This window comes from Oryctolagus cuniculus, chromosome 1 (assembly GCF_964237555.1).
Source record: "Oryctolagus cuniculus chromosome 1, mOryCun1.1, whole genome shotgun sequence".
Classification (NCBI taxonomy): domain Eukaryota; kingdom Metazoa; phylum Chordata; class Mammalia; order Lagomorpha; family Leporidae; genus Oryctolagus; species Oryctolagus cuniculus.
The window spans coordinates 231,992,388-232,259,785 of NC_091432.1; the positions used below are offsets into that span (position 1 = coordinate 231,992,388).

At 61.3% G+C, this 267,398-nt stretch overlaps 13 protein-coding genes, 1 long non-coding RNA gene and 1 other non-coding gene across 57 annotated transcripts; 10 read left to right on the forward strand and 5 right to left on the reverse strand.

Annotated features, from left to right (window-relative positions):
- The first annotated feature begins 4,585 nt into the window (after positions 1-4,585).
- On the forward strand, positions 4,586-11,642 carry LOC127488586 (uncharacterized). 3 transcript variants are annotated; one of them, XR_007916336.2, is made up of 4 exons: positions 4,613-4,800; positions 6,116-6,431; positions 9,217-9,323; positions 11,316-11,642. It is a non-coding gene; the product is annotated as an uncharacterized lncRNA (long non-coding RNA). The 3 variants fall into 3 exon arrangements; XR_007916335.2 differs by lacking the exon at positions 11,316-11,642 and having other exon boundaries at positions 4,586-4,800; positions 6,116-6,416; positions 9,217-9,548; XR_007916334.2 differs by lacking the exon at positions 11,316-11,642 and having other exon boundaries at positions 4,601-4,800; positions 9,217-9,548.
- A 902-nt stretch (positions 11,643-12,544) lies between these two features.
- Positions 12,545-39,038, forward strand: TBC1D13 (TBC1 domain family member 13). Of its 13 annotated transcripts, none has more exons than XM_008252761.3 (13): positions 12,545-12,703; positions 14,652-14,725; positions 18,268-18,308; positions 18,846-18,907; positions 19,015-19,114; positions 19,941-20,023; positions 23,471-23,630; positions 28,498-28,548; positions 28,642-28,708; positions 29,119-29,282; positions 31,655-31,815; positions 31,941-31,998; positions 32,591-34,888. In XM_008252761.3, the coding sequence occupies exons 1-13, from the start codon at positions 12,570-12,572 to the stop codon at positions 33,185-33,187; spliced, it is 1,752 nt and encodes a 583-aa protein (XP_008250983.3). In that variant the 5' UTR covers positions 12,545-12,569; the 3' UTR covers positions 33,188-34,888. The 13 variants fall into 13 exon arrangements, with proteins under 13 accessions (XP_008250983.3, XP_069913804.1, XP_051694486.2 ...); XM_070057703.1 differs by having other exon boundaries at positions 32,620-34,888; XM_051838526.2 differs by lacking the exon at positions 32,591-34,888 and adding an exon at positions 38,525-39,038 and having other exon boundaries at positions 28,498-28,708.
- Positions 39,039-39,413: 375 nt separating this feature from the next.
- ENDOG (endonuclease G) lies at positions 39,414-41,566 on the forward strand. Its single transcript, XM_008252767.4, has 3 exons — positions 39,414-40,124; positions 40,334-40,443; positions 41,228-41,566. Exons 1-3 carry the CDS (start codon positions 39,618-39,620, stop codon positions 41,508-41,510), a joined length of 900 nt encoding a protein of 299 aa, XP_008250989.3. The 5' UTR covers positions 39,414-39,617; the 3' UTR covers positions 41,511-41,566.
- Positions 41,039-45,877, reverse strand: SPOUT1 (SPOUT domain containing methyltransferase 1). Its single transcript, XM_002723894.5, has 12 exons — positions 45,775-45,877; positions 45,152-45,194; positions 44,840-44,962; positions 44,441-44,600; positions 44,014-44,103; positions 43,879-43,928; positions 43,635-43,765; positions 42,860-42,932; positions 42,668-42,766; positions 42,222-42,324; positions 41,990-42,137; positions 41,039-41,706 (listed from the first exon to the last, which is right to left on the reverse strand). The coding sequence occupies exons 1-12, from the start codon at positions 45,808-45,810 to the stop codon at positions 41,638-41,640; spliced, it is 1,125 nt and encodes a 374-aa protein (XP_002723940.1). The 5' UTR covers positions 45,811-45,877; the 3' UTR covers positions 41,039-41,637.
- Positions 45,878-48,394: 2,517 nt separating this feature from the next.
- Positions 48,395-76,827, reverse strand: KYAT1 (kynurenine aminotransferase 1). Of its 12 annotated transcripts, none has more exons than XM_070057754.1 (15): positions 75,928-75,969; positions 61,004-61,135; positions 60,370-60,526; positions 57,893-57,951; positions 52,234-52,381; positions 51,000-51,149; positions 50,845-50,931; positions 50,571-50,699; positions 50,182-50,302; positions 49,970-50,046; positions 49,802-49,891; positions 49,521-49,707; positions 49,358-49,437; positions 48,854-48,940; positions 48,395-48,773 (listed from the first exon to the last, which is right to left on the reverse strand). In XM_070057754.1, the coding sequence occupies exons 3-15, from the start codon at positions 60,463-60,465 to the stop codon at positions 48,708-48,710; spliced, it is 1,377 nt and encodes a 458-aa protein (XP_069913855.1). In that variant the 5' UTR covers positions 60,466-60,526; positions 61,004-61,135; positions 75,928-75,969; the 3' UTR covers positions 48,395-48,707. The 12 variants fall into 12 exon arrangements, with proteins under 12 accessions (XP_069913855.1, XP_069913867.1, XP_069913847.1 ...); XM_070057766.1 differs by lacking the exon at positions 60,370-60,526 and adding an exon at positions 58,109-58,266 and having other exon boundaries at positions 75,928-75,963; XM_070057746.1 differs by lacking the exon at positions 60,370-60,526 and having other exon boundaries at positions 75,928-76,056.
- On the forward strand, positions 76,148-103,908 carry LRRC8A (leucine rich repeat containing 8 VRAC subunit A). The gene is made up of 4 exons (XM_051838510.2): positions 76,148-76,280; positions 78,601-78,707; positions 96,097-98,261; positions 102,220-103,908. Exons 3-4 carry the CDS (start codon positions 96,105-96,107, stop codon positions 102,493-102,495), a joined length of 2,433 nt encoding a protein of 810 aa, XP_051694470.1. The 5' UTR covers positions 76,148-76,280; positions 78,601-78,707; positions 96,097-96,104; the 3' UTR covers positions 102,496-103,908.
- A 1,770-nt stretch (positions 103,909-105,678) lies between these two features.
- Positions 105,679-119,402, forward strand: PHYHD1 (phytanoyl-CoA dioxygenase domain containing 1). Of its 3 annotated transcripts, XM_051838531.2 has the most exons (14): positions 105,897-106,037; positions 106,301-106,368; positions 106,731-106,818; positions 107,943-107,989; positions 108,248-108,406; positions 113,846-113,921; positions 114,048-114,095; positions 115,990-116,045; positions 116,135-116,197; positions 117,024-117,045; positions 117,907-118,035; positions 118,124-118,228; positions 118,778-118,904; positions 119,012-119,402. In XM_051838531.2, exons 2-14 carry the CDS (start codon positions 106,336-106,338, stop codon positions 119,055-119,057), a joined length of 999 nt encoding a protein of 332 aa, XP_051694491.1. In that variant the 5' UTR covers positions 105,897-106,037; positions 106,301-106,335; the 3' UTR covers positions 119,058-119,402. The 3 variants fall into 3 exon arrangements, with proteins under 3 accessions (XP_051694492.1, XP_051694491.1, XP_051694490.2); XM_051838532.2 differs by lacking the exons at positions 106,731-106,818; positions 107,943-107,989 and having other exon boundaries at positions 105,679-106,037; XM_051838530.2 differs by lacking the exons at positions 105,897-106,037; positions 106,301-106,368; positions 106,731-106,818; positions 107,943-107,989; positions 108,248-108,406 and adding an exon at positions 109,523-109,938.
- A 2,389-nt stretch (positions 119,403-121,791) lies between these two features.
- Positions 121,792-123,853, reverse strand: DOLK (dolichol kinase). Its single transcript, XM_002723876.5, has one exon. It carries the CDS (start codon positions 123,547-123,549, stop codon positions 121,933-121,935), a length of 1,617 nt encoding a protein of 538 aa, XP_002723922.2. The 5' UTR covers positions 123,550-123,853; the 3' UTR covers positions 121,792-121,932.
- Positions 123,832-176,387, forward strand: NUP188 (nucleoporin 188). Of its 4 annotated transcripts, none has more exons than XM_051838506.2 (44): positions 123,832-123,963; positions 131,103-131,157; positions 133,342-133,415; positions 136,363-136,447; positions 136,927-137,007; positions 140,338-140,382; positions 141,517-141,609; positions 141,741-141,860; positions 148,433-148,644; positions 150,064-150,178; positions 151,129-151,329; positions 152,137-152,226; positions 152,500-152,565; positions 153,760-153,879; positions 154,648-154,774; positions 157,425-157,577; positions 157,752-157,878; positions 158,165-158,252; positions 158,344-158,420; positions 159,071-159,185; positions 161,036-161,156; positions 161,274-161,340; positions 161,898-162,026; positions 162,339-162,478; positions 163,752-163,858; positions 164,805-165,011; positions 165,089-165,258; positions 165,601-165,670; positions 166,053-166,120; positions 166,550-166,745; positions 170,100-170,177; positions 170,786-170,871; positions 171,100-171,245; positions 171,517-171,698; positions 172,340-172,543; positions 172,675-172,767; positions 173,492-173,650; positions 173,894-174,031; positions 174,711-174,785; positions 174,878-175,111; positions 175,199-175,330; positions 175,476-175,549; positions 175,643-175,772; positions 175,886-176,387. In XM_051838506.2, the coding sequence occupies exons 1-44, from the start codon at positions 123,932-123,934 to the stop codon at positions 176,060-176,062; spliced, it is 5,259 nt and encodes a 1,752-aa protein (XP_051694466.2). In that variant the 5' UTR covers positions 123,832-123,931; the 3' UTR covers positions 176,063-176,387. The 4 variants fall into 4 exon arrangements, with proteins under 4 accessions (XP_051694466.2, XP_051694468.2, XP_069913743.1 ...); XM_051838508.2 differs by having other exon boundaries at positions 172,343-172,543; XM_070057637.1 differs by lacking the exon at positions 123,832-123,963 and adding an exon at positions 129,484-129,518 and having other exon boundaries at positions 172,343-172,543.
- LOC127488587 (U6 spliceosomal RNA) lies at positions 129,115-129,220 on the forward strand. Its single transcript, XR_007916337.2, has one exon. It is a non-coding gene; the product is annotated as a U6 spliceosomal RNA (small nuclear RNA).
- A 582-nt stretch (positions 176,388-176,969) lies between the features above and the next one.
- SH3GLB2 (SH3 domain containing GRB2 like, endophilin B2) lies at positions 176,970-190,986 on the reverse strand. 6 transcript variants are annotated; one of them, XM_070057779.1, is made up of 13 exons: positions 190,795-190,986; positions 187,989-188,130; positions 187,630-187,758; positions 181,833-181,966; positions 181,648-181,740; positions 180,127-180,189; positions 179,376-179,522; positions 179,046-179,069; positions 178,735-178,824; positions 178,419-178,519; positions 178,197-178,211; positions 177,832-178,072; positions 176,970-177,674 (listed from the first exon to the last, which is right to left on the reverse strand). In XM_070057779.1, exons 1-13 carry the CDS (start codon positions 190,855-190,857, stop codon positions 177,567-177,569), a joined length of 1,350 nt encoding a protein of 449 aa, XP_069913880.1. In that variant the 5' UTR covers positions 190,858-190,986; the 3' UTR covers positions 176,970-177,566. The 6 variants fall into 6 exon arrangements, with proteins under 6 accessions (XP_069913880.1, XP_069913885.1, XP_069913886.1 ...); XM_070057784.1 differs by lacking the exon at positions 178,197-178,211 and having other exon boundaries at positions 190,795-190,985; XM_070057785.1 differs by lacking the exon at positions 179,376-179,522 and having other exon boundaries at positions 190,795-190,984.
- Positions 190,987-194,218: 3,232 nt separating this feature from the next.
- On the forward strand, positions 194,219-215,091 carry MIGA2 (mitoguardin 2). Its single transcript, XM_051838511.2, has 16 exons — positions 194,219-194,341; positions 196,172-196,413; positions 196,989-197,199; positions 198,689-198,801; positions 199,420-199,531; positions 199,714-199,850; positions 205,660-205,777; positions 206,335-206,435; positions 206,785-206,900; positions 208,124-208,196; positions 208,271-208,357; positions 211,067-211,165; positions 211,303-211,437; positions 211,825-211,878; positions 212,385-212,501; positions 212,689-215,091. The coding sequence occupies exons 2-16, from the start codon at positions 196,318-196,320 to the stop codon at positions 212,890-212,892; spliced, it is 1,773 nt and encodes a 590-aa protein (XP_051694471.2). The 5' UTR covers positions 194,219-194,341; positions 196,172-196,317; the 3' UTR covers positions 212,893-215,091.
- Positions 215,092-217,099: 2,008 nt separating this feature from the next.
- On the forward strand, positions 217,100-226,896 carry DOLPP1 (dolichyldiphosphatase 1). 4 transcript variants are annotated; one of them, XM_051838535.2, is made up of 8 exons: positions 217,100-217,240; positions 221,252-221,352; positions 221,539-221,623; positions 221,702-221,801; positions 221,936-222,034; positions 222,416-222,544; positions 222,911-223,000; positions 224,105-226,896. In XM_051838535.2, the coding sequence occupies exons 1-8, from the start codon at positions 217,165-217,167 to the stop codon at positions 224,139-224,141; spliced, it is 717 nt and encodes a 238-aa protein (XP_051694495.1). In that variant the 5' UTR covers positions 217,100-217,164; the 3' UTR covers positions 224,142-226,896. The 4 variants fall into 4 exon arrangements, with proteins under 4 accessions (XP_051694495.1, XP_051694497.1, XP_051694496.1 ...); XM_051838534.2 differs by lacking the exon at positions 217,100-217,240 and adding an exon at positions 217,495-219,043; XM_051838537.2 differs by lacking the exon at positions 222,416-222,544.
- Positions 226,541-237,461, reverse strand: CRAT (carnitine O-acetyltransferase). 4 transcript variants are annotated; one of them, XM_070057860.1, is made up of 15 exons: positions 237,177-237,461; positions 236,076-236,206; positions 234,924-235,187; positions 232,540-232,658; positions 231,679-231,732; positions 231,221-231,386; positions 230,816-230,990; positions 230,185-230,363; positions 229,569-229,669; positions 229,077-229,196; positions 228,790-228,912; positions 228,560-228,695; positions 228,317-228,379; positions 227,707-227,844; positions 226,541-227,263 (listed from the first exon to the last, which is right to left on the reverse strand). In XM_070057860.1, exons 3-15 carry the CDS (start codon positions 235,149-235,151, stop codon positions 227,048-227,050), a joined length of 1,818 nt encoding a protein of 605 aa, XP_069913961.1. In that variant the 5' UTR covers positions 235,152-235,187; positions 236,076-236,206; positions 237,177-237,461; the 3' UTR covers positions 226,541-227,047. The 4 variants fall into 4 exon arrangements, with proteins under 4 accessions (XP_069913961.1, XP_051694473.1, XP_051694474.1 ...); XM_051838513.2 differs by having other exon boundaries at positions 236,142-236,209; positions 237,177-237,315; XM_051838514.2 differs by having other exon boundaries at positions 236,142-236,242; positions 237,177-237,315.
- A 141-nt stretch (positions 237,462-237,602) lies between these two features.
- PTPA (protein phosphatase 2 phosphatase activator) lies at positions 237,603-266,712 on the forward strand. 2 transcript variants are annotated; one of them, XM_070071405.1, is made up of 11 exons: positions 237,603-237,739; positions 238,206-238,357; positions 246,849-246,946; positions 249,034-249,120; positions 252,392-252,517; positions 253,784-253,901; positions 256,367-256,466; positions 257,223-257,347; positions 258,301-258,401; positions 262,706-262,813; positions 265,509-266,712. In XM_070071405.1, the coding sequence occupies exons 2-11, from the start codon at positions 238,327-238,329 to the stop codon at positions 265,584-265,586; spliced, it is 972 nt and encodes a 323-aa protein (XP_069927506.1). In that variant the 5' UTR covers positions 237,603-237,739; positions 238,206-238,326; the 3' UTR covers positions 265,587-266,712.
- Positions 266,713-267,398: the final 686 nt, after the last annotated feature.

Below are 267,398 nucleotides of genomic sequence, written 5' to 3' on the forward strand. Positions count from 1 at the left end.
TGGGGTCAGGAAGTGGCCCAGGTATAGAACCCAGGTACTCTGATGTCGGGCGCAGGTTTCTTTCTTTTTTTTTGAATTTTTTAGAAATTTATTTATTTGATAGAGTTAGACAGTGAGAGTGAGAGACAGAAAGGTCTTCCTTCCATTGGTTCACTCCCCAAATGACTGCTACAGCCAGCACTGTGCCGATCCGAAGCCAGGAGCCAGGCACCTCCCCAGTCTCCCATGTGAGTGCAGGGGCCCAAGCACTTGGGCCATCCTCCACTACCCTCCTGGACCACAGCAGACTGCTGGACTGGAAGAGGAGCAACTGGGACTAGAACACGGCACCCATATGGGACCGGCACCACAGGCGGAGGATTAACCAAGTGAGCCACAGAGCCGGCCCCTCCTTCTTTTTTCTTTTTAAAGATCAATTTTTTTTTCAAAAGGCGGAGTTACAGTGAGAGAGGGAGAGAGAGAGAGAGGTCTTCCATCTGCTGGTTCATTCCCTGGGTGGCTGCAACAGCTGGAGCTGCGCCGACAGAAAGCCAGGAGCCAGGAGCTTCTTCTGGGTCCCCAACACAAGTGCAGAGGCCCAAGGACTTGGGCGATCTTCTACTGCTTTCCCAGGCCACAGCAGAGAGCTGGATCAGAAGTGGAGCAGCTGGGACTAGAGCCAGCGCCCATATGGGATGCCAGCACTGCAGGCGGCAGCCCCTGGGGCGCAGGTTTCTAGCTGCTAGACCAGATGCCTGCCCTGGGTGCTGCACTTTTATGTGACTGGCAGTGCAGTAGGTTTGTTGACAGCAACGTTACCACTGACATGTGAGTGATGTGTTGCCCAATGACATTGGGATGGCTATGATGTCACTAGGCCATAGGCATCTTCAGATTAATTTTGACCTTAAGGAACCACCATTGCACATGTGATCTACTGCTGGTCAGAGCATTGTTACGTGGTGCAGGACTGTGTAAATAGGATCGTATTATACAGATACTTATGCGACATGATTTTGTCAGATAATAGAGTTCTCCTTGATTTTTTTTTTTTTTTGACAGGCAGAGTGGACAGTGAGAGAGACAGAGAAAGGTCTTCCTTTTGCCGTTGGTTCACCCTCCAATGGCCGCCACGGCCAGCGCACCGCGCTGATCCGATGGCAGGAGCCAGGTGCTTCTCCTGGTCTCCCATGGGGTGCAGGGCCCAAGGACTTGGGCCATCCTCCACTGCACTCCCTGGCCACAGCAGAGAGCTGGCCTGGAAGAGAGGCAACCGGGACAGAATCCGGCGCCCCGACCGGGACTAGAACCCGGTGTGCCGGCGCCGCAAGGCGGAGGATTAGCCTAGTAAGCCGCGGCGCCGGCCTCTCCTTGATTATTTTAAAAGGTTGCATAGTTTTCCAAAAATTGCAGTTTTCTTATTAGTTGAATTTGGTTGCCCAAAAACCAATGTCTTTACTGTTATAACATAATAAGCCACCCCTTGTAACATCGGCATCCCGTATCTAAATACTGCTTTGAGTCCCAGCTGCTCCCCTTCTGATCCAGCTCCCTGCTAATGCACCTGTGAAAGCAGCAGAAGATGGCCCAAGTGCTTGATCCCTGTCACCCATGTAGGAGACCCAGACGAAGTTCCTGTATCCTGGCTTTAGCCTGGCCAGCCCCAGGGAGTGAACCAGGGGACGGAAGACCGATCTCTCTCTCGCACTGTGACTTTCAAAAAAAAAAAAAATCTTGGCGGTGCGGGCGGGGAGGGGACATGTAGGACACAGTAAACACAAACAGCTAGTAGAAAATGAGTAGAAAGGGGGGCTCAGTCATGAGAATAGTGAGTGACAGGTGTTGTGATGCAGCGGGTTAAGTTGCCCCTTAGAATGACTGTTTCACACATCAGAGTGTTGATTTCAGTCCCGCCTGCTCTGCTTCTGATCCAACTCCCTGCTAATGCGCTTGGGAGGCAGCAGATGATGGTCCCCGCCGCCCATGTGGGAGACTCGGAGTTCCTGGCTCTTGGCTGCGGCCTGGCACAGCCGGGCCCTTGCAGCCATCTGGAGAGTGCTCCAGCAGGTGGAAGGTCTCTCTGTCTCTCCCTCTTTCTGTAACGCTGCCTTTCAAATAAACAAATACATCTTTTAAAAAAATTAAGACCTAAATAAATGGAAAGATACCTCATGTCCATGGGTTGGAAGACTTAATGTTGCTATGGTGACAATAGAATCCAAACCAATCTAGATTCAATGCAATGGCCACCCAAATCCCAACCACCAGTTTTTACAAAAATAGAAACATTCATTCTAGTATTTATCTGGCATCTATGGGACCCTGAACAGTGAAAGCAAACTTGAAAAAGAAAAAGTTGGAGGTGCTGGCACTGTGGCGTAGCAGGTAAAGCTGCCACCTGCAGTGTTGGCATCCCATATAGGCACTGGTTCGAGTCCCGGCTGCTCCCCTTCCAATCCAGCTCTCTGCTATGGTCTGGGAAAGCAGTAGAAGATGGCCCAAGCCCTTGGGTCCCTGAATCTGCATGGGAGACCCAGAAGAAGCTCCTGGCTTCAGATCGGCACAGCTCCAGCCATTGTGGCCATCTGTGGAGTGAACCAGTGGATGGAAGACCTCTCTCTCTCTCTCTCTCTGTCTAACTCTGACTTTCAAGTAAATAAATAAATCAATCTTAAAAAAAAAAAAAAAAAAAAAAAAGAGGCCGGCACCGTGGCTCACTAGGCTGATCCTCCACCTTGTGGTGCCGGCACACCAGGTTCTAGTCCCGGTCGGGGCGCCGGATTCTGTCCTGGTTGCCCCTCTTCCAGGCCAGCTCTCTGCTGTGGCCAGGGAGTGCAGTGGAGGATGGCCCAGGTGCTTGGGCCCTGCACCCCATGGGAGACCAGGAGAAGTACCTGGCTCCTGCCATCGGATCAGCGCGGCGCGCCGGCCGCGGCAGCATTGGAGGGTGAACCAACGGCAAAGGAAGACCTTTCTCTCTGTCTCTCTCTCTCTCACTGTCCACTCTGCCTGTCAAAAAAAAAAAAAAAAGAGAGAGAGAGAGAGAGAGAGCTCATCTGCATATCAAAACCATGAGCCGCCAGCTTTCCTTCCCAGGACGAATGAGGAGGAGTGACGCTACTGAGGATTGACGACGGCGTAGAGAGACTGGAACAGGAGTGTACGTTGCACGGAGTGTGAAACGTTGCAGCTGCTATGGAAAACAGGATAGCCCTTCCTCAAAAAGCTAAACGTGGAACGACCATGTGACTCAGCAACGCCTCTGCCGGGCGGTGAAAGCCGGCCCAGACGTTTGTATGCTGATGTTTGCTGCAGTGCTGTTCACAAATTTCTAGAAGGTAGAACAACTTTGGAGCTGGATAAGCAAAATGGAACACATTCATATCGTGGCATTTTCTTCATTCATACAAAAGGACCAAGTTGGTTTCCATGTTACAACGGGGTGGACCTTGAAGACTAACCCAGTGACAGAAGCAGATGTGAAAGACCAGACATGGGGCAGCTGGGATATGTACAGTCATAGAAAAAGAAAGTGGATTAGACACTACCTGGGTTGTGGGGATGGAGAATCATGGGATGGGAGTTATTGCTGAGTGTGTGGCTTCTATCTGGGGTAATGAAAAGCTTTGTAAACAGTCGTAAAGGTTGCAAGTGGAATTGTGAATACAGGGGCCGGTGCTGTGGCGTAGCAGGTAAAGCCGCCGCCTGCAGTGTCGGATCCCATATGGGCGCTGGTTTGAGTCCTGGATGCTCCACTTCCAGCCCAGCTCTCTGCTATGGCCTGGGAAAGCAGTAGAAGATGGCCCAAGTCGTTGGGCCCCTGCACCTGCATGGGAGACCCAGAAGAAGCTCCTGGCTCCTGGCTTTGGATCAGCACAGCTTCAGCTGTTGCAGCCAATTAGGGGAGTGAACCAGCGGGTGGAAGACCTCTTTCTCTGTGCCTTTCCTTTTCTCTCTGTGTAACTTGGACTTTCAAACAAATAAATAAATCTTAAAATAAAAAATTGTGAATACAATTAATGGTGCTGAGTTGTACATCCAGAAATTGGTAACAAGGGAAAATTTTAAAAAATATATTTATTTGAAAAACAAAGTTATAGACAGAGGGAGGGACAGAGAAATCTTCCATCCACTTGTTCACTCCTCAAATGGGCACAATGGCCAGGGCTGGGCCAGGTCAAAGCCAGGAGCCTGGAACTCCATCTGGGTCTCCTAGGTGGGTGCAGGGGCCCAAACACTTGGGCCATTTTTCCCTGCTTTCCCAGGTGCATTATCAGGGAGCTGGGTAGGAAGTGGAGCAGCCGGGACTTGAACCAGCACTCATATGGGACGCTGGCACGGCAGGCAGCAGCTTAACCTGCTGTATCACATAAATATACATACTTATATTTATCACAATTTAAAAGAATTAATAATGTAATATACCCAAGCCACTGAATCACACATTTAAATTGGTGAATTTTATGGTACATGAATTTCTCTCCCTAAAGCTGTTTACATATAAACATCAAAGCATGGAAAAAGACATGCCATATGTTCAATCATCAAGTTTTTGCTTGCTCTGAGAAAATGGAGTTGGGCCCTTTAAATATTCCTCCTGTGTGGAAGGGTTTTCCTTCCTGCTTCTGGCTGCTTGCTAGGCGGCCTTCTCCACCCACAGGGCTACTCCGGCACGAGGCTTCTCCGGCTCGGGGCTTCTCCGGCGGCTTGGGGCTTCTCCGGCACAGGGCTTCTCCGGCACCTGCCTCCTGCTGCGTTGCCAGCTGCCAAAGGCTTCTCCCAACACCTGCCCCAGGCTGTAATTTTAGCGGGGAGCCTCTGGTGAGACACCTCCGTGGAAACAGCTTTCCCAAGCCCCTTGGGCTGGATTCGCAGTGGTTCTGTGAGTTGGCACCGTGGCTGATTTCCAGGGTGCCACAGCCCCGTCCTGTCCATCAGGGTCTGGCCCTCAGCCCTGGGGGAGTCCCCACCCTACAGTAGGGGCTGCTCCTAGTTGTCTGCTATTCCTATACTGTTCAATGTTCTCTCTATTTCTGACTAGCAACTTCTTCTAATTCCAATCATTTGGGATTGTTAATAAATCTTTCTATTAAACTTTCGTTGTACAGATTACTATGTGGTTTCTTTTAATTGGTTCTGGACTGAAGCATCATGCTAGCAATAGGTAAGAGAAAGCAGGACCGGGACTGGCATTGGTCTTAGTGGGTAAGAGACCTGTGTCCCAGATCACAGCACCTGGGTTCGAGTCTCGGCTACACTCCAGAGTCCAGCATTCCTGCCAACGTGGACCCTGAGAGGCAGCAGATGATGGGCCAAGTAGCTGAGTCTCTGCCATCCCTGGGGGAGCCCTGGATTCAGTTCCTGGCTCCCCGCTTTGGCTGTTGCGGGCATCTGGGGCGTGAACGTTTGGGGCAGATGGGAGCTGTGTGTCTATTTCTCTGCCTCAAGAAAGGGAGGGAGGGAGGGAGGAAGAAAGGAGGGAGGGAGGGAGGGACGGAGGGAGGCAGAGAGAGGGACTGGTGTTGTGGTGCATACAGTGGGTAAAACCGCTGCCTATGATGCCAGCATCCCATATGGGCACAAGTTTGAGTCCCGGCTGCTCCACTTCCGATCCAGCTCCCTGCTAACGCACCTAGGAAAGCAGGGAAGGATGGCCCAAGTGCTTGTGCCCCTGCGTCCACGTGGGAGGCCTGAAAGAAGCTCCTGGCTCCTGGCTTCAGCCTGGCCCAGCCCTGGCCATTGCAGCCACGTGGGAAGTGAACCAGGGGATGGAAGACCTTTCCCTCTGTCTCTCCCTATCTCTGTCTGTAGCTCTGCCTCTCAAATAAATAAATGAAAATGAAAATAAAATTCTTCAAAAACAAAACAAAACAAAACAAAACCATGAAGTAGAATGGTAGACCAGGGGCTGAGGGAGAGGGAATGGGGGGGTGAATGCTCGTTGGTACAGAGTTCTAGTTTTCTAAGATGAAAAGCATTCTGGAGGAGGAGGGTGGTGATGGTTGTACAACATTATGAAAGAACTCATTGCCACAATGGGGGCCGGCACCGTGGCACAGTAGGTTAATCCTCCGCCTGCAGTGCCTGCATCCCATATGGGTACTGGTTCTAGTCCTGGTTGCTTGTGTCTTTCCAGAGAATGCGGGACCACCCATTTGGGTACCAGCCAGAAACATCAAACCTGCAACTGACAGCCAACCAGAACCAGCTGAACCAGACTGAGAGTCCGCCTTGTTAGCAGACGCACCTGCCCTATCATCCTGCCCTGAGGAACTGCCCACAGCGACGTTTGCTGCTGCTGTATACTCCACCAGCTCCGGTCAGCCACTGGAACGGCCCACAGCCTGCGTGCGGTCACGCCAGTCCTGATTACCACTGTTCCTCATTCCTACCCCCATCTGAGCAAGCACTCCTGTGGTCTCCTGTTTTGAGCGCTGGTTAGTCAACGACGGGTAAGATCCCCTGGGGGACAACTAAGGCACAGCCACATCCAGAGACCACATGGACACGCGGCCAACAATGGTATGGCCAAGAATCATGCCTCCTGTTGTTCAAAAATAAATGAGAAGGGGAAATGTGGTAGAATGAGAAGGCCATGCCAAGATGGCCGCTGGCAAGCAAGCATCAATTACTCAGGAATGGCTTCGGAACCCTCCTGGCAAAGGAGCCTGCCTGGCAACAGACAGTGATTGGTTAGGGCATAGACTGCCCCTTGACCGGATTGGCTGCCTCGGCTATTTAAGCTGCTGCACCAACTGAAATAAACGAGTCTGCAGGCTGCTTGCCTCAGGCCTGCTTTCACCCGACTCCCGGGGTCTGTGTGGTGACTCCGCGCCTCTTGCCCCCACCACGCTCCTCCTCTCAGAACTCCTCCTCTCAGTCCTGGCTGCTCCTCTTCCAATCCAGCTCTCTGCTGTGGCCTAGGAAAGCAGTGGAAGATGGTCCAAGTCCTTCATGGGAGACCAGAAAGAGGCACCTGGCTCCTGGCTTTACATCAGTGCAGCTCTGGCCGTTGCAGCCATCTGGGGAGTGAACCAGTGGATGGAAGACCTCTCTCTCTGTCTCTCCCTCTCACTGTCTGCAATTCTACCTCTCAAATGAATAAATAAAATCTTAAAAAAAAGAACTTATTGCCACTGAACTGTAAAAATGGCAAGAAAATAAAACAGATAGACATTGCTCATGAAGATAGATGCAAAAATTCTTATTTATTTTTATTTAAAAATTTTGTTTTATGTTTAAGGCAGAGAGAGAGAGAGAGAGAGAGAGAGTCAGAGAGATCTTCCATCCACAGGTTCACTCCCCAAATGGCCACAACTGCCAAGGCTGGGCCAGGCTGAAGCCAGGAGCCAGGAGCTTCTTCCAGTTCTCCCACGTGGATGGCAGGATCTCAAGCACTTGGGCTGTCGTCCGCCACATCCCAGTCACATTAGCGGGAAGCTGGATCAGAGGCCGAGTGGCCAGCGCTGGAGCTGGCTCACTGATGCCGGATGCAAGAGCCCCAAGCTGAGGCTCAGCCCGCGCACGGCAATGACAGCCTCCTTATAACTTAAAGTTCGAGTCCTTTGACCAACATCTCCCCGTCTCCCCACCGTTGCAGATGCAAAACTTTTAACAAAATTTCAAACCAAACAAAATTTTAACAGAAGAAATAGAATTACTCATAGGGGCTGGTGTAGTGGTCCAGCGAGTTAAGTAGCCATAATCCCAATATGAGCGCTGGTTCAAGTCCTAGCTGCTCTGCTCCGATCTGGATCCCTGCTAATAGGTCTGAGAAAGCAGCCAAAGAGACTGCTGGCCATTGCCTTTGCAGCCATCTGGGGAGTGAACCAGTGGGTGGAAGATCTCCGTCTTTCTTTCCCTCTCTGCAACTCTGCCTTTCAAATAGATAAAGGTTTTAAAAGTTAACACCAAAAAACCATAGCCATAGAATTTATGGCTATGTGTTGTAGAATTCCCAGGAATCCAGGGACAGGCATTTGGCATAGGGATTGAGACGCCACTTGGGACACCCACATCGCACATCCGAGTGCTGGTCAAGTCCCAGCTCCTCTGCTCCCCATCCAGCTTCTCGCTGGTGCCCCCGGTGCCCTGTTGGGAATGAGCAATCAGAAAGCTCCCACTGGTTTTATCACATGGTCCAGCAACTCCACCTCCAGGCACGTGACCCAACGCAGTGAGAACAGGGTCCTGAGGAGACTCGCACACCCGCGTTGGAAGTGACTCAGGTGTCCGACAGACGAATGCAGAAACAAAGTGTGCTGTGAACACCGGCCGGGGTTGTCAGAATCACAGGAGCCAGAGAGCAGGAGGGTTCCCAGGCACTGGGGTGGGTGTGTGTGTGTGTGTGTGTGGATGGGGAGTGGGATGGCTGTTTAAGGTACATAGGTTTGCAAGACAGAAAAGTTCTGGGCATAGTTGCATGGCCACGTGAACATACACAACTCTACTGAGCTGTACACTTAAACCAAATATGTGAAAATGGCAAATTCTGTTTTGCAAAATTTACTTCAATTAGAAGTAAGAGAGATGGGGCCAGAGCTGTGGCATAGTCGGTAAAGCTGCTGCCTGCGACGCTGACGTCTCATATTAGTGCCGGTTCGGGTGCTGGTTCAACCACTTCCCAGTGCAGCTCCCTGCTAATGTGCCTGGGAGAGCAGCGGAAGATGACCCAAGTGCTTGGGCCCCTGCACCCATGCGGGAGACCCGGATGAAGCTCCTGGTTCCAGGGGTCAGCCCTGGTCATTGTGGCCATTTGGGGAGTGAACCGACAGATGGAAGGTCGCTCTCTCTTCATCTCTCCATCTCTGTAACTCTTTCAAATACCAAAAACAAACAAACAGAGAGAAAATAACAAAAAAAAGAGGAGGAAATGAAGAGGAAAAATGAAAGTGGGAGATGGGCTGGTGTTGTTGGGATGCAGCAGGTTTAGTGCCCTTGGGACCCTTGCAGTGCTGGTTGGAGTCCCAGCTACTTTTACTAAACATTCCACTAAACAACATGTTACATACATAACTGACAGGCTGGTGTTTAAAAAAAGATTTATTTATTTATGTGAAAGGCAGAGTTACAGAAAGGGGTTGGGGTGGGGGGAGATCATCCATCACTAACTCATTCTCCATGGCTGCAATGGCCAGAGCTGGGCCAAGCCCAGGCCAGAAGCCAGGAGCTTCCTCTGGGTCTTCCATGGCGGTGCAGGGCCCCAAGCTCTTGGATCATCTTCTTCTCCTTTTCCAGGTGCATTAACAGGGAGCTGGATCAGAAGTGGAGCAGCTGAGTCTTGAACCTGTGTGGGGAAATCAGTTACACGAAGCAATTCAAAGATGGTGCAGAGAGGAAGTAAGGTGGGCGGAAACCAAAGTTGTTTACCACCAAAGCTAACTGGCTACGAACACCAGGAGAAGTGGCAATAACTGATAGCAAGTGTACAGACGTGGCCAGTCCTGTGAAAATCGCCCAGTAACATGGCCCTTCCAGTGATTGGTTGGTCTTTATGCCCCGCCCCAATGACTCTGCAGTTTTGTGCTTTATAAGGCTCTGTTTCGCGCGAAATAAAGGAGTTCTTGCTAGACTTGGCTCCTCGCTGCATCTGACTGTCTCCGGGATCGGGAGGCTGGGGCACGGCGAGCGGCGCGCTTACCTTTCCTCGGACCCAGTCCATCCTTGTGCGGGTGGACTCAGACCCTGCAGCCTGCACCTATATAGGACACCACATCACAGGCGGAGGTTTAACCTGCTATGCCGCAGCACCAGCTCCAATAAATAAATCTTTTTTTTTTTTTTTGACAGGCAGAGTGGACAGTGAGAGAGAGAGAGAAAGGTCTTCCTTTGCAGTCGGTTCACCCTCCAATGGCCGCCGCAGCTGGCGCACCGCGCTGATCCGATGGCAGGAGCCAGGTGCTTCTCCTGGTCTCCCATGGGGTGCAGGGCCCAAGCACTTGGGCCATCCTCCACTGCACTCCCGGGCCACAGCAGAGAGCTGGCCTGGAAGAGGGGCAACCAGGACAGAATCTGGCGCCCCGGCCGGGACTAGAACCCGGTGTGCCGGCGCCGCAAGGCGGAGGATTAGCCTAGTGAGCCGTGGCGCCGGCTATAAATAAATCTTAAAAAATTTAATTCCTTGGGGCTGGCGTTGGGGCAGAGGGAGCTAAGCTACCACCTGCAATGCTGGGATCCCACATGAGTGGTGGCTCCACTTCCTATCCAGCTCCCTGCTATTGCCCCTGGGAGGGCAGCAGACGAGGACTCAGGTGCGTGGGTCCCTGCCACCCATGGGCCCCGGATGGAACCCAGGCTCCTTGCTTTATTCTTGCCCAGCTCAAGATGTGGCTATTCGGGGAGTGGATCAGCAGATGGAAGACCTTTTTATGTCTCTCCCTCTCTGTTGCTCTGCCTTTCAAACCTTTTTTTTTTTTTTTTTAAGATTTTATTGATTTATTTGAAAATCAGAGTTAGGGACGTCTTCCATCTGCTGGTTCACTCCTCAAATGGCCACAACAGACAGAGCGGTGCCAGGCTGGAGCCAGGAGCCTCTTCCTGGTCTCCCATATGGGTGCAGGGGCTCAAGTACTTGGGCCATCCTCCACTGCTTTCCCATATGCATTAGCAGAGAGCTGGATCAGAAGTGGAGCAGGCAGGATACAAACTGGTGCCCATTTGAGATGCCTACAATGAAGGTGGCAGCTTAAACTGCTGTTCCACAGCACCGGCCTCTGCCAATCTTTTTATTTATTTGAAAGGCAGTTACAGAGAAAGGGAGAGGGGAGAAGGGAGAGGGGAGAGGGGAGAGGGGAGAGGGGAGAGGGGAGAGGGGAGAGGGGAGAGGGGAGAGGGGAGAGGGGAGAGGGGAGAGGGGAGAGGGGAGAGGGGAGAGAGAGATCTTCCATACACTGGTTTGCTTCCCAAATGGCTGCAACAGCCAGGGCTCAGCCAGGGGAAAGCCAGGAGCCACGGACTCAGTCTGGGTCTCCCCTGTGGTGTGGCGGCAGGGCCAGGGTCCCGGGCTATCATCTGGTGCCGTCCCAGGTGCAGTAGCAGGAAGCTGGATTGGAAGCAGGGCGGCTGGGATTTGAACTGGCGCTCCAACATGGGGCGCTGGCATGGCGAACAGCAGCCTACCCAGCTGTGCCACATCCCGGGGCCACCACCTGCCACAGTTTCACTGTGCCGTGGGCCAACACTGCTGATTGATTTTTAAATGTTCCACTTCTGTCAGAGGTAGAGAACAGCGCTGGCCTCTGTTTATTCAGATAATTGATACATGCAGCACAAATGCATGATTAGTCACCGAGTTGTGAACAAAACCAGGAAGCTCGCAAACATTTTTTGAATTTCAGGAGTGCTGGTGCTGTGACAAATTAGGTAAAGCTGCCGCCTGCAGTGCCAGCATCCCATATGGGCACCAGTTCTAGTCCCGGCTGCTCCTCTTCCAATCCAGCTCTCTGCTACGGCCTGGAAAAGCAGTGGAGGATGGCCCAAGTGCTTGGGCCCCTGCACCTGCGTGGGAGACCTGGAAGAAGCTCCTGGCTCCTGGCTTCGGATTGGCACAGCTTGGGCTGTTTCGGCCAATTGGAGAGTGAACCAGCGGATGGAAGACCTCTCTCCCTCTGCTTCTGCCTCTCTGTAGCTCTATCAAATAAATAAATATTTTAAAAAATAAAAAACCTAGCACTTGGTTTGTTTAAAAAAATATTCTGTAAGATGTTGGTGGAGACAACAGCTCTAACATACCTAAAACAATGCAATGGGGGCTGGCGCTGTGGCATAAAGCCACCGCCTGCAGTGCCGGCATCCCATATGGGCGCTGGTTCGAGTCCCAGCTGCTCCTCTTCCGACCCAGCTCTCTGCTGTGGCCTGGGAGAGCAGTAGAAGATGGCCCAAGTCCTTGGGCCCCTGCACCCACGTGGGAGACCCAGAAGCTCCTGGCTCCTGGCTTCAGATCAGCTCAGCTCAGGCCGCTGCAGCCAACTGGGGAGTGAACCAGCAGATGGAAGATCTCTCTCTCTCTCTCTGCCTCTCTGTAACTCTGCCATCAAAAAAAATAGGGACCATTATGCACACACCACCCGCACACGCGTGTACAGGCACTGGGTGGCCACCGTCTTTCCTAGGCAAGGATTTCCGAAATCTTGGCTTGCCTGGCCTTTTCTATTCATTCCCATTCCTTCTACCGTCTTGAGTCTCGGTAGCGGTACGTAAGTTCCACGCTGGTGCATGAAATTCAAACACTAAGGCAACACTGCCTCTCAGCCTGTCCCTCCAGCCAGTCCTCGCGGACTCAGCAGAGAACAAGACAGCCAGGGGCCCCACAGCTCTGAGGAGACAGAAGCAATCCCGCCAGTCAGTGACAGCCAGGGTCCGTGAGGAAGAAGTCAGGGCGACAGGAACACCGCGTACGCGGACGGCGAAGCCTGAGCAAGCGCAAGCCACGGCCCACGGCCACACAGCCGGCGCGGTCACGTGCCGCGCGCGGGGGGCGGGGCGGGGCCCCGGCCTCGGTGCCTGGGACTGGGCGCCCGGGGGAGGCGGGGCCACGGAGGGCCGCACGTGATCCGGCGGGGCGGGGCCGGGCCGAGAGCGGCGGAACGCGCATGCTCGCGGGCACGTTTCCGGCCGGAGGGTTTTGCCGAGCGCCCCGCGTCCCTTGGGGGGCCGCGGTGGCGGTGGAGACAGTGGCTGGGGGGGCTCCGGAAGTCAACGCCATGTCGAGCCTGCACCGGAGCCGGTAAGGGGCCCCGGGGGCCGACCCGCCAGGCCGCCGTCGGCCGGGCCGCCCCCTTCTGCGCCTCAGAGCCGGGGCGCGGCGGGCGGCGGGGTGTCCACTCCGCGCCCTCGGCGGAGCCCGGCCGCTCTCCTTCGCTCTCCCTGGGCCTGGGGGCGGCGTCCGGTGCCCCGTGCCGGCCTCGTCGTCCCGCGCCCCGTTCTGCCCACTTCCCCGGCCCTGGGGAACCTGACCGCGGGCGGCCCCTCCCCCGAGGCGGGAGCTGCAGGCTGGGCTCCCCTCTAGGACTCGGTTTTTAAACGTCCCGTCCTTGCCAGCGGGGGCCCGGAGGTCCCGCAGCGGGGAGGGCTGCGTGCGGGTTGCGGGTCGGGTTACTCCTGGTTCCCGGGGCTCGCCGAGCTCAGGTGGTGGCGGTGCTGGGGGCTGGGCCTGGCCAGCACAGAGCCCAGAAAATGCCAGCTCACTGTGTAGTGGGATGTGCCTAAGCCTGGGGGGTTCGTGTGACGCCCTCTGGACGAGAATATCTTCGGGTTTCTTCACTGACGTTCTGATCTTCCGAGCACAGAGGAAGAGTGACCTCGGTTGTTTTAATGATTTATTTTATTTTATTAGCATTAGAGAGAGAGGGAGAGGGAAGTCTTCCATCCACTGGTTCACTCCCTAAAAGGCAGGGCTGGGCCGGAGCCAGGAGCTTCCTCCAGGTCTCCTACACAGGTGCAGGGCCCAAGGACCTGGGCCATCTTCCACTGCTCTCCCAGGCCACAGCAGAGAGCTGGATCGGAAGTGGGGCAGCTGGGACTTGAACCAGCACTCTTACGGGATGTCGGCACTGCAGGCGGCGGCTTTACTTTACCCGCTAAGCCACAGCGCCAATTCTAATCTATGGTTTTCTAGTTCCCCAAAGTTGGTGCGGACCTTGACTGGGTCTTGCTATTTTTTAAAAAGATTTATTTATTTACTTGAGAGGTGGAGTCACAGAGAGAAGGAGAGGCAGAGAATCTTCCACCCGCTGGGTCACTCCCCAGATGGCCACAACGGCTGGAGCTGGGCCAATCCAAAGGCAGGAGCCAGGAGATTCTTCCGGGTCTCCCACACAGGTGCAGGGACCCAAGCACTTGGGCCATCCTCCGGTACTTTCCCAGGCCATAGCAGAGAGCAGGATGGGAAGTGGAGCAGCTGGGACTCGAACCAGCGCTCTTACGGGATGCCGGCACTGCAGGCGGTGGCTTTACCCGCTACGCCACAGCACCAGCCTTGAGCTTTGCCATTCTAAGAAATTATTCCTAGTTGAGAGGCAGAATGATGGGGGAGGAGAGGTTATCCATTTACTGGTTCCCTTTCCAGGTGCCCACAGTGGCCGAGGCTGGGCCGGGCCAAAGCCGGTGCCAGGAGCTCCATCAGGACCCCACCTGCGATGGCAGGAACTCAGTGCTTGAGCCGTCATGTCTGCCGGCCAGGCGCATTAGCAGGAAGTGGGTCCCGAGCAGTGCTGTGTGGGATGTAGGCATCTGTTTTTGTTTTTAGTTTTTTTAATTATTTATTTGCAAGAGTTACAGGAAGAGGGAGAGACAGAGAGGTCTTCCATCTGCGCGTTCATTCTCCAAATGGCCATAATGGCTGGAGCTGGGTCGATCCAAAGCCAGGAGCCTGGAGCTTCTTCCTGGGCTCCCATGTGGGTGCAGGTGTCCCAGCACATGGGCCATCCACTGCTGCTTTCTCAGGGGCATTAGCAGGGAGCTGGCTGGGAAGTGGAGCAGCCGGGACTTGAACCGGTGCCCATGTGGGATGCAGGCATCCTGAGTGGCAGTTTAAGGGGCTGTGCCACAGCGCCTGCCCCAAGCTTTGGCTCTTGTGTGTCCTGAGGGAGCGGAGGGGACAGGTTGGGGTGGGCGGAGCCAGCGAGCTGGGGGCTCCCTGGGGTGGTGCTCCATCTGCCCTCTCTCCCCTCTAGGATCGCAGAATTCCAGGACGTGCTGAAGGAGCCCTCGATCGCGCTGGAAAAGCTGCGCGAACTCAGTTTCAGTGGTGAGGGCCTCTCTGCACTGGGGTTCCCGGGGGGGGCCTCTCTGCACTGGGGTTCCCGGGGGGCCTCTCTGCACTGGGGTTCCCGGGGGCCTCTCTGCACTGGGGTTCCCGGAGGGGGCCTCTCTGCACTGGGGTTCCCGGGGGGCCTCTCTGCACTGGGGTTCCCGGGGGCCTCTCTGCACTGGGGTTCCCGGGTGGGGGCCTCTCTGCACTGGGGTCCCCGGGGGCCTCTCTGCACTGGGGTTCCCGGGTGGGGGCCTCTCTGCACTGGGGTTCCCGGGTGGGGGCCTCTCTGCACTGGGGTTCCCCGGGGGGCCTCTCTGCACTGGGGTTCCCGGGTGGGGGCCTCTCTGCACTGGGGTTCCCGGGTGGGGGCCTCTCTGCACTGGGGTTCCCGGGGGGGGGCCTCTCTGCACTGGGGTTCCCGGGGGGGGGCCTCTCTGCACTGGGGTTCCCGGGGGGCCTCTCTGCACTGGGGTTCCCGGGGGGGGGCCTCTCTGCACTGGGGTTCCCGGGGGGGGGCCTCTATGCACTGGGGTTCCTGGGGGCCTCTCTGCACTGGGGTTCCCGGGTGGGGGCCTCTCTGCACTGGGGTTCCCGGGGGGGGGGGCCTCTCTGCACTGGGGTTCCCGGGGGGCCTCTCTGCACTGGGGTTCCTGGGTGGGGGCCTCTCTGCACTGGGGTTCCCGGGTGGGGGCCTCTCTGCACTGGGGTTCCCGGGTGGGGGCCTCTCTGCACTGGGGTTCCCGGGTGGGGGCCTCTCTGCACTGGGGTTCCCGGGGGGGGCCTCTCTGCACTGGGGTTCCCGGGTGGGGGCCTCTCTGCACTGGGGTTCCCGGGGGGGGCCTCTCTGCACTGGGGTTCCCGGGGGGCCTCTCTGCACTGGGGTCCCCGGGGGCCTCTCTGCACTGGGGTTCCCGGGTGGGGGCCTCTCTGCACTGGGGTTCCCGGGTGGGGGCAGGGTGCCTGAGGCCCCCTGGCCGGTTTCGGGGCCGCCCTGCCTCTGAGCCCTTGTCCGGCTCCCGGGAACCGAGCAGTGACTGGGCGCCAGGGTCTCCGGGAGCTGTGGGCTGGGAGGCGCCTGTTCCTGATGGTGACTGATGGGACTGGGGGGGCTGGGCGGGGCCGTGCGAGCCGGGCTGGGACTTCCTGCTTCCTCGGCGGCTCGCTCCGTGGCGGAGTCTGCCCTGCTGCCGGCCGGCTCTTGCTTCTCTTCCGCCGAGACCACAGTGAACTTTGGTTAATGGTGAAATTCCAGCCTTGAGGCGCTGACCGAAGGAGCGGAAAGCTGACCTTGCCCTCCCGGGGTGGGGGTGAATCTTGCCGCGAGCCTGTGCAGATCCCCGCAGGTCTCCCGTAGCGCCTTGTCCCCGCCCCGCCCCGCCGGTGGTCTCCACCTCCCGTGTGGGGACAGCCGTCGGGAGAAGTTGTCTGTGCTCAGGGTGCTGCTCAGGCCTTTGAGGGCAGGTGGCGTGTGCCAGGGGTTCAGGACCTGCGTTCAGGTCTCCGGTTCTTTCCTAACAGATACGAGGGGTTTCAGAAAGTTCATGGAAAATACAGATTACGAAAAAAACAATTTCGCCATTTTTTTTTCTTGCATCAAAATAAACTTAACCAGCGTGGGCTTGGGTGCAGTGGCTAAGGTGCTGTGTCCCGTGTGGAGTGCCTGGGTGTAAGTCCGGGTCCGGTTCCCCTTCTGTGGTGACGTGCGTTCTGGGAGGCGGCGGGGCTGACTCAGCGCACTGGATCCCTGCCACCACGTGGAGTCCTGGATCGCACTCCAGGCTCCCGGCGTCAGCCTGGCCCAGCCCCAGCCGTTGCAGACGCTGGGGAGTGAACCAGCGGGTGAGATAGCTGTCTCTCTCACTGTGTGTCATCTGTTTTTTTTTTTCCCTTGTATTTCTTTCAAATAAATAGAAATACATTTAACGAAATGGAAAACTTATCCTTTAATTCCATTCATGAGCTTTTTGAAGCTCCCTTATACGTTTCCTGTCTGTAGGTGAAGACGTGGGGCACTCGCCCCTGCTCCCTGGGCTACAGTGAGCCCCAAGCAGACACTTGTCTCTGAAGCGTGCAGCACTTAGCATCCACAGCTTAGTGGTTTTTTTTTTTCCCCACAGGCAGAGTGGACAGTGAGAGAGAGAGACAGAGAGAAAGGTCTTCCTTTGCTGTTGGTTCACCCTCCAATGGCTGCCGCGGCCGGTGCGCTGCGGCCGGCGCACCGCGCTGATCCGATGGCAGGAGCCAGGAGCCAGGTGCTTTTCCTGGTCTCCCATGGGGTGCAGGGCCCAAGTACTTGGGCCATCCTCCACTACACTCCCTGGCCACGGCAGAGAGCTGGCCTGGAAGAGGGGCAACTGGGACAGAATCCGGCGCCCCAACCGGGACTAGAACCCGGGGTGCCAGTGCCGCAAGGTAGAGGATTAGCCTATTGAGCCACGGCGCCGGCCCACATCTTAGTTTTTAAAGTGTTTTTATTTGAGAGAGAGACAAATAACTCCCATTCACTGATTCCACCCTCTAAACGGCCAGGGCTAGGCCAGGTCGAAGCCAGGAACTGGGAACCCGTTCAGGTGACTCACGTGGGTAATTGGGCCCACTTTTGTTTGTTTGATTTACTTGAAAGAGTTACAGAGAGGCAGAGGCCGAGAGAGAGGGGTCTTCCATCCTCTGGCCCACTCCCCAGTTGCAATGGCCTGAGCTGTGCCGATCTGAAGCCAGGAGTTTCCTCTGAGTCTCCCACACGGGTGCAGGGGCCCAAGGACTTGGCCATCTTCTACTGCTTTCCCAGGCCATAACAAAGAGCCGAATAGGAAGTGGAGCAGCCGGCACCCATATGGGATGCCGGTACTGCAGGCAGTGGCTTTACTTGCCACACCACAGCCCAGCCCCAGGGCCCACTTCTTGAGTCTTTACATTTGCCGGAAGCTGGAAATTGGAGCAGTGCCAGGACTCGACCCTGGGCACTCCCACCAGCAACTTTTTTTTTTTTAAGTTATACAAGTTTCATACATTTCATATATGAGATTTGGGGACACAGTGACACTTCCCCCCACCTTCCCTCCATCCCACTCAGCATCTTAACCGCTAGACCAAACAGCTGCCCCCGAAGCTCAGCTTGCGTTCCACAGGTCCTGTGCAACACCTGCTGTGTGCGTGCCTGGGGATCACAGGGGCGGCTCCTGTGTTGCTGGGGCTGTCCCGGTGCCACGCCACTTAGGTTGGGTGCTGTGCGGGCAGGGGCCTGGCTGACTGCAAGGGCTTGTGGGTGGTCGAGGCCCTCTGAGGAGGAGGTCCCCAGGATGGGAAGCTGCTGTCCTCGGACGAACAGTCCACAGCTCTGGGCTGTGGGCTGCAGCCGGAGCCTGGTCGGAAATCACACAGAACTAGCGTCTAGTCTGGTAGTCTTTCTGTCAGAAACTGATTCTTGAGGAAATACGCGCTGCCCATGCTGCTCTCTGCGGACTGGCCCCGAGGTGGAGGGCTGGGGGTTCTGGGCCTCTGGCCTGGGGCGTGACCTTTGCCTGCTGTGTCCACAGGCATCCCCTGCGAGGGCGGACTGCGGTGCCTGTGCTGGAAGGTGGGTGTGCCTGCGGGGGCTTCCGGCTTCCGCTCTGCGCCCGGGCCCAGAGTCCCTGCATGGGCTGCCCCCCTCGCCCCCAGCCCCTTCTCTTGTGCGCCTGCCCTTGCTGTGTGAGGAAGCTTCCTGGGAAGTTTGGGTTTTCTGTCTGGGTGTGCCCTCCGGGGTCCCCTGGGAATGGGACCCTCTCTCATGCCAGTGAAGATCTCTGCTTCCTGGGGCATACGGGGTGTGTGTCGGGACGGAAGCGAGGCTGCACTTTGCCCGGGGCTGTTGGCTAAGGTGGTGGCAGCGCCATGTCCTGGTTTCTAGCCCCCTTGAGCGCCAGATTTTATCGTTGCTTGGGAGTGTGAGGAGGAGCAGAGGCCAGGCCGGCGTGGGCTGAAGGAGGGGGGCCCGGTGGGAGGAGAGGGAGGCTGCCCCACCCGGGCCTGTGCTAGGGTTTGCACGGAGTTCTCTGAGGCCTCTCGGTGCCTGCCTGCGGTGCGGGGTGGGGGCGAGGGCGTCACCGAGCTGTGTTCCCCTTCGTCTGTGCAGATCCTCTTGAACTACCTACCCCTGGAGAGAGCCTCATGGACTTCCATCCTGGCCAGGCAGAGGTACGCGCCCCGGCAGAGCAGTGACGGGGTCCTTCCTGCCGGACGGAGGCGCTGGCGCTGCTCCTCGGGTCTGCGGGCGTCATCCCGTCTCCTCTTCTCTCCTGCAGGGAGCTGTATTCTCAGTTCCTGAGGGAAATGATTATCCAGCCTGGCATTGCCAAGGCCAACATGGGTGTGTCCAGGGAGGATGTGACCTTTGAGGACCATGTGAGTCGGAGTCGGTAGCTGGGACTGGGAATACAGAATGGGGTTGGGCTTTGGGGCAGGCACAGTTGTCCCCCTGTCCCTCTCCCTGCGCCCTGAGCTGGAGGCTGGGTGCAGCTTGGTGTCGGTCCCCTCCGGCCCTGCCTGTCTCTGTTGGGCTGCTCAACCGCTGACGATGCTCGCCTCTTCCCAAGCCCAGCAGTGGCAGAGACGGTGGCCAGCCTCCAGGGAGGGGACCCGGGCGGCCCTGCACTGTGCACTTCAAGGCCTTAGTCTCAGTGCTCAGCCCCCTCCCCGGAAGGTGCCAGGTTGTGCAGCTGGAGAAGTCCGAGCTGGCAGGCGTGAGGCCGCGCCGCCTTTCTGTGGTCTGCAGGAAGCCCCGCTCTGGCCTCAGCCCTGAGTTCCTTCCTGTGCGTTGTGGTGCAGGGGTGCAGGGGTGCAGACGGGCTTCAGGCCCGTCCTCCAGGGGAGGAGGGGTGAATGCAGCAGGAGCAGACCTGGTGATAGAACATTTGTTAGTCCCTTCCATCGACAGCACGTGGTGTGCACCTGTTAGATGCTAGTTCCTAGAGCCACGCAGCAGACAGCACAGTCCCTGTCCAGCAGGATGTGGTCGGAGCACGCCACAGAGCATGGCTGCTGGCTGAGGGGTGCGCGTGACCCGGAGGCCAGGGAGGGCCCGTGCTGTCTCCTCCGAGTGCTCGCGGGCTGTCTTGACCACAGCTGGCCCTGTGGGGGGACTGCTGCTGTGAGGCCGCTGCTCCGGCCTCAGCTGGAATCTGCCGGGGCCAGCTGGGCCGTGGACAGAGAGTTGCTTTTCTCCATGCAGCCGCTCAACCCCAGCCCGGACAGCCGGTGGAACACGTACTTCAAGGACAACGAGGTGCTGCTGCAGATCGACAAAGATGTCCGGTGAGCAGCCCCGGGGCTGTGGCGGGGCTGGGGCTGTGGCGGGGCCGGGGCTGGGGCTGGGGCTGGGCCGGGGCCGGGGCCGGGGCCGGGGCTGGGGCTGGGGCTGGGGCAGGGCCGGGGCTGGGGCTGGGGCCGGGGCCGGGGCTGGGGCCGGGGCTGGGGCTGGGGCTGGGGCAGGGCCGGGGCCGGGGCCGGGGCCGGGGCCGGGGCTGGGGCTGGGGCAGGGCCGGGGCTGGGGCCAGGGCCGGGGCTGGGGTGGGGCTGGGGCTGGGGCTGGGGCTGGGGCTCGGGCTCCAAGGGGTTTCTGCTCCCGCCTCGTCCATTCCTTCCCCAGCCCAGGCTCCCAAGGTGGTGTTTGAGTTGCTGGAGTGGGTTGTCCTGCAGGGCCTGTCCAGGGCCTGCGGGAATGGGGCTGGAGAGGAAAGTGAGCGTGTGGGGTCTGTGCCTGCATGTGCACGGCTCTCCTGAGCCCGCCCAGGCATGTCTGGCTTCCCCGATCACCTGTCCAGAAGTCTGGAGTCCCTGCAGTAGGCCAGGCTCAGGCCGAAGGTGAGGCCGAGCACTGAACGGACAGACTGGCCCCCTCCTAAGGAGCTTGGAGCCTGGAGGGGAGGATGGCAAGGCCGGCATTGATTCAGCCGAGTGGGTCTCACAGACCCGCTGCCCAGCACTCGTGTAAAAGCCGTGAAGTACCAGCTCAGGGTGCTTCAGGGGTTAGGGAAGGTGCCGCGGAAGCAGCGTTTGTGCCGAGACGTTAGGGGCGGAGACAGGGAAAGGCCCCGTGGGCAGGGAGCTGCTGGTGGCAAGGCTCCAGCCCATGGAGCTTGGCACCTTGGAGAAGCAATGCCAAAGCCAGTGTAGGAGGCGGGGCAGACCTTGGACTTGACCTCCACTGCATGGGGCAGTGATAGGGTCCCATGTGTATTTTTTTAAACATCGTTGAGAGCTGCAATGTGTTTTGTCATTCGCTAAAGAAATGTGGCAATGCTGGCTCCGCCCTGTGGGGTGGTGAGTTCGGCCGTGTGCGGGATCTCTCGTAAGGCCGGGCAAGGAGCTAGAAGGGAGGCCCACAGCCCCGGAGTGGCGAGGGCATGGGTCCTGGGGCACACGTGTGGTGAGCAGCTAAAGTGCCACGTGGGATGCCTGCTTCCTAGGTGGGAGCACCTGGTTTGAGTCTTGGCTCCTTCACTTCTTTCTTCTTTTTTTTTTTTTTTGTTAAATAAAACCTTGTTTATTTTCATCTAATTGAATGGCAGTGTGATGTGAGAAAGACAGACAGACAGACAGACTTCCCATCCACTGGTTCCTTCCCAAATGCCTGCAACACCCAGGGCTCGGCCAGACCAAGGCCAGGAGTCTAAAACCCATGCAGGTCTCCACGTGGGTGGGCCGGGCCCGTGAGCCATCGTCTGCTGTCTCGCAGGATGCATTCGCAGGGAGCTGGATGCAAGGCAAAGCTCTGACGGGGGGTGCAGGCGTCCACAGCGCCTACCCCTCGGCTGCTCCACTTCCGTCACAGCTCCCTGCCAGTGTGCACGCTGAGAGGCAGTGGGTGATGGCCCAAGTATTCGGGCCCCTGTTGGAGTTCCAGCTCCTGGCTTTAGCCTGGCCCAAACGCCTGGCTCTTGCGAGTGTCTCGGGAGGAAATCAGTGAATGTCTTTCTCTGAATATCTCTGCCTTTCAAACAAAATGAAAACAGAAGTAACAACAAAGCAGCTTGGGTTCTGCTGTAGCCTGTTGAGTTGGTTTCAGTTCCACCTTAATCGGTCATTTGCTGTGACCTTGGGCAGGTGACTCAGGACTGAGCCTGTTTGGCCTGTACAGTAGGGGTCGGAGGGGTCAGACCAGGGGCGTGGTGCAGGGCCTGGGTCTGCACAGGTGAACAGGATGTTGTGCCGATTCTGACGCAGCATGGAGGCCTTAGAGCCCCCAGATCCTCAAGGATGGGCTCTGGGAGCTCACCCTGTTCCTTTGCATCCGGCCTCTGCGTCCTCCCAACACGCCGGCCTCCTCACACAGGACAGCGTTTCCAAGGGCAGCTCTGGGTGCCTGGGTCAGGTGCCCCTCATTCAGCAGCTTCTCAGGGGTGCTGAGGGCCCGTGTGCGGAGGGATAGGAGTAAGTCGCCCACAGTTCCTGTTTCCAGTCGGGAAGACGCATAGGAGACGGGAACAAACACATCAGACAAATGCGGCCGGTGCTCTGAGCTCTGGGGGAGCTAGAAGCTCCAGGGAAGAGGCGGAGCTGGCGGGAGAACCCTGCGGCTGAGTGACCTCGCCCTCCCCTGGGCGCTGCTGCTCTGCCCAGCCCATCATCGGGGGTTCCCACCTCCCTTCGCAGGTGGGTGTGGGTGCAGCCTCTACCTGTGAGGTGTCCTAAGGCCGTGTTAAGAACCACATCTTGGGGCCAGCATTATGGCATAGCAGTCTGCAGTGCCAGCATCCCATATGGGTACTGGTTCAAGTCCCGGCTGCTCCACTTCTGAGCCCGCTCCCTGCTAATGGCCTGGGAAAGCAGTGGAAGACGGCTCGAGTGTTTGGGCCCCTGCTACTCACACGGGGGACCTGGAAGAAGCTCCTGGCTCCTCCTGGCTGTTAGCGTGGTCCAGCCCTGACTGTTGTGACTGTCTGGGGAGTGAACCAACAGATGGAAGATATCTCTCTGCTTCTCCTTCTCTCTCAAATCAATAAATAAATCTTAAGTCAATAGATAAACAAGAACCAGTCTTGCCTGGTTCTAGGGAGGGACTGGGGAGATGAGCCATGTCTTGGCCTGGTGTGCGTCACACTGTGAGCTGCGTACAAGTGTGGAATACATGCGTGTTCTGCAATGCGTGTGTTTCAAAAACTCTAGAGACTGTGGTCTTATTTTCTCCTCGCTCGGTCTTGGACGTCTCCCCGTGTCTGCTGTGTGAGGTTCCGTCGCACAGCGCTTACCTACTTAACCAAAGCGTGCTCACCTGTTGTTAACTCTCTGGCGCCTGTGAAGTATGTATTTTTAACGTGGGAAGATGTTTGTGGTTTAAGGGAGGAGTTGGATAATAAAGACACTTAAAAACTGTGTGTGTCTGTGTGTCTGCGTGTCTGCAAGTATGTGTGAAATCTGGGTGAGCACACGAGCACACACGCGTGACTGGCTTTCTGTGAGCACGTTATTGGAGAAAGAGATTGCATCGCTGGTTCACCTGCAGACGCCTGCCGCAGCCAGGACAGTGGAGACTGAAGCCAGGAACTCAGGCCAGGTCTCCCAGTTGTGTGGTCGGCACCCAGCTGCTGGAGCTTCCGCCTGCTGCTGCCCAGGCACCCGGATACAGCCAGGTGTCAAGTTTTGTGATATAAAACAAGCAAGAACTTGCTCTGAGGGATGCTGGGATCTCCTGGCACCAGGGCGCCGCTGGCACAGCCAAAACCCCTCTGAATAACGGGATTCTCTGTGTTCCCCCGACAGGAGGCTGTACCCGGACATCTCCTTCTTCCAGAGGGCCACCGAGTACCCGTGCCTCCTCATCCTGGACCCCCAGAATGAGTTTGAGACCCTTCGTAAGCGTGTGGAGCAGACAACACTAAAGTCCCAGACAGTGGCGCGGAACCGGAGCGGCGTCACAAACGTGAGTGCTAGTGTGCACACAGTCCCCTCCTCCCCAATGTGCACACAGTCCCCTCCCCTCAGTGTGCACACAGTCCCCTCCTCCCAGTGTGCACACAGTCCCCTCCTCCAGTGTGCACACAGTCCCCTCCTCCCCAATGTGCACACAGTCCCCTCCTCCAGTGTGCACACCGTCCCCTCCCCCCAGTGTGTACAGTCCCCTCCCCCTCAGTGTGCACACAGTCCCCTCCCCCCAAGTGTGCACACAGTCCTCTCCTCCCCAATGTGCACACAGTCCCCTCCTCCCAGTGTGCACACAGTCCCCTCCCCCTCAATGTACACACAGTCCCCTCCCCCCAGTGTGCAAACAGTCCCCTCCCCCCACAGTGTACACACAGCCCCCCAAGTGTGCACACAGTCCCCTCCCCCTCAATGTGCACATAGTCCCGTCCCCCCAGTGTGCACACAGTCCCCTCCTCCCCAATGTGCACACAGTCCCCTCCTCCCCAATGTGCACACAGTCCCCTCCCCCTCAATGTACACACAGTCCCCTCCCCCCACAGTGTACACACAGCCCCCCCAAGTGTGCACACAGTCCCCTCCCCCCAGTGTGTACACAGTCCCCTCCCCTCAGTGTGCACACAGTTCCCTCCCCCCCAATGTGCACACATTCCCCTCCCCTCAGTGTGCACAGTCCCCTCCCCCCAGTGTGTACACAGTCCCCTCCCCCCAGTGTACACAGTCTCCTCCCCCCACTGTGCACACAGTCCTCTCCCCTCAGTGTGCACACAGTCCCCTACCCCCAGTGTGCACAGTCTCCCCCCCACAGTGTGCACACAGTCCCCTCCCCCCAATGTGCACACAGTCTCCTCCCCCCAGTGTACACACAGCCCCCCCAAGTGTGCACGCAGTCCCCTCCCGCCCAGTGTGCACACAGTCCCCTCCCCCCAAGTGTGCACACAGTCCCCTCCCCCCAGTGTGCGCACAGTCCCCTCCCCCCACTGTGCACAGTCCTCTCCCCTCAGTGTGCACACAGTCCCCTACCCCCAATGTGCACACAGTCTCCTCCCCCCAGTGTACACACAGCCCCCCCAAGTGTGCACGCAGTCCCCTCCCGCCCAGTGTGCACACAGTCCCCTCCCCCCAAGTGTGCACACAGTCCCCTCCCCCCAGTGTGCGCACAGTCCCCTCCCCCCACTGTGCACAGTCCTCTCCCCTCAGTGTGCACACAGTCCCCTACCCCCAGTGTGCACAGTCTCCTCCCCCCAGTGTACACACAGCCCCCCCAAGTGTGCACATAGTCCCCTCCCGCCCAGTGTGCACCCAGTCCCCTCCCCTCAGTGTGCGCAGTCCCCTCCACCCACAGTGTACACACAGCCCCCCCAAGTGTGCACGCAGTCCCCTCCCGCCCAGTGTGCACACAGTCCCCTCCCCCCAAGTGTGCACACAGTCCCCTCCCCCCAGTGTGCGCACAGTCCCCTCCCCCCACTGTGCACAGTCCTCTCCCCTCAGTGTGCACACAGTCCCCTACCCCCAGTGTGCACAGTCTCCTCCCCCCAGTGTACACACAGCCCCCCCAAGTGTGCACATAGTCCCCTCCCGCCCAGTGTGCACCCAGTCCCCTCCCCTCAGTGTGCGCAGTCCCCTCCACCCACAGTGTACACACAGCCCCCCCAAGTGTGCACACAGTCCCCCCCAGTGTGCACACGTCCCCTCCCCCACAGTGTGCACACAGTCCCCCCCCCAGTGTTCCCACAGTACCCTTCCCCCAGTATGCACACAGTCCCCCCCAGTGTGCGCACCGTCCCCTCCCCCCTCCCCCCTCCCCCCGCCCGTCTTTCCCTTCCTGCTGTGACGGTTACACACAGTGACTCGCCGCTCTCTGTCTCTGCCTGGAAGTCAGGCCTCTCAGGCTTACTGCGCTGCGAGTCCCCTCGTGGGGGTAGATGCCTGTGGGAGAGCTGGGGTGGGTGTGTGGCGTGGACTAACTCATCCCTTGGGTGCCTGCATCCAGATTGGAGGGTCTGAGTTCGAGTTCTGGTTCTTTTGCCTCTGACCCAGCATCCTGCTGGTGCATCCTGGGAGGCAGCTCAGGTTTGGGCCTCTGCCACCCACATGGGGACCCACATAGAGTTCTGGGCTCCTGGCTATGGCCTGGCCCAGGCCTGGCTGTTGCAGGCATTTGGGGAATGAAACAGCAGATGGAAGATTTCTCTCTCTGTCTCTCTGTCGCTTTGCTTGCCTTACAGTTAGATAAGTTTACGAAAGAAAAGAGTCATGACAGGCATGCATGTGTCAGGAGGTGTGACGTGAGGGAGAGCGAGCGGGAGGCCCTCCCGAGGAAGTGGCCCTCGCTGAGCTCACGGGATGGGGAGACGCATTGCGGGGAGAGCGTGTGTGTTCAGGAGTGGGGACCCAGTGCGGACAGAGGCAGGGAGGAGGGGGAGAAGGTGCCCAAGGGTGCAGAGGCCGTGCGGGGCAGGGATGTGAGGTTGCTCTGTAGTGGAGAGGCCACCCTGGAAGCAGCTGCGGTCTCCATGCAAACGTGGGGGCCGCTGGGGCTGGAGGGGAGAGGGTCGGTCAGACTTGGGAGGTCGAGTTGACTTGTGATGCCTCAGTCACGTTGGTGGTCGAAGCCGGGTCTTCTAGCAGGTTCCTGTAACCTGGGGAAGCTGCTTGTAGCAAACAGGTGTATTCCCTTAGTCTCTGTGTACGTCTTGTATTCCCTTAGTCTCTGTGTACGTCTTGTATTCCCTTAGTCTCTGTGTACGTCTCCTGCTGGGGCCACTGCGGCTGTGGTTTATTCCCTAAAACCTCACTGTCCTGCCTCAGTGGGGGAGCCCCCACGTCCTCTGCAAGACATAGTCGGTGCTGCAGAATCTTCCCCGAGAGCCGACGGGGATCAGGGCTCAGAGGGGCGGCCAGGCAGGTGCAGCCGACCCAGCGTCCACGGTCCTACGCAGGGTCGTGTGTCCAGCAGAACTGCGGGGCAGTGCATGTGTCTTGGCTTAGCAGCCCTGTGGTTTGCTGTATGGGCAGCCCTCTTGGCTGCAGACGAGACTGGCTCCTGTCATTCCCTGTAGTGACTGGGGGCTGAAGGCTGAGCGCTTACCCATCTTAACTTTGAGACCTGGGCCTGGAGGCAGAGAACCTACCAGAAACTTCATCCCCGCACCTCTGCACCTGTGCTTGGGCAGCCCAGCGTGTGTCGCTGGCAGGTGGTAGCAGGCTCAGGTTCCGTTGTTCCCGCCCCGCCTGGCTGTTCTGTTGCCAGGAGAGTGGAAGGAGGTCGTGGCTGTGCGGATGCTTGGATAGCTGGGAAGCACTGGACAAGCTCAAGAGGTGGTCGGTCCCGGAGGCCTGTGCTCTGGGCAGGAGACGGCTGGCTTAGGCTCATGTCCCAGGGATGCCACTTAATGAGGGACCGTTTTGGGCCTCAGTGTCCGTGTGTGGAGAGCATGGGAGACGGTTAGAGGTTGCTCGTTGGCTTCGGTGGAGGGCCGCTTGCACAGCACTGCCTGGCGCAGGGAGAGCTGTCAGCGGAGTTCCTGAGCGGTGTGTCTGTGTGCACACGTCAGTGGTGCAGGGCAAGACGGAGGTCAGCGCCCCCAGCCCCTGTGCTCCGAGGATGGCTGCATCCTCACCTTTGCCCGGGTCCTGTCGTGCAGCCGAGCCCACCTCTGGAGCTCCGGACTGGGTGTAGGGCACTGGCCTTGGCACCCAGCTCCCGAGGGAGCCTGACGCACAGCCTGTGTTGGGGACCGTGCCGTCCTGCACGCGTCCTTTGCAGGGGTTGTCCCCCCTGGTTCTAGAATTCCCAGCACTCTGAGCAGGTGAGTGCAGTGCGCCTGTGGACACTGCCCATCGCCTGTCACGCTGCCTTCACGCGGTCATTCTGTGTGTAGAGCCTGTGGCATCACTCCAGTTGAATCAGCTGAGCAGCCTTCAGGTGGGTCAGGAAGCCTTATTTTCTTCCAGAGTAGGAGCTGCCCCGATTTTTCCCTGATTCGTTAATTATTTCCATTTTATTTAAATGGCAGAGACAGAGAAAGAGATCTGTCACCCGTTGCTTCACTCCCCAAATGACTGGCAGCCGGGGCAGGGCCAGGGCGTAGGCAGGAGCCTGAAGCGCCAGGCAGGTCCCCACGTGGTGGCAGGGACTCAGTACTGGAGCCGTCACTGCCGCCTCCCAGGGCTGCAGCAGCAGGAAGCTGGGCGGGAGCAGAGCTGGGACTTGAACTCAGAACTCCAGTGGAGGCTGTCGGGACTTTTTCTTTCTTTTCTTTTCTCTTCTTCTTCTTCTTCTTTTTTTTTTTTTTTTTTTCTTAAGATTTATTTATTTGGGAGGCTAAGCAATAGGGAAAGAAAATCTCCCATCTACTGGGTTGCTTCTTAAATGATTGTAACAGCCAGGACTGGGCCAGGCCGAAGCCAGGAGCCAGGAATTCTGTCCAGGTCTGTGGCGTGGGTGGCAGGGGCCCAAGCACCTGGGCCATCCTCCACTGCTTTTCCAGGCACATTAGCAGGAAGCAGAGTAGCTGTGATAGGGGATGCTGGCGTCCCGGGTAACCCTGTGGGTAGTCTTAACCGGCGTCTGACCTGCTAGACCACTGCCCACTGCCCACTGAGTTTGTGAGGACATGACCCATCAGAAATCGAGGAGCATCTGTGTCTTCTAGAAAGTTCTTCCACACTACCTCCACCTCAGAGGTCTCTGCTGTCTGGTGTTTATCTCTGTACGTTCAATTTTGGTAGAGTGCCCTGTGTTTCGGATTTTCGAGCCTGTTTCCTCTCGGTGGGGCCCATATTTCCTGTGAGCTGGAGGTGGAGCCCAGTGGCAGCCCCCGTGGCATCATGCTGTCCTCCCTGCCCCCCCCCCCCCCCCCCAGATGAGCTCCCCACACAAGAACTCGACATCGTCGTCACTGAATGAGTACGAGGTGCTGCCCAATGGCTGCGAGGCGCACTGGGAGGTGGTGGAGCGGATCCTGTTCATCTATGCCAAGCTCAACCCTGGCATTGCCTACGTGCAGGGCATGAATGAGATCGTGGGGCCCCTCTACTATACCTTTGCCACTGACCCCAACAGCGAGTGGAAAGGTAAGAGGGCCCTCGGCTGCCCGCATCTCTCATGGGGTTTCCTACACGTGGACCGAGACTCGCCGGGCTGGCCCCGGCTAGCCAGCTTCCTCTCCTGGGGGCCCCACGCTCCCTCTGTGTCAGCTCTGGGACCAGAAGGGTCCACCTGACCACCTAGGGCGCTGGCTGCTTCGTGATTTCTTGACATGGAAGCATGACCTTGGGTGGAGAGGAGCGGATGTGTGGTGTGGAATTGGCATCCAGGCAGCAAGGGGACAGTGATGGAGATGTGAGAAGATGGTGGCGAGGACGGAGGAGGGCTGAGCCTGGCCTTGCAGCTGGCGACTTGGCGGGGCTTGGAGGTCGGAGGGTCCATCGGCGGGGGGTGGGGCTTGAGCTGCGTCCGTCTGCCTGGCCCTATCATCTCCCAGAGCACGCCGAGGCAGACACCTTTTTCTGCTTCACCAACCTCATGGCCGAAATCCGGGACAACTTCATCAAGAGCCTGGATGACTCTCAGTGTGGCATCACCTACAAGATGGAAAAGGTGTATTCCACTTTGAAGGATAAGGACATGGAACTCTACCTGAAGCTGGTGAGGACCCCGACCCCCGGGCAGGAGGCCCCCGAAGGCCTGGCCCCATGACACCTGGCTTGAGACGGGTTGAAAGTGGCGACTGCTGCACTGTGGGGACGCTGTGCCGTGTGCCAGGGAGGCTGGCCCACGTGCCGAGGCAGGCCTAGAGAGCCGGGCAGCTGATGGGAGGCAGCGGGAGCGTGAGAGCAGTGCCCGCGTTGTGCCAGGCACAGTGTGGGGCACTTAGCACCCCTGAAGGGAGTTAAACCTTCCATTTTTAAGAATTAAGGGGCAAATTAAAAAAAAAAAAAAAGACGTGAGGGAGGGGCAGGCCTCGCGGGGCAGTGGGCTGAGCGCCGCTTGGGATGCCCACATTCCTGATGGCGTCTGCTCGTCTCCACTCGGTCCACTGCTGCTTTCATCCTGGGGCAGCAGATGTTGGCTCCAGGGCTTGGGCCCCTGTCACCCACGTGTGAGACCCAGATGGCGTTCTGGGCTCCTGGCTTCAGCCTGGCGCAGGCCTGGCTGTTGCACACAACTGGGGAGTGAGCCAGTGGATGGGAAGTATTGCTGTCCCTTTCTCTGTTGCTCTCTGCTTTTCAAGTAGATGAAAAAGTGAGTAACTTAAAAAGAAAACTAATTTTGAAGATGATCGTAGCACCATTCCGCATTTATTTCAGAGAACCGCCTGTGAACAGGCGCGTGAGCAGGCAGTTGGCACCGTGGTTACCATGCCGCTTGGGGCGCCCATGCCGCATATTGCAGTGTCTGGGTTCAAGTCCCAGATCGCTCCTAACTCCTGACTTCTTGCTGATGCGCACCTGGGAGGCAGCAGCTGATGGCCCATGTCCTTGGGTCCTTGTCACCCCGAGGAGGACCTTGTTGAGGGGTTCCTGGCTCTTGGCTGCACCCTGACCCGGCTGTCGTGAACTGAGTGTTTGGGGAGCAAACCAGCGGATCCAGCATCTCTTCTCTCCCTCTCTGCCTTCCAAAGTAAATCAGATAAATGCGGGTTTTTTAAGATATGCATATAAACAAAATAAAACATAAAAAGTTTTGTGAGGAAGAAGATATATATAAATGTCTCTTTTTTTTAACTTTTATTTAATAAATATAAATTTCCATGTCCGGCGCCGCGGCTCACTAGGCTAATCCTCTGCCTGCGGTGCTGGCACACCAGGTTCTAGTCCCGGTCGGGGCGCCGGATTCTGTCCCGGTTGCCCCTCTTCCAGGCCAGCTCTCTGCTGTGGCCCGGGAGTGCAGTGGAGGATGGCCCAAGTGTTTGGGTCCTGCACCCCCAATTATCTTTATATACAGAAGATCAATTTAATATATACTAAGTAAAGATTTCAACAGTTTGCACCCACACAGAAACACAAAGTGTAAAGTATAATTGTCTCTTTTAAAAAAGATTTATTTATTTGAAAATCAGAGAGAGGTCTAACCTCTGCGGTAGACCCCTCCCCCCCCCCACATGGCTGCAGTAGCCTGGGCTGGGTCAGGCTGAAGCCAGGAGCCAGGAACTTCATCAGGTCTCCCTTGTGGGTGCAGGGGTCCAGAGACTTGGGCCATCTGCTGCTGCTTTTCCCAGGCCATCAGCAGGGAGCTGGATTAGAAGTGGAGCAGCCAGGACTTGAACTGGTGCCCCCATGGGATAGTGGCATTGCAAGTGGTGACTTTCCCCGCTGTACCACCACCCCGGCCCTGTACACGTCTTTATACAAGTACAGAAGGATGTTTTTGCTGTTTTGTAGCAAGCTTTTCAGTTAGAGTATTCACTGGCTTGTCGGAGAGCAGCGGCCTACCGGTAACATTGCTCTGTAGGGCTGTTGTATAGACCAGGCTTGGTGCGTGTGCCTGGTGGTGGCCGTGTGCCCAAGGGTAGAACCTGCGTGGTGTGTTCCGTGTGTTGTTGACTAATTAGAGGCCGAGAGAGGGAAACAGAGCTCCCTTCCACTGTTTCACTCCCCCGAATTCCTGAAGTGGCCCCCTCCCCGTCTCCCCTGTGGGTGTCAGGAGCGCAGTCACTAGTCCTCTCCACCGCCTCCCAGAGTCTGCGCCCTGAGGAACCTGGAGCGAGAGCCCGGGCACACACCCAGCTACTCTGGTACCGGAAGTGGCGTCTTAACCGGGGACTTAGCCGCTAGGCCAAGTGCCTGCGCCAGCATGATGTTTGAGGACTATGTGTTGTTATTTCTGAGTCTGGGGGTTGCGTAAAAGTGAATTTGGGGCTTCTCTTAAAAATCAGAGGCTCTGACGAGTAGCTGGTGGCCAACAGTGGCTTCCCCCTTCCAACCGAGCGAGGCCGTGCCGGGCCGCCGCTCGGCACCCCTGCTGTGTGTGTGGATGCGCTGCCACCGGCAGGCGGCCAACCCCTGCCCCCTCTCCAGCAAGAGCAGAACATCAAGCCCCAGTTCTTCGCCTTCCGCTGGCTCATGCTGCTGCTGTCCCAGGAGTTCCTGCTGCCCGACGTCATCCGCATCTGGGACACGCTCTTTGCCGATGACAACCGCTTTGACTTCCTGCTCCTCGTCTGCTGCGCCATGCTCATGTGAGTGCGGCGGGACCCGGCCAGTCCCCGGGGGACACGAGGGCAAGACCCCCCGGCCCGCGGGGTGGGCTGCGGGGAGAAGCGGGCAGGGCCCGGGGCCCACGCTGGGCTGCTTGTTTCCTCAGCCTGATCCGGGAGCAGTTGCTGGAAGGGGACTTCACCGTCAACATGCGGCTGCTGCAGGTAACGGAGCCTGAGGGGCGCAGCGGCCGGAACAGGCGGGGTCGGAGTCCGGACTCCCGCGGTAGACCTGGTTCAGATCTGGGTTGGGATCCTGGCTGTGCCACCCACCTTGGGTGTTGTGTGGCCTGCAGAAGAGGTGCTGCCCAGGTGCCTGAGCGTGGCCAGGGTCTTTGGTGGCTGCAGTGTCGGCCCAGGGAAGGCGAGTGTGGCGCACGGTGGCTAAGAACAGGGGCTCAGGTCACATCTCTGTCCAGCTGTGCTTGCCATGTGACCCAAGCTGCAGGGCGTCCTCTCCAGGCCTCGTGCTTTTACCAGTGCCTGGCCTAGGCTGGTTTTCCGTAACTCCTCTGACGAGATCTGTACAGAGGGCACGGCTGCACTGGGCGGCTCGGCACTCAGCCACGCACAGCCCTGTCCGGGTCCCAGGCTTCCATGGAGGCAGAGGAGCTGTGAGGCAGGCTGGTGTTGGGCTCGGCAGGGTTGTGAGGCCTTGGGCTGGTGCCGTGGAGTTAGTGATTTGCAGGGGTTCGGGTGGACACGCGCAGTGGTGTGGGTGTGGCTGAGGCGGCAGCGGGCTGCCCTCTGCCCTCAGGGGCATGTCGGTGGCTTTCCTCCGCCCAGGATTACCCCATCAACGACATCTGCCAGATCCTACAGAAAGCCAAGGAGCTCCAGGACTCACTGTAACTGGGCAGCCAGAGGCTGCCCGCCCCTGGGCCCTGGCTTCTGGGCCATACAGCCACGAAGCCAACAGGACCCCCGCCCGAGGGAACGCTGCAGGATCGGCTACTCCGGGCCTTCTCGCCCTGGCTTCTCCACCAGGCCGCTCCCGCCGGGGGCACACTGTGCCTGCTCTTCCCAGCTGCCGAGCCCTGGCTCCGCTCCTGCTCTTCAGCCCTGGGCCCTGGTGCTGAGCAGGGCTGGAGCAGTGGAGTCGTTTCCTGGAGCTGGGACCGGGAACACCAGGAAGCTGCAGGGCTCCCGCTGCCCTGCTGTCCTCCTTTCTCCTTGCCTGCTTCCGGTCTTCCCCTGGTTGCTGGGTAGGGGAGGTGTGCGGCAAATGGGCCCGAAACCATTTCTTCTGGGGCTTGGTGCTTCGGCTGTTGCCCTGGGAGAGTGGCACTGGAGGCGTCTAGAGACTGCCAGGCCTGCTCATGCCCTCAGTCCCTCCCGCCAAGCACGTGTGTGATCTGGTGTCCGCTGGTGGTTACATGTCTCTCACCCCGGGGTCTCTGCTTCTCTGGGAAGGGGGGGGGGGTGCCTGTGGCCCCCTGGGTCTCTGTTCCTCCTCCTTGATCTCCACCTCTCTGTCTCCATATCTTGTCTCTCCTCAGAGGAGAGACTCTCTCCTCTCTGTTCCACTCCCCCTGCCCTTCTCTCTTGGGGTGCCTTATCCTGGGTCCCCCCCTCCACTCCCCTGAATCGAGGAGACAGACTGAAGAGTGTGGCTCAGCAAGGCCTCCCCCCACCGCTCTCTGCCATGCTAGGAGTGGGTCCTCAGAGCCTCCCGTGGCGACCGTGAACCTGCTCCCCATGACAGACCCCAGAAACCAGCAGCTGGTGACCTGGGAGCAGAGCCTCCCCAGGGTGCCCGCGGCCCTCCTACCTTGCGGCAGCTCTGCTGAGCAAGGTCCACATGCGGCAGAGGCGCTGCATTCCTCAGCCTTCGGGGCCTGGCCGCTCGTGCTGTCCCTTGAAGGGCACGTGGGGCTGCAGAGGGCCTGCCTGGGGCCAGTGTGGCTGAGTGAAGGCTCTGCGGCCTGTCGCTTCCGGAGGAGGGCACCGCTACCCCACAGGGGTGAGTGCGGGACGGGCCCTTCTCTCGTCACCTGCTGGGCTCTTCCCAGGGTTTGGGTGGGCACGCTGAGCAGGGGTGCGGCTTACTGTTCCTGACAGCTCTGCCTGCTCTTTGAGGAGGGCAGGTGGTTGCGTCGGGAAGGCTAGTTAACCGGTCCTGACGGCAGGCAGGGCCGGGCCCCGGCGCCCCCTTGCCCCTCGCGCCTTCCTCAGCCTGCACCACCTGCTGTGGGCCCCTGGAGGCTCCATCCCAGGCTCTCCCTGGGGCGCTGCTGGGACCGTATGCACCTGCCTTTTTGCCTCACCCGCTACAGTCTTTGGGACGGTTGCACTATTTAGACTCTCAGCTGTTTATTGCAGATTGGTGAGTGCAGTGGGGCTGAGAAGGTAGAGCAAGCAGTTGGGGGAGCCTGTCCTTGATTTCCTGAAGTCAGGATCTCCTCCCCTTGGTCCTGGGGTCTACCTGGTTTTCCAGCAGGCCCTGCCTGGGAGGTTCCCGGAGTGTGGGAGACCAGAGCTGGCACCCTCACCAGACTCATGGGCCCCTGAGGTGGGGCAGTTACAAGTGCTTCCCACCAGCCGGGGCCACCACCTACCCACTTGTCAGCTGCTGGCTCTTAGCAGCCCGAGGCTTTGGCCACTGCCGGGGACCCAGCAGACACTGCCCAGGACACCTGATGCGTTCCCTTTTGCCTGGACCCTGTCCTCCGGCCTGGGACCATACTACTTGAATCACTACATCCGATTGCCTCAGTGGCAGAGTGGGGTCCATTGCTCTCTCCTTGGGCTTGACAGAAAGGTCAAGAGCCCAGGGGCAATTTCTTGGTTCCCCAGCCCAGTCCACCTGAGCAAAGGACCTGCCCTGGCAATTTCCCCCTCCCCAGTTTCTCAAGGGAGGCCCCACAGAGCCCGAGTGCCTGAAGCTCCTGCCTGGAAGCTGCCCCCGGACTTTGGACATTTCCAGGTTGGGTTGTCAACTCGGCAGGCCTCGCTCCAGAGAGTCCGTCAGGCTGCTTCTGTTCTGTCATCTTGTTCCTTCGATCAGTGCTGTTGATGACAGGTCGTCTTTAATAAATCATGTGTTCTTTGCAAAGGGCGCTGGTGCTGTGATGGTCCAACGCCTGTCGGACCGAGGGGCAGGAAAGCAAGGACTGATCCAAGAACAAGGCCAGGAACACCCCCTTCGAGGAGCCTCTTCAGCTCTTTCCTGGCTGAGGGGTGGACGGTTGTGTGCTGGGGATGGCGGTGCTGCAACCATGAATACACAGCAAATTATCTGTTAGATTTCAGAAAGCCTTAGGCATCTCATTACATGTAGAAAAAGCATTTACGCTTTCATGCTAAAATTCTAAGCAAATCAGGCGTAGAATGAAAGTACCTCAGTACAAAAAAGGCTCCTTATGTGAGACTCCCATAGCTCGTGAGTATACAACAAGAAGTTGAACACTTTTCATCTAAAATCAGGACAAGCCAAGGGTGCCTGCTCTTGCCACTTCTAGTCAACATAGTGCAGGAAGTCTTAGCCAGAGCAATTAGGAGAAACAAGGAGATAGAAGGCATCCAGAAAGGAAAGGAAGAAAATGAAGTCTTTGCTGACAATGGGTCTTCTAACAAACCCATTTGCACCCACAAAACCACTGGAACTAATGAGTTGCAAGGTACAAAGTCAACGCACTGGTCAGTAATGTTTCTATAAAGATCAGCTTATCAAAAGACATGACCTCGTGTACAATAGCTACAAACACGGTAATGATGGATAAGCCTAGTGAAAGATGTGAAAGACCTGCGTGCTGAAAACCATAAGACTGGTGAAGGCAGTTGAAGAAACATACATGGGAAGACAGCCTATGTTCATGAATCTGAAATACAAATACATGGGAAGACAGCCTATGTTCATGGATCTGGAACAGCTATGCTGTCAATTGCCCATCCTGCCCAAAGCAATCCTGGATACATTTCCTATCAAATTTCCAGTGTCATTCTCCACATAAACAGAAAAGGTCCTAAAACTTGCAGGAAGCTGTAGGGAGCTGCAGACAATAAGGCAATCTTTAGTGAAAAGCACAAGGCTGGAGGCATACTTGGCCAATTTCAAAATATGCCAGAGGCCTACAAAAAGTGCATGGAAAAGGTGCATGGATTAAAAAAAACTTGGACTTTTTTTTTTTTTTTTTTTTTGACAGAGTTAATAGAGAGGAAGGTCTTCCTTCCATTGGTTCACTCCCTAATTGGCTGCTACGGCCGGCGCTGTGCCGATCCGAAGCCAGGAGCCAGGTGCTTCTCCTGGTCTCCCATGCGGGTGCAGGGCCCAAGGACCTGGGCCATCCTCCACTGCTTTCCCAGGCCACAGCAGAGAGCTGGACTGGAAGAGGTGCAACCGGGACTAGAACCTGGGTCCCATATGGGATGCTGGTGCTGCAGGCGGAGGATTAGCCAAGTGAGCCACGGCACTGGCCCAAGACAGAACTTTTTCAAAATACTGTTTTGGGGGTTGTTTGAGAGGCAGAGGAGGGAGGGAGTGCTCCCATCTGCTGATGGGTACTGATGGCCATGCGTTAGCAAGAAGCCAGGATTGAGAGTTGGGACAAGGCTGAGACTTGAGCCCAGGCTCTCATACGGATGGGATGGAGGCAGTCCCCAGCAGCATGATCACCAGTAAGCCAAACATTTATTTCCCACTTTCATGAGTTTTTTGAATTGCCCTCATATTATAATGCTACAGTGAAACAGCATGATACTGGTATCAAAATAGACACATCAGCCAATACCGCAGAAGAGAGCCAGGAAGTGAACTCATTTGCTGTCAACACCATGGGAAAGGGACAATTTCTTCAATAAGGGGTCATGGGAAAACAGTAGACACATACAGAAGAATGAAATTGGACCCTTCCCCCACATCATGTTCAAGAGTGAATTCCAGGCCCTGGGGGCTGGGGCTGTGGTGGAGCAGGTAAAGCCATTGCCTGTGACCCTACATCTGACAGGGGCGCCAGTTTAAGTCCCAGCTGCTCCACTTCCGATCCAGCTCCCTACTAACACCTGGGAAAGCAGTGGAAGATGGCCCAAATCCTTGGGGCCCGGCACGCACGTGGGAGACCCAGAAGCTCCTGGCTCAGGCTGGCCCAGCTCTGACTCTTGTGGTCACCTGGGGAGGGAACAAGCAGATGGAAGAGATCTCTAATGTATCTCTTGTCAATAAATAAATAAAGCACTGGAACTATTGGAGAAAAGCAAGGGAGAAGTTTGCAGCCTCGGTTTGGGTTTGACACCAAAAGGTGAGTCAATTAGCAAATACAGATGTCACACTTTTTTTTTTTTTTTTTTTGACAGAGTGGACAGTGAGAGAGAGAGACAGAAAGGTCTTCCTTTTGCCGTTGGTTCACCCTCCAATGGCCGCCGCGGCCGGTGCGCTGCAGCTGGCACACCGCGCTGATCCGATGGCAGGAGCCAGGTGCTTCTCCTGGTCTCCTGTGGGGTGCAGGGCCCAAGCACTTGGGCCATCCTCCACTGCACTCCCAGGCCACAGCAGAGAGCTGGCCTGGAAGGGGGGCAACCGGGACTAGAACCCAGTGTGCTGGCGCCGCCAGGCGGAGGATTAGCCTAGTGAGCCGTGGCGCCAGCCTATATGTCACACTTCTTAAAAACCTGCTGCAGAGGGGCCGGCGCTGTGGCACAGGTAGGTTAATCCTCCCCTTGCTGTGCAGGCTCCCCATATGGGTGCCGGTTCAGGTCCTGGCTTCACTGATCGGTGCAGCTCCGGCCGTTGTGGCCATCTGGGGGGAGAACCAACAGAAGTCCTTTCTCTGTCTCTCCCTCTCACTGTAACTACCTGTCAAAAGCTTAAAAAACAACAAAAAACTTGCTGCAGAACAAAGGAGACAATAGAGAGACAGCCCAGCCTGTGGAATAGGGAAATGTATTTGCAAACCATTTATCAAGTGGTCAGTATTCCAAAAGGAACTTTAACTCGAAAGCAACGGAACAGCATGATTTGAAGATGAACAGAGGACTGAAGAGACATTTCTCAAGACTCACAGCCGGTCAACACTGAGCATCAGGAAATGCACATTCAAACCAGGGTGACGGGGTGGGCGTGAACCCCTCAGTTCAGGATGTCTGGGCTCCGTATTGGAATGTTACTCCCAGCTCTGGGTCCCGACTCCAGCTTCCGCGGCAGGCAGGGGTGCTGGCTCCTGAACTCCCTGTTCCCAGCTGTGAGCATTTGGGAGCCAGGAGAGGGGGACCCTCCTTGTGTGGTTTATCAACTTAACCTGTCAGAATGTTACCAAACAGAAGGTAGGTATTGGTGAGGATGTGGAGACAGGGGCCTGTATGGAAAACTGGGTGGGGGTTCCAGAGGACCCAGCAGTCGCACTCCTGGGTGTGTGTCCCAAGGGTCTGAAACCAGTATGGCGAGGAGATGGCAGTCTGTTCAGGGAGGTATGGTGCTGCTTGACCACAATGCGGAACCAGACGTCCATCAGTGCATGAGTGGATAAAGAAAATGCAATTGATATGCACAACGGAATACTAATCAGTCTTTAAAAAGAACGTTTTTTAAAGGTTTATTTTAATTTGAAAGTTAGACAGACAGGCTTTCCATCTGCTGGTTCACTCCCCAATTGGTTGCGAAGACTGGAGCTGAGCTGATCTGGAGCCAGGAGCTTCCTGGTCCCCCACGCGGGTGCGGGGGCCCAAGGACTTGGCCATCCCTCCATTGCTTTCCCAGGCCACAGCAGAGAGCTGGATCAGAAGTGGAGCAGCCTGGACTTAAACCGGCGCCCATATGGGATGCCGGCGCCACAAGCCGGGGCTTTAACCCACTGTGCCACAGCGCTGGTCCCAGGAAAGTGTTAACGGAAGTGAGGCAGGCCCAAAGAGACAAAAACTGCCTGAACTCAGCCACGGACGGACGCAAGCAATGGACCTCGCAGAAGCAGGGTACCGTGGTGGCTCCCGGGCCTGGCGCGGGGAGCGGGGAGCGGGGAGCGGGCAGGTGTTGGCTCCGGGGCAAAGCTGCAGCTGGGAGGAGAAGTGTCCGAGGTGCGATGGGCACGTGGCGACCAAGGTAGTGATAAGGGACGGTTCCAAACCGCCAGGAGAGAAATCGCCGGATGTGCTCGTCCCCCAAAATTGGTGTTTGAGGCGAGGGCTATGCTAATCAGCTTGATCTAATCACCCGCGCCGTGTCCACTGTCAAACCATCACGTGGCACCCCGTAAAATACAGTCATGTTTGGTCAATTTAGTTATAAACACTGGACACCCACAGACGTCATAAGACAAGGCGCCCGTATCAGTGACAGTCGTGTTTTTCCCACAGTCGAGATGGTCAGCGCAGGGCCAACGCCGGCCTCGGGTGGGTCCTGGGTGCACGCACCGCGGCCCCGCGCTCGGACTCTGACCCGCGCCGTGGTGGTCAGGAGGACACTCGGGTCCTCGGTCCCTCCGCGAGGAGCCGCGGCGAGAACCGGCCCAGAGCTTGGCCGGCCGAACTCCCTGCGCAGGCGCAGAGCAGGTTCCCCCCCACCCGCGCACAGGCCCCGGGGCGGGGGCGGAGCCAGGCCCGGTGGCGACCAATGGGGAGCGGCAGCGATGGCGCCACGCCCCCTCCTGCTCGCGTCTTAAAAGGGCAAAGAAAGGGCGCGGGGTCGCGCTCCTGAGGCCGGGCTTGCTTTCCCTGGGTGCTGGGTGCCGAGCCCCAGGGAGCGCTTCTGAGCGCAGGGGAGGACGGCGTGCCCTCCACGGCCCCGGCCCCGTGGCGGGCTCCGCGGAGCGGCTCCTCTAAGAGCCCCGCCCGGCTGACCACTCTCCAGCTCGGCCATGCGGACGCTGCGGGCCGCTCTCACCCTGACGCTGGGCGCGGGGCTGGGCGCCGTCGCCGAGAGCTGGCGGCGCCAGCGAGCGGACGCGCGGCCGGCGCCCGGGCTGCTGGGCCGGCTGCCAGTGCTGCCCGTGGCCGCGGCGGCTGAGCTGCCCGCCCTACCCGGGGGCGCGGGGGCCCGCGCGGCGGGCGAGCTGGCCAAGTACGGGCTGCCCGGGGTGGCGCAGCTCAAGAGCCGCGAGTCGTACGTGCTGTGCTACGACGCGCGCACCCGCGGCGCGCTCTGGGTGGTGGAGCAGCTGCGGCCCGAGCGGCTGCGGGGCGCCGGCGACCGGCGCTCGTGCGACTTCCGCGAGGACGACTCGGTGCACGCGTACCACCGCGCCACCAACGCCGACTACCGCGGCAGCGGCTTCGACCGCGGCCACCTCGCCGCCGCCGCCAACCACCGCTGGAGCCAGAAGGCCATGGACGACACCTTCTACCTGAGCAACGTGGCGCCCCAGGTAGGGCCGGGGCTGCAGCGGCGCGCGCTGGGGTCCCGCACCCCCGGCCAGGCGGGGCACGTGGCGAGCTCGCGCGCTCGGCCTGCCCGGCCCCTCCCTCGCAGCCCTGCCACCTGTGCCTGGAGCTTGGGCTCCCTTCTCCCCTCGCGCACCCCCCAGGGCCTGGGGCGGCCCCGGGACAGGGAGAAGCTGAGCCCCCCTCCTCCCAGGTGCCCCACCTCAACCAGAACGCCTGGAACAACCTGGAGAAGTACACCCGCAGCCTGACCCGCACCTACCAGAACGTCTACGTGTGCACCGGGCCGCTCTTCCTGCCCAGGTGGGCTTCCCAGCCAGCCGGGCCGGGCTCGCCCGGGGTCCGGGGCAGCACTTGTCCACCCTGAGGTCTCAGCGAGCCTGTCCTGTGTCCCCGCCGAGGGCCCTGCACACCCCTTCCCTAGCCAGACCCGCGGGCACCCCCTGGACTGTCCCCTCTGCCACCACGCTGAAGCCCCTGCAGGCCCACAGCCCCGGGTGCCTGAGCTGCCCTGGGCACGCACCGCGAGGCCGGAGGTCACGGCTGGCAGCCGACGGCGGAGCCTGTGCACTTGGGACGGAATCCCGCCTTAGCACCAGTCCCCTGGCACCATGGACAAGCGGCCTCAGTGGGGACGGGACCTGTGACGTCACGGTCACCAGGGGGACTGGGTGGGTCGGCGGCAGCACGTGCGTAGCCAGGGCCTGGGCCACTGGGAAGCTTTCATTAGCAGGTGCCTCCCAGGGCCACGGAAGTGGGGGAGCGTGCCACAGCGTGGCACCTGCTCTGTGCTGGGCCCGGGGCTGGGAGTTCAGGCACTGTCCTTGACTGCTGACCTCTAGGGAGGAGCCAGAGTGACCGCATGCCCACGAGGACAGACGAGCGTTCAGAGGCCCGATTCCACCAGCAGCATTTATTGCCTCCCGCTCTGCCTGACCCAGAGGGCGAGGGGCCCTGCCCAGGAGGGGCCAGGCAGGGGCAGCAGTCTCACAATGTCCTGCGGGTGGGCAGAAGCTGGAGGTCAGGTCAGGGTGGCTTCCTGGAGGAGGTGGGCATGGCACTAACCAGGACCCCGGCCGTCCTGCAGGACGGAGGCCGACGGGAAGGCCTATGTGAAGTACCAGGTGATCGGCAAGAACCACGTGGCGGTGCCCACGCACTTCTTCAAGGTGCTCATCCTGGAGGCGGCGGGCGGGCAGATCGAGCTGCGCTCCTACGTGATGCCCAACGCGCCCGTGGACGAGGCCCTGCCGCTGGAGCGCTTCCTGGTGCCCATCGAGAGCATCGAGCGGGCCTCGGGGCTCCTCTTCGTGCCCAACATCCTGGCGCGGACCGGCAGCCTCAAGGCCATCACTGCCGGCGGCCAGTGAGGGCGGGGCCGAGGGACCGCGCTGGGGCGGGCACAGTAAAGGCGGCTGCTTTTGGAGACGAGTCCCAGCTGTGTGCGCGCCGGGTGACCCGCGGCTGCCCCGCCACTGTCCGGACCCAACGGAGCCTTCAGCTGGGCTGGGCGCCAGCTCGGGCGAGCCCAGGCTGCAGGGCGGCCAGGGAGATGAGTATGGCTTCCTGGAAGACAAGTGTGGCGTGGGCGGGGCCCCGGGAGGTCGGACCGGATCCGCCAGGCGGGCTGCCCCCTGCTCCGTCCGCACCACTCCAGATGCAGCAGGTGTGTGTGAGGCCCGGAGGGGGCGCTGCCAGGGCCGCAGGCGGCAGGCAGCTCACCGGGCCAGCAGGAGCGCCCAGGCCCCCACTCTGCACTCCCAAGCTGTCCCTGCGGCAGACCTGTGGTGCTAAGCCCCCCCTCCCCCGCCACACAGCCTGGCCGGCGGCGGCACGCATGCAGGCTCACCTCGGTGCGGATGGTGCGGCTGCCCTGGCCCGGGCAGGTGTTGACGTACAGGTCAAAGAGGACGCTGGGTTCAGCCACCTCCAGGTTGGGGTCGGCATCTACCGCGGCTTCCAGCCCTTGGAGGCCGCCGAACACCACGAGGGCGTGCCTGGCACCGAGGCAGAGGTCACCGGAGGGCGTTCACCCAGTGGCGCACTCCCCGCCCCCATCCCCCCACCCCTGCAGCCCCTACCGGAAGCTGGGCAGCTGGGCGGAGGCCACCTCGGAGCCTCGCTCCGACGTCCCGATGGTCAGGTCGTAGCCATCCTGGAAGGGGGCCTCGGCAAACACAGCACCTGGGGGCGAGGCCGGCTCAGGGGGGGCTCCTGCTCCCCGCAAGCCACAGCCTCTTGGCTGTGTGTATGCTGGGGGGAGGGCGGAGGGGGGGCTCAGGCGGAGACAGGAGTCGCACGCTGGCCTCCCGCCCTCCGGGGAAGTCCAGGGCTGGGCTTGGCTGGGCTTGGCTGGGCAGGAGCCCCGAGAGCCATGTGTGTCTGGCCCTCTGTCCCCATTCCCAACGCCACAGCAGACACTATGAATCCATCATGATGCTCCCCCTGGAGGTGCTGGGCGGTGGTCCGGGCGGCCCATCCAGGGAGCCTGAGGCCCGGGCACAGGCTGGCAGGACCCCTGTCTTACTGAGGCAGGAGGCCAGGCGGACAGTGTAGCCCCAGTAGAGGCCGGCTTTGGTGCGAGGGTCCTGCGCCGACACCACCTTCCCACGGTAGGTCTTGCACTCTGGAAGAGAAACAGAGGCTGTGAGGGCCGGGTGGGGGCCCGGGAGCTGGGAGGAGGGGGTTGGAGCCCCCGGGGCCAGGAAGTCCCAGGTACCTGGGAGCTGCTTCTGGCTTAGCTGCACGGTCACCCGAAGTCCCGGCTCCAGGTTCCGGTCTATCTTCACCTCCTGGGGAGAAACCAGAGGACTGCGTTGCCTCCTGCGACCAGCAGGGGTCGCCACTTCTCCAGCCTCTTGCTAGGGACTGGCGACCGACCCTGGGGTCCAGGTCAACCTAGCACCGTCCCAGGATGAAACGGGCCGGACCTGCTCACAGACCACTCGTCTGTGAGAGGTGGACTCGGGCCTGGCAGAGGAACCCCACTTGGTACCCCGTGTCCGGGCCGGCCACCGCCCCTCCTGGCCTGGCGGGGACTGAGTGCCGTGGAGGGTAGCCACTGTTGCTACTTCCTTCCCTTCCTCCTTCACCAGGGTCTGCCGCCTGCCGACTGCGAGCGCTGATCTCTGCTCCGTTCTGAGCACCCTCCCCGACCGTGTGAACAGGTGGGGCTTCGTGCCCCAGGACCACTGGGTGATAGGGACCTGTTTCTGGCTGCGTCAGTGGTGAGCCCGAGGACCGGCCTTCACTGACCTACCAGCTGCCTGTGTGCGGGGGCGGGAGGGCAGCAGCAGATGGCCCAGCGGCCTGGGTCCCAGCACCCACGTGGGAGAGCGGGTGGGGCTCCTGGCCCAGGCCTCGCTGACACGCCCTCTGGGGTGTGACCAGAGGTGCCAGAGCTGCCTCTATGCCTCCCCAATACACAGATCAATCTTTCCCGGCTTCCTTTGTGGGGAACTCCCAGGCGGGGCCCACACCCCCACCATGCCTACCTTCTTCATGCCGCAGTTGACGAAGGAGCCGTGGCCTGGCCGGGTGGGCCGGTCCACCACGACGCCCTCACGGAACTCGGCCTCCTCATCCTGCCGCATGTGGTGGGGGCTGTCCAGGGGGTTCAGGAGCCCTGGGGGGGGGGGACAGGCGGTGCCCTGGGTCAAGTCCCAGCTCTGCTCAGGCCGGCCTCCCAGTGGGCCAGCCAGTGGCTGAGTGGGCGTGGGAGGCGGGGGCCGGGTGTACCTGCGAACTGCAGATCCTGGTGCTTGGGGAAGAATGCCTTCCTCAGGTACCTGGCCAGGAAGGCAGATGGCAGAGGTTCCGGGGGCGGCCACTCCCACCGCCCCCTCCCCACGCTCAGGGAAGTCGCCGTCTTACTGTGGACACTCCAGGTACTGGAGGATGCGGGCCAGCTGGACGCACGCCTGCCCCTTCTTGCCCACTCCCTTGAACTCCCCCTCGACGGTCCTGGAGAGGAGGAAGGCCGCGGCGTGGGGCGAAGCGGCCGCTGTGACGCTGTGCCCCACGTCGAGCCCCACTGCTAAAGCCCCTGGAGGATGGCGCAAGTGCTCGGGCCCCGCCGTCCCTGTGGGAGACCCGGCTGGAGTCCCAGGCTCCTGGCTTCGGCCTGGCCCGGCCCCTGCTGCTGTGGCCCTCTGGGGAGTGAGCCAGGGCACAGAAGGGCTGTCTCCTCCTCTCTCAACCTAAGGGCTGCCCCCTTAAGAGCGCCTCCCACCGCATCTGACCTCTGCCGTCAGGGCCCCTGCTCCTCCCCGGGCCGCCTGCCCGCGGGGTGGCCGCTCACTTGGCATCCTGGCCCTCCTCATCGAACACCACGACCTCGTCCACGCAGAAGATGGCGCAGGCCCTGGCAATCTGGCCAGCCAGGTAGGTGCGGAGCTCGGGCGACTGGGCGTTGTCCAGGATGGAGCCCGGCAGGGCCACACTCAGGGTGTAGGGCCGTCCTGGCCAAGAGACGGTGCCCCTGGTCAGCCTGGGGCCACGGCTCCCCGCGCTGCACCCCACCCCGTAGCGCCCCAGGGAGAGCAGCAGGGGCCTCAGTCTGCCCGGGGAGAAGTGGACAGAGTGGCCTGCAAGGCCCCTCTGGGCGGGGCAGAAGGTACGCAGCTGCTCGGGGCGCCCGTGCCCCCGCGGCAGTGACCGGGCAGGTCCTGCGCATGCGCAGTGTGCGTCCCCGGCTCACCCCGGTCCTCGGCCCGCGTGGCTGCTTCCTCCTCCTGCTGCTTGGCCGCCGCCTCCTGGGCGCGCTGCCGCTCCAGCTTCTTCACCATCTTCAGATCTTTCCACTTCTTTTTCTCCTCTTTCTCTGGGTGAGAGGACATCTTGATTGGGGGAGGGAGGAGGCTCCGTGGGTCGGCCTGGGTGAGCACCAGAGCCTCCCCGGCTGGGGTCCGGTGGGACCCAGGGGGGACACGGCCGCTTCCTTCCCCAGGGGCCGGCTGCAGAGGTCTGGGGAAAGGCGAGCGGGCTCTGTCCCCACCCCGCCCTGACTTACTCTGCTGCTTCCATTTCCGCCACTCCACTCGGCCGTGTTCGCCCTGCAGCAGGGGTGGGCGTGGGTTAGGAGTGTGAGGCTGGGGCAAGCCTGGGACCCGCATTCTGCAGAGAGCCACGGCGGGCGTCCTGCTCACGTGCGCCCTGGGACAAGCAGGGGGTGGCTCCTCCGCCCACCTGGGAGATCGGGATGGAGCTTCAGGCCCCTGGCTGTGGCCTGGCCTCAGCCCGGCTGCTGTGGGCATTATTTCCAGTCCACGAAAATAATAAACCAACAAGCATTAAGCGCGTGAGGCTGCGAGGAAGCCAGGCGGCAGGAGGGCGGGACCCGGCGGATCCCCAACACCTGGGGCCAGCCTGGCGCACAGTGAGCGAGCGAGAAACGGCTGCGCGAATTCCCACGAGGCAGGGGCCCGCTTCCCGCCTCCAGCCCCGGCCACAGCACCGCCGCGCCCCCAGCCTCTGCTGCTCCCCCGGCCTGCGAGCACGCGGCTCCGGGCACCGGACCAGCGGGCAGCAGAGCGCGGGAGGGGCGGCCCGGCGCCGCCGCAGGCCCCTCCACGCGTCGCTCTCACGCCGCAAGCCTGCCCCCCCGGGCCGGGGTCCCCCCAGCCAGACACCCACCGGGCCGCACGGCCGCTTCCGCACGCGCTCCGCCATGTTCCGCCGCACTGGACACGCCCCTGCCAATCAGGTCCTCCTCTTCCGGCCACACCTCCACCGCGCGGTCCAATCGGAGAGAAAAGCGAGAGGCGCACTGGACACGCCCCTACCAATCAGCCCCTTCTCTTCCAGCCACACCTCCACCGCGCGGTCCAATCGGAGAGAAGGGCGAGCGCGGGGGCGTGGCCGGGCTGCGGCGGGAGCTCCGCGGGAGGGGCGGAGCTAGTGGCCGGGCCGGGTGGGTGCCCGCGCGGACAGGGTCTGGGGTTCTGTCCTGGACCCCCCGACGGCCCAGGAGCCACCCTCCACGTCGGGGCGAGCTCCAGCTGGAAGTGACCCTACAGACCTTTCACTCCAGTTCTTTTGTGAAGATGTGTTGGTTTACTCTTTGGATTAACACTTTTTTTTAAGCAGTCTCAGCTTCAAGGAAAATCGAGCGGACAGCACAGGGTCTCCGCTAACGCCATGCTCCGGCTGCCACACGGTGACAGCTGACGAACAACACGATTCATCACCGGCTCGGGCTGTGGTCCACAGGGTGTCAGCACAGGTCTGCTCTCTGACCCCGGGCTCCCTCCCAGGCCCTGGCAACAACTCATCGTTCTTGTCTACAGCTTCGCCTTTTCCAGAATATTCGTTGAAGCCGCAGAGTATGCAGCCTTTTCAGATTGGCTTCTTTCTTTCCTTTACGATTTATTTATTTGAAAGGCAGTGCTACAGAGAGAGGGAGGGTCAGAGAGGGGTCTTCCATCCGCGGGTTCACTCCCCAAATGGCCTCGACAGCTGGAGCTGGGCCGACCTGAAGCCAGGAGCCAGGAGCTTCTGCCAGGTCTCCCACGCAGGTGCAGGGGCCCAAGGACTTGAGCCATCCTCTACTGCTTTCCCAGGCCACAGCAGGGAGCTGGGGCAGCCAGGACTCAAACCAGTGCCCATCTGGGATGCTGGCACCACAGGCAGTGGCTTAACCCCCTGCCCCACAACACTGGCCCCAATAAATACGCCTTTATAAAAAATGTAAAAACACTTTAAACTTTTCTAATTAAAACAGATTTAGTAACAGTTGATATTTCAACGTAAAATTCCAAGTCCATATGCCAGACTCTGGAGTATTTCCAATGTCTTCAAGACACACAAATATGCTTTGGCTATCTGTCGCCCCACACTCAAGGGTAGCATTTTAATTGCTGTGCCAAAGCCCTGCTCCTAACCGGTGTCTTAACCAAACGACAAATACCCATCCTGACGCTAACCGGGTGTCCCACAATTCACCGCATCCCAACAGTACCCAGCCATGCGGAATCCAGATGAAGGGCTGGGGCCCGCGAGGCTGCCTCCCCGGACGCCGGCAGCTAGGGCTCCCTGGCCGCTGCACCCCGTCCCCCTCAGGCTCATCAGTGAGCGACTCGCGAAACCCAGGAAAGTGCTGTACGCAGGATTACGGTTTTATTACCCAGAATGCAACTCTGAAAGGGCCAAACAAAACAGGTGCCCTGGGGCCGGCGTGGCACGGTGGGTTGAGCCACCACTTGCAATGCTGCCAGCCCATGTAAGAGCGCCGGTTCAAGTCCCAGCTGCTACTTCGGATCCAGCTTCCTTCTAACGCGCCTGGGAGGCAGCAGAGGATGGCCCAAGCACCTGGGCCCCTGCCACCCACGTGAGACCCGGATGGAGTGCCGGGCTCCTGGCTTCAGCTGGCCCAGCCCCGGCTGTTGTAGACATTTGGGGTGAACCCAAGTTCTTGGGCCACCTTCTGAGGATAGATCTCTCCCCTGTCGCTGCCTTTCAAGTAGATACAAATAAGTAAACTTATTTTTAAGTCTGCGACCAGGTCTCCCCTGTGGGCTCACTGCTGAGCCTCTCAGACACTGAGCCTGGGAACTCCCACACAGGGGCCGAATGCCCCCACCCAGGTAGTTTCCCAACACCACCTGCTCCTATCAGTTCCCATCACATGCACGCCAGGAGCAAAACCCACAGCCTTGCTCCCCAGGGCATCTCCGGGACAAGCACTGGTGCTGCGCTCCCAAATCTCGGTGCCCTGGGCAGGTGCAAGGCGCTGGGGCCGCCCCGGGGCTCCCCGCCTTGTACAACGCAGACACCCAGGGACTGAAGGGCGCTCCAGGAGTGCACGCAGACATTAGCTCCTCCTCCTGGCCATGCCTCCCACCCATGGGGAGGTGCCTGCCGCACTGTGGCCCCAGCCCCGGAACCATCAGATGGACAGAGGCTGAGGATGCAGATGGCCGCAACAGCCCGGGCTGGGCCAGGAGCCGGGAGCCCCGTCCTGGTCTCCCCACGTGTGGCGGACCCAAGCTCTTGGGACGTTATCCGCTGCCTCCCTGGACACACCAATAGGAAGCTAGACCGGAAGTGCAGCAGCTGGGACCAGAACCGGCGCTCTGCCAGGGGACGTGGCCGTCCCAGGCAGGCCCGCCCCGCTGCGCCACACACCAGCCCCCTAGGGCTCCATTTTACCCCACAAAGGGACATTTGTGCAAGGGGGTGGGGGGACCGGAGGCTCTCCAAGGCTCCCCCCAGCCCCCACCAGAGTGGGGAAGCCGAGAGACGCAGCCAGAGAGGGTGCGAATAAGTTAGAGCTTTATTGCGCACGGAAATTATTGGAGATGGAGGCCCCGCCCACGGTCCAGGCCAGACAGGGAAGGGGGGAAGCGAGGCCACGCCGGCCAGGGCCAGGGCAGGGCTGGGACCCACAGCCCCTCCTCCAAGGCCCGAGAACTGGCTGGGCAGGCCCCGGCTGCCCCCCTCTCCAACCCCGGGCAGGGCAGGCACTTGTGGGGAGCCACCGGCCGACTCTGCGGTGGGGGGAATGCCAGGTGTGGTGGGGGAGGGTCCCCGGGACCACGGACCCCCGGGCGGGAGCCAGGCTCCTCCACTCAGGGCCTCAGCTCTGCCTTCCACTTCTGCAGCTTCTCGTCCATGGCGCGCAACGTGGACTCGTCCTGCAGGGACGCGGCTCCGTGGGACCCCGCCCACGCTCCCGGGAGGCGGCAACCCCCGCCCCGCCATGCCCCGCCCTCACCTTCACAAAGCAGAAGCGGATGTAGTGGTCGAAGTGCTGCTGCTGGGGCTGGCTGAAGAAGATGGACACGGGGATGGCCACCAAGCCCTGCGGGAGGACGGTGGCTCTCAGCTCCCGGACAGCCCCTCCCAGAGCCATACCCGGGCAGGGGAGACCCCCAGGCCGTCACCCAAGCCCCTTCTCGTGTCCATGGAGGCAGCGGAAGCAGAGGGTGGGGCGGGGGGACCACGTAGCGGGCAGGGCGGGGCCGGAGAGGACAGAGGCTTTGGCATCACGGGTCAGCGCTGGGCGGACCTCGCAGGAACAGGCCAACTCCTCCACGCACAGACGGGATGACTGACACCCAGACGGGGCAGGAAACCCTGCCGCCACCACACAGCCCCCTTGTGCAACCAGGAGCTCCCCGAAGCAGGTGGAATCCTACACCGGGGTTCATGCCAGGGGCTGGGCTGGACTCTGGCCCGTCACAGTGCACAGCCTGCGCAACTGTCCACGGCGGCCCACCTTGTTCTTGATCATCCACTTGACGAAACGTCTGTCGTAGGGCTCATCCGCAGCACCGGGCAAGTCGGGCATCTTGCTCTCTGGGGGGTGAGGGCCACGCTGAGCCTTAGGCGCCCCCAGGCCCCGCCCCGCCCTGCCCGTGGGAGCGGCCAGGCCCACTCACTGAAGTCCGAGATGTCCGTGATGAGGAAGTAGCTGCCCTGGGGGATCACGGGCCTCAGGCCCACCGCCTGCAGGCTGCGCGCCATGTGGTCGCGGCGCCGCTGCATGGCCTGCGGGAACTGCACGAAGTAGCTGCACGGCTGGCCCAGGTGCTGCAGCTCCCGCTCGAAGCTCAGGGCCACGGCGGCCTGCGCGGGGTGCACGGACAGGTCGGGGGGGGGGCCCTGCCTGCGGGCCTCTCCCTATGCCCGCCCCCCGTGGGGGGCTCCCGCCCCTCCTCACCTGGCCCTGCGTGGGGCAGTGGAAGATGGAGTTCTGGTGCACAGTGCGCAGGTGCCTCATGAGAGCGTCGGGGCCCAGGGCCCAGCCCACCTGCGGGAGCAGCACGGGTGGGCGGGACCCCTGTGCCATCCCCGGGCCCACCCAGCCGGCCCCACCCGGTCCACTCACCTTCCAGCCGGTGGCGCTGAAGGTCTTGCCGGCGCTGCCGATGGTCAGGGTCCGCTCCCACATGCCGGGGAGGCTGGCTGCACGAGGGAGAAGCTGCTGGGTGCGGGCAGGGGCGGCGGCCTGGGCCCTCGGCGCTCGCCCGCCCTAAGCTGTTCCCCGGAGCTCTTGGACCTCGCGCGGCGCGGCCCAGGCTCCAGCCCCGCCGGGCTCACCGATGCTGGTGTGCTGGTGGCCGTCGTAGACCAGCCACTGGTAGACCTCGTCGGAGATGCACAGCACATCATGCTGCCGGCACAGGTGGGCCACCAGCTCCAGCTCGGCCTTGGAGAACACCTGTGGGGGCCCAGGGAGGCCAGACCCCTGCCGCCACGGGCCTGTGTGCACTGGCCCCGAGTCCCCGCGGGCACTGGGAGAGGCCCCTCACCACCCGCAGGGTCGCCCCCAGCCCTCACACCCTCCCTGGGGAGCCTGCCCTGCCCCGGGTGTCCCCATGGCCCGCCCACTTCACAGAGGGAGAAACTGAGTCCCCGGGGCAGCAGGTCAGGGAGAGTGGGGACCTGGGCCGGTCCGGAGGGGCTACCGGGAGGAGGCGTCTCGGCACCTTGCCCAGGGGGTTGTTGGGGGTGTTGAGGACCAGGGCTTTGGTCCGAGCGGTGAACTTGCTGGCCAGCTCCGCGGGGTCCAGGCACCAGTTGCTGCTGGAATCTGGCTCCTTGTCCTGGGAGGGGCTCTGGGAGGTGGGAGGGGCGGCAGTACTCACCCACCTGGCTTTCCACTCTCCCACACCTCTGCCCCCACCCACTCCACCTCCCAGGGCCCACGCCAGCTCACCCACTGGAGCCGTCTGCCCACCCACTCCCTGCCCGGCATCTTACCGGCCTCAGGGACACGAACACGGGGCGGCCCCCAGCCATCAGGGTCATGGGCTCATAACAGTCGAAGAAGGGCTCCACGATGATGACCTGGCGCGAGGACCAGATCAGCGGGGGCGGCGCTGCCCCGCCCGCGCCCCCCAGGCCCGCCCACTCACCTCGTCTCCCTCCTCCACCAGGGCCTGGAAGGCTGTGAACAGGGCCCCGTAGGCGCCCACGGTCACCAGCACGTTCTTGAGCGGGTCCAGCTCCTGGCCCAGCAGCTTCCCGAAGAAACTGGCCAGGATCTCCGTGAGCGGTGGGTAGCCCTGCCGGGACAGCGCGGTCAGCTGCCGCTAGGGGGCGCCGGCACTGCAGGCGGCGCGTCCCCGCTGGCGGGCTTTAAACGAGCAAACCTTCCAAGGAGAAATCTGACATCTATCAGTCATGAGTTAGGGTTTTATAGCCTTAAAATACTTGTTTATTTGTTTTAAAGTACTTTTTAAAAAGGATTTCTATTATTATTTCAGAGTTAGAGAGAGACAGAGACAGACAGATCTTCCATCCACTGGTTCACTCCCCAAACAGCCGCAATGGCCAGGGCTGGGCCAGACCAAAGCCAGGATCCAGGATCTTCTTCCCCGTCTGCCACGTGGGGGCAGGGACCCAGGCACTGGGGCCATCTTCTACTGCCCTCCCAGGTGCATTAGCAGGGAGCTGGATGGGAAGTGGAGCAGCCGGGACTCGAACCGGCGCCCACATGGGATGCTGGCGTTGCAGTGGTGGCTTTACCCCATACGTCACAACACTGGCCCCTGAGAGTATTTTTTTAAAACAAATTTTTGAAAGAGATACAAAGAGACAAAGATCTCCCATCCACTGGTTCACACCCCCAAAGTCAGGAGCTGGGAACTCCGCCCAGGGCGCCCAACGGGGGTGGCAGGGGCTCAAGCACTTGGACCATCATGCTGCTTCCCAGGGTGCATCGGCAGGCAGCTAGGAACAGGGGCAGGGCCAGGACTCCCCCAGGCACCCTGACACGGATGCGAGTGTCTTAACTGCTAGGCCGAACGCTCCCAAGACCCCTGTTCCAATCCAAGGCTGGCAAATATTAAGTACATGGCCCTTTACAGAAGGGGCTGGTCCCATCAGCAGCCTGGCTTTTGGGGTTTGGTTCCGGCGTCACCTCCTCCAGGAAGTCTTCCCTGATCTCTACCTTCCTCCTCCAGTTTCATTCCCTTTCCTGCTTCCGGCCCCCCCCCCCACTCCACTGCCCGGATCAACAGCCTTTGCTGTAGCTGGTTTCTCCTCTGCTTTCCCCACTCGGCCTTGAGGCACAGGGCCTGGGACAGAGGGGGTGTCCAGGAGGCCCGCCCTCCCTCCCGCAGGGCCGGCGGCGAGGCGGGCACTCACGAACGCCCTGGTGTACTGGTTCAGCATGAAGTCCCCAGTGACGGCCTGCCGGAAGGCTTCCAGGGCGAAGTCCGGGGGCGGGAAGTCGGGGAAGCCCTGGCCCAGGTTCACGGCATCACACTCGCTGGCCAGCCTGACGTACTCCACCCTGGGTGACAGACGGAGAGCTGGTGGCCCACGTCTCTGCCCCCACCCCCTCCCAGGGCGGGACGAGTGGTGCCCGGGGCTCATGTGGCCAGCAGGTGTGTGCGGGGGTCCGTCCCACGCTGGCCCAGGCCCTGAGCCAATCACGTGGAGCTGCCCGGGGGACTTCAACCTTCTTGACGACCACCCACAGTCAGAAACCTCTGAGCTCCCTGGCCCCAGGACGCACGGCTCAGCTGCGGGTGCCGACCGCTGGCCCGGCCTGGCCTGCTCCTTCGTCCAGAATGCTTGCCACAAACCCTAACTCGTCAGTGCATTCGCTGTGTCTGTGCGGCCCGTCCTGCTGCTGGGCCACCACGGGGACCCGGAGCTGAGTTAGCACCTGCCGTCTCCCGGTCAGCGCCCGCCATCTCCTGGTCAGCACCCACGATCGCCCAGTCAGCACCCGCCGTCTCCCGGTTAACACCCACTGTTAGCACCCTGCCATCTCCCGTTTAGTGCCCGCTGTCTCCCGGTCAGCGCCCACCGTCTCCCGGTCAGTGCGAAGGCTCGGCCCGCCCTCCGCTTCACGTCTGCCCGGCCCCAGGTTAGGCTCTTGGCCTCCCTCTGGACAGACTGGGGCCCCACCAGCTCCAGCCCCACCATTGCGACCTTCCTCCTGGCCTTGCCGCGTGGCCTCTCGGGGAAACCGGAGAGCGGCTGGGGGTGAGGAAGAGCCGGAGCTGTGGCTCTGGGCTGGCTGGGAGCCGGGGCAGCCAGAGTCAGGCTTGGCGGGGCTAGACTGGTGTCAAAATCAGTATCATTTATAACACGTTTTATTTATGTTCTTATATATTTGGTGTTTTTTTAATTAATTTATTTGAAAGGCAGAGTTACAGAGAGTCAGAGGCAGAGAGAAAGAGAGGTCTTCTATCTGCTGGTTCACTCCCCAGATGGCCACAACGGCCAGAGCTATGCTGATCCAGAGCCAGGAGCCAGGAGCTTCCTCTGGGTCTCCCACGTGGGTGCAGGGGCCCAAGGACTAGGGCTGTCTTTCACTGCTTTCCCAGGCCACAGCAGAGAGCTGGATCAGAAGTGGAGCAGCTGGGACTCGAACCAGCGCCCATATGGGATGCCTGCATTATAGGTGGTGGCTTTACCCGCTATGACATAGCACAGGCCCCATATACTTATATATTTGAAAGGCACAGCTGGCGCCGTGGCTCACTAGGCTAATCCTCCGCCTTGCGGCGCCGGCACCCCGGGTTCTAGTCCCAGTCAGGGCGCCGGATTCTGTCCCGGTTGCCCCTCTTCCAGGCCAGCTCTCTGCTGTGGCCAGGGAGTGCAGTGGAGGATAGCCCAAGTCCTTGGGCCCTGCACCCCATGGGAGACCAGGATAAGTACCTGGCTCCTGCCATCGGATCAGTGCGGTGCGCCAGCCGCAGCGCCGCCGGCCGCGGCGGCCATTGGAGGGTGAACCAATAGCAAAGGAAGACCTTTCTCTCTGTCTCTCTCTCTTTGTCCACTCTGCCTGTCAAAAAAAAAAAAAAAAAAAAAAAAAAAAAGGCACAGCGAGAGAGATAGAGAGAAAGGATCTATCCACTGTTCACGCCGTAAATGGCTGCAACAGCCAGGTCTGGGCCAGGCCGAAATCAGGAGCAAGGAGCTCCATCCGGGTCTCCCACGTGGGAGGCAGGGGCCCAAGGACTTGAGCCATCACTGACTGTCTCCCAGGGTCGCTTGGATCACAGGCGGAGCTAGGACTTGAGCCCAGCACCCTGACAAGGGCTGTGAGCACCCCAAGTGGCCCTCAGTGCCCCACCGCGGCTGCTGCCCGAGAACATCGCGTCCGTGTACAGCCTGTCGCTCCCCTCTGCCCTCAGGGCTCCGCAACGCCCTGGAGCCAGACAGCTGAGGCTCAGGGTGGGCAGAAAGTCGGCCGAAGCCACGGGCAGCACCGGACTCAGAGCTGGGTGGTGGATGCCCATGGCTGCAGGAAGCCAGGCCCTAGGGCCCGAGGCTGGGCCTCCAGGGAACGAATCCTCGGGCTCCCACCCCGGGGCCAGCCCTGGGCCTCCGGGCGCTCCCCTCCCGCCCCAGGCGCTCCTTCCAGGCCCCTGCTCAGCCCCGCCCAGGAGGCTCGGCTGCTCTCTTCCCTCTCTGTAGGAGGAAACCGGCCACAGGCCCCGCCTCTGCCAGGCCTGCCCCCCCCCCCCCCCCCCCGAGCCTGTGATGCTGTGACAGACACACCCGGCCTTGGCTCCTAAAGCCTTGTACTCTCCAGTGACCTGGTCTACTGTATGGCAACCAGATGACTGGGGGCCCTGGATGGGGACCCCAATCCTCAAGCCCCGAGGTGGGCTGGGCAGTCAGGGAGCCCAGTCATGAGCAGAACCGCAGGGCGGGGAGGGGGCTGAAGGCCGAGTCGACCAGCCAATGGCCGATAACTGATCAACCACTCCTCCGTGATGACACTTTGGTGAAACCTGCCGGACCCGTGGGGTTACAGCCCGCTGTGCGCTGGCAGGGGCACAGGAAAACCGACCTGTTCTGACCCGGATCCTAACCCTTACCCGCAACCAGGGCCACACGGCTGCCCCGTGCACCCCACAAGGGCACAGGGCTGGGGCCTAAGGACCGGGCCGGACTCTGCAAGGCCTTTGGGGCTGGCTCTGCTGTGCAGAGAACGCGGGGCGCCCGGGGGAAGACGGAGGTGCAGGATCTGCATGGACCCGGGGCCTGCACACTAGGGAACTCAGGGGGAAGTGGTCCCGGCTCTTCCCAAACTCACAGGCCGGCACAGGGCTCGCTGCACCCGGCCCAGGGTCGGGGTGATGATCAAATCTGCTACAGACGTTTCCACTGCAGCCAGCGCACCACCAGTGTGGCAGCCCCGGCGTGACCTGGGCCACGGCCACTGCACCAGAGTGACAGTTCCAGCGTGACCTGGGCCACAGCCACTGCACCACCAGTGTGGCAGCGCTGGCGTGACCTGGGCCACGGCCACTGCACCAGTGTGACAGCCCCGGCGTGACCTGGGCCACAGCCACTGTACCACCAGTGTGGCAGCCCCGGCGTGACCTGGGCCACGGCCACTGCACCACCAGTGTGGCAGCCCCGGTGTGACCTGGCCACAGCCACTGCACCAGTGTGGCAGCCCCGGCGTGACCTGGGCCACGGCCACTGCACCACCAGTGTGGCAGCCCCGGCGTGACCTGGGCCACGGCCACTGCACCACCAGTGTGGCAGCCCCGGTGTGACCTGGCCACAGCCACTGCACCAGTGTGGCAGCCCCGGCGTGACCTGGGCCACGGCCACTGCACCAGTGTGACAGCCCCGGCATGACCTGGGCCACGGCCACTGCACCAGTGTGGCAGCCCCGGCGTGACCTGGGCCACGGCCACTGTACCAGTGTGGCAGTCCCGAGTGACCTGGGCCACGGCCACTGTACCAGAGTGACAGCCCCGAGTGACCTGGGCCACGGCCACTGTACCAGAGTGACAGCCCTGGTGTGACCTGGGCCACAGCCACTGCACCACCAGAGTGACAGCCCCGAGTGACCTGGGCCACGGCCACTGTACCAGTGTGACAGCCCCGGCGTGACCTGGGCCACAGCCACTGCACCAGAGTGACAGCCATGGCATGACCTGGGCCACGGCCACTGCACCAGTGTGGCAGTCCCGGCGTGACCTGGGCCACAGGTGCTGTTTTCCCAGGGTACGTCTCCCTTTTGTATTTAAAACGTATTGAAAAACAAGCGAATATGGGTGCAGCTCAGTTCACAACCCAAATGTCCGTCAACTGAAGACTGGACCAGGAAATTATGGGATAGGTACACCATGGACTACTACACAGCGGTACAGAAGGAAATGCCGTCATACGTGACACAATGGACGAATCCGGGAAACATCACTCCCTGCCCTAAGCCGGCCCCAGAGGGACAAGCCCCACGCTCTCCCTGACCTGTGGCAGCGAACAGAGCCCCAAACCGGCCATCTGTGGAAGTGAAATTAACCCTTCGAGATCCAATGACTTGGAACAGCCTTTGTCTCGACTGCTAAAGGGACAGTCTTTCCCACACAATTACTTTTTCCTTAGCATAATCGTACGTGTATAAAGTTAAGTGAGAATAGGTCTTAGTGAAAATAAGACTGGGAATGGGGAGGGAGACGGATACGGCGGGAAGAATCACCGTGTTCCTAAGCTGTACTTAGGAAATGTGGAAGTTAGTATTCCTTAATAAAAGGTTTCTGGGGAAAAACCAGGACCTGGGGTCCCCACTGGGGATGCCTGTGTCACGTGTCGGGGCGCTGGCTCACGTCCTGGGCGCTCTGCCTCGTGCCACGGCGCCTGGAAGCAGCGGGGCACGGCTCCTGTTCCCGGGCCCTGGCGCTCAGACGGGGACCAGGACGGGGCTCCCGGCTGCCAGCTCCAGCCTGGTCTGGTCCCGGCCAGTGCGGGCACTCGGGGAGTGAACCAGCAGGTGAAGATCGCCCCGGCTCTGTGTCTCCTCTGTCTCTCGGCCTTTCAAATAGAAGCACAGCTTGAACTAGTGAGCCCTGCAGACGTGTGGTGAGGGCCGCCTGGGTCCGCCTCCCTTGGCTCTCACACTGGGCACACCACGGGGGGTGGTCCCAGCAGTGCCTCCCACAGACGGTGCTGCGCCTGCAGGTGTCGTGTGTGTGGCCTCCTGGACAGCTCGGGCCCTGCAGACGGCTCCTGGCCCCTAACGCCACGGCAGGGCCGCGGAAGATCACCGCACCACACCGCTCGGGCACTGGAAGCAAAAAGCCTGCAGTGTGGATGTGTTTTTCTTTTCTTTTTTTTTTTTTTTTTTTTTTTTTTTTTTTTTTTTTGACAGGCAGAGTGGACAGTGTGAGAGAGAGACAGAGAGAAAGGTCTTCCTTTTTGCCGTTGGTTCACCCTCCAATGGCCGCCGCTGCAGCCGGCGCACCGCACTGATCCGATGGCAGGAGCCAGGATCCAGGTGCTTTTCCTGGTCTCCCATGGGGTGCAGGGCCCAAGCACCTGGGCCATCCTCCACTGCACTCCCTGGCCACAGCAGAGAGCTGGCCTGGAAGAGGGGCAACCGGGACAGAATCCGGCGCCCTGACCGGGACTAGAACCTGGTGTGCCGGCGCCGCAAGGCGGAGGATTAGCCTATTGAGCCACGGTGCCGGCGTTTTTCTTTTCTTTTTAAATGTGTGTATTTTTGATCCGCGGAGGGAGGGGTCCACAGATGCAGACCCTGCACCTGGGTGACGGCCACTGCACGGCGCTCTCCCTGACCCCTCAAGGCCCCTCACAGAGGCACGACTGTCCCCAGCCTGAGCCGGGAGCCGACACTCAGAGCAGATGAGCCACCCATCTCAGGGCCACAGCCCAAGAAAAGCAGAGACTGGAATCCGACACTTTGGGTCTCGCCCCCTCCTGCTTTGTGAGCACCACGGCTGTCCTGGGTACCACCGCGCGGCTAGTGAGGGCCAGCCCCTGCCCAAGGGGACACCCACGCACCCCCCCAGCCCCGCCGGCTCACCAGGGGTTGTGGTCGATCCCGGTCAGCCTTCGGGCCTGCACACGCTTGGCCATGGCAAGCTGCAAAGAGCAAGTGGCAGGTCAGTGTCGGTCCGAGTCACCCAGGGCGCCTGCCCCCCACCCGCCGTGGCCCCCGTCCACCGGCTCCTAACATGCCAGCAGCCCCAGTGCCACGTGTGCTGACACAGAGCCCTGACTTAGCCTGCTGAAAACTTGCCGGGGCTGGTGCTGTGGCGTGGTGGGTAAAGCCACCGCCTGCAGTGCCGGCATCCCATACAGGTGCTGGTTGGAGTCCCGGCTGCTCCTTCTGATCCAGCTCTCTGCTATGACCCGGGAAAGCAGTGGAAGATGGCCCAAGTCCTTGGGCCCCTGCACCTGCATGGGAGACCCAGAAGAAGCTCCTGGCTCCTGGCTTCGGATTGGTGCGGCTCCAGCCATTGCGGCCATTTGGGGAGTAAACCAGTGGATTGAAGACCTCCCTCTCTCTGTCTGTAACTCTGCCTTTCAAATGAATAATTTTTTATTTTAAAGAAAACTTGCCCCAGGACCCAGGAAGGGCAGAGGGCGGCGACGCACCGGCAGCAGCTTCCACCCCCAGACCCCTGCTAAGCTCTTCCGTTTAACTCTCAGACAATCCTGCTGGGCCCATTCTACAGGGGAGGAAACGGAGGGAGGAGTGGGGGGAGTGACGTGTTCAAAGTCACACGACAGATACACTCAGCCTCGGGGGTCTCAGAGGGTCTCACCCCCGCCCCCCCGACTCTGCTCCCCTGCGTTTCTTCCAGGACAGCCCCTGGTTCACCCGCAGGCATGCAGAACTGGCGAGGCCCGAGGGCCACCAGACCCTGAGCCTGCCGTGGCGGTGACCTGGGACAGGGGCCAGGGTGCCTCCTGGCCTCAGTCTCCCATCAGAGCAAGGGGAGCACGGGTCCGCTCCCGCGGGTCTAGCAGGTCCCCTCACTCTCCCCAGCCACCCGGTGCAGGAAACAGAGCCTTCCTGCGGCTAACGGTCTTACCCAGTCCCTTAGCACGGTCACTGGGCGGGGGGCGGGGCGTGATAACCTCCATTAAAGGGTGGAGACACTGAGGTGACGCTGTGGCAGCTACGGCCCTGGGGCCCAGCACTGGAGGGGAGCCCCCAGCCCACTGTGGGAAGGCCAGGTTTTCCCGCACCAGAATCCCGCTGGTGTGAGCGAGTCCTAGGCCAGCACGGCCGCTCTGACCCTCCAAGGAAGCCCAGAGCTCAGGCGCAGGCCGGGTGCTGGGCACCCACCCAGGGCGTCTGAATGGAGGGCAAGCCCTGCCGGGGAACCTCGTGAGAACACGTCTGGCCAGCGATCGCCTAACGCTGAACAATTTCTCACTCACCATTTCCTCACTGTCCAAATTTTTCTAAAATAAATGTTTGCTCGTATGATTAAAAATTGTAGGGGAAAAAGTCACATTTTAAGATTTATTTTATTTATTTGAAAGGGGGAGAGAGAGAGAGAGAGAGAAATATAATCATTCCACTAATGGCTGCAAACAGGTAGGGTTGGGCCAGGCCAGAGCCAGGAGCCAGGAGCCAGGATGAGGCCAGGACAAAGCCAGGGGACCAAGCACTCGGGCCACCTTCAGCTGTTTACTCAGGTGCATTCGCGGGGAGCTGGATCAGAAGTGGAGCAGTTGGGACTTGAACCAGTGCCCGCATGGGATGCTGTTGTTGCAACCAGCGGCTTAACCCACCACGGCACAGCGTCAGCCCCAAAAGTTACGTGGTGGAAGCCTGTTACCTGTGACTCAGTGATGCCGAAACAGGCTACAAAGTTGTAAGTTCAGTATGAATGGTCTCTGCTTTATGTAAAAAAAAAAAAAATCCACCACCCTGATATACATGAGCATTTGTGTATATATACACATTTTTACGACGTGAGCGGAAAAATAGTTTGAAAGAAAAAACATCAAATTGTTGCCAGGGCTGGGGCTGTGGTGCGGGGGTCACGCTGCGTCCCATGGCAGAGTGGCTTCGCTTCAATCCAGCTCCCTGCCAATGCGCCTGCGAGGGGAGGGGCTGGTGGTGCTTGGCCCCCGTACCCACGTGAGAGACCCGGATGGAGCTCCTGGCTCCGGGCACTGGCCTGGGCCAGCTCTGGCTGTCGTGGACATCTGGGGAGTAAATCCAAGGAAGAAAGTTCTGCGCGTGTGTGTGTATGCGTGCGTGTTTGTGTGCGTGTGTGTGCGTGTGCGTGTGTCTTGTCTCTCCCTCTCTGTCACTCTGCCTGTCAAAGGAAAAAACAACAACAAAAAAACCGTAACAAAGAATTGCTGACAAAGCCCCCGGGCGGTGGAATTATGGGGGATTTCAGTTCTGTGTGCGTGCCCGTCTTCCCCTCCCAACGTCTCTCCTTGTTTTCATTTTTGCCTGACACAGGCGTGGGCTGCAGCGTGTGTTCCGATGCCCGAGATGCCTGTGATGGGGGTGATCGGTACCCCGATCACCTTCACCGCCTCCGTGTGGTGAGCGCCTGTGGGACAGCTCAGGACCACGTCCTGGGTGCCCGTCTCCGACGCCGAGTCTTTCTGGGGAGCCCCCATCCGGTGGGTTCCGCGTGTGTGTCTTCTGCACAGCTCTCTGAATGCAGATGTGTGTCCCAGCCTGAATCAGCAAACGGGCACAGCGGTCGGAACAAGGGCGGCGCAGCCCACGTGATGTCGACTGGGCTTAGGAAGCGGAGAGAAATAACGGGGCGCCCTGGAAACAGGGGGTGCTCAGGGAGTGGCCTCCAGGTGCATCCAAAGTGCTTGGACCAATAAGGACGTTAGTGTGTGTTCTTGGGCTTGCGCACATAGCACATTCATTTGGCCAACATTGTCGAGCACCTACTGTGTACCAGGCGCTGGGCTGTGCCCGGGGGGCATCGGAGGGGCAGCAGCACCCACGCAGGCTGTTCAGATGCAGAGCCACGCACTCCAGACTAGAGAAGCTAGAGCAAGGGACAGACCCACATCCAGGCGGCAGTCAGGGAAGGCTTCCTGAGAGAGGCGGCTCATGCACGGCTTCAAACCTGGGGTCCAGCTGGATGCCAGGACCCGGGCCATGCAGGCGGCAGAGCGTCGGCGCTGCGGCACTTACGGTCTGGTGCAGGCACCGGGCGGGCGAGGCTCCAACCTTCTTTCCCCAGAGCGGCCTCAGCAAGTGCACCCGGATGCCGGCTGCGTTCCCAAACATGCCTGCCCGGGCCACGGGGCGCCGCCGGCTCCTCCGCTGGGGGCAGAGAAGGGAAGAGGGCCGGCCAGAAGTGGCCGCGTGCTCGGGACGTGGTCCCCCCGCCACCGCTCTAACAACAACAAGGCAATGTGGTCACCGCGTGCCCGGCTCAACCTGCACGGTGCTCACGGCCTCGCTGGGGCACACATGCCTGCCAGCAACCAGCCTGGAAGACGCACAGCGCCGCCCGCGGGCCGTGGCCTGGGGAGGACCGTGTGGCACCGCGCACAGTGTCAGCCGCGGCAGCTCCCTGCGCTGAAGTCACATCTCCCCGGCCGGCCTTCTGTTCTGCAGGGAACCTAGGTGCTGGCGTCGGGGCACAGCAGGGGGAGCCGCCACTTGCAATGCGGGAGCGCCAGGTGCGTCCTGGCTACTCGGCCTCCACTCCAGCTTCCTGCTAGCGCACCTGGGAAAGCAGGCAGCAGGAGGGCCCCAGCACCTGGGCTCCCGCCACGCACATGGGAGGCCGGGCTGGAGCCCTGGCTCCTGGCTTCGCTCTGACCCAAGTCCGGCTGTTGTGGCCATGTGGGGAGTGAACCAGAGGATGGAGGACCTCTCTCTCTCTCTCTCTCTCTCTCTCTCTCTGTCATTTTGCCTTTCAAGTAAATAAATAATCTTTTAGAAAGTGAAAATAGAACCCCCAGATGGGGAGAAGCTATTTGTAACAAAAATAAGAATTTCAAGGGAAGAAGAGCGAGGCGGCTGATGTGCACACGGGTGAGCTCAAGCCCTTGGTCATTACCAGCAGGATGGATGGGGACAAGCGCCGGTGACGAAGCCGGCAGACAGGAACCTCACACACGCCGGTCCCCACGCTGACGCGGAAGCTGCAGACACTTTGGGAAAGTCTGGCCGCTCCTCGAAATCTTTTTTTTTTTTTTATTATTTTATTTATTTATTTTTTAACAGGCAGAGTGGACAATGAGAGAGAGAGACAGAGAGAAAGGTCTTCCTTTGCCGTTGGTTCACCCTCCAATGGCCGCTGCGGCCGGCGCACCGCGTTGATCCGAAGGCAGGAGCCAGGTGCTTCTCCTGGTCTCCCGTGGGGTGCAGGGCCCAAGCACTTGGGCCATCCTCCACTGCACTCCCTGGCCACAGCAGAGAGCTGGCCTGGAAGAGCGGCAACCGGGACAGAATCCAGAGCCCTGACCAGGACTAGAACCTGGTGTGCTGGCGCCGCAAGGCGGAGGATTAGCCTAGTGAGCCGTGGCGCCGGCCTGAATACATACAAATCTGAAACACAGGCAGCCATGGGGCACGGCCACTCCACGTCTCGGCACGCGTCAGAGAAACAAAGGCGGGCGCCCCCAGAAGCTCTCCTGTGGCCACTCAGGGTGTTATCTGTACCGGTCAGGCCCGAACACAGCGCAATGAGCCTCCACGGAGGGGTGGCGTCTGGTAACAAAAAGGAACAAAGGAGGAGCCGGCGCTGTGGCTCAGCGGGTAAAGCTGCAGCCTGCAGTGCTGGCATCCCACGTGGGCGCCGGTTCAAGTCCCGGCTGCTCCACTTCCGGTCCAGCTCTCTGCTGTGGTCTGGGAAAGCAGTGGAAGATGGCCCAGGTCCTTGGACCCCTGCACCCATGTGGGAGACCCAGAAGAGGCTCCTGGCTTCTGGCTTGAGTCTGGACCAGCCCTAGCTGTTACAGCCCTCTGGGGATGGAAGACCTCTCTCTCCCTGTCTCCCTCTCTGTAACTCTGACTTTCAAATAAATAAGTCTTAAAAAAAAAAAAAAAAAAAAAAAAAAAAAAAAAGCCCAATCCCGCGTCTGACATGGACAGCTCCTGAAAACGTTCCGTCGCGTGAGGCCAGAAGCCGCGTAATTCCACTCACACGAGGTGGGGGAGTCCGCGGCGGCAGTCACAGGAGCAGGGGACAGGGACTGTGTCTTGGATGCAGCAGGGCCTGGGTCCCTGCCGCCCACGTGGGAGACCTGCAGAGTTCCCGGCACCTGCTTTAGCCTGGCCCAGACCTGGCTGCTGCGGGCCTCCGGGGAGAGAACCAATGCGTGGAAGCTCGCTCGCTCGCTCTCTCTCTCTCACTCTCTCGCTCTGTCACTCTGCCTTCTGGTAAATAAATCCATCTTTCAAAGACGGCGTCTTGGTGGTGCCCACGGCCACGTGTCTCCCTCCCTGCGGAGAGCCTGGCTGTGCCGGAGGACGCTGAGCCCAGCCACATGGGAGTCACTCCAGGATCGGCCCATGTGGGGAAGGCAGCGCGGTCCCCGGGCAGTGGGCCTCGAGGCCCTGGGTGGGGACACTGTACAGACGGCCACACCCAGCGGGCATCGGGGTGGACCCAAGGGGGGACTGAGCGTCACCTCACAGAGGCATCGCTAGCTGGCTGGGGGTGACCGTGGCCGTCTTCGTCCACATCCTGCTGTGTAACGGAATGTCTGAGCCGGGTAATTCACAAGGAATGGAGGCCGGCGCCGCGGCTCACTAGGCTAATCCTCCGCCTAGCGGCGCCGGCACACCGGGTTCTAGTCCCGGTTGGGGCGCCGGATTCTGTCCCGGTTGCCCCTCTTCCAGGCCAGCCCTCTGCTGTGGCCCTGGAGTGCAGTGGAGGATGGCCCAGGTGCTTGGGCCCTGCACCCCATGGGAGACCAGGAAAAGCACCTGGCTCCTGGCTCCTGCCATCGGATCAGCGCGGTGCGCTGGCCGCAGCGCGCTGGCCGCGGCGGCCATTGGAGGGTGAACCAACGGCAAAGGAAGACCTTTCTCTCTGTCTCTCTCTCTCACTGTCCACTCTGCCTGTCAAAAAAAAATAAAAAAAAAATAAAAAAAAATAAAAAAAAATAAAAAATTCACAAGGAATGGAGACATTGCTCACCACCCCAGAGCCTGGGAAACCCCACGCTGTCTCGCTGCGACATCGCGGCGGATGGAAGAAGGGTAAGAGAGGACGCCCACCTTGCTTTTGCAACTTTCAAATAAATAAATTACATTTTTTAAATATTTATTTATTTGAGAGGCAGAGGCAGAGAGAGAGGTCTTCCATCTGCTGGTTCACTCCCCAAATGGCCACAAAGGCTGGAGCTGGGCCAATCCGAAGCCAGCAGCTTCTTCCAGGTCGCCCACGTGGGTGCAGGGGCCCAAGCACTTGGGCCATCTTCTACTGCTTTCCCAGGCCTTAGCAGAGAGCTGGACCGGAAGTGGAGCAGCCAGGACTTAAACCGTTGCCCATATGGGTTGCCGGCACCACAGGCGGAGGCTTTGCCTACTATGCCACAGTGCCAGCACCCCCCCCCCTTTTTTTTAAGATTTACTTGAAAGTCAGAGTGGGGTGGGGGAGGGAAGGGATGGAGAGGGAGAGAGAGATTGACCTTCACCTGCGGTTCACTCCCCAGTTAGCCCCAAGGCTGGGGCAGCGGCAGGTGGACGCCAGGCCTCCCACACGGACAGCAGGGCCTCTTCTGCTGCTGCCTCCTTGGGCCATTAACAGGGAGCTGGATTGAAGGTGGAGCAGCCAGGACTCGAACCAGCACCCACAGGGGATGCCGGCACTGCAGGCTGGGGCTTTACCCCGCTGTGCCACAGCGCCGCCCCGTAGTCTGGTTCTGATGCTTCCCTCTGTCTTCCAACTGTGTGTGATTTTAGTCTCACCTATTAGGAAAAATGCTAGGAAAATGTGCTTATGTGCGGGGCAGAGACACCTGGTGGAAGGGACACTGACACGGAGACAGAGCCCTCCCTCGCGCAGGGTCACCCCTCAGATGCCTGGGACAGCAGGAGGCTGAAGCTGGCAGCCAGGAACTCAGGTCTCCCGTGTGGGAGCCTGCGCCGGAGTCCACGGCCGGAGTCCACGGCAGCAGGAAGCTGACACCCAGGGCCAGCCCCGGGCATCAAGTCCAGGCACCCCGCTGAGACACGCGCACATCCTCACTGGTGTCTTCACCCCCAGGCCAGATGCCCGGCCCTGCCTTGGTGTCTTCGGCTGAGCGCGGGACCTGCGGTGGCTGGCGTGGCGCAGTGGGTTACGCCGCGGCTCACAACGCCAGCGTCCCTCATCAGAGCGCCAGTTCGAGTCCCAGCTGCTCCGCCTCCGACCCAGCTCCCTGCTAACGCTCCCGGGCAGGCAGTGCGTGACGGCCCAAGCGCGTGGGCCCCTGCCACCCTCGTGGGAGACTCAGATGGAGTCCCTGGCTCCTGGCTGCAGCAGGGCCCAGCCCAGGCCATTGAGAGGCCATTTAAGAGTGAACCAGAGGATGGAAAACCTCTCTTCTCGTTCTTTTAATCTCTTTTGCTCTCTGTTACTGTCTTTCAAATAAACGAATAAACGTTAAAGCAAGCAAGCAAGTTGGAGTTGCTGTAGTGGACGACAGGAAGTGGTAAGGATTCTTAGTGACCGGGGGCGCACCCCGGTCCCACGGTCAGGTCTCGGGCTCATTCACCCCTCCCCCTGCTCGGCTGGGACAGCAAAGTTAGAGGGGGCGGGAGTGGGGGGGGTCTTCCCTCCCCCGCGATGGGTTCTGATAGGCCAGGCTCTGTCTCAATCATTTCTTAGGGGGCAGCTCCTACTAAGAAGTGAATTTGGTAGACTGTTCCGGCATACTTAAACACGCTGCTTTCCCCTCTCCCCCACACGCACTGTGGGAACCTGGCTGGGCTTCCAGAGGTAAGACTCACAGGGGTGCCAGCTGCCACGCCCAGGCCCCGGAGTCCCCCGCCCTTGGACGCGTTCACACCAAGCGCCAGCAGCTCGCCCACCACGGCTCGGGCTCTCCGCCGGGTACCCGATTCCGGGGAGCCTTCTGCTCCGTATGCTGTGATTCTCCACCTCCGTCGTTTAAAAATCACTTACGTGAAAGGCAGAGTGACAGAGAGGGGAGAGCGCCCTCCCATCCGCCGGTCCGCTCCCCAAATGCCCACAACAGCCAGGGCTGGCCCGGTTGAAGACAGACGCCGGGAGCTTCACCTGGATCTCCCACGTGGGTGGCAAGCACCCAGGTACCTGGGCCGTCCCCTGCTGCTTTCCCGGGCGCGTGTGCAGGGCGCTGGATCGGAAGCAGAGCCGCTGGGACTCACTGGCACTCGGCCAACAGCAGACGTGCGCACTGCACCCCACGCCCCGCGGCTGCCTTTGTCTCTCGAATTCTGGGAGCAGCCCTGAGACCTCTCTGCTGGTCTGAGACCTGCTGGGTCCCTGCCGAGAGGAGAGGAGGGAGCCGCTCACCTGGAGACCGGAGCTGACACCGCTGTGACCCACCTGGTCTACCATGAGAATGCTCTTCTTCATTTTTAATGAGAAACCTTACTCTTTTAAAAAGTTTATTCATTTCTTTTCATTTTCAAATTGAGAGGCAGAGGTGGGGGATCTTCCAGCCGCTGCTTCACTCCCCAGACGCCTACAACAGCCAGGGCCCAGGAACTCCCTCCGGGTGTCCCACGTGGTGACGGGACCCAAGTACCTGGGCCGGCACTGCTGCCTTCCCAAGGTGTGCAGCGGCAGGAAGCCGGACCAGAACCTCAGCTGGGACTTGACCCGGTCCTCCACGCAGGGTGAGGGCGTCCCGCGGCCCCCAGTGCCTGCCCAGAAGGCTCTGACTTTGTCACGAAGGAGAACTACAGACAGGCGTTGATAACCCAGTGACGCACACCGTGGCACGCACACCTACTCTATGTTCCAGGAGCGGCACAGCCGCCTGCACCTCCCATCCACACCTGCAGCGTCCTTTGAAGGTTCATGGAAAATGCATGTTAAAAAACAACAGAATATGTGTGGGTCCTAGAGATTTCTTTTCACCAAAAAAAACCCTTTCATTTCATTTTTCCACGAACGTTCTGAAACTCCCCCACGAGCTTGGCCCACCGTGAGCCCCCCCAGGCCCCGCCCTTTCCAAACCGAGTCCTCCCCACAAAGACTTTCAAAGCCTCCCTGAGCGCTGGCAGTGGACGACCTGTGCAAAGGTGGGCACCCCCTCCTCCTGCCCGTCCTCCCAACCACGCCCTCAGGCCAGGCCCTGGCCTTACGCTGAGACAACATGGGGTGGGCACCGGCCTGGCCACAGAGCTCGCGGTCCCATGGGGGAAGAGACCCCGCCCCCCAGCGGGACCCCTCTCATACAGAGGTGAGTACCTGCTTGAACCGAGACAGGCAGCGTGGAAACCCTAAGCCCCTGCCCTGCGAAAGCCCCTTTCTTTGCAAACAGGGTGGGGGTGCATCCTAACCCAGCAGGGTCACTGTCCTCGCAAGGAGGGGAGGGAGACAGAGGTGGGGACGTGGCCTCTGCAGGCTGAGGGACGCTGCGGGCTGCCGGCAACACCACAGCCTAGGGACGGGCACAGACGGCTCCTTCCCTGGGGCCTTGGGAGAGAGCATGGCCTTGCCGACGCCCCGAGCCGGGGCTGCTGGCCCCCAGACCCCAGACACGGCCACCTCCCGGTTACAGCAGCCCAGGGAAACTGAGGCAACGGGACGCTGGAGGGTGCTCTCCTCACTTGCCCCGGGGACAAGGGGTCGGGGAAGGCTGCTTGGATGCGGCTGAGGCCCACAGGGAAAACGTACCAGGGCGAGAGGTGGGGGTGAGCAGAGGCTGGGGTGGAAGGCAGCTGTGTGGGCTCCAGGGGCCGAGACGCAGTTGTGATGTTGTTCCTTTCAGCAGAGAAAGGGGCCTCGGACGTGGGTGAATCGTGGGTGCTCCAGTGCAAGTGTGAGTTCGCACCTGTCTCTGTTGGTGTCGTGAGCTTGGGGGTCTAGAGAGGGCGCTTTCCCGACCTCGCATGGGAAAGAGAGGCCATGGTGGGGGCAGTTCCAGCCGCAGGCAGAAAGAGTACAGTGGCTCCAGCGGCAGCCCCCACCCAGCCCCTCTGCCTGATGCAAGGGGGTGGGGAGGGGGAATGCGGCGGCTTGTGGGCATGTTGTTCCTGAAGCTGCCAGCAGGGGGAGCGCAGAGCCAGTCTTGCGGGCCAACTGGCCCTGGAGGTGGGGCAGTGAGGGGTGCTGGGGGAGACCCGGCGTGAGGTCTGTTGGTCTCCTAGTCTGGAGTCCTCCTAAGACTGCGAAGGAACCAGGGGCCTGCACAGGGGCCACTCACATCACCAGGGCCAGCCCCAGGGACGACTCCCCTCCTCTCCTTGAGGCCAGCCTTCCCTGGCCAGCTCCGGCAGCCCTCAGGGCTGTCCTCCGGCCGCGATGGCCTCTATTTCCTGCACCCTTCTCTGTGCGGGGCCCACCACGTTTTTTTTCTGGTTTTAGCTTTTGGTGAGGCACGCATGCTACAAACTCCACCATCCCACCCCGCGTTTAGGTGCACAGTTCTGTGGTGGTAAGTGGGTCACACTGCTGTGCAGCCGTCACCACTGGCCCCTCCTTGGGACACTGTTCATCTCGCAGGACTGAAACTGCACCCGGCAGACAGCACTGCCTCCCCCCACGCCCCCAAGTCCCTGCAACCACCCTCTGCTTTCTCTGAGTCTGACCATTCCAACTCAGGTGCCATCATTTAAAAAAAGTTATTTATTTACTTGAAAGGCAGAGTTAGAGAGAGAACTTCCATCTGTTGGTTCACTCCCCAGATGGCCACAACAGCCAGTGCTGGGCCAGGCCAAAGCCAGGAGCTTCTTCCGGGTCTCCCACGCGGGTGCAGGGCCCCAAGCACTTGGGCTATCTTCCACTGCTTTCCCAGGCCACAGCAGAGAGCTGGATCAGAAGTGGAGCAGCCGGGGCTCGAACCAGCGCCCACGTGGGATGCAGGGAAGACCCCACCAAGATGCTAAACCACACACCCATGGCCACAGCTGACAAGGAGCAGAGCCCAGAGCCAGCAGGGACTCCACCCAGCCTCACACAAGAACGGCAGGAACCCCAGCACCACAGCCATCGCCCGCTGTCCCCCAGGACACACAGGACCTGGGGTGCACGGGGGAGGCAGAACTGAAGGCAGCAGCTCGACCACTCGGCCCAACGCCCACCACGGTCACATACGTGACAATGCTCCCTGATGCACAAATACTTCGCTTTTTACAGAGTTCAAACACAGAACAGCCACACAACCTGGCAAATTCTACCCCTACGAATGCACCTCAGAGAAGAGCAAACTTGTGTCCACACAGAAATGGCCAGGTGTCCGCAGCACCAGCACTGCCCACAGCCGTAGAGTGCAAGGAACCCCGTGCCCCGACAGATGAACGGGCACAGGGCACTTCCATCAGTGGGACAGATGAACGGGCACAGGGCACTTCATCAGTGGGACAGATGAATGGACACAGGGCACTTCCATCAGTGGGACAGATGAACGGGCACACAGGGCACGTCCATTAATGGGACAGATGAACGGGCACGGGGCACTTAATCAGTGGGACAGATGAACGGGCACAGGGCACTTCCATCAGTGGGACAGATGAATGGGCACAGGGCACTTCATCAGTGGGGCAGATGAATGGACACACAAGGCACGTCCATCCTATGGGACAGATGAACGGGCACAGGGCACGTCCATCAGTGGGACAGACGAATGGACACACAGGGCACGTCCATCAGTGGGACAGACGAATGGACACACAGGGCACGTCCATCAATGGGACAGATGAATGGGCACAGGGCATGTCCATCAATGGGACAGATGAACGGGCACAGGGCACGTCCATCAATGGGACAGATGAACGGGCACACAGGGCTCTTCCATCAGTGGGACAGATGAATGGGCACAGGGCACTTCCATCAGTGGGACAGATGAACGGGCACAGGGCACTTCCATCAGTGGGACAGATGAACGGGCACAGGGCACTTCCATCAGTGGGACAGATGAACGGGCACAGGGCACTTCCATCAGTGGGACAGATGAATGGGCACAGGGCACTTCATCAGTGGGACAGATGAACGGGCACACAGGGCACTTCCATCAGTGGGACAGATGAATGGGCACACAGGGCACGTCCATCAGTGGGACAGATGAACGGGCACGGGCACGTCCATCTAATGGGATATTAGTCAGTCTTCAGGAGGAACAACACACGGAGCCATGCCACAGCGTGCACGAACCACAAAAACATCACAACACAGCAAAGAAGCCCAACCTGGAAGGCCACGTACTGTTTGAGTCTTTCTACATGATTTATGCAGCACGGGCCGACCCACAGGGAGAGGATTCGTGGTGACTGGGGGTGGGGCAGTGGTTCTGGATGGGTACAGGGAGTTGTACTGGGGTAGTGGAAAAGTCTGGAAACTGGAGGGGTGGAGGAGGCACAACCACTGAATCTCTGCTTCAAAATGGCGAGCGGTGTGTCAAGTGAATTTCAACTCTTTTTTTTTTTTAATATTTATTTATTTATTTGGAAGTCAGAGTTACACACAGAGAGAAGGAGGTCTTCTATCCACTGGTTCACTCCCCAAATGGCCACAATGGCCGGAGCTGAGGCAAACCGAAGCCAGGAGCCAGGAACTTCTTCCGAGTCTCCCATGCAGGTACAGGGCCCCAAGGACTTGGGCCATCCTCCACTGCTTTCCCAGGACATAGCAGAGAGCTGGATTGGAAGTAGAGCAACCGGGACTTGAACTGGCGCCCACATGGGATGCCGGCCCTGCAGGTGGCAGCTTTACCCACTATGCCACAGCACCAGCCCCTCAAATCAGTTTTTAAAGTGTGTGGTAATAAAAAAAATCAGAGAATATAAATCAATTTGCATTTTTAAAGATGTATTTATTTGCTTTGGTGTTCTTAAACTTATCCATTTGAAAGGAAGAATGAGAGAGGCAGAGAGATCTTCTATCCACACTGCTTCACTCCCTATATGGTTGCAACACTCAGGGCTGGGCCAGGCTGAAGCCAGGAGCCTGGAGCTCCATCCAGGTCTCCCACGTTGGGGCAGGGGCCCAGGCACTTGGGCCGTCCTCCACCACCTTCCCGGGTGCATTAGCAGGGAGCTGGATCAGAAGCAGAGCAGCCGGGACTTGAACCAGTGCTCAAAGGGGACGCCGGCGTCCCACGTGGCGGCTGGCCACAGCTCCCAGCATTTTATCCTTGGTGCTCCAGGGATGTCCTGAGATGTCCCGAGATGTCCCCCCGAAGCCGCGGCCGGGTGGCCTCCTCCGGGAGGTCGGGACGCCGGGAGCTCTTCCTCACTCAGCCGTGCCTGCACAAGCAGCGGCCAGCTGGCCCCGGCGCCCGCATCCCAGCGCCAGCAGCTGCTCGGGCTGCTCCGTGCTGTTCCGGCCGCATTCCACCTGCAGTCCCTCTGCTCCTGGTCTGTCTGCTGTTGGCCAATCCCCTCTGCGGATGACCCGGTCTGGGAAGTGTCCCGTGGCTTTATCGCAGGGCGCCAGGGGGCACGGCGCCGTGCTTCTCCACGTGAGCCAGCCACGCGCCTGTCATCTCCACAGCCGCCTGCAGGAGCTCCTACCGCGTGCACTCGGTCACAGGTAACCTAACGCCGCAGCTGAAACTGAGCCGGGCCCGTGCTGTTTAACCAAACCACGGCACCTAAAACTCACTCACATCGAACTGTGCCGAACAAGGAGAGCTTGGTTACGTGCGCAGGTTTGTGCCCGACGATGCTTCAGGGGGCAGCAGCTGATTAGGGACTGGACCTGCGGCGGGGACTCGGAAGTCCCACCCAGTCTGGAGGTCGGGAAGCCGCGGGGTCGGACAGAAGCCGCTGTGAGCTGTGTGGCTCCTGGCAAATCATTAAACCTTTCGGAGCGTCCTCTCTGCACCCGGGATGAGAGCAGCCGCGTCACAGGGCACGGGTGAGGAATGAGTAACACGCACAGAGCACTCGGTGTGCTACCTGGCAAGCGGTCAGACTGGATAAAGTCCGGGGCCTCGGATAGCCAGTGTCCGACAAATGTCACTACCGTTACGTAAAAACAGATCTGCGGGGGTGCGCGGTGGCGAGGGCGGCTCGGGTGCTCCGGCTGCAGGGCAGGGCTGTAGTCACCCCCCACGTGACCTTTCGCATCCTTCCAGCACAATGTCCAGGCGTGGAAGAGCTCAGGCCACCTCGCGGCCAGGCCAGGCCAGGGGCCTCCCCCAGCGCACACCCCCATCGGCCTGGCAGGGGGCAGGTGCACGGCCCCTGGGTGCCTGTCAGTGGCCCCACGGGGGCGGCCGTGCCCACCGCCCCTTGGTTCAGCCAAGCAGGCTGTGTTGACATGGGACAGAGTCCAAAGCCACCTCGGCTTGGCTCCGCAGTCAGCCCGAATCCAGGTCGCCTCTAAGTGCCCTCCCCTCGGGAACACACACGCCCTTTCCCTCCAAGGAGACTTTGCACACCCTGGCGCAGGCTGTGTCCCTGAGCCCACTCAGATCCACCTGTGTCCACCCAGGCCCTCCACCTACTGTGCGCCTCCTCCTACTACGCGGCCTGGCCTCCAGTGCTAAACCTCCCAGCCCTCACCACAGCCTACTAGGCAGGGATTAGCGTCCCAAATTGAAGCTCACTCAACAGAGGGCGCCCTGCTGGGAGGGGTCCAACCTCCGGCTGCTGCCTCTACGAGCTCCCGTGCCCACAGGAAACCACCAGGCTCCTGGGAACAGGGGCTGCACCTGTCCGGCTTCCACCTGGTGAGGCAGCCGGCGCCGGCAGGCACAGCGAATGGAGACCCAGGCTGGCCCTGCGTCACCTAAGCCCACCAGGACAAGGGGAACATTTGCTTTGCTGCTTCTCACACTTGGTACCTGGGGTGACACGAGTGCCCCACTGGGCAGAACCGGCCGGCGTCTCGAAGGACACACGGCGTCCCTGGGCCCCAGATGCCAGGGAGCCTCGTTACTGAGACCACACAAACCCTGGCACCTCTAGAGAAGGGGGACGAGAGAGCGGGGACACCAGCTCAGCTGAGACCAGTCCACGACACGAACACCCACAGAAGAGCACGGCTTGGCTTGAGATGCCCAGCTCCGCCACGAACCGACTGCGGGCCCTGGCCCAGCTTCCTCTTCTACAACCCGCAGGGGGCCGGCGTTGGCGCCGCCGCCTATGACACTGGCATCCCAGAGGCGCACCGGTTCGTCCCGGCTTCCCCCTGCCTGCTGATGCGCCTGGGAACGCGGTGGAAGCCGGCCGAGTGCTTGGGCTCCTGACGCCCCCGTGGGAGACCCGGACGGAGCTCCAGGACCCTGGCTTCAGCCTGGCCCAGCCCTGGCTGTTGCAGCCACTTGGGGAGTGAACCGTGGACAGATCTTCTCGCCCTGTGTCTCCTTTTCTGTCAATTTGCCTTTCAAATAAATACATAAGTCTTTAACAAACAAACAGAAAACAATGCAAGAGTCCTTGGGAGGCCGACTTTCAAAGAGCCCCTGCAGTGAGAGTAACATTTAAACACAAGGGGGGGGGGGAGTGCGGCGCTGCGGTGTAGCGGGTAAAGCCACTGCCTGCAGTGCCAGCATCCCACATGGGCACCGGTTCGCGTCCCGGCTGCTCCACTTCCCATCCAGCTCTCTGCTGTGGCCTGGGAAAGCAGTGGAAGATGCTCCAAGTCCTTCGGCCCCTGCACCAGCACGGGAGACCCAGAAGCTCCTGGCTCCTGGCTTCAGATCAGCGCAGCTCTGGCTGTTGCAGCCACTTGGGGAGTGAACCAGCAGATGGAAGACCTCTCTCTGTGTCTCTGTCTATATGACTCTTTCAAATAAATAAATAAATCTTAATGGCATACTAAGGGGAGCCTCGGCCTGTGCGTGCCATATAGGTGCCAGTCCGTGTCCTGGCTGCTCCTCTTCGGATCCAGCTCTCTGCTGTGGCCTGGGAGAGCAGTGAGAGACGCTCTAAGTCCTTGGGCCCCTGCACCTGCGTGGGAGAACTGAAGAAGCTCCTGGCTCCTGGCTTTGGATCGGCACAGCTCCCACCGGAGCCGGCAGAATGTGTCTCACTGGCACAGCCTCCAGTCACAGGCGCGACCCTGAGCCAGAGGCCCAGCCGGGGGCGTATGCCCGTCTTCGCACATCTCATCTCCGAGTCACAGACTGAAGTCACTTCCCCTGTGCGCCCCGGAGGCAGCAGGTGACAGTCCAGGTGGGAGCCCCATGGAGTCCCAGCCCCAGCTGTCGCAGGCATGTGCGGAGGGAACCAGCAGACCTCTGTCTGCCTTTCAAATAAATAAAACGATTAAAAATATCTATTTTTTAAGTCACTTCTTTGGGGAAGCCCCTCCCCCACCACGTTGTGCCCCCAAGGCCCTGGGCTTCTGCCCCAAGGCGCCCGCACAGGGCCAGCTGCCGGGCTGTCTGCTGTCCTTGCTACACGCCAGGACTGGAACCGTGTGCCTTCCCTTTCTCCACCAGGTCCTCAGCACACAGAAGGTCCACAAAGCATTTGGGGCTGATGGTCCCAGGAAGAGACCAAGGGGCCCAACGACCTCTCCCCAGAGCAGGGAGGGGGACAGGAGAGTGTGACCTGTGAGAACTCCTGGGGGCAGCTTTCCCATCCCTGGGCCTCACTTTTCCATCTGCAGAATGGGGCTAATATGCAGGCAGCACGGAGGCCCAGGGAGAGCCTGCCCGGTGCCGGGTCCCAAGGTCGGAAGGGACCGAGCCCTGGACTCCATCCTGGACTCTGCTCCTTTCCACCGTCCACCCCAGCTAGCCTCCCGGACCTGTCCCCGTGTGCAGTCCACAAACTGTACAACCGACCAAAACAAAAAACAAAAAGCCAGCTTCCTGGTGGTCTCTGTGGGGGGAGGGGATAAGCTGGGAGGTGGGCATTCCCGTGTGAACTCTGCCAGCGCTCAGACTCCAGCTTCTCCACCTCCTCCGCGACACTGCCGAGCCCCCCAAGCCCGGGGACCCCCGGGGCCGTGCAGCCGAACCTGCGGGCGCTGCAGAGCCCCCCAAGCCCGGGGACCCCCGGGGCAGACAGCTGAACCTGCGGGCGCTGCAGAGCCCCCCAAGCCCGGGGACCCCCGGGGCAGACAGCTGAACCTGCGGGCGCTGCAGAGCCCCCCAAGCCCGGGGACCCCCGGGGCCGTGCAGCCGAACCTGCGGGCGCTGCCGAGCCCCCCAAGCCCGGGGACCCCCGGGGCAGACAGCTGAACCTGCGGGCGCTGCCGAGCCCCGCAAGCCTGGGGACCCCCGGGGCAGACAGCTGAACCTGCGGGCGCTGCCGAGCCCCCCAAGCCCGGGGACCCCCGGGGCAGACAGCTGAACCTGCGGGCGCTGCCGAGCCCCCCAAGCCCGGGGACCCCCGGGGCCGTGCAGCTGAACCTGCGGACGCTGCCGAGCCCCCCAAGCCCGGGGACCCCCGGGGCCGTGCAGCTGAACCTGCGGGCGCTGCAGAGCCCCCCAAGCCCGGGGACCCCCGGGGCAGACAGCTGAACCTGCGGGCGCTGCCGAGCCCCGCAAGCCTGGGGACCCCCGGGGCAGACAGCTGAACCTGCGGGCGCTGCCGAGCCCCCCAAGCCCGGGGACCCCCGGAGCCGGGCAGCCGAACCTGCGGGCGCTCGGCGACGCCGCGGCCCCGTCTCACGCCCAGGGGTCTCCCCGGCCCGGGCACCACGCGTCTCGGCTCCCAGGCAGGCGGCGCATCTCCCCGCGCAACTGGGCGCCCACACCCGCACGGCCCGGGGCGCCCATCACACCAGCGCGGGGCTACCCGCTTGCGGGGTTCGGGAAGCCGCCCCAGTGAGCGCACCCCCCAGCACTTCTCCTTGCAGCCTGGGAGCTGCGGGGTCGCGGGAGCGTCCCGCCGGAGCTATGGAGCCGCAGCCTGGGGTTTCGCGCTCCTTCGTGGTGCGACCGTGGGAGCGGTCTGCTCTCTGCGCAGCGGCTCCGCACACCGATGGCATCAAACGCATCCAGCGCTCGGCCACAACCAAGCCCTCCCAGCCTCGGCTCCCGGCCCCCGCGCCGGCTACTCACCCGCGCCGCCGCCGCGTCGCCTCCCGTCCGCTAGCACGCCCCGAAGGTTACGGCCGTGCCTGTCTCTTTAAGGGGGCCGAGCCCGGGCCCCACGACTTCCGCCCCGAAGCAACATGGCGTCGTCGCAGGGCTCAGAGCGGGGCGAAGCGCAGAGCGTTCCCCTCAAAAAGATGGAGGCGCCCTGGCCGCCGCGGTCGCGCCCGGCGGTGACGTCACTTCCGGGGCGGAGGAGGCTGAGTGGTGCAGTGAGGGACAAACAAAAGGAGGCGCCGGAGGAGCGCAGTGGCCGGCGGCGGGACGGAGCGGCCGGGGGCTCGGGCTGCCTGCTGGGCGGCCGGGTGCGGCGAGCCCAGGTGAGTGGGCGGGGTGGGGGGGAAGGGCGCGAGCTGTCATCTCCGGAAACCTCCTGGGACGCGCGCCCGGCCGGCTGCCCGGCCCCCGGCGCCGCGGGCAGCTCGAGCGCTGGCCTCCCGGAGGCCTCCCGCAGCCGCGGCGTTCGGCCTCCCTCCGTGCTGTCCGGCGCCCGAGTCCCCGGGGCCCCTCCCTGTCCCCGGCGCCGCGGCGCGCGAGCCCCCTCCCAGGCACCCCGGCGCCCACGTACCGGGTGTTTCCGCCGCGGCTCCCCGTGTCCCCTGTCATCCCCCGGGTGCCCCCAGATCCTCACCCCTCCACACACACGCCCCCCGGCCGAGAGGTTCCTCCTCGGTTTCCGGCCCCCTCCCTCCTGCTGGCCCCGCGTGGACAGTGCCCCGACGTGGTTCTGGGGCCTCTCGGGGCTGGGGGTCCGGGGAAGGCCAGCCAGCGCGACCCCTGCGCTCCGCATGTAGCCGGGCCCGAGAGCCAGACCCACGGCGGTCTCGGGGCCTGGTCCGGCCGGGGCTGAGCTGGAGGCCGGCCAGGTCGGGGCCCACGCGGCGCAGGAGCCTGGCGCCGGGGTCTCCGGGGCTCCTCGTGACTGCGCGGCCTCGCTGGCCCGGCCTGGAGCGGACTGAGATGGGCTGGCCCTTGGCTGATGCAACTCTTGCCTTTTTTGGGAAGGAGACTTGGGCTGGGGGTTGTCCTGCAGTCGCCCTGATTAGGACTGGTCTGTGGAGGTGCCCCTTCCCCCGCCCTGGGGGCCTTGTCCACCTCTTCTGTTACCCCCTGGCCGGTGGTCTGCGGATGCTGGCCACAGACACTGTGGGAAGCGGGTGGGGGTGGGGGGGAGGTCCTGCTTTGGGGCTGCCTCCCATGGGCAGGATGGGGCCGCCCCCCCCACGCCCCACCCCCGGGGCCGTCTCCCCCCCACCCCCACCCCCGGCAGTGGCCGTGGCCCCTGTGAAGGTCAGCTATTGCTCTGGCTCTGGACGGGGGGCGTGGACAGGCGTGGGGGGATGCCGGGGTGGGTGGCGGGCCCCCGTCTGCCCACGCTTAGAGAGGGCTGGGGCTAGGCGTCCAGGGCTGGGGCTCCCCACTTAATCACCCTCAGGCACACCCACTAGGAAGCAGCTTTCTTTGTAGACTTAGAGGGGCCTCTCTGGAAAGTCGGGCTCCTGGGGTTGCCTGTGCAGCCGCCTGGCTTAGCCTGGACCTGGCCTGCGGGAGTTGGCGGCAAGGAGCCACCTGGGTTTTGAGAACTTGGAGACGCTGAGGCGCGGGCCGTGGGCCCAGGCGCCGTGGGGGTTCAGATGGGGCGGACGCGGAGCCCCGGAGCCCGGCCCTCGGCCGCTTTGTCGTGGCATTCATTCATTCAGCCATCTTTTAGTAAGCGCCTGTCCTGGGCCAGGAGCGGTGCCGGGAAGACACGGGCCCTGGCCCTCTCCGAGCTGCAGTGTGGGCGGGGAGGTGCTCAGACCGGTGTAACCGAGGGGTACCACAGGGGCAGCCGGGGAAGGGGCGGTCAGAGGCCCAGCCTCAGTGTCCCCATCCTTGCCGAGGAGGGCGGGGCGGGGCGGGGCGGCCGTGGTGGCCATCACAGCAGGTGGAATGGCTGGGTCCCCGGCCTGTCTCCCTGGCAGGCCCCGTCCTCGGCCCTGTCCTCCCAGCCCAGTGCCCGGGAGCTGGAAGAAATGACCAGAGGATCCATGACCCCTCCCAGAAGTGCTGAGGTCCTGTGGCCTGCCCGCCTCCCAGCCCTGGCGGACTCCTGTCCATCCTGTGCCCTCCCCGGCGTCTGCCAGACCACCTGCTCCCCTGACCCTGCTGCACCTGCCAGCTGGGGTGAAGTTGATGCTCACTGCACACCTGTTGACAGGTGGATGACGGGCAGCTGTGGCTGTGCGTCTGGGCAGAGCCTGCAACCGCCTGCCCCACCCCCTGTCCCCGTAGCTCCTCTCTGGCCACTTCCACTTGCAGCTCTAGATCTGGCCATGCTGAGCCACGCCGCGTTCCCACACGCCACGCGAGGGGTGCTGCCCCTCCTGCCTGGGACAACGCTCTTTCCCCAACTCCTGTCCTCCTCAGCAGGTGATGTGGGCACCTCCTCCTCCAGGAAGCCTCCCTGGGCTCTCCAGATTGTAACTGCTAGCCTGGCCGCTCCTCAGGGGACCGACTTCTGCGGGGAGGGCTCCCCTGTCAGCCCGGAGATCGGCCCGGCGCCGGCACCCACCAGCTGTGGGACCGTGCTGGCAACACGGCAGGTAGCTCTGACAGCCACCACGCGGCCCGCTGACGACAGCTCTCGCTTCCTTCTAGGGAGGCAGCGTCTATGGAGCAAAAGGAATGCCAGGACCCTGCCCGGCCAGACGTGGGCCAGCCTCAGCGCCCACAGCCGACGCACAGATAGCAGAGCCGTCCTCCGGGTAAGACCGGGCCCGTCCTGGCCCTCCCGCCCCTCCCGCCCCAGCCTCCACCACCTCCGGTGTGGGGAGCAGGGGGCAGTGCCTCTGTCTCCGTTGTACTTTGCTCTTCTCGCCGTGGGTCTGGGGGATCCAGACCAAAGGCGGCTGAGGACAGAATTCTTCTCCCCCGTCCTGCTCCCGACCATGGGGCCGGCTGAGGCCTGTCTGGTGTCGTGCCCTCTGAATGCCAATGTTGTGTCATTGTGGACCTCTTATCAGTCCGGGTCGCTAATAGCGCTGCCCCATGACCGCGGCTCCCACGTGACCGCGGCTCCCAAAGACTGTTCCGTGGTGAGCAGAGACTGGAGCAGCAGTCTCTGCTCACCATGTGAGGGATTTGGGGAACAGCGGCGCATTGTCCTAGCTCTGAGGGCGGGAGAGAGAGCTGGTAGACCTGGACTCCGTAGCGGGGCCTGGGCCGGAGTCCAGGCTGGCCTGTGCTTGCTGAGTGCCCGTGGGCCTCGGTTTCCTCGTCTTAGGAAGGGGACAGCACTAAGGCCTGCGTCCCTGCAGGACGTGCTGAGGCACTTGGCAGAGTGCGCGCCCCAGGATGCGGGCCCCGGTCACAGCTGGCGCATGCGGAGACTGATCCGCCTGGGTGTTGGAGGTGTGAGAAGCAGCGTGGTCCCCATTTAGAGACGCGGAAACCGAGGCTCGGCGTGCGGAAGCAGCTTGCCCACGCTCCTCAGGAGGGCAAGTGTGGAGAGACGTGGGCCTGGGGTGGGCCTGGCGTGGTGGGCCAGGGGCCTCTGCCCTCACACCCAGGTCGCCCTGCACCCACATCCCACCGCGGCTCCTGAGCCTCCCCTCCGAGATGTTTTTTTTAAGATTTATTTTATTTATTTGAAAGAGTTACAGAGGGGCAGAGGCAGAGAGAGAGAGAGAAAGGTCTTCCATCCGCTGGTTCACTCTCCAGAGGGCCTCAAAGACCTTAGCTTAGCAGATCGATAGCCAGGAGCCAGCAGCCTCCTCCAGGTCTCCCACGTGGGTGCAGGGCCCAAGGACCTGGGCCATCCCCCACTGCCCTCCTGGGCTGCAGCAGAGAGCTGGCCTGGAAGAGGAGCCGCCGGGAAAACTGGGCACCCGTGTGGGATGCCGGCGCCGCAGGCAGCGGCTTTGCCCGCTACGCCACAGCGCTGCCACTCCCTCCGCCCCACCCCTGTTGTGGGATTTTAAAGGATACAGTAATCTTGGTGGTGGTGGTGGTGGTTACCGACATGGTGGCGTGTTTGCTGCCTGTCTGTACCGTTTGGAGCTTTACCGTGAGACAGACAGTGAAAGCCCCCCCGCCGCCCCCAGCGTCTCGGGTCTGAATGGGAGGAGTGGGTCTTCTCGCCTGCCGGCCTGTCGGGTGCTCTTCAAAGAAGTCAGGTCGTGTGGGAGCTGCCCGGCTGCAGCTTGCTTTGGTCTGGTTTAGTGGTGTCCCCCAGACCTCTCTTCCCGGCAAGGGGTGGGCAGATCTGTGCCACCCCACCCCCACAGCCCTCCTGGTGACCGTGCTGGGAGTTGGCGGCAGCGGGGCGAGATGGGAAGTGCCTGGTGTGTGATCTGGTCGGCGCTCTTGTTTACTGGGACAAGGTCAGCAAACCCTGGCCCTGCCCGGTGGGGGCTTCCTGTTGCTTTCGAAGAGACCTGAACTGCAGATGCTCGTGCCGGGCGCCGGGCAGGGATCAGGAGCCGCTGGGCCTCCTTATCTGAGATCTGAATTCCTGCCTGTGCCAGGGGCAGCTCGGAGGGAGTAGCGTGGGCCCCCGCCTGGGAGGTCCGGGCCTGCGCTGGCTGCCCGAGGGGGGCCCAGGCCGGGGGTTGGGAGGACACACAGGAGTCAGCAGGGAGCCCGGCCCCTCTGGGATGCTCAGGGTTCAGCTGGTCCTGACTCAGTTTACCCTTGCAGCATCCAGTGGAGGCTTTGGCCTTGGTCCTTTTGCAAAGCTCCTTTGGGTGGGTGGGTGAGGGCAAGGGGGAGGAGGCCCCGCGAGCCGGGTCTGACGGGAGAGTGTCGTGGGCCGAGCCGATCTGGGCGTGAGGCCCTGCGGGAGCTGCTGACTTCTCCCTTCCCTGGTGTTCTCTGGGCTCACGGTCCTGCCCCCGCTCGGCCCTCTCCCACGTTCTTTGTCCCACCCTCCCCAGGAACCTCTTTCTGCTCCGTGGGACGCTGCCTGGCTGGGAGCCCCAGGCGTGCGCCCGACGCGCAGGTCCTCCTCCCGGGCAGAGGAGTGTCCTCTGTCTCTGTGTCCCTGGTCATCCTCGGCGCCCCGCCCAGGGTGCCAGGCACCTGCTGGGGACTGCATGCCTCTGCCCACCTGACCCTTGCCACAGCCTCGCTGTGGGGTCAGTGTGTCCGTGACAGATGAGGGACCAGGTCTGTGGCCCCGGGACGCGGAGCCAGCTCTGTTGGCTTGGTGGCCTGCGCTCCTCTGCTCCCCCCTCCGTGGCGTCATTTCCTCTAATTCTCGGCCTTCAGGGAGCTCCTTTAAAACGCTGTGCCCACGGCCCGCCACGCCCGCCACCCGAGACCTGGGGGGTCAGCTCGGCAGGACTGGGCGCGGGAGTGTGCACTGCGGAAGCTCCCCCAGCGCTGGGGAGGCTGGCGGGCTACAGACCACGCTGAGGGCCGCTGGCTGGAGTCCATGCCTTCACCCTGGTCCTTGCCTCTGCTGGATGAACCCCTGAGTGCCAGGAGCCCCGCCCGTGGGGGACAGAAGTGGGCTGAGCTCGCCGCAGGCCTGGGCCTGGATGTTGCTGTTCAGTGACTTCCTGCTGCGTGTGCGCGTGTGGACGTGTGTGTGCACGCATGCCTTGTGCACACGTGTGCATGCGTGACGGGGAGCAAGGGTTTGCCCTTCCCACGACAAGGCTGTGCCGGGCGCGGTCTCCGGGGCTTTTACTCCGACCGCAGACGCTCCCTGCTGGTTTCTCGCACCTCGCAGCGAGTTCTTGAGTTCTTCCACCTCTAGACGTCTCTTGAGGGCTCAAGACTTCAGAATTAAATTGCCCGCTGCAGCGTGGCCGCTGCCTGCGAGGACGCTCCCCCGAGTGAGTGCCTGTAAGGTTCCGCAGCTTTCACACGCCACGGGGACACCGCGGGCACGCCTGCCGGGCCCCGCCTCCTGACATCGGATCAGCATGGCGGCAGGAGCCGGGCCCTACGGGGCCGGGTCGGGCTCCCTGGGGCAGCCCCTCCAGCCCGGAGCCCAGAGACAGGGCAGCAGGTGCTCCCTCGTGCCAGACTCCCTTGGTGCTTGCTGGCCGCTCGCCGGGCCTGGCCGGTGTCTGCGGCCCCTGTGGGTTACCCCCGCCTGTGTTTCATAACCCGTTTAGGAAGCAGCACTGGTGTTCAGAGCAGGTCAGGACCTGTCTCCAGGGCCCCTCTGCCCACGGGTCCCAGACCTAGCACCAAGCTGGGCTGCCTTCCTGACTTTGCTCAAAGCGATGCCTGAGAGACCGGTCAGAGTCCAGCCTGCTCCGGCCCCTGAAGACGCTTTGTCTGCATGCGTCCCTCGGGAAAGGGGCGGTGGCATCTCCAAGGGCCTGGGTACCCTTGCAGAGGAGGGATTCAGGCCTGGGGTGGGTCTTCCCGCCACCTCTGGCTGTGTGACCCTGGGCGGGTCACCTCGCTTCACTGGGCCTTAGACCTCACACGCATAAAGGGGCTGATAAAACCTCCCGTAATCTCAACGCTGCAGAGTCTGTGTGGCAGGCACTGGTCGGAGCTTCCCGCCACAGCCCTGGGAGGACCAGGTGCACCAGCCCATTTTACGGTTGAAAGCAGGGCCTGGCCGGGCCGAGTGACTGGCCCGGGCCACACCTGGTGCGGCGGGGAGCCGCCTCACTGGCCTGCGTGGGGGTGGGAGCTGAGGCACAGGAAGTGCTGGGTGCTTGGTGGATGCCTCGCGCCCCACCTGCTGCCCCGTGTGGCCCAGGGGGTGTCCCTCGCTGTCACCCTCCCCTCCAGAAAGCAGGCTCCACCTTGCAGGTTTGCAAGAGGACCAGCGTGTTTGGGAGGCCCAGCCCCAGCGTGAGGCAGAGTGAGGCCGACACCGTCCCTCCCCAGGAAGTGAGGGTGTGCCCTTCTGTGCAGGGTGAGTCCCACGCCAGGCAGCACCCTCAGCCCGCAGCCGCTGACTCACCCCAGCTGGGTGTGGGGACCCGGAGCCCAGTGTCCCGCTCGGGGGCGGGGGCGGAGTGTGTGCGCCAGAGGAGGGGTGAGCCCTTTCCTTCCCCTCCTGGCGCTGAGACCAGAGGAAGCACGCGGCCCTGAGCAGAGCCACAGGCCTGGAACTCCCATGGGACTGGGCCGCAGCCCGGGGCCTGCCCGGGCCCCTGGGAACGGCGCTGCCCCCTTCCCGGGAGAGGGCTGGGCGCAGGGCGGGTGCCAGCCTCCCGCCTGGGAAGTTTTCCCTCTGGCTCTGTTTGTTCCTCAACAAAAGGTCCTCTGTGCCCTGTTTACCCGCTGCCTGCACCCGCCCGCGCCCAGGTGTGGGAGCTGCCAAATCTGCCACCGCGTGGGGTCGGGCAGGCTTAGGGGCGCCCCTGCGCGTAGGGGAGACGGCGTGTCATTTCTAGGGCACCCCGTGCATAGGGGAGATGGCGTGTGATTTCTGGGGCGCCCCTGCCTGTAGGGGAGATGGTGTATGATTTCTGGGGTGCCCCTGCGTGTAGGGGAGACGGCGTGTCATTTCTGGGGCGCCCCTGCCTGTAGGGGAGATGGTGTGTGATTTCTGGGATGCCCCTGCGCGTAGGGGAGACGGTGTGTCATTTCTGGGGCACCCCTGCACATAGGGGAGACAGCGTGTCATTTCTGGGGCACCCCGTGCATAGGGGAGACGGCGTGTCATTTCTGGGGCACCCCTGCACGTAGGGGAGACGGTGTGTGATTTCTGGGACACCCCTGCGTGTAGGGGAGACAGCGTGTCACTTCTGGGGCACCCCGTGCATAGGGGAGATGGCGTGTCATTTCTGGGGCACCCCTGCACATAGGGGAGACGGCGTGTGATTTCTGGGGCACCCCGTGCATAGGGGAGACGGCGTGTGATTTCTGGGGCACCCCTGCATGTAGGGGAGACGGCGTGTGATTTCTGGGGCACCCCGTGCATAGGGGAGATGGCGTGTCATTTCTGGGGCACCCCTGCACGTAGGGGAGACGGCGTGTGATTTCTGGGGCACCCCGTGCATAGGGGAGATGGCGTGTCATTTCTGGGGCACCCCGTGCATAGGGGAGACGGCGTGTGATTTCTGGGGCACCCCTGTGCATAGGGGAGACGGCGTGTCATTTCTGGGGCTCTGTCCTGCAGGAAGCACCAAAAGGAAGTGGACCCTGTAGAGCAGGGTTGACGCCTGGTGCTGCTCGCGGCTGCCTCTCTCTCCGGGGTCCTGAGCCTAGAGGGGTCTCCAGGAGTCACGGGAGGTCCTGGGGCCTCTGGGTGGCCTGGCCCCTGCCTGGAGATACCCGTTCTTTGGCTCAGCCCGCACCCAGGTCTGTCTCCCTGAATTCCGGTTATTTTGTTTATGTGTTTATTTGAGAGTCAGAGTTAGAGCTCCCATCTGCGGGTCCATTCTCCAGATGCCTGCAGGGGCCGTGAGGGCCGAAGCTGGAAGCCAGGACCGCAGTCGGATCTCCCACGTGCGCGGCAGGGCCCGCTGCCTGAGCCGTCGCAGCTGCCTCCCGGGTCTGCGTCAGCAGGAGGCTGGATCGGAAGAGGGCTCGTCCCAAGCCGAGTCTTAACCACCAACCAAACGCCCACCTCCATTACCCTTTTTTGTTTTTGTTTTTAAGATTTATTTATTTATTTGAAAGGCAGAGTTACAGAGAGGCAGAGGCAGAGAAACAGAGAGGTCTTCCATCCGCTGGTTCATTCCCCAAATGGCCACAGTGGCTGGAGCTGGGCTGATCCAAGATAGCCAGGAGCCAGGAGCCTCCTTGGTCTCGCACGTGGGTGCAGGGGCCCAGGCACGTGGGCCATCTTCCACTGCTTTCCCAGGCCATAGCAGAGAGCTGGATCGGAGGTGAGCAGCCGGGACTCGAACCGGCGCCAATATGGGATGCTGGCACAGCAGGCAGCGGCTTTACCCTCTGCGCCACAGCACCGGCCCCCACGCCCATCGTACTTTAATTCCCACGGGCACCCAGTTTGTATCTGTGAGCCCGTTTTGTAGCTCTAGTATTTCCACCCCGCACTTGAGGAGGCTGACCCCCTGGGCTCCAGGGAGGAGGTCAGCGGTGGAGGTGGCGTGTGGGTGCCCGGACTCGGGTCTGACAGGGACCTTTTCCTGATGCGGTACGGGGCAGCTCCTCCTCGTACGCTCTCTCCCAACCCTGAGAAAGCCACAGCATGAGCAAGGTCTTTGCAGTTTCCCCGGGAGTTTTGTTCATAGGCGCCAGCGTCGTGGCTTGGCCGGGTGAGACGTCGCTAGTGCTGCCTGCGTCCCGTATGAACGCTGATGGGAGTCCCAGCCGCTCTGCTTCTTCACCAGCTTCCTGCTGATGCCCCTGGGAAAGTGGCGGAAGGTGGCCCAGGTGCCTGGGCTCCTGCCACCCACACAGGACACCCGGTCGGAGTTCCGGCCGCCGCAGCCGTTGGGAAGTAAGCCAGCAGGTGGAAGAAGGCGCTCTCCGTCCCCGCCTCTCCCTCTGCAGTGCTGCCTTTCATACAGCTCAAGTCAGGGAACCAGCAGCTTGCTATTTAAGGATGTGGACGTGGCCAGCGCTCCGCAGTCTCCCCCACCCTCAGACTTGTCCCCATGGTTCCAGGTAGATCTTCCCAGGTTCGCTGCACACGCAGTGACAGGTTTGTGACTGATATACTCTTTTTATGTCTTCTTTTTTTTTTTAAGATCTATTTATTTATTTGAAAGTATTACAGAGAGAGAGGGAGGGACGGAGAGAATGAGCTTCCATCCGCTGGATCACCCCACAAATGGCCACAACAGCCAGAGATGGGAGAGGCTGAAGCCAGGAGCCAGGAGCCCCATCCTGGACTCCCACGTGGGGGCAGGGGCCCGTCTTCCGCTGCTTTGTCAAGTGCTTTAGCAGGGAGCGGGATTGGAAGTGGAGCAGCCGGGACTCGAACTGGTCCCTTATGGGATGCTGGCACTGAGATGGCGGCCTAACCTGCTGTGCCATGGCACCGGCCCCACACTTTAAGAATCTTATTTATGTATTTGAAAGGCAGAGTTACAGAGAGGGGGAAAACAGACAGATCTTCCATCCCCTGGTGTGCTCACCAGACGCCCGCAACAGCAGGAGCCAGGAACTCTGCCCGGGTCTCCCGTGTGAGTGGCAGTGACCCACAACCCGGGCCATTGTCTGCGGCCTCCCGGGCACATTATTAGCAGGAGCTGGATCAGAAGTGCGGTGTAGCCAGGACTTGAACCAGGCACTTCCACGAGGGATGCCGGCGTCCCTGAGAGCCGCACTGTGGTGAGGCAGGTTAAGCCACCCCTCGAGTCGTTCATGTCGCATATTATGGCAGGGACCGAGTTCTTCTCCACACCTGATCCAGCTTCCTACCAGTGTGCACCCCAGAAGACAGCAGGTCATGGCCCAAGTGGCCGGGTTCCTCCTGTCCATGTGAGACCCAGAAGGAGTTCCTTGGCCCAGTCCTGGCTGTTGCAGGCATTTGGGGAGTGAACCATTGGATAGAAGATAACTCCCCCCAACCTGCCTTTCAAATAAATAAACACAACTTTTTAAAAACTTTGAAACTCTAAACAGAAAGGCTAATTGCCTCATTATTGGTTCATGCTGTGTATTTGTGTTGAAATACTATACTGTGTCTCATAAAGATGCACATGTATTACATATTTATCAACAACTTTTTACAAATGGAATAATTGGAGAAAATGAGACGCCGGCCTGAAGCGCTGTCCCCGTTAGAGCCCGGCTCCCCACCCCTCTCCTCCTGGCCCTGCAGCCCCCCTCCCAGCTTCTGGTTGCGGTGACGCCTTGTGTGAGTGGACTCGTGCAGTGTCCTCCCGGGACTGGCTTCTCGCCCGGTCGCGTTTGTATATTCTTGTGAGTTAGTGTGTCTTGGTCATCTTACATACAGCGTCACTATATACAGCTCTGCGCAGCAGGCAGCATTATTCCTCTTCTCCATCCGGTCTCCCATGTGGGTGCAGGGGCCCAAGGACTCGGGCTGTCTATCACAGCTCTCCCCGGCGCGTCAGCGGGAGCTGGGTCAGAGGTGGAGCAGGCGGTGGCTGGCCCTGCTGCGCCAGAACACCATCCCCGTTATTCCTGTTCTGAGGTTTGCAAAAGCGGGGGCAGGGGTTTGGATACAGGTGACGGCACTGCATCCCACGTGCAAGAGCCTGGGTTCGATTCCCGGCTCTGCTGCAGCGCCCGCTCGTGCAGACCTTGGGAGGCGGCAGTGGTGGCTGCAGGGACTGGGGCTCTGCCGCTCACAGGAGAGCGCCGAGCTGAGTTTTCAGCTCCTTGCTTCAGCCCCAGCTGTGAGCTGGGCCATTGCAGTCGTAGTGGAGTGAACTAGCAGATGGACGGTCTGTATGTGTGTGTGTGTGTGTGTGTGTGTGTGTGTGTCTTTGCCTCTCAAGTAAATAAATAAAATGATAGAACACAGGGGCCGGCCTTATGGCACAGCGGGTCAAGCTGCTGCTTTCGGTGCCAGCATCCCAGCTGAGTGCCGGGTGTCCCAGCTGCTCTACTTCCGATCCAGTTCCCTGCTAATGCCCCTGGGAAATCAGCAGACCATGACCCAGATACTTAGGCCCCCGCCACCCGTGTGGAGGACCTGGATGGAGTTCCAGGCTCCTGGCTTCAGCCTGGTCACTGTGACCATTTAGGGAGTGAACTGGCAGAAGGGTGATTCTCTCTCTCTCTCTCTCTCTCTCTCCCTCTCCCTCTCCTTCTCTCTCTAACTCTGCCTTTCAAATAAAATAAAATAAGTCTTCAAAAAATTGTAGAAAATAAATACTATTTCAAAAACAGAGGCTTGGCTGGGCGTGGAGTCGTTTGGCACTGGAGCTGGGTTGGAGCCCCCACGCCCCCACAGCTCCAGTTCTGCACACCCCGACTCTTCCCGCCACCGAGGGGAGTGTGGGGGCTTCTCTGGTTTGCTCATTTGACTCCTCAGGGCCAGGGAGGCCCCAGCTCTGCTGCAGGGACCTGGTCCCCCTCTCCAGCCCCCCCGTACTGCCTTGTGGGAAGGGCCCCTTCTGCGTGTCCCTGGGGCTGAGCAGGCCAGGCCCAGGGGGCACCCCGTGAGCGGCGGCATCCTCGGGGGCCGAGCTCCGTCCGCTGTGCGGGGAACTGGCCCAGGAGCCCCCTCCCCCCCCCCCCCCGGGTGTGAGGAAAGCCAGGCCGGCGGGTGGAAATGGTGACTGTTCTGGTGAATTTTTGTGTGATGAGATGGCTCAAGCGCTCAGAAGAGCACAAAGCCGGGGCTGGCGTCAGCTTCGTCAGCCTTCGTGTTCTACAGGAGTTGCACTGTTGTAAGCACACGCTCGGGGTTTCCAGCTCAGCCGAGCCTGCCCCCCGCCCCCCCCAGCCGAAGCTGCCGTCTGGGTGCTGCGCCCGTTCCTGTCCCTGCACTGCACCTGGGTGCAGCCGTGCCGGAGCCCTTACATAACCCGTGTGTCATCCTACAACTCGTCTGGCTCCGCCTCGTCGCCACCTCCACCGATTCAGAGCTCTCCATGGTTTGAATGGAGCGATCTGCCTTTCACCTCCTAGTGAATATCTAGGTGGCTTTTTTTTTTTTTTTTTTTTTTTTGGCTGTTGCAAACAGCCCTGCCCTGAGCCAGTCGGACTCCTTGTGGGAGTGTCACCGGGAGGGAAACGGTGGACTGGGGGGCGTGTGCATCCCCGTCCCCCACCTCGCGTTGCCACATCTTGGCCAGCCCAGGGACTGACGTGGTGGTATCCCAGCATCTGGGTGTTTGCATTTGCCTTCCTTGATTACTGATGAGGTTAAGAATCTTTTCAGGCACGAGTTTCCATTCGCATATTTTCCCTGTGAGTTTCCCTGCTGGACTGTCTCTTTGTGGAAGTCCGTCTTTGGTCCGGATGTTAACCCTTCAGTGGCCAGGCCTGCTGGAACCCTCTCCCCCCAGCCCGTGGCTTCCTTGTGCGCGTCTGTTGCTGTGTCCTTCGCTGTGCCTGGTCTCAGCTTTAATGCGATCATGGGATCAGTCTTTTCCCACAGGAGTTTGTGCAGTTTGTGCTGACGTAGCCTTCCCTGTCTTAGCAGTAAGATGGTTTCTTGGATTTTTCTTTAAACTGCTTAAAGTTTAAAAGTGCACATGTCTGTCTCTCTCTCTTCTTCTTCCGTTTGAGAAGTTTGGAGACACAGAGCCCCCCGTTCACCGGTTTGCTCCCCACCTGCCTGCGATGGGCAGGCAGGCTGGAGCCAGGAGGGAGGAGCTATTGCTGCAGCTCTCGGGTCTGCACAGGGGGGAGCTGGAACCCAGATACCAACCCAGGACTCAGGTGGAGTGCCCCATCCCGGCCATGGGTCTTCCTTTTATTTTTCTCTCTTTTTGAAAGGTAGAGAAACAGACACCTTCTCTCCTCCTGGCTCACGCTGTAACAGCTGAGACTGGGCCGGCTGAGAAGCCAGGCATCAGGAACCAAGTCCAGGGCGCTCCCCAAGGGGCGGGGACTCGGGCACCCGGACCATCACCTGCTACCCTCCAGGGCGCACCCCAGCAGGAAGTGGAACAGAAGGTGATTCTGGAACACTCCTGTACAGGATGTGGGGGTCCCCGGGGCGGCCCCTAATTCAGTGGAATTTATTTTTGTGGAAGGAAGGAGCTGGGGCTCTTTCCACCGGAGAAACAGCACCATTCAGGGGTGCCCGTCCTTCCCTCCAAACTGGCAGAGTTGATACTGGCGAGGTTTCCAGGAGCCGGAAACCGGGTGGGGTCTTTTTCAAGGCTTGCTGTTCCGTTCTCTTGGTCAGTCCACGTATCCCTTCATGACCTGCACAGGTGGAGTTCCTGTAGCTTTGTAGTGAGCCTCAGCATCTGGTAGGTGTCCCTTCCTGCCTCACTCCTACCTGGCCGTTCTCCATCCTTCCAAGTAGTGATTAGAGACGTTTTTTGTCTTGGGGCCAGTGTTGCACAGTACGCTAAGCTGCCGCCTGCCGGTGTCCGTTCCAGCTCCCTGCTCATGTGCCTGTGGGGGGCCACCCAAGTCCTTGGTTCCCTGCACCCACGTGGGAGACCCAGATGGGAGCTCTGGGGTGCTGGCTTTGGCCTGGACCAGTCCCGGCTGTTGGAGGGTGAACCAGAAAATGGAAGATCTTGCTCTCTCACATTCCCTCACCTTGAAATAAAAATAAATAAATCTTTAAATACATTTTTCGTTAATTACTTAGTAATGTGTTTCTAGTAAAAGGCAGAGCTAAGCCGGGTGAAGAGGCTGTGGGCAGCGGTGTGGTCTCACTGCAGGGGTAACTCGGGCTAGCGGCTGTGAGGTTACATGGTTGAGTGGTGAGATTACACCTGACCAGGCCAGGCCAGGCCAGGCCAGGCCAGGCCAGGCGGGCGGCTCAGCAGGGAGGCAGAGGGCTGAGCGCGCAGTCCGGTTGAGGCCGGGGGTTTTAAGGAGATGGGTCTTCGTCTTCACACATCTCCTCCTGAAACAAAAGACTTTATGGATGTAAATAGAAAAACTCCTATCTGAGTTTTCTCCCTGAAGTTACCAGACAGGAGGAAGTCTGGCTGGCACGCCCCACCCCCACCCCCCACCCCCTTAGAGGAAGGGCAGGGAGGGCGTTCGAAGTTCAGATACTGGGCTGCCCCTGGCAGGTTATCGGGATGACTTTGAGGTGCATATGCCGGACGTAGGCCTTTGTCACACCACACATAAGCTCATATCTGACTTCCCACCTACCACCTGGGTGCCTGAATCTTCCTCCTGGAGCCTTCCCCAGCCAGGCGACTGCCACGGGTCTCGCCCCTCTCCTTCCTGGGTCCGGTCTGGTCTCACAGCCCCTCCCCTACTTCCGAGTCCTGGGCTCTGCCTGAGGGGCCTGGCAAGAGCTTGGTGGTCCCTGTGCCTCAGGGCACCTGGTCTCTCCCTCCCCCAGCCCTGGTGGGTCCCAGCGCACTTAGGTGGAAGCCGGAGGGACTGCACAGCACGCTTGCTTTTTGTCTTTTCCCTGCTGCTCCCTTTTCAAACCCTGCCATCTTTGTCCTCTCCTAATTCTCCATCTCCTGGGGCAGCGACCTGACCTGCAGTGACCCTACCTGTCTGCCCCGCCCCCCCCCCCCCCCCCGGAGTTGAATACCTGACCCCGCTTTTCTTCTTTCTTTATTTACCAGCCTTGGCTGTCCCAACCGCAGAGATAGTGCATGCTGGTTAAAAATTGAAGTGGCTGTTTTAGACTTCTGCCTTCTGAGAGAGCCCCTCCCCACGCCCGGGTTATCACGTGGGGTTGCTTTTGCCAGTCTGGATCTCAGCTTTCTCCCCGAGGCGCTGCCTGAGGGCTCCCTCGGCCTGCTGGGAAGGCCCTGCCGCGTGCTGCTGCCCTCCAGCCTTGCCGTGCTGCCTGGCCTGCGCGCCAGGCCCCAGCCGGCCATGCCGCGTGTCGCCGAGCCCTCTGCGTGGCTTTCACCTCTGCGGGCTTGGCTGCCCACGCACTTGTCCCCCTCAGCAGGTGTCTGCTGATGTCGGTTTTGTCCTCTGCCTCCTGCTCACTTCCACTCCCAGCCTCTGGCCCTGAACCCAGGGGCCTGTCTTTATCCTCGGCCACGGGTGGGAGAAGGTGCACAGCGACCCGACCGACGGCACTCTGCCTGCCAGTGACAGAGAAAGCCTGGGGGCCCCACCTGACAACTCTCCTGGGCACACCTGGGCGTGCTCACAGGCGCACCGGAAGGGAAGGGAGCCAGGGGCTCGGAGAGGTGCGGTCACACCTGCCCAGGGTCACTCTGCTCGTGGATGGCAGAGCCCCAGACGGACCCTGGGCTGTCTCTCCATATCCTCAGTGCTCTGCAGGACTTGCGCTGTGCCTGCCTGAGGGCCCACACAGGCAACGGGAAGCCCCATCTCGCTGGTCTTTGCGATGGTGCAGGGCGCTGGTCACCGCCTGGATGCCGGGGTGCTGCCCAGCTCTCCCTCTTTGCTGGCTGGCAGCAGGGGTGGTCAGGACAAGGACAAGGGTGTCTGGTGGCAGCAGAGCCCTCCCTGCTGGAGTGCTGGGCCGTGGACTAGGGGGAGGAGGACCCAGGCTGGTCGGGGCCTGGGTGCACTCACCCCTCAGTGCCTTGTTTCCACTTTCTTTTTTTTAAGATTTTTTATTTATTTATTTGACAGGTAGAGTTACAGACAGTAAGAGAGAGAGAGAGAGACAGACAGACAGACAGAGAGACAGAGAGAAAGGTCTTCCTTCCGTTGGTTCACTCCCCAAATGGCCACTATGGCCGGAACTGCACCGATCCAAAGCCAGGAGCCAGGAGCTTCCTCCCGGTCTCCCATGCAGGTGCAGGGCCCATGCACTTGGGCCATCCTCCACTGTCTTTCCGGGACTAGAACTGGCACCCATATGGGATGCCGGCGCTGGAGGCGGAGGATTAACCTGGTGCGCCACCACGCTGACCCCTGTTTCCACTTTCTGTAAAAATTAGATTCATTCATTTGATATTTGTTAGAATGACAGAGAAATCTTCCATCTGCTGGTGCATTCCCAAATGGCAGCGATGGTCGGGGCCGGTCCAGGCCGAAGCCAGGAACCTGGAACTCCATCCAGGTCTCCCCTGTGGGTGGCAGGAGCCCCAGTACTTGAACCTTCCCCTGCGGCCTTCCCAGGGGCATCAGCAGCAAGGAGCTGTCTCGGAAGAGGAGCAGCCAGGACTTGAACCAGCGCTCCAGTGTGGGACGCCAGTGTCCCGAGCAGCGTCCCGGTGCCCGCCCCAAAAGCGTTTTCCGCCACCTAGAAAAGTGCCCCCAGTCCCCTGCACCTGCTGCCTTCCCTTCAGGTGTGCCCAGGGGAGCCGTGAGGTGGGGGTGTGCCCCGACGGACCCCCCTGCACACCGGAGCTGAGGGCTTTCTCTGCCACTCAGGGGCCGTGTGAGGCCAGGCAAGTAACCTCTCCCTGAGCTTCGTCTCCGTGCCTGTGAATCGGGCGAGAGGAGCCTTGCCCAGTCTGCAAGAGGAGGAGACTGCTCCTGCTGCAGCGCGGAGGAACCCGAGGGCTTTACGCTGGGCAGAGCCGGCCCTGGAGAATCAGGTCCAGAGAGGCAGGAAGAAGACGGGGCCGCGGGGAGCCTGCGGGCGCAGGGGCAGGGGCGGCTGTGCAGCCGTGCGTACGCTCGGTGACTTCGGTGTGCATTTTACCACAACACAGAGAAAACAGAAACACAGGCACACAACGGCGGGCGCCGGCTCCTGTGAGGACCCGGGGCGTGGCCCTCAGCCTCACGGGGAGCTGCTCTAGCTCTGGCAGGTCCCTGCCTGGGGCTCCCTCTGCTTCCGCAGGGCAGGAAGAGGGAGGGCCCGGGCCACATCCCCCTGAAGCTGCTGCCCTGCTCGCCCCCACCCTCGGCCACGCCCTTCTCACCCCAGCCGCCTCCCCTCCCGGCCTCTCTCCGGGTGCAGCTCCGAGTCTGCTGAGCACCTGCTGTGTCCTCTGGGGGCACCTGGCCTGGCCCCACCCTAAGCCAAGCACCTTAAGTGCATTAGATTCCAGGGACTCTTGGCAGCAGCCCTGGGAGTTGCTGGCCCAGCAGGAGCCCAGGCCCACCTCAGTGCTGCTTCCTCCATCCTCAGTGCGAGGGGAAACAGCCCCATGGCCCAGGCAGGGGCCTGACAGGCCGCTCTGACCACCTGCCACCGCCTGTGGGGGCCTCACTGTGGGGCGGGGGCCCTGCAGGCCCTCTGACCACCTGCCACCGCCTGTGGAGGCCTCACCGTGGGGCGGGGGCCCGGCAGGCCCTCTGACCACCTGCCACCGCCTGTGGGGGCCTCGCCGTGGGGCGGGGGCCCGGCAGGCCCTCTGACCACCTGCCACCGCCTGTGGGGGCCTCACCGTGGGGCGGGGGCCCTCTAGCCCCAGCAGCCCCTGGATTCAGTGCATGCACCCTCTTGTCTCATCCTCCCTGAACTCCCATCAGAGAGGGACAGCGACTTGTCCAGAGTTGCATAGCAGAGGTGAGGAGGAGACACTAACGCGGCTTGGGGTGACCCCTCCTCCGGACAGGTGCCCCTCACGAGGGCAGGCCTCAGCACGAGGGCCTGAGTTCAGTCCTGGGCCTTCTTAGCCACGTGACCAGCCCAGGCTCTGCCTCTGGACTGAGCACCCAAGGCAGGGGACACGCCTTAGTCACTTTGATTGCGTCCACAGGACCCAGCCAAGCACTGAAGGAAGTCCAGGACGTGCTGTGAGGCTGGGCGGAGTGGGGACAGGGCAGGGCAGAGTCAGACCTGTAGGGGAGGGGCTCCTTCCCACCCTGGGTGGTGTCTTCCCCCTGAGCCTCAGGGTGATCACCTGTGCCCACTGCCAGGAGCCTGGGTGTTCACCCCTCCTCCGCAGAGAGCCTGGCTTGGCGACCACATCCTGCCTGGACAGAAACTGCCCCCACCCCGAGGGCCGGCTCCCCGCCCCGACAGGCTGCCGCTGGCCCTCCGGCTTCTCGGGCAAGGCCCTCCTTCCTTCCGGCCCCCAACCCCTGGGCCCCTGCCCTGGATGAGGACTCGGAGCCAGGAAGCCAGGTCTCTGATTCACAGCCCTCAGCGAGCACCCCTCTGCTTCCCCGGAGTGTGGGTGGGGTGCGGCTCCAGCCGGTCATTAAAGGGCCTGGGCCTTCCTGTGGGCCAGGCGCTCCTCTGGCCTCCCCAGGAGGGCTGGCCCTGGGCTGGAGCCGCCAGCCCGGGGCGGGTGGTGGTGTCTGCTGGCCCTGCAGTGACCTGCGCTCTGGAAGCCCCGGGCTGAGGCTGGGAAACTGGCCTCCCGGGCCCGAGACCATGGGCAGGTGCGGGGCCAGCCCTGCGCAGTGGCGTGGACCCAGCAGTAGAAGGAAGGGCCTGCCGGCTTGGCGTCAGCCCTGCCACTGGGCAGCAGCGCGGCCTTGGGCAGGCGGCTTTGCCTCCCCCAGCCTGCGTTCCCCCTAAGTCCTTCCTCCCGGACATCCGAGAGATTCCATGAATGCCCGCGTGGGACGTGTGTGCCCCATGCCCGGGCCCTTGGCGGCTGCTGTGGCCTTCGTGACAGGCCGCCTCTGCTCTGTCCCCAAGCTGCCTGCCTCACACCGGGCCTGGGGCTGCTTCCCGTCCTGCCTGTCCCCGGGCATCCCAGGAGGCACTCGGGTTTACAGAGGTCCTGCCCAGGAGGTGTGCCTTACCACAGTCCTTAGTGACGCCCGTCATCCTAGCTCCAGGTTGACACAGGAATTCACAGTTTGTCTTAGAAATCCAGACTCCGGCTTGGAAACCAGTGCAAAGTGAAAGCACGGTTGTGTTTTTAAAACCACACAGGAAGGACCCCCGCGTGGACCTGGCGCCGTTGTCCGCTTTTCCAAATGTTCCCTGGGATACCCACTTCCTTCCCCTCTCGTGCCCGTCCTGCAGGGCGCTGTGAGGACAGCCTCCCCGGGCAGGTGACGGTGGCCGGCCCAGGACAGAGCTCCTCCGCGCGCTCACCTGACTGCACGCTCACCTGACCGCGCGCCGCCCTTCCCAGATGCGGCTCCAGGCCCGCTGTCTCCCAGACCCGGCCTTCGTTAGAGCCGTCGGAGCCACGTGTTAGACAAGCGGTTCCCAGGCACCCGAGCCGGGGCAGACTCGGGGCAGAAGCGGCTCTGTGGTTTCTCATTCCTTTCTCTGCTCGCCGCCAGAGAGGGTTTTTCAGGGGCCAGGCCCAGCCATGTCACCCAGCCTGGGCGTGGTGGGATGGACAGGGCAGGCGTGTGCTCTCTCCGTGGGCCAGGAGCCTGTCTGACGGGCTGTGTGTGGCCTTCCGCTCTGCAATCACGTACATGCACACACGTGGGGCGGTGTGCACGTGTGTGGAACTTCCCGCTGTTCTCAGGTGAGCGTGTGGGCAGTGCCCCTGCGCTGTCTGTAGTCATCAGGTGGGTGGACTCGCGGCTGGAATCCCAAACACTCTTACTGGAAGGCAAAGGGCACCGCGGGGCACGGCGAGGCCGCACTGGCTGTCTGTCCAGTGAGGAGGCTGCCCCCCCCATGGTTTCCCGGCCGACGGGCGACCGCATGATTCCTGCCGAAGGGCCAGCGGTTGGCTGCCAGCCTGGAGGTGGAATTTTCGGGCACTGGCGGGGTTGTCACTGTCTTCTTCCCCTGACCCCCCTGGATTGCGGGAAGGCAGAGCCCCACCCCACTGTGGTAACACCCCCGCCGTGGTAACCCTCCCTCCGGCTTCCTTGCAGGTGGAACCATGATTCCGGTGACGGAGCTCCGCTACTTTGCGGACACGCAGCCGGCGTACCGGATCCTGAAGCCGTGGTGGGACGTGTTCACCGACTACATCTCCATCGTCATGCTGATGATCGCCGTCTTCGGGGGCACGCTGCAGGTCACGCAGGACAAGATGATCTGCCTGCCTTGCAAGTGGGTCACCAAGGACTCCTGCAACGACTCCTTCCGCAGCTGGGCAGCCCCCAGCCCGGAGCCCACCTACCCCAACTCCACCATCCTGCCGGCCCCTGACGCGGGCCCCACGGGCATCAAGTACGACCTGGACCGGCACCAGTACAACTACGTGGACGCCGTGTGCTACGAGAACCGGCTGCACTGGTTTGCCAAGTACTTCCCCTACCTGGTGCTGCTGCACACCCTCATCTTCCTGGCCTGCAGCAACTTCTGGTTCAAGTTCCCGCGCACCAGCTCGAAGCTGGAGCACTTCGTGTCCATCCTGCTCAAGTGCTTCGACTCGCCGTGGACCACGAGGGCCCTGTCCGAGACGGTGGTGGAGGAGAGCGACCCCAAGCCGGCCTTCAGCAAGATGAACGGCTCCATGGACAAGAAGTCGTCGACCGTGAGCGAGGACGTGGAGGCCACCGTGCCCATGCTGCAGCGGACCAAGTCGCGGATCGAGCAGGGCATCGTGGACCGCTCGGAGACGGGCGTGCTGGACAAGAAGGAGGGGGAGCAGGCCAAGGCGCTGTTCGAGAAGGTGAAGAAGTTCCGGACGCACGTGGAGGAGGGGGACATCGTGTACCGCCTGTACATGCGGCAGACGATCATCAAGGTGATCAAGTTCGCCCTCATCATCTGCTACACCGTCTACTACGTGCACAACATCAAGTTCGACGTGGACTGCACCGTGGACATCGAGAGCCTGACGGGCTACCGCACGTACCGGTGCGCGCACCCGCTGGCCACGCTCTTCAAGATCCTGGCGTCCTTCTACATCAGCCTGGTCATCTTCTACGGCCTCGTCTGCATGTACACGCTCTGGTGGATGCTGCGGCGCTCGCTCAAGAAGTACTCGTTCGAGTCGATCCGCGAGGAGAGCAGCTACAGCGACATCCCCGACGTCAAGAACGACTTCGCCTTCATGCTGCACCTCATCGACCAGTACGACCCGCTCTACTCCAAGCGCTTCGCCGTCTTCCTGTCGGAGGTGAGCGAGAACAAGCTGCGGCAGCTGAACCTCAACAACGAGTGGACGCTGGACAAGCTGCGGCAGCGGCTGACCAAGAACGCGCAGGACAAGCTGGAGCTGCACCTGTTCATGCTCAGCGGCATCCCGGACACGGTGTTCGACCTGGCGGAGCTGGAGGTGCTCAAGCTGGAGCTGATCCCGGACGTGACCATCCCGCCCAGCATCGCCCAGCTCACGGGCCTCAGGGAGCTGTGGCTGTACCACACGGCGGCCAAGATCGAGGCGCCCGCGCTGGCCTTCCTGCGCGAGAACCTGCGGGCGCTGCACATCAAGTTCACGGACATCAAGGAGATCCCGCTGTGGATCTACAGCCTGAAGACGCTGGAGGAGCTGCACCTGACGGGCAACCTGAGCGCCGAGAACAACCGCTACATCGTCATCGACGGGCTGCGCGAGCTGAAGCGCCTCAAGGTGCTGCGGCTCAAGAGCAACCTGAGCAAGCTGCCGCAGGTGGTGACGGACGTGGGCGTGCACCTGCAGAAGCTGTCCATCAACAACGAGGGCACCAAGCTCATCGTGCTCAACAGCCTCAAGAAGATGGTGAACCTCACCGAGCTGGAGCTGATCCGCTGCGACCTGGAGCGCATCCCCCACTCCATCTTCAGCCTGCACAACCTGCAGGAGATCGACCTCAAGGACAACAACCTCAAGACCATCGAGGAGATCATCAGCTTCCAGCACCTGCACCGCCTCACCTGCCTGAAGCTGTGGTACAACCACATCGCCTACATCCCCATCCAGATCGGCAACCTCACCAACCTGGAGCGCCTCTACCTGAACCGCAACAAGATCGAGAAGATCCCCACGCAGCTCTTCTACTGCCGCAAGCTGCGCCACCTGGACCTCAGCCACAACAACCTGACCTTCCTGCCCGCCGACGTCGGCCTGCTGCAGAACCTCCAGAACCTGGCCGTCACGGCCAACCGGGTGAGTGGCCCGGCCGCGGGTGCCCACGCGGGAGGGCGGCCCCCGGAGGCCCGGGATGGGAGTCCTCCCCCGTGGCTCCCACGGCCACCTGGAGGGGGCGTGCGCGGGGAGGGCTTCCCACACCCGGGCTGGGGAGCCCACGTTTGCTGCCGAGTTCTCCTCCTGCCAGAGTGCTGGCCTGGGTGGGGGGGGCTGTCCCCGAGCTTACTCTGAGCCAGGCCCACGGTTCTCTCCTGGTGCCGGGCCGTGTACGTGGGACGGCCTGGAGCTGTCCCCAAGCACATTTGGAGCTGGGGGGCTATTCTGGGTCCACCAGGGACAGAAACGGTGTGCGTGGCCGCTGCTGCTGCCTTAGGTGACCGGCACTGCTCACGCCGCCCTCCCCTCCCCTCCCCTCCCCTCCCCTCCCCTCCCCTCCCCTCCCCTCCGCGTTGGGCGGTGGTAAAGGACAGAGGTAGGCTTGGTGGGACCGGGTTGTCACCCTCTGCTTTAGTGGAAAGGAAATTTTGCAAACCTCTGGGGGCCGGGTGTGGGAAGCCCCGCCCTGGAGGTGCTGCCGAGACTCTGGGTGGCCACGTGCACCTGTCTCTCGCCCCGCCCCTGGTGCCCCTGGCGGAGGCAGGCAGGGCGTTGAGGACAGGGGTTGAGGGCAGGGTACTCCCGGGTTTGTGGTCCAGCTTGCTGTGCATGAAGCCACGGCCCCTGGGGGAGCCTCCCCGCCCTGCTCTCGGGTGGAGAATGTCGTGGCGGGGGAAGCCCAAGGCCCGGCCCCCGAGACCCAAGCAGAGAGCAAATACCTCAGCCGCGCTGGGCGGCCCCGTTGGCTTCCCGGGTGCGTGCCCGGGTCGTCCTGTGTGGGGTGCGACTGGGAGGGCAGTAGCCCCTGCTCGGGCCCCTCCCCGGCATCACTCACACCCCAGCCAGCTCAGAGCCTTCCTGCTTTCTCCCCCACGTCTCCCGCTGCAAGCCAGCCCGTCCTGTCCTCCACGGAGCTGGCATTGTGACAGAGCTTATCTCGGCCCCTGAATCGTGACTCAGGAGGGAGTGTACACGGGCAAGGGTCACCTCTCAGCTGGTTTGGCTCCCATTGTTCAGGAAAACCAGAGTCCCCGAGGAGAAGCCACCCTGGGGAAGCACCAGTTGACCGTCTGATGAGTGGGGTCCAGGGTTCGGGGTGAGCACATGGCTCCTGCGCCGCGGGGCTGGGCTGGGTTGCCCATAAGGCTCAGTGCTGTTCCCGGAGCCTCCAGCCTGCCCCCTCCTGTCCTGCACCCCGGCTCCTGGCGCAGAGCTTGCCTGTTAGTGTCACGCCTGGTGGCTGAGGTCACCCTCAGGAAGGCAGCTGGCGGCAGCCCCCCTCCCCCGTCCCAGAGGAAGGAGACCCTCTGGACGCCGTGTTTAGCGCAGGCTTAATCACATCCTGTCCTGCCTGGGCCCTGGAGGCCTTTGTAGGGAAGAAGGGCCCGTGGGCCAGTCGCAGGCCGGCCCCTCGTTCGGGCTGAGACCTCGGCCCCTCTGTGTCCTCTCTCCTGGGCGCCCTGGCTCTGGGCAGCCGCTGTGGACCGTGGTGGGCGGGGAGTGCATGCGGCGAGCGCACACTCGCACCTGTTCATGCGTCCCTGCGCTGGTGGGCTCCGGGACTCGGCAAACACAGTCGGGCTGTGGAGCTGGCAGCAGGGGTGTGGGGTGAACAAGACGCACAGTAGCGTGGCGGTGGGCGCACAGTCCAGCCGGAGCGCTTAGGAGCACAGAGCAGTGGCCCCGGGAGGTGGGGGAGGAAGAGGGAGAGTGGAATGTTCTGGCTGGGAGGGGCAGGGAGGCCTCTGTGGGGGAGGGGCAGAGAACTGAGCCCCTGGACTGTGGACTCCCCTGCAGGGCGGGCAGGGGAAGCCCCTGCCCCCACCTCATTTCACCGAGGCTGCCCTGGCTCCCGTGTGCCCGCCTGACACGCTCACTGGGGTCCTGCGGAGGGAGTGAAGGGAAGAAGGGATGAATGAGGTGACCCTTAGCTCCCAGAGGTCACTCGTGCTGTGGCCCTGGGGTGGGAGTGAGAGGCAGCAGAGGGGGTGTGGCCTGAACTGGCCAAGGCTGCTGGGGACGGAGAGCGTGGAGCGAGGGTCCGCAGGAAGTGGGTGAGGGAGCCGTCTGGGGGAGGAGGAAGCCCAGGTTTTCAGAGGCGAGGCTGCGTCCCAGCCGGGGGCCCACCTTGAACGCGCCTAAAGCTGGGGGCAAAGTCCCCTCCAGACTTGATACCGTCCCCAGGGACGGGAGGCTGCCCCGAGCTTCAGGTGGGTGATGGCAGCAGAAGACCAGGCCGGAGTGGGCGGGCACACAGTGTGCGGGGGGGGGGGGGGTCGGAGGAGGCGGGGTCAGGTCTGCCCGGTTGGAAATGGCTGACAACCTGGGCCAGGCGGTCACAGGTGAATGGCTGCAGAAGCCGGCTGGCCTTGGCGCTGAGACAGGCAGCGAGGGAAAGTTGTCTTTTTCAAAGACCAGAGGCCTGAGGCATTTCAGTGCAAATGGGGGAGCAGAGAGGGGAAGGTGGGGCTCGGGTGATGGGTGACAGGGATGCAACGTGGAGGGGGGGAAGGATGGGTGTGGCCACGGCAGGGGGCGAGGGGGGGTGGCCACGGTGGGGGGGGCGAGGCACTGAAGATGCCTCCTCTTTTCCCTGTGCTGTCTGAGAGAGGAGGGGCTTACCTCCTGTCCCCCACTGCACACCACCTCCCCGGCCTCAGTCTGCTCAGCGGGAAAGTGGGGACAGCGACAGAGCCCCCCCAGCCCCTGAGGGTGGTTGCGGTGCCGGTTCCCAGTCACCCTCCTGTCTGGCGGAGGGCGCGTCAGGACCAGCAGGTTCAGGAAGAGCTCACACCCCCACCCCAGCTCCCCGCCCAGCCGGCAGCATGGGCCGTGGAGCCAGGTTCAAGTCCTGCCTCTGCCACAGACCTGCTGTTCGCTTCTTCAGGGCCTGGTGACCCCTCTGTAAAATGCAAAGAAGTGTGCAGGGCCTCGATGGGGAGTCACGTGGGTTCAGTGAGCCCACAGCATCGGTGCCCCGAGGGAGCCTGGTGCTGCCTGTTACGTGGAGGGGGGCCTCCATGTGGCCAGGACCGGCCCCTGGCTCTCATGTCACCTGGTGACCTGACCGAGACCCTGAGGCCCAGGACACAGCTGGGATGCTCACCCCTGTCCGTCAGTGCCCCCCACTTCTCAGAAAGTTAGCAGGGGGGGATTTTTCTCAGCATAACCCATGCTTTCCCCAGTTTTTCTGAAGCCAGGCAGGGGTAACAGCCTGGCTCCCATTGAGCTGGGGGAGAAGGGGTGGTGGCCACTGCCAGGGTGACGTGTTCCCTCAGGGCCCTGGGTGCTGGGACCGCAGGAGCCAGGCAGGCCCCGTCAGCCCCTGGGAGCCCACAGCCCAGAGACAGCAGATGCAGGGGTCGGTAGTGTGGGGAGGACACGGGTGCCAGGGGACCCAGGAAGCGCTGCAGGGGGTGAGGGCAGAGCTGAGATCTTGCGTGCGGTGGACGCAGACTTTGGCCCAGATTGTACGGGTGCCAGGACTCCAGGGCCCGACCTCGGGAGGGTCAGAGAGGGTGCGGTGGAGCCCCGGGGGGCCCGGCCTGGCCGCCCTCCTCACTCCCGGTCCCTCTGCCCGGCCTGGCCGCCCTCCTCACTCCCGGTCCCCCCGCCCGGCCTGGCCGCCCTCCTCACTCCCGGTCCCCCCGCCCGGCCTGGCCGCCCTCCTCACTCCCGGTCCCTCCGCCCGGCCTGGCCGCCCTCCTCACTCCCGGTCCCTCCGCCCGGCCTGGCCGCCCTCCTCACTCCCGGTCCCTCCGCCCGGCCTGGCCGCCCTCCTCACTCCCGGTCCCTCCGCCCGGCCTGGCCGCCCTCCTCACTCCCGGTCCCTCCGCCCGGCCTGGCCGCCCTCCTCACTCCCGGTCCCTCTGCCCCCCAGATCGAGGCGCTCCCTCCGGAGCTGTTCCAGTGCCGGAAGCTGCGGGCCCTGCACCTCGGCAACAACGTGCTGCAGTCCCTGCCCTCGCGCGTGGGCGAGCTGACCAGCCTGACGCAGATCGAGCTGCGGGGCAACCGGCTGGAGTGCCTGCCCGTGGAGCTGGGCGAGTGCCCGCTGCTCCGGCGCAGCGGCCTGGTGGTGGAGGAGGACCTGTTCAACACGCTGCCGCCCGAGGTCAAGGAGCGGCTCTGGAGGGCCGACAAGGAGCAGGCCTGAGCCGACGGCCCGCGCAGGACCCCGCCGCGCTCCCGGGCAGCCGCCCCGGCCTTGCAGGGCAGGAGCCTGGGCCGGACGTGCAAGGAGGACGCGGACAGGACGGCGTGCGAGGGGCTGGCCCCTTTTCTCCCTCGGAGACTCACGCCCCCCAGGGCAGGCGCCTGCTGGGGAGACCAGAGACCGAAGCAGACTCAGCAGTATTTGGACAATCAGGGTCTCCGCGGAAGGCCACGGCTGCCCCAGAGGCGGAGCCCACACCAGAGGCGCTGGTGGTATTTATCTCTCCACTCGCTGGCTCGCGGCGCCTCCCTCCAGACAACTTGCACATTCCCAAGAGAGTTCGGCTCGGGTGGGCTGTGTCTCCTTTCCTCACTCGGCAGCAGGCAGGGACGTGAGCAGGGGGTCACCCCGCCGTGCAGGCCGGGCCTGGGGCTGGCCTCATCAGTTTTTGATTTTTTTTTTTTTGAAGTAAAAAAAGAAGTGTTTTTTTTTTTTTTTTAAGCTTTGAAAATGAATGGTTTGGGTATTAAAAAGAAAAAAAAACTTAAAAACACACACACACAGAGGACACTATAGGCCAGTGAGCACGGTCTCAGGTGGGGTGGCCGGGTCCCTGGACGCCGCGGCAGACCCGGGGTTGTATTTCCTGTCCCCGGGCGGGGGGGGGGGGTGCAGGGGGCAGGGTGTCTCCCCGTCTGCCGTGACTTGGTCCCGAGGCTCAGTTTGTTTCTCTACTCTCCTGGGGCGGGGATTTTTGTTGTTGTTATTGGTGGTTTTTTTTTTGGGGGGGGGCCTTTTGGTGTCTTGTTTTCTTTCTCCTCCATATGTCTTGGCAGGCGCTCACTTCTGTGGCTGTCAGCCAAAGAGAATGTTCTGGAGCTGCCAAGAGGGAGGAGACGCGGGGTGGCCAGTCCCGGGATGAACGGTGCTCCACCCCCCCCGCCCCGCCCCTCCACGCACAGTGTTAGGAGACAAGAGGAGCTGCTTCGCCCGGGCTCTGCGTCCCGCCTCGTGTGTCGTGGGCTTGCTCAGTGCCACCACCAGCCCCTGCTGCCTGCACAGGCCCTGTCGCCACGGGGGCAGCCTCACCGTGCTGGCTTCCACGCCGGTATTGCTCCCAGGCGCTGGCCTCGCACACTGTCAGGCCTGGGGGCGGGAAGCTCCCCTGCTTCAGAGCGGCCACTCGGGTCCCTGCCTTAGATCACCCACACGGACACTAAGGCACGTTTTAGCGTCTCCCGTCTCAATGATTCTGTCCGTCCGTCTGTCCATTTGTGTTTTCCCTGCGTTGTGTCATTGGATGTACCCCTCGGAAACAATGCACACTAGCCTGTGGCAACCACAAAGCAATCCGTTACATGTGGGTCTGAACTCGCAGAGTTCAAATATCAAATAAATGTGTAACAGAGAGGAGCCTGCGGAGTGGTGCGCGTCCGGGACCCCGCCCCACCCCCCGCTCGGCTGCCTGCCGGGCCCTCTTACCTGGTGCGAGCGGCCAGTTCTCTCCCGGGAATCGGAGCGCCTGAGGCCGTGACATGGACAGAGCATCTGCTGTGTGCCAGGCCTGGGCCTGGCCAGGCCTCCCGGGGCCAGCACACTCAGGCCCGTGGTGGTCCCGGTCCTCCTCCCAGCTCAGTCTTCCCCTGTGTGAGACTTGGCGGACCCCTCCCATGCGCCATACGCCCACCTGAGCAGTGGACAAGCCCACTCTACTCTCCGAGCGCCAGGTTTCTGCAGAGGTGGGGTTGACAGTCACGGGGTGGGGGTGGGGGTGGGGGCGGGGGCTGGCCTGCCTCCCGGGCCCTTAGGCGCCTGCTGAAGGTCCTGGGACCCCAGGCAGAGACCGGGAGGACAGAGCTGCCTGTTCTTGCCGCATCTGTGAAACCAGCACGGCCTGGGCCATGGTGACGATGGGGGCCCGGGCTCCCAGTGCCGTCAGCGGCCTGCGTCCTCCTCTCGGACCGGGAACTGTGCACTGGGCTCGCGGGGCCTGCACCAGGGGTCTGGGTGAAGAACAGGCCGTCAGGTCTGCCTGTCACTCAGAGATGAGGCCTGAGCTGCTGCTTGGGCACTCCGGAACAAGCCACTGCCTGTCCTTCGCTCCACGGCGACCCTGGGCCTGAGCAGGACTCCCTCTTGCCTCTGACAGGTGCTGCGCAGCTGGCCTGCCCCCCCCCCCCAAGACCCTCCTTTGCATCTGCGGAAGAGGGCTTCCCCTGCTGTCCCGCCTGGCACCCTCCCCACCCCCCCCACTCCCGCCCCCCAGGGCCCGGAGCAGGAGGGCTGGATCTGGAGCTGGTTAGCTTCTGGGAAAAACAACAGTGTGGAAACACCGCCCACCCACTTCCCAAAGCTGAACAAACAGCGGAGGCCGGCCTCCTCCACCCCCCCCCCCCCCAGCACGTTGTGCTCTGCCTGAAGCCACAGCGGCGATCTTTTCTTCATTAGAACAGCCATTTGGGAAATGTGGGCAGGCTGAAAAAAGGTTTTTAAAGGTTTTTATATAAGCAGTCCTCAAAAAGTTCATGGGAAAAAAAAGCATATTATTATTAAACTGTTTTGCACCAAAATAAGTTTATCTGCTAATTGCACTTTCCCATGAACTTGGGGAAGCACCCGTGTTTTCCACACGGATGAGCCCCCGTGGACCTGTGGACGCTGGGGAGGCACGTGCGGAGCCGGCCCGGGCCAGCGTCCTCAGCCCCACACGGGCGGGGCTCCTTCTGTGGGCCCCAGATCACAGGTGGGACAGTAAAGGCCCCCAGGTCTGGAATGCCTACTCGCTCTGCCTCCCTGAGTCTCTCCTAGTTGGGTAGGGGTCTCCGGGGCCCAACCCGAAGGGCGCTCCCGGCTCCCCGCACCCTCTGCCTGTGGATTTGGTAGTTGGTTGCATCCGAAGGGCCGGGGACGGCTGGGAACATCCTGCCCCTGGCTGACTCGGCGCCTCCCTCTCCACCCGGCCCAGTCCCCGAGTGGGGGGGCTCACCCCTCCCCCAGGCCTTCCGGAAGCCTGGACAAAGCAGCACCATGGCCCAGAAAACAACACTTGACTTGGGGCCAGTGTCCCCGAGACGCCCTGTCCCTTTGCCGTTCACGGTGTCATTTCTGGGAAGGCCGAAGCCAGCGTTTTAGAGCCAGAGTGGCCCTGTGGGCGGAGCAGACTGGAAGAAGGGAGGGGTTTGTGCTCTGCTCTGCCCCTGGCCTCCCCCTCTCCTCCCCCCAGCCCCACTCCCTGGCCCCTTCCTCTTTCTAAGCTACCCCTTACTTTCTGCCTTGCTCTGTAAAACACCCAGGCCGGCTCCGCCCTGCTGGCCCCCAGGCCCCGTCTGCACCTCGCCCCTCCTAGATGTTGATACCAGGGGACTTTCTCATCCTCACTCAAGGCCCAGAGAGGGGCAGGCATTCGTCCAAGTCCCAGTGGCTGAACCTCAGGTGTCCCCGTCACCATCACCCCACACCGGCCCGGGGCTCTCAGAGTGCCTGCTGAACCACAGTGGTCTCTGGAAGGAGCCCCAGGGGGGCTGTCTAGTTCCAGGGAGGAGGTAGGAGAGGGCTAATCCTGGATCAGTGGGGGCTGGGGGCTGGGGCACGGCAGATCCAGGGCAGGAGTGAGGGGGGGCGCAGAAGGCTGGGCTGGGGAGGAGGGGCTCAGGCTGGAGGCACCGGCTGCTGTGTGTTTCTAAGGAGAGGCCTAGGTGGCCGGGTTGGGTGTTCTTTGGGTAGGAAAGGGTTAAGCACTCCTGGGCTTCCCAGGCTGCAGCCAACCTCCCCTCTTGAACTTTCTCCTCCCCTGAACTGGACACAGTGCCCAGAGCCACCCAGCGCTGTCCAGAGCTCCCCATGGCCTGCCTGAGCCCCTCGCAGCTCCAGAAGGTAGGGGCTTGCAGGGAGGGCGCTGGGAGGGTCAGGTTGGGGGGATCCTCCCAGCCCCCCAGTACTCGCCCACCCCTTGCGTTTCCCACAAGCCCAGAGGCCTGAGGCCGCAAAGTCAGCCCTGAACTTTACACACACACAGCCCCTGGCGTGCAGCTCCCAGGGCCCAAAACCAGAATAAAGCAACTGGATCCGCCAGTCCGGCGCTGGCCTGGGCCTGGGCAGCTTGGCCGGCCTGAAAGGCTACACCTGGGAGTTAGAGCAACACAGCCTTTCAAAAAAACAAAACAAAGCCTGTAAATTCCTGCACGGAGACTTCACATCGTGGCCCAGACCCTAGAATCTTTGTTTTGTGTTCAAAGTCTGCCTGGACAGTGGAGACGCCACGGCGATCCCATCAGTCCATCGGCCGGGACGATCCGGGGCCAGCCAGGGGCTTCCCGCGGCGCGGTGAGCAGCGAGAAGCCGCACTGTGCTGACCTTATGCTGGAGCCCTTGCGCCTACAAACAGCCCCCTCGCCTGGGGGCTCATCTCCAGAGTTCCCAGCCCCGTGCTGGCCAGCTCCAGCTCTAGGCAGCCGGCCCCCAGGTGGTCAGAGGTGGTCTGTGTGTGTCCCTGACGTGTGTCCCTGACGCACACACGGCTGCCCTGGGGAGAGAGCAGGGCCCGAGGTGTGAGCGCCCGGGTGTCCAGTGGGCGGCAGGCAGCTAGAACTGGGCGGGCATCCACCAGGGCGGGGTGGGGGAGGGGCAGGAGCTGGAACACGGTCGCTTTGTGGTGGGCGCCCCTGGGGGCCTCCCAGCTGCCAGGCCCCACCCCGCTGGGTAGCCTCAGGAAGAGGACTGGTCAGCATGAACCCCCCCCCCCCCGTGTGCTGTAACGCCCAGACCAGCCCCTGCCACCCTGCCCGCCCGCCCGTCCCCTGCCCTGCAACTGGAGACTCCACACATCCTGTTCCCTCCTCTGGAATTCTCTCCCCTTCCTGGGCACTTCCCAGTGACACTTGCCCCAGCCCCTCCCCCTCCTGCCTTGTTCGGCCTTTGGCCCCTGCCCTGGACCCAGTCTGAGACTGGGCTGCTCTGCAGGCAGCACCCCAGGCTTCCTTGTGATGGTCTCTCCGGCTCCAGAAGCCCAGTCAGTGTGCAGGGCAAGAGGGCAGGGTTGGAGAGAGAGTGGACTTCGGGCAAGCTCCTAGAAGGTTCTACCGCGCCTGGGAAACAAAATGTCAGCATTCAGAGAGGAAGAGGGCGCTACGGCAGTGAAGAGGAGGGCATGGGGAGTGTTAACCAGGCACCAGCCCTTGCCGTGGGCAGGTGTAGGGGACCCAACTACCGGCCCCTCCCTGTGCGCAAGGGCAGAGGCGTGGGAGCCAATCAAATATGACCCCCGCTGCAGGCAGCGGGAGAGGAGGGAGAGGACCAGTGCACCACAGATAAGGGCAGAGGGAGGGAAGAGCCAGCCCGGGCCCCTGCTCCACCTGGGGAGCCTGTCTTATCGCAAACAAACTCGCTTTCCTCTCTCTCTCTCTCTTTCTCTCTCTCTCTCTCTCCTCATTTCTCTACTGAACAACAAGTCCACGGGCCAGGGGAAGCCACTCCCTGGAAGCAGGCTGCGACAAGTGTTAGTTGAATAAATGAGTGAGGTTATACTTCTGTGTGACACAAGCCCACCGCGGGGGCTGGGAGACCCTCTCCCCTTCCCCGTCTCCCCTCCTGTTCCACTCCGCTGAAACCCAGCAGCCGGCAGCAGCTGCTCCTCGCTAGGGGACAAGCCCCTCCGCCCATGGCTGGGGGATGGAGGAGTGAGCTGGACATGTGGTCGCACCTACGGTGGGGCAGCCGAGGGCAGGCAGAGCCTGAGGCTCCCTCCCGCCTGCAGTTCCGGGAGGATGGGTTCCTGGTGCTCGAAGGGTTCTTGTCTGTGGACGAGTGTGCGGCCCTGCAACAGAGGATTGGCCAGATAGTGGCCCGGATGGACGTCCCGCCCCACTGCCGCACCGAGTTCTCCACCCAGGAGGAGGAGCAGCTCCGAGCCCAGGTAGGTGCCTGGGGCAGGCAGGAGGTCTGACGGGGGCCCAGGCCCTGGGAGATCCACGAGACCCACGGCTCCTCCTGACAGCCAATCAGGCCCCAGCATCCCCCTGCCCTGCACCCGGCTCCGCCCCCAGGGGCCTCTCCTTCCCTCCTCACCCCTCGCCCCAGCATGAGGGAGGCATCACTGTCCCCATCTCACAGGACAGAAAGACGGGCTCAGGTCACTTGCCACGAGTCAGGCAGTTAGCAGTGGGGAGAGTCAGGATTTTTGAAGTTTTAAATGTTCATTTATTTTCATCTACTTGGAAGGCGGAGCTACAGAGAGAGAGAGAGAGAGAGAGAGAGAGCGCTGTTGGCTCACTCCCCAAATGCCTGCAACAGCCAGAGCCAGGAGCCCCACCGGGGTCTCCCACGTGGGTAGCAGGGGTCCAGGTGCATTGGCAGGAAGCTGGATCAGAAACGGAGGAGCCAGGACTCAAACCGGCACTCCCGGGGCCGGCGCTGTGGCACAGTAGGTTAACCCTCCGCCTGCAGTGCCGGCATCCCACATGGGCGCTGTATCGAGTCCCGGCTGCTCCTCTTCCGATCCAGCTCTCTGCTGTGGCCTGGGAAGGCAGTAGAAGATGGCCCAAGTCCCTGGGCCCCTGCACCCGCGTGGGAGATGGGGAGGAAGCACCCAGCTCCTGGCTTTGGATTGGCACAGCTCCGGCCATGGCGGCCATTTGGAGAGAGAACCAATAGATGGAAGACCTTTCTCTCTGTCTCTCCCTCTCACTGTCTGTAACTCTATCTCTCAAATAAATAAATAAAATCTTAAAAAAAATTAAAACTGGCACTCCCAAGCGGCTGCACCACAGTGCACCCCCGGCCCAAGTCAGGATTTGAACTCGGATTCATCCGCCCCCAAGTCTGTGCTGTTCACAGCTCTGCCCCTGGCCCAAGTCAGGATTTGAACTCGGATTCATCCGCCCCCAAGTCTGTGCTGTTCACAGCTCTGCTGTGCTTCCTCAGTGGCCCCTGGGCAGCCCGTGGTTCTGCAGGGTCCACCTGCGTGAGCCGCAGCCCAGGCAGCCCCGGAGCTCCGGACGCTGCCACCCAGTGGCCTTGTAGCCCAAGGGACAGGACCCGGGACAGGTGCAGATGGGTGCGGTGAAGCCCAGGGCTGTCCCACACAGAGCTCCTCACCGGTCTGACCGCAGGCATCCGCGCGGGGCGCTGAGCTCCGGTCCCTCGTGTTGGCGGGGCTCACTCACCCTCACGGCGAGGAGCTGCTGCCACCTGGTGGGCGCGAGGGGACCTACACACGGGGCGGCCGGCATTGAGAGGGAAGGGTTTCCCTGCACACCTGCCTTCCGGGTGAGGGAGTGGAGACAGGAGTCCCAGAGACAGGCCGCTGGACGGCCCACGGAGGGCGGGGCTGCCTGCCGAGAAGGCTCCAGGAAGCAGGGGATGCAGAGGTGGGGACCAGACGAGCAGAAGGCGCGCACGCCTCGGTTTATAACGCGTGCGAAGGCCTGGCACAGTGCCCAGGACTCGGTAAAACTCTCAGAATGCATGACCGATGTCGCAAAAAGCTGAAGTGGACATGAGACGGAGGGAGAGAGGGAGAGGGAGAGAGAGAAAGGAGAGGGACAGGGAGGGAGAGAGGGAGGGGAGGGGGGAAGAGAGGGAGGGAGAGAGAGAGGGAGAGGGGGGGAGAGGGAGAGAGAGAGGGAGATGGAGAGAAAGGAGAGGGAGGGAGAGAGGGAGGGGAGGGGGGGAAGAGAGGGAGAGAGAGAGGGGGGAGAGGGAGAGAGAGAGGGAGGGAGAGAGATGGAGGGAGAGAGAGGGAGGGAGAGAGGGGGGAGAGGGAGAGAGAGGGAGGGAGGGAGGGAGATGGAGGGAGAGAGAGAGGGAGGGAGGGAGAGAGGGAGGGAGGGAGAGGGGAGGGGAGAGGGAAAGAGAAAGGGAGGGAGAGGGAGAGAGAGAGAGGGAGCGAGGGAGGGGGTAGGGGGGAAGGAGAGATGGGTGTCCTGCCGTCTCCCTTTCACGCTGTTCTGCCTTGATGGTTCTGAGTTATTTGACAACTCTGTAGGCTGCACAAAACTGATAATAAGCGGCCGGTGCTGTGGCGTAGCGGGCAAAACTGCTGCCTACGGTGCTGGTATCCCATATGGGCGCTGGTTCAAGTCCCGGCTGCTCCACCTCCGCTATGGCCTGGGAAAGCAAAGGAAGATGGCCCAAGTCCCTGGGCCCCTGCACCCACGTGGGAGACCCGGGGGAGGCTCCTGGCTTCAGATCCTTTCAGCTCCGGCCATTGCGATCATTTGGGGAGTGAACCAGCCGACGGAAGACCTCTCTCTGCCTCTCCTCTCTGTAACTCTGCCTTTAAAATAAATAAAAAATCTTTTAAAAAAACTTATAATAAGGAAAGGCTAACCCATAGCAGTTTATTTTATTTTTTAAACATTTATGTATCCAATCCAAACCCGAGAGGTTCACCCAGGTCTCCCATGTGGGTGCAGGGGCCCAAGCACTCGGGCCATCTGCTGCTGCGTTCCCAGGTGCACTAATTAGCAGGGAGCTGGACCGGAAGTGGAGCAGCCGGGACTCGGGATGGTGGCTCCTCTGGAATGCTGACATCATCGAAGGCAGTGGCCTAACTCGCAGTACAGCAGCTCTGGCCCCACTAACATGATTTATTTATTTATTTAGTCAATTTATTTGAAAGGCGGACAAACACACACACACAAAGACACAGAAAGAGGAATCTTCCAGTTGCTGGTTCGCTCTCCCAACGGCTGGGGCAGCCAGCACCCAGCACCCTCCTCCTGGGTCTCGCGTGTGGGTGGCGGGTCCCCAAGCGTTTAAGCCGCCACCTGCTTCCTCCCAGGAAGCCGGACTGGAAGCCGAGTAGCTGGAACTAGAACCGGGCGGTGCAGTGTGGGACACAGGTGTCCCAAGTGGCGGCTTAACCACTGAGCCACGCGCCTGCCCCTGCCGGAGCGGTTTTTGTGCGGAAGTGTACACACACGGTCAAAACCATTCTTGGAATTTGGAAATTCAGCCTTTTTCCAAGAGGATGATGTGCGGTGTGATCTAAGTGCAGCCGGCCATCAGCCCTGCCGTCACAAGGGGGCGCCACTAACGCTGGTTTTTTTTTTTTTTTTTTTTTTTTTTTTTTTTTTTTGACAGGCAGAGTGGACAGTGAGAGAGAGAGACAGAGAGAAAGGTCTTCCTTTGCCGTTGATTCACCCTCCAATGGCCGCCGCGGCCGGCGCACTGCACTTATCCGAAGCCAGGAGCCAGGTGCTTCTCCTGGTCTCCCATGGGGTGCAGGGCCCAAGCACCTGGGCCATCCTCCACTGCACTCCCTGGCCACAGCAGAGAGCTGGCCTGGAAGAGGGGCAACCGGGACAGAATCCGGTGCCCCAACCGGGACTAGAACCCGGTGTGCCGGCGCCGCTAGGCGGAGGATTAGCCTAGTGAGCCGCGGCGCCGGCCGTTTTTTTTTTTTTTTTTTTTTTTTTTATTGCATTTTTGCATCCTATCACGGCTATAAGATCCCATCTGTGAATGCTGTACTGTACAACCATTCTGTTACCCACTTTAGGACAGAGTCATAATTCACACACGGAGCGGCCGTTTGGCCTAGTTAAGGATGCCTGTGTTGAAGATGGGCATTTCCCACAGGGTTAAGGTGCTGCATCCCATACTGGAGTACTGGGTTCGAGTCCCAGCAACTCCACTTCTTCTTCTTCTTCTTTTTTTTTTTTTAAGATGTATTTATTTTGAAAGCCAGAGTTACAGAGACAGAGACAGAGACAGAGGGAGAGAGAGAGAGAGAGAGAGAGAGATCTTCCATCTGTTGGTTCACTCTTCAGATGGCCGCAGTGGCCAGCACTGAGCAAGGCCAAAACCAGGAACCTGGAGCTTCAGCCGGGTCTCTCATGTGGGTGCAGGCGCCCAAGTACTTTGATCATCCTCCGCTGCTTTCCCAGGACGTAGCAGAGAGCTGGATCAGAAGTGGAGCAGCCGGGACTCAAACCTCTGCCTTTATGGGATGCCGGCGTCACAGACAGTGGCTTTACCAGCCATGTCACAAGGCCAGTCCCCCAAGCTACTCCACTTCTGATCCGGCTTCCTACTAACGTGCACCCTGGGAGGCAGTCGATGATGGCTCAGCCACTGGGATCCGTGCCGCCCACTGGGAGATCCAGACTTTGTCCTGCTCTCCTGGCTTCAGCCTGGCCCAACACTGGCTGTTGTAGGCCTCTGGGGAGGGAGCCAGCGGGTGGAAAAGTCTCCCTCTGCTCTCTGCCTGTCAAATGAAATGAACAGACTTGCTAAGAGACTGTGACACTTGCCTGTGTTCCGTATTGGCGTGCCTGGGTTTGGCCCCTGGCTCCAGCTTCCTGCTGATGGGGACCCCGGGATGCAGCCACGCTGACTTGGGGAGTTGGGTGCCTGCCATTGGTAGCTTCTCTTTTTTAAAAAATGCCTTTTTATTTTATCTTTGAAATAGTTTATTAGTTTATTTATTTGAAAAGCAGGGAGAGAGAGAGAGGGAGAGAGAGAGAGAGAGAGAGAATCTTCTGTCTGCTGGTTTACTCCCTACATGGTTAAAAGAGCAGGGCTCGGCCGGTGCTGTGGCTCAATAGGCTAATCCTCCACCTGCGGCGCCGGCACACGGGGTTCTAGTCCCAGTCGGGGCGCTGGATTCTGTCCCGGTTGCCCCTCTTCCAGGCCAGCTCTCTGCTGTGGCCAGGGAGTGCAGTGGAGGATGGCCCAAGTGCTTGGGCCCTGCGCCCCATGGGAGACCAGGATAAGTACCTGGCTCCTGCCATCGGATCAGCGCGGTGCGCCGGCTGCAGTGCGCTGGCCGTGGCGGCCATTGGAGGGCGAACCAACGGCAAAGGAAGACCTTTCTCTCTGTTTCTCTCACTGTCCACTCTGCCTGTCAAAAAAATAAAATAAGAAAATAAAAAAGCAGGGCTCAGCCAGGCTGAAGCCAGAAGCCAGGAACTCCATCAGGGTCTACCACATGGATGGCAGGGACACAAGCTCTTGGGCCATCTGCTGCTGCCTTCCCAGGCACGTCAGCAGGGAGCTGGATCGGAAGTGAAACAGCTGGGATTTGAACCGGCGTCCACTCAGGACACTGGAGTTACAGGCTTCAGCTGTAGCAGCTTCGCCACAAGGCTGGCCCCTCAGTGAGCCCCGTCTATGTGTCCATCTGGCCTTAACCCCATGTGAGTCCCGGGGTGCGTGCGTTGCGGTAAGAGGTTTGCAGGACATTCTGCGTTTGCAGCTTTGGGCACTGCTTTCAGGCACTTGGGGTTCCAGGTCACTCACTGCCTGTGCCTCTGGACGAGGCCGAGAAGCCCCCTGGGGAGGGAGGCACCCGAACCCTCTTCTTCTGACCCCGGGCTCCCTCTCCGTCCCTACTGTCCGCTCCCCACAGGGCAACTCTGACTACTTCCTGAGCAGCGGCGACAAGATTCGATTCTTCTTTGAGAAATGCGTTTTTGACGAGAAAGGTTTGGAGACGTGGGGGAGCCCTGCTGGGGGCGGGCTGGACTCGGGGACTGGACGCCCAGGGCCGGGTGGGCACGGGGGACAGCAGCCTCCCTCTCTTCTACCTCTACGTGTTCTTTGTGTCACAGGGAAGTTCCTGGTCCCTCCGGAGAAATCGGTCAACAAAATCGGCCATGGTGAGCCGGGGCCGCGGGAGCACGAGAGGAACTGTGGAAACTGAGGCTAGGGCGTGAGGGAGTCGTCCTTGAAGTCCATAGTGAGCGAGAGGCCAGGCAAGAGGCATTTCTGCCGAGGTCCTTCTAATCCCGTGGTGCTAAGCCCGTGACACAGCGGCCACGGTCCCAGGAGGTCACAGCAGCCCCCCGCACAGATGGGCGTGGGCAGGCTCCTCCACTCGCGTTTGCCTGCCCTGGTGGGGTCTGGGTCCAGGCAGTGGGGAGGCTGGCATGCAGGCTGGCATGTTAATGTGGCCCCTATCCTGAGATCCCGAAAACCAACGGGGAAAATTCTCCCCCGCCTTTTTTTTTTTTTTTTTTTTTTTTGACAGGCAGAGTGGACAGTGAGAGAGAGACAGAGAGAAAGGTCTTCCTTTGCCATTGGTTCACATCCCAAGTGGCCGCTACGGCTGGCGTGTTGCACCAATCTGAAGCCAGGAGCCAGGTGCTTCCTCCTGGTCTCCCGTGCGGGTGCAGGGCCCAAGGACCTGGGCCATCCTCCACTGCCTTCCCGGGCCACAGCAGAGAGCTGGCCTGGAAGAGGAGCAACCGGGACAGAATCCGGTGCCCTGACTGGGGCTAGAACCTGGGGTGCCGGCGCCGCAGGCAGAGGATTAGCCTAGTGAGCCGTGGCACCAGCCCCCCTGCCTTTTTTTTAACAGGATCATACATTATAATTTATCTTGTTGAAAAACTTAAATTTACTTTTATTTATTTATTTTTATATTTTTCTATTTTTTTTTTTTTGACAGGCAGAGTGGACAGTGAGAGAGAGAGACAGAGAGAAAGGTCTTCCTTTTTGCCATTGGTTCACTCTCCAATGGCCTCCACGGTTGGCGCGCTGCGGCCGGCGCACCGCGCTGATCCGAAGGCAGGAGCCAGGTGCTTTTCCTGGTCTCCCATGGGGCGCAGGGCCCAAGCACTTGGGCCATCCTCCACTGCACTCCCTGGCCACAGCAGAGAGCTGGCCTGGAAGAGGGGCAACCGGGACAGAATCCGGCGCCCCGACTGGGACTAGAACCCGGTGTGCTGGCGCCGCAAGGCAGAGGATTAGCCTAGTGAGTCATGGCGTGGGCTACTTTCATTTATTTTAAAGGCAGAGATAGAGAGAGAGAGAGAGAGAGAGAGAGAGAGAGAGAGAGAGAGAGGTCTTCTATCCACTGGTTCACTCCCCAGTTGGCCATACCGGCCGGAACTGTACCGATCCGAAGCCAGGAGCCAGGAGCTTCTTCCGGGTCTCCCACGCAGGTGCAGGGGCTCAAGCACTTGTGCCACCTTCCACTGCTTTCCCAGGCCACAGCAGGGAGCTGAATCGGAAGTGAAGCAGCCAGGACTAGAACCAGCGCCCACATGGGATGCCAGCACTGCAGGCGGTGGCTTTACCCACTACGCCACAGCGCCAGCCCTGTAACCACTATAAAGGATAGCATTAAGCACACTCACCCTCACTTTTCGTAATCACCATGACAGTGGCAAATAACCACAAGGAGTGCCTGACTCGTGCCAGGCCCTGGGCTGTGGCTGTACATTCGGGGACCCACTGGGTGCTACCGCAGCTCTCTTTCCAATCCTCATTTTACTGGTTCCCTGAGGTCACGTGGAGGAAGGGACAGGCCTTGCAATCCCTGGTCCTCTGTGGGGGTGGGAGTCAGGGCCCGATGAGGGTCCCAGCCAGCCGGAGGATCACGGATGAGGCCATGGGTGGGCTGAAGGTGCCTGGGGGCCCCTCAGCCAGTCACAGACCAGCAGAAGGTTGGGCGCACACTATGTGGGTGTGAGTGTCAAGGGGGGGCCAGGGTGTGGGAGGGCCACACAAGGCATGGGGCTGGCCTCTGAGCCCACCTCTGTTCCGCAGCCCTGCATGCCCTTGACCCTGTCTTCAAGAGTGTCACACACTCCCCCAAGGTGCAGGTGAGCAGAGGCGGGAGCAGGGGGTGGGGGGCGCGGACGCGGGTGTCGGCAGGACGGCGGCCTGAGTGCGACCTGTGCCTTCCTCGCAGGCCTTGGCCAGAAGCCTGGGCCTGCAGATGCCCGTGGTGGTGCAGAGTATGTACATCTTTAAGGTGAGCTCCCCATCCGCCCCAGCCTCAGTTTACCCTCTGTGCAATGGGCACAGCGCTCTTCCCAAGCCCTTCTCTTCCAAACCTGCTGGGATTGTTGTTAAGCTGGTGGGAGAACGTGTAAGGCTAAGGTGCCCGGCACGTAGCAGGTGCTCGGTAAAACTCGTTGGTAGGGGTGGGGGGCATTTAGCACAGGGGCTCAGTCACTGCGTGGGATGCCTGCAGCCCCCGTCATTTCAGTCCCGACCACTGCTGATCCCAGCTTCCTGCTGGTGTACACCCCGGGAGGGAGGTGGCAGAGGCCCCCGCCACCCATGTGGGAGACTGGCAGACGGCTCCAGGCGCCTGGCTAGGTCTCAGCTGTTGCAGGCACGTGGGGAATGAACCAGCAGACGCACGATTCCGCTCTGTCTGCCTTTCAAATATAACTAAATAAATAAATAACTTAGAAATGATCGGTGAGAGGAGGAAGGGGCCCCCAGGACTCCCACCTCCCTTCCTTGGCTACTGAGAGGCCCAGCTCAGTGCCACCACCTCCAGGGAGCCTTCCAGATCCCTTGAGAAGAGAAGATGGGGCCTCTGTCTGACTGCAGCCGTGTGCACCGAGGCCCGGGCCCTGGCCTCCTGTCCCTTGGTTCTGCTTTGTGATCTCCTTGGGCACGTGTGTGTGGTCTCCCATGGAGACTGCTAGCTCCCCGTGGGCCCGGACTGGCGCACAGTAGGTGCTTAAGAGCCGGGTGTGGACAGGGAATCCTGGGCGGTGATGGCCGGCAGTCCGGGCCGGGCCTGCCGCTCGCCCTCCTCACCACACTCTTCCCCTCTCTTGCAGCAACCGCACTGTGGCGGTGAAGGTGAGCCCTGAGCACCCGAGGCGCCCAGCAGCGGCCGTGGGTGGGAGCTCTGGTCAGGCCTCTGGAGTGAGGAGAAGCACCTGCTGATGTCCGTGGGCCGGAGCCTGGGCGGGGAGGAGGAGGAGCGGCCGTCCCTTTCCGCCCAGGATAGTGGATCCGGAGGGAGCCCTGGAGCCCTTGGCACAGTGCTTCTGGAACCCGACAGCTCCCGTGGCTGGTTAAAAATACAGACTCCCAGGCCTCTTTCCTGAAGAGCTTAAGCCAGCAGGTCTACAGGGCCTGGGAACCTGTATTTTAACAAGTTCCTTGCAGGACAAATTAAGCGTAGAACTTGCTGGTCGAGTTGCAAAGCTTTCCAGAGGCACAGCACCGCGGCAGGCAGTTACCCACATCTGCTCAGATGCCTCTGCTGACGGGGGGGCTCACCTGCTCCCCCCCCCGGCGGCCCCCTCCTTCCCTGCCCCGACTGCCTCCGTGGACCATGCCCTGCCCCCCACCATGCAGCCCAGGGAGTCGCTGGGAGGGGAGACTCCCGCCCCCACCCCGGCCGGGTTGCTCTGCCCCCGTCTGGCACCGTGGTCCCTGATTCCTCTCCCAAGTGCTTTGAAGCCCCCCACCCTCCTTCCTCTGGACACCGAAGCCCCTCCCCGCAGCCCTGCGAGGCAGGGTGTGGTCCTTGCCACTTCAGGGCCAGGACACCAAGGCCCTGAGGGGCACCCTCTCGTCCTGGGCGTGTTTCTAACTGGTCGAGGGGAAGCTGGCCCTGGAGGGCTCCAAGAGACCAGGGAGCGGGGCATGTGGCCGCGGTGAGGGGCACGGGGCACAGGCTCCGGCTCCTCACCCCCAGGCGCCCCTGTGCAGTCACCCCCCACCAGGACGCCTCCTTCCTGCACACGGAGCCCCTGGGCCGGCTGCTGGGTGTGTGGATCGCACTGGAGGACGCCACGCTGGAGAACGGCTGCCTGTGGTTCATCCCTGGCTCCCACACCAGTGAGGACCCCGGTGTCGCCCTGCCCACCCCCCCCCCCCCCCGCCATCCCCCAGGGAGAGCGGGCTCCAGGTCCACCTTGGCCTGCAGGCGGAGTGTCAAGGAGGATGGTGCGGGCGCCTGCAGGCACCAGGTTCCTCGGGGCCGAGCCGGAGCGGGACCACAGCCTCTTCGTGCCCACACCAGTGCGCAGAGGTAGGCGGGACGCGGGGATGGCCGGGCACAGGGGCCGGGCGGCTACAGAAAGGGCCCTGCGAAGTTAGGAAGCCGTGTGGTCATTGGCAAGTCCTGGATCAGGCTCGCACCCAGACTCTGCTACTTTTGGGGCTAATGACTGAATCACTCAGCCTCAGTTTCCCCACGGGTACAGCATGGAGGCGAGACGAGGTCTGTGAGACGTTCATGTGGAATCTGGGTCGTGCACGGCAGTGCTCCACGGACGTCCCGTCAGTCCGTGCGCCTGCCGAAGGAAGAGGGAAAGCCGAAGGAAGAGGGAAAGCCGAAGGAAGAGGGAAAGCCGAGGCCATGTGCAGCGTCGCGGGCACGGCCCTGGCTCGCCGGGGCAGTGCACAGACCACGGCCTTTCCCGACGCCGGCCCGGGCCTCGGTGCGGTGCTCTGCATGGCCTGGCACGTTGGAGCAAGCTGCGGGGACAGGGGTGGGGGTGGGGGTGGGTGGAGGCAGCCCCGGGCTGGGGGCGGGGCCAGCGTGCAGCTGGTGTCCTTGATGGACCTGTGTCCCCAGGGGCCCTAGTCCTGATCCACGGAGAAGTGGTGCACAAGAGTGAGCAGAACCGGTCCGCGCGCTCGCGCCACGCCTACACGTTCCACCTCATGGAGGCCTCCGGCACCACCTGGAGCCACGAGAACTGGTGGGTGGCAGGGTGGGTGCGTGCACCCCTCCCCCAGCCCCGACGAGCCCCGGGGACTGGGAGCAGTGACCCCGGCATCTCAAGGTCGTCTCTTCCGTCCTCTGCAGGCTCCAGCCAACAGCTGAGCTGCCTTTCCCCCCACTGTACACCTGAGGGCCCTCGGGGCTGGGGCCTGCCCGTCCAGGCCGAAGCTGTGGGCTGCGACGCCGGCGCCTCCTCTGACCTTGGCTCCCCTCCCAGCCGCCACGGGGAGCCCCATCTTCCGTCCTGGACTTCCTTCTGCCGATGTCTCTGCCCCTGAGCCCTGCGGAGAGGCAGGAGCGGGGGTGGGGGGTGGGGTGATAGAGCAAGGCCAAGTCCAGCTTAGCGGGAGGCTTCCCCAAGATCTTCGTTCCTCTGCCTCCCTGCCGGCACGTGGCCCCTTCCCCCTCTCCTCTCCCGTGGGCTGGAGCCCGGTCTGACATGCACAATAAAAACAGCTGAAGGCAGCGCCTCTGAGCCCTGTCCCGGCACCACAGCTCTGTTGCCACCACTGCTGGCACTCTGGCCGGCCGGCGTGGACCACGTGGCTTCGGTAACAAGGTCACTTTCCCTGGGCTGTGCTGGGTCCTCGTGCAGGTGAGGGGGCCGAGCAAGGCAAAGGGAAGTGACCTGTCGGGTTGCTCAGCTCCATCTGGGCCTGGGCTCCTCCCCTTTCCACTGCCCTGTCCTCTGCTGGGGGAAGGGTGAGAGGCCCAGGCCGAGTCAAGGTTCCTGCAGGCTCTGGTCCCAGCCCTGTGACCAACTTGCTCTCAGGCCAACCCCCTCCTCTCGCAGGGCCCTGTCTCCCCCCGCCTGTCCCAGGGACAGGGCCAGTCTAGGGAGACTTGGGGCCCGTCCTGTTTGGGCATGCTTGGCAGGCATCCAGGCCTTCTGAACAATTACCAAATCCAAAGCCTGCTTGGCTGCGATCTGGCCCAGAGGTCACAAACACTGAGGTTCCAAAGCATGGATACGATTTGTTTAGGCCTCCCCCCCTTTTTTTTTCAGTAATTTTTTAAAACTGGGAGATTTGACATAATCCAGGTTTCTGGGCTTCCTTGAAAGAGTCGCCAATCATCAATGCTGGACCTAAGGCTGGTGTTGTGGCGCGGGCAATGGGCCACCACCCATGACGCCAGCACCCCACACAAGCACCAGTTTGAGTCCTGGGTCTCCCACCTCCCATCCTGCTCCCTGCTTGTGCACTTGGGAAGGCAGCGGAAAATGGCCCGAGTGCCTGGGTCCCTGCCACCCACGTGGGAGACCCGAAGAAGCCCCTGGCTTCAGCTTGTCCAGGCCCCGGCCATTGCGGCCATTTGGGGAATGAATCTGCCAATGGAAGACCTCTCTCTCTATCTCTCCCTCGCTCTGAAATCCTTTCAATTAAATCAATCAATCTTTACAAGACAATGCTGGTCCCCTAAGGGTGCCAGTTTGAGCCCCACCTGCTCCACTTCCGATCCAGTTCTCTGCTGTGGCCTGGGAAAGCAGTAGAAGATGGGCCCCTGCACCCACGCGGGAGACCCGGAAGCTCCTGGCTCCTGGCCGGCCCAGCTCTGGCTGCTGCAGCCATTTGGGGAGTGAACCATCGGATGGAAGACCTCTCTCTGCCTCTCTGCCTTTCAAATAAATAAATAAATAAGTCTTTAACAAAACAAAAACAAACAAAAGGATACTGGCCCCTGCCTCCCAAGGAGCTGCCTCCATAGGGGCCCAGGCCACATTCACTGCCTTCCCCGCCTCCCTCCGCAGCCCCGGGCAGTCGCCGACTGGATCCCTCCCCCTCCAAGGCACAGGTGAGGCCACTCAGCTGTGGGGCAAAGCTGTGCTCTTTCCCAACATCTGGCCACCTCCTTTGGCCAGCAGAAGGGAGCCCGAGAAGGGACCGGTTTGTTAAGTCTGCACTGAGCCCACAGGAGATGTCTCTGAGGGAAAGGCCGTGGTGACTCCCATGCAGAGGTCGGCTCTCGGAGCTCTGCCCCCGGCTGCTGGCTCGGTGGGCCGTGTGGTTTTCCTGCCAGGCTGGCTGACACGAGCGAGTACCAGGACTCCTGCTGTGCCTTCCTCCCAAGGCTGGGAAGCGCTCATGGTTGCAGGGGCTGAGCCCCTGGTGCAGGTGGTCTGCAGCCTGGCAGAACTGGGGCAGCCCCAGCAGGGCCAGGCAGGCACCCCCTAGTGGAGGCTTTCTGACCTCGCAGGAAACGCCCCCCAGCCCCCAGCCCCTGCTCGCTCTGCCTGGGGGAGCCGCGGTGTGCACAGGCCTGGAGGGTGCGGGGGACCCCTTGGCGAGGAGCCGGCGCTGCTCAGCCAGGCAGCATGGGTGGCGTGGCACTGGCTGAGCCAGGGTGTCTCCCTGCAGCCTCTCCGCACCTCCTCCCACCCTAAGGGGAGAAGCCACCCGCACCCGTGCTCTGTCCTCCCCTTCCTCCCAGGGAAGCCAGGAGAGCAAAGGCCCCTCTGGCTTCCGAGCACAGCCCACAGACCCCTTGTCTCGCCTGGCTCCTGGCTCGTGTGAGGACTGCTCTTGGGCGACGATGGCACTGTCCCTCACAGACTGCTCATCCTGGGAGGGCCCCAGGCCGGACACCTCGCCACACCTGGGGGGGGGGGGCGGCTGTCGTTAACCCCCTCTTGCACACAGGAAAGCCGAGGCTCAGAGCGGTCAAGCAACTCACTCGTGGTCACTCAGGAAAGCCGTGCAGCTCACGGGAGTCTGACGCGAGCCAGCAGGCGCTCCCGCCGCGAGTGTCCACTCCACGGCGAGACGGGGCGTGCGGGGCCACTCACGTCCTCGGGTTGTACTACCCTTTAAGCCCCTGTTTCTCTTTAAACGGCAGCAAAACTAAAACCAGGAGTGCTTGGCTTGTTTTTTTTTTTTTTTTTTTTTTTTTTAATTTTAAATCTGAATCAACTGAAAACCCAACCTGCTCCCTGCTCTTTCGGCTCTCCACGCCGAGCGGCTGGCTGGCTGCCTGGGGGCCCTCGCCCCCCGCGCCCGTGGCCCCCGCTAGGCCATCAGCAGTATCAGGAGGTAGAGAGGCAGCAGGAGATTGTCTATCTGCGTGGTGTACGCTTCGAGCAGGGACACGGTGCTGATGGAGCCCAGGATCCAGGCGTAGCCGCAGTTCAGGTCCACCCCGCTGTCGAAGACCAAGATGAGCGCCACAGAGATGATCTGCGCGAAGATGGACGTCATGGTGCCCTCGAACGTCTTCTTGGTTCCAGGCCAGCGGATCTCGCCCATGGTGCTGCCGAAGATGGAGGCCACGGTGTCGCCCACGCCCACAGCCAGGACGCCGGCATAGGGGACCAAGGCCCTGGCTCCTCCCAGGCTGCCCTTCTGGGCGCAGGGTCTGGGGACCAGCCAAATGGGAAGGGACATGCCCAGGAGCAGGTAGATATGCGTGAGGATGAGCGGGCCGCTGTCCCGCTCGTCCAGGAAGAGGGCCAGCAGGCTGCGCAGCGGGTGGCCCAGGGGCTTGATGCGGAAGTAGCGCACGTACTCCAGGAAGATGAAGACCGCCAGGCACACGGTGGCGGCCACGTAGAGCAGCGGCCGGTCGAAGATGATGCCGGGGATGTAGGTGGCCACCACGAGGAAGTGGAAATACTTCCGCGCGATGGTGGGGGCTTGGTGCTTCTTGCACTCGGAAGAGGACCGCTTGGCGTTCTGGTACAGCACCACCAGGCAGGCCAAGGCAGCCAGCAGCGACCAGTAGGCAAGGAGGTAGACGCGGGTGTCGGTTTGGAAGAGGAACTGCAGGAGCCAGAGCAGGGGGTTCCTGCGGGTGAGCCAGTGCAGCCAGGGCAGGACCACGCCGAGGCCCAGCACGCAGGTCATGAGGTGGAAGAAGATGGACGAGGCCCAGGTGCCCGAGTCCATGAAGACGAAGAGGGTGCTGAAGAAGACCCCCAGCAGCACCATGCCCACCACCACCACGAGCAGGAAGCAGTCCACCGGGTCCCCCTGCGTCTCCACCACGGTCAGCGAGCGCTTGATGAGCTGGTTGAGCAGGAAGCTGAAGCCCCCCAGCACCAGCAGCGCCTCCCCGGGGGTGAAGCAGCGGGGCAGCAGGTACAGCAGGATCATGTTCAGGTACACGAAGATGAGCAGGACTTCCAGAACCTCGATCACCTCGCCCACGCTCAGCGAGTGCCTCATGACGTACAGGATGACGCCGCCCGCCAGGCCCGAGATGGCGCACGTGTTGGTGGGCACCGGGCGCGTGATGCCCAGCGCCAGCACGGAGGAGAAGAGGGCCACCGCCATGCCGGTGGCTGCCACCACGACGCCGAAGCGCTCGAAGTGCGGGTTCTCGGCCGCCTGGCAGCGCTGCTTGACCACCAGCCCGAACAGCGGCATGACCACCGAGGCGGGCAGCAGGCCGCTGTTGGCCGCCACGCGGAACTGGAAGACCGCGTTGCCCTGCTGCAGCAGCCGGTCCCACTTATACTGCACGTAGAAGGCCTGCACCGCCAGCGCCACGGCGCACCACGAGTACCGGTCCCACACGGCCGCGTGGACGCTGAGCACCACCGCGAACACCACGGCCGCCTCGGCCAGCACCGACCCGCTCAGCGGCGCCACGGCCTCCGCGGCCCGGGGAGGGCCCTCTCGGGTCATGACTGCAGACCCGGGGCTGCGAGGAAGCCGCGGTCACCGGGGACGCCTCTGGACTCGGGGCCCCGCCGCCCCGCCAGGCAGAGGGCGGCAGCTCCCACCCAGCCGGCAGGCTTCTCCAGCTTCGACCCGGGGGCGCCACTACGGCCCACTGGAGAGCTGGCGCGCGGCCGCTCGCTCCCTGCGGCGAGGCCGTCTCCGCGCCTCCGCCGCCCTCACAGTCCTCTCGGCGCGCGCCGCGGACGCCTTATCTCCCCGCGTGGCGCCATCTTGACCCAGCCCGTCCATCACGTGACGGAAGCCCCGCCCCCGCGCCCCGGTCAGGCGGTGCCGGGTCACGTGGGCGCGGCGTCTGGGGGCGGGGTCAAGGCGCGCGCGCGCGAAGATGGCGGCGGCCGCCGGCGGGCAGAGTGTGAGGTGCGGAGCGGGGCCGAGGCGGCGAGGGCGGCTGCGAGGCGCTGGGTGGAAGCCGGACGGGAAGCGGGGCGGGAGTCGGGGACGGGATGGGGCGGCGGTGGCGGGGCGAGCCTCTGCTGGGTGGGCGGAAGCCGAGACGGGGAGCGGTTAAGTCCAAACGGTCCCCGCGCGCGGGGCTCTGAGGGGACTTGTCCGGGGAGGCCGGCTCCTCCGCGTCTCCTCGCCGGGGCCCCTTTCCCTCTTGCCCTCTCGGCGCGGCCCCGGGCGCCCCACCCACGTCTCCTCGCTCGGGGCGCGTCGCGGTGGCGGGAGGACCCAGGCGGAGCCCGAGCCGCAGCGCCCCGAGTTGCGGTCCGCCGGGTCTGCTCGCCCTGTCCCGCGCCTGGAGTGCGTGAGGGGACGAGCCCAGACCCTCCAGGAGCTCGCAGGGCGACTCTTAGAAAGAGAGACGCAGTTCTGCCCGGCGCGCGTCCGGCGCGGAGATCCGGGCGGGCTTCCAGGCCGAGGCGGCCGGACCTCCGCAGCCGCCTCCCGCGCGACAGCTTGGAGCGGCCCTGGCACTTGGCTGGTTCCCGGGGCCCGCAGGGCTCTCCCCGCCATTTTCGGGCTCCCTGCACATCCAGAGGGGCCTGGCACGGGCTCGCGGGGAGCACTTCCACGCGCGGCCCTTCCCGCCTCGCACCGCGGGCCCGGCGCCCGTCTCGTGGCCGGGGGAGCTGGGCCGGCGCGCTCCTCCGCTCTGCCTTGGGGACGGCGCGTCGCCCGCCCCGGGACTGTCCTGGGCCTGTGGCAGCGGGCGACCTGCATCCCGGGCCCAGCCTCGGGGAGAGTGAGGACTGAGCCGCGGGTGCCTGTCGCCCGGTTTCGGAGCCCCTGCTTGCTCGGAAGGCCGCCGGGAAGCGCGTGTTCGTGGGAAGGGCGGTGCGTGTGTGGGGTGAACTGGCGCCTGCCCCACGCGCAGGGATGCCTCGCAGCTCAGTTTGGGGAGCGTTGTCCGTGGCCTCCGAGAAAGTTTGCATATTGGCATTTTAGCTGCCTTGTGCGTGTGTTTTATCTGAAACTGCTGGGGAGAGGGCGAGAGCGCCCTCCCAGGGCCGAGCCAGGCTCAGGTGGCAGGGGCTTGGGCTCGGCCCTGGCGCTGCCTCCCGCCTCGCAGGTGCAGGTGCGGCAGCAGGGGGAGTAGGCAGGACGTGGTTGGCGCTCCGGTGGGGCTTGGCCCGAGTGTAGCCTCAGGTCCCTTGGGTTCTCCAGGTGGAAGTCGGCGAGGTGTGGTTGTGTTTAGAAAGAAAGAAAAAGAACTGGAGTTTGAAGAACTTTTGCTGCTAAACTTTGTTTACACACAAGAGCCGCCCTGGCCTGCCAGAGACAGCCCCAGGTTGATCAGATGCCTGGACAGCCCGGTGAGGCCGCGAGGCAGAGTCTCCCCCGGGGGCAGGCGCCCAGGCACCTGCGCCTCACGCGCTTTGGCAGGAAGTGGAGTGAGAACTCGGCAGACGCTCTGATAGGCTGGGGCGCTCTCGCAGCGTCGGAACCCGGGCCTGGACCCGGCCCCAGCCGCTGCTTGTGTTCGGTGTCCCTGTGAATCAGCCTCGCCACAGCGGGGTGGCCGAGTCAGCCTTCGACCGCGGGACTCACCGTGCAACGAGTACGGCTTCCTGGTAGTTCAAAGGATCCATCCAGATGCCTCTCAAGGAAGAGAACTTCCTGTGTCCCAGAACTGCATGTGTTCTGTGTTTTAATTTTTTTGTATTAATTTTATTTATTTGAAAGCTAGAGTTACAGAGAGATGTAGAACCAGAAAGAGAGAGGTCTTCCATCCAGCGGCTCACTCCCCAAATGGCCACAACGGCCAGAGCTGAACTGACGCAGAGCCAGGAGCTGCTTCCGGGTCTCCCACGCGGGTGCAGGGGCCAAGCACTTGGGCCATCCTCCACTGCTTTCCCAGGCCACAGCAGGGAGCTGTGGAGCGGCCGGGACTCGAATCGTTGCCCACATGGGATGCTGGCACTGCAGGCCAGGGCTTTAATCTGCGCCACAGCACCGACCCCAACTGTATGTGTTTTAGAAACAGAGTTCCTTGTCTGCTGGAATGTTGGATCAGAAGTCAGTGCATTTAAAATTTTGTATTTTAGGCTAGTTATTTAATGTCTGCGCTTTAGTTTTTTTCTCATACCTAGCTCAAATTTACTATGCAGGCCGGTGCTGTGGCTCACTAGGCTAATCCTCCGCCTTGCGGCGCCAGCACACCAGGTTCTAGTCCCGGTCAGGGCACCTGATTCAGGACCAGTTGCCCCTCTTCCAGGCCAGCTCTCTGCTGTGGCCGGGGAGTGCAGTGGAGGATGGCCCAAGTGCTTGGGCCCTGCACCCCATGGGAGACCAGGAGAAGCACCTGGCTCCTGCCATTGGATCAGCGCGGTGCGCCGGCCACAGCGCGCTGGCCGTGGCGGCCATTGGAGGATGAACCAACGGCACAGGAAGACCTTTCTCCCAGTCTCTCTCTCTCACTGTCCACTCTGCCTGTCAAAAAAAAAAAAAAAAAATTTACTATGCAAGTGAATCAGAGATACTGCAGCACATAGAAGTACTTACTTCCTTGAAAATCCGTAGAGAAGATGTTTCTCTGGGAATTCAGATGACCATCACGGGTTCCACTCGTGTCTTGCGTCTTGAGAATCGGCTGGTCAAAGCTTCAGGTCCCAGTTTGAGGTGAGGCCTCTCCTCCCTCGGTCGATCAGAGCACCGTCTCTCCTCCGTGGCTCCATTCCTCTGGAAGCGCTAACTGTTGGCATCCCCGCCTCGGTGCTTGCTTTCTGAGGAGTCTGCGTGGCGTGGACTTCATGTTCTTTGTCGTTCCCAACCCTGAGCTTACGAACATCGGGGAGGTCTGAGACCTATTTGTATTCTCATTATTTCTAAGCCATTAAAGAACCAGTAATGTGGGGCCGGCGCTGTGGCTCAGCAGGTTAACGCACTGGCCTGAAGTGCCGGCATCCCATATGGGTGCTGGTTCTGGTCCCGCCTGCTCCTCTTCCGATCCAGCTCTCTGCTGTGGCCTGGGAAGGCAGTGGAAGATGGCCCAAGTGCTTGGGCCCCTGCACCTGCGTGGGAGACCCAGAAGAAGCTCCTGGCTTCGGATCAGCGCAGCTCCGGCCGTTGTAGCCGTCTGGGGAATGAATCAGCAGATGGAAGACCTCCCTGTCTCTCTCTACTTCTCTCTATAACTCTCTTTCAAATAAATAAAATAAATCTTTTTTTTTTTTAATTTATTTTTTGACAGGCAGAGTGGACAGTGAGAGAGAGAGAGAGAGACAGAGAGAAACGTCTTCCTTTGCCGTTGGTTCACCCTCCAATGGCCGCCGCGGCCAGCACGCTGAGGCCGGCACACGGCGCTGATCCGATGGCAGGAGCCAGGAGCCAGGTACTTCTCCTGGTCTCCCATGGGGTGCAGGGCCCAAGCACTTGGGCCATCCTCCACTGCACTCCCGGGCCACAGCAGAGAGCTGGCCTGGAAGAGGGGCAACCGGGACAGAATCCGGCGCCCCGACCGGGACTAGAACCCGGTGTGCCGGCGCCGCTAGGCGGAGGATTAGCCTAGTGAGCCGCGGCGCCGGCCCAATAAAATAAATCTTTAAAAAAAAAAAAACCAGTAATGCTTATTCCCAGAAATATTTCCTTCCTGATAAACTACCATTTTCTCTTTTATTATGCCTCATCTCGGCCTTCCCCACATTCCTTATTTTTTCCTGTTTATCATGTTCCAGTTAGATCGAGGGCTGAAAGGGACAGATGCCTTCCTTTGGTGTTCATTCATCCAGCATGTTTTCCTCAGGCCTGTCCTGTGCCTGCCACCGTGTCACGGTGTGCTCTGCCTGCCTCCAGGATGAATTTTTGGGTGTGGCGTGAGGCAGATGGCAATGTAATGGCTAAGCTCTGAGGTCATGCAAACCTGGATTCCAACGCTGGCTCCGTTACAAGTTATATTTGTGACTTTAGGAAGCGAGGCACTCTGAAACCTCGGTTTCCTGATGAGATAATGAGGATAATGACAGTATCTGCTCAGAAGTAAGCTGACAATTCAGTAAGACGAGGTGCTAAGCTGAGGAGCACAGGACCTAATGCAGTGCAGCAAACATTGGCTCTTCCTGTCGTCAAAAATGGGAGCCCGTGCCGGCGCCGCGGCTCACTAGGCTAATCCTCCGCCTTGCGGCACCGGCACACCGGGTTCTAGTCCCGGTCGGGGCGCCGGATTCTGTCCCGGTTGCCCCTCTTCCAGGCCAGCTCTCTGCTGTGGCCCGGGAGTGCAGTGGAGGATGGCCCAAGTGCTTGGGCCCTGCACCCCATGGGAGACCAGGAGAAGTACCTGGCTCCTGCCATCGGATCAGCGTGGTGCGCCGGCCGCGGCGGCCATTGGAGGGTGAACCAACGGCAAAGGAAGACCTTTCTCTCTGTCTCTCTCTCTCACTGTCCACTCTGTCAAAAAAAAAAAAAAAAAAAAAAGGGAGCCCGCATTCTGGCATTCTGGCTAAGGTCGCCGCTTGCAGCACTAGCACTGGTTCATGTCCTGGCTGCTCTGCTTGCAAGTCAGTGCCCTGCTAATGGCCTGAGAAAAGCAGCGTGGAGTGGAGCCCAAGTGTTTGAGCCCTGTCACCTGCGTGAGAGAGCTGGATGAAGCTTTTGGCTCCTGGCTTCTGCCTGGCCTAGCCCTGGCTGTTGTGGCCATCTGCGGTGTGAACCTCTCTCTCTGCAACTCTGCCTTTAAAATAAATAAATCAAAATTTTTTTTTCTTCCAAGAAACATCATTTTCTTTTAAAGATTTATTTATTTATTTGAAAGCCAGAGTTACATAGAGGAAAGGCAGAGAGAGAGAAAGGTCTTCCATCCTGGGTTCACTTCCCAATTGGCTGCAATGGCTGGAGCTGCGCCAGTCTGAAGCCAGGAGCCAGGAGCTTCCTCCTGGTCTCCCACGCAGGTCCAGGGGCCCAAGGACTTGGGCCATCTTCTGTTTTCCCAGGCCATAGCAGAGAGCTGTATCAGGAGTGGAACAGCTGGGATTTGAACCGGTGCCTATATGGGATGCCGGCACTGCAGGCTGCGACTTTACCCGCTATGCCACAGTGCCAGCCCTCAAATTTTTTTCTTAGCATTAACCCGTGCTCGCTTCGGCGGCACATGTACTAAAATTGGAATGATACGAGAAGATTAGCATGGCCCCTGTGCAAGGATGACACACAGATTCGTGAAGCGTTCCATATTTTTTTTTTTTTTAAAAGCATTACTCCTTGGAAAAAAGATTTGTGATGTTTAGATGTCTTTAATCCTCTTTGATGGGAAAACCCTGAAAGATAGTTTTTACAGACTTCATGCTTTGTGTTATAGTCTTTTTTTTTTTTTTTTTAGATTTATTTATTTATTTGAAAGAATTACACAGAGAGGAGAGGCAGAGAGAGAGAGAGGTCTTCCATCCGCTGGTTCACTCCCCAGATGGCCACAGCGGCCGGAGCTGCACTGATCTGGAGCCCGGAGTTAATGGGGATATGTTTTCCAGTTTATCCACGTAATTACCATACCTTGCATTCTTCTTGCTCAATGTTTGGTATATTTCATTAGAAAACTTTTCATTTTTTTCTCTTGCAGATAGACATCTAAGCAGTGTTAACTATTTTAGGTTACTATTCTAGAAACTGATTTGAGATCTTACAAAGTATAATCTTTCTCCTTTTTCTAATAACTCATTTTTGAGATAATTTTTTAAAAGATTTGTTTATTTGAAAGGCAGAGTTAATGGAGGGAGAGAGGGAGAGGGAGAGGGAGAGTTATCTTCCATCTGCTGGTTCACTTTCTAGCCAGTGCTTTTAGGGGATTCCAGGGTCACAGGCAGCAGCTTAACCAGCTATGCCACAACACTGGCCCCTTGAGATAATTTTTTTTTTTTTTTTTTAAAGACTTAAGTATTTATTTGAAAGAGTTACAGAGAGTGAGAGGCAGAGAGAGGGAAGCCTTCCATCCACTGGTTCACTCCCCAGATGGCCGCAAGGACCAGGGCTGGGCCAGACTGAAGTCAGGAGCTTCATCCGGGTCTCCCACGTGGGTCCAAGGGTCCAAGTGCTTGTGTCCTCTGCTGCTTTCTCAGGTGCGTTAGCAGGGAGCTGGATCACAAGTGGAGTAGCCAGGACTTGAACTGGTGCTCTGCAGGGCATGTTTTAACCCACTGCAGCACAGTGCTGGCCCCGAAATAATTTCTTAATGGTTATATTTTGAGAGTTAGTTCTAGGTTTAAAAAAGCCTAAAAATATGTTTAGTGCAGTTCCAGAGTCATGAGTGAGAGAAAGACCTGGGGAAAGTACATGGTGGGAAGTATATGTGGTGACTCAGTGGTGGCAGGGACTCTAAACGATGTATTTTTTGTTTGTTTTTAAACATTATTTGAAAGGCAGAGTTACAGAGAGGTAGAGGCAGAGAGGTAGAGAGAGGTGCTGCGATGGCCTGAGCTGTGCTGATCTGAAGCCAGGAGATTCTTCTGGAGCTCCCGTGGGGGCGCTGGGGCCCAAGGACTTAGGCCTTCTTCTACTGCTTTCCCAGGGCATAGCAGAGAGCTGGATCAGAAGTGGAGTAGTCAGGATTCAAATTGGTGCCCCTATGGGATGCCCATGCTGAAGGCATAGGCTTAATAGGCTTAACCTAGGCCGGCACCGCGGCTCACTAGGCTAATCCTCCGCCTTGTGGCGCTGGCACACCGGGTTCTAGTCCCGGTCGGGGCGCCGGATTCTGTCCCGGTTGCCCCTCTTCCAGGCCAGCTCTCTGCTGTGGCCAGGGAGTGCAGTGGAGGATGGCCCAAGTGCTTGGGCCCTGCATCCCATGGGAGACCAGGAGAAGCACCTGGCTCCTGCCATCGGATCAGCGCGGTGCGCCGGCCACAGCGCGCTGGCCGTGGCGGCCATTGGAGGGTGAACCAACGGCAAAGGAAGACCTTTCTCTCTGTCTCTCTCTCTCTCACTGTCCACTCTGCTTGTCAAAAAAAAAAAAAAAAAAAAAAAGGCTTAACCTACTACACCACGGTGATGAAATAGCTGTGAGGTGGTGTAGTCAGGTTCGTATATAATCTGAAAGCACAATTACCCGTGTTTCTCTCATTTTTCAGGAGCAGTAGAGAGCTGTGGACAATCCTGCTTGGAAGGTCAGCTCTCAGAGAACTGGTAAGGGTAATGTTCTTGTGGTTTCTGTGGATTCTTTGTGTAGTGAACAGCACAAAACTACCTTCCTTGTCTTTGAAGTAGGGAGTGAAACGTATTTTTACTTCTGAAACTGTGTGTTACGCAGTCCCTGCTCTCCGCAGGCATGGGAACTTGTCCCGTAGCCCGGCTGCTGACGTGTTCTGAATCTCCCTTTGACAAAGGTGTCTCAGCGGCACTGAGTGTTGGCTGCTGCGAGCAGGGGTACAGATACCTGTCTCCCCCTCAGGCTGAGACTCCGGTCTTTCTCTGCGCGCCTTTCCTTCCCGTTCATCAGCCTCCTCTAGCTCTTAGCGGCGGTGGTTTGTAGAAGGTTTGCAAACAAATAATCAGTGAAGAACAGTGCTTCCTGTTTGTCCTTGGGTGTCCTAAGGATAAGTGTTAAGATTACATCCAGGGACTGGCACTGTGGCTCAGAGGTTAAGCCACCAGAGTGCTGGTTCAAGTCCTGGCTCTTCCACTCTGTCCAGCTTCCTGCTAATGTGCCTGAGAAGGCAGCGGTTGATGGCCCATGTGCTCGAGCACCTGCCACCCACATGTGGAAACAGGATGACGCCCCTGGCTCCTGGTTTTGGCCTGGTCCAGCACTGGCTGTTGTGGCCATTTGGGAAATGATCCTGTAGATGAAAGATTCTCTCTCTCTCTCTTCCTCCCTCTCTGTCTCTGTGACTTTTAAGCAGATAAATAAATATTTTAAAAAAGATTACCTTCGATTACTATTATTGTTACTAGAAGTAACAAAATGAATATTATATCCATTTTAGAGCCTACTTTAAGAAAAAAAGTTATTTTCATTTGGAGGCAAAGTGAAGGAGAGAGAGAGAGATCTTCCATCCACTGATATACTCCTCAGTTGTCCACAACGGCTGGGCCTAGATCATGGCAAAGCCGGAAGCCTGGAACTTCATCCAGGTGTCCCACATGGGTGGCAGGGCCCAAGCACTTGAGCCATCATCTGTTGCCTTCCAAGAGGCTGGATCAGAGGTAGAGGAGCTGGGAGTCAGTTGGCACTCTGATGCAGGGTGCATGTGTCCCAAAGGTTACTTAACCCACCATGCTTCAATGCCTGCCCCTGTAACATTTTTTGATATTCCTTTATCTGATGATTCCAATTATGAAAATGTATTGTAAGAAATAACTGGGGACTGGTGCTGTGGTGTAGTGGGTAAAGCCACCACCTGCAGTGCCAGCATCCCATATGGGCACCGAGTCCCGGCTGCCCCACTTTCAATCCAGCTCTCTGCTATGGCCAGGGAAAGCAGTAGAAGATGGCTCAAGTCCTTGGGCCCCTGCACCTGTGTGGGAAACCCGGAAGAAGCTCCTGGCTCCTGGCTTCAGATTGGTGCAACTCTGGCCATTTGCAGCCAATTTGGGAGTGAACCAGCAGATGGAAGACCTCTCTCTCTCTGCCTCTCTTTCCCTCTCTGTGCAACTCTTGACTTTTAAATAAATAAATAGATCTTTAAAAAAAAAAAAAACAAAAACCTGAAAATAGTTTTGTGTGCAAAGCTCTTCACCATCATAAAATTGTTTAATAAAGAATTATAGTAACTATAAGTGTATCTAACATGAAAGGAATGGTAAATAAATTTTGATCTAGTCACTTGATAAGATAGCATGCAACGACCGGACAGTATGTTTACCGGGGCCGACCCTGTGGCACAGCACGTTGGGCTGCTGCCTGCAGCACCAGCATCCCCTATGGGCACTGGTTTGAGTCCCAGCTGCTCCACTTCCAGTTCAGCTCCCTGCTGATGCGCCTGGGAAAGCAGTGAAAGGTGGCCCAAGTCCTTGGGCCCCTGCACACGCTTGGGAGACCCAGATGCAGCTCCTGGCTTTGGCCTGTTTTAAACCCAGGCTGTTTCTGCCATTTTGGGAGTGAACCAGCGAATGGAAGACCTCTTTCTCTCTGCCTCTGAATCTCTCTAACTCTGACTTTCAAATAAGTAAATAAATCTTAAAAGAAAAAAGTATGTTTATCAAGGTTTTTATGATAAGGTTAAATTATTATGCTACAATGTTAGGGAACGAATTCTGGATTCAAAATTATTCCAGCTGTGGGAAAAACACATATTAAAAGGAGTTAAGAGTCGTATCCTGGTGTCTGATTAAAACTGCTTTTGTATAAATTGCCTTTTTCTTTTCCAGAATCAGATAGAGGCAGAACTGAATAAACATTGGCAGCGGTTGTTAGCGGGGCTTTCTTACTACAGACCTCCCAGGTAAGGCGGTCCCAGTGTCGGCTCGGAGTATGCTGGCGGCGGTGCATCCATCCTCAGGTGCCTTTGTGCTGTTGCGGAGCTAGGAGTGGGTGCAGGCGTCAGAATGTAATCTAATCACCAGTGGGAAAGAGCAGTGCGTTTTTTTTTTTTTGTCTATTGAAAGAAAGGGAAATTTCTTCTTGAAATACATTCCATTCACAGGAACTCCGTCTGGGTCCCCCACGTGGGTGACAAGGCCCAAGCACCTGGGTTATTTTCATTGCCTTCCCAGGTGGATCAGTAGGAATCTGGATCGGAAGCAGAGCAGCTAGGACGTGGTGCTGTCGTGGTGGGACGCCACCATCACTGGAAGCAGCAGCTGACCCGCTGTGCTGCCGTGCCAGCCCCCCTCATTCCTTTTCTGTTTGTCTGTTTGCTGCAGATCATAGAGACTGTGGTGGATGAATACACAGATTGTTTGCTAAGGGAATTAAAATAATGCACTTGTAGGGCTAGGGTCATTTACCTTTTTTTTTTTTTTTTAAGATTTATTTATTTATTTATTTGAAAGTCAGAGTTACACAGAGAGAGGAGAGGCAGAGAGCGAGAGGTCTTCCATCTGATGGTTCACTCCCCAGTTGGCTGCAATGGCTGGAGCTGTGCTGATCAGGAGCCAGGAGCCAGGAGCTTCTTCTGGGTCTCCCTCTCGGGTGCAGAGGCCCAAGGACTTGGGCCATCTTCTACTGCTTTCCCAGGCCACAGCAGAGAGCTGGATGGGAAGTGGAGCAGCCAGGACTCGAACTGGCACCCATACAGGATGCTGGCACTGCAGGTGGAGGCTTTACCCGCTATGCCACAGCACTGCCCCCACCCCCCCTTTTTTTTTTTTTTTCTAAGAGTTATTTGGAAGACAAAGCAATAGGGAGAGAGAGAGAGAGATTCCATCCATTCATTTACTCCCCAAATGCCCAGAACTGCTGCACTGGGCCAGGCCCAAGTCAGGGGTCAGGAACTCCATTTGGGTCTCCCAGGTGGATGGAAGAATCCAAGCAGTTGGGCCATCAACCACTGACTTCCTAGGCATATTAATAGGAATCTGGATCCGAAATAGAGGCACCGAAGCTTGAACTAGGCACTCCGATATGGGATGCAAGCATCCGAAGTGACAGCTTACCACCCTCCTTTTTATTGTTGTTTTAAAAAGATTTATTTAGAAAGAGCCACAGAGACCGGGAGAGACGGAACTTGCATTCACTGTTTGCTCCTCAGATGGCTGTAACAGCTAGCGTTGGGTCAGGCGAAAGCCAGGAGCTTCATCTGTCTCCCACGTGGGTGGCAGGGGCCCAAGTACTTCCACTGCTTTCCCAGGCCATTAGCTGGAGCTGGAGTGGAAGTGGAGCAGCCAGCACTCGAACCTGTGTCGCAGACACTGGCTAGACCCCATCCTTCCTTTCCTCTCAGCTGTGGCGACGCTTTAGTCTTTCCTTGGTTTTCATGACCTTGAGTGGTTCTCAGGAGGACTGGTTGAGCATGTCATAGTATGTCATAGTATGCTCTCAGTGTGGAGCTGCCTGACGTGTTCCTCGTCAGTAGACTGGAGTTGTGGATTTTGGGGAGAACATAGAGTTGAGGTGCCGTTCTTACTAGAAGGCGTGTGTCACCCTCCTGAGATCTCTGCTGATGGGAACGTGGGCAGTTGGGTAAAGTAGCGTTTGCCACGTTTCTCCTCTGTAGGGTTGTTTTTCCCCTTACCTTACTCTGTTCTTTAGCAGTGAGTCAGTAAGCGCAGCCTTCTCGGTGCAGGTGGTGGTAGAATTATACTGCACCTCCTGAAGGGGGTGGTATCTGTGTATGTGAGTTACAATTCCTCCATTTATTCACTCATCATTTCTATTAGTCTAGACTCAAGTTTATTATGTATTTTATACTTCATTCCAGCTTTCAGGTTGCCTTTTTTTAGAGATTTATTTATTTATTTTTTTACTTTTCTTCTTTTTTTTTTTTTTTGACAGGCAGAGTTAGACAGTGAGAGAGAGAGAGACAGAGAGAAAGGTCTTCCTTTGCCATTGGTTCACCCCCAAAATGGCCTCTACGGCCAGCGCACTGCGCCGATCCGAAGTCAGGAGCCAGGTGCTTCTCCTGGTCTCCCATGCAGGTGCAGGGCCCAAGCACTTAGGCCATCCTCCACTGCCTTCCCAGGCCACAGCAGAGAGCTGGACTGGAAGAGGAGCAACCGGGACTAGAACCTGGGGTGCCGGTGCCGCAGGCGGAGGATTAGCTTCTTGAGCCACGGCGGTGGCCAGGATTTATTTATTTATTTGAAAGGTGGAGTTGAGAGGGAGGGGGAGGGGGAGGGGGGAGGAAGGAGGAAGGAGGAGGGAGAGACTGAAAGATATCGTCCATGGCTGGGACTGGGCCAGGCTAAAGCCAAGAGCCTGGAACTCCATCTGAGTCCTCCCACATGGGTGGCAGGAGCCCAGATACTTGAGCCATCTTCCGCTGCCTTTTCAGGCACATTAGCAGGGAGCCAGATCAGAAGTGGAGCAGCTGGGGTGCGCTCATGGGATGTGGGCAGTGGCTTAATCTGCTGTGCCACCATGCTGGCCTCTCACTTCTTAATAGCTGTAGGGTATTTGGTAAATTATTTGTGTTGTGTTAATTTTATTTGTAAATGACTATAGTAATATTTACTTTCCAGGATAGCTATAAGGTTCAGAATAAGTAATGTAACCTAATGAATCTACAAATAATATTGTTATTACTGTGTTTCCTAACAGGCACATGGTATATTTTTATTACCTAGGCATAACCACCTCTGTTTATAAAGTGTGTTGAGGTGAATGTATGCGTATATATTTTGTAGATACCTAAAGAACAGAAAAAAAATCTTGTAAAAATCTTTACATACTTTTATCATAAACCCTAGAGTTGTTGAGATTGAAAGCATGATCCACTGTTCTTTTTATAGTTCAAGTTCAGCTGAGAAAGTAAAAGCTAATAAAGATGTAGCTTCACCACTGAAGGAGCTGGGGTTAAGAATCAGCAAGTTTTTGGTAAGTGAAAACTCGCCCTGCTTTCATGTGTTACCGGCAGTGAATGTGCGTGTGCTATTGTTAGTGATTTTCATTGGAAATTCAGTCTATTACAGTTTGGGGGGTTACATTGAACATATTGGTCTTAGAAATACTCAAATTGGCAGCTCTCCTAACAGGTACAAAGCGAAGTAATGATCTTTAAGTCGAGTAAGTGTTTATTTAAATATGTAGCATTTTCTTTTTTAGAAGCCCAGGTAATGCCTGTTCCTGAGCTGATGAGCTTAGCCAGTTAGCGCAGTTGTTGCCTGTAGCTTTGTCATGGGAATTGTGTGTCGGTTTACTGGCTCTTCTTCCTGTTTGGATTGAAATTGCTGTGTTGTGTGCAAGCTCTGGAAGGATTTTTGTTGATTCAGGGTCTGTGCTTGTGGAGAACACGTGGTTGGATGCTTTGAGTCTTAGTAGCTGCACTGCTCTCCACTTACAAGTCTGCATTTCAGGGTCTTGATGAAGAACAGAGCGTGCAGTTACTCCACTGTTACCTCCAAGAGGATTACAGGGGCACGCGGGACTCACTGAAGGTTTGTAGCTGCGTCCAGCTCCTCTCGGCCGCCTGTATCTTTTGTCCTTGTTGGTTTTGGATAGTATAGGGTTTTTGGCACAGGTGTTTTTTTTTTTTTTTTTTTTTTTTTTTTTAAGATTTTATTTATTTGAGCGGTAAAGTTACAGACAGTGAGAGGGAGACAGAGAGAAAGGTCTTCTGTTGGCTGGTTCACTCCCCAAATGGCCACAACAGCCAGAGCTGAGCCAGTCTGAAGCCAGGAGCCAGGAGCTTCTGGGTCTCCTGTGTGGGTGCAGGGGCCCACAGACCTGGGCATCCTCTGCTGCATCCCCAGGCCACAGCAGAGAGCTGGGAGGAAGTGGAGCAGGGGCCTGCACTGTGCAGTAGTGAATGAAGCAAGAACACGTGCTAGTACTTCTGTGAAAAGTGGAAATGGAAGAGTGGGCATTCGGCACACTGGTTGACACTGCTTGGAGGGTGGGTTGGAGTATTGGGTTAAGCCGCGGCCTGCAATGCCGGCATCCTGGCTGACTGCTCCACTTCCAGTGCAGCTCCTTGTTCATGGCCTGGGAGTAGCAGCAACAGGTGCCCAAGTACTTGGGCTGCTGCACCCGCATGGCTCCTGGCTCCTGGCTCCTGGCTCCTGGCTCCTGGCTCCTGGCTCCTGGCTCCAGCTTTAATCTGGCCCAACTCTGGCCATTGCGTCCATTTGAGGAATAAACCAGTGGATGGGAGATCTCTCTTTGTAACTCTGACTCTAAAATAAACTTCAAAACAAAACAAAACTAAGCATGTTAATGTGGGAACACATGCGTTTCCACCAGTGGGCTAAATGTCCACCTCAGGATGTCAGAGATTCTGAAAAGGATTTGGGGGACCAGCGTTGTTCTGTGGGTGAAGCCACGGCTTACGATACTGGCATCCCATATTGTAGTGTGGATTCGAGTCCCAGCTACTCCACTTCTGATCCAGTTTCCTGCTAATGTATCTAGGAGGGCAGTAGAAAATGACCTAAGTATTTGGGTTCCTGCCAGCCATAAGGGAATCTTTTTTTTTTTTTTTTTTTTTAATTTATTTGAAAGAGTTACAGTGAGAGAGGGAGAGACAGAGAAGGGGAGGGTGATCTTCCATCTGCTGGTCCGCTTCCCAGATGGCCGCAGCAACCAAGGCTGGGTCAGGATCTTCATCTGGATAGCCCACGTGGAGCAGGGACCCACGCGTTTGGGCCATCCTCTGCCACTTCCCAGGCACTCAGCAGGGAACTGGATGGGAAGTAGAGCACCTGGGATACGAACTGATGCCCACATGGGACGCTGGCGCTGCAGAGGGCAGCTTAACCCACTGCTCCACAGTGCCAGCCCCTCATCTGGAAAATTCCCTGGCTCTTGGCTTTGGCCTGGCACAGACCTGACCATTGTGGCCATCTGGGGAGTGGACCAGCAGATAGAAGATCCCTTTCTGTCTCTCTCACTCTGCCTTTCAAATAAACAAATCTTTGAAAACATGAAGAAAATGTTTTGGGAAAATGGCCATTCTACCCAGGCCCACTTTTTTTTTTTTTTTTTTTTTAAAGATTTGTTTATTTATTTTGAAAGGTAGAGTTAGAGAGAAGGAGAGGACAGAAATATCTTCCATCTGCTGGTTCACTCTGCAAATGGCTACAACAGTCGGGGCTGGCCTGATCCAAAGCTAGAGCCAGGAGCTTCTGGGACTCCCACATGGGTGCAGGGGCTGAAGCACCTGGGCCATCCTCCACTGCTTTCCCAGGTGCATTAACAGGAAGCTGGATTGGAAGTGGAGCAGCCGGGACTCGAACTGGCGCCTATATGGGATGCCAGCACTGCAAGCAGTGGCTTTATCCACTACACCACAGTACCGGTTCCCAGACCTGCATTTTATATACGAAGAACCTGAGATAAGAGAGGCACTGTGCTTTGGAGCCCAGTTTTGGGTGCATTTAAGCAAAATATTTACAGAATCAGGCTGTTACAACTTTAAAGAAATTTTATTAGATTTTTAGTATTTTTTTTAAAAAAGACATTTATTTTATTTGAAAGGCAGAGTTAGAGAGATTGATATTCCATTCGCTGGTTCACTCCCCAAATGGCTGAATTCAGTGGAGTTGGGCCAGGCTGAAGCCAGGAGCCAGGAGCTTCTTCTGGATCTCCCATGTGGGTGCAGGGGCCCAAGCACTTGGACCATCTTTCGCTGCTTTCCCAGGTGCGTTAGCAGAGAGCTGGATTGGAAGTGGAGCAGCTGGGAACCAAACTAGTGCCCATATGGGATGCCGGCAGCTTAACCTGCTATGCCACAGCACTGGCCCTTGGATTTTTAATTTTTCAGAAAAGACTTATTTGTGTATTGAAAGGATGAGGGACAGAGAGATCTTCCATTTGCTGATTCATTCCCCAAATGGCCACAACAGTTAGGTCTGATGCCAGGAGCTAAGAACTCCATCCTGGTGTCCCGCATGGATGGCAGGAGCCCAAGTACTTGAGCCACCTTCCGCTGTACTCCCAGGTGCGTAAGCAGGAAGCTGGATTGCAAGCGGAATAGCTGGGACTTGAACTAGGCACTCTGATAGAGATGATGCTGACGTGGCAAGTGGTGGCTTAAATTACTGTGCCACGACACCAGCCCCTAATTTTTATTTTTCACTTGAGAGGCACAGAGAGACAAAGGTCCTATCAACTGATTTGTTCCCCAGCTGGGGCTTGGCTGGGCCAGGCTCTGGTGAGAGTGGGGGGAGAAATTAGATCCAGGTTGCCGTGTAGGTGGGAGGAACCCAGTTAAGCATTAGCACTGCCTCTCAGGGTCTGCTTTAGCAGGAAGCTAAAATAAGGAGTTGAAACCAGGAATCAAACCCAGACACTCTTTTTTTTTTTTTTTTTAATTTATTGATTTATTTAAAAACAGAAGAAGAGGCTTAGAGAGAGAGAGAGAGAGAGAGGTCTTCCATCCGCTGGCTCACTACCCAGTTGGCCTCAAGGGCTGGAGCTGGGCTGATCCGAAGCCAGGAGCCAGGAGCTTCTTCTGCTTCTCCCTCTTGGGTGCAGGGCCCAACGACTCGGGCCATCTTCCACTGCTTCCCCAGGCCACAGCTGAGAGCTGGATCGGAAGTGGAGCAGCCGGGACTTGAACCGACGCCCAGATGGGATGCTGGCACTGCAGGCAGTGGCTTTACCCGCTACGCCGTGGTGCCAGCCCCAACAAGGGCAACTCACCACCAGGCTAAATGCCCACTCCAGGCCATCATAACCCTGAAGGATGAGGCAGAGTTTCTAACTTTTCCTTTGCTACCGGAGCTTTGACTTGCAGGGTGACTTCTTAACTGTTCTGTTTCCTTCAGGTGGTCCTGCAGGATGAGAGACAGAGCCAGGCCTTGATCCTGAAGGTCAGTGCAGTACCCATTTTAATTCTGTGCTGTCAAATTGGTGACGACTTCGTGACCTGGTTCTCTCTTTTTTTTTTTTTTTTTTTTGTTATTTATTTTTTTGACAGGCAGAGTGGACAGTGAGAGAGAGAGAGAGACAGAGAGAAAGGTCTTCCTTTGCCATTGGTTCACCCTCCAATGGCCGCCGTGGCTGGCGCACCGCGCTGATCCGAAGGCAGGAGCCAGGAGCCAGGTGCTTCTCCTGGTCTCCCATGGGGTGCAGGGCCCAAGCACCTGGGACATCCTCCACTGCACTCCCTGGCCACAGCAGAGAGCTGGCCTGGAAGAGGGGCAACCGGGACAGAATCCGGCGCCCCGACCGGGACTAGAACCCGGTGTGCCGGTGCCGCAAGGCGGAGGATTAGCCTAGTGAGCTGCGGCGCCAGCCGACCTTGTTCTCTCGAGCTTTGCTGGCTTTTGACTCTTCTGCTGGCGAGCACCGAGTGCCTTGTGGAGGAGCTCACGCGCTCGCTGGGAAGCCGGCTGCTTTGTTCACTGGACCAGCGGAGGGGCTTCCCCAGGGGGGCTTCAGCTCCTGGTGGTGAAAACTGGCCCATGAGTGTGGAGATCCAACAGGCTTAATTGGTTTTTCTGTATTCCTGTATTTCCCATCCTCCCTCCAGCAACCTTCACACTTAGGATCTTGCTTTGAAGTGAAATTTGACTCAGTTCTGATGTGGTTTCCTCCTCATTTAGTGAGAATTAAGCGCGTTAGTTAGAGACATTAGGACAGACACGTTAGTTAGAGACATTAGGACGGACACGTTAGTTGAACAGTGGGACATAGATCAGTGATGTTTTTGTATTTGTTTTCATGTCCTTGGCCTGTCATTTTATAGCATTGTGTGTTTCTTGAATGTTCTGAGGAATCGTGGTAGAAAACCTTTTTGGAAACTTGATTTTATTCTGAGGTAATACTTGCATAACTTACATGTGGATTTTGAAGACCTTTTGCTTCTTTTGCCTAATTTATTATATTTTATTCAAATCAGACTTTTGCATTTTCAGGTAAGTGTTCTGATTAGCAGTAGATCTAAAATTGAGTATCTCTGTGCAAAGGTGAATAACTGGTTCTAGTCTTTGGGTTCTTCCCAGATTGCAGATTATTACTATGAAGAAAGAACCTGTATTCTACGCTGTGTCCTGCACCTTCTGACTTATTTCCAAGATGAGCGGCACCCATATAGGGTAAGCTCCTTTAATCCTTTTGGTTCCTTTCACCCAGTATCATTCAACCATTGAAAGTAATTTTATATTATCCCTATTCATTTGAATATTTTCCCTTTTAAATGAATTATGTTATTTTGATTTTTTAAAAGGTTGAATATGCAGACTGTGTTGATAAGTTGGAGAAGGAGCTAGTTTCAAAGTACAGACAGCAGTTTGAAGAGCTTTATCAGACTGAAGCCCCAACATGGGAGACCCATGGGACCCTCATGGTATGTGGTGACTGTGCTGTCTGGCGCTGTAGCAGAGTTGCACGCGTTTCCTCTTAGAGCTCCATGTTCAGTTTTTTTTATTTTTTTTATTTTTTTTTTTTTTTATTTATTTTTTTTTTTTTTTGACAGGCAGAGTGGACAGTGAGAGAGAGAGACAGAGAGAAAGGTCTTCCTTTGCCGTTGGTTCACCCTACAATGGCCGCCGCGGCCGGCGCGCTGCGGCCGGCGCACCGCGCTGATCCGATGGCAGGAGCCAGGAGCCAGGTGCTTTTTCTGGTCTCCCATGGGGTGCAGGGCCCAAGCACCTGGGCCATCCTCCACTGCACTCCCTGGCCACAGCAGAGGGCTGGCCTGGAAGAGGGGCAACCGGGACAGAATCCGGCGCCCCGACCGGGACTAGAACCCGGTGTGCCGGCGCCGCAAGGCGGAGGATTAACCTAGTGAGCCGCGGCGCCGGCCTCCATGTTCAGTTATTTACTCACTCATTCACTGAGGATAGATGCAGATTTCAGTTTATGTCGTATAGATCAAAACTGATGGCTTCAGGTAATGCTACTGCTTCAGGGCCTTTTTCCTTGACTTTATCAGTTACTGTATTTGTTTCCTTACCAAAAGATTTTCAGTTCTTTTTGTTGCTGGTTTTTTTTTTTTTTTTTAACTTTTATTTAATGAATATAAATTTCCAAAGTACAGCTTATGGATTACAATGGCTTCCCCCCCATAACGTCCCTCCCACCCGCAACCCTCCCCTCTCCCTCTCCCACTCCCTCTCCCCTTCCATTCACATCAAGATTCATTTTCGATTCTCTTTATATACAGAAGATCAGTTTAGCATACATTAAGTAAAGATTTCAACAGTTTGCTCCCACACAGAAACATAAAGTAAAAAATAATAGATGATTTTTTAAATGATGATGAAATCAGATCAGACCTATTGTCATGTTTAATCCCAGTGAGAGTCAAGTTGGGAATTGATAATTTCTTCTTCTTTTTTTTTTTTTTTTAAACAGAAGATCAGTTTAGTATACATTAAGTAAAGCTGTCAACAGTTTGCACCCCCATAGAAACACAAAGTGAAATATACTGTTTGAGTACGCGTTATAGCATAAGTCTCAATGTACAGCACATTAAGGACAGAGATCCTACATGAGGAGTAAGTGCACAGTGTTGTTAAAGATTTATTTATTTATTTATTGTTACTTGAAAGTCACAGTTTCACAGAGAGGGAAGGAGAGGCAGAGAGAGAGAGATCATCCATCTGCTGGTTCACTCCCCTATTGGCCACAACAGCCAGAGCTGTGCTTATCTGAAGCCAGGAGCTTCTTCCAGGTCTCCCACGCAGGTGCAGGGGCCCAAGCACTTGGGCCATCTTCTGCTTTCCCAGGCCACAGCAGAGAGCTGGATCGGAAGTGGAGCAGCCGGGTCTCGAAACGGCACCCATATGGAATGCCGGCACTGCAGAAGGCAACTTTACCTGCTATGGCACATCGCCGGCCCCCAAAATATTTTCTCTTAACGGTTAATGGAACTTATCTAAACCCAAAGGTTTCATCTTTTTATGATCACTTTCCGTTTATTTAGAAATGTTTGTTTATTTGGAAGGCAGAAAGAGAGGGAGAGAGAAAGAGAGATCAGTTTTCCATCTGCTTATTCGTGCACCAAGTGGCCACAGCAGCTAGGGCTGTGCTGGGCTGAGGTCAGGAGCCTGGAACTTCATCGGGGTCTCCCTTGTGGGTGGTAGGAACTCCAGTACTTGAGCTTTGGTCCGCTTGCCAGGCACGTTAGCAGGAAGCTGGGTTGGAAGCAAAGTGGCTAGCACTTGAACCTGCGCTTTGATGTGGATGTAGGCTACCCAAGCAGTGGCTTAGCCCACTGTGCCTCAGTGCCGGCCCCACGATCACTCTGTATGAAGTGTGTGAAATTAGGCTGGTTATTTCATCCTAAGCCCTAAACCAGTTTGCATTTTTAGATAATAATGAGATCTTTTTTGTTGGGAAAGTAATACATTCTTATTAAAACACACCAGTCAGAACACAGAAGCTATTTACAATATTTGGTAGAAGGAAGGAGCCCATTTCTGATGTGGTATATACGTTGTTAATGTCTCCCCAGAAAGTTTGCCATCCAGCAGAAAATAGCAACAAAAGCGTACGTTTCCCAGGAATTAACTTACTGCAGTCCAGCATCTGAAGTGACTAGAACTTCACAGTGCTTTAAAGGGTGTACAGGAAGACATGACCGAAGGAAAGACACACCACACTGCTGGGTTCAGACTCCCAGAGCCTCGAAAATGCCAATTTCTGTATGCTTGTTTTTTTCCAAAGATTTATTTTATTTATCTGAAAGGCAGAGTGACAGAGAGAGGGGAGAAGCAGGGGAAGGGATCGTCTGTCTTTGGTTCTCTCTCCAAATGGCTGTGACAGTCGCGTCTGGGCCAAGCTGCAGCCAGGAGCCTGGCATTCCGTCGGCATCTCCCACGCGGTGGGAGGGGCCGGGTACTTCTGCTGCCTTCCTGGGCATGTCAGCAGGGAACTAGACAGGAAGCGACACAGGACTCAAACCAGTGCGCTAATATTTGATGTCAGCATTGCAGGCAGTGGGCTTACCTGCTGTGCCCCAACACTGCCCAGGCTGTTTGTATTAAACTTAGAAATTTAATACAGCTCTGAAAAAAATAAAAATATGAAAATATTGAAAAAGGAAAATTAACCTTACCAAGTAATAAAGCTGTAGTAATTTAAAGTAAGGAATAGACTTGAATAGAGCATAATAGAAAATGTAGCTGTGGATCGAAAAACCAGTAGGAAATTAGTGGTAGCATTCAAATCGGTGAGGAAACACCATGGGGTAGCCATCTAGAAAAAAGTTCTATCTCTACATTATGCTTTTTTTTTTTTTCCGTAATAATTTATTTTATTTATTTGAAAGAGTTACAGAGAGAGAAAGAGGGAGAGACACAGACAGCTTCCCTCTGCTGGCTCACTCCCCAGATGGCCACAACAGCCAGAGCTGGGCCAGGCTGAAGCCAGGAGCTTCTTTCAAGTCTCCCGCATGGGTGCAAGCACCCAAGCACTTGGGCCATCTTCCGTTGCTTTCCCAGACCGTTAGCAGGGAGAAGGATTGGAAGTGGAGCAGTCGGGACTCAAACCTGCGCCCATATAGGATGCCACATCACAGCTGGCTGCTTTATCCGCTATGCCACATGCCGGCCTCTCATTCATACTTTTTACCAAAAGAAGTTTCTGATTAAAAAAATGTTTTAAAGATTTGTGTATTTATTTCAAAGTTAGAGTTAGAGAGAAAGATCTGCCATCTGCTATTTCATTTTCCCGGTGGCCGCAGTGTTTTGTCAGAGCTGGGCCAGGCCAGCCTAGGAACTTCATCCAGGTCTCCTAAATGAGTGACTGGGGCCCAAGTACTTGGGCTGTCTTCCGCTGCTTTTGCCAGGCCATCGTCAGGGAGCTGGACTGAAAGTGGAGAAGCCCTGGACATGAACCAGTGCCAGTATGGGATGCCTGTGTCACAGGCAGTGGCTTAACCTACTGCGGCACAATGCTAGCCTCTGTATTGTTTATTTTATGCAGTTGTGAATCCAAACTGAATCTTTGTGTTTACATTTCCGCATGGCTCCAAGTAGTCTGTGTGTGCATAAGTTTTGATAAATTTTAACTTCATAATTTATGTATACTTTCTGTTTATAAATGATAGACTATTATCTATTCATATTTTATACATTCATAACATTCCTAACTTTCTCAGTTTTTTCAATGTTGGCTTCACAGTATGCAAGTTTTTCCAAAATGCTACATATCAAAAAAAAAAAAAAATTAAAAACAAGAAAAAAAAAACACACACAAAAAAACAAGCTGGGGGCAGTGTTGTGGCATAGTAGATTAAGCCACTGCCTGCAACACTGTCATCTCACATAGGCCTGAGTTCGAAGTCCTGTCTGCTCTGCTTCTAACTCAGCTCACTACAAATTTGCCTGGGAAAGCAGTGGAAGAGGGACCAAGCACTTGGGCCTCTGCCACCCACATAGGAGACTGGGATGCAGTTCTAGGCTCCTGGTTTTGGCCTGACCCAGCCCTGGCCTCTGGCCATTTTGGGAGTGAACCAGTGGATGGAAGATTCTTTCTCTCTTTTTTTAAAGATGCATTTATTTTACTTGAAAGGCAGAGTTACAGAGAGGCAGAGGCAGAGAGAGAGAGAGGTTGTCCATCTGCTGGTTCACTCCCCAAATGGCTGCAACAGCTGGAGCTGAGCTGACCTGAAGCCAGGAGCCCAGAGCTTCCTTTGGGTCTCCCATGCGGGTGCAGGGGCCCAAAGAGTTGGGCCATCTTCTGTTGCTTTCCCAGTCCATAGCAGAGAGCTGGATGGAAAGTGGAGCAGCCACGGAGGATGCTGGCACTGCAGGCGGCCTTTTACCTGCTGCGCCACAGCACTGGCCTTTGGAAGAATCTTTCTCTTGTTCTATCTGCTTTCAAATAGGTAAATGAAAAAAAAATAAATCTACATATAAATGGACCTGTGTAGTTCAAACTCATGTGTTGTTCAAGTGTCAACTGCATTAAGAAGTGTGATGCTGAATTTCTAAACTTTTTTTTTCTTTAAAAGATTTATTTATTTGAGAAGCAGAGTTACAGACAGAGAAAGGGAGAGACAGAGAGAGGTCTTCCATTCACTGGGGCGATCAGGAGCCAGGAGCTTCTTCCCGGTCTCCCACGTGGGTGCAGGGGCCCAAGCACTTGGTTTCCCAGGCCTTTAGTAGAGAGCTGGATTGGAAGTGGTGCCGCCGGGACACGAACCGGAGCCCACAAGGGATCCTGGCACTGCAGGCAGAGGCTTAACCCTACTACGCCACAGTGCCGGCCCTGATTTTTTCTTAGATATGTTAATGTTACTGATTAAAATATACTTTTTAATGTTTTTAACAAATTTTTTTGTGTGAGGTAGTGAAAGCTCGCATCTGCTGGTTTGCTCCCCAGACACCTGCAGTGGCTTGGGCTAGGGTAGGAGCCAGGGACTCCGTTCTGGTCTCTCTCACGGCTGACAGTGAACTCAGTCACTTGAGCCTTCTCTGCTGCCTCCCAAGATCCACTTTAGCAGGAAACTGGAGTCAGGAGTATATGGAGCTCAGACGCAGCACTCTGAAATAGACGCAGCACTCTGAAATAGGACGCGTGTGTGTCGACCGAAGCGGCCAGATTCTCACTCCTGTTGCTGATTTTTAATTTGATTCTATTATGATGAAAGAACACATTCTGTATAATTGTGGTCTTTATATATATGTTTATATTCTTTATATATATATATGTGTATATGTATATATATTTTAGAGTTTTAATATATAGTTTAAGAGTTAGATCTTCTATCTCTAGTTATCTGCCCAAATGACTGCAATGGCTGTGGCTGGTCCATACCAAAGTCAGAAGTCAAGGGCTTCATCAAGATCTCCCATGTTGGGGGCAGGGCCCAAACACGGGGCCATTATCCTCTGCTTTCCCAGGCGCATTAGACGGACTAGAAGTGGAGTAGCCATTCAAACTGGCACCCATGTGAGATGCTGGTGTCGCAGGCAGATTGTAGTTTTTAAAAATGTGCTTTCCCACAATATGATGTTTCTTGGTGAACGTACCATCTGTGCTTAAAAAGAATGTATGTTTGCTAGTAGTTGAGTGTAGTACATTCTGTAAATGTTAGCCAGTTCAGTGTTGTTGATAATTTATGTCTTGCTGATTTTTTGTCTTTCCATTATATGGCATGATTTTGTTAGCAAAAGATTGGTAATAACATAAATGCGTGTCCAAATGGGCTTATAATTACAAATTATAGCATTTATATGCAGTGGTAAAGTATATAGCATTACATATAACAAAGGGGCAGATATAATAATTTATGGGGGGCCCGGAGCTGTGGAATAGCAGGTAAAGCCGCCACCTGCAGTGCCGGCATTCCATATGGGTGCCCGTTCGAGACCTGTCTGCTCCACTTCTGATCCAGCTCTCTGCTATGGCTTGGGAAAGCAGTAGAAGATGGACCAAGTCCTTGGGCCCCTGCGCTCGAGTGGGAGACCCGAAGAAGCTCCTGGCTCCTGGCTCCTGGCTTCAGATTGGTGTAGCTCCGGCTGTTGCTGGAGCCAGTTCGAGTCTTGCTTGCTCCAACTTCTGATTCAGCTCCTTGCCAATGTGCCTTGAAAAACAGCAGAAATGGCAGAAATGCTTTGGCCCCTGCCACCCACAAGGGAGACCTGGAAGAAGCTCCAGCTGGGGAGTGAACCGGCAGATGGAAGATATCTCGCTCGCTCTCTCTCTCTCTCTCTCTCTCTGGTTCTCCTCTCTCTGTGTAACTCTGACTTTCAAGTAAAATAAATAAATCTTTAAAAAAAAATCTATGGGATATCTATTTAATAATTACCATGTAGCTAAGAAAATGGATGAAAGAATTTTTTTTTTTTGAAGATCTGTCTATTAGAGATAGAGATATCTCCCATCTGCTTAAAAACTTAAAATTTTTAAAGTATGGTTTTTGTCTCACTTTATTTCTCTCCCATTTTTTCTTCGTTGGTTGTACAGACTGAGCGCCAAGTGTCTCGCTGGTTTGTTCAGTGCCTTCGGGAGCAGTCCATGCTGCTAGAAATCATTTTCCTTTATTATGCCTACTTTGAGATGTCACCTGCTGATTTATTAGTATTAACCAAGATGTTTAAAGAACAAGGATTTGGTAGTAGGCAGACCAATAGGCATCTGGTGGATGAGACCATGGATCCTTTTGTGGATCGGATTGGGTAAGTCCAAATGAGTTGAAGGTCATAAAGCTTAAGGTGCTCAGAGCATTGATGACGTCGATCGTGTGAGAGGGCGAAGGGGACGTCGTGCTTCTTAGTCTGTGCGTGAGAAAATAAACGAGTACGGCGCCACGCTCCGATTCGTACAAGCAGCAAAGACCCTGGGAAGCATTCTTGTCTCAGAAAAAGTGTTGTGTTTTACTTTTGTCTTACTGTCTTCATCTAAATGGGCATCCATTCATTCAGCAAAAATTTGTTGAGCAGCTGTTGGAGGCCAGGCACCGTGCAAATGCTAAGAGGAGAGTGATAAACAAGGCGTGGGTGTCTTCCTCAGGTCATAGGCTATGGGCTTGCTTTCTTTCTTTCTTTCTTTCTTTCTTTCTTTTTTTTTTTTTTTTAAGATTTCTTTATTTGAAAGAGTTAGAGATCTTCATCCGCTGGTTCATTTCCCAGATGGCTACAACAGCCAGGGGTGGGCCAGGCCAAACCCAGGAGCTTCCTCTAGGTTTCTCCCATGGGTGCTAGGGGCCCAAACATTTGGGCCATCTTCTGCTTTTCCCAGGCAGTTAGCAGGATTGGAAGTGGAGCAGCTGGGACATGAGCTGGCATTCATACAGGGTGCTGGTGTTGCAGACGGTAGCTTTGCCCACTATGCCATGATGTCAGGCATAGACGATAGGCTTTGAATTTCTCCATTATTTCTGTTTATTACCATGTAAATATCCATATTTGGTGCCTGTTCCTTCAGTGAGCCATGCTGCACTAGCCACTTGAGAAGTGAGAAGGTTTCTCTGGGTCAGATGGAAGTGGTGGTTCTAGAAACCAGCAGTAGATTGGCTCTGCCAGGTGTGGTTGGCATAAACGCACATGCGACCAACAGGTACTGGAAATGTGGCTGGTCACAGGTGCTGTAAGACTTCGTATGAAAAGGGATAGTAAGGGCCAGCGCTGCGGCTCACTAGGCTAATCCTCCGCCTGCGGCACTGGCGCCCCGGGTTCTAGTCCCAGTTGGGGCACCGGATTCTGTCCCGGTTGCTCCTCTTCCTGTCCAGCTCTCTGCTGTGGCCAGGAAGGCAGTGGAGGATGGCCCAAGTGCTTGGGCCCTGCACCTGCATGGGAGACCAGGAGGAAGCACCTGGCTCCTGGCTTTGGATCGGTGCAACGTGCCGGCCATAGCAGCCATTTTGGGGGTGAACCAGCGGAAGGAAGGCCTTTCTCTCTGTCTCTCTCTCTCTCTTTCACTGTCTAACTCTGCCTGTCAAAAAAAAAAAAAAAAAAAAAGAAAAAGGGATAGTAAATAATTTGTTATTTTTGATAGTGAGGGTGAGATAGAGCGGTGAGGTATCGTGTGTTACTGCAGCCTCCAGCAGTGAGGTTCAGGACGCGTAATTGACACCGTGGTGCCGTTCTCCTTTCCAGCTACTTCAGTGCCCTGATTCTGGTGGAAGGCATGGATATCGAGTCCTTGCATAAGTGTGCCCTGGATGACAGGAGAGAACTGCACCAGTTTGCCCAGGATGGACTGATTTGCCAGGTGAACTTGGTGAACTTGGAAGAGCCTCTGTTCTTTTCTCAGATTGTTCATAGTTAATGTTTTCAACTACTTAACGTCATGAAGGGTAGCATTTTCAGTGCTTTGGAGTTTGAGGTTTTACATAATCAGCTCTAAAATAATAGCAGCCGTAAGGCCTAGAAGTCATGAGGTTCTGCCTCACTAGTTAATGTGAGTGTGGAGGAAAGTCTCAGATCTGTCAGTCACTGGGGCCGAGGTGGGCGCTGTACTGTGGGGGGAAGCAGCATCCTCCTGGGGTGGTGAGGGAGGAAACCCTGGGGGTGTCTGGGGTGGGGGGGCCTGTGAGCCAAGAGGACAGAGATGGGTGTAGAGGAGATGAGGAGAGTCATACACAGTTCAAGAAGGAGCAGGGTGCAGTTTCTGGAATCTCCTTTTGAATATGTACTTGACAATCTTACATTAAGACTATTTGAAAAAATATGTGGGAGAGGGAAGAGTAATTGAAGGGTGCATTAGTGAGGTGGCTGGAGGTTTGTGAAGAGTAAGATACCCCAATTGGAGGGCAAGGCCACTGTGGGTGAGTGAAAGGCTTACTGAGTATGTTAAGGGATCCTGCTGAAGGATTTTTAAATTAATTTTATTTCCTTTATTTGAAAGGCAAAGAAACAGACACATTTCCCATCTACTAGTTTCCCACATGCCTGCAAAAGCCAGGGCTGGGCCAGGCTGAGGCTGGAGTCCTGGGACTGAATTCGGGTCTCCTGTTTGGGTGGCAGAGACCCGCGTGGTTGATCCATCACGTGCTGCTGCTCAGCGTGTGTGTTCACAGGACACGGGGCCTGAACCCAGGCCCGCGCTGCGTAACGCGGCATCCCCGCCGGTATCTGGCGTGCTGCACAAGGCACCTGCCCCTGGGAGGAATCCTGTCCCTTTTCGTTGGGAGACACAGTGTGTTTTCTCCTCTCATGAAGGATATGGATCATTTGATGCTGACCTTCGGGGACATTCCACATCATGCCCCAGTGCTTCTGGCCTGGGCTCTGCTCCGTCATACCCTGAACCCAGAAGAGACCAGCAGTGTGGTCCGGAAGATAGGCGGCACGGCCATCCAGCTGAATGTGTTTCAGTACTTGACGCGACTGCTGCGGTCACTTGCCAGCGGGGGAAACAATGTGAGTCTAAGGCTGTTGGTGGTTGAGCATGGAAGTGGGCGGGACAGAACCGTGAAAGTAGTAATAAAGTAGTAATAAGTGAAGTGGATACTAGTGCTGCTGGTGTCGCAAGTAACCGTAGAGTATTTACTGTGCCATTCTGGAGACAGTAGAAAGAGCTGTGGTTGCCAGGGGGACTAAGGAGATGGGTGAATGGAGCATGGAGGATTTTGAAAGCAGTGCAACTTTGGTTTACTGGAATGATGACACCTGCCGTTGTCCTTGTCCAAAATTGAGGAACGTACGCCAAGTGTGAACCCTAGGCGATGGGATTTGAGTGCTAGTGGCGATGTCATAACTGACACTCGGTGTGGGGGTTGGTGGTGGGGGAGGCTGTGTGTGTGCAGAGGTGAGGGTAATGGGAAGTCTCTGTACCTGCTACTCAGTTTTACTGTAGACCTAAAGCCATCCTGGAAAGTAGGCTGTTGGAAAGAAAGGAGAACACTCGGCCAGCAGGCCTCTGTGCCGGCCGGGTTGGTTTGTTTTGGTGGTGGTTCGGATGCTGCATCACTGACAGCACATCCTCTGGTGCTGGATTTGGTTTTCCTGTCCGCATTGTCACTGGCGCATTTTGAAAGTGCTTTTGATTTTACTCTCAAGTGTTGTGATATTTGGGGTTCTGGCCTTCTTTTTTCTTTGATCTTGTAAGTAAACTAGAAAAGTTATAAACCTTTGGATTCTCTTCCCATTTGTTCCCAAGGGTGACATTAGTGTGATGGGTTGTGCTGACTCTGTGTTCAGAATGACTTCCTCCTCCTTTGCTTGCAGTGCACCACCAGCACGGCGTGCATGTGTGTCTACGGACTTCTGTCTTTCGTTCTGACCTCTCTGGAGCTGCACACACTGGGCAATCAGCAGGTCAGTGTCTGGCTTTCGTGAGGCTGTCTTCACTGCCCAGCTTCACTCCCAAGTCCCTCTGCTACCCCCACTGGTGCTGTTTACCTTGTTAACTTGTTCATTGCTGTTCATTTCCATGTAGTATTATGTAAGTGATATATGGTAATTGTAGAAAAGCTAGGAAACTGTTGAAAAGCATGTTCCATTCTACACACACACATACACATAAAAATATAAAAAAGATAGACTGACTTAACCAGGGAAAATGAGCCATTTTCTCCCCTTCCCCAACAGGATGTAATTGATACAGCCTGTGAAGTCTTGGCAGACCCTTCTCTTCCAGAACTGTTCTGGGGAACAGTAAGTATGTTGGAGTGCCGTGCTGTGACATTCCCTAGAGCAGAAGACTTGATCCAGTGTTACTTGTGACAAGATTTATTTATATATATTGTATTTATGTTTATATGTGTCTTCTCATTTAATCTTCAAGAAAGTCTGTGGTGAAAGGTGATGCTTAGAGATGTGATGTGCTTTGCCCAAGGTCACATGCCTGGAGAGAGACAGCCAGGAGCCACTTACATCTGACTTGAGTCTGTAACCCGAATCATTGACCCCTGTTAGCGGTGTGTTATCCAAGTCCTCTTTCACAGGAGCAGATTCCTGTGATTCTACAAGTATTATTAGAGAACTGTAACCACATCTTAGCAGTCATTAGTATCATAACTTACTAGAGTGAGAATCTGGCTTAGGAGAGAACCGTTTCTCACCAGTTCTTGGTCCTAGCATTGACAACAGCCTAAACTGAACTTTAAGGTCAGCCTGCGTCTGTTTCCCCTGTGCTACAGCGTGACCTGACTCCTGTGTGTCTCGCCCTTTTCCTGAGATGCTGTCCGATCTTGCAGAACCACAATGTCCTGAGAGGCGCTGGTGTAAAACCATCTTTGATTTGAGGATCTGCTGGTGGTGGTGGCTAAATGCTGACATGTTAGCTGTTTTCACTTTAGTGGAAAAGTAGTTTAAGGGTGCACTGTGTTGTGTTTTTTACCCACCATTTTCACTTTCTTTGAAAGGCAGACAGACAGGCAGGCCTTTATCCTTTGGTTCATTCCCCAAATACCCACAGTAGCCAATGCTGAATCATTCTGAAGCTAGGAGCCAGGAATTCCATCTGCATCTCCCAGGCAGGGACCCCAGTACTTGAGCCGTTGTCTGCTGCCTCCCAGGTGCTGCTACCAGGAAGCTGGTTGGACGCAAAGCTGGGAAAGTAACCCCCTTTGATACGGGATGTGGTGTCTCAGGCAGCATCCTAACTGCTGTGCAGATGCCTGTCCCAGCAATGTTGTCGTCTTAGAGGAACGTGCCTGGGGGTCACTGGATAGACTAGCAGTGTCTTTTCAGGGCCTAACAACCAGTTGTTTATATTTCCACTGGAAAAGGATGTTAAAATCTTAAGTTATTAGGGAAAGAGAGTATCTGTAAAGGGAAGGATTGATTCTGGCTTGTTGGAGGATTGCGGGGCAGTTTGGACCGACAGTGATTTCTCTTCTACCACAGGAGCCAACCTCTGGTCTTGGGATCATTCTGGACAGCGTGTGTGGAATGTTTCCCCATCTCCTCTCCCCACTCCTGCAGTTACTCCGAGCTCTCGTATCAGGAAAATCCACTGCCAAAAAGGTAAATTCTTCAGTCAGATGCCCTGCGGAGAACACAAGATATTTTTTTGGAACTTTCATTAGGAATTTGTTTTGGTTTCCATGTTGAAATTATGTTATGGCAAGAGTTATTCTGAAGTTGAATGAGAGATGTAAAAAGTGGCACCTCAATTTCTTTTCTTTTTTTTAACTTGTTTTTATTTTATTGAAAGAGACACAGAGAAAAATCTTCCATCCACTAGTGCACTCCCCAGATGCCTGCAACAGCAGGGCTTGGCCAAGCCAGAGCCTGGGCCTCAATCCAGGTCTTGCACATAGGTAGCAGGGACCCGGGAACCTGAGCCGTTACCTGTTGCCTCCCAGGGTGAGATTAGCAGGAAGTGCTGAGTCAGCAGGACTGGGACTTGCACGCAGCACAGCCTGGGACGCGGGTGTCCAGGTAGCTTCTCACTGCTGTTGCAGATGCGTCTCCCAGATATCTAGCATCTGTAGCTGGAAGAGGACAGTGCGTGAGAGAACCAGCCGGCTGTCACTAAGTGATACAGGCATTTGTCACTGAAGTGGTAAGGACTGCACTGTTGAAGAGGCAGCTGTCTGGAGTGAGGTGGGCCTCAGTGCTGAGAATGCTGAGGACTTGGCAAGCAGGGCAGACGCAGCTCCCAGAGCCTCAGAGTTGGCTGTGCCACTCGCGTAAGCCGCGCACACCTGCACACAGTCTGGCTGAGAGCGCAGGAGACCCACGGCGTCCTGCAGGAAGTGTGTGACCGAGTTTCTTCCTGTCCCGTGGCAGGTGTATAGTTTCCTGGATAAGATGTCTTTCTACAATGAACTTCATAAACACAAGCCCCATGACGTGATCTCCCACGAAGACGGAACTCTTTGGCGGAGACAAACGCCGAAACTCCTGTACCCGCTGGGTAAGACGGAGATCCCTGGTGCGGGAGCCCTGTCACCGCGTGCTCGGTTAGACCTCCCACCGCGTGCTAATGCTTTCGTGTCAGCTGCTTCCCTCTGCTGTGTGTGGATTCACGGATAAATGGCGTTTTTCTTTTTAATTAACTTTTATTTGTAATGTCACCGCGTTATTGCCTAGAGGTCTATGTTTAAAACAGTCGTCTCTGCATTCCTGTCTCCCTCAGATAATGTTGAGAATTTCATGTGTGTCCTTGTATTTCTTCTCACAAACTCATTCTAGATTTGCTGTTTCTTCTAATGGCTCTGGCTTATTCTTTTTAGTAACGACATAATTATCCTTAACGTTTCGTAATTTTCACCTTTTTCCTACTAAAGGACATTTGGAATACCAGGGTCTTTTTTGCCAGCACACATCGTATTGTATTGATTTCACACACTGTTATGTGTTGATGTGTTTTTTTTTTGTTTTGTTTTTTTTTTAGCAGATAGTGTCCCCAACATGGGATTCTTGGGTAACACTGTGAGTACACAGTGTAAATTTTGACTAGGTGCCCATCAGCAGATGAGTAAGCAAAATGTGCTATATTCATACAATGGAATATTATTGAGCCTGAAAATAGGAAATTCAGATACGCGTCACAGTGTTAGTGAACTTGAAGACACTGTGCAGACTGAAGGAGCCAGTCAGGAAAGGGTGAGCTCCGTGTAAGCCTGCTCCCAGGAGGCACTGAGAGTAGTCAGACGGACGGAATGGAGTGGTGGTGGCCAGGAGCGGGGTGGGGAGAACGGGCGCCTCGCCGAGAGTGACAGTCGCACTTCAGGATGGAGAGCGTTCTGTGGCTGAAAGCGATTGTTGCTCCGTCGCGTGACTGCCTGCCTGCCGCACGACGACCTTAGAGATGGTTAAGTGTTGTGTGTGTGTGTTTTACCACAACTTCTAAAACAAGGAAAAGCTTTTGGAATAGATAATGGCAAATTAAGTTCTAGGAAAGGGCCATACCATTTTGTCTCCCTCACCTCTGAGCCGTGTGCACTCCTTGTGCTCAAGGAGCACAGTCCCGGCGGCATAGCCTTACTCTCTTTGTTGTTATCCCCCCTCTTTTTTTTTTTTTTAAAGATTTATTTGTTTATTTGAAAGAGTTACACAGAGAGAGAAGAGGCAGAGAGAGAGAGAGGTCTTCTCTCCGCTGGTTCACTCCCCAATTGGCTGCACTGTCCAGAGCTGTGCTGATCTGAAGCCAGAAGCTTCTTCCAGGCTCCCACGCGGGTGCAGGGGCCCAAGGACTTGGGCCATCTACTGCTTTCCCAGGCCATAGCAGAGAGCTGGATCGGAAGTAGAGCATCCTGGTCTTGAACCGGCGCCCATATGGGATGCCGGCACATCAGGCCAGGACATTAACCCGCTGTGCCACAGCGCCAGCCCCTGTTATTGTTGTTAAGATTTGTTTTATTTGACAGCAAGAGTTACAGAGATTGAGAGAGATCTTTTCCATCTGCAGGTTCACTTCCTAAATGACCGCAACAGCCAGGACTGGGCCAGGCCAAAGCCAGGAACCTGAATCTCCACCCAGGTCTCCCATATGGATAGCAGGGGCCCAAGCACTCAGGCCATTTTCCACTGCTTTCCCAGGTGCATTAGTAGCAAACTGGATCAGAAGTGGAGCAGGAGCCAATGCTGTGGTACAGTGGGTAAAGCCGCGGCCTGCAGTGCTGGCATCCTATATGGGTGCTGGCCGGTTTAAGTTCTGGCTGCTCCAGATACGCCTGGGAAAGCAGCAGCAGATGTCCCAAGCACTTGGGCCCTTGCACCCATGTGGGAGACCCAGATGAAGTGCTCCTAGCTTTGGTTTTGCCCAGTCCTGGCCATTGTGGATGGAAGATTCTCTCTTTTTTTTTTTTTTTTTTTTTTGACAGGCAGAGTGGACAGTGAGAGAGAGAGACAGAGAGAAAGGTCTTCCTTTGCCGTTGGTTCACCCTCCAATGGCCGCCGTGGCCGGCGCACCGCGCTGATCCGAAGGCAGGAGCCAGGTGCTTCTCCTGGTCTCCCATGGGGTGCAGGGCCCAAGCACTTGGGCCATCCTCCACTGCACTCCCTGGCCACAGCAGAGAGCTGGCCTGGAAGAGGGGCAACCGGGACAGAATCCGGTGCCCCGACCGGGACTAGAACCTGGGGTGCCAGCGCCGCAAGGCGGAGGATTAGCCTAGTGAGCCGCGGCGCCAGCGATTCTCTTTCTACCTCTGCCTCTCACTCTCTGTAACCCTGCCTTTTAAATACATAAATTATCTTAAAAAAGAAGAGGTGGAACAGCTGGAGCTCAAATTGGCACTCATGGGATGGCAGTGTGTTAGGTGGTGGTTTAACACCCTGGGCTGCAATGCTGTCCCCACGTCTCATGCTAGTACTCTGTGTCACTGTGATTTGCTGGGCGATCCAGGCACCAGCTCTCCCATAGGGTGGTTGTCATTGGAGTGGAAAGCTGTTCTCTGTACTCAACTTTCCCAAGTGACGGGGGAGTTTGTTTCAGTGGAAACAGCTGCAGGAGCGCTAGCTACTCAGAAGAGCCGCAAATCTCTGTGCTTAACTGTTGATGTCTGGTGGCGGAACCACTTCTTCCTCTGTCCTCAGCGTGGACTCTTCTCTTCCCTCCGCAGGCGGTCAGACCAACCTTCGCATACCTCAGGGCACGGTGGGCCAGGTTGTGCTGGATGACCGGGCTTACCTGGTGCGCTGGGAGTACTCCTACAGCAGCTGGACGCTCTTCACCTGCGAGATGGAGATGCTACTTCATGTCGTCTCTACCGCAGGTAGCGGCTCGGGGAGGCGCGATGCTGCTGAGAGGTGGGGCTTCTCCGAGGGCTGCCGGGAGAGAGCTTGAAGTTCAAGTTCGGAGCCATCAAGATTGTGCTTTGTCTGATTTAACTACTCAGTCTTCTTGAAGGAGGGGTTGCCATAAGTCACAGGCCTGTCTTTCCCCTTAGATGTGATTCAGCACTGCCAGCGGGTTAAACCCATCATCGATCTGGTCCACAAGGTCATCAGTACTGACCTGTCCATAGCAGACTGTCTCCTGCCCATCACATCCCGCATCTACATGCTGCTGCAGCGGTGAGTTATGGCTAGGCCTTGGCGAGCTTCCGTCCAGGTTCACTCCCCAAATGCCTGCAGTGACCAGAGTTGGGCCAGTGGGAAGCTGGAAACTGGGAGCTGGAGCTGGCTATGGAGCCCTGCACTGTGCTGTGGGATGCGTGGTCTTAACCACTAGGCTGAACGTCCCTCCCACCTTCTTCTCTTTTTATATCCTTGCTTGAGCAGGGACTTGAGAAGAAAGGACTGAAAGATATTTGAACCAATTATATTATTCATTTTATTGAGTAACCTGCCCTCCAACCAGGTTAACAACAGTGATCTCTCCCCCTGTGGATGTCATTGCTTCTTGTGTCAATTGCTTGACTGTCTTGGCTGCTCGGAATCCAGCAAAGGTGAGACACCAAGCCTTCCCAACAGCCAAGAAATGGAGCGCTTGGTGTGTACCTGAGGATGGGTGGACGTTTCCCTCTTCTCCCCTCCTAGGTCTGGACTGACCTTCGTCACACAGGCTTTCTGCCGTTTGTGGCCCACCCCGTCTCCAACATGAGCCAGATGATTAGGTGAGCCAGCTCCTAGGGCGGGTTGACCCTGTTCCCTTGTGAGGGCCATATACACTGAGCTGTAGCGTAGCTTTAAAGAAATTTCTACCGTGTGTTCTGTGCACTTCGGGCCTCTGACTAGAGTGTGCGTGGACAGGGTGGAGGAGATGAGAGGACCTGGGCACAGAGAGCGCCCCTTCCCCGGGGCAGCATTGTGGCTTCGTCTTCAAAGCCGGAGGGAGAGCAGTCTCTTCCACTTGCAGCCACTTGAGGTGGGGGGAGTTTGCTTTCCGCCTGGGGAACCAGATGTGTCTGGATCTGGGGAATCAGCCTCAGTCATCCTGTGCTGAGTACTCGAGTTCACCCCCAGAAGAGCGGCACCGCTTCACAGGCCCGTCTCGCTCTGTTCTCTCGCTTTTGAGACAGAGATGTGTCCCTGGTGTTCATCTGAGACAGAGATGTGTCCCTGGTGTTCATTTGCTTTTTCTCTGTGAACTTGCTGAGGTTGTACATCAGTAAAGCATGTGACGTTTACTCTGTATGAAATGGCCTGGGTTGTAAGAATTCCTTTTAGAACTTGGCTGTTGTAGGCCTGAACCATCTAAGAGTGCTCTGTGATCAGTGTCTTGAAGGCGCCCCATCGTTCTCTCCTCGCTTCTCTGTCTTCTCAGTGCGGAGGGGATGAATGCCGGGGGGTATGGGAACCTCCTGATGAACAGCGAGCAGCCCCAGGGCGAGTATGGGGTCACGATCGCCTTTCTGCGCCTGGTCACCACCCTTGTCAAGGTACAGCTGGACCAGTTCTGGAATCTTCCTTGCCCTCTGTTACTCCTGTTACCTCATCTGTGGGCAGAACAGCTGTCCTGAAGTTAGAGTGACAGCTTGTACATACCGAGTACCCGCTGTGCACCAGTAGTCTCTGTGGTACTGCACATACCGAGTACCCACTGTGCACCAGTAGTCTCTGTGGTACTGCACATACCGAGTACCCGCTGTGCACCAGTAGTCTCTGTGGTACTGCACATACCGAGTACCCGCTGTGCACCAGTAGTCTCTGTGGTACTGCACATACCGAGTACCTGCTGTGCACCAGTAGTCTCTGTGGTACTGTACATACCGAGTACCTGCTGTGCACCAGTAGTCTCTGTGGTACTGCACATACCGAGTACCCGCTGTGCACCAGTAGTCTCTGTGGTACTGTACATACCGAGTACCCGCTGTGCACCAGTAGTCTCTGTGGTACTGCACATACCGAGTACCCGCTGTGCACCAGTAGTCTCTGTGGTACTGCACATACCGAGTACCCGCTGTGCACCAGTAGTCTCTGTGGTACTGCACATACCGAGTACCCGCTGTGCACCAGTAGTCTCTGTGGTACTGCACATACCGAGTACCCGCTGTGCACCAGTAGTCTCTGTGGTACTGCACATACCGAGTACCTGCTGTGCACCAGTAGTCTCTGTGGTACTGCACATACCGAGTACCTGCTGTGCACCAGTAGTCTCTGTGGTACTGCACATACCGAGTACCTGCTGTGCACCAGTAGTCTCTGGTACTGTACATACCGAGTACCTGCTGTGCACCAGTAGTCTCTGTAGTACTGTACATACCGAGTACCTGCTGTGCACCAGTAGTCTCTGTAGTACTGTACATACCGAGTACCTGCTGTGCACCAGTAGTCTCTGTGGTACTGTACATACCGAGTACCTGCTGTGCACCAGTAGTCTCTGTGGTACTGCACATACCGAGTACCCGCTGTGCACCAGTAGTCTCTGTGGTACTGTACATACCGAGTACCCGCTGTGCACCAGTAGTCTCTGTGGTACTGCACATACCGAGTACCCGCTGTGCACCAGTAGTCTCTGTGGTACTGCACATACCGAGTACCCGCTGTGCACCAGTAGTCTCTGTGGTACTGCACATACCGAGTACCCGCTGTGCACCAGTAGTCTCTGTGGTACTGCACATACCGAGTACCTGCTGTGCACCAGTAGTCTCTGTGGTACTGCACATACCGAGTACCTGCTGTGCACCAGTAGTCTCTGTGGTACTGCACATACCGAGTACCTGCTGTGCACCAGTAGTCTCTGGTACTGTACATACCGAGTACCTGCTGTGCACCAGTAGTCTCTGTAGTACTGTACATACCGAGTACCTGCTGTGCACCAGTAGTCTCTGTGGTACTGTACATACCGAGTACCTGCTGTGCACCAGTAGTCTCTGGTACTGTACATACCGAGTACCTGCTGTGCACCAGTAGTCTCTGTAGTATTGCTTAATTGTGTGAATGTATTCAGTACTCAGAAAGCTGCGGAGGCAGAACTGAAGAACCGTATGGGTAATGCAGTAATTGTAAAGTAAGATATTTTGATCGTAAGCCAGGGTGATGTTTACATTTTATATCAGAGCCTGCCTGTCTAGGGCTCACGTTCATTGCTCGTCTTCATGTAGGCGCCTTCTGTAGCCTTGTCTTTTTAGTTGCTTTTTCCATCCTAGGGAAACCCACAATTTTGGCTGAAGTAGGATATTTGTTTTCACTAGTGGTCAGGGTTTACCAGGTCTTTTGGACCTATCAGTGGTCTGGGGGTTAAATCTCTAGTGAATGGCAGAAGCCCTTACCACGTGCTTTCTTGCAGGGGCAGCTTGGCAGTACGCAGAGCCAAGGACTTGTGCCTTGTGTCATGTTTGTGCTCAAAGAGATGCTTCCCAGCTACCACAGGTGGCGCTATAACGCTCACGGCGTGAGGGAGCAGATCGGTAAGGCGGCGGGGACAGGCGGGACAGAGGAGGCCCGGGGCGTGTCTGGCTCCCTGGAGATCTCTCTCTCCTTTCTCGGGATAAGGCCACAGCATTCCTGTTTTTTCCGGGGTCCAGGTTGCCTGATCTTGGAGCTGATTCATGCGATACTGAACCTGTGCCACGAGACAGACCTGCACAGCAGGTAATGTGGAGGCGATTGCTGATGCCCACCAGGGAGACACGCGCTTTTACAGAGCGAAGCCTCCCGTTTCTCCCGAGGGCTCACCTGGGCTGTGTCCCGAGTTCGGTGGTCTGAAACTTAAATTGCAATTTGCTGTCACATGGGCCTGGTTACCGCTCCTGTGGAGGCAGTGGGGATGAGACTGTGGTGTTGGACATTTGTGCGTTCACATTATTCACCATCCTCTTAGGAGCTCTGCAAAAGTGAGGCTTGTTCCTTGCGCAGAGTGCCTTCCCAAGTCTGCTTCCCAGGTGACGGGTGCTGACCGCCACATCTGAGTCTGGCTTGTCCTCCTGGCTTGGCACATTGCGTCTAAGGCTGAGTCGTGATTCATTTCAGTGTATATGAGCATTTGGATTTGCTTCTGGGGTGGTCTTTAGTCTTGAAATCTAAGGACAGTGATGAGTGTGCCTTCACCTGGCACGTCAGCCGTGGCCTTGGTCAGGTTTACCGTAGCCTTTACTTCCAGGGATGAACTTGGCAGCTCGCTAATAACTCAGAACTCCTCTGTCTTGCAGTCATGCTCCCAGCCTGCAGTCTCTCTGCATCTGCAGTTTGGCCTACACAGAAGCGGGACAGACAGTCACCAACATCATGGGCATTGGCGTGGACACCATTGACATGGTGATGGCTGCTCAGCCCCGAAGGTAGGGCTCCCCTCTCCCTCTGATGTGGCTGCTGGTGTAAGAATTCTAGTGTAAGTTAACTGGCAGCAGTAGCTGCTTGAAGATGAGCGTGTTCTTCCTAGGACTTAGGCTTTCTGTACGCCAGTGGCTGCTGTGTAGATGGCATATAGCCAGGGGACTTGAGTACTTCTCCTCCTGCCTAGTTCAGACTGGGGCCTCTTACAAAAGATGTTGGACTCTGGGGTTATTATGGAATCTAATTCCTGGGAACACACGTGTAGCAAATGAAGTCACGTTGTCTGAATCGACTTTGGTTTCCACTTGGCACCCTAGTGACGGGGCAGAGGGCCAGGGGCAGGGCCAGCTGCTGATGAAGACAGTGAAACTGGCGTTCTCCGTCACCAACAACGTTATTCGGCTGAAACCTCCTTCCAACGTGGTGTCCCCCCTGGAACAGGCTCTCACACAGCATGGTAGGTATTTCTTTTTCAGTCAGTCTCGTTTCTGGCCATAAACACACATTTTAGGCAGTGTATGTGAGCGTTGGTAGTACTTTCTGTTACCTCCTTGAGGGAACTTGGGAGTACCCAGCTCATGGCCTGCGTTCACTTCATCCCTGCCTCTGTTGACCACAACAGTAGAACAGAGATGGAGGGTCAGACTCAGACTGCCTTGCTAAATTCTGTCTGCAAGCAGCTGTGGCTGTGGGTGTCATTAACAACTCTCGTTTCTGTTTTCTCACCTGTGAAGTTGGGGATGGTGATAATATTGGCATTCTAAGATCACAGTAAAGATTAGATAGATTTCTCTGTGTAAAGATGTGGAGAAGTTTCTGGTCCCTATAAGTGGTGTGTGTTACCTATACGTGGTGTGTGTGACCTATACGTGGTGTGTGTCACCTGTAAGTGGCGTGTGTCACCTGTAAGCGGCGTGTGTCACCTGTAAGTGGTGTGTCACCTGTAAGTGGCGTGTGTCCCCTGTAAGTGGCGTGTGTCCCCTGTAAGTGGCGTGTGTCACCTATAAGTGGTGTGTGTCACCTATAAGTGGTGTGTGTTACCTATATGTGGCGTGTGTCCCCTGTAAGCGGTGTGTGTCCCCTGTAAGTGGCGTGTGTCACCTGTAAGCGGTGTGTGTCACCTATAAGTGGTGTGTGTTACCTATTTGCTCACCTGAACCAATTACTTAATCTCTTTGGGATTCAGTTTCTTCATTTCTAAGTAGGTGTTTATATGTCTAAGAATCTTTCTAGCACTATAATTTTGGGATTTTTATGACTTTGTATTTTAATGCAGTGCCTTTTTCTGTTTATTAAAAGTATGTACTTTGGGGTCAGGCATTTCATACAGTGGTTAAGATACCTCTTTGAGGGCCGACGCTATGGCATAGTGGGTTAAGCCATGGGCTGCAGTGCCAGCATATCAGATGGGTGCCAGCTTGAGTCCCGGCCATTCCACTTACTATCCAGCTCCCTGCTAATGCACCTGGGAAAGCAGCAGAGGATGGTCCAAATGTTTAGGCCCCTGCACCCACATCGAGAAACCTGGAGGAAGCTCCTGGCTCAGCCCCAGCTGTTGTGGTCATCTGGTTCACTTCCCAAATGGCCGCAACATTGACTCTCAAATCCTGACTGTCCCTTTGCTCCTCGGTTCACTGTGGCCCTAGTCCTTAAGGGTGAATCCCCTCCCTGAGTGGACTTCTGGGAAGAGCGGCACCCCAGTATCTAACCTGTGTCCTGTGCGTCTTCAGGTGCCCATGGGAACAACCTCATTGCTGTGCTGGCCAAGTACATCTACCACAAACATGACCCTGCTCTGCCACGTCTTGCCATTCAGCTGCTGAAACGTCTGGCCACGGTAGGGCCCCACTGAACAAGCAGGGCTCAGGAAGGCTTCCTTGTGCTTTAGATTTCTCAGGCCCTTGCCCACGAGAAGCTGCGGCTAACTCGGGCGTGTCTGACTATCAAAATGACGTAGCACCCGCCCACCCTGAACCATGTGTGTTTATAGAAGTGTTTTTCTCTTTTGATTTACAAAGGCATACATGTTCGTTATATTTACTTAAATGTTACAGATTAATATAACATAGCAAACTAAGGTACCTTGTGTTGCCTTGTTCCAAGAAGCCCCGCGGGCAGGTTGGTACACATTGCCCCCATCACTTTTTATCGGTGTGTGTGTACTAAGTAAAGGTGCCTGGGTATGCACTGTTGCTCTTTACAAACGCGGGCTTCTGCTGTCTGTGGCGTCTGCGACTGGCCCGCCTCACAGACTGCTGTGTTGCGGGCTTCCCAGGTGGCGTACTGGCGGCTGCCTCATTCCTCGTAGTGCTGGCTGGCTGCTGTGGGAGTAGTGCTGCTGACATAGTTGAGCTGCTCTCTGTCTTCCAGCATAAGCAGTGCTGCATGGAACTTGGGAACTTTACATCTCCTAAGGGACAGGGATAGGTGGCATTCAACTTTTTATTAGATGTCTGCAGATTGCCTTCCAGAAGATATTGTCCGATACCAAGTTGTACATCCTTGCCATGATGGCTGCATCAGGTTTTTGATCTTGCCAGTCAGTCTAATACACAAAACAGTTTCTTGCTGAGTTTGTATTTATTTAACCGTGAGAGGAGTTGAGTGCCTTCTTACGTTGGTTGCTATGTCTGTGATGAATTTGGAGTACCTTGCGCTGCTCTTCAAGGTGATGTCCCTTTTCACGCAAAGCCTTGTGTCTGGAGCTCTGTCATCTTCTCTGCTCTCCAGTGTGGAGGCTTTTCTGAAACAGAGCTCTAAGGCTGTGTGTCGGTCCCCACCAGGTGGCGCCGATGTCCGTGTACGCGTGCCTGGGCAACGACGCAGCCGCCATTCGCGATGCCTTCCTGACGCGGCTGCAGAGCAGAGTGGAGGACATGCGCATCAAAGTCATGATCCTGGAGTTCCTCACGGTCGCAGTGGAGACTCAGCCGGGCCTCATCGAGCTGTTTCTCAGCCTGGAGGTGAAGGACGGCGGTGACGGCTCCAAGGTGAGGCCCCCCGCCGCTGCAGACGGGCTGGGGGTGGTCCCGGAGCGCGGCTGTGAACGCCCCCTCTCCCCTTGCAGGAGTTCAGCCTTGGGGTCTGGAGCTGCCTGCACTCGGTGCTGGAGCTGATTGACACCCAGCAGCAGGACCGGTACTGGTGCCCACCCCTGCTGCATCGTGCTGCTGTGGCCTTCCTGCACGCCCTGTGGCAGGACCGCCGGGACAGCGCCATGCTGGTCCTCAGAACCAAGTACGTCCCGCTCTGGGCATGGCCTCACTGTCCTCAGCTGCAGTGGTTGGGGTACCTCAGGGGTCTCCTAGGATGGTGCTCTGGCAACGTGCATGGAAGTGCATGTGGGGGAGTGTTACACTTCTTGAGATCTTGATGCCAGTAAGCATCCTCTCTAAGGTTCAGCTGTGTGTGTGTTCCTGCCTTCTCCTGACTGCATCAAAGCCCCCCCCCCTTTTAAGATTTATTTATTTATTTAAAAGTCTGAGTTATACAGAGAGGAGAGGCAGAGAGAGAAAATCTTGCAAAGTGTAGACCATGGGAGAGCAAGAATCTGGTTTCCACAATGTGTTTTCCTCCTAGGCCCAAGTTTTGGGAAAATTTGACATGCCCGCTGTTTGGAACCCTGTCTCCTCCCTCGGAGACGTCTGAGGTGAGCCGCAGTGGCGGGCGGGCGGTTGCTGCCAGTCTCTGGGCGGAAAGGTTGGGCTGGGCTGCAGTGCAGAAAGTGGTACCTGCCCCAGTTACACCGGAGCGTTTTCTTCACCAGAAGCTTCCTTCTCCGGGCAGGGCCTGCTTCCTTCCCCTTTGCTGTCTTGTTTTGGGAAGGTGGCCTGCCCTGTTCTGGGTGGATGGCTCCGGGCTTCTCCCCTGTCTTGGGGCCGTGTGGCCCTGATGCTCCTGCCTGTTCACATTCGATAGGGCGTGCACTTGCCTGTTCCCACGTCTTGGGGCCCTGCCCTCCTGCAGGGTGGGGGCCCCCGGGAAGAGGTTTCTGCGTGTGACTGCTGTCTGTTCTGCTCTCCCCTCCACAGCCCAGCGTCCTGGAGACCTGTGCCTTAATCATGAAGATAATTTGCTTGGAGATATACTATGTAGTTAAGTGAGTCCTCTCCCTGTGTGAGACTTTCAGTAAAGGTTGGGGGTGGGGGAGATGGTAGTGGCCTACCACTGGGTGCGTGGCTGTGAGCCAGGGCAGAGGAGAGAGTTGGTTTGGAGCCATTTATGGAGGGCCAGTGAGCCGTGTCCCTGGCCAGTCCACTGATGGCGTTTATAATTGTCAGAAAGAGTTATGGTGGCGCAAGCTCCATGTGACCGGGATTTCATGGCGGAGGAATCCTGGAAAGGCCTCAGCCTAACCCATTATGTTGAGCGAGAAGTGTGACCCCCACACCCTGGAGGTGATCCGGAGCCGTCTGCCTTTAAGCCCATGTGAGGTGGTTCTCCCTGCCTCAGCAAGGGTCTGTGCCCGTCAGATTCCCAGCTGCTGTCATGTCTTACCTGGGGGTTTTGTTTCTTCTTGACATCACAGGGGTTCCTTAGACCAGTCATTAAAAGATATACTCAAGAAGTTTGCCGGTGAGGAACGCTTTGCCTACTGGTCAGGGTACGTCAAGTCCTTGGCGGTTCACACGGCGGAGACGGAGGGCAGCGGCTGCACCTGCTTCCTGGAGTACCAGATGCTGGTGTCTGCCTGGCGGATGCTGCTCATCATCGCCACCAGTCACGTAAGCCTCCCCTCGGGCGAGTCTGCAGCTTGGGGTCTTAGCAGTGACTTGGTGAGATGCCTGCCAGATATGCCTTGAGATAAAGAACCAGGATTTTCCCTGAGAGCCAAAATGTTACTGATTTCTGTGTCCAGAGATTGGGCTTATCTGGGGTGTTTGAAGGGTGTTGGCTCCAACAAGAGATGTAATTTAAAATCCCGCGGACACCCACGACGGCCTCCTTAGCAACCTTTGGGCCTTGGACGTCTGAGGTGCACTCTCACTTCGCCTGCCACTCACGCAGCTGCCTGCTTGCCTTGCAATGTGTGCCCCGTAGCTACAAGACAGCATTGTTTTCATTGGTTTTGGCCACTGCACTTCCAGGTCTTTGAGAAGAACAGGGCCATGGTCTCAGCGCCACTGTGTGTCTGCTGAGAGTAGAAAAGAGAGAAAGCTATACCATTTGGGAAGAGTGTGCATTCTTGCTGGCATTTTGGGTGGTTTGCCACCATCGTGCTGGGTTGTAAGAACTTGGCGTCAACTGCTCTTCCTTGGGGGATCCAGTTCAATGTCTTGACTTTGCTAACAACTTCAGCTTGGTAGGTCCTCCGTGTTCCAGGCAGCTCTTCCTCCCCACCCCTCCACGCCCCAGAAATCTTTCATTTAAAAAATTCAAACTTCATGCTTTTCATAAATACAACTTTAGGGATATAGTGATTCCTCCCACCACACCCACCTTCCCACCCACACTCCCACCCCTCTTCCTCCTCTGTCCCCTATTTGCAGTCTTATTTTTTACTAAGATCCATTTTCAATTCAGTTAACTCAAAGTAAATAATTAACTCTAAGTAAAGAGTTCAACAAAGTTTATGAAAAACTCTTCTGCAGCAGTTGAGACAAGGGCTGTTCAAAGTCATTGCATCTCGAAGTGTTGATTTCACTTCTGTAGATAGATTACCTTTTAGGTGTTCTATTAGTTATCACAGATCAGGGAGAACATAGGGGATTTGTCCTTTAGGGGCTGGCTTATTTCACTAAGTATGATGTTTTCCAGTTTAATTCATTTTGTTGTAAACAATAGCATTTCTTTTTTTTTTTTTTTTAATTGCTGTTTAGAATTCCATGGTGTACATATCCCATAATTTATTTTATTTTATTTATTTATTTGACAGGTAGAGTTATAGACAGTGAGAGACAGACAGAGAGAAAGGTCTTCCATCCGATGGTTCACCCCCCAAATGGTCACAATGGCCAGAGCTGTGCTGATCTGAATCCAGGAGCCAGGTGCCTCTTCCTGGTCTCCCATGTGGGTGCAGGGGCCCAAGCACTTGGGTCATCCTCCACTGCCCTCCTGGGCCACAGCAGAGAGCTGGACAGGAAGAGGAGCAACTGGAACTACAACCCCGTGCCGTGCCCATAATTTCTTTATCCAGTCTTCAGTTGATGGACATTTAGGTTGATATTTTAGCTATAGTGCATTGAGCTGCAGTAAACATGTAACTCTTTCATATGCTGATTTCATTTCTCTTGGGTAAATTCCCAGGAGTGGGATGGCTGGGTCATATGGTAGATATGTATCCAGATTTCTGAGGTGTCTCCATACTGTCTTCCACAGTTGCTGTACCATTTTACATCCCCACCAACAGTGGATTGGGATACCTTTTCCTCACTTCCTCGCCAGCATTTGTTGTTTGTTACAGATTTCTGTATGAAAGCCATTCTAATGGGGTTGAGGTGAAACCTTACTGTGGTTTTGATTTGCATTTCCCTGATGGCTAGTGATCCTGAACATTTTTTCATGTCTCTGTTGGCCATTTGGATTTCTTCTTTTGAAAAATGCCTGCTTAAGTCCTTTGCCCATTTCTTCACTGGGTTGTTTGCTTTGTTGTTGTTGAAGTTCTTGGTTTCTTTATATGTTCTGGTTATTAATCCTTCATCAGTTGCATATTTTGCAAATATTTTCTCCCATTCTGTCGGTTGCCTCTTCACTTTTCTGAGTGCTTCTTCTGCAGTGCAGAGGCCTCTCAATTTAATGTCATCCCATTTGTCAGTTTCGACTTTGGTTGCCTGTGTCTCTGGAGTCTTTTCCAAGAACTCTTTGCCAATGTCTTGCAGGGTTTCCTCAATGTTTTCTAATAATTTGATGGTGTGGGGTCTTAGATTTAGGTCTCGAGTCTGTGTTGAGTGGATTTTGTGTGAGGTGTGAGGTAGGGGTCCTGCTCCACACTTCTTCATGTGGAGATCCAGCCTTCCCAGCACCGTTTGTGGAAGAGACGTCCTTGCTCCAGGGGCTGATTTTAGCTTTTTTGTAAAAGACAAGTTGGTTGTAGATCCAGGCGTCTCTTAATACCTTCTGTGAGACTGTCCAGACTGCTCCCACACTCAATGCACGGAACCTCGAAGGCGTGGGTGAGTGCACAGTCTCGCACTTAATAGACTCCTCAGGGTGTAAACTGTGTCACCTGCTTCAGAGGCACTTCAGGCAGCTTCTTGAGTTGTGACTCAGGAACTCCCACCATTCTCTTTCCCCTAGGAAATCTAGCTGGTTAAATCCAGAATATTATTCATTCATTCATTCATTCATTCAATGACATTTGGTGTGGTGGTTATGGTGCCCATGCTTCATATTGGAGTGCCTGGTACGAGCCCTGGCTCTGGTTCCGATCCAGCTTTGCTAATGTGCACCCTGGGAGGGCAGCTCACGATAGCTCCTGTGTTTGGGGCCTGGCTTCAAGCTGGCCTAGCCCTGGGTTAATGCAGGCGTTGGGAGTGAGCCAACAGTGGGAATCTCTTTCTCTCCTTCAAGTAATCATAGGTTTCGTCTTGTGGAGAGTAGCCTGTGAGGGAGGTGCATTGCAAAGTCACAGTTAAAAACTACGGTTTCAAATTGTGAAACTACTTGTTTCAAATCCAGACGCTGTGCAGGGAACATGTCAGACAGGAGCAGGCAGCCAGAGAAACCCTCTCAGACGGAGGGGAGTCCCATCTAAGACCTGTGTGGGAAGAAGCATTCCAGGAGAGAGTCACAGAGGAGGTGCAATTGCAGGCCCAGAGGCCCAGAGGTGGAAGAGAGCAGGGTGTGTTCAGGAGGGAGGAAGGAGGGGTGTCAGAAGAGGCAGGAGCCAATAGGACAGGATCTCGGGGTCCTGGGCAGGTTGCACAGGTGGGCTTGCATTTCCCAGGCACTGGGAAGCCTTTGAAGGGTCCACACAGAGGGAGGACCCAGAGGTGGACCTGACCAGGCCTTTGATCGACAGAGAAATAGCAGAGTCTCCAGTCCCATTTCAATTAGGGAGACAGCCAGTGCCCCTGAATTGCTTGGCTTCTGAAGTCTGGGAAATTGTCCCAACTAAACTTTCCTCTTTTGCTTTGCAGGCAGACATAATGCATCTGACCGACTCTGGAGTGCGTCGCCAGCTCTTTCTGGACGTGCTCGATGGCACTAAAGCCTTAGTAAGTGCGTCCATCCCTGTGAGCTCTCTGCCGGAGGAGAGCACGAGGCCGACGGTGCCCTGTGCCCGGCGCCCAGCCTTCCCACTGTCTGCCTACAGGCAGCCATCCTTTTAGCTCCGGTCGGGGACGGGGGCTTTGTTCTGCCAAGGGCCTCTTGGATTTTTTTTTTTTTTTTTTTTTTTTTTTTTTAAATTAATTCCATCTGCTGGTTTACTCCCCAGACAGCCACAGCGGCCAGAGCTGGACTGATTTGAAACCTGGAGCCAAGAGCTTCTTCCAGGTCTCCCATGTGGGTGCAGAGGCCCAAGGACTTGGGCCATCTTTCACTGCTTTCCCAGGCCATAGTAGCTGGATTGGAAGTGGAGTAGCCGGGACTCAAACCGGCGCCCATGTGGGATGCCGGCACTGCAGGTGGCGACTTACCCGCTACACCCCAGTGCTGGCCGCCTCTTGGATATCTGTAACATCATCATTCACAGGCCATACAGAATCGTCAGTGTAAACATTAGCCTGCTATAGATGGATTGGATTTTGAGTCCTACCTGCAGTTGCCTCGGCAGGGCCAGATGTTCCCCACCGCTGCCCTAACTCGTCTGCCGTCCCCCCAGCTCCTGGTTCCAGCTTCGGTGAACTGCCTGCGCCTCGGCTCCATGATGTGCACCCTGCTGCTCATCCTCCTGCGCCAGTGGAAGAGGTGAGCCTCGCGCCAGGAGAGGCGGCTGAAGCCAGCGCTGCCCCAGTCCTTGCTTACCGCGTGGTCTGGAGCCTTTGCCTTTCCCGGGGGAGGAGGTGGCTGTGAAGTGTGCGAGCTTCGATGGAGGAGAGGGGAGCAGAGCGCACACACGGGCCAGGGCTCACTGGGGCGTCCCGGGTGCAGCAGGGCGTGTTGCTCCCCACCTCAGCCCCCCTGACTTTGTCTTAGCGAGCTAGGTCCTGTGGATGGAATCCTCGGGCCCTTGACGGAGGTCCTGGAGGGAGTGCTGCAGGCAGATCCGCGGCTGATGGAGAAGACCAAGGCCAAGGTGTTCTCCGCGTTCATCACCGCGCTGCAGATGAAGGAGATGCGCGGTGAGGGTTAGCGGGGGCCGCGGCGGCAGCCAGCCTGGTGGGCCTCCTCTAGCGGGGGCCACATGGGTATCCTGTGACTTGGGAGTTTTCAGTCTTGGGATTCCTGCCTCAAGAAGGCTCATTTGCCCCCCACCCCAGCCCGTTTCCTCCTGCAACACGGGGCAGTGACCTGTGCACCTGCTGTAGTTCCGTCTCTGGCTGGAAAGGAAGCCTTGCTGTGCGACGGGAGGTGACCTGTGCGCTGACAGTGCCCTCCCCGTCTGCTCTGCAGTCAGTGACATCCCCCAGTACTCCCAGCTGGTGCTGAGCGTCTGTGAGACCCTCCAGGACGAGGTGATCGCCCTCCTCGACCAGACCCGCCACAGCCTGGCCGCAGGCAGTGCCACAGAAGACAAGGACAGCATGGAGACCGACGACTGCTCTCGGCCCCGGCACAAGGACCAGCGTGACGGGGTGAGCGCGCGTGTCCCCGCAGACCGGCCGCCCTCTGTGTCTGGCCCTGGGGTGACCCCTGAGCGGGGGAGCTAAGTCACTTCACAGCCTCGGAGCAGGCGTTGGTGGAGACTGGGGAGGAAATGCCCCCAGGACAGGCACAGGGAGACAGGCTAGGATCTCGCAGGATCTTGTGACTTGGGGAGGAACAGGGGCCGTTTCAGTGGTGACTTAGGGGTCGGTAGAGGCGGCAGCTACAGGAGGAGCTGACAGCTTCCCTGGGGGTCGGGATCAGAGGAGGCTGCACTCCTGGGGACTGGATGGGTGAACGTGTGCGCTAGGGTCCAGGGCCGTGGTCGGAACTGAGCAGGCGCCGCTGGTCTAAGGGCAGCTTGGGGAGTGCGGTTGCAGTTCTGCAGCGTGAGCTGAGGCCACTCGGACTCCACGTGCAGGATTGGGCAGTGTCCAGATGCAGACAGATGGCACTGCCGACGCTTGAAGGCGGAGCGGGGGGAGTGGGAGACAGAGGCAGCTCCTGGTCGTGTAGCGCATGCTCACTCTGGGAGAGAGCTGCTGAGAGGTGACCACAGGGGTCTTGGGCAGCAAGGCCAGAGTGACCCTCCTCCTTCCCTCCTTCACCCACGTGCACTCCTTGGCTCCAGCAGGTGTGTGTGCTGGGTCTGCACCTGGCCAAGGAACTGTGTGAGGTGGATGAGGACGGGGACTCCTGGCTGCAGGTGACGCGCAGGCTCCCCGTCCTGCCCACCCTCCTCACCACCCTGGAGGTGAGCCTGCGCATGAAGCAGAACCTGCACTTCACAGAGGCTTCCTTGCACCTGCTCCTCACCCTGGCTCGCACTCAGCAGGTAGGCGGCGGCCTGAGGGCAGGAGGAACCTGCCCAGGAGCTCCCCCGTCTCTGGGCCAGGTGGCTGCAGACTGCTTTGTGGGGAGGGAGGGGTCGGGGTCAGGCTCCGTCTTACTCTCGTTCCCTCCCAGGGAGCCGCAGCAGTGGCTGGAGCTGGCATCACGCAGAGCATTTGTTTGCCTCTCCTGAGTGTGTACCAGCTCAGCACGAATGGCTCGGGCCAGGTGAGTGCCGGTCACTCGAGACGCTCTTGGCCTGACCGTCTGTGTTCCCCCACCCAGGTGCCTCCATCTGCCCTCCAAGTTGCTGTTCTCTGTGTGGCTTGTTGAGTGCCCTTCGTCCCAGTCCCTAGCAGGTGTCTTGTAAGAGAAACGTGGTTCCTAACAGGACCTGCTGTTCACCCTGCACCGGCTTTGAGAAAGGTTCTTCCTGTTCCAGGCATAGGGGTGCCCACCAGACTGCGGACAGGTCCCCAGGGCCAGGCTTCAGCCAGGGCAGCTGTTGTCTCTGCTTCCTCCCAAGGGCACCGTGTGTAACCATGACTCCTCCGCCACCACACCCCGGCATGGCCAGGAGAAGGGCCGGGGCGGCAGGAGCTCGGTGCAACCTCAGCGCCCAGCACTCTGGAGCCTTGCTTCCTTTATTCAACAGGCAGCTCCGCATCCCAGGAGCGGGCGTCACTTGAACCCCTCATGTGCGTCCGAGGGAAGTGTTTGGTCTTGCAGCCCAGTCTCCCTGTAGAGGAAACGTGGGCGGGCCAGAGCAGGGCAGACACGCCCAGGTTCACACAGCTGGTTAGTGCAGGCCTGAGTCTGGAACCCAGGGTCCTGCGTCCACTGGCGTTGGACCACTTCTGGCCCTGCTGTGTGCCAGCAGTAGCTGTGCGTGATCCAGGTGTTCTCCCAGCAGCTGGGCACCGTGGCCTGAGCTTGCTGCTGTTTGTCCTAGGCACCCAGCGCCTCTCGGAAGTCGCTGGACGCCCCCTCCTGGCCGGGGGTCTATCGCCTGTCCATGTCTTTGATGGAGCGACTGCTTAAGACTCTGCGCTACAACTTCCTGACGGAGGCTCTGGACTTTGTAGGTGTCCACCAGGAGCGGACCTTGCAGGTGAGGGGCTGCCAGCCTCCCGGGCTCAGGGCTCAGGGTGAGACGCAGCCATCCAGGGGCGTGGTGGGCGTGGCCTCGCTGCGGGCTGGCGTGCGGGTTGTGGTGCCTTCACGCTGAGGTGCCCTGACACTGCTGGCTGTCAGGGATGCCCATCAAGGGGCTGGTGCAGGTCAGCTCAGCCCGAAAGCTCGTGCTGCCAGGCCCTGAGCCCTCCCCTCCTTCCCTGGCATCCTCTGCTCCCAGTGCCTCAATGCAGTAAGGACGGTGCAGAGCCTGGCCTGCCTGGAGGAGGCGGACCACACCGTGGGCTTCATCCTGCAGCTGTCCAGCTTCATGAAGGAGTGGCACTTCCACCTGCCGCAGCTTATGCGTGACGTCCAGGTGGGCTCTCGGATGCGGCTTGTTCAAGGGGCCGGGAGGCGGTGGGTGCTCCCAGGGCCCCTCTAGTGAACTGCAGGCCATTCCTGGACTGCGGGTCTTTGGCTTGGGGCACACAGGATTTGGTTTCTTGCTGTTGCTTTCTTGTTCTCCTCTGGCTGGACTCCCCCCACAGTGCAGGGCAGCTGGGTCGCTTCTGAACAGGGGCCGTGTTGGCCAGACCTGGACTCAGACCTGAGGAACAGGTCTGGGGCGGGACTCCGAGCAGGAAGAGGACAGGGCCTTCCGGCACTTGCTGGCTGTGGGAGGCTGGCCAGGTCACTGCTGCTCTCTGAGCCTTTGTTCCTTGGTAAAATGGGGGCGGTGGTCTCTGCTCCCTCAGTCCAGGGAGCCAGTCCTGCCCTGAACCCTGGTGCCGGGGTCTGCAGAGGGGCTGTCAGCTAGCACGGAGGTGGCCTGGGGCACGGAGGGGCTGAGAGATGTGTGTTCCTTCAGTCTCCTTGGTTGACTGTGTCTGCAGCCAGAGAATCCTACACACACGTGTGTGCACACACGCACACGCACACCCCTGCCCCCGCGTGTGTCCTAGGTAAACCTCGGCTGCCTGTGTCACACACACACCTGCCCCCGTGTCCTAGACCCCTGCCCCCCGTGTCCTAGACCCCTGCCCACCGTGTCCTAGGTAAACCTCGGCTACCTGTGCCAGGCCTGCACTTCGCTCCTGCACAGCCGCAAGATGCTGCAGCACTACCTACAGGTAACAGCACACACACACACACCCCCCGGCCCCCGTCGTCTCCTGGGTGCCTCCCCTGGCTCGCTGGGCTCTGACCACTTCTTTCTCCCCAGAACAAAAATGGGGATGGCATTCCCCCGGCTGTTGCTCCCCGAGTGCAGCGGCCACCCACTGCCTCCACTGCTGCCCCCTCGTGCCCCTCGTCCAAGCAGCCTGCTGCCGACACAGAGGCCACGGAGCAGCGGGCGCTGCACACGGTCCAGTACGGCCTCCTCAAGATCCTCAGCAGGACGCTGGCGGCCCTGCGCCACTTCACCCCCGACGTCTGCCAGATCCTGCTGGACCAGGTGCTGGCCCGCGCGTGGACGGCGCTGCTGCGCTCCGCGGGGTCCCGGCGCCCAGCCAGCTGCTAGAGTGGCTGTTCTTTCTCACAGTCGCTGGATCTTGCGGAGTACAACTTCCTGTTCGCCCTGAGTTTCACCACTCCCACCTTCGACTCCGAAGTGGCCCCCTCCTTCGGGACCCTTCTGGCCACGGTGAACGTGGCCCTCAACATGCTGGGGGAGGTGAGCTGGGAGCTGTCGCCGCCCCCCGCCCGCTCCCTCCGTGGCTTGGGCCTGCTCGTGAGGGCTGGTGAGGGGCTGCGGTGGGCTGCACTCGGGCAGCGGCCGGCGCTGTGCTGTGATTCACTGCTGTCTTGTCTTCCTCCAGCTGGACAAGAAGAAGGAGCCCCTCCCCCAGGCCGTGGGGCTCAGCACACAGGCAGAGGGGACCAGGACGTTAAAGTAAGGCTGCCTGGGGGACTCGGAACGGGCGGGGGCACCCTGGGCGCTCGCCTGCTCCCAGCAGCGCCGCCCTCTAACAGCACTGTTCCCCAGGTCCCTCCTGGTGTTCACCATGGAGAACTGCTTCTACCTGCTCATCTCCCAGGCAGTGCGGTACCTGCGGGACCCGGCCGTGCACCCTCGGGACAAGCAGCGCATGAAGCAGGAGCTCAGCTCCGAGCTGGTATGGGTGGGCCGGCCGGAGGGCTGGGTGCTGCTGATATGGGTGGGCCGGCCGGGGAGGAGCCTGTGGGTGCGGCCGAGGGGCCAGGTCTCATCCGCCACCTTCCTTCACAGAGCACGCTGCTGTCCAGCCTCTCGCGCTACTTCCGCCGCGGGGCTCCCAGCTCCCCTGCTACTGGCGTCCTGCCCTCACCGCAGGGCAGGTCCACCTCCGGCTCCAAGGCCAGCCCCGAGAGCCAGGAGCCACTCATCCAGCTGGTGCAAGCCTTCGTCCGGCACGTGCAGAGATAGGGCGGCCGAGCGCTGCCCCCGGCTCCTCCACCCGCTCCCCAGAGTTGCCAGGACTCCGGCCACTGCCTGCTGACATTATTTTTGTAATAAAGAGGTCAACAGCAGGGGCGGGGAGCCGCGCGGCCGCTGTGCACGGGCCTCGTTCAGAGCGCTGGTGCGGGCCTTGGAGCATTCCTCAGCTGCCGGCCACCGAGGCCAGCCCAGGGTCCCTGCCGCCCCGGGCGGGCCGTGTGCACGGGTTTGAAGATGCTTTCCAGGATCTATTGTTGCAGTTTTTGGTAATACTGTGGTCTATTTATACAAATATTAAAATACTGTTTATAGACAGCTGTGTGACACGTGCCTTCAAAGCCTTGGCCCGGGCTGGCTCGCAGAGGTGGGATACTGCCTGCTCATCAACTCGCACACCTTGCAGTCACGGCCCGTTTCCTCAGCCTGCCCGGGTTCTGCCTCGGCTTCCCCTCGCTGCCCAGCGGCTGTGCTGTCGGTGTGGCCACTCTATTCCTGTTTAGCGTGATGCCCCTGCCTGCCTCACCCTGGACCCCCCCACCCAGAGCCATTTAAAACCTGCTGTCACGTGAGGTTTCAGTAGTCAGGCCGACCTGGGCTTGAGTCCCTGCTTAGCCACTTGCCAGGTGTGGGACCTCGAGGCGGCGGCCATCCTCACCTGCATAACGTGGACGGAGCAGCGTGGGGGCGTGAGGCGTGGCCTCGCTCCTCCCCGCCAGGCAGACTCTGCAGGGCCCCCAGTCTGCACTAGAGGGCTCGCAGGGCAGGACGGCCGTGAGAGGCACAGCTTCCTGGCTCACTGCCGTACGTCCCCACCAACCAGGAGTGGGCCAGACGTGCGGCCTCCACTGTTCCCCTCCTCGGGGCTGTGCCTCCCGACAGGAGCCCAGGCAGCTCGCACACGAAGGAGGGTTTATTGTTTGCCACTGGCTGGAGAGCAGACAGGCAGAAGTAGAAATGTCTGTTAAAAAGTGAGTGGGGCGTGGAGAGCGAAGGCTGCAGCCACCAGCTTGGCGTGAGCTGGGAGGTGGGGGAGGGTAGCACCGGGCAGGCACTGCGCCGAGGCCCGACCCCGTCTCTTGCCAGGGTGTCCCCTCCAGGAGGGGCAGTACCCAGGCCCCAGGGGCTGCCAGGGCACAGCTGGCCTCACGGCTGTCCCCCTTCTCGGCTTCTGGCAGATAAGGGCAGGTCTCTCTTGTGCCCCTCACCCCGCCGGCTTCCTGGGCGCCCGCGGCTGCCCCAGTCTGGCTGAAGTGCTGGGGCCCCTCCTCCTAGCAGGAGCTGGGAGGGCCGGACTGCTGGGGGGCGGGGTGCAGGCAGGGGCCGGGCTCCAGAACCGTAGGTCAGAAGCGGGGCTGGCAGAGGCAGGGACCATTCAGCCTCTCGGGCTCCCTCACAGCAGGATGACCAGGGGCGTGGCAGGGTGGGTCAGTCCCACCCGAGCAGCTGCGCAGAGCAGTGTCCGTCCGTGCTCTCCTGCCCGGGCCGGGGGCGCTTAGCTGAGCAGCTCCAAGTAGGTGACGGGGACCTTGCCCTTCTTGTTGCCTCTCTCGCCAATGAGCCAGTCGGGGTCCATGCCAGGCAGGCTATAGACGGTGATGAGCTGGGGGAGGGCAGAGGCAGCTCACGGCCTGGCCCCGGTGCCCGGCGTTCACTTCCACAGACAGGGACAGCTCCCCCCCCCCCCCCCCCCCCCCCGCTGCTGCAGGCCCAGTGCTGATCCCCATCCAGCCCCTTCCAAGCTCCTGGCCCGGGCCTACCTCGTCAGCCAGCAGGGCCAGCTCACTGCTGTCCGCCGCCTCGTAGTCGTACAGCACCCGGGCCTTGCGGGTCCCGCTGGCGGGGGGCGCCACCTCCTCCAGGCAGAGTGCTGCCTCCCCCGGAGGCGCCAGGCCAGCCACTGAGGGCACCACGGGCATGGTGGCCGCGGCGGTGGTGGGCGAGGTGCTGCTCAGGGGAGGGGAGGCAGGCTCCGTGGTGCCCACAAACGTGCCTGGGAATCTGGGGGGAGGGAGCGTTTCAGGAGCCAGGCCCCACGGGAGTCCCACGTGCCCACCAAGACACGCAGGAGCAGGGCCCGCCTCCGGCCCCAGGAGGTGCCCTCCCAGCTACCCCAGCTACTCACATGGCACCCTGGGAGCTGGCAGCACAGAGAGGAAGCAAAGTGGGAAAAGGGTGAGATGGCCCCGCCCCCTGGCCCTGGCCTCCCCCAGCCCAGGCGGTCTCTAGAAACTGCTCCCCAGGCGCCTGGGGGAGTGCCCACCACACAGGGGCCCAGGCTGGTCTGTATCGTGGGGTGCTCAGGGTCTGGGAGCTAGGGGACCCGGGGCTCGGCCTGCGTCCACACCTGCCCAGCTGCTTCTGCAGGTCTAGCATGTGACGGTAGCACTGCGCGTAGTAGGTCGTCTGTGACTTGACGAACTCGTGGAGGCAGCGGAGGTGGTTCACCTGTGGGGAGGACGCGGTGCCTGTCCGACCTCACGCCCTGGGCCAGGGAGCCCGCGGGACAAAACCTCCACCCTCCCCAGCCAGACCCCAGCCCCGTGTTCCCGCGTGTTCCACACCAGCACCCACTCTGGCGGGGGAGGACCGCCCTGCCCCTCTCCTGAGACCCTGGTCACTGCCCACCCCGGGGGCGGTCTGGGGTGCAAGGGTGGGCTCACGTGAGTGCTGCTGATCCCCTCCAACAGCAGCCGGGTCACTTCCGCCTGCCGGTCAAACTCCGTCTGGGCCACTCGGAGCTCCTGCTCAGCCTGGGCGGGGCAGGACAGTCAGCGCCAGCACCGGCTGCCCTGCTCCCACCAGGTCCACGCCTGGAGCCCCCCACGGGTCGCCCTGGGGGCAGGCCCTCTCCCTCCCCCCTCCAGGGAAGGCTGCCCCAGCGCAGGGCACAACCCAAGCCAGAAACACCCAACTCCACAGCAGGAGGTACGTCTGGGCCCCGCCCCCCAGCACCGCCGTGGCCCCACCTCACCTTGTCCACCTCATCGTTCCAAAGCTGCAGAGACCACAACGGCAGGGTGAGCGGGAGGGGAGTGGAGGGTGGCCAGGACCCAGGGCCCAGGCCAGCCCCAGCGCCCCGGGACCCGACCTCTGCCCCCCACCCGGCCTGGCCAGGAGCTGAGCTTGGCACCAGGCCTGGCATGGCAGCAGGGGTCTGGCAGCCAGAGCGTCGACATGCCACATGCGGGGAGGGGCCGGCCAGCGGGGGGCCTGCTGCGCCTCTCCTACGGCACCAGCCCTCCGTCCCCCCGTGAGTCCTGGCGAGGGCTGGGGGCTGGGCGGCCTGGGCCAGTCACTGAACCTGTCTGTCCTCCGGCAGGGAAAGGCAGCCTTGGGCCGGGGTCACACTGGGGGCCAGTGGCAAAAGAAAGCCACAGGGCGGCCTCCACCCTCCAGGCTGCTTCTTCCGCTCGGCCCGGGGAGGGGGGCGGGCGGTGTCCTCCAGAGTCTACAGGAGAAAGAACCCCTCCCCAGCCACCACGTAGGAGACCTGACCCGGGACAGCAGCCTGGAACAGACGGCAGGGCCAGGCCACGTGCCCCAGCGCCAGATGGGCCCACACGGGGAGCAGCCCGCACGCGGGACTCGCCAGGCGTGCTGGGCAGAAGGGCAGCGCGGTGGGGACGGGCAGGGGGCCCACGCAGCTCCCCAGCCCGGAGCCAGCCCTGCCCACCTCCTGCCCCACCCCTCAGGCCTTGCCTGAGCCTCCACCCAGCTCCCGACACCCTCAGCTGTGCTACACAGGTGGCTGGCCACGCCGGCGGCCATCGCCGTCCCCTGCCTAGGCGTCTGTGAGGTGGGGAAGACCGGCCCACCCGGGACTGCCATCAGGGGCGGTGGGGGAGGGGGTGCAGGCAGAACCTCGGGTCCCCCGCGGAGGGCGCAGTGCCGTCCTAGGCTCACCACACTGCGCGGTGCAGCTGGGAGGACCGGGCCAGGGGCAGGCACGGGCAGGGCTGCTTCCCGTCAGCGCCCCGGCCTCACCTGCCGCTCCTGGTCCCCAGGCGGTCAGGGCAGTGGTGCGGGGTGGGCGCGGGGGCGGGGGCGCTTACCGCGGAGGCGCTGGCCGAGAGAATGTAATTACGAGGTCTAGTCTCCTGAAAGTCCGGCACCGTCTGGCGGGGAAGAGGTCACGGGGGCCGGGGTCACCCTGGGCCGGAGCTGGGGTCGAGGCCAGGAGGCCGCCCCAAGTCTCCCCGGGGGAGCCAGGGACGAGGAGAGAGACCAACACCACACGGCCCCCGGTGCCCGCTCCGGCCACCTGGAGGTGAGGCGGCCAGGCAAGGACTCCGCGGGCGGGCATGCCGGGCGCCCGGGACAGATGCCCTGCTGTCCCAACACAGGCTGGGCCCGGCGCGCTTCTCCCGAGCCCCACTGGTGCCGGAAGGCCCCAGTCAGACCAACAGCACCGCCTGCCCGCCCCAGGCCCCTGCTCACACGATGAGTGACGGGCGGATGCATGGATGGACAGGGTGACAGGCTGTCAACATTTGCAAAAAGCTGACTCCCAGGCTCCGAGGCCTGCACCCCCAGGCCGGGCTCCCCCTGAGGGGGCTCTGGCGGGAGGCGAGCTGCTTGCAAAGGGCCCCAAGGCGGGGCCGGCCCGGGGCGCCCAGAAGCAGCACAGCACATGGGGCAGGTATACTCACATCTCCCTCACACTGAGCCAAGTTACCCAAAGCAGAACGCAAAGGAACAGAAACAGAGAGTTAGTGAGTCCACAGCGCGGGCAGGAGCGGCGCCCGGGGCCGGGGGCACCTGCCGCGCACACTCGGGCCGCGGCGGGGCTGTCCACAGATGGCCTCGGGGGCCAGCAGCCTGGCCTCCTCGCCAGGCGGGGAAGAGGGGGCTGGTGCGGGCCACCCTGGCCACGCCCCCCGGGCCTGGACCTGACACATCGCGGCTCCTGCCACGGGCAGCGCAGACCCTCCGTGGCCCGGGGCTCCGTGGCCGCACTGTGGGAGAGGACGGCGGGGAAAGGCTGGGGCTGGTGCCGGGGCTGTCGGGGCAGCTGTGAGACTGCCTGGGCTGGGCGGGGGGCCTCCCTCCGCGGGGTGGGAAGTGGTGCCGAGGTCCCTGTACAGCCTGGCCGGCCAGGGCTGTGCTCACCTCAGGCCCGGCCCTCCCATGGCCGGCCCAGCCCTGGTCAGGGGTCCGGTGCTGTGTCCCTCGGCCCGGCCAGGCAGGGCTGCGCTGAGGGAGCGCAGGGCGGCCCTGCCCGAGGCTTCCCCGCACCATCAGGGGCCCAGCGTTGAAGCAGCAGGTGGGGGAGTTAGTTGAGGGGGAGCCATGCCCGGGCGGAGCTGGGGGAGCATCCAGGGAGCGGGGGCGAGGGCATGCGAGACCCTAGCTGCTGCCGCGGGCTCAGAGGGGACCTGGGCCCGGCTCGGGCATGCTGGGGGGGGGGGGGGTGAACGCCTCCCTGGGTCCCGGAGCTCTGGGGCCACCAGGCTTCCCCGGGGGTGGGCACGCGGCGAGGCCCGCTGGCCCAGTGCCACTCCCAGGCCAAGGTGGGGGCTGCGGCCTTGCGGCGCACCAGGGCCCTTCACGCCGGAGGGGGCGGGGACACGCACCGTGGCTTTGGCCTCGGCGGCCTTGGCTTTCTTCAGCCGAGCCTTGCAGGCGTCCAGGTCCAGCCGGCGGTTGTGCAGGAGCCGCCTCTCCTTCTGCGCGGTGGGGAACGGGCGCCGGTGAGGCCCTGGGCAGCCCAGGACGCCCCGGGGCTTCCCGGGGAGCAGGGCGGCCGCAGGCCCCTCACCGAAATCGTCTTCCAGTCCCCCTCCAGGAAGTCACGCAGGGGCGTGAGGAAGCTGAGCGAGGCCGCGTGCGTGAAGTCCCTCTCGGCCGCCCCCAGGCGCTTCTCGGCTTCCGACACCTTGACCAGCGTCTTCCCTGAGAGACGGGGTGGAGGTGAGGCCGAGGCCGGGCCGCCGGGCCGCCGGGCAGGCTCGAGCCACCAGCTCGCCAGCCGGCCGGGAGTCCAGCCTCCGAATGCCTGCGGCGTTAAAAAGCACAGGGGAGCGAACCTTCCAGGATGTCGGCTGAGGAGCCCGGCAAAGCCTCCCCCGGAAGCGACATAAAACAGCACGAGGGGGGGGGGGCCCAGGGCCTGGGGTCGCGTCTGCCGTCGTCCAGCCCAGGGGGGCCCGGGTCCCTGCCACCCACATCAGACACCTGCAGGGTTTCTGGCTCCCGGCTTTGGCCTGGCCCGACCCTCTCCCTCTCCCTCTCTCTTTCTGCCTTTAAAAAAAAATTGCCAGAATCACCCATTTCTGGGCGGCGCTGTGGCACAGGCTAAGCCTCCGCCTGCAGCGCCGGCATCCCGTATGGGCGCTGGTTTGAGTCCCAGCTGCTCCTCTTCTGATCCAGCTCCCTGCTGATGCACCTGGGACGGCAGCAGAAGATGGCCCGAGTGCTTGGGTCCCTGCGCCCACCTGGGAGACCTGGAAGAAGCTCCTGGCTCCCGGCTTCAGACTGGCCCAGCTCCGGCCGTTGTGGCCATCTGGGGAGTAGGCCAGCGGATTCTCTGTCCCCCCCACCCCCCGTCTGTAACTATACCTCTAAGTAAACAAATCTTAAAACAACAAAAAACATCCACTTCTGAACTGTGAAAATGGTCCAAAGACAAAAAGCAAACTGAAGCATTTATTCAAGAAAACCGTGACCCTGCGAGGGGAGTTGTCCTGGCCTTGGGGCTGCAGCCGCGCCTCCCAGGGGCCAGCCTGCCCCGCCGCACCGCAAAGCCCTCAGCAGCCATGCTGCCGGCTGGAACACACCACACACTGCCAGAGGCTGCAGGAGGCAGTGCCGGAGGCTGCGCACCCTCGGGAGGGGGGGGCACAGCTAGGAGCACCTCGGGAGAGGGGGGGCACAGCTAGGAGCACCTCGGGAGAGGGGGGGCACAGCTAGGAGCACCCTGGGGAGGGGGGGCACAGCTAGGAGCACCCTGGGGAGGTGGGGGGGCACAGCTAGGAGCATCCTGGGGAGAGGGGGGGCACAGCTAGGAGCATCCTGGGGAGAGGGGGGAGCACAGCTAGGAGCACCTCGGGAGAGGGGGGAGCACAGCTAGGAGCACCTCGGGAGGGGGGAGCACAGCTAGGAGCACCTGGGGAGAGACGGGGTGGGGAGCCCCAGCCACGTAGCCAGCCTCGGCTGCAGGGAGCGAGGCTGGCAGGCGGTGGCGGCGCCGGCTATGAGCCTGTCCCCCGCTCCCACGCGTGCTGGCACAGCCCCCAGGCTCAGGAGACTCAGGCCCCGTCTCTGACGGCTCCCGGCAGACAACCCCGAGGGAGCAGGCTTCAGGATCTGAGCAGTCGTTTTTAAACTTTTTAAAGGTTCCTGGCCGGCGCCGTGGCTCACTTGGCTAATCCTCCACCTGCGGCGCCGGCATCCCATATGGGTGCCGGATTCTGTCCCGGTTGCCCCTCTTCCAGGCCAGCTCTCTGCTGTGGCCCGGGAGTGCAGTGGAGGATGGCCCAAGTGCTTGGGTCCTGCACCCCATGGGAGACCAGGAGAAGCACCTGGCTCCTGGCTACGGATCAGCACAGCGCTGGCCATGGCGGCCATCTGGAGGGTGAACCAACTGAAGGAAGACCTTTCTCTCTCTCTCTCTCTCTCTCTCACTGTCTAACTCTATCTGTCAAATAAAAAAATAAATAAAGGTTCCTTTTTATTTGACAGGCAGAGTTACGGGGGGGGGAGAGAGAGAGAGAGAGGAGGTAGAGGGGACAGGGGAGGGGAGAGGGGAGGGGAGAGGGGAGAGGGGCAGGGGAGGGGGGAGAGGGGAGAGGGGCAGGGGAGGGGGACAGGGGAGGGGGGCAGGGGAGGGGATAGGGGAGGGGAGAGGGGAGAGGGGAGAGGGCAGGGGAGAGGGGAGAGGAGAGCGGAGAGGGGAGGGGAGAGGAGAGGGGAGAGGGCAGGGGAGAGGAGAGGGGAGGGGGGAGGGGGGAGCAAGCTTCCACGCTTGGTTTACTCCCGCATGGGCACGATGGCCGGGGACAGTCCAAGCTGAAGCTACTAGAAAGACAGAAATTAAACACTGACAACTCTGGGGCTGGAAGTACAGTAACCGAAAGGAAACACGAGCCAGCGGGGCCAGCGCCGGCCGGACACAGCAGGTCAAGCTGCTGCCCGTGACGCCAGCAGCCCACGTGAGCGCGGGTTCAAGCCCCGCCTCCCCCGCCTCTGCCCCTTGTAAGGCACCGAGGACGGCCCAGTGCGGGTCCCTGGCACACGCGTGGGGCCTGGAGGAGCTCCTGGCTTCAGCCTTGGGAGTGAACGAGTGGATGGGAGACCTCTCTCACACACACTGGTGCACAGGTAACCACAGTGACCACAGAAGGCCGGCAGAGTTCACTGAAAATACAAAATGCAAGAAAACTGCATAGATTCCAAATTTTTGCACCACACAGACTTCTATTCTAACTCAATTCCCACAGATCTTGAAGTAGCGTCATATGCTTTGTTTCTTTTTTCTCTTAGTTACTTAAGACAGCTGCACACAACAATAATGTGTAATCCTCTGTAGGACTTAGGGCGGTACCGCTGGCAGGCAGGGGAGGGGCTGGTGCCGTGGCTGGGGGCATCCACACGGGCACAGGTTCCTACCCGACTGCTCCACCAGCTCCCTGCCAACGACGTGGGAAACGCAGCGGCAGACGGCAGCGGCAGACACCCACCCGCGTGGGAGACCCAGAGGAAGCTCCTGGCTCCTGGCTGTGGCCTGGCCCAGCTCCGGCCACGGCGGCCATCTGGTAAACCAGCACAGAACACACATCCCATGTTCTGCCCTACATGTGGGGGCCGAAGTTAAAAAGAAGAAACTTCAACAAAACGAAGAAATAAAAACGTCCCTCTGGGGGCAGGCACTGTGGCTCGGCAGGTGGAGCTGCAGCGTGGATGCCTGCAACCCGTCTTCCCGGGCGCGTCAGCAGGGAGCGGGACAGGGAGCGGAGCCGCCGGGGCTCTAACTGGGCGCTCCCGTCGGGTGCTGGAGCCACAAGCGGCAGCCTAGCCCAGCACACAACGCCGGCACCGGGGCGCCCACGTCCTGTATCGGGGTTCTGGTTTGAGCCCCAGCTTGCTGCCGGTGCACTTGGGAAGCAGAAGGTGACGGGCTCAGGGCCTGGGTCCCTGTCGTCCACGCGGGTGTCCCGCACGGATTTCCAGACTCCTGGATCCGGTCTGGCCCAGACCTGAGCGTTGTGGCCACTTGGGGAGTGAATCAGTGGATAGAGAGAGATGTCTCTCTGTCTCTTCCTCTCTCAATGCTACTGACTTTCAAATAAATAAATCTTTTTAAAAATTACACTAAAAGAAAACCGTAAAATATAAAAGAAGGCAACAGGGGCGGAACAAAATGAACTGAAACAGTAAAATGGCATGTGTAAACCCAACCACAACACTGAATGTGAACGGACTAAACACTCCAGTCAACAGGCAAAGACCGTCGTGTGTGTGTGTGTGTGTGTGTGTGTTTCAAGATTATTTATTATTTGAAAAGTGGAGAGGCAGAGGCAGAGGCAGAGAGAGAGAGAGAGGGAGGGAGAGAGAGAGGGAGGGAGGGAGAGAGGTCTTCCATCCAAGGGTTCACTACCCAATGGCCACAACAGCTGGAGCTGGGCTGACTGAAGCCAGGAGCCAGGAGCTTCTTCTGGGTCTCCCACACGGGTGCAGGGGCCCAAGGACTTAGGCCATCGTCTACTGCTTTCCCAGGCCACAGCAGGGAGCTGGATCGGAAGTGGAGCAGCCAGGACTCGAACCAGTGCCCATACGGGATGCGGGCACTGCAGGCAGCGGCTTTACCCGCTATGCCACAGTGCCGGCCCCCCCTTGGTGATTTCTTAAAAGGTTAAATGCAACTTCACCGTGTGGCTTGGCCATCCCACTCCTGGCACACGCCCAGAAGTGAAAATGTGCGGGCACTCGGCCGAGTGGGCAAGCCGCCACTTGAGACATCTGCGAGCCACGTGGGAATGCACGGGTTCCAGTCCCGGTGCTGTTCCTGATTCCGGCTTCCGGCTAACAGGCACCTGGGAGGAAGCGATGATGGCCTGAGTCGTTAGTTCCTGCCACCCACGTGGAAGCCGGCACAGAGCTGCCGGTTCCTGGCATTCGCCTGGCTCAGCCCTGGCTGCTGAGGGCACCAGGGAGTAAAGCGACACATGAGAAACTCAGCTCTGTCCGCCTTTCAGATAAAGACTAATTCTTACAGAGGAGACACGGGACGCCCTCAGCCCCTGACCGGGTTCTGGCCCCAGCTCTGCCAGCGTGCACGCGGGAGGAGCAGGCGACGGCTGCCCCACGTGGGAGGCCCAGACTGCGCTGCCAAGCGCTGCCTGTGTGGGCATTCGGGCTGTTGCAGACGGAAGAGGTCTGCGTCTGCCTTTCAAATACATTTTAAAAAAATATTTATTATTTATTTGAAAGGCAGAATTACAGAGTGAGAGACTGATGTTCCATCTACCGGTTCACTCCCCAAATGGCTGCATCAGCTGGGGCTGCGCCAGGCTGAAGCCAGGAGCCAGGAGCTCCTGGGTCTCCCGTGGGCGGCAGGGGCCCAAGCGCCTGGTCGTCTCCCGCTGCTTTCTCAGGCCATTAGCAACACCTGGATCAGAAGAGGGGCAGCCGGGACTCAATCCAATGCCCACCGGGATGCGGGTGCTGAGGGCAGCAGCTTAACCCCCTACACCACACCAGTCCCAGGAAACCCTTCTGCTCCCGGGCAGTTTAGAAAGACACCCTGTGCATCACGCTCATACATACATACATAAGTCATATATATAACACATATAACACATATGTTACATATACATAACGTTCCAATTACATGAAATACTAGAAAGAAAACTGGGATGGCTGTTGGGCACAGCGACTGAGATGCCACCTGGGGGCCAGCGCTGTGGCACAGCGGGTTAAGCTGCCGCCTGCAGCACCGGCGTCCCATATGAGCACGGGTTTGAGTCCCGGCTGCTCCTCTTCCGATCCAGCCCCCTGCTAATGCGCCCTGAGGGGGAGGCAGCAGAGGAGGGCCCAGGTGCTTGGGCCCCTGTACCCACGCGAGAGACCAGAGGGAGCGTCTGGCTCGGGAGTGAAGCAGGGGATGGGAGATCTCTCTATTTCTGTTTCAAATAATAAATAAGTAAGTAAATAACTTGAATTGTGGAGGTTTATACAACCCTGCAACTCACTGATGGTCACTCAAGTCCACACCCAGAACAGGTGCACGGGACGCCACGGAAGTCTCACTCAAGAACATTTCAGAAAACCCACAGAGGCTCTTTCGGGGCTCTGATCAGCAGGTGGGACACCAGCCAGGAAGCCGAGCTGCATAAAGCTGTGACCTCATTAAACCCTGCACGCAAAGCCCAGTGGGTTCCGGAAGGATCCTGTGCACGGACTGAGATGGTCACGTTTAGAACGAACGCAGGTGCTGCCCGCAGGACTGCAAAACCAGCAGAGAGAGGGAGGGCAGGTGGGCTCTGGCCCAGCCGAGGGGAGGGAGGCAGAGGGCAGCAGCGGGCCCCCACCTCGGGGCCGCCGGGCGGCGCACTCACCGTACGGCGTGCTGGGCCCCAGCTCGCTGGCCGCCTCAGCCATGTACTGAGCCAGCAGCTCCCCGTTGGTGACCCGCGAGGGGACCTTCCTGTCCAGCTTCTCGTACAGGAACTCCTCCACCCGGGCGCCTGCGGGGAGACGAGACAGCAGCCAGAGCCACAGGGTTCTCCGCTCCAAGCCCGAGGCCGTGGCAGCAGCCACAGAGCCACTCGGGGCCGGGACACGGGGGCGGCTGCCTGAGGCCGCGCACTGGGCACCAGGCCCTGCCCGCAGACACACACCTCCGGCCGAGCCCGGCTCCCCACCTCCCCGGCCTCGGAGCCCCCAGCCGAGCCCCCGCCCGCCGGCGCCCACTCACTGGGGTTGGGCTGCAGCAGCACCTCCGTCTGCCGTAGGATCTTCTCTGTCCAGTTCTTGGTGCTGTCCGCCCGGGCCAGGAGGTTTTCAAAGTGGGCGTCCAGCTCGGTCTTCTCGGCCTGACCGAATTTCTCCTCCGTGAACTGTCGGGGCAGGGCCGAGGTGGGAGGGCTCAGGAGGAGGGGCGGGTGGCGGGGAAGGGAGGGGAGGATGCCCCTGGCCCCCCTGCCAGCCCGCCCCCCCAAGCCAGGGGCCAGGGTCAAGGCACTCGCCCTGCACACGACGTACGGGGGCTCCCGACGCTCAGTGGCCGCACCGGGCTGGAAAGCCACGGCCTGCTCGGCTCAGTGTGCCCCCGTGTGAGCCCGGCTGGCTGACGCTGGGCCTGGGGCCGTGACAGCCGTCGCCTGTCACCCCTAAGAATGCACAGCACCCCACTATCTGGTCCCACCTCGAGCGGTGGGGGGTCCTCGGAGCCCGACTCTGACTACAGGACTCAGAATCGAGTCTCAGGGGACAGACAGGTGCAGGCTCCCGGGGGCCGCAGGCCAGTGAGTGGGACGCGCGCGGCCCCCAGACCAGGGGCCGCGTCCCTGTCTCGTTCTGTGTGGCCTTGGGCAAACGGCTCTCCTTGGCTGCAGCGGGGGCCAGGAAGCGCATCTCTGGCCCAGGCAGAGAGGGAACCTGGAGCTCGAGGCTGGGCTCGGTGTGGCCGCGGCGGCCGAGAGCCGACGGGCGGATGCCCAGTGCGTGGCTCTGGCTACCTGGTGTGCTGGCCGGGAGAGCAGCCCGAGGCCGCTTCCACCCCCACAGCGGGTCGGTCAAGCAGATGCTGCATGAGGGGCAGAGCTGGCTGGTGTGGTCCGGGGGTCTGGAGACCCCTCCCGGAAGGCCTTGGCAGTGCTGATGTGCGCAGAGGCTGCAGGGAGCCCAGCAGCCATCAATTATGGAGCAGGGCTGGGCGCGGCACAGCCAGGGCCCGCAGCTCCCTGCCCCCAGCACCCCCCCCCTCCCCGGGACCGGCTGCCCCGGCTGCAGCCTCCTGCCAGGCTCACCTCACCTCTGCGGGTGCTGTGGGAGCCTCCTTCTCCAGATACGGAAACCAAGTCGCTCTGGGCCTCGGGTTCCCAGGGGGAGCAGAGGAGCAAGATCCCCCGGGAGCCCGGTGGGCGGTGTCCCCGTCCCCGGCGCCCAGAGGCCGCCCCCACCCTCGCCGTGGGTTCTCGGGGCTCCCACCCCGCACCCGGGCTTTCCCGGGCTTCCGCCCCACGTCCCCAGGCGGTGCCCCCGCCGCGAGCCGGCTCGTCTTACTAGCACCCTGCCACTAGTACTCACAGCACCAGCGCCCTCACTCCTGCCCCTCCCACCGCCACCTGGAACGCCCTCCCGGGACCCCCCCTCGCTTTGCCAGGCAGCTCAGGGCCCCCCACCAGGAAGCCATCCCAGAACCTGGGGACCCTGTCCCTGCCCGCGGGGTGGGTGAGGCTCCTAAAGTCAGGCTGGGTACTTGCAGGGGGAGGAGCCGCCCTGCTGCCCACCCCGGGGCAGCCTGGCCCCAGACAGGTGCCCCCCGTGGCCCCTCCGCCCCGTTCCCGGTGAGAGGCGGCTCCCTGCAAGATGGCAACAGCAGGGGGTGGGCGTGCGCAGTCTGTTTATAAAGCTCCCAGCTCCCTCCTCCACCCGAGGCCTGGCCGCGCCGGCTCCCACTCCAGCCCAGGTGACCCCCGCGGGTCAGGTGGAGCGAGGCCCCAGCCCAGGCCTCCCCACTCCCGGGCCGAGCTGTAGCCGGAAACCGGCAGATCAGGTTCTTCCCGGAGGCGGGAGATAGTCCGGTTGCCATACCAACGCGGGCGGGTCCCCCACCCCTGCGGCCAGGGGCGGCTGTGGGGTGCTCTGGGGTGGGCTGGCCCACCAGGCTTGGGACACCAATCCTCAAAGGACCACGGCGCTCCCCAGTCCACACGGCTTCTGAGCGGCCAGGCTGGGGCCGGAGGACCAGGCTGGGCAGAGCCCCCGGCAAGGGCAGGGGCCACACCACAGGCCTGGCTCCCACACCCGCCCTCGGGGCAGGCTGAGGTCGGCAGAAGGTGGCTTGCCCAAGGTCACAGGTGCAGGAGGAACCTCCCCAACCGCCCAGAGCCGGCTTTTCCTGCGCTCACCCCCACCTTGGAAGGGCAGACAACCCGTCCCACTTCTCAGACTGAGAAACCGAGGCCCAGCAGGCCTGAGCCCCTTCCCCAAGGTCACAGGGGGGCGCCATCGGCCCACAGCCGCCTCCAGCTCTTAACCGGGGCTGTAGCTGCCTCAGTTTCCCCCCTTGCCCTCCAGTGCACAGGCCAGGGTCCTATCTCGGCATCAGCGGCCTGGCCAGCTTCCAAGGAGGGGCACCTGTCCATGCCCTCGCCCTTGCCCTAGCCCCAGGCCTGGGGAAGGAAACAGGCCGCCCGGGGAGCCATGAGCATCCAGGCACGCGAAGGGGGCCTGGGGAGTCGCCGCACCCGCCCATTGCACAGGTGCAGACTGAGGCTCGGGGAAGGGGCCGTGCAGAACGTGCGCGCTGGGCCCCTGGCCTCCGAACGGCCCCGCCCCACCCCAGGCCCGCATCACTGCTGGACAGGGCAGGGGCCAGGCCTGCGGCCAGGCAGCTGGGCCGGCCAGCCGGCAGGCTCGGGCACCTCCCTCCGGGCGGCGCAGGGGCTCCGCGGGGACGGGGGCAGCAGGCAGAGGAGGGGCGTCCCCGCGACCCCCGGCTCCCCGCCGCCCCACATCCGGGCCCCCCGGGCGCACGACTCGGCGCCAGGCCTCACCTGCACGGCCCGGGTGAAAAAGATGCCCGCGTCCGACGCCAGCTTCTTCATGTTGAAGTCCATGGTGCGGCCCGAGCGCAGCCGGCAACCCCGGCCTCGCGCCGCCGCCCGCACCCCGCCCACCTGCTGCCGGCGCCGTCCCCCGCGCGCACCGCCCGCAGCCGCCCCGGGGCCCGAGCGCGGGGCGGGGCGCGCGGCCGGGGCGGAGCCAGCCGGGGCGGAGCCAGCCGGGGGCCCGAGCGCGGGGCGGGGCGCGCGGCCGGGGCGGAGCCAGCGGGGGGCGGAGCCGGCCGGGGGCCCGAGCGCGGGGCGGGGCGCGTGGCCGGGGCGGAGCCAGCCGGGGCGGAGCCGGTCGGGGGCCCGAGCGCGGGGCGGGGCGCGCGGCCGGGGCGGGGCCAGCGGGGGGCGGAGCCGGCCAGCGGCCCGAGCGCGGGGCGGGGCGCGGCGGCCGGGGCGGAGCCAGATGGGGCGGAGCCGGTCGGGGCCCGAGCACGGGGCGGAGCCAGCGGGGGCGGAGCCAGCGGGGGCGGAGCCGGTCGGGGGCGGAGGCCGCGCGGGAGCTCGCTGCTGCCCCCTGGCGGCCACCGCCGGCCCGGCAGCTCTCCCGCCTGCTGGTGAGATTAACCAAAACCCCACACCCGTGCTGCCCGTAATTACACGCTATTTGCCATTTCGCTAATGCCGGCAAGTTGGCGGGGTGCATGGATTTCAAAGTACACCTGCCATTTGTTTTTGGTCAGCAGGGGTGTTAGTGCAGTGGGCCCAGCCACCCCGGGACGCTCCCCTCCCACTTCTGAGTGTCCTGGATCCACGCGTGCCTCCACCTCTGCTTCTGACCTGCTTAGGGTGCCTGGGAGGCAACCGACGATGGCTCGGGTGCTGGGTCCCTGCCACCCACATGGGAGACCCCAGTGGAGTTCTGGGCTCCTGGCTTGGCCTGGCCCAGCCCTGGCTGTTGCAGGCACTTGGGGAAGAGAACCAGTGGATGGAAGATCTATTTTTCTCTTGATCACTCTGCCTTTTAAATGAATAAAAAATAAACATTTAACAAAAACCTACAGAAAGACCTCTCTTTCTGTAACTCTGCCTTTTTTTCCTTTTCAAAGATTTATTTATTTATTTGAAAGTCAGAGTTACAGAGAGAGAGGTCTTCCATCTGCTGGTTCACTCCCCAGATGGCCACAACAACTGGAGCTGTGCCGATCCAAAGCCAGGAGCCAGGAGCTTCTTCTGGCTCTCCCACGCGGGTGCAGGGACCCAGCACTTGGGCCCCCTTCTGCTGCTTTCCCAAGCCACAGCAGAGAGCTGGATCAGAAGTGGAGCAGCCGGGACTTGAACCGTCGCCCATATGGGATCCCAGCACTGCAGGCGGCGGCTTTACCTGCTATGCCACAGCGCCGGCTGCATCAAATAAAATAAATCTGTTTTTTTTAAATCTGCCTTTTAGCAATTTTGAAATACACATTACAGTGTTAGCTACGGTCACTGCAGCCGTGGGGGTCTCTTGCTGCCCCGCCTCCCTGGTGCCTCTTCCTCTACCTGTCTACCTGCCCTGCCTCATCCAGAAGCCGCCCCCCATCTCTCCAGATCTTTTCCTGGGATTTCTTTCCCTGTGACCCTGGGTGACAACTGACTGGGCGAGGAGAGGCCAGCTGGGGACCTGCCCTCCACTGCTGGGGCTGGGAGAAACTCCGGCTCCCCAAAGTTGGGGGCTGGGGGCGGACGTGAAGAGGGGTCCCGGGGCTGGGGTCTGGAGCCCAGTGAGGGAGGGAGGGAGGAGGAGACGCTATTGCTGGGGGGGGAGGGTGGGCAGAGGGTGTGGGGGAGGGAGGAGTTGGAGGGTTGGGGGGAGGGTGGGGTCAGAGGGTGTGGGGGAGGGAGGAGTCGGAGGGTGGGGGGAGGGCGGGGTCAGGGGGTGGGGGGGCTCTGCAGCCTTAGCCCCAGGACACGGAGTTGAGCACAGGCAGCCTGGGGGGAGAATTACCCCGCCCCCGCCCAGCCTGAGGTCTCCTTTTATAGGGTGGGAGTGGGCTGGGGGGGGGCTGCCGTGCACCTGGTGATCAGGCTCAGCTGCACCGTGTGGGGGGCGAGCCGAGCCCTCAGCCACAGAGCACGGCTAGGGCGCTGGCTGCCCCCAGCCCCTGGCCCCTCCTCACTCCCTGCCTGGCCCCCAGGGAGAGGCAGGAGGGCCCTGCCAGAGTGCAGGGGCAGGGAGGTGCTGACCTTGAACCCGGGTCCTCGGGGAGCTTCCCTCGGGGCTTGGGCTGGCTGTGTACCTGTCTCACCTATCTCTCGGCTCCATGCCTTTGTTTTTAAGCTGTGTTTATTGGACAGGGAGGGAGAGCTCCACCTGTTGGTTCACTCCCCCAACTGCCTGCAACCCAGCCGGGCGGCGTTAGATCAGACCCAGGGGCCTGGTCTCCCACGCGGGTGCAGGGGCCCAAGCACCTGGGCCATCTTCTATGCTTTCCCAGGCCACAGCAGAGAGCTGGACCAGAAGAGGAGCAGCCGGGACTCGAACCGGCGCCCACGTGGGATGCCGGCGCTGCGGGCGGAGGGTGAACCCATGGCACCGGCCCCTCTCCTTGCCGGCTTCGTTCATCTCCCAGGCCCCCTCAGCCATCCCAGCCTGTGTGCGCAGGGCTGAGCCTGGAGTCCCGTGGGCGCCCACCGCCCAGAGCGCGGCCCTCTCCCAGTCCTGGTTCCCTCCGTGTGGGTGGATTCTGCAAAGCTCCAGGCGGTGTCAAGCCAGAGATGCACCTGCTGCGGTCAGTCCTCCCACGACCCAGGGCCACAGCCCTCCCGGCAGCTCCAAAACCATCGCAGTCCTTGGTGGGGGGGGGGGGGATGACGCGCCCCAGGCCACAGGGTGACGAGCGGCGGCTCCAGCCTGGGTCCCGGGCAGTCCAGCCCTGGCAAGCGCTGCCCACCTGTCTGCCGCCGCCCACTGTCCTGGGAAAGCCCCCGCTCACCGGGCAGCTCTCGGTCTCGCCTCCCCACACTGGTTCCAACCAGCCCCCGGCTCCCACCCCCTGAGCCCGTCTCTGGCTCCCCGTCAGCGTCAGGTGCAGCGAGGGGGCCGGGACTGCAGCCCCGCGGCGGTGGCATTTGAAAATGGGCGCCTGTAGAGCGGGAGGACTTGCCCGTGCGGCGACCGCTTAGGATCAGAGGAGCCAAAGGGGCCGCCCCGGCTCCCTTCTCAAGAGGGGCCTGGTTGTTCCCCTTCAGCCCCTTTAAGGGTGGCTCCGCCCCCTGGTGGCCGCCCATGTCAATCTAATCCCGGTGGCCAATCGTCGGAGAGAAGACACTACTTCCGCGCCTCAACCGCACTTACGGGGCGGGGCACAAAGTGGCGGAGGCGGGACCAGCCGGGCCATGTGCTCCTCCCCATTGGCCCGAGGCCACAGCGGCGCGGGAGGCTTCGGCGATGCTCATTGGCCAAAGAAGGGCAGGCCGGGCGCGAGGGCACGCCCCCCGGCGGCCTCGGGTTTGGTTGCGCGGCGGCCGGGGAAGGAGACGCTGCCCTTCCACGGCTATGGGGTCCCGGGTGCGTTGCGGCGCGGGCTTAGTGCAGCGGGCGAGCGGGCGGGCGGCAGGGCTCGGGGCTGGGGCTGCAGCGGGCGGGGGGCTGTGCGGCCGCAGACGCACCAGGACGGTGCCCGGGCTGGAACGCGCGGGTCCCGGCGCGGAGGCGGCGTGAGACGGGGGCGGAACGGGGCGGCGAACGGGTCGGAGCGGGGGTAGGAGCCCGGGCCTGGAACGGGGCGGCGGGGGCGCGGGGGCGCGGACGCGGACGCGGACGCGGAGCCCGGGTCGAGGCAGGCCCGGGGCTGGCGGGAGCAGGTGTGCCGGCCTGCGCACCTGCGGGGCCCTGCACCAGCCTCGGGGGTTTTCTGGGGGTCACGGCCGGAGGAGGTATTGCTGGGGTCCCGTGAGGGATGCCCGGTGCCCACGGCCGCGCGCGGGTGAGGTGTCGGGGATGGGCAGAGGTTGGCTCAAGGTGGGGGCCGGGGCGTAAAGAGGGGTGCTCCAGTCAGCGGCGTTCGTGGGGTGTCCAGGTCTGGGGGAGGAGGCACGTGGGGCTCCGGGGCCGAGGTGTCGCCCCTGCCGCGGCGGGGGTGCGGGGAGCAGGGCCCTCCCGAGACTGTGGGACGGGACAGGTGGCTGTCCTGGAGGGGCGCCGCGGTGGGCTAACGTCTGCGCTCTGGGCTCAGGCCGAGGGGCCGTGGCTGGGTCGCTGGGAGGGCAGGGGCGGTCCCGGGTACCAGCGGCTCCTCCTGTGGGCTCTGGGCTCTCCAGGCCTCAGTGCCCGCCTCTGGCTCCTGGAACGCGCTCTGCATTCCGGCCGTGTCTCCCGCGGGGACTCAGGAGCCCAGCGGGGGGAGCGGCCCCTGGGCAACACCGCCGCCGCCTCGGAGCCCCGGCCCAGCTTGGCCGCTGACTCGGTGACCGCAGAGGGGTTGCTGACCGCCCGGATCGTCCGTGTCCCCCAGCCCCAGAGCCAGCCGGATGGGATCGGCTCTGCTTCCCACTGTCTCTCGTGCCGGCCCGGCGACGTTGGCTGCCGTCCCAGGGAGACGGGGTCTGTCCCGGCCGGCGTGTTCCTTCCGCTTGAGGTCCCAGGAGACCTTGAAGGCCTCCTGGCGGTCGGGGCGCACCCGTGGGATCTCAGGGTGCACGCTTTCTGTGTGGCGGGCACGAGCTCCCAGTGCCCTTGTCCTCTGTGGTTCTGCCGGGGCTGCGGCTTCCTGCTCTGGGACGGACGGAGCTGGGGCTTGCGTCGAGCAGTCTAGAGTCCGGTGGACCCGGTCCAAACCCAGCTCCGCGCCATAACCGGCCGTGTCACTTTGGACTGCTGATTCAGGCTGCCTGAGACGCAGGGAATCGGGGGTGTGTTTCGGGGAGAAGGGTGGGGAGCCGCTGCCTTGCGGGGAGCAGTGTGTGTAAAGGACTCAGCACGGAGTACCCAGCACCCAGAGTGTGCAGTCGCTGTCGGTGGCCGGGGAGGCACCTGCTGCTGTCCCAGTCCTGGACCAGACGGAAGACGTAAAAGATGCAGTGACTCAGACGGGGGCCTGAGGCTGTGTTTAGCAAATGGCCCAGGGGTTTAAGAAGGGTGAGGAGAAGCGGCATAAGGCCCCGGGCTTGGGAGCGGCTTGTCCGTCTCCCTGTCCTGGGCCAGCGTGCAGGAGACGCTGGCCTCTGGCTCCGGGCGTTCGTGGCGGGCACGGGGTCTGTGGCAGTGTCTGGCCGCTGGCCTGCAGGGGCAGAGGCTCTGGCTTCCCAGGCTTGGGCTTTGCCGCGCCGCCTGCCCCGGTGTGGGAAGTGTGCCGACAGGTGCACGTTCTCGCGTCTGACTTGATCACCTGTCTCTTAGCCGCGTGGGGGCGACCTCTGGTATGCGCATCCCTGTCCTCCCGGGGCCTGGACGGTGCCCGGGACCCGGCCAGCAGCGAGGTGAAGGCCATCTCCTTGGACCAGCTCTCGGCCCCGAGGGCTGTCGCCTGGGGCGCTGGACCGGCCATGGAGTTCCGGCGGACAGAGGGCATGTCCATGATCCAGGCCCTGGCCATGACGGTGGCCGAGATCCCTGTGTTTCTGTACACGACATTTGGGCAGGTACGGCCTGGGGTGGGCTGGGGTCCGGCCCTGCCCCTCGGCCCTGGGCCCCTCGGCGTCCTAGAGAGCTGGGCCCAGAGGGAAGTCTGCATCGGGGGTCGGGGGTCCTGGGCGCACTTTCTCAGATGATTAAGGGGGTCACCAGGGCCCCGCCCGCCAGCCACAGATGTGTGTGGTGCCCAGGCCGCTTGCCACGCCCACATCTGAGGGGCTTCCCGGTGCTGCTGGCAGCTGCTGGGGGCCAGCGGCAGCAGCATCTTTGAGGGGTCCTTGAGGAAGTGGGGGTTGGCACACTTGGGTCTGTCTCCTACGTGAAGCCGTGGGGGCCTCGGGCTCCTCGCTGGGAGAGGGGTGAGGATTCTAAGTACTCGGGTCAGGCCCCAGTGCCCTGCCTGGCTCCTGCGTAGTCGGCGCCTGCTCCCCTACAGCTGTGACCCCCAACACTGATGGTCCCAGGAACCCTTGCTGGTCCCCCCCACCCCCCTGGCATTGGCACTTAGCGTCTGCCCCTCCCCTGAGCCGGGTGGGTGCCCGGTACCTCGGGATGCGATCGGCCGCCTCCCTCTGCCCTGCAGTCCGCCTTCTCACAGCTGCGTCTGACGCCAGGCCTGCGGAAGGTCCTCTTCGCCACAGCCCTGGGGACCGTGGCCTTGGCCCTGGCCGCCCACCAGCTGAAGAGGCGGCGGCGGAGGAAGAAGCAAGTGGGCCCCGAGCTGAGAGGCGAGCAGCTGGGCACGGTGCCCCTGCCCGTCCTCATGGCCAGGAAGATGCCCTCGGGGAAGAGAGGTAGGTGTGCGTGGGGGGGCGGGGGCAGCAGGGGCGCCCCTTCCTTGAGTGGCTGTGGGGGCTTGGCGGGCGGCCCCGGCCTGGGAGGGACGAGCGGGTGTGGCTCAGGAGCCAGCCGCGCCGAGGGGTGTCTGAGCAGAACAGCGCTCCCGCCGTCCCCTCTCTCTGAGAGCCACCCAGACGGGCGCACGCGGCCAGCTGGGCCCCCGCACGGGAGGGCGGCTGGGTCCTGGCCCCGGCCCCTGCCCCGTCTTGTGGCTGCTGGCGGGATTCCGCTGCCCTGCTGATCTCGCAGCATGGGGCCTGCTGCGCCTGCGTGTGCGCCCTCTCCACCGCTCGCCGAGGCCAGGAGCGGGCCTGGGCGCTCCCGGCGTGAGCAGAGGTGTCCTCCCGATCCGCCCATTATCCCGGCACCGACAGCGTCCCTCTGTGGCTCAGGAGAGAAGGCCGCAGGCAAGGGCAGAGCAGGGCCCGCGAGTGCTGTGCAAGCTGGGTCTTCTTCCTTTCTTTCTTTTTAAAAGATTTATTTGTTTAAGTGAAAGGCAGAGTTGGGCTGGCGCTGTGGTGTAGCAGGTAAAGCCACCACCTGCAGTGCTGGCATCCCATATGGACGCTGGTTCGAGTCCTGGCTGCTCCTCTTCCGATCCAGCTCTCTGCTATGGCCTGGGAAAGCAGTAGAAGATGGCCCAAGTGCTTGGGCCCCTGCACCCGTGTGGGAGACCCGGAAGAAGCTCCTGGCTCCTGGTTTGGGATCGGCTCAGCTCTCGCCATTGCAGCCACTTGGGGAGTGAACCAGGGATGGAAGATCTCTCTCTCTCTCTCTCTCTCTCTCTCTCTCTGTGCCTCTCCTCTTTTTGTGTAACTCTGACTTTCAAATAAATAATAAATAAATCTTTAAAAAAAAAAAAAGGCAGAGGAGGAGGCTAGACAGAGAGAGGACTCCCATCCACTGGTTCACTCTCCAAATGGTGCAACGCCAGGGCTGGCCCAGGCTGAAGCCAGGAGCCAGGAGCTTCCTCCGGGTCTCCCACGTGGGCGCAGGGGCCCCAGCACTTGGCCATCTTCCACTGCTTTTCCAGGAGCATTAGCAGGGGGCTGGAGCTGGAGTGGGGCAGCTGGGTCTTGAACGGCGCCCACATGGGATGCCGGCGTCACAGGAGGCGGCTTGGAAGCCAGGTTTTCGCCCGTGGTGGCCCCGGGGAGCCGGGAGCCTCTCGCTGGCGCGCGCTGCTCTATGTCTTGTTCTTTCCCGTCCCCTCTTCTCAGTTGGAAAACAAAACTGTTCTGCATTTTCAAACTCTGGGAGGGTTCCGAGTTAGCACAGGGAAGTTGAGTCGGGTGGGAAGTGGCTGGGCCCGCTCGTCCCCGCAGATCCGGCCCTGGGTGACGGGATCTGGCGACGGGAGATGGCAGGAGGGCGCCGAGGTCTCTGCTCCCCCGGGCGCGTGGCCTGCATGACCCCCCCCCCCCCCCCCCCCGTTCCCTGCAGGCAGCTCCGGACGGAGGGTGCAGAGCCCCGGCAGCAAGAGCAACGACACACTCAGCGGCATCTCCTCCATCGAGCCCAGCAAGCGCTCTGGCTCCTCCCACAGCCTGGCCTCGGTGAGGGCGGGGCGGGCGCCCTCCGGAGGCTGCACAGGTGGGGGGCGGGGGGGCCTGAGCCTTCCTTGGCTCTCTCCCCAGCCCCTCCGCCTGTGCAGGCTTCAGTGGGTGTGGGAGAGAGGGTGGCGGTGTCTCGGGGAAGACGTCGGGCGGCTTCCTGCGCTGTGCCTGGCACCCCACTAGGGACTGGGGGCGTGGAGGTAGATAAGACAGAAGCTTGTCTCTCCTGGGGCGTGGCGTCTGGGTCATCGACTCGATTAGTCATTCAGCAAGCAAGCACCAAGCCTCAGCGCTGAGCCAGGCACTGCTCTGGGGACCCAGGACCGTCCAAAAGATGGCCGTCATCCTGGAGGAGCCCACAGCCTGCCGGGCAGGTGGTCACCCACGTGGCTGACAGGCCTGGCTGGGGGTGGGCTCGCCCAGGAACCGATGGGAGCTGCGGCTTCCTGGGCCACGTCTGCCCCGTGGGGGTCTCTGAGGTCGGCAGGCAATGGGGTTGGTGGAGTGGGCGTGGCCAGGGCCAGCTCAGGCTGTACTTGGGAGGGTGTGGCGGATGGTGGGGGTTGGGAGGGGTCTGCAAGGGCCTCACTGCTTGTCCTCGCACTTCGTGGCGTCCAGATGGCGGCCGTGAACTCATCCAGCCCCACGTGTCTGGGGCCGTGGGACGCCAGAGGGGTGGAGGAGTCCATGAGCACGAGCGACGGCCACGCCGAGAGCCTCTACATGCAAGGTGCGGGCCGGGGGCTGGGGGCCCGGCCTGGGGCGGGGCGGCGGGGAGGAGCCGCAGCCCTCCCAGCTGGACCGAGGCCAGTGGCCAGGACCCGGCTGAGTGAAAGCCTGCAGACGGCCCAGCCTGCGGCCTCTGCCGCGTGGGCCCCGCTCCGGAGTGACTCCCTCCCCCGTCTCGCCCAGGCATGGGGCTGTTCGAGGAGGCCCTGCAGAAGTGGGAGCAGGCGCTGAGCGTGGGCCAGAGAGGGGACGGCGGCAGCACCCCCACGCCCGGGGACGGCCTGCGGGACCCCGAGACCGCTTCGGCAGCGCTGTCGGAGGTAGGTGACCTGGCCGCCGGGCAGGCTGGCGCCGCGGACGAGGGGCGGCCCAGCCCGCCTTGCAGCTGCAGGCCCTTGCCCTCTGGCACGCGAGGGTTTTATTCTACTTAAGTGGCATGTGCGTGACGACGTGCCACGCCTGGCGCTGGGAGCTGCTTGGTGTGCGAGTCCCGCCTGGCTCCGGAGGGAGGAGGGAGGCGTGCATTTGAGAGGGGGCGGGAGGAAGCAGGGCCCCGGCCAGCCGAGTCCGTGAGCGCATCGTGGGTTTTTCCCTTTCTGGTGCACGTTTTTGGTGGCCGGCCAAGTGTTCTGCGGCAAATGTGACTTATTTCAGAAAGAACGACAGAAGAGGCTGGATGCAGAGGTTGTGTCAGGAGCACGGCAACTGCGTGTCCCAGGGCGGCTGTGTCAGGAAGCATTGCTTTGTGGTAGTTGGCGACACCAGAACGGTCGCGTGCCCAGCAGTGGGGCTGTGGGGGACTCTGCCAGCGTGACAGGGAGGGAGGGTTTTGTGTCTCCGCCAGGTGTCAGTGAGTCACAGGAGCCAGCGCTGTGGCGCAGCAGGTAAAGCCCCTGCCTGCGGTGCCAGCATCCCATATGGGTGCCGGTTCGAGTCCCGGCTGCTCCACTTCCGATCCAGCTCTCTGTGTGGCCTGGGAAAGCAGTGGAAGATGGCCCAAGTGCTTGGGCCCCTGCAGAGACCTGGAGGAGGCTCCTGGGGAGGGAACCAGCGGATGGAAGACCTCTCTCTCTCTCTCTCTCTCTCTCTCTGCCTCTGCCTCTGCATCTCTGTAGCTCTGTCTTTCAAATAAATAAGACTGCAAAAAATAGAGCGAGCTAGAGGGCGACCGGCGTGCCCGGTGCGGAAGGTGCCGGCGCTGCGGACTCAGGAGGGGGGCGGCCGTGGGCCAGGGCTGCGGGGAGAGGCGGGAAGGCGCTTGTTTACTTACCCGGGCCTTCGGCTTCTGCTTGGTTTCCTGATGTCTAGCAAGTACTCGCAGGAGCCTTGTGTGGGTGGCGGTGTCACAGCGCTGTTTGTGTTAGTCTTCTTAGACTTACTTGTTTGAAAGGCAGAGCTGCAGAGACAGAGGGAGAGCTTCATCCGCTGGCTCACTCCCCAGCTGGCCACATCTGCCAGGGCTGGGCCAGGCTAAGCCAGGAGCCTCCCCCAGGTCTCCCACGTGGGGGCAGGGGCCCAAGGACTCAGGCCGTCCTCCGCTGCCCTCCCAGGCCATAGCAGGGAAGTGGATCAGAAGTGGAGCAGCCGGGCCTCGACCTGGCGCCCATGTGGGATGCTGGCACCGCAGGCAGGGGCTTTACCTGCTGCGCCACAGTGCAGGCCCTGGTTTATTCTTTTGTTAAATAAAGATTTATTTTATTAAAAGGCAGAGTGACAGAGAGGGGTCTTCCATCTGCTGTTTCATTCCCCAGATGTCTACAACAGCTGGGTCTGGACCTGTGGCACTGGGCCATCTTCTGCTGTGTGCCCAGGCCCAGGCCCGTCAGCAGGGAGCTGGGCCGGAAGTGGGGCAGCTGGGGCTGAACTGGTGCTCCCAGGGGCATAAGTGGTAGCTTAACCCGCCACACCGCAATGCTGGCCGCTGTTCTGTCCTTACACATTTCTGTACTGAAAAAACTGGAAAGCAAGTGCTGCCCCCCCACCCCCATGGAGCCACTTGGCACACTCTGTCATCCACCTCAAAGTGACGAATCCCTCTGGTATTCAACCCAGAGGGGCTGAACACCTCACAGGTGAGGGGGCCTGGAGGGGTGTGTGTCCAGGGCCCAGGTGTGCCCTGCGGGAGCTGGGACCACTGGGAAGGGGAGGTTTCTGTGCCCCCCCTCGTGCCTCCACCCCTGCCTTGTTCCTCCACCTGCATCTTCCGGTGGCCGGGAGCCCGGTGGCCGGGAGCCGGGGGCACCGTGCACAGGGTGAGCATGGGCAGGGATTGGAGGTGACTGTGCCATCCACGTGGGAGCCGTGAGCTGCTGCAGGAGGGGCAGGGAAAGGCCGGGGCTGCAGAGTGGGGACGTCAGCCCGCGGGGCCACCGAGGGGGCGGCTTGACTGCCCAAACTGTGTTTACGGCAGCACTCCCATCATTCCCTCATTGTGCCAGCACTGAGGCCTCGTGGCTGTGCAGCCTGGGGCTTCGGTCCCCAGCTGCCCGGGAGACCCCAGGGCCAGCTGCAGGAGGTGCTGAAGTGCCCTTGGCCGGCAGCGTCCCTGACCCCTGACCCCTGTCACCACGGAGCAGGCCCTCACCACCGTCTCTTTCCAGGTGGTTTTCTAACAGCTTCCTTGAAATGGAGTTCAAGGAATTCCGTTAGCGTTGACCCCTTTAAACTGTAGAACGCGGTGGCTTTCAGGGCGCCGGTGAGGCGACAGTCGTGTGTGCAGCCTTTTCACCTCCCCAGTAGGAGGCTCGAGTGTCGCGGCAGCCTGCTGGAACTGGCTTCCTTGCTGTGGCGCATCCGGGGTGTGGCGCGGGTCACTGCCTCGGTCCTGGGTACCGCTGAGCCGTGGTCCGGCTGGGCAGCGTGCACCTGTCACTGCTTTGTCCATTGGTGGCCGGGCGCCTTGTTCTCGCCTGCGGGCTGCAGTGGGCATCGGTGGACACGTCCCCGTGTGGACCGTGAGCGTAGGCTCTAACTAGGGGTGTGGTAACACCTGGGGTCACAGTGGCGGCACTGCCAGTCTGCCTCTGTGCATGGCTGGCGGGCGGGCAGGGGGCACGGCCACGGGGAAGGCAGAGTGGCAGTGCAGGTTCTCCACACATGGCACTAGCACTGCTTATTTATTTATTTATTTTTTAAGATTTATTTATTTGAAAGATAAAAAAGTTACGGGCTGGCACCGTGGCTCACTTGGTTAATCCTCCGCCTGCGGTGCCGACATCCCATATGGGCGCCGGATTCTGTCCCGGTTGCCCCTCTTCCAGTCCAGCTCTCTGCTGTGGCCTGGGAAGGCAGTGGAGGATGGCCCAAGTGCTTGCCCCCTGCACCCGCGTGGGAGACCAGGAGAAGCACCTGGCTCCTGGCTTGGGATCCGCATAGCACGGCCGTAGCGGCCATTTGGGGGGTGAACCAATGGAAGGAAGACCTTTCTCTCTGTCTCTCTCCCTCACTAACTCTATCTGTCAAATAAAAGAAAGAGAGAAAGACAGACAAGAGTTACAGAGAGGGGTCTTCCATCTGGGTTCAGTCCCCAGAGGGTCGGAGCGAAGCCAGGAGCCAGGAGCTTCCTCCAGGTCTCCCACGTGGTACAGACCATTTCCCAGGCCATGAGCAGAGAGCTGGATCGGAAGTGGAGCAGCCGGGACTCGAACCTGTTAGAGAAGAGTTGCAGACTGGAGCCTCCTCACACAGACACCAAAATGTGAGGAAAAGAGGCGCAAAATAGAGGCAGTGCGTGGATTTGCAGCCAGACCGAATTTATTCCCACATTGCTGGAATGGGTGGCAGAAGGCCCTGACCCCCGGGGCCCGGCCTTTTTAAGGTGGGCTAGGGCTGGGGGATTCCTGGGCTGGGCGGGGCCCTGGGAACCTGGGAGGAGTGAGGGTGGGGATGAAGGCCAGGGGTGTGAGACCCAACTGAGGTTCAAGGAAGGGCAAGGGACACATTCCAGGGCTGAGCTGTCTTTCGGGCAATGAGCAAGAATGGCCGAGGCTTCCGTCCTTGTTCCGTCAGAACTGGCGCCCGTATGGGAGGCTGGTGCCACAGGTGGAGGCTTAGCCCACAGTGCCACAGCGCCGGCCCCTCCTTGTCTTGTCGCCTGTCCTGGACGTGAGCCCCTGACCTGACACACGACAGACAGAGTCGTCCCTCCCCTTTTCTGTGCTGTCGGTTAAAGCACAAAAGAGAGAGCGCGCGCTCTTCCATCCGCTGGTCACTCCGCAAGTGGCTGCAATGGCCGGAGCTGAGCCGCAGGAGCCGGGAGCTCCATCCAGGTCTCGCGTGTGAGTGGCAGGGCCCCAAGCACTTGGGCGCCCTCCTCTGGTGCTTTTCCCAGCCCATCAGCAGGGAGCTGCATTGGAAGTGGAGCAGCCGGGACACCCATGGGATGTCTGTGTCCTAGGCGGTGACTTGACCCCATGCCGCAGCGCTGGCCGCACACAGCAGTTTGTCACTCAGGGTCAGGGTCACAGGTTGTTCCTGTGTTGTCTGTGCGGTGCATCTGGTGTCAGGCAGAGGAAAGCGGCACCCTCTGCCAGAACCGCGAGGCTCTGCCGGCCCCAGGGAGCAGGCCTGGCCCTGCCGGGGAGCCCAGCATGGGGACTGCGGTCCCCCGGGGCCTGGCCCTGAGTCTGCTCTGCCGGCTCTGGCTGGGACCTGGCGCTTCCAGCCTCCTTGGGTTTTCTTGTGAAATGGGATCCCTGCCCTGGAGGGATGCATTGAGACTGAGCAGGGGGGTACCCGGCCCTGGGGGACCCAGTGACCCGCTGCTCCTGGTACCCGGCCCCGGGGCACCCACAGTGACCGCTGTTTCCACGGGCACCCCCTCTGCCCCAGCTCTTCTGGGTCTTTCTCCCCAGGGCCCTCAGGCCCGAGTCGGCTTCCATCTCCTCCCCAGAGTCCAGTTACCTGCAGGTGTAGGGTCTGGCAGCCTCCGTGGAAACAGAGAGGCCACGCTAGCTAGTGGACACCTCCCTGGGGCCCAGGGTCCGGCACCGTCTCTTCCCCCACCCTGGCCTCTGTGCCAAGGCCTCTGAGGCCGCCCGGCCCTGTGCATTCCTTGGAGGCAATGCCCCAGGTGAACTGCAAACCCCTAAACCAGCGCCTATCCCTGCCCCAGCCCCAGCCAAGCCTCCCACTCCCCCGCCACCCCTGCCCCCCCCCCCAGCACTGGGGACACCGCCCCTGCTCCGGGCCGGCCCCAGGGGCACAGTTGGCCTTAGCAGGGATTCCAGCCCCCCCCCCCCCCCTTTGGGGCCATAATAGGGTAATTACAGTGAGTGCCTGGCCCTAAGGGAGCCTGGAGAAGGAGCTTTGTTTTCTGGTATTTGTTTGTTTGTTTTCATTTTTTAAACATTCTTTATTAGTTTTTAAGATTCACTGTGACTTGTAGATAAACCATAAGAGGCATCTCTCCCACCCTCCGCTCTCCCCCAGGAGGCAGCCTCAGGGCCTGGGACAGAGGAGACTTGGGATTTGCCGGGTGGTGCCTGGGTCTGAGCCCGGTGCACTTCAGTCTAGGGCAGGGGGAGCGAGGGGGAAGCCGCCCACCGTGCTTCGAAAGCGTCTTATTTTCTAAATAAGAGACAGAGAGAAAGGTCTTCCTTCCATTGGCTCACCCCCCAGATGGCTGCTACGGCAGACGCTGCGCCAATCCGAAGGCAGGAGCCAGGTGCCTCCTCCTGGTCTCCCACGTGGTCGCAGGGGCCCAAGCACTCGGGCCATCCTCCACTGCCCTCCCAGGCCACAGCAGAGAGCTGGATCAGAAGTAGAGCAGCCAAGACCTGAGCCGGCGCCCATGTGGGACGCCAGTGTCGCAGGTGGTGGCTTAGCCCGCTGCACCACAACGCCAGCCTCCCCTCGAAAGCTCTCCAGAACCCGCATTAGGAAGCGGAAGGAGACTGGCAGAATGCATGCTAACGGCAGAATGCGCCTAACTTGTGACTGCGAAGGCCGATCGTTTTAGCAGAGAACACACAAGATGCGGAGGTGTCTGACACATCGCTGGGGGGTGCGAGCGTGTGGAATCCCAGGTGTGCGCCAGCCCGGGGCGCCTCTCCAGGGGGACTGCTGCCCTGGCCCCTCGCGTGTGGGTCGGGGTCACGGTCGGGGTCACGGTCGCTGTCGTTGGTGCAGCCGGAGTCGCAGCGCCGGGAGTTCGCTGAGAAGCTGGAGTCGCTGCTGCACCGGGCCTACCACCTGCAGGAGGAGTTCGGCTCCACCTTCCCCTCGGACGGCGTGCTGCTGGACCTCGGTGAGCCGCCGCGGCCCCTCCATGTGCCTGCCGCACAGTGGGGATCCCGAGGCACCGCGTTACCCACACGGCCTCGATGCAGGCTTGGGATCTGTGTGTCGGCATCTCCCAAAGGCCCTGCCGGACCCTCTGCTGTGGGCGCAGCCGGGTGGACCGGTTGATGCCGTGCAGGTGCGGCCACGGCCGAGGTCCACGGAGAGGGAGCCGTGCTGTTCAGCCCACGGCCAGAGTGGGAACTGGGGACCCATCGCATCTCCGACTAGCCCTGGCCCTGCCAGCGCAGACCCAGGGGTCAAGAGGGGAGGCCGTGGCTGCACACCTCGCCTGCCGGGGGCTTGGGGACGGCCACCGCCCATCCACGGCCTGTGCGTCTCCTCTGCCAGACCTCTTGGTCAGTGGCCAAGCGTGTGCTTATCAGAGGGGAATCCCTGGCCGGGGCAGCGGTGCCCTGGGGCCACGGGTGGAGCAGCGGGAGGAGGACCGGGAGCTGGGTGTTCCCTCAGAGGAAGCTGTGGGTATGGGGGGTCTCAGCCCCGGCCCCTCTCTAACCCCCCCAGAGAGGACGCTCATGCTGCCCCTGGCCGAGGGCTCGCTGCGGCTCCGGGGGGACGACGAGGACAGCCTGACCTCGGAGGAGTCCTTCTTCTCTGCCACCGAGGTGACCGCGTGGGGGCGCTGGGGGCGGGGCCATGGCCGAGCGCTGGGGCGGGCGTTGGGAGCGTGAAGCGAGGGCTGGCTGCTCCTGGGACTCGGCACAGAGGCCGAGACATGGCCGTGGGCCCCGTGGGTGAGAGCAGGCCTGCGCCTGGCCGCGTCTCTCGCTGCCCGCTCGCTGCTGCACACAGCGTGGCCTCTCGGGAGGGCTCCTGGAGGTGGGGATGTGGAAGGCCAGAGCGGGCGCGGGCCCGGGCCTCCTGTGCTGTCCCCTCGCCGGCGGCACGGGGCAGGCCCCTGGGACCTGGTGCTGCGGCTGACGCAGGCCCGCGCCGCCCCCGCCCGCCCCTCAGCTCTTCGAGTCCCTGCCCGTGGGAGACGGCCCCATCCCGCTGTCCAGGCCCGCGGCTGCCTACGAGGAGGCCCTGCAGCTGGTGAAGGAGGGGCAGGTGCCCTGCCGGACCCTCAGGTGCGCTGGGGGGGGGGCGGGTGGAGGTGGGGGTCCGGGGGGCGTGGTGAAGGCCCAGGCTACACTGAGACTGGCGGTGACAAGTCAGTGCCGTTAACTCATCAGATGACCGCCAGGCCCTGTTCTCATCGAGGCCTGACCACAGCGACCCAGTGGGCACTGTGCCTGACCCCAGGGTCTCCGGGTCCACACTGTGGCCTCTCAGCTCGTCTGTGGTTGTGGGGGAGACATTCGTGGGAAATGCATGAAGAGATTGTGTTGATCAAGCAATTCTGCACTCTCTGTCTCTCCCTCTCTCTGTAACTCTGCCTTTCAAATGATAAAATAAATCATTAAAAAGAAATAAAGAAAGAGAGGTCTTCCATCCACTAGTTCACTCCCCCAGTGGCCACAATGCCTGGAGCTGAGCCTGCCTGAAGCCAGGAGCCAGGAGCTTCTTCCAGGTCTCCCACGCAGGTGCAGGGCCCAAGCACTCGGGCCATCTTCCACTGCTTTCCCAGGCCACAGCAGAGAGCTGGATGGGAAGTGGACCAGCTGGGACTCAAACCTGCGCCCACGTGGGATGCCAGTGCTGCCGGCGGTGGCTTTACCCGCTATGCCACAGCACCGGCCCGGGATGTGGGCATCCTAACCACTGGGCTAAATATCCACCCTCCGCGTGGTTTTCTCATGATACAAATATGTCTTTGACTTGTGAGACTCACGTCATATTATTTAATGAAAAAGGCAGAGACAGAGATCTGTCCCCCCAGTGCCTACGCAGAGCTGGGAGCCCAGCCCAGGTCTCCCGCGTGGGGGGCAGAGACCCAGCTGCCTGAGCCGGCACCGCTGTGGGGGCTGGGAGTGGAGCTGGGCCTCGAAGCGGGTGCAGGCGTCCCGAGCGGCCCCACGCGGTACCGGCTTTTCTGTGCACTGCGCAGGCCTGGCGCGTGTGTTCACGCCATCACTGAGCCCAAGTGGCCGCAAACTCCAGGTGACACCACCGTGGCCCGGAGGGAGCAGTGGCGCCTGTTGGTCCCCTGCTGGCAAGGATGTAGGACTGCCCGGGGGCTGGGAGAGACCAGGCCGGCCTCAGGGAGCCTCGGGCTCCGGCTCCCCCCCCCCCCAGGCCTGCAGGGAGGCGGGCCCCAGGCCTGCAGGGAGGCGGGCCCCAGGCCTGCAGGGAGGCGGGCCCCAGCAGGGCTCAGGGCCCGGGCGCTGTGACCTTGTCTGTCCTCCCTCAGGACCGAGCTGCTGGGCTGCTACGGGGACCAAGACTTCCTGGCCAAGCTGCACTGTGTACGGCAGGCCTTCGAGGTGCGTGTGCAGGGCGCCCCTGCCCAGCCCCTGGGCCGCCCTCCTCCCCACAGCTCACACCCCCCTCCCCTCAGGGCCTCCTGGAGGAGAAGAGGAACCAGGCCTTCTTCGGGGAGGTCGGCCGGCAGATGGTGGCGGGCCTGATGACCAAGGCCGAGAAGGTAGCCGGGGCCTTGGTATCGACTCTGTGGGTGGAGCTGCGTTTTCTTTCTGAATATTTACTGATCTATTAGAGGGAGAGAGTGCTTCCATTTGCTGGCTCACTCCCCAAGTGGCCACAATGGCCAGAGCTGGGCGGATCCGCAGCCAGGAGCCAGGCGCTTCTTCCTGGTCTCCCACGCGGGTCCGGAGCCCGAGCACGTGGGCGTCCTCCACTGCCTTCCCAGGCCACAGCAGAGAGCCGGGTCAGAAGTGGAGCAGCCGGGACTCCAGCCGGCGCCCATGTGGGATGCTGGCGTTTCCGGTAGTGGCTTAGCCCGCTGCGCCGGGATGCCGTCCGGGGCTTTGTTCTCCTGAATACCGTCTCAAGCAAAGCCGGGAGCTTGGACTCCATGCTCGGGCCCCGGGGAGCGGCGAGAGGATGAGGTTTCTTTCCTGTGCTGACTCGGGTCCCCGGGTCCCCGACCCCAGCCTGGCAGGGTCACAGAATCCACACACAGCCCCTGCGAGGTCGCCACTGCCTGTCCTCGCCTGACCCGTGTCCCCCGTCCCGTCACCCACGGGGGTTGCTTCCTGCCCACCCGATGCCCTGCCGCCCGGCTTCGTGCCGTAACGGTCCGTCTCGTCCACCTGGGCGTCAGCACGTGGAGCCCGTCGCACTGAGCCCGTGGTGGCCCGTCCTGCGGGCTGGCCGTGGCGCGTGCCGTCACCGATGTCGTTACCCCAGCCGCCCATGCTTGGGCTCGGGAGGTGTTGGGAGGTGTCCCTGGGGACAGAGCCCCGGATGCGGCAGCTCGGGCTCCAGAGAGGACACGTGGGAGGCCGGCTGACCTCTGACCTCCGCCAGCTTGCCCTTCCCGAGGGCCCTGCAGCAGGGCGAGAGCCTTGTTGCCTCACTTCTTGGCCAGGACCCGACATCCGTCCTCGTTTTAATCTCCGCCGTCCTGTCCATTGCTTCGCGGCTGATTGCGGGCGACGTTGCGTCATTTTCCGTCTCGATTGGCCACTTGTGGTTTGTCTTCTGTGGGTTTGAGCAACGCTTTTGCACAGGTCTCTCTCCAAATCCCTTCTCACGTGCCCGGGCAGTGATTCTAAAACACACAGCCAACCTCGGCCCCCGCCGCCGCGGGCGTGAGGCTGGGGCCTTGTCCTGCGCTGCCGCGCGGCACGTGTGCCCCGGCCTCCCAGGCACACCAGGCTCTGGGCCTTCTGCGTCTCGAACTCTGTGCCTCTTTTTTTTTTATCAACCTTATTATGAAACAGGTACAGCAGAGAGTGAGAAAGCAGGCCCAGGGCCTCCGGGTGAGATGCCCAGCGCTGGCAGCAGGTGGAGCTGGCCAGCCGCCAGGCTCGCCCTCCCTGCCCCCGCACGTGTCTTCCGAGCCCCACCGCCCTCTCCCCAGGGGCTGCGGCCAGTGCAGGGCCCGGCACAGGGCAGGCTCCACAGGTCACTGGCTAACAGGTCCCCGGCGGCTGCCCCGTTGAGCCTCACTGCTGCCTGCTCTTGGTGGACGCGGGAGCCGGGTCTGGAGCGGAGAGGGGCTGCCCAGGGCAAGTGGAGCCGGCGCTCGCAGCCAGGGGGCCTGACCCGCTGCAGCCTCATCCTCAGGAGGACGCGTGAGCAGGCACAGGACGGGAGGCCGCGTGGGTGCTGGGAGCCAGTCAGGCCTGCTCTCTAGGGTTCCTCCCTCTGGTCCCCCCCCCCCCCACTGTGGGGCCTGGGTGACAGGAGACAGGGAGAAACAGAGATTTCCTGTCCGCTGGTTCACTCCCCAAATGGCTGCAACCACCAGGACTGGACCAGGCCCAGGAGCCAGGAGCTTCATCTGGGATCCGGGTCTCCCGCCTGGGCGGCAGGGGCCGAGGGTCTACTGCATCCTCCACCGCCCCCCCAGGTGCATGAGCAGGGCGCTGGATCAGAAGTAGAGCGGCTGGGACACAGGGCGGCAGCCGCGTGAGGCTTGTGCTGTGGAGGTGGCGGCTTTACCCGCTCGCTGCGCCACGGCCACGGCCCCGGCCCAGGAGGACGACAGTGATGATGCAGTGAACGAAGCTGTGGCAGCCCCTGACCGCCGGAGCCTGTCCTGGGAGCAGGATGAGGCGGCGTCTGCCCCTCAGGGCCCTCCTGGCTGCTCGCCAAGCCTCAGTGTTTCAGTCTGTAAAGTGGGACTAATCATGAGATCCCTGACGGGACAGTTAGACGAGTTGGTCCATGCTGAGACCAGAGCCTGGCACGTAGCGCCTCTGCATGTGGACACGCATGCCCGTGGCTGCAGGTTGTGGCGGCACCCCTGCCCCGAGGGTGGCGTGTGGGTCCCCCCGGCCTGGGCTGACAGCCTGGCTGTGCAGCGGCCCGAGTGGGGGGCTGTCACCCCACCCATCTCCCCATGGAACACAAGGTCCCAGGGATTTGACTGCCTGACTCGGGCTCCTGTTCTCATGCATGCCCGCACAGCGAGAGCACGCCATGGGGCCGGGCACACCCTGCCGGCTGCCCTGGTGTCCGGCGTGTACCCGATATGCCCTGGTTCCCAGAGAGGCGCCCTGCGGTGGGCGGGAGGCTGCCTTGCCTCGATTCCTCCGTGGCTGCCGCCAGGGCTGGGCCCCGGGCCTGCCAGGGCGTGCTCCCCACCCAGCCGCTCCCCGTGAGCTCGCCCTGCTGGGTCTCCGGCCAAGCCCGTGAGCAGGACGGGCCGTGCTTGTCCCCGCAGAGTCCCAAAGGCTTCCTGGAGAGCTACGAGGAGCTGCTGACCTACGCCCTGCGGCCCGAGACCTGGGCCACCACCCGGCTGGAGCTGGAGGGCCGCGGGGTGAGTGGGCGCTCCGGGGTCCCTGGGCCCTGGTGGGGGAGGGGGCGGCCGTGCTGCTCTCCGCCTTGGCTCTCCTCTGCTCCTGGCGTCCTGCCCGGCCCGGCCCGGCCCCGCGGCTCAGGCCCCGCCCCTCCCAGGTGGTGTGCATGAGCTTCTTCGACATCGTGCTGGACTTCATCCTCATGGACGCCTTCGAGGACCTGGAGAGCCCGCCCGCCTCGGTGCTGGCCGTCCTGAGGAACCGCTGGCTGTCAGACAGCTTCAAGGAGACGGTGGGCCGCTGCTCCCGCGCCAGCCCCTGCCCCTGGGGTCGGGGGCCGCCTGTTGCTCCCTCCCTGCTCCCGGGAAATCCAACCAGAGCAGGACGAGACAAAACAAGCAAGAGAGGAGACTAGGATGAGAGCGTGGCGCAGACGCCGGCGGGGCCAGCAGTGACCCCGGCAGCCGGCCAGGAACCTGGGCAGGGGGACCCCTGGGGCAGACGGTGGCTCAGTCCTGGGACCCGCAGTCCCGGGGCCGTACTCAGGTTCAGGTTTTCCACGTGTCTGATTCGAATCCAGGGGAGAACGGCAGGCACCAGGCCCATGTTCCTGCTGGGGGGCGGGGGCCGAGGGCCCAGCCTGTCCTGACAGCAGGCTGGCCCTCCTGTCTTTGATTAGGCCCTGGCCACTGCCTGCTGGTCGGTCTTGAAGGCCAAGAGGAGACTACTGATGGTAAGTGACTTGACAGGCCCCGGGGACGCCGTGTGTCCAGGGTCCCCTCCTGGCGCCCAGCTCAGCTGCCCCCTGTGGGTGGATGCTGGCCCCTGCTCTGAGGGTGCGGGGCTCACCCAGGGGCCTCACAGAGCCCCCAGGCCCCACTGCACCTTGGCCCTCGTCAGTCCCGGCACCGCTGCCCCCTGCCTTGGCCAGGAACTCCCCAGAGGAACCTGTGGGACCACATCCGCCGTCAGGATGTGTCCAGGCCCCGCCGAGGGGCACGGGCATCCTTGGGGGGGGGGGCCGGTCCCTGCAGCCACGGCTCCATCCACACCCCCCGGGCAGCCGCCGGCTCCGCGGCCCTGTGCTCCGGCACTTCCTGTGCCACGCCCACCACAGCCCCGCCTCGCAGCACCCCGCTCACCCCACCTGCAGAAGGGAATCTGGGGCATCAGGGTGCCTCGCGCGGGCGGGACACGGCCAGCTCGAAAGCCCGGCCCTGGCCCCGCCGCCCTCCACAGGTGCCGGACGGCTTCATCTCCCATTTCTACTCCGTATCGGAGCACGTTAGCCCTGTGCTGGCCTTCGGCTTTCTTGGCCCCAAGCCCCAGCTCGCCGAAGTCTGTGCTTTCTTCAAGGTAATGGGGGTGGCTCCTGCTCTCTCTGCCCCAGCACAGGGGCCCGGGGGGCGCCAGGGACGGCGCCAGGGACAGCGCCAGGGCTGGACCTGCTCCTGGGCTGGGAGAGCACGGGGGGGGGGGGGGGGGGAGGAGTCTGGGCGGGGGCGGGGCCTCGGCCCCCACTGACGCCTGCCTGGGCCCCCAGCACCAGATCGTGCAGTACCTGCGGGACATGTTCGACCTGGACAACGTGCGCTACACGTCGGTGCCGGCGCTGGCCGAGGACATCCTGCAGCTGTCCCGGCGCCGCAGCGAGATCCTGCTGGGATATCTGGGGGCGCCGGGGGCCGGCAGCGGCCTGAACGGGGCGCTGCCCCAGGAGAACGGGCCCCTGGGCCAGCTGCAGTAGTGAGCACAGGCCGGGTGGGGGCGGCAGTGAGGGGGCTGTCCGGCCCCTCCTTGGGGTCGGTATCCGGAGGCCCGGACCCTGCCTGGGAGTCCCGGGGGGCGGTCAGCAGGGCCTGGCAGGGGTGGGACCCTGAAACACCCACACCGCAGAGCTGCTGGTGAGGGGCTGGGAGGGACCAGGAGGACGGTGGGAGGCGGTAGGCGGGCTCTGCGGTGATGGTCACGGCGTCCTGAGCAGGGAGCAGCCCGGGGCCGCCTGGTCACAGGGCCCAGGCTCCCACACTGGGGAGCAGCAGAGGAGCCAGGGCAGGGCGGGCCCTCGGCAAACGCAGGCACTAAGCTGGGATGCTGCCCTGTGGCGTTCCGCGTCCTGCCGAAGGCTGACACTGACCCTGCCACCGCCAAAGACGAGGGCATGTGGGGCGGGGGGCTCCCGCCCGCCACCCACCGCCCCTGTGGCTGGGAACTCGCTGCGGGTCAGCCCTGGGGTGCTCCCCAGCAGGGGCAGTCAGGGGATGAGCAGGGCTGGACCAGAGCGAGCCTTCAATCACGCACACACAAACCCCGGGCCCCCGCACATGGCTGGTGGTGGTGCCTGAGCTGGGGACTTTTATTTATTGCCTTAAGACTTTTACTTTGCGCTTCTGCCCCTTCCAGGCGTCCGGCCTGCAGAAGCAGCTCCTGTTCCTGGCCTCCCGGTCTGGGGTGAGAGGCCGGGGCAGGAGGGCGCACCGAGGGAGGGGACGCTGGGCGCGGCCCTGGTGCCCTCCCCCACCCCGACATTCCGTTCTTTTGCACACCCCGCGCTGTGAATGGAGCCCTGGGCCTGGCCCACACCTGCTCTGATTTGCTTCCGAGTCGCACGGAGGTGACGTTTCCTCGTCTGTGTGTACACGTCCGTCCCGCACCGCCTCTAGCGCCCAGTGTTGCAGCTTCTGACAGAGCGTGCGCATCTGAGCTGGCTGCCCGCTCGTTGCCGGGACCTGCTCCTGCGGGTGCTGAGCACGGAGGTTCCGGGAGCGTGAGCGTCAGGGGCGCCTGCTGTGGGCTGACCGCTTGGCCACCTGGGAGACCCAGCTGGGGTTCCAGGCGCCTGGCTTCGGCTTGGTCCAGCGCCGGCTGTTGTGGGCAGCTGAGGAGCGACCCAGTGCATGGGAGATCTGTCTTTCTAACTAAAGGTTTAAGCCTGCCTGGTCTTCAGTGTTCTGTTCGAAAGGCCTTTAAAGTTCTTTTAGCTTATTTTCAAACGTGTGGAAGACAGGAAGGAGTCACACCCCGCCCCGGCTGGAGAGCCTGCAGACCGCCGCACCGCATCATCACGCCTGCAAGAGCAGTAGTTCTCCTGCCCCCTTAGCCCTTCCCCGCCGGCTGGGGCTGGGCCACAGTCACAGAGCCCATCTGGTCGCCGCCACGGCAGTCAGGAATTGTCTGAAACAGGCTCGTTCAGGTGTGACTTGGATCCCAGGGGACGCACTGGCTTTGCTGCAGAGGTGTGCCAACGACCACGTGTGGTTCTAGAATATGTCTGTGGCTGGTGTCACGGGGCAGTGGGCGGAGCCTCCGCCGGCAATGCCGGCATCCCATGTGGGTGCTGGTTCAGGGCCCAGCTGCTCCTCTTCCCACCCAGCTCCCTGCTGATGGCCCGCGTGCTGGGGCCCTGCACCCACAGGGGAGACCCAGATGCAGTTCCAGGCTCCTGGCTTCCGCCTGGCCCAGCCCTGATCGATGTGGCCACTGGGTGGGGGGGTCAGCCAGGGGATGGAAGATCTCTCTCCCTCTCTGTAACTCTACCTTTCAAATAAATCTTTAAAAAAGGAAGGGTGAGGTTTCAGGCACTGGTGCGGCTCTCAGCGGTGGCCTCGGTTACAGTGTAGATGATGCGTGCAGGGCCAAGCACGGCGTAGCCCGCTAAGCCGCTCCTGCCAACGCCAGCATCCCCTGCGCCTCTGTGTCCCAGCTGCTCCCCTTCCGATCCAGCTCCCTGCTGCGGCCTGGGAAAGCAGTGGGAGTGGCCCAGGTGCTTAGGCTCCTGCACCTACGTGGGAAACCCAGAAGAAGCTCCAGGCTCCTGGCTTCAGCCTGGCCCAACCCCAGCTGTTGCAGCCATTTAGGGAGTAAAACCAGTGGGTCCAAGATCTGTCTCCCTCTATCTGTAATGCTGACTTTCAAATAAATAAATCTTGAAAATGAGCTACAAAAATGGCGTAGCACAAATGTGACAGCGGAAAGACAATCGTGTGCTTACTAAACACACTGCACCTGCTGTGTGCCACGCGCCACGCCAGTGGTGGTGGAGTGCTGGCACTGCCGGCACCGCCCGGCTTCAGGGAGTCTTACGTGGGCCCCCCCCCCGGTCACGCCCCCAGCAGGCAGATTTATGCCATGGAAGTCAGCAAGTGCCACAAACCGGAGGCTGCACTTGGCCCATGGTCCTTGGCACTCAGGCCCACCTTGGCCCAGTGTCCATGGCAAATGTTTACATTCTTCACCTTATTGTCTCCGCTGTGGACCGGGCACATTAGGAGGTATCGACTGCACCCCAGAGTGCCCAGTTCCGACCAGGCACCTGTCAGAAAACCAGCCCCAGCCCCTGAGGGACCCTCGCCCAGCCCTGGGAGGACCTGCCATCCTGCGGAGTGACAGAGACCTTAGCGCCCCCCCATCACCCTCTCTGCCCCCAGGCCATTCCTAAAGCCGGGGGGGGGGGGGGGGGCCGGGCCTGCGAGGTCTTCCACCTGGGGAACCTGTGCCCACCAGGAGGGGCTGGGTTCCCGGGACGCCCCTCCCCCCAGGTGCCCCTCCAGGGAGCGTCCTGTGCCCAGCGCTGGGGAGTGACAGCAGGAGGGCGCCCACTGGTCTCACCGTCAGCCGCAGGGCCGGCCAGGGCTCAGGGGCACGTGTCCATCGGTCCACCCGACCGTGCACACAGCAGCCCCCGCGCCTGCAGCCATGGAGCGGGACGTACCCAGACCCCAGCGGGTGGTGGGAGAGGTTACCGGGGTGGGGGGCTGTCCAGGGGGCTTCTCCCCGGGCTCTTGGTCTGGGGGCTACAAGAGCGGTTGGTGAAACTTCAAGCGCCTCACATTCCATTTCTGGAACCTTCTATCTGAGCGCCGTCCCAGAGGCGCAGGACCCGGGCAGGCCTTTCCAGCCGCCCGGCACTTGGACAGCCGCCTCCTCGCGGACCTATTCTGGGAAGCTGCCGGCCTGCTCGCACCTCCTGCTTCTCCCCCGCTAACAGTGGCAGTGCCTGGGGCGGCTGAGGGCAGGTGGCAGGGCGGGGAGGCCAGCTGACCCGGCCATTGCGGAGTTCGGAGGCCCCCGGGGCAGCCCACGGACCCAGGCCCGCCCCCCGGCAGGCCGCACTGCTCAGAGGGACCCCCTTCATCTCAGGGGCGTGCCAGGCCCGCGTCCATCATGTCGCCTGGGGCCTCTCCAGGCGAGGCTGCAGCCACCCCACCCCCGGCCCATCCGGGCTCCAAGCCAGGAGTACCGGGTCCGCGGGCCCCAGGGATCGGTTTTTCTGTAGGCGGAATCCAGCAAGAAGCCCCCCCCCCCCCCCCGCCCCATCCCCTCCCCAGACGCCGCCTGGAGCAGCACAAACGCGACAGGATCACTACGCCCTCGCGAAGCGAGTGCAAGCAGCCAGGCGCCCCGAGCCTCAGCCACGCCTCCGCCCCGCGGGAGAGCCCCCCACGCCGCAGTCCGCTTCGAGTCTCCGTGGGAGCCCCCCCGTGGGTCTCCGGACTCGGATCGGCTCAGCAGCCACGGGGCCGGCGCCGCCTCTCCTCTCTGAGCACGCGCTCCAGCCGGCGCGCAGGTCTCGCCGGCCAGCGGCGGGCTCCGGGCACCCGAAGAGCCGTCACCCCCGGGCGCAGGTCTCCGCCGAACCAAAGCTCCCACCAAAACGCAACACGCCCCCCGAGCTAGTGCCTGATTGGCCCGCCCTGCCCACACTGTGAGCCAGCCTCACCTTCTGATTGGCTGTTCTGCTGTCTGCTCTGGACTAGAACCCGCCCCTCTCCTGATTGGCCAGGCGCCTACCTGCGCTTGCTCCGGATTGGGCCTCGGCTGGGCCGGCTCGCTGGCTCCTAGGGGCTCTGCTCTCTGATTGGCCGCTCGGCCCAGCCCATGGCCTGCACGCTGAATGGCTGCGCCACTACCTGTATCGACCTCCGATTGGCTGCGCGGCGCCTCCCCGGCGTGATAGGTCGGGACCACCGCCCCCCTGGCTCCCCATTGGTTGCTCGGCGAAACCCGGTCTCCGGGTAAGATGGCAGCGGACGGACAGTGCTCGCTCCCCGCTTCATGGCGGCCAGTGACCCTCACCCACGTCGAATATCCTGCAGGTAAAAGGCGGCCCCGGCCCCGAGGACGCCTTCCCGGGGCCGGACCCTCGGCCGCGGGCGCTCCGGCCCGCGCGAGCCCGCGCAGGGGGCGCCGGGGGGACCGGGGTGGGAACTGTCAAATAGTGAGCCATGGAGGGGCTCGGCCGGCGCGCGCGCCGCGCAGGCGCAGTGGGGCGGCGATGAGCTGGGCGAAATTGCGAGCGGCCCGCGGGCGCCCAGTGCGGCTGCGCGGCCGGGGCGCTCCCCCGGGTCGCGGGGCGGGGGGCGCGCGTGAGGCTGTGAGGGGTCCGCGGCCGGGGCCTCGGCGCGCCCTCCCCGGGGTGCCTGGGGGGGTGCCTGTTTCGCGCTGCCTCGCCTGCCCGAGAGGGAGCTCGGGGTTGCGGGGAGTGGGCGCGCCGAGGCCGGGCTCGCGGGTCCTCGTGCGTCCACGCCCCGGGCAGGGCAGGGCAGGGCGCTGCAGCGGGGGCCCCAGGGGAGCGGGCCGGCGGGCGGCCTCAGGGCTCTCGGCCGCCGGAATGAGCCCCCCGGGGCAGACACAGCTCCCGGAGCGCCCCACCCCACCCCCGGGCCCGGTCCAGCGGGCGACGTCGTGCAGGGTCGCAGGGCCCGGGCCTTCGGCGTGGACGTGTGCAGGATCCATTATGCGCGGGCCCTCAGGCGGGGCCGAGTGGCGCAGGCAGGGCCGCCTTCCGGGGATGGTGCGGGAACCTGCACGCAGCTCAGCCGCCCCCGCCCTCCCGGGACCCTGCCCTGCAGGACGAGGCCGGGGGACCCCACGGAGGAGGGCCTGCCTGCCCACGCGCCTGTCGGGGCCCCAGGGCTGCGCGCCAGCGCACTTTGACCCCGGGCGCTCTGGGTGACACCCGCCCGCCCGCCCGCCACCATGCACTCATTCATTCGTCCCATCAGGGAGCCGTTGTCCGCAGGCCCCGTCTGGACGCTGGGCCCTGGGCTGGCGCTGGGTTCAGGCCTGCCCTGGACGAGGGCAGGGGCTTGGCCTCAGCATCTGCAGGGCCTCCCCTGTGCGGCCTTCCGGTAGCTCCTGGGAGCACGCAGGGCCCCCTGAGGGAGACGGGGGTGGCTGAGCCTGCGGACCTGTGCCGCGCAGGTGGGCACCCCTCACGGCCCGGCCGCTTGCGCCCGTCATCCGTTCGTCCCAGGCAGTGGCTGAGCCGGGCTCTGGGAGAGAGCCCCGTCCTGCTCCCACGGAGCCCGCGGTGTCCAGGGAGAGGCGGTCCCTGGCCTGACCCCGTCGCAGACCCCCGTCAGACTGGGCTCAGCGATGCTGGGGTCGCGCCCGGCTGCGCTGGGCACTCCATTTCCGTTTGCTGAGTTAACCTGCACAGCATCCCAGGTGTCTGGCACCCCAGAAGTGGGGCAGAGCGCCGTGCGTTCGGGGAACCAGAGTTTGGTCCTTGGAATTAGAACAAGGTGGGGGTGGTGGGGGGTGGGGGCGCAAAGGGACCTGGGACCGGTACCGGGCAGGGCCTGATGAGCTAGGCTGGGCGGGACCATCCGGGAGCGGTGGGAGCCACGGAGGGACTTGGACTGGAAAGTGCCAGGCCAGGTCAGATCCACGGCGGCAGGGTGGCCCCAAGGTGGTGCCGGCCCTCCCCCGCGTGGAATAGACGATGGAGCGGCCGCACCAGCCACTCCCTGTCCTCGGAGCCTGGTGCTGTGGCGTCAGAGAGCCAGGATCCCAGGGCTGGCGGGGCTGGCTGGGAACAGCTACACCAGGTGCTGCCCGCTCCCTCGGGCCAGCGCCAAACCAGCCCCACCCTGAGGAGGAGAGGAGAAGGCCAGGTGTGTGTCCACCCTTCTGGCCCTCGTGGGCACCTTCCCTGCTGCCCGGGGGTGCTGCACTGCTGGGGGGGCTCATTTCCCACCCTGGGTTCCTCCAACCTGGGTGAGCTCTGACGTGGCTGTGTCCCGGGTTCCAGGGACAGACCTGGATGTCTTGCAGGGTCGGGGCATGGGCTGTACACGGCTGCAGGGGGTTGGCGCCCATGACCCTGTGCACGAGGGAGAGCGCTGAGACTCGGAAGGCAAAGTCCCTGCCCAGGTCCCTGCGGGCAGCGCAGGCTGGCACGGGAGCTGCCCATGCTCGCCGCCTCCACGTCTCCCTGGGAGTGGCCTTTGGACTCGGCCTGAGCCCTGCCCTCAGCCTCGGCACCCCCATGCCAGAGGGGGCTGGCGGTGCTCACGCTGCCGCCATCCCCGGCCGCCACTCTGGAAAGCTGGGGGCAGGAGGTGGCCGGTGGTTTGCCCATGGAGAAGCAGCGAGAGGCTGCTGTCACAGCTGGCCGCCACCTGGGGCCGGGCCCGCCTGTGGGGAGCCCTGAGCGTGGCATGCTCACCAGAGGCCTGGGCTTGGCTGGCAGCCCCAGCACGTGCCCCCTGGCGCGGGGCCCTGCCTGCAGACAGCCGGCGTCACCGCTGCTTTGGCCAGCGACGGGCACAGGCCAGATGCCGCCTCAGCGTGGCCGTGTGAGTTTGCAGGAGTCACGCAACCCCTGCCTGCCTTGGCCTCTTCCTCCCGGAGTGGGGGCAGTACGGGCGCGTGCTCTGAGCGCATGGTGAGTGTGAGCGCTTGCGCTCGGGCATGACACGGCTGGGACCCGCTTTCTGGCTCCACCCCTGCTTGGCAGGGGCAAGAGTGGATACACTCTTAAAGATTTGTATTATTTATTTGGAAGGCAGAGTGACAGGGACAGACAGACAAAGAGATCTTCTATCCTCCTGCTCATGCCCCAGACGGCCGCAGCGGCCAGGCAGAAGCCAGGAGCTGGGACTCCATGTAGGTCTCCCGCACGGGTGGCAGGGACCCAGGTACTTGGGTCCCGCTGCTTCCCCAGGCCCATCAGCAGGGAGCTGGACTGGAAACAGCAGCCAGGACTGGACCCAGTGCCCGCTCGGGGGTGCCGGCGCTACGGGAGGCGGCTGCCCCCGCCTCTGCTGACGCCCGTGCTCTGTCCACGCCTCGGTCTTCTCTCTCTGCCTGCGCCTCGGTCCTCTCTCTCTGCCCACACCTCGGTCCTCTCTCTCTGTCCACGCCTCGGTCCTCTCTCTCTGCCCGCGCCTCGGTCCTCTCTCTCTGTCCACGCCTCGGTCCTCTCTCTCTGCCCGCGCCTCGGTCCTCTCTCTCTGTCCACGCCTCGGTCCTCTCTCTCTGCCCGCGCCTCGGTCCTCTCTCTCTGTCCCCGCGCCTCGGTCCTCTCTCTCTGTCCCCGCCTCGGTCCTCTCTCTCTGCCCGCGCCTCGGTCCTCTCTCTCTGTCCCCGCCTCGGTCCTCTCTCTCTGCCCGCGCCTCGGTCCTCTCTCTCTGCCCGCGCCTCGGTCCTCTCTCTCTGCCCGCGCCTCGGTCCTCTCTCTCTGTCCCCGCCTCGGTCCTCTCTCTCTGTCCCCGCCTCGGTCCTCTCTCTCTGCCCGCGCCTCGGTCCTCTCTCTCTGCCCGCGCCTCGGTCCTCTCTCTCTGTCCCCGCCTCGATCCTCTCTCTCTGTCCCCACCTCGGTCCTCTCTCTCTGCCCACGCCTCGGTCCTCTCTCTCTGTCCCCGCCTCGGTCCTCTCTCTCTGTCCGCGCCTCAGTCCTCTCTCTGTCCCCACCTCGGTCCTCTCTCTCTGTCCCCGCCTCGGTCCTCTCTCTGTCCGTGCCTCCATCCTCTCTCTCTGCCCGCCCCTCGGTCCTCTCTCTCTGTCCCCACCTCGGTCCTCTCTCTCTGCCTGCGCCTCGGTCCTCTCTCTCTGCCCGCGCCTCGGTCCTCTCTCTCTGCCCGCGCCTCGGTCCTCTCTCTCTGTCCACGCCTCTGTCCTCTCTCTCTGTCCCCGCCTCGGTCCTCTCTCTCTGCCCGCGCCTCCATCCTCTCTCTCTGCCCGCGCCTCGGTCCTCTCTCTCTGTCCCCACCTCGGTCCTCTCTCTCTGCCCGCGCCTCCATCCTCTCTCTCTGCCCGCGCCTCGGTCCTCTCTCTCTGTCCGCGCCTCAGTCCTCGCCTCGGTCCTCTCTCCCCCTCAGGTGATCTCTCTGGACACCTCCTCGCCTACCTGAGCCTCAGCCCCATCTTTGTCATCATTGGCTTCGTGACGCTCATCATTTTCAAGCGGGAGTTACACACCGTGAGTCTGTGCCCGCCCGCCCCGTCCGCTGGGCGGCCCCTTGGTCCTCGTGCCCCGGCTCTCTCTCCCCCTGTCTTCAGGTGTGTGAGCCTCCTGGCCCCTTCACCAGTCAGCCTGGGGGGTCCACTCGGAGGCCGCGGCCCCCAGGCCTGGGCGGCCCAGCTGAGCGCCCGTCTTCCCCCGCAGATCTCGTTCCTTGGGGGCCTGGCGCTGAACGAGGGGGTCAACTGGCTGATCAAACACGTCATCCAGGAGCCCCGGCCCTGTGGAGGTAGGGCCAGGCCGGGGGCCCAGCGGGCCAGGCCGGGGGTCCGCCTCCTCCCGTGATGCCCTGCTCTCTCTCCCCCAGGCCCCCACGCAGCAGTGGGCACCAAGTACGGGATGCCGTCCAGCCATTCCCAGTTCATGTGGTTCTTCTCCGTCTATTCCTTCCTCTTCCTGTATCTGAGGTGAGTCTGCCCAGCCAGGGCTGCCAGGAACTCCCTGCCTGCCCTCCCGGTGCCCCCGGGGGCGGGGAGCCGTGGCAGAGGTGCCTGGGCTGCAGGCTGTGGGCTGAGGCCGTCGGCTGGGCCTGTCTTCCCAGGATGCACCAAACAAACAACGCCAGGTTCCTGGACCTGCTGTGGAGGCACCTGCTGTCGCTAGGGCTCCTCACCGCAGCCTTCCTCGTCTCCTACAGCAGGTACGGGGGGGGGGGGGGGGCTTCCCTGCAGCCTCGTGGGCCCTGGTGGACCCACTGCGGACCTGAGTCCCAGGCCTCTGGTTTGGAAAGGGGCAGGACCCCGGAGTCCAGGGAGGGCTGCCTCGCCGCGTCAGCTGCCCTTCCGGCCCCCTGCAGGCAAGGCAGATCCCAGAGCCTGGGGCAGATCCCAGCCGAGTGCTTCCTTCACTCCTGGAGCCGAGGGGGCAGCTGGGGGGTGCCTGCCCTCCACACGCAGTCAGGCCGCGTCCCGGGAGTCTGTACCGTTCATGGCTCTCTACCGGGCGTGTGCAGGGCCCTGGGCAGCGGGCGCTTGGCGCTGCGATTGTGCGAGCGCAAGTTTCTCTGTTGGCCTTGGCCCAGGGTCTACCTGCTGTACCACACCTGGAGCCAGGTGCTGTACGGGGGCGTCGCCGGAAGCCTCATGGCCGTCGCCTGGTTCGTCTTTACCCAGGAGGTCCTCACCCCGTTGTTCCCCAGGATAGCAGCCTGGTAACTGCCTCCCGCCCCTTCCACCTTCCTGGGCACATGGCTCCTGCCGCTCGTGCGGGTGGGACGTTGATGGGAGGACCCAGGCCTCCTGACCCGGCCCAGACTCACGGGGAGGGCCCAGTGCCCGGGAATAGGGCCTGGGGCTGCCAGACCTCCTTGTCCCCCAGGGCTTACTGTGTGGGCAAAGGGGTCCCCTCAGTCCTGGCCTCGGCGCTCAGGGTCCCAGCGCGCAGCCCGTGTGTGCACTGACACCGCTGGGCGCCTCCAATGCTCTGGGGGTTTGGGTCAGGCAAACACCCTTAGGTGAGGGGAGGGGCGGGCCGGTGCCCTGACCGGCCCTGGCTGGCTGCGTGTCTGTCTCTCCAGGCCCATCTCCGAGTTCTTCCTCATCCGGGACACGAGCCTCATTCCCAACGTGCTCTGGTTTGAGTACACAGTGACGCGGGCAGAAGCGAGGTGAGTTCCGGGGCACGGCTGTCTCCAGCCCCTGGCTCGGCAGGCACGGCCTCCTGGCACTCCTGGGGCCCCACTGCACAGAGGAGACCACTGAGGCCCAGGGACAAGGGGCGTCACTCGCCCGACGTCTGTAGGAGGTGGGTGGGGGTGGGACCTTCAGCCTCCACCTCTGCCCGGCACCCGGGCACCGTGGGGTGGTGTGGTTTAGGTGCATTCTTCCGTCTGGGCGCACCGAGGCGCACCGGGAGCTGCCCCCGGCCCACTGCACCGCGCTGCCTCGGCGCCTCCTGCTCACTCACCCCAGATCCTGGGTGGGGGCTGCAGAGTGGCGCAGACTCTCTCTGGGGTCCTGGGGAGCCAAGGACAGGGCAGGTTCCAGAGGCAGCCTGGGAAATTTGCTGAGGGATGGTGGGAGGAACCCCGGGCCGGGCGTCCCAGCTGCCAGAAGTGTGTTCAGTGCATCGAGCTTCGGGGCGCGGCCTGAGACCACGGGGGCGGAGGATCCGTGGGTCTGGGCAGGGCAGCCCCAGCAGTGGCAGGAGCGCTCTCCACCGCGCGGAGTGGCCGGTCCTGCCCGGCCTGAGACCTGCTTTTGTTTACCGGAATCTCTGCACACGGCCGCTTTGTGCCAGGCTGTGGGCCTGGGGTGAGGCAGCCGCGGCCCCCACCCAGCAGCACGGGCACAGAACAACTGCCCACCCCGAGACCGCGTGGGGGAGGGCAGTCAGGCAGGCCGGAGCTGGGGCTGGATCGCACGGGGCCTGCACCCCACTGTTAGGTTTGTGGATTTTAACAGGGACCCTAGACAAGCCCCAGTCAGCCCCTCGAGGACAGGGGAGAGTGTTCCTGCTCCCTCGGGTTCCTGGGCCCGCCGTGGGTGTGTGCGATCCTGTGCTGCCGTGTCCTGGCCCCCACCCCCACCCAGCCCCCTGGAGCCACACGCTGGGCTGGGGGGCCTGCTGACCCTCCCCGGGCCCTGGCCCCCTTGGGCCGATGACCGCGACTACTGGGGTGGACATTTGCCCGCTTCCTTGCAGCCGTGAGTGGGGAGGGGAGCCCCGAACTCCCGGCAGCGCCCCACCTGAGCCCCACTTCATTCCGCAGGAACAGACAGCGCAAGCTGGGGACGAAACTGCAGTGAGCAGGGGGCGTGGCTGGGCCCAGCTCCAGATCTGGCCTGCACCACGCCTCGCAGGACGGACGAGATGACGGACAGCAGGAGGACGGACAGAGGGACGAAGCTGAGACCTCTACAGACCCCAGTCACCAAGTGGAGCCTTTTTTTTTCTTATTTTAATTTTGATGAACAAGGTGGACCAAAGGGCTGAGCCGGCCCCTCTGCCAGGACCCTGGAGGACCTGCTGCTTGGGGACCACATGGCCGGAGACCCTCCCTGCACTGCTGCTGGCCCCCGGCCAGGCGGAACGTGCCCTCGGCGTGGGCACCAGGGCGCCGGGGAGAGGACGAGGGCTTGCGCCTCCGGTCTCGGGCAGGGTTCCGGGGGCGTGACGAGTACCTACTATTTATTTTTTGGTTTTCTCCAAGGCGGATGGGATTTCAGAGGTGGGGCCTGAAGGGCCCGCTCTGGGTACGGTGGGGCCCGGGGTGCAGCCCACCTTGTCCTGGACCAGAGGGTGGCCCACAGGGGTGGGGGGCCAGGAGTGGAGCCCCTGAGCCCCCGCCTCCCCGCCACTGTGCCATTCCAGTGTTTCCCTGTCTGGGGGCGGCTGCGATAGGGGTGGACCCGGCGTGGACCCTGCATCACAAGGGCTTTCTCTGGTCCCGTGCCCATGACGACAACCCCTCTCTCTGACAAGCGCCCGCGCCGGCAGGCGGGCACGCCTCAGCCGTTCCCAGCTCGCTGTCCTGCCGCCCGGTGGTGGGCCCTCCTCCCCACGCGGACAGAAGGCCGCGGGAGCCGGGTGAGGGGAGCCAGGCAGTGGGCGCCCGCCGGGCTGTCCTGCTCGCCCCTCCCCCACGGCCCGGGGCAGGGCGCGGCTCCCGCTGCGGGACAGGGTGCCCCGTGTCCCCCCGCCGCGTCGAGGGCCCCGTCTGCTGATGAAGCACAACGTTCCGGTGCTTTCTTCCCTCTTTGTTGGAGACAGTGTCCAAAAGCCATTCCGGACGCCAGGGCCAGGGGCTCCCGGAGGCAGGTCGGGCCCCCCCCCCCTTCTTGTTTTTATTTTGTACTTTTTGCCTGAGACAAGCCAAGTGTGAGGTGGTTTGACTTCAGAAAAATCAATGAAATTGTTTACTATCATTTTAAAATAAAATCTGAAACTCGGGTGGCCTGAGCCCACGTCCACGGAGCTCCTGGGACGAGGCCGGAGGCGGCCATGGGGACGCGTGGCCTTTAGGGGCAAAGACACGGTCAAGGCCATAAACCCAGAAGTGGCTCCCAGATGCCTGGTCCCCTGCGGCCATGTTGGGGGGCTTACAGAGGCTCTGCGCCGCCTCTGCCCTCACGGCGTGTTGGGGACTCCGCCGCGCGGAGCTGCGTGGCAGGGGCTGGCTCCGGCCCCGCCAGGCTCCCCAAGGGCCCAGCCTGGACTGCGGACAGCTGGGTCGCTCTCGTCCGCTTTCTCACCCGGCGCTTCTGGAGCGAGTGGGCGAGCGAGTGGCTCACTCCGGCGGCCATCATTGCAAGCTGTAGGGGGGAGACGCAGTCCCCCGCGAGGGCTGGCCGGCTCACCTCCTAGATCCGGCAAGCAGAGGGGCCCGGGGTGACACAGTCAGGGGCCCTGGCCGGCTCCCCTGGGGCTGGGGTCACGTGACGTCATGGAAGGCGACCAGAGGTAGTGGTCCCAGGTGCGCTACGGGAACTTGCCCAGCTGGTCACGGGGCCCCATGGCCCGACTCCACCTGTTCCTGGGGCCTCGTGCCCTGGCAGGCCCTCTGGGGACCGCTGGGTCCCGCCTACATGGCTGAGGGGCTGTTGGGTGGTCAGGCCTGTGGGGCCCCAGTTCCTTCAACACCTCTGAAGCCATGGCCCAGCCCTCCCTCCCTCCGCACGCCTGAGCGTGGAGCGCTTTCTGTCCACGCCCCCTCTGCACCCCTGGCCTGGTGGGGACAGGCGTGGTGTCTGGGAGTCCCTGCCCTGGAATCAGTGTCTTCTCGGGGCCCCTCCCTCACCTGCAAAGTGGAGCCAGTCACAAGCCCCGGCCCCAGGCTCGGGTGTCTGCCCGGCAGGTTCTCTGAGGGCAGAGTGCCCGCTTCTCCCCGGGGCTGCCTTGGCCCGCCCTGGCAGCCATTTGCCTAGGCAGTGGCTGGGGGTGTGTGTGGGTGAGCGTGTCCCCTTGGCCCCCACTCATGCTGGGCTCGGGGCCACATTACCCAGCCCCCCGTCCTGGGCCTGCTGGGCCCCTCGGCCCACGGGTCTTGGGAAGGCTCCAGCCAGGGGCAGGCAGGAAATGGCTGGTGAAGGGAGCCTGGGGCCTGGCGCCCTGGGGGCGGAGCTGACCGCTCTTACCCCAGCCTGAGGACCCCTTGGGGCCCCTCTGGGAGCGCCGGGGCGAGGCGCTGGGCCCTCGCGGACACACGTTCCCAGCACACCTTCCTTTATTCATCACCTCGCAGGTCCACGTGGCACACGTGGTTCACGTGACCCCCTGAACGTGGGTCGGGGCCCCGCGGAGTGGCAGCAAGCGTGCTGGGGCTCTGAGCCCCGGTACCCACGGGAGCGGGCAGCGCCTCGGTTCCCCGGCACCGGGAAACCTCTCCCGACCCGACAGCCCCGACTCAGGTCCCTGGGAGCCGCGTCAGGCCACAGGCTGCGGCCTGGCTGTGGAGGTGGCCGGGGCTCCGCCAGGCCGGTTCGGGTCCCAGAGCAGGCCCAGGTGCATGGGCCGCTGGGGGGCGGGGCCTCAGGTCCTGCTCAGCGTCTGAACTCGGCCCCCGGAGTCAGGCCACGGCCGCTCCTGGGCTGTCCTGCGCAAGGCACTTGGCTGGGCCTGCAGACCCCATGAGTGTCCGGAGTTTGTCCCTGGCTCACCCAGAGCTGGGGGCCGGGGGTCAGGCACGGAGGGGCGGTGCCCCGGTGGGCGTGGCTCAGAGCTTGGCACGCGGGTGGTGCTGCAGCAGCGTGCGCATGTCCAGGAGAGCCCTCTCCAGGTAGTGCGCCATGCGGGCCGCGTTCGTCTCCGCACAGCTGTTGTAGGCTGACACGGAGAAGTTGATGTGGGCCTCCATGGGGTTGTAGCACACGCCGTAGCCGTCCGGGACCACGGGCCCGAAGAACATGACGCAGTCTGTCTTGGCGGGCACCTGAGGAGGGCGGGACGGAAGCTCACGCCCCGGCCCCGGCCCCGGCCCCCCTCCCGCTGGCCATGGCACCACCCTCCCAGCCGGCTCTGCCCAGCGCCCTCTCCCACACCCCCAGGTCACCTCCCCAGGGCCATCACTGCCTTGCTGCCTGTGTCTCTCCCGTGAGCCCTGGAGGGGCAGGGACCGTGGCCTGTCCTTGCTGTGCCTGGCCAGCACCTGGCACAGCTTGGCACAGATCAGGCATTTGCTGGTTTTCTACCGGGCCAGTGAGGAACAAAGGTGATTCTCCCGGGGCGGGGTGCGGCCCGGCGGGGGAGGGTGTAGGAAGGGGGAGGGGTGATGCTCCCCAGCCTGCCTGGGCCGTCGCTGCCCCCAGCTCCTCCCAGGGAGCTGAGCCGCTGGGGCAGGGGCCCCTCCCCCCGGTGTCTTGGCGCAGTGCCCACCTGGCTGGTGGAGAGGTTGAAGTGCATGGCGATGGCGTAGGAGGTGTCCATGAAGATGTCAGGCATGCTCACCAGGTCCTCGATGGCCTGCAGCTTCAGGCCCAGCAGGTGCCGGTCGAAGGCCTCCCCTCGGATGGCCTGGGGGGAGGGGACGCATCACAGCAGGGGCTGTGCCGCCTCGGATCCCTGGGGACCCTGAGCCCCACTCCCCACCCCCTACCCTGTGCAGGCAGGAGGGACTGGCCTCCCAGGGGACAGTGCAGCGGCGGCTCAGCCCCTGGCCGGCGGTGGGCTCAGGCTTGGGGCTGCAGTGTCTGAGTGTTGGGGGCGGCCACTGAGTTTCGTGCTTGGCAGCAGGGAGCTGCAAATGGACGCGGCCTGCACGTGACGTGCACAGAGCCTGGCGCAGATGGGCACCGAGAGATGGCTGGCGGGGAGGGGTCCCCCGAGGGCCCGGCTGTCCCCCAGCTGGTGCAGACCCTCAGCATCCGTGACGGGGCAGGGGGCCCAGGCTACCCCGGGACCCAGGACCAGGGCAGGCGACGGGCCCGGCCTTGGTTTCTCCAACTTTAAAATGGGTAAAAACAGAAACTTCAGTGGGGCCACTCACGCGGTCAGTGTAGGCTCGGTGCGCCTGCACGGCCTTTCGCAGCAGCTCCACCTTCTGGTGCTCCTGGGGACGGGAGGGGGACGGGAGGGGGACGGGGAGCTGGCGCTGGCCCCGCGGTCGCTCCCCTGCCGGCACCTCACTGCACTGCAAGCTCCCCCAGGAGATGCCTTTTCTCTGTGGCTGAAAGGAAGCCCCCCCTCCTGCTGGGCCCCCCCAGGGCCCACCCTTGTCCCGGCCTCTCACCGTCACGCTGGAGTCGTCCATGGCCTTGACGAAGGCCAGCGAGTCCACGGAGGCCGAGCGGATGGTGTCCGTGCGGCCCAGGTGGAACATGCGCAGGGAGGCACTCTCGTAGGTGGCGCACGCCTGCCCGTACATCCTGGGTCGGGAAGACGCGGCTGAGCACAGCCCTGCCGGTGGCTGGCCCCGCCCCAGGCCTCATCCTCTGGCACGGGGGCTGGGGGGGGGGTCACCTGTAGTAGGCCAGCTGCAGGGCCATCTGGACGAAGGCGTCGGGGCTCAGCTTCTGCGACTTGGGGAAGTCCTTCCCGAAGTGGTGGAACACCATGACGGTGATGTCCAGGTCCTGGATCATGCTGGGGGGGCGGGGGCGGGGAGTGGGCGAGGAGCAGGCACGGGGCAGCCCCCGCCAGCCCGAGGAAGGTCAGAGCCAGCTCCAAGGACAGGGCCGAGCACGGGCCTCCAGGCTCAGGGGCTGCCCCCGGGGGTGGGCACAGGGCCGGGCGGGGGGCGCTCTTACATGCCGAGGTTCTGCTTGGCCTTCTCGATGTCACTCTTGACCTCGGGGGTAATGTTGAACCGCAGCTTCTTGGGCATGGGCAGGGGCACCATGGGCGAGCGCACGAGCTCGGGTTTCTTCCTGCGGGGGACATGGCAGCCCTGGGCTCACGCGGTGCCATGGGCTGGATCCATCCCGGGAGGGTGGCTCCCTGACGGCTGTGGGGGGCACCCAGGGAGACCCACGGTTTCGTTCTGGACGCAGCCTTCACTCCTGCGCTCAGGTGCCCAAACAGAGGGCGGGGGGCTCGTCTGGGACACACAGCCCGACGGGGCTGGTCTGGAATTCAAACCCGGGTCTGATGGACACCAGGACCCTCGCCTGCGGCCGGCTTCCTCAGAACAGAGATCCCCAGGCCCAAAGACAGCGACACGGCCGCGTGAACCGGGCCTGTGGCCTGCGTGCCGCCTGTCCCAGGAGCGAGGCGCGGGGAGGGGGAGCAGCCCTACTCACGTGAACTCGATGACGTAGTCCACCAGGGTGACGATGGGGGGCCCCTCCGCGGCCGCGTGCTCGTACACCAGCCCACAGGAGCCATCCTCTGCTACAATGAACTGCAGCGGGGCGGGGACCCCGTCAGCCCAGCCCCCCACCCAGCCACTCCCTGGCCCCATGGGAAGGGTCTCCCCGAGGTCATCTCAAGGGGTTTGCTAGTTCTGGCTGTGGTTAATAGTGCCGACAGCCCCCACCCCCGCCCCAGGCTGTTCTGAGCACGCACCCCCTCAGCAGACCCCACTGGGCCCTCAAAGCCCTGGAGCAGGGGGAGCCACCCCCGCCCTCACAGGCACACTGCACCGCGCTCCTGGCCTCAGCTCCCAGGTGGTCTCTGACAGGCAGAAGGGGTGTGCTGGGGGTGCCGGCGGCTCCCGGGCCAGGGGGCAGGCCCGGTAATGATGGGCTGGCTGCCCGGTGATTACGGCCGCGTCCAGCCTGTTGGCTGCCCGCCTGCTTTACAAGCTGGGAGGCCGGGGACGCCGGGCGCAGGGGAGGGGCAGGAAGTCGGGGTGGCGGCGGGGGTGGGGTGGGGATGGGGGGATGTTGTGCCGGGGGGGGGGGGGGGGGGGCTCACCTGCAGCGTCTTGTCGAACCACCGGTTGCCGCTGTTGAGCTTGCTCCCGCCCCCGTGCAGCATCTGGCCGGCCACATGGTTGCGGTACACGTCCTCCGAGACCCTGGGCACGGCGGCGTCCAGGCACACGGTGAAGATGCTCTTCTGGATGGAGCGCACCGACTCCCGGTTCACCTTGTCTGCAAGGCGGCGCGGGGTGGGGCGGAGACAGGGCTGAGCCTGGGGGCTGGGGGAGCGGGGCCCTGCCCGGGGCTGCTCTGGGCTGCGTGCGCCCCTCCGGACCTGGGGAGCACCCTGCCTGGGGGCATCCGACGGCTGGGCTGGGAAGGGGAAGCCCAGGGTCGCACAGGGAGCCAGGGTGCCTCAGGGACCTGACACAGGTGCTCGGACTGGGGGCCATGCCCCTGATCAGCAGAGACTCGGCAGTCTGGGGGTGCCGGGGGCGGAGGGTGCGTGCAGGCTCCTAAGACAGAGGACTTGGCTCCAGCCTCCAAGTTGCTGCTCAGACAGAAGCCACCCCCACCGGACCAGACTGAGCCTCACGTATAAAGGGGGCGGAGGACCCCGTGGGAGCCGGTGCGGCCCGGCCGCGGGCGGGGCGAGGCGGCTCCTCCCTGCGCATGCGCGGCACCTTTGATGAGGGTGCTGTACGCCTGGGCCCAGGAGTTGCGGTGGTTGGAGGTGAGGATGCCCACGGGCTCCTTGTTGGTTTGCAGGGACGAGTTCCAGATCTTCTCCAGCTGCGTGAAGATCTGATCCGAGGTGAGGGGCGTCCCGTCGCTGTGGTACACGTCCAACTCAAAAAACTGTCAGGCCACGGAGGGAGAGGGGGGCTGGGCGCGGACGTCCGGCCTGGAGCAGCCCCGCCCCGCCCCTCCCGGCCTCCTCCAGGCCTCCGGGGGTCACAGCGGCCTGGCGGGTGGAGTGCGCAGGGGCTCCCCCTGACCTCCCAGCTGTGCGCAGCGGAGAGGAGGGCCCACAGCCGGCCCCGCCTACCCCCACCCCCCCACCCCCCGCCACAGACTAGGGCCCCCACCTGGTAGTTGTGCACCACAGTGATGTGCATGGGCGGCTTTTTGGTCTTTAGGAAGTTGACGACCGTGTCCTGCTTGGGGCCCGGCACGCGGCAGGAGGACAGGATCTGGTAGTACTGGTTCATGCACAGTGGCTTGCCTCCGAGGTACTCCACGGGCAGGGTCTCGCTACGGCGCACAGGGACGGGCTGAGGGCGGCCCCCAGTGGCCCCGCACCCTCTCCACCTGAGCACTGCTGGGCTGGACTCAGAGAGTCACCCGCAAACTCCCTCCCTGCCCCGCGCAGGGCTCCAGGTCGCCCCTGCAACCCCTGGGAGTCCTGAGCTTGGACAGGGACAGTGTCACCAGGAGGAGGTCAGAGGCCAAAGCCTGGGGGCTGACAGGAAGTGAAAGTGACCGTGACCGAGTATGGCCCGGGGCTGGGTCAGCAGAAGGTGTGGGAGGAGGCAGGGCTGCTCACTTGTCAATCATGGTCTTGAAGTCCAGCACGCCTTCGATGAGCTTGGCAGCGAACCTGGAGAGACAGATTAGGGGTTAGAGACTGTGGGGAGGCCCAAGGGCCAGGGGCACCTGCTGGGCAGGGCAGGGCTAGGGAGAGGCCAGTGGCCAAGGGAGGGCCTGGCAGTGCTCAGGTTGGTGCTGGCTGCTCCCAGCTGCCGAATACCAAGGTCCCGAACCCCAGCCTGGAGTCCGGAGCGGGTGCCACTCTGCACCGTCCGTTGTGCGAGGGCCCAGGACCGTGGGCAGTGGCTCCAGGAGTCTGCTCCACGAGGTCCCTTCCCTTACCGGGCCTCTGCGTCCCCAGCCTGGCCTTCCTCTCTGGGCTGCTCGGGCTGACCACACCAACCACCCCGATACCGGGGTTGCCTCTGTCCCCAGCGTGGGGGCCACCGGCTGGAGCCCTGGCCCTCCCCAGGGGCCCTTGGCCCCTTTAAGACGAGCCGGTGCCAGCCGTGAGTGGCTGGTCCTTCGGCCAGAGGTCCCTACCGCTGGTATTTTTATCTCCGCTAGGACTGGAACAGGAGCCAGGGCAGGTGACACTGCCGAATGTGGAAAAGGGGACTGTGTATAAAGGTCACCCTTACGGGCAGCTGAGAGAGCAGAAAGGAAGGAGGAAGTGTCCCCTTCCGGGGGCCAGGAAGGCGGGGGTCTGCGGAAAGGAGGGGCCTCCGGGCCAGCTTCGGGGGTGGACAGCGGCGTGGCCCCAGGGTCCCAGCCTTTCCCATGTCTCATCCTCATGTCGGGGGGGGGGGTGGTGAGACACGAATAGGGCTGGGTCCCTCCAGTCCCCCGGGTAGGACCCCCGGCCTCAGCCGCTCACCGGAGCTGGCCCTGCAGATCCACAAAGTCCTGCTTCGGCAGCATGACGCCCGGGCTGGAGTAGACCACCACGGGCTGGCGGTACTGGAGGTAGGCGGTCTTGAGCCACCACTCGGACAGCTGCGGGAGGACCAGGGCCCGTCACAGGGCTGGGCACGGCCCGGGGCCTCTTCCTCCCCCCCCGGGCTGCCCCGGCCCCCGCCCCTCAGCTCACCACGGCCTTCCCACCCTCCTCCCCAGGGCTCCGGCGATCAGAACACACCGCCAAGATGAAGATTCCAGAAAAAAAGCTGGGCAGGAACCATGGGGCCGGGGGAAGGGCAGAAAGGTGCCCCTTTCCTTATCCAAGGGTTCTGCGACGTTTTATCAGTTAAAGGCAGAGGAACCAGGGAAGAGAGCCGCAAAGGAAGTCCAGCGAGCGTGTGCTTGGCCGCCCCCAGCAAGAGGCAGAGGGCGGCTGGCGTCAGAGCAGGCCGGCGAACACTCTGAGCAACCCGGCGAACACTCTGAGCAACCCAAGGCTGGCCATCCGGAGAGCGGGCCCCCCGCGAGGACCACTCATGGCGCTGTGGCCAGGTGTGCACGGACACCTCGTCTCCCCTTGCCCTTTGGGGGCCAGCCATGGACTTGGTGTTCACAAGCCCCCACCTGGGGCAGTGCGCGCTCCCAGGAGACCGTGACCCCGGGCCCTGTGCTGGCCCCCTCCCTGGTGCACGAGCCCTGCTTGGAGTCCCCGCCGTGCTCCCTCACCCAAGGCAAACGGCAGCAAGATGTACCTCCTCACTAGGCGACAGGCTCCCCGTGAGGCGCCGCTGGCTGGTGGCACCAGGCCACTAGCCCTGGGCCCTTGGCAAGGGGTAAGAGGGAGGCAACCTGTGCCAGGTTGCACGGCAGGTGACTTCTGTGTGCTGACTCATGGCCTGGGCACTGGACCCCTGGGCCAGGGCCTCCTGCAGAGCTGCTGTGGGGTGCTGAGCTTCCGGCCTACCTCTCAGGGGCTCAGTGTCCCCATCGGGATGTCGGGGGGAGCAGACAGGTGCTCCCTCCCCTTAGGCACATAGCCAGGGGCCTGCGCTCCACCAGCGGATCTCAGAGGGTCCAGCTGGAGCTCGGGAGACAGGCAGGTGCGGGCAGGCCCCCGGTGAGCTGCTTGGAGCCCTGTGTGAGTAGGGGGGGGCGTCCTCACTCCTTCAGCCAGAAGCCCCTGTGGGAAGGAGTCCCACACTAAACAGAGATGGCAAACCCCCGCCCTCGGGCTGCGGGGGCCTCTCGGGGCTGGCTGGCCTCCTGTTTCTGGAGTGTCTGGCCCTGACCTGCTGAACCTCAGTAAATGCCAGCACCTCCCATGTCCCACGGCAGCCCCCGCAGTCCTGAGCCCTGGGGTCAGAGCTGCACCTGCGCACCCCGTGGCACCTCCCAACCTCACAGCTCTTCCGAGAGCCACAGCCCAGCTCTGTGTCTCTCCTGCAAGCTAGCTCCTCCCTCCCAGCCCCCCTGGGCCCCCTCCCACCGCTGCTGCTGATACTGCCCCCAGAACAGTCCTAGACCTAGCACCAGCCCTGCTTCCTGCCCGGCCTGCCCACCGCCTCTGGCTCCCCCAGCAGCCGAGGCCGCTGTCTCATCTTGGTGTCAGGTGCACGGGGTGCCGCAGCGGAGGGGGTGTCACCGGGTCTGGCCCTGCCAAGGCAACCGCAGGTGAGACTCAAAGAAAGTCAGTGACTTTGTAGCAGGCTCATTTTTAAGTTGATACTCTTGCACCGTGCCAGTGAATGATGCTATAAATACTCAAATGGCCCTTGGCAAAAGAAAGGTTCCCACCCCCGGCCTACAGAAAAGCTCACCGGGCCTCGGGGTGGGCACGTTTTGCAAAGTGAACGGGTCAGCCAGCAGCAGGGCACCCAGGCCCTGACACCTCGCCCCCACCCCCCAGCCGTCCCGCCAGCTCAACGCATGATCTATCACTCGGCCGTTCCGGCACTGGCCTGCCACTCCAGCCTCTGTCCCACAGCAGGCCAGGCCACTGCCACCGCTGCCCTTGGGTCTCAGGGCCAGCACCCCCCCGTCGCCGGCCTCCTGCACACGCGACGTCAACTTTCTGCCTCTTTCCCCATCCGCCCTTCGAACTCCACTGCCCAACGTGATCTCTCCCCACCGCCTTCTGTCCTGTTTGTCACCCTTCTCTCCCCTTCCTGGACGCCCGCGCCGAGGGGCCAGCAGCTCCGCGTCCTTCCTGCCTGCCCCGCACACTGCTGTCTGCCAGGGAGGCTAAGTGCTTACGAAACTGGAGCAGCAAGTGGGAGAGCGTGCCAGGGCAGCTCGTACGGGAGAGCGCCGGCGACAGCCCGTCCCAGCCACCTGCGCCCCCCCCCCCGCCCCCTCACTCACCCAGTTCTCCGTCTTCCTGGCCCTGCGCTCCAGCCCCTTCTGCAGGCGCTCGCCAACGCCCCCGGAGGTCTGGAACTCCTCTACCAGCTGCTTGGTGTGCGCCCACTCCTCCTCGCTCACGATGGGCTGCAGCGCCTGGAGGTAGTGGCCCAGGGACTGCTGCAGTGGGGGCACGGGCAGCCGCGGCAGCGCATCCTGGTGCGCCTTGAAGCGCCCCGACACCTTCATCAGGGACGAGGGCTTGAGGAGGCCCAGGGGCTTCACCTGCAAGCAACACAACACCTTGCTCATTCTCCCAGCAGCCCCGGAGCCGCGGTTGGGGCGCTTATGTACCCATCCCAGGGCGGGGAGTGGGGGTGTAGAGACAGCCTCTTGGGTGGTGCCCACCCTGGAGCTATAGGTGGCCCCGCCCTTCAGGGGCCTGGAGATGCAGGTAGGATGGGGTGGGGCCATCGATCTGGGCAGGGCTCAGGGGAGCCACGTCAGGCTGAGTGCACCTGCCGGCGTGGCTGAGGTGAGGGCCCTCCCACCTGTCTGGGTGCCCGGCCCCACCTTTCACCCTGGGAAGATGAGCCAGCCAGTAGAGAGGTGATTGCTCTCACCTCCTTCGCTCCTAACCTTTCCAGGTTGAGAAATAGAGGGAAGAGAAAATCAGAGAGCCAGTGACCACACCTCTGGGTGAGGTCAAGGCCTTGGGCTTTCTCCTTGGCCGTGGGTGGGGGACGGTGGAGGCGGCTGCAGCAGGAGAGCTGAGTGGCCTGGCATGGAGGGTGAGGGGGACAGAGGCAGAAAGTGGGAGACTGGAGGTAGAGTTCTGGGCTGCCGGCGCGGCGGGCAGGCAGGCGGCAGAAGCTCCGTCCCGCACCTCCTCTCTCTGGGCCCTGCCTGCCTGCCTCGGCCGCGTCTCTAAGTCTAACTGTGCTACTGAGCAGGTGAGCTTCTAGAACCTAGGCCACCTGCCCCCGCTGGAAACAGAAGACATGAGCCAAGATGCAGGGGGCAGGCAGGTGGCAGCGGCTGTGCCAGCATCGGGCGGTTGGGAGTGGCAGGGGGGCTTCCCCGCCGTAAAGGCCCTCCACCCTCCCCAGCTCCCAGGAGTGGAGGAATGGGGCTGGGGAGGGGCCAGCGGCGGGCCCCGGAGTAGGAGGAAACCTGGTAAAACGCCTCTGGGTGGGCTCAGCGCCAGGGAGGCAGGCCAAGAGGTATTAACAAATCCACCTGTCCAAATCTGCGAAGATCTGTTTGATGTGGGAACACTTGGCTGGAAGGCAGACAGTGCCTGGCTGCTGAAATTATAAACGGTAACCCTGGAATCGGGGCTGGTGCGAGGGAGCAGACACCAGGGAAAGGCCGTTAGTGGACAGCGGCCACCAGAGCCCTGCCCGCCTCCCCACCGCCAATGCTTCCCTGCAGGATGCGCAGGGGCCCTTGTGGGCCACCCCCTACCAAAGCCGGGAGCCACACGTGGAGGACTTCTGGTTTGAACAAGAAACCAGGGTGCGGAGCCTGGGGGCCTGGGCTACGTTTGAATGAGCAGACCCAGGGGGCTCTGGCCGGCTCTCTCCGTGCCTCAGTTTCCCCAGTAGCAAAGGGAGGACCTGGAAGCTGTCTGTGGGGGTGGGACACAGCTTCGCCAGCAGTGGCAAAGGTGCCAGGACCCCCCGTGAGCTGGGGGTGCCCCTGCAGCTCTCTGGCTGGGTCTGAGACAGTGGGGTACCTGCAGAGCTGTGCCTGCATCAGAGAGAGGAAAGGAACCCCAACAGGGCAGCCGCCCGGGGCAGGGGGACTGCCACCTGCTGCCTCCTGCGCTCCCGCCGACTTTCTGAGCTGCCCAGTTGGCTGCCTCCACGCGAGCTGCCCTGGCAGCCCCGGTGGCCGTCTGGTAAACCCGAGGAGAGCGTTTAAGTGTCGGCCACCACGGGCATGGGACTCAGAAAAACAGGGAGAGGCAGTGCCGGTTCAAGCCGCGCGTCTCCACCTCCCGCTCGGTCTAGGGGTGCGTGCGGAGGCCCGCGTCCTCGCTGTCTTTTCCGGGTCGCTGGAACTGCGCGCCGCGGGACGCGAGTTCGATCCGGCCCTGACCTTGCGCCTCCACCCCCTCCTCTGCCACACCGGGGTTGGGGGGGATCCCCCTGCAGGCCCCGCCCCAGCCAGAGCCCCCGGCCGCGCCGCTCCCAGGCCCGCGCCCCGACCGGCGCAGTGGCGCAGCCGGCCCGGCCGGGGCCCTCCCGCCCGGACTCCGTCCGCACTCACCATGGTCCTGGCGGCAAAGGCTAACATCTTTGCTGTCTGCCCGCGGACGCGCAGGCCGCTCCGCCCACCAAACCGGGCAAAGTCCGCTTGGCTGCTGCGGCCGGTGGGTCCCCGCTAGAGCTTCAGGGCCAAGGTCGCCGAGTCACCGCCACCAGCCGGTAGAGGCGGCCCCGCGCCCACCCACCGGGCCGGTCGGGCGGCGGGCGGACGGCCCGGGGAGGACACCGGGGCGGGGCCTTGGTCACGGAGCCCCGGGCGGCTAGCCGCGAGCCCGGGGCGGGGCCACGGCAGGCGGGGGCGGGGCCAACAGCGGGCCCGGGGCGGGGCCACCTTGGGGAGGGGCCAATAGCGAGCCCAGGGCGGGGCCAACAGCGGGCTCGGGGCAGGGCCACTGCGGGGAGGGGCCAATAGCGAGCCCGGGGCGGGGCCACGGCAGGAGGGGCGGGGCCAACAGCGGGCTAGGGTGGGGCCACTGCGGGGCGGGGCCACGGCGGGCGGGGAGGCGAGCGGCGCGCAGCTAGCGGTTGTGCGACACCGTGGAGCGCTGGGGCTGAGGCAGAGGGGTAAGGCGAGGTCAGGGTTCAGCTCTTCCCCCCGCCTCCAAATGCCATTGAAGCTGTGCGCCCTCATAGGCGGCAGGAAGACACAGGGTGACGGGAATGTCCTCTGACATTCTTTAGATTAAGATGACAGCCGGGACCGGCTCCCAGAAACATGGCTGCTGCACCCCCCTTAACCCCTCCACAAAAACTTGACACCCGCGAAAGTACGGCTGCCGGGCGGGCCATTAGCGGTCGAGCAGCGGCCCGGCAGTTGGGGCGCAGTGCGCATGCTCCCGGGCGCCCCGCACTGACATGGCGGCCCCTCAGTGCGCATGCTCCGCAGGCGCCCCGCACTGACATGGCGGCCGCCCGTCGTCGCCGCGGCCGTCGCGAGCCGGCCGTTGCTGGGCATGCTCGCTGAGCGCCCGGCACCAGCATGGCGGTCGTCTCGGCGGGGGTGACTTTAATTCTCGGTTTTCGGTGATAGCAGACCGGCGCTCGTTGCTCTCCGGAAAACTCGGAGCCCGTGGCAGAGCCGGGGACCTGAAGAGCGGGTGCGGGGTGAACGCCGAGAGGGGACTGCGGGCGCCGCGCCGGCTCCGCGGAAGATGGCTGAGGGCGAGCGGCAGCCGCCGCCAGGTAGGGCCGTGGTGTGGGGCGCAGCCGGGAGGGGCTCGGGGGCGCGGGGCTCGGGGGCGCCGGCCGGGCGGCGGGGCTCGGGGGCGGCGGGTGCGGGGGCCTTCGGCGCGCCTGCCCCGGCGGAGGAGTTAGCCGGAGCCCGGCGGCTGCCCGGTTTATGAGCGCCGCTGGGGCCGGGGCCGGTCGCTGCCCTCCGCCCCCAGGCCCGGGGCCGGGCTCTGGGGTTTATGGAGAGAAACTGCCCCGGGTGTGCAAACCTCTCGTTTATAGGAAGGCGGGTTGAGCAAGACAGAGACTCGCCGCGGGCATCAGGGCCTCTGAGCTGTGTTTGCACTGGGGCCTCGGCCGGCGGGCTGGCCTTAGGGGACCCCGGCCTCGTGCGGGAGAGGGAGGTGGGCGGCCCGCGACCCCTGCCCGGCCTGGCATTCCCTGGGCGCTGCGAGAGGCCTCCGGAGGGCGAGGCGCCCCCCAGCTCCCCAGGAGGAGAGCGATAGACAGACCCGGGTCTGGGCTGTGCGGGCTCTGCAGGCTGGGGTCGCGGCTGCCTTGGGCCGAGCCCCCCGTGCAGGTGCAGCGCGGGCGGGAGGCCCCCAGGGCCCCGCACTGCCCGGAACGAGAGAGAACAGATTCTCCTGGACCCGGCTCTGCCGCGGTGGGGGCTCGGCGATGGGTCGCGGTCCGAGTCCCCGGGGGCTTGGGGAGCGTGTCTGCAGCTCGGGTCTCCGTCTGAGTGACTTCCAGGCCGTCCTGGAAGGACACAGGTTCCTGCCCCGGGAGTGTGCATTGAGGCATCTGAGGCGTTGGTCGGTGCAGGGCCTCCCGGAGGGCCTGGCCTGGACGTGTCCCCCCCGCCCCCCCACGCTGCTGGCCTTGCCCACAGGAGCCGTTCTCACGCCGGCCGAGACCGGAGGCCTCTGCCCCGCAGCGTTTGGAGCTGGGTGCGGGGGACGTGGAGCGCGTTTTCCCATAACAGCATCGTGCAGGTTACCGCCTGGCCTACAAAGCTTTTTATGTAGCATCCTGCCTGAAGTAGCAATTTACTAATAGTAGGGGCCTTAATTTGGGTTCTGGGAACAAGGTTTGCCGGCCAGGAGGCGGGGAGAGAGCTTCCGGTCCCTCTTGCTGGGGCCCTGGTGTGCCGGTGCCCTGCCCTTCTCCCACACGGGGTCCCCTCGGTCTCCCGGGTGTGCCTGTGCCCGGCCCTTCTCCCGCACGGGCCCCCTCTGTGTCCTGGGTGTGCCTGTGCCCGGCACTTCTCCCGCACGGGGTCCCCTCAGTGTCCCGGGTGTGCCTGTGCCCGGCCCTTCTCCCGCACGGGATCCCCTCGGTCTCCCGGGTGTGCCTGTGCCCTGCCCTTCTCCCGCACGGGGTCCCCTCGGTCTCCCGGGTGTGCCTGTGCCCTGCCCTTCTCCCGCACGGGGTCCCCTCGGTCTCCCGGGTGTGCCTGTGCCCTGCCCTTCTCCCGCACGGGGTCCCCTCGGTCTCCCGGGTGTGCCTGTGCCCTGCCCTTCTCCCGCACGGGGTCCCCTCGGTCTCCCGGGTGTGCCTGTGCCCTGCCCTTCTCCCGCACGGGGTCCCCTCGGTCTCCCGGGTGTGCCTGTGCCCTGCCCTTCTCCCGCACGGGGTCCCCTCGGTCTCCCGGGTGTGCCTGTGCCCGGCCCTTCTCCCGCACGGGGTCCCCTCGGTGTCCCGGGTGTGCCTGTGCCCGGCCCTTGTCCCGCACGGGGTCCCCTCTGTGTCCCGGGTGTGCCTGTGCCCGGCCCTTCTCCCGCATGGGGTCTGCTCTGTGTCCCGGGTGTGCCTGTGCCCGGCCCTTCTCCCGCACGGGGTCTCCTCTGTGTCCCGGGTGTGCCCGTGCCCGGCCCTTCTCCCGCACGGGGTCGCCATCGGTCTCCAGCGCGTCTAGTGTTTTTCCTTTCCTCATGGCCTCCCTGGAGCCCCAGGTGTCACATATTCCAGAACCTTCTTAGGTTGCTGTCTCTTTTTTCCGTGGTTGGTGTCATTTAGGTTTGAGGAGGAGGGTGGTGGAGCAGACTCCTGCACCTGTGTCTGGGGCCCTGTGCGCCCCTGCAGACGTGCGTCTTCGCAGGAAGTGCACTTCGCCAGCTGCAGACTCGGGCCACAGCTCCCTGTCCTCCCTGTGCAGAACCCGTGGGCCCAGCTGCACCCTGGGATTCGGCTTTTCCTGGTTCAGAAAGCAGCACCCCATCAGCACAGACGAGATTACCCGAGCCAGAGGTGCGCACATCTGCACAGTGAGGTGCCGGCGCTCCTCAGTGCTTCAGTCTCTGTGCCGAGTGAACGTGGGACAGACGCACTGAACACACTCTGTGCCGAGTGAACGTGGGACAGACGCACTGAACACACTCTGTGCCGAGTGAACGTGGGACAGACGCACTGAACACACTCTGTGCCGAGTGAACGTGGGACAGACGCACTGAACACACTCTGTGCCGAGTGAACGTGGGACAGACGCACTGAACACACTCTGTGCCGAGTGAACGTGGGACAGACGCGCTGAGCACACTCTGTGCCGAGTGAACGTGGGACAGACGCACTGAACACACTCTGTGCCGAGTGAACGTGGGACAGACGCGCTGAGCACACTCTGTGCCGAGTGAACGTGGGACAGACGCACTGAACACACTTTGGGCGTCAGAGCTTCTTGGACGTGGGGTTATGAATCAGGAGTTGAGGGCTTATACTTACCAGGGTCCTAAAATGAAGGGGGTCCTTCCAGTGTGTGTGTGAGACAGAGCGTGCGCGCACGCGAGAGATTGCTCCTCTACCCGCTGGTGCTCTCCTCACATGACCGCAGCGGCCAGGCCTGGACCAGGCCAGAGGCAGGAGCCGAGAGCTCCATGCTGGTTTCCCGCGTGGGCAGCAGCGCCCAAGGACGTCAGCCGTCATCTGCTGCCCCCGTGCGCTGAGCAGGAAGCTGGGTCAGAGCAGAGCGGGCACCCAGGCTGGAAGGGGTTTTTCTTCTCGCTTTGGAGTCACTCGGATTTCGGGAATCACCCCGCAGTCACCAGTGCGTCGGTCCCGAGTGCACTCACGAAGCAGCCGCCCGTTCAGGCTGCGGCCGGCCGGGGCCATGCGGCTCACAGTGAGAAAGGGGAGGTTTTGGGGGCTGGCGCTGTGGCGCAGTAGGTCAATCCTCCACCTACAGTGCCCGCATCCCATATGGGCGCCAGTTCTAGTCCTGGCTGCTCCTCTTCCAGTCCAGCTCTCTGCTGTGGCCTGGGAAAGCAGTAGAGGATGGCCCAAGTCTCTGGGCCCCTGCACCCATGTGGGAGACCCAGAAGAAGCTCCTGGCTCCTGACTTCGGATCGGCACAGCTCTGGCCGTTGCGGCCGTTTGGGGAGTGAACCAGCAGATGGAAGACCTCTCTCTCTCTCTCTCTTTGCCTCTTCTTCTCTCTCTGTGTAACTCTGACTTTCAAATAAATAAATAAAAAACTTTAAAAGGAAGGTGAGGTTTCGATGGAGAAAGTGCGGTGGCGCCTGTGCCCCCTGGAGGCCTCCCGTGAAGAGGGTGGGAATTCCAGTTCGTTAAGGAAGCGAAAGGATGAGAAGCAGAGCGGGAGGAGCAGGAGGAGGATTCAACAAGTGGCCATGCCGTGTCGGGGACGTGGGCGTGGGACGTGGGACGTGGGACAGGGGACAGCGGCGCACTCCGCTGTAGAAGGCGTGGCCTGTGGAGAGGAGACAGCAGCGAGGAAGAGGAGGGTGAGGTCGCCAGGGAGCCGGGAGAGGAAGGCGAAGGGCTGGCGGAGGAGGCCTCTGGGGGGATCGGGTCAGTGTCGGAGCAGCAGGCGCGATGGAGCCTCGCCGGAGCCAGCCCTCGTCCGCTGTAGAACGGGAGGCCGAGGCGCTGGAGCAGGAAGCAGGGCGCGTGGCGGGAGGCGCAGGTGCACACTCCGGTTGTAGAGGCGGGACCAGGAAGGAGCAGGGGTTGGGGGACACAGGGGGTCCCGGGCTGCCCTGAGCACTGGGGGACATGAGGCAGGGAAGGTTGGGAGCTAGAAAGAGTGAAGAGGGCCAGAGGCGGAGGAGGAAGCCGGGCCTGGCAGAGCCCGGGGCCAAGGGCAGAGTCATCAGCGACTCAGCATGGGGCCAAGGAAGCGCCCAGAACACCCAGTTCTTTCAGCAGGAGGCAGCTGGGGCTGGATAACCATCTGCCAGGAAAACAGCCCGGGGTTCACTGGGGTTCAGCTCCATCATTCTTCCAGCTCTGGGACACGAGACGTCTTTTTTAAGAATTTTTTTTTTTTTTTTTGACAGACAGAGTTAGAGACAGAGAGAAAGGTCTTCTTTCCATTGCTTCACCCCCCAAATGGCCGCTATGGCCAGCGCGCTGCGCCAATCTGAAGCCAGGAGCCTCGTGCTTCCTCCTGGTCTCCCATGGGGTGCAGGGCCCAAGCACTTGGGCCATCCTCCACTGCACTCCCGGGCCACAGCAGAGAGCTGGACAGGAAGAGGGGCAACCGGGACTAGAACCTGAGGTGCTGGTGCCTCAGGCGGAGGATTAGCCTAGTGAGCCGCGGGGCCGGCCTTAAGATTTACTTATTTGAAAGAGCAACAGAGAGAGAGAGAGAGAGAGAGGTCTTCCACCGCTGGTTCATTCCCAAGATGGCCACAACGGCTGGAGCTGCGCCCATCAGGAGCCAGGAGCTTCTTGCACAGCGCTGGCCCCGACACGAGAAGTCTTAGCACCTGGCCTCGGACTTGCTTTCCCCGTTGTTTGTGTGGCCGCTGTACTAGGCTGTTGGGCCTGTCTCTGCAGCTGCGTTTCGGGGTTTGGACTCAGCTGAGAAGCCCACAGAAAAGCCCTCCGCAGGCACTGGCGGCTCCCGTTTAAAACTTCCTGGCACCTCGGTCTCGTCTCTGCTGTGCTTCCCTGGTCACCTGGGGCTGCTCTGGTTCCTTCTTCCTGCCCCTTAGCTTGGGTCAGAAGCGCGAGCGCGGGTGGCGTGGACAAAGCCCGTCTTCACCTTCGTGTTAGGGGCAACGTCCCGGGCGGTCGAAGCTCACTGAGGTGTTCCCGTTTCAGTTGGAGTCAGTTTTCTGAGTGGGTGTAAGTTTCGATCTGTTGATGTGTCGGAAGTCCCACCCCAGGGTTTTTATCACGGGGCTGGTGAAGCCCGCAGGGGAACCCGCGTGAGGAGTGAGGGCCGGTCCGCCGCGGGGGCTCTCGGAGTTTCACCGTCCCCTCTGCCTCAGACACGCAGGACTGTCGATGGCGCGCGGGTTATTCCATGAGCAAAAATAGGGGTTTTGGTTAGAAAGAGCAGAGCAGCCAGGCCTGCGCTGGTGCTCCGCTGTGCGGTGCGGGCGGCAGCACCGGCCCCTCCTGGGGCGCCTGCAGCTCGGAGCGGGGCCGCCGCTGCACGTCTCCCTCGCTTCTGGAAAATGGGGAGGCTCCCTGCAAACTGGGGTTCCCCACGGTTACAGACAGGCTGTCCTTGTGCTGGAGGTAATGGGAGCTGAGAACGGGAGTTGTGTGAGACACACCCTGTGGAGGTGACTGAGAACCAGGAGTTGTGTGTGACACACACCCTGTGGAGGTGACTGAGAATGGGAGTTGTGTGAGACACACCCTGTGGAGGTGACTGAGAACGGGTTGTTGTGGGTGACGTGCACCTGTGGAGGTGACTGAGAACGGGGAGTTGTGTGTGACACACCCTGTGGAGGTGACTGAGAACGAGGAGTTGTGTGTGACACACCCTGTGGAGGTGACTGAGAACGGGAGTTGTGGGTGACACACACCCTGTGGAGGTGACTGAGAACGGGGAGTTGTGGGTGACACACACCCTGCGGAGGTGACTGAGAACGAGGAGTTGTGTGTGACACACACCCTGTGGAGGTGACTGAGAACGGGGAGTTGTGTGTGACACACCCTGTGGAGGTGACTGAGAACGGGGAGTTGTGTGTGACACACACCCTGTGGAGGTGACTGAGAACGGGGAGTTGTGTGTGACACACCCTGTGGAGGTGACTGAGAACGGGGAGTTGTGGGTGACACACACCCTGTGGAGGTGACTGAGAACGGGGAGTTGTGGGTGACACACACCCTGTGGAGGTGACTGAGAACGGGAGTTGTGGGTGACACACACCCTGTGGAGGTGACTGAGAACGGGAGTTGTGTGTGACACACCCCGTGGAGGTGACAGAGAACGGGGAGTTGTGTGTGACACACCCTGTGGAGGTGACTGAGAATGGGGAGTTGTGGGTGACACACACCCCGTGGAGGTGACTGAGAACGGGAGTTGTGTGTGACACACACCCTGCGGAGGTGACTGAGAACGAGGAGTTGTGTGTGACACACACCCTGTGGAGGTGACTGAGAACGGGGAGTTGTGTGAGACACACCCTGTGGAGGTGACTGAGAACGGGGAGTTGTGGGTGACGCGCACCTGCGGAGGTGACGTGTCATCTCAGCGTTGGGCCCAGTGCACACGCTCCTGGGCGTGTGTGTTGAGATGGACTGTGCCGTCTTCACAGTGATGAGATACCATAGACGTTGTAGTGCAGCTTTCCCTACTTCTCACTCGCTAGGCTATTTATTTATTTGAAAGACAGAGAGGGAGGGAAGGAGCGAGAGGTCTTCCGTTCTCTGAGTCACTCCTCACGTGGCCGCAACAGCCATTTGCCAGGGGCTCGGACCGGGGCTCCCAGCTGGGTGGCGGGGCCCGAGCTTGGGCCATCAGCTGCTGCCCCCCAGGCGCGTTGGCAGGAACAGGCTCTCCACAGTTGTGAAGAGGGCTGGGTGTGGTGCCGTGGCTACACTGGGACGCCGCATTCCCTGTCGGAGTGCCGGTTCAGATCCCAGCTGTGCAGTGCCCTGGGAGGCCACAGGTGACGGCCGAGCTGGAGCAGGGGGACCCCTGGCACGTGGAGACCGAGGCCGAGTTCTGGCCCAGCGCTGGCTGCTGCAGGCATTTTGGGGAGTGAACCAGTGGGTGGAAAATCCTTGTTTGCGTGTCACTGGCTTTTCCGTCGACGACGGGCTGGGGAGGTTCTGCTACAGAGCCGTGTGGTTATTTGCACATCGCCGCTGTGTGTGGTTTTGTCTGCCTTGAGCACATCTGAAGGTTGGCTTCCTCTAAATGGACCCATGGATGCTGGGCAGGCAGTGTGGTTTTTAACTACTGTTGTTGGTTGATTTTGCGGCAGAGAGGTGGGGTGAGAGAGTTCCCGTTTGCAGGTTCACTCCCTTGCTGGGGCTGACACCAGGAGCCGGTGTGCGGTCCGGGTGTCTCGTGAGTGTGGAAGGAGCCTAATTCCTGGAGGCGTCCCCACTGCCTCCTAGGTCGGCGCTGGTGGGAGTTGCGTCCAGGCACTCTGACGTGCGATGCAGGTGTGTGGCTGCTGGGTTGCGTGTCCACTCTGAGCAGTTTCCGCCTTAACCGACAGCGCTGACTCGCCGCCTTCGCAGGCCCTACAGCTGCGCTTCTGCTGCAGTGTGGAGCTCCTGCTCCCCGTCCCGAATCAGCCGCCACGTGTTTTTATTTTTTAATTTAATTTTTAAAAAATATTTATTTATTTGAAAGTGAGAGAGAGAGAGAGAGAGAGAGAGGTCTTCCATCTGCTAGTTCATTCCCCAGATGGCTGCAATGGCCAGGCCCAGGCCAGGCTGAGGCCAGGAGCCAGGAGCTTCATCTGGGTCTCCCATGGGAGTGGCAGGGGCCCACGCACCTGGGCCGACTTCCCCTGCCTTCCCAGGCCATTAGCAGGGAGCTGGATGGGAAGTGGAGCAGCCGGGACTCGAACCAGCGCCCCTGGGATGCTGGTGTCCCTGGTGGCGGCTTCTCCGCTGCGCCAAGGCGCCGGCCCCAGCCAGATGCTTTGACTCTGCCAGCCTTACCAGGGAAGGATCGGGTAGGTGATCTTTCTCAAATATTTTTCAGTTCAGATATGTGTTTTTTCCTTTGCATTGCCTGAGTGTGTCTAAAAGGTTGACTTTCAGAAGGTCACTTTTTTTTTTTAAAAGATTTATTTATTTATCTGAGAGAGTTATAGAGAGAGAGAGGAAGAGACAGAGAGAGAGAGACTCTTCCATCCGCTGGTTCACTCCCCAAATGGCTGCAATGGCCAGGGCTGGGCCAGGTCGAAGCCAGGAGCTCCCTCCGGGTCTCCCGCATGGGTGTGGGGGCGAAAGCACTCGGGCCATCTGCTGCTGCTTTCCCAGGTGCATTGACAGGGAGATGGATCAGAAGTGGAGCAGCCGGGACTGGAACTGGTGCCCATGTGGGATGCGGGCGCTGCAGGTGGTGGCTTCACCGTCCACGCCGCAGCTCCGGCCCCTTGTTTTCACTTTTCTAACCGAGCTCATCCTGCCCGCTGGGGAGTGGGGCTGGCGGGACTCGCTCCTCACTCCTCCCACTCCGGCAGGCGGCAAGGCCGGGGCGTGGCTTCCCCGTTCACCGAGAGTGGGGTGAGGGAGGAAGGGTTCTGTTCACTTGTTTGCTTTTTTATTTTCTTTGGTCAAGATTCCTCGGAGGAGACCCCCCCTGCCGCTCAGAACTTCGTCATTCCCAAGAAGGAGATCCACACGGTTCCGGACATGGGCAAGTGGAAGCGCTCGCAGGTACCAGTGGGCTCCGCACGGGCCGGCCAGAACCAGGGCGAGGAGCGTGGGCCTCCTCAGACAGACATTGGTCTCCAGGCGTGACCGGGTAGTGAGCTCCTGGCTGTGTTTGCTTTTGGAGCCTGGGGGGGGGGGGGGGGGAGGGGAGGAAGTGCGCCCTGTCACTCAGGGGTAGCGCGCAGACGGGCCTGGTCAGGCGGGTCTCGGGCCGGCCCTGGGGAGTCGTGTCCAGGTTCTCAGGAGCCAGTGTCCTTTGAGTGTCAGTGATGGGGGGCGGGTGTCACCTTGGTGCTTGGTTGCAAGTGATAGCAAGTGTGGGAACCACGGAGGGGTGATGTCGTGGAAGTGGTGGTGAGGGGGCGCGGCTGAGCACACACGTGGCACGGGGACCCGGAGCCCTGGGCGGCAGTTTGGTTTTCCTTGCTGTGCTGCCCAAAGGGTGGGCAGAAGATAACGGCTCGTGCCTCGCGGGCGTCTGGTACAGGCCGTGGGGAGCCCGGGGCTGAGACCAGAGAAGCCGCTTGCAGATTCGCAGGGTGGGCTCTGGGCCGGCTGCGGTGAGACGCCCCGCGCCGGGGCCCTCAGGTGGAGATCCTCCGTGAGGAGATGCTGGGCCGACACCGAGCCCGGACCTTGCAGCCCTGTGGCTGGCCTCACGGCCCTGGAGGTCACGAGAGCCCGTCTGGCTCCTTCCCAGCCTGCGCACGGAGCCAGGGAGCGTCTGCAGATGGATGGTTATCGCACCCTGCCAGTCCTCCTCAGGACACACGCGGCCTCACACGCGGCCCCAGGCCTTGCGTCATTGCGGTTGCGCTCCCTGTTTCTCAGTCCAGCCCTGCGTCATTGCGGTTGCGCTCCCTGTTTCTCAGTCCAGCCCCAGTGACAGCTGAGGGATGGCTCTCTGTGTAGGGGCCTCCTGTGCGTAGTCGCCTCGGGTGATGTCCGTGGCCTCCACCCACTAGGTGCCAGCAGCACCCCTTGCCCCAGGTGCCACAGCCACAGATGTCCTCAGCCGAGGGCTCCCTGTTGCGGCCGCCGCCTCCCGAGCCCGCCTGTGTTTGCAGACGCGATGCTGCCCCAGCTGTGCTCCTTGCATCCGTCCGGAGAGGGACGGCAGACGTGGCCGCAGCGCGGGCCAGGGCCAGCCTTGCTGGGCCGAGGGCGGCTGTGGACAGTACTGGGCGCTAGAGGAGTGTTTAGTGGTTTGCTTCTCGCCTCGCCTGCCCTGGCGGCCACAGGTCAGGGCTGAGGAGAAGGGAAGGGGTCAGGGAGAGGCCGGGGCTGCGGGTGGACGGGGTGGGGGAGCCCCTGCCCGCACAGCCGCCTTCCAGGGCCTGCGCTCAGGCCTCTCTTCACGCTCAGTTTTCATGAGCCTGTTTTGTGTTTGTTTTTGTTTTAATTTTTAAAAATGTATTTGGGAGACAGAGCTCTTGTCCGCTGGGTCACTCCCTAAATGGCCCCAACAGCTGGGGCTGGGCCAGGCTGAAGCGAGGGTCCAGGAGCTCAGTCCAGGGCTCCCGTGAGGGTGCAGGGCCCAAGCACTAGGGCCATCCCAGCTGCCTCCCAGGGTGTGCGTGGGCAGGAAGCCGGCTCGGAGAGCCAGAGCCAGGACGCAAGCCCAGGCGCTTGGGTGCAGGGCGCTGTTAACTGAGCACCGAGCGCTTCCTCGCCCTGTGCTGGGGTGACCTGCAGCCTGGCGGGCGGGGGAGTGCCCAGGTAGCATCTGGCGTGGGCGTGCTCGGACAGGCAGCTCCCCTGGGAGCCGGACAGCGAGCCTCTGGGAGAGGCGGGGCAGCAGCCGATGGCTGGGAAGGTGTTCCCTGGACCCCTGTGGTGTAGCACAGTGGTCAGGCACTGGCCACTCAGCTTTGTGGGCAGACTGGCCGAGTCCTCGCTCCACGTCGTACGAGGGCTTGGTCTCGGGAGGCCCTGAGCAGATCTCTCCTCGTGGAGCCTCGGTTTCCGCATCTGTTCACTGGGGGCAACAGCAGCGCCCGCACGCGTCCCACGGGGGGAGGGGTGTGCAGAGCACTGCGGGGGCCGGGCATTGTTGCTGGGGGCTTGACGTCCTCACTTCTGTGTGGCAGGCGTACGCGGACTACATCGGGTTCATCCTCACCCTCAACGAAGGCGTGAAGGGGAAGAAGCTGAGCTTCGAGTACAAAGTCTCCGAGGTAGGCACAGGCGGGGAGCCGGGCGCGGCCGCTCCGTGGGCCTCGCGGGGCCGGGCGCAGCCGCGGAGGCTCAGGTGTTTGGGTCTGTGGACAGCTGGGCACTTACAGAACTGGTGCAGGCGAGTGTCTCTCCAGGAGTCTGCCCTTCGCTGGTCGCTGTCTTGATCTGCCTTTGGGAACGTGAGGAGGTGACAGAGGACGTGCGCCTGCTGGAGATGCCCCGGTGGAAGTGCGTGTGGCCTCGGCAGAGGCCGGCCCTGCGGCAGCGCGTGCGCTCGGGCTGTGCCCCCGTTTGTGTGAATCGCCCGAGAGTGCGGCTGGGACCCTGGGCACGGCTGCCCTGCACATGTGTTGTCCTGGCTCTGCTCTCTGGTCTCCTGGGGGCTCCTCTCGGGCCCTGGCGTGCCATGTTCAGGGTGCTGGTCTCCTGGGGGCTCCTCTCGGGCCCTGGCGTGCCACGTTCAGGGTGCTGGTCTCCTGGGGGCTCCTCTCGGGCCCTGGCGTGCCACGTTCAGGGTGCTGGTCTCCTGGGGGCTCCTCTCGGGCCCGGGCGTGCCACGTTCAGGGTGCTGGTCTCCTGGGGGCTCCTCTCGGGCCTGGGCGTGCCACGTTCAGGGTGCTGGTCTCCTGGGGGCTCCTCTCGGGCCTGGGCGTGCCACGTTCAGGGTGCTGGTCTCCTGGGGGCTCCTCTCGGGCCTGGGCGTGCCACGTTCAGGGTGCTGTGTCCTTTGCCTTTGGGTTCACGCTTGCTCTCTGGCTGCTGCAGAGACTGGTGTCAGCGTGGGGAGGCCAGGTCTTGGGGCTCGTGAGTGCAGGGCGTAGCGTGGGCCGAGTCCCAGCGCTCCAGTGGCCTCTTGGGTTTGTGTCCCAGTTGGCCCTGAGCCACCTGGAGCCTCTTATCTCTGACGCGAGGGCGTGAGCGGCCTCTCACGGCTTGACCCACCCAGCCCTGTAGCCACGGCCTGTTGGGTAAGAGCTGGCCCTGCCCTGGCCCAGTTTTGCACCTGTCCCCAAAGGCTTTGTTCCCAGAGCCCTCGTACCCAGCGCCAACGCGGCTGCCTCTTCCCTCCCTCTCTGGCCCCCACATGCCGAGGCCCCGTTCTGCCATGTGAGGGGAGCGAGCCCTCCTCGGGCCTCTAGGCCTCCTCTTGGGCCAGGCTGGAGCTCTGGGGTGGTGACGGGGGAGAGGGGCTCCTCAGAGAGGACGTTGCAGTGACCTCAGCACCTGCTTGGCTGCCCGGTCCCTTTCTGGTCCGTGGTGTCCCTGAGGCCTCGTGTAAACGGGCCCAGCGCCTTGCTGCTCTGGCCGAGTCACAGGTGCCGTCACACACCTGAGACTGACGCACACCACTTAGGGGACGAGTGACCTCGTGCCCTTTGAGCCTGTGCCCCCCTCGCTGGCCCCAGGGGAGGAGGCGGAGACCCCACCTCAATGCCTTTCTCGTGTCAGCTGTTGCTGACCCCGCCCTCATTGGGGAGGCACTTCCGGAGCTGGAGTTAGTGCGGGCAGCAGAGCGGTGGGCGGCGGGCAGGGAAGCCTGGCCTGGTCTCTAGAGTCTTGCAGATGCTGCCCACAGGGCGTGGGCGTGGGCGTGGGCGTGGGCGTGGGCGGCTCGCAGCACAGCCGCGCTGCCTCCTGCGGCCCGCCGGGGCTGGGTGCGAGGCCCGGCTCCCCCCGCCAGTCCGCTCAGCGCCGCAGCTCTGTCCAGACCGGTGCTGAGGCTCTCCAGGCCTGCTGCTGGCTCACTGCTGCCTCCTACTCTTGAGAGTGACAAATTTCAAGTTTTTGGGAAAAAGCTGATGATAGATAGGGTTATTTTTGTTATGGTTCTGTTTGATAAAAAGTTGGCTGGTGAAAATTCAGGGGTGATTTTCCGGGGCTCTGAGGCTCGGGCGTGGGGAGATGATGCTCCAGCCGCTTCCTCCCCAGCCCCCCAGCAGACAATAGCTGTGGCTTGCCCTGGGCGGAGGCCTGGGCCTTTAATTGTTCATTGGTCCAGCTGAGCCCACAGCTGGGGCCTGGCTCCCGCTGGCCCTGGAGCCGAGTCTCCGGGGAGTCGGGGCTCGCTGGTGCGTGCTGGGCCTGGCTGCCCGCGTCAGTCTTCGTCAGCCCAGCTGCTGCGCCAGGTCCGGCTTGGGTGCCCGTGTCAGCGGCTGCTGGTGGCCTGGCGTGGGGAGCCGGGCTGTGGCAGCATCTGGCGTCATGCAGCCCTGCCGCCTGCGGTGACGGGGCAGGGGAGAGTCCTCCTGCAGGCACCTGCCCATGCTCCCGTGCCCTGGGCACAGGCGGGGGGCACGCGGCGGGCAGCGCCAGTTACACAGCCTGTGCGGGCCTCGGGCCTGCCGCCCGCCCTGTGGTGAGCCTGCTTCTCCCCCTCCGGGCGCCTTTTTCTGTGGGCCTCACCCTGCTGCCTCCTCCCCGCGTCAGGATTTTCTGGAAGTTTTTCCTTGTAGCCTTCATTCTTGGAACACGGGCGAGATCTGCTTCCCTGCAGGGCCCCTCTTGCCGGGACTGCCTTCCCGCCAGCGTCTCCTCCAGGCCCTTCCCAGAGCGGCGCGTCCCGCCCGCCCCCAGCACCCCTGAGGTCCCACGCAGCGTCTGGGGCGTTGAGCCACCCCCACCTGCGACACCAGTTCCCTTCCCATTCCTGGTGGCCCAGCACCCAGCTCTCCACAGGGTCGGCTGCGGGAGGACCCACGCCGGCCCCCTCGTTAAGGGCTGGCGGGAACTCCTGCTCCCATGTTGTCCCCGTGAGCAGGTGCCGTGCGTGGCAGTTGCGGGGGCCTGCGGCTGCGCATCCCCAGCCCGTGCTCAGGGAGCTCAGGTCTCTTGCATGTGGTCTCATGGCGACTGCAGGGCGTTCACGCAGGACCAGGACCCAGGCCCGTGGCCTTCAGCCTACTACGACACTCGGGCCTGTGCCAGGGCTGGCGGGGCCGCACCCCTGATGGGTGGCGTCCCGAGCTCGGCACCAGACCACGTGCGACCTGGGCTGGAGCCGGTGGTTGTCCAGTGCCTCCTGGTAGGCCGGCCAGAGACACCCCGGCCCGGCCCCTCAGCCTCGTGTTCGTCCTGCTCTGAGCCGCCTTCATTTTCAGGACAGCTAGGAAGAAACGGGGAGAGCGGGGAGAGCAGCCAGTCCGTGCCGGCCTGGGTCCCCTCGGGCAGGGCCTGGCCCCCCGCCCTGGGGTCCACTAGTGACAGGGCCTGGCCCCCCACCCTGGGGTCCACTAGTGACGGGGCCTGGCCCCTCGCGCTTCGCCTCTGCAGGCCGTAGAGAAGCTGCTGGCCCTCCTGGACACGCTGGACCGCTGGATCGATGAGACCCCGCCCGTGGACCAGCCCTCTCGATTCGGGAACAAGGCCTACAGGACCTGGTACGCCAAGCTCGATGAGGTGAGGCTGCCGCGGGCCGGCGCGGCGCTGCCGAGAGCAGGTGTCTGGAGCCCTGCATGTCCGGGTCCCAGGTGCAAATTTGCGAGTCAGCCACCAGATCCAAGTGCTCGTAACTGCCCCGCCATCGGCGGGGACTGCGGCTGCGCTGGCGCCGCTCTCGGCACGGGGCTGACACGGGGCTGTCTGTCCAGGGGCTGGTGGGGGCCGTTAAATAAAGCCGTCCATCCACACTGGACAGCCATGCAGCCGCGGGAGAGGACGAGGGGGCTGTGTGGGGAACTCGTGGGAGGACTCGCTGACCTGCCGTCAGGACAGAGGGGCCAGGGGCCAGTGGCTGTGGTGAGCCACCGTTTGCTCAGGGACCTCGGTGGGAGGACCCGGGGGCTCCCTCAGCCGGAGCAGGTGTTACCTGCTCAGACGGACACGGAAATGCAGGATGGCAGCCCCTCCGTGGGAAAGCAGTGTGGGCGCAGGTCAGGCCTGGGGGGCCAGACCCCCACCGCTTCTAGGACACTCTCGGGTCAGCTCAGTCCTAGTGCTGGGCGCACCGTGGGCAGTGAGCGGAGGGGAGGGGGCGCGCACGTGCACAGGCACACACGCACACGCCCTGCCTGGGGCAGCCTGCGGGCTTGCGACAGCCTAGTCCTCTTGAAGATCTGGTGGCCTGTAGCAGAGGTGGCTGGCGAAGCAGAGCCGCAGCGTGGATCTCCAGGCTTTCAGCCGCACGCTGCCCCCCGTGTCAGGCCGTAGACATTCCAGTGCTCCTGCAGGGCCCTCGTGTGCCCTCCCAGACTCGTCTGGTTTCCATCCCTAAGTTGATTTTGTTTTTGAACCTGACGCGTGTCTCAGACCCAGGCGGTGGTCCTGTGACGCCACAGGTCTGGCTCTCTGCAGTGTGGACTCCACCGTGTATACGGCACAGGTCTTCATTGCCCGTGATGGGCTTTTCCGCGGGTCCCACCCCTCGGCTTCTCGGAACACCCTGGCGTGTGTCTCTGGGTAGACTCAGGGCGCCAACCCAGCTGCCGCGGGACAGTGGTCCCGAGCCCCAGTGAGTTCCCAGAGGGAGAGCTGAGGGGTAGCTCTCCCGACCCCCCTCCACGCTCCCCCTCCCCCCGCCGCCACCTGTGCCCTGGAGGGAGGGGTGCGCGGGACAAGCTGCTGCGTGGAGCCAGCTCTCTGCCTGCCCCTGTGGCCCGGCAGAGCGGGGAGCCAGGCCAGACGCTGCCGAATCTGCCGCGGCCACCTGGTGTCTCTTGTTATCAGGAAGCAGAGGGCTTGGTGGCCGCCGTGGTGCCCGCCCACCTGGCAGCTGCTGTGCCGGAGGTGGCCGTGTACCTGAAGGAGTCCGTGGGCAACTCCACGCGCATCGACTACGGCACAGGTAGCTGCCGCTCGCAGGCCCTGCCTGCTGGTGGGGGCCGCATGTTGCTCAGGGCCCCCGTGGGTGGGGGCGTGGCGGTGTGGGCGGCCTGGAGCCGCGGCCCTCGGCCTGGTCCACCAGGGGGCGCCGGTGCCGCAGACGTGCTGCCTGCGTGCACAGCGCTGACAGCGCACGTCACCCGGGCGATCTCTCGCTGGCTGCGCCTCGGGCAGCTGCTGGCGGACGGCCTGAGGGAGAGCTTCTTGCTGACCACTGCAGCCTCGTGTGCACTCCCCTGGCCCCTCCCTCTTTTTTAAAGATCTTACAGTATTTTGGAAGGCAAAGGTGCAGAGATGGGGAGAGAGAGATGTGCCAGCACACGGTCACTGCCCAGATGACCCCCACAGCCAGTGCTGGAGCAGGCCTGCGGGTCTCCCACAGGGGGCAGGGGCCCAAGCACGTGGGCCATCCTCTGCTGCCCTCCCCGGCACCTCAGCAGGGAGCTGGATCGGACATGGGGCGGCCGGGACTTGAACTGGGATGCCGACATCGAAGGCAGTGGCTTACCCAGCTGCGCCACGGCCACGGCCCTGCCCTTGTCTCTTCGTCTCTTTGGCTGTGCTCTTGAGCTCTGGCTCTGTCGTCCAGGCCAGCCTGGCTGAGAGGGATGCGTGGCCCCGGCCAGGGCGGCCCTGTTTGCAGGGCTCACCTTCCTTTCCATCTGGGGAGGTGGCGCACAGGCCCTCTTGCAGCTGGGGCCTGGGAAAGCTCTGTCCCCTGCCGATGGGGCCAGGTCCAGCAAGCAGGGAGCCAGAGGGGCCCGGGGAGGCGGGGCAGTGGCGATGGCCGCTCGCTGCTGCAGCCGCAGCTCTCTGGGCCTGCCCGGCTCTGCCGCTGGCCCTCCATGCGGGGCCGGCCACTCCTGCTGGGTGCACCCTGGGAAGGAAGGCGGGGCTCTTCCTCCTTGTTGCCAGCGTGCGCCGCCGTTGCTGCTGGCAGCCACGCTGGGCTCTCCGGGTGACGGCGACGGCTGAGCCTGGCGTGGCTGACGTGACAGTGGCCCTGATGCAGCGCTGGTGTGTGTCCACACGGGCGACGCCCCGCAGCCCCAGCCTGCTTCTTCTGCAGCTCTCTTCCCGGCCTCGCTCCCGGTTTTATTAGTGGTCTCCATCCGACTCCTTAGGGAGGGGACAGGTGTGCGTGTGTGGGCTCTGCCCCGGCACCTGGGATTGGACAGTCTGTGAGCAGACACGGTGCGGGAGTCGGGTGTAACGCCTGTCTTCCCTGCGGGGTCGGAGGTCGGAGTGCCCACGTAGCAGGTGCAGTGGGTAGGGTGGGGCGCCTGGGACGCCTGCGCCGTGTCGGCTGCTTTGCTTCCCGGGAGCACTGGCGGGCGGCCGCAGTGGTGGCTGAGACCGGCCCTGCCTGCCATCCATGCAGGAGGTCGGATGGAGCTCCTGGCCCTGGCCTCGGCCTGGCCCGGCTCTGGCTGCCGTGGGCATTTGGGCAGTGAACCAGCGGATGGAAGGCTCCTCTCTCACTCTGCCTTTCAAGTGAAAATTACGTAAAACTTTATTTCTTTTATTTGTTTGAAAGAGTGACAGAGGCACAAAGAGCTCCTTCATCGACTGGTTCCTCTCGCACTCCCAGCAGGGAGCTGCATCGCAAGGGTGGCTCAAATGGGTGCTCTGACGCGGGGAGCAGGCGTCGTGGGTGGCAGCTTATCCCTCTGCACCACAAAGCCCGCCCCAGACTGGAAAACACTGAGAGGGGCACACCGTGGCACAGTGGGTAAGCCGCTGCCTGCAGCGCCAGCATCCCGCTCGGGCGCCAGTTCCAGTCCCGGCTGCTCCACTTCCTGTCCAGCTCCCTGCTAATGCACCTGGGAGAGCAGCAGAGGACGGCCAAGTGCTGGGCCCCTGACCCACGTGGGAGACCCGGAGGCAGCTCCTGGCTGTGACCTGGTGTTGTGACCATTTGGAGAGTGAACCAACGCATGGAAGATTCTCTCTCCCTCTCTCCCTCTCCCTCCCTCTCTCTCCCTCTCTCCCTCTCTCCCTCTCCCTCTCTCTCCCTCTCCTTCTCTCCCTCTCCCTCTCCCTCTCCCTCTCCCTCTCCCTCTCCCTCTCCCTCTCCCTCTCCCTCTCCCTCTCCCTCCGTATCTCTGCCTTTTGAATAAATTGAATCCTTAAGGAATACGTAGAGAGGAGTCGCTGAGTGGTTTGATGAGCCGGCCAGCTACGTCTAAAGGCCCGTTGGGGAAGTCAGCGGCCCGGGCCCCGGAGGAGGCAGCGGGTGGTCCTGGGCTGGCTGCAGGGCCTGGTTCTTTCTGGACGGGAAAGCAGCCCCAGTGCCTTGGCATCAAGCCCCCTCCCAGGGCCGCTGACCTGTGACGTGGGCTCGGGGAGAGCAGGGTCAGTCGCGGCTCTGTTTGTGGAAGACTCAGCGTGGCCGTGGCCGTGGCCGTGGCCGGTGTCTCTCCCCAGGGCACGAAGCAGCCTTTGCTGCTTTCCTGTGCTGTCTGTGCAAGATCGGGGTGCTGCGCGTGGACGACCAGATAGCCATCGTCTTCAAGGTCTTTAACCGGTGAGGCGCGGCCGAGACTCCTGCCGGGTTTGGGCTCACCCCCAGGGACAGGCGTGCGGCCCAGAGGCTGTTGGTGCTCACCGGGGTCTGTGTGGGAGGCACCGGGCTGGCGTGGCCTCAGTGGCCCGGTGTGGGTGCAGCAGGCCTGTGTGGGAGGCACCGGGCTGGCGTGGCCTCAGTGACCCGGTGTGGGTGCAGCAGGCCTGTGTGGGAGGCACCGGGCTGGCGTGGCCTCAGTGGCCCGGTGTGGGTGCAGCAGGCCTGTGTGGGAAACACCGGGCTGGCGTGGCCTCAGTGGCCCGGTGTGGGTGCAGCAGGCCTGTGTGGGAGGCACTGGGCTGGTGTGGCCTCAGTGGCCCGGTGTGGGTGCAGCAGGCCTGTGTGGGAGGCACCGGGCTGGCGTGGCCTCAGTGGCCCGGTGCGGATGCAGCACGCCTGTGTGGGAGACACCGGACTGGCATGGCCTCAGTGGCCCAGTGGTAACAGGTGCAGCATGCCTGTGCGGGAGACACCGGGCTGGCGTGGCCTCAGTGACCCAGCGGTAACGGGTACAGCAGGCCTGTGGTGGAGCCCAGGGACGGGGCTGCCATCTCTGGGGACCTTAACAGTTGGAAGTGGAGGGCAGAGGAGAGGCAGTGCTCCCATGGGGAGCCCAGGTCTTGGGGCTTTCTGCGGCTTTGTGCTCCTGGGTAGGCGTGGCCTCGGGGCGCCCAGGCTGTCTTACTGTTGGCTCTCTTCCTTCTCCCCTCCGTGTAGGTACCTTGAGGTTATGCGGAAGCTCCAGAAAACCTACCGGATGGAGCCCGCCGGCAGCCAGGGGGTGTGGGGCCTGGACGATTTCCAGTTCCTGCCCTTCATCTGGGGCAGCTCCCAGCTGATAGGTACGGGGGCGGGGCGGGGGGCACCGCTCCTCCCAGTTGTCCTGCTTGCAAAGCAGGCACCGCACTGGCCGGGCTGCCGGGAAGTGATGCGGGCTGGAGCAGGGCCGTGCGCCTGGTGTGTGACAGCCTGGCGGGAGGCGCGCTCAGCTCCGGGCAGCGTCGTCCACTGTTGGCAAGCAAGGGGCCCCTCGGGAAGCTGCTGCCTAGGGCCGGGCACCGGGCCCGCCCGTGTGGGCTCAGGTGCGCCTGCCTGCTGGCGCCCTCCCACCTGGGGGCTCTACCAGAGGGTGGGGTGGGTGGCGCTGCGCCCGGCGCTGTCCTCAGGTCTCCTTGGCGAAGCCCTGGGAGGGTCCCTGCCGGCACAGCCGGAGGGAGGCAGAGCTGGGCGGAGCTTGTGAGCGCTCAGGGCCCCTTAGCCCGGCGGAGTGTGAGCGCTGTGTGCTGGGGGCTGCGCCTCTGCGAGCGTCCTGAGCACGCGGGGCACTCCAGGACCTTCACGGCAAGCGGCATCAAAGATTAGTTTATCTCGGCGCAAAAACGTCTGAAATCCACCCGCCGTATGTTTGTCATTGATACACATTTTCCGTGAGCTTTTTGAATCCCCCGTACCTCCACAAACCTCTGTGGTGTGGCCTGGTCGCTCGACAAGGCCGCCAGGTGCCAGCGAGGGACGCAGTCAGCCCGGGACGCCGAGCCCGCGGTGCAGGGGGTGGAGGGGTGCTCGCTGAGATAACCGAGCCGGCTCGGGCGTGGCGCACGCAGCACGGCACCGAGGCTGTGGCTAGGTGTGCCGGGCCCCGCGACCTGCCGCAGTGGTGCCCATGGGTACGTGGGTGCGTGGACAGGACCCTGGCCCGGCCCGGCCCTTGGGTGGGTCCCCCTGCCGGGCCCCGTGCCCAGGGCGGGGCTGGGAGGCTCCGATCCTGAGGCCCAGGGCTTCTTGCTCTTCCCAGACCACCCGTTCCTGGAGCCCAGGCACTTTGTGGACGAGAAGGCCGTGAACGAGAACCACAAGGACTACATGTTCCTGGAGTGCATCCTGTTCATCACCGAGGTGAGGGCCGCAGGGCTGGCGCCGGGGTGGACGCTCACGGAGCCCTGCTCGGCCTCTCCAGAAAGCTCCCACCAGCTCTGCCTGGCCAGGACCTGCCCCCCAAACCTAGTGTCTGTCCTGAACCCCCCGGGGCCCCTGGGCAGGGCTCAGACACAGTCCCCAGCTGGCCTTGCCGAGGGGTGGGCGTCACGGGGGGTGTGTTCCAGGCAGGGCCCCGCGGCCGGCGGTGGGATGATCCCGCGGGAGCTGCCAGGGTGGAGGGTGACGGCTGCAGGCCCAGCGGCCGCCTGGCGACAGGGCAGCTTCCCCCGGAGCATGGTCTGCCCCTCCAGCCTCCGAGTCAGACGTGGCGTCAGGACCGGAGAGCTGGGCACCGTCTGCTCCCGGTGCCTCTGGTGGTGGGAGTGGGCTGTACACACACACCACACACCGCACACACACACTGCACACACACACTGCACACCACACACACACACACCGCACACACACCCACACACTGCACACACACACCGCACACACACACCGCACACACACACACACACCGCACACACACACACACACCGCACACACACACACTGCACACCACACACACACACCGCACACTGCACACACACCGCACACACACACCGCACACACACACTGCACACCACACACACACACTGCACGCACACACTGCACACCACACACCGCACACACACACACTGCACACACACACACTGCACACCACACACCACACACACACACTGCACACCACACACCGCACACACACACTGCACACCACACACACACACTGCACACACACTGCACACCACACACCGCACACACACACACACCGCACACACACACTGCACACCACACACACACACTGCACACACACACACTGCACACCACACACCGCACACACACACACACCGCACACACACACTGCACACCACACACACACACTGCACACACACACACTGCACACCACACACCGCACACACACACACACCGCACACACACACTGCACACCACACACCGCACACACACACCGCACACACACACTGCACACACACACTGCACACTGCACACACACACTGCACACACACACTGCACACTGCACACACACACCGCACACACACACCGCACACCACACACACACCGCACACCACACACACACACCGCGCGGCTCCCAGTGGCCTTGGCTCTGCTGCCTGCAGAGGGGTCGTCTCCTGCATTTCGCAGGCGCCCGCGTGCGGGCTGCAGCCTTGCTGGTCACCTCCCGGACACCGCACACCCGTGACCGCCGAGCCCCGCAGAGGGAGAGGCTGCCGGAGCGGCCTTGCTCCGAGCTCCTGGTCTGGTCAGCAGCGGCCCAGGCGGCTGCGAGCTCCAGATGCCAGAGGGGAACGACTCGGTTTTTCCGAGTCAGCAGATGCGGCCGGGGCTGCCGGCCGGGTGGCCAGCGCTCCGCTCCCGGTTCTGCTGCCTTCAGCAGTGCGGCGGACTCGAGGTGGGGGCCTCGGGCAGCCAGCCGCGCGCTGCTCTCCTGGGAGTAGAGTGAGGAGACCCCGTGAGCTGGAGGAGCAGGGCCGGGAGAGGGTGCAGTCCGCTCCCAGCTGGCAGCTTGGGCCTGGAAGGCTATGCTGTTTGGCGCCCTCTGGTGGCTGACCAAGCTCCTGCGTCCCTGTCGGTGTTGGGTTTTTTGTTTGTTTTAAGATTTATGTATTTGAAAAGGCAGAGTTACAGGAAGTCAGAGGCAGACAGAGAGAGGTCTTCCATCCGCTGGTTCACTCCCCAGATGGCTGCAACAGCCAGAGCTGGGCTGGTCCAGAGCCAGGAGCCAGGAGCTTCATCTGGGTCTCCTCCGTGGGTGCAGGGGCCCACTTGGGCCATCTGCTTTCCCAGGCCATTAAGAGGGAGCTGGATTGGAAGTGGAGCAGCCGGGACTCGAACCGGTGTCCGTATGGGATGCCGGCACTGCAGGCGGGGGCTTCACCCGCTACACCACAGTGCCAGCCCCCCTCCCCTTAAAGGTTCATTTATTTATTTATTTAAAAGGCAGAGTTACCGACGCAGAGAACCCTGTCAGTAGTTGTGGGGAGGCAGGGCAGGCCGGGCCTCGGCAGGGGAGCTGATGCCACGTGGAAACTTGGCGTTTCTGCTTGTTTGGGCCCAAAGCTTCCCCGAGTCAGGGCTCCAGTCCTCTGCTGGAAGGCTGTGCTGACCACTAGGTGGCACTAAAGCCACACTGGACTGGGAGAGGCTTTCGTGGCTTTAAGTGAGGGAGACCGGAGCCGGAGGAAGGGGCGGGCGCAGCTTGTGGCTGCTCAGCACATTTCCTGCAAGGCCAGGCTTCTCCTGGGCTCCGGGCTCTTGGGCCTGGTGTTAGACGCTGGTGCCAGGAGGGCGGCCCCAGAGCCCAGGAGGGGCCGGGGCCAGCCTCCGCCAGGCCTGTGTGGCCGCCGCTGGCCCCCTTGCTCCTCGGAGCAGTGGGCGGTGTTTTGCAGTCCCTCCGGGGTGAGTGAGTGGCCGGCCCGGCTCCCGTGTGCAGGACGGGGCACTGTCGGCCCTGGAGGGCCGGTGCAGCCGGGAAGTTGGGAGAGGGGCCAGCCCCTGCCCGCGCTCCCGCACAGGGCCTCCACCTGGGAGGGCTTCGGCTGCCGCGGGAAATGCGGCCCCGGCGCCTTTAAGAGCCCAGGGCAGGCAGGAAAAGAATTTCAGTTTCAATCTGGCTTCTAAATTTGGAGTTTTGGGAAGGGAGGGATCGGGTTTCAGCTGGGAGGGAGGGAGCTGACAGGAAGGCGCTGTGCGAGCCCCGCCCCGCCCCCCCTCCCCTGCTGACAGGCCCCGCTTACAAAGGCCGGCCTCTGGGGAGTGCAGCAGGAACGGCGTCTGGGAGTGATTTCCTGCTCAATATGGCTGCTCTGACTCACCGATTCCCCTGGGGTCACCGCGGGCCTGCAGCCCGCTCCGCGCCTCCCTTTGTGGCTGCAATGAGCTCATTTTTTTTGTCTTCTCGCCCCCGATTCTTCCCCCTCTTCTGTTTGCCTTTCCCAGAGTTGCAGTCTCCTTCTCAAGGACTCGAGGCCTGGGCCTGGTGCGGCTGGGGGGGGGCAGCCCCCGGCTTTCCTGGCCCTGCCGCTGGCACTGCTCCAGCCCCCCGTGCTCTTTTGGGGCTCCCCTCCGTGCCCCTGGAAGCCGAGCAGGCCCTGCGCCTGCGCCTGGCTGGTTTGCTCACCGGGCCTTGTCCAGAGTGAAGCTCACGCGGCCCCGTGATCCTGGCGCGGGAGGGTGGAGTTGGAGGGAGCTGGGCCTGGCAGCGGGCTGCGCAGGGGGGAGGCCCCAACGGGCTGGGGCTCCTGCGCCCTCGTGGAGGAGGGGGCCTGTGTGAAGGGACCAAGCCCCCCGGGCCCGCCGAGGGGCCTGGGGCCAGCCGGGAGATTTCAGCGCTAAAATGGCAGCTTTTTGACTTCCATCGGCAAAGTTTTATCCTTGCTGGAGAAGCCAGAGGCCGCCGAGAGGGGCAGGCGGCAGCAGCTCCCTGGGGGCGGGGCCGGTGCCTCCTGAGCTTTCCCCATGAGCAGGTTAGCAGGCCCCGGGATGGAGAGGGCTCTGGGCTCCTCCTTTCTCTTCTCCCCAGAGCAGCCCAGCCCCCTCCACAGCCACTATGCAGTTTCTTCTGGAACCTTCCACAGACTCAGGTCCAAGTCGGCTTCCTTTCCAGACTCAGGCTCTCTGTTTTTTTTCCTGATCTGTTTGCTGCAGCCGGGGCCTCAGGTGCCGAGTCCTGGCCCCCGCAGGGATGCTACCTGCCAGCTGGGGGCTGGGGGAGGCGCAGGGTGGCCGTGACCTGCTTCCCTGTGGGATCCGAGGGCTGCAGGCAGGTGCCCACGCTTCACCCACGTGCTGTGCTTCCTGCTGGCGTGCGAACTGCCTGGGCTCCGGGTGCGCCGGGACTGGAGCCGTCCATGCCCCTGCGGCTGCTCCTGGCGGCCAGGGCCCCCCTCCTGCACCGGCTGGCCGTGCAGAGGGCTGGGGGCGCCTGTGTGCGGTCGCACCCTCCTTGGCGCTCTCCCAGCTCTGCCCTGGCAGGTGCAGGCCGAGGGGCGGGATGCAGGCTGCTCAGGGAGATTGTGTTCTCCAGGGGTCGCAGGATCTGGTGGGTGGCAGGAGTCAGACTCCTTTTACAGCTGTGGCAGAAAGGGGTGACTGGGAGGGGTGGGCAAGAAGGGGTAGACTTTCCCGAGGGGAGCCCGTGCACCCGTGTGGGAGAGCGGGGAGGGGCTGCGGCCCCCGCCCCAGCCGAGGCCTCTCTCCTCCAGATGAAGACGGGCCCGTTCGCCGAGCACTCGAACCAGCTGTGGAACATCAGTGCCGTGCCCTCCTGGTCCAAAGTGAACCAGGGGCTCATCCGCATGTACAAGGCCGAGGTGAGTGCGCCTGTCGCTGCCGCTCCCCCGCGCCACGGTTCTCGGGGTCCCAGGCCGGCCCGTGTGACGCTGGGCCTCCGAGACGCCTGTGTGGGGACTGGCTGGCCGGGAGACCCTGGCGCGCACTCAGGTGGAGGCGAGGCCTGCTGCGGCCAGGGTTGGGTGGCAGAGGGGGTGGCTTCCCTCGTCACGGGACCGGAGACCCCTGCGTGCTCTCTGTGCCTGGTCTGTCCCCGCCGCACAGCGCTGAGGTGGCCTGGGAGCAGTCTGGTCCTGGGGTGAGGGCAGGCGCCACCTGCCCGTGGCCATGGCAGTGACCGCCTCCGGCGTCTTCGTGGGCTCCCCCTGCTGGGAGGCTGCTGCCCTTCTCGACCCAGGGTGTGTCTGCCCGGTGGGGAGGACGCAGCTGCTGCCCTGGCTTGGCACGCAGGTCTGAGGACCGCTGGCTGTGGCTGGGCCGTGGGAGTGGAAGTGCCTCACCTGAGGCCCCAGCCCGGACCCGGCCTGGCCCCGGTGTCGCCTGGCCCCAGCGTTGGTGTCGTGTCACCCACCTGAGGCTGCCGACCTCTCTCGCAGCCGGGGGAGGGGCTCCTGGTGGTGCAGATGCTCCTTCACCATGGCCATGAAGGGGTTAATGCCCTTGAGCTGCCGGCCTGGCCCTCTGTCCCCTTCCCCCTTCAGCCCCTCCCCCTCAGCTCCCTTCCTCTGACTCACAGCCCTTGGTTAGGTGTTCAGGTGTTTAGGTTCCAGCCTCCAGTGCGTGGCTGTGCTGGGCCACCCGGCTCCCTCCTGCCCTGCGCCAGACTGGCCGTGCCTTCCTGGCCGAAAGTGCCCAGTGCCGTCCTCTGCGGGTCTCTTCCCTTGGGTGACTTTAAACTGACCTTGACCCTGGGTGCCCCAAGGGTGGGGTGAGAGGCCCTGGCCCCTTCCCCTCCCTGCTCCTTCCAGAGGTGAAAGGACTTGGAGCTGCTGGGCGGAGCCAGGGGGAGCGCAGGGCCTGTGCCCGGGACACGCCCACTGCCCACTGCCAGCAGGAAACAGGGACCCGGAGCTCGGGCTCCGCCAGGCCGTGTTCAGGCGCTGGCTGACCAGTCAGTAGCCAGCAGTCCCTGTTCTTTCAGACTGGTTCTTTAGGCCCAGGGAGGAACTAGGAGGACCCTCAGTCTGCAGGTCCAGTGGGCGTTAGCGGAGCCGGCTCGCTGGCCAGCGTAGGCTGCTGGAGGGAGGAGGCCTCGCTGAGCAGCACCCAAGGCGGACCGGGCCCGGCAGTAGTGGCCGTGGCACAGGACTGGCTCTCTGCCTCCACGTCGCCTGGCCCGGCCCCAGGGCCTGCTTCCCCGTGGAAGGTGGGTCCTCTGAGACCCTGGGGTCCCGGCCTCCAGGCCTGGGCCTCCAGCTGCATGGACCCCATCAGCTGCATCTGGTCTCTGCCCCAGGGGCCGGGGGTCCGTGGGCGGAGGAGACAGAGCTTCAGCTCCTGCCCCTCTTGCTTTTGCAGCTTTGCTGGGATGAGAGCTAGAAGCAAGTTGACCTTTGACCCTTTCTGGAATTTTCGGGCCGGAGCGGGGAGTCCTTTTACAGACTCCCACCACTTCCTGATGACATCAGCGCAGTGGCAGCTGCCTTTGCCTCTGGCCTGGGCCTGCTCTCCTCCCCCAGGGACCACCCCAGCTCCTGCTCCCCACTTCCTGTGCGCCTGTCCTGCACCCCTCGGAGCTGACACAGCCACTGTGGGAGGCGAGGGGACGGGCGTCAGGACACCTGTGTCGCCTGGAGGTCAAGAAGTCAGAGGCCGGCGCCGCGGCTCACTAGGCTAATCCTCCGCCTAGCGGCGCCGGCACACCGGGTTCTAGTCCCGGTCGGGGCGCCGGATTCTGTCCCGGTTGCCCCTCTTCCAGGCCAGCTCTCTGCTGTGACCAGGGAGTGCAGTGGAGGATGGCCCAGGTGCTTGGGCCCTGCACCCCATGGGAGACCAGGAAAAGCACCTGGCTCCTGGCTCCTGCCATCGGATCAGCGCGGTGCGCCGGCCGCAGCGCGCTGGCCGCGGCGGCCATTGGAGGGTGAACCAACGGCAAAGGAAGACCTTTCTCTCTGTCTCTCTCTCTCACTGTCCACTCTGCCTGTCAAAAAAAAAAAAAAAAAAAAAAAAAAAAGAAGTCAGAAAGAGGCGGCTCCCCCACGCAGCCTGGGGACCCCCTCCTGTGGTCAGGGGCCGGAGCGCACCACACTGGTGATGCCCCGGGTGCAGAGAGGCTGGGGCTGCCTGTGTCTCCCCCCTGCTCAGTGCTGCTGCCCCCCACTGCCCCGCCCCTCCCTGGGGGGCAGGCATGTCAGCTGCCTCTGGCTGTCTCAGTCTGCAGCCCAGAGAGGTGGAGGGAGAGGGCTGGGGCATGTCCTCAGACGGGGGTCGGGGCTCCAGATGCCCCCAGCCCGTGTCTGGGGTCTCCAGGGGCTGCCCCCAGGCTGAGGGCCGGGGATCAGGGCGGCCCCTTCCTTGGCTTCTGCTCGCTGCTGCCCGTCTGGGGCTGGGGCGTCTGTTGGCAGGGGTGACAGGGACAGAAGAAACCGTCATCACCCCTCAGGCCGGGGCCGGACGAAGCCCCCGGCCTCGCTGCGGGCCGAGCTGCCCCGGCCTCGGCTTCCTGGTCAGGCCACCGCAGCGCGGCCCTCAGCGCCCGCCCTTTCCTCCCTGCAGTGCCTGGAGAAGTTCCCGGTGATCCAGCACTTCAAGTTCGGAAGCCTGCTGCCCATCCACCCCGTCACCTCCGGCTAGGGGGGCCGCGGGGGCTCCTGGCTGCCCGCCCGCCCCCTCCCTCTGTTCTTTCCGTGTGGTGAGAGGCTGTTTACTGGGTGGGCTTGAGGGGGCTCCGAGCACAGGCCGAACCGCCCAGGTTGGGAGAGATGACCAAAGTGTAGCCAGTGTGCTGAGCTCACCTGCAGCGGACGGGCAGGAAGGGGGCCTGGGCCCCCGGCTGTGGGCCCCCTCCGTCCCCGGCTTCACTCGCCTCCCCCCCGTCCTGTGCGGCGGCGTTCAGAGGCCCCGGCTGTCCTGTGGCATTGTGGGACGGAGCCGCTGGCCTTGCCCACTGCTGCCCCCCCCCCCCCCCCCGCCTTGGTGAGGCTGCGGGCGGCTGCTCCTGGGATCCTGGGAGTGGGCACTTCCCAGCCCTGTCCAGGGGGCATCTGCCTTAGGGCTGGGGCCGCCTGGGCTTCTCACCCTGGCTTCTCCCCTTTGGCCGAAGCCCCACCCCCCTCCCCCTTCCTAGCGGTAGCCTGCCTGTGGCAGCTGCCTTTTGGGCTCCCTGGAGGGCCCAGCTGTTGGGGTGAGGCCTGTCTTTCCAGAATGTTCTGGGGTGGTGGTGGTAGAGACTCAGGGAGGGGCTTGGGCCCGTTGTGTCTGCAGAGAGCCTGGATTCGCTCGGTGGTCCTGGGCCCGGCTGTTTCTGCTACCTCTGTGCCCCGGGCAGCGGGCGAGCAGGCTGTGGGGGGCACAGAAGGCAGCAGCCCTCCCCCAACTTCTCCCCTTCCCTGCACGGGGTGAGGTGATGGCTCCCTGAGCCCAGCCCCTGGCTCTGAGGCAGCGCAGGCCCCGGGAGCAGGGATGTGGCTCAGCTGCTGGTCCCTGAGCCCCCCGGGCTGTCCTGGGCCCCCAGGCCTGCCCTCCTCGCCTCCCCTTTCCTGTATTGGGGTCTACACAGCAGACATGGGCTTGACCCGGGACCTGGCCGATGGCCTGGACAGAACCATGAGCGTCACAGACGTCACTTTCCAGGGGAGCCCCAGCAGCCCGGGGCCAGGCCAGTGCCCTCCCGGCCCCGCCCCGTGCCCCGCCCCCGCGCCCCGGCCCCGCCCCCGCGCCGTCACTGCTGTTTGGATTAAAGCCTCTGTTCCGCACCTGCTGCCCGTGTGCGCCGACTCCTTGACGCCTTGTGCGTCCTCCAGCTCTGGGGGCTGGTCCTTCCCTCGGGCCAAGGTGTCTGGGGCAGTGGGACGCGTGACCACGCCCTGGAGAGCAGAGCCCTGGCCTGAGCCCTGGCTGTCCCCTCCGTGCCAAGGTCATAAGTCACCGAGTCTCCAAGCCCCCGTCACGTCATCTGTGCAGTGGGGACAGTCGCGAGATGCCTGCCGGAGTGGCTGACACGGGCAGGCCTCAGCCCGGTCCTGGCACACGGCGAGCGCCTGTCCCTGACTCGCTCAGCCCCCTGCCCGACCTTGGCAGTGGGATGCCCTCCTCCCTCTGTTCGTGTCCCTGTTGCTGCTCTGCCCTGGGGCTTCCCGGGACACCGGACAACAGAGCGAGGCCTCCCGCGGGACCGGGAGGCTCGGCCGCAGGTCACCGCCCACCTCCTGGGAGGTCCTGGAGCCAGGAGCCCTGAGTTCAAACCCAAGGCCCTGCTACTGGCCGGGAGACCCTGATAGCTGCCTGCGTCTCTGTCTTTAAAAATGTTCCTTCTCATCTACTTAAAAGGTGGCGTGTTGGAGACAGCGTTGCCCTCCGCTGGTTCCCTCCTCAGATAACTGCTGTGCCGGGGCCGGCCAGGCAGGGGCCGGGAGCAGGGAACTCCCCTGGGTCTCCTGGGGGTTG

Excerpts from the sequence above, each read along its gene's own strand:
- TBC1D13 (XM_008252759.3), top strand. The coding sequence starts at position 12,570 with ATGCTCGCGGGCACGTTTCCGGCCGGAGGGTTTTGCCGAGCGCCCCGC. Across the intron at positions 18,309-18,845 it reads TGCGGTGCCTGTGCTGGAAG|ATCCTCTTGAACTACCTACC; the intron begins GTGGGTGTGCCT and ends TCGTCTGTGCAG. Across the intron at positions 29,283-31,654 it reads TGGAACTCTACCTGAAGCTG|CAAGAGCAGAACATCAAGCC; the intron begins GTGAGGACCCCG and ends CCCCCTCTCCAG.
- ENDOG (XM_008252767.4), top strand. The coding sequence starts at position 39,618 with ATGCGGACGCTGCGGGCCGCTCTCACCCTGACGCTGGGCGCGGGGCTG. Across the intron at positions 40,125-40,333 it reads TGAGCAACGTGGCGCCCCAG|GTGCCCCACCTCAACCAGAA; the intron begins GTAGGGCCGGGG and ends CCCTCCTCCCAG. Across the intron at positions 40,444-41,227 it reads GGGCCGCTCTTCCTGCCCAG|GACGGAGGCCGACGGGAAGG; the intron begins GTGGGCTTCCCA and ends GCCGTCCTGCAG.
- SPOUT1 (XM_002723894.5), bottom strand. The coding sequence starts at position 45,810 with ATGGCGGAGCGCGTGCGGAAGCGGCCGTGCGGCCCG. Across the intron at positions 44,601-44,839 it reads CACGCGGGCCGAGGACCGGG|GACGGCCCTACACCCTGAGT; the intron begins GTGAGCCGGGGA and ends TCTCTTGGCCAG. Across the intron at positions 42,767-42,859 it reads AAGCCAGAAGCAGCTCCCAG|AGTGCAAGACCTACCGTGGG; the intron begins GTACCTGGGACT and ends TTTCTCTTCCAG.
- KYAT1 (XM_070057730.1), bottom strand. The coding sequence starts at position 67,995 with ATGCCCACAAGCCGCCGCATTCCCCCTCCCCACCCCCTTGCATCAGGC. Across the intron at positions 50,700-50,844 it reads TGTTCGTGTCCCTGAGGCCG|AGCCCCTCCCAGGACAAGGA; the intron begins GTAAGATGCCGG and ends CCCACCTCCCAG. Across the intron at positions 50,047-50,181 it reads CCACCAGCACACCAGCATCG|CCAGCCTCCCCGGCATGTGG; the intron begins GTGAGCCCGGCG and ends TCCCTCGTGCAG.
- LRRC8A (XM_051838510.2), top strand. The coding sequence starts at position 96,105 with ATGATTCCGGTGACGGAGCTCCGCTACTTTGCGGACACGCAGCCGGCG. Across the intron at positions 98,262-102,219 it reads TGGCCGTCACGGCCAACCGG|ATCGAGGCGCTCCCTCCGGA; the intron begins GTGAGTGGCCCG and ends TCTGCCCCCCAG.
- PHYHD1 (XM_051838530.2), top strand. The coding sequence starts at position 109,543 with ATGGGTGCGGTGAAGCCCAGGGCTGTCCCACACAGAGCTCCTCACCGG. Across the intron at positions 117,046-117,906 it reads ACCGCACTGTGGCGGTGAAG|TCACCCCCCACCAGGACGCC; the intron begins GTGAGCCCTGAG and ends GCCCCTGTGCAG. Across the intron at positions 118,229-118,777 it reads GCCCACACCAGTGCGCAGAG|GGGCCCTAGTCCTGATCCAC; the intron begins GTAGGCGGGACG and ends CTGTGTCCCCAG.
- DOLK (XM_002723876.5), bottom strand. The coding sequence starts at position 123,549 with ATGACCCGAGAGGGCCCTCCCCGGGCCGCGGAGGCCGTGGCGCCGCTG.
- NUP188 (XM_051838506.2), top strand. The coding sequence starts at position 123,932 with ATGGCGGCGGCCGCCGGCGGGCAGAGTGTGAG. Across the intron at positions 157,578-157,751 it reads TCATGTCGTCTCTACCGCAG|ATGTGATTCAGCACTGCCAG; the intron begins GTAGCGGCTCGG and ends CTTTCCCCTTAG. Across the intron at positions 174,032-174,710 it reads AGCTTATGCGTGACGTCCAG|GTAAACCTCGGCTACCTGTG; the intron begins GTGGGCTCTCGG and ends ACCGTGTCCTAG.
- SH3GLB2 (XM_070057779.1), bottom strand. The coding sequence starts at position 190,857 with ATGGACTTCAACATGAAGAAGCTGGCGTCGGACGCGGGCATCTTTTTC. Across the intron at positions 181,741-181,832 it reads GGGACTGGAAGACGATTTCG|AAGGAGAGGCGGCTCCTGCA; the intron begins GTGAGGGGCCTG and ends CCCACCGCGCAG. Across the intron at positions 178,520-178,734 it reads AGGGGATCAGCAGCACTCAC|GTGAACCACCTCCGCTGCCT; the intron begins GTGAGCCCACCC and ends TCCTCCCCACAG.
- MIGA2 (XM_051838511.2), top strand. The coding sequence starts at position 196,318 with ATGGAGTTCCGGCGGACAGAGGGCATGTCCATGATCCAGGCCCTGGCC. Across the intron at positions 208,358-211,066 it reads TGATGACCAAGGCCGAGAAG|AGTCCCAAAGGCTTCCTGGA; the intron begins GTAGCCGGGGCC and ends TTGTCCCCGCAG. Across the intron at positions 211,438-211,824 it reads CAGACAGCTTCAAGGAGACG|GCCCTGGCCACTGCCTGCTG; the intron begins GTGGGCCGCTGC and ends GTCTTTGATTAG.
- DOLPP1 (XM_051838534.2), top strand. The coding sequence starts at position 218,872 with ATGGAGCGGCCGCACCAGCCACTCCCTGTCCTCGGAGCCTGGTGCTGT. Across the intron at positions 221,802-221,935 it reads TTCCTCTTCCTGTATCTGAG|GATGCACCAAACAAACAACG; the intron begins GTGAGTCTGCCC and ends CTGTCTTCCCAG. Across the intron at positions 222,545-222,910 it reads TTCCCCAGGATAGCAGCCTG|GCCCATCTCCGAGTTCTTCC; the intron begins GTAACTGCCTCC and ends CTGTCTCTCCAG.
- CRAT (XM_051838512.2), bottom strand. The coding sequence starts at position 237,203 with ATGTTAGCCTTTGCCGCCAGGACCATG. Across the intron at positions 231,387-231,678 it reads TTCAAGACCATGATTGACAA|CGAGACCCTGCCCGTGGAGT; the intron begins GTGAGCAGCCCT and ends TGTGCGCCGTAG. Across the intron at positions 227,845-228,316 it reads ACCGAGCCTACACTGACCGC|GCCATCCGAGGGGAGGCCTT; the intron begins GTGAGTGGCCCC and ends CCCTCCCCCCAG.
- PTPA (XM_070071405.1), top strand. The coding sequence starts at position 238,327 with ATGGCTGAGGGCGAGCGGCAGCCGCCGCCAG. Across the intron at positions 246,947-249,033 it reads GCAAGTGGAAGCGCTCGCAG|GCGTACGCGGACTACATCGG; the intron begins GTACCAGTGGGC and ends TCTGTGTGGCAG. Across the intron at positions 258,402-262,705 it reads GCATCCTGTTCATCACCGAG|ATGAAGACGGGCCCGTTCGC; the intron begins GTGAGGGCCGCA and ends TCTCTCCTCCAG.